The sequence below is a fragment of the Drosophila innubila genome, chromosome X, assembly GCF_004354385.1.
Source record: "Drosophila innubila isolate TH190305 chromosome X, UK_Dinn_1.0, whole genome shotgun sequence".
NCBI lineage: Eukaryota > Metazoa > Arthropoda > Insecta > Diptera > Drosophilidae > Drosophila > Drosophila innubila.
In genome coordinates this window covers 14706505-14994862 of record NC_047626.1, presented here as the reverse complement: position 1 = coordinate 14994862, position 288358 = coordinate 14706505, and the positions used below count along the sequence as shown (strand labels likewise).

The following is a 288358-nucleotide window of genomic DNA, read 5'->3' as shown; positions in this document are numbered from 1 at the left end:
GCGATTGAATGAGGGGAGGAAAAGACGAGGGGACAAGGGCACGAGGTGCAGGGAGGCGACTGTTGCCATTGGCTTGGGGTCGAGTGCAACTTGACTGATTTCACTGAGGCAGCTGCGGCACAAGACACACCAACAACAACAGGCATCACTTTTTGTTTTACCCTATCTTTATATGTCGCCTCTTTTTACAGACGAACAGGTAAAGCCAAATGCGAATGCCAATGTGAATGCGAACACGAATACGAATACAAATACAAATACAAATACAAATAAGAATGCGAATGCGTATATTTTCCGCATTTCATATTTCGAATACAAACAAAAGAATTCAATATAAATGCAGCAACTGATATGATTGTGTCTTAAATTGTTACCTATTTTTACAGATAATTCATCTTTAGAGAATACTTCAATTATGCATAATTAATTTACACACACATCTTAAATGCTGGAGCAATTTATTATATTAATTGTTTAAGCGTTGTTTTATATTTTATTTTATAATATTTATGAACACATTTTATCAAAAATGATAATTTAATTAATAGCAAATATTGTTGCAAATATTATAAATTGCATTATATATATGCACAATATTAATAAATTTATTTTGTCTTTTTTCGCAAATGTGTCAAATAATATATAAAATTTTTTAATTTGTTTAATCTTATATTTATGTATTTGTAAATTTTAATTTTGTTTAATTAAAATTTATAAATGAACAGTGTACACATTTGTAAATATTAAGACATCTAATTTTATTTTGAAATCGATTCGAAAATATGTTTTTCTTTAGGTCATCTACACACGTTGATTTAAAAAAATTTGCTGAGCCATTGTTTAAAGTTGTAAAGAATTTTGGATTAACCCAAGCGGAAGATGTGCTTTATCAATATATGGTCTCCAAATTCATCCTATTCTAATAATAAAATAAATATATTTGATTTTTTGCTATTATGAAAATAACCCTGAAGCAAAGGAAATCGATCCGAATTACTAATTTCATTTACAAGTTATCTTCGTTTGAAAAAAATTACATTAAAATAAATATTGATATGGATTTAATGGCGTCAGACAACATTAACCATATATGTACAATGTACATACTATATGTCATCATTATTTGATGTGCTTAATAACATAATGGGTAAATGTCAAAGTTTGACTACCTTTCAATCTATATCAAAATCGAACAGCGAATTAAGCAGAGCAAATAGAAAGTCAAATTCAATTAGGAATTGGCTTGAGTTGTTACATCCATTTAGCTATTAGCAGAGCAACCGAAAGGGGTGGGGGTGGGGGTGGGAATGATAGAACAATATGCCGCAATCAATGCAATTACAGTTGGAGCAGAAACAACAACAACAGCAACAACTAAATGCTGGTTAACTGGCCAAGTTGACGACTTGGCTACGGAAATGGTCATCAACAATGCAAATTACTTGGATACTTTTCACTTAAGCACACATACATTCATAAATGGGAAGGGTTACAGGGTTACAGGGTAAGAGTGGTGCAGAGTGCACCACAAATTAGCTGAACAAACCATGAGATACTTTCTATTGTACATTAGTACAAGTACATTAGCGAATCGTCAACGAAAACAAATTGAATCGCAGGCTATATTATTAGCAATACGGTTATTTTGATTAGGTAATAGCAACCACAACAACAACAATCGCTGGAAGAGCTAGGGGGCTCCGCTCGCTGCTCGCCTTGCTCGCGGTGCTACAGTCGAGCATACTCGACTGTCGGAGACCGCGCACTTACTATGAAAAAAGCAAACTGGTAACTGGTAAGGATGTCTAAGACCAGCTTAAAAGCATATTCTGTCAGTTTGGTTACGACTTTCGCCCGATCGGCCCTATGACCGATTCGATATAAACCAACTTCGGTCAGGATATATAAAACCAAGTTACATGCATATTTTATCAGTTTGGTTGAGAAATCTCATAAAACAAAAATGTTTTTCATGTTAAAACTTGAACCTACTTACCAAGTTTGGTGTCTCTAGCTCTTATAGTCCCTGAGATCTAGGTGTTCATACAGACGGACGGACAGACAGACAGACAGACAGACGGACATTGCTATATCGACTCGGCTGCTGATTTTGATCAAGAATTTATATGCTTTGTAGGGTCTGCCACGCCTCCTTCTCCCTGTAACGCACATATTCCTTAGAACAACTTAATAGACCCCTGTTTTTTTTTTAAGTACGGGGTCTAGAAAGGACAACAGCAACAATCGTTATTATCAATCGATACATCAATTGATTCTACTCGTACTCGATTGTTGGCTGCGTAGCTGAGCTGGAAAATTTCACATGCAGGATATGTCCTTACCCTGTCTTCTTCCTCATTTCCTTTTCTGCCCTTTCATTCCCCCCATCATCCCCTTGTCATCCTCGTGCTTTCGTGCTGTGACTTCAGCTCAAAAAATGTTGTTGCTTCAAATCGAAAGGTAAAATTCACAACAATTTTGTGGCCATTGCATATTTTTGCGGCTTGGCAGGAAAGTGTATGTCTGAGAGAGTGGTAATGGGGGAGCCTTGTTACCCCTTCTGCCTGTCACTGTTGCTGCCTTTGTTCTGCTCGTCAGCATACCTTTGTCAGACGGCAACTCAACTTTATTGTCTCTTGCTTCAGTATCAATTTTTATCCAGGATATTACGATTTTAAGTTAAAGCTCGCAACAGAAGATTTGACGAAAATATATAGAAAAATACGAATAATCCAACTAAGAAAACATATATTGATGTAATAAAAAGAGTTAAAATTTTAGACAAGTCATTTCTTAGTTTTAGCATTGGTATTTATTTAGTAATTACTTAAAATTTAAGTGAATATTATTGAAATTTAAAACGATATGATAATAATATTTAAATGCTAATAATTGACTTCAATTATTATTAATATTTTCTTGAACCAATTTGTACTTGTAACTTTTGTTTTTTTTTTTTTTTTTTTTTTTTTGATTTACAATGCTTGTTATTCTCGAACGAAATGGTAGAGAAATGCAACAAAATGTATCTTTTTTTATTATGTAATGGTATTAAATCAATCCAAGACTCTTTGCTCTCAGCCATAAATATAGTATATACATATGTAGATATATAGGTATATATAAATATATAGATATATATGTGGAGTATATAAATAAATATATTTCATTTATGCTCAAAGCAAATTGCCGCTGCCAAAAGCTGCCAAAAACCAATTGCAATTTTCCATGCGCCGTATGCATAAATAATACACACTCACACACACAGACGCACACAAACATTCACAAAGACTGCAAATAAAACAAAATTACGCATACGCCGTGTGTTGTCGCCCAGAAAAAGGGGAACACTCAGCAATAGGAGGAAGGGGGCGGCAAGCAGAGCAGTAGGTCTACCCAGGGTGAGGGTGGGTGGGGAAGTGAGGTGGTGAGGTGGTGAGGAGAGGGGAGGGGAAATGGCTTGCCTGTTGTTGGACTCTGAGCTCTGGTGACATCGACTGGCAATGCCATTGCCATGATACTCAGTTTTGTTTAATAATTTATGTATGTGCCTTGGCAGCAACTCACACACACACTCACTCACTCACACACGCACACTCACTCACACACACACACATCAACGCACACTCAAGCACATTGGTTACATATGTTTCATTTGCGCGTCTGTTTCTGTAATTTACAGTTACACAAAACCGCAAATAAAGTTGCCAACATTACGATCCAAAAGGGGGTAGGGGTGGGTAGGCAGTGGGAAGGGGTTGTTGTAATAACAACAACAACAACAGCAGCAACTCCATCAACTGAACAACCAGAAGACAAAACGCTAAAAAGTCAACGTTTGAGGCAAAAGGGTTTAAAAGAGCAACTCAGTTTGCTTTGCAGTAAGGGAGTGAAAGGGGATTGGGGGTAGGGGTTAAGGGTTAGGGGTGAGCCACATTATGACAATAACATGTCGCAGTTGAAGCCGAATTTGAAGTGCTGAACGAGTTCGTGCCAAGGAAGTTACAGTTCGAGCAGTTCGAATTCATACAATTGTTTACCCCCTCCTCCAAATATCCCCAACCCCCAACCCCCACTGCCGTACTGTTCCCGTACTTCACTTTGCCGTGGCAAGTCCACGAAGCAATTGCAAAGTAATTGAAAGCACTCTCAAATAAAATAAAAAAAACCAACGCTTAGTTCAACTTTATTCACTTATTGATTTTGCTGGCAGAGTTGAAGTCGAAGTCGGAGATGTTTACCGCTTTCTGGAACCCGAGTCTCCTCGCCTTTGCTTGTCCCTCTTTTCTGGATTGTCAATGGGTTAATAATGCCGATAGTTGTGTGATATTACAATGCGATGTGACCACTGTTTGTTGTGCAATCAGCAATCAATGTTATCGATAAATGTGTGTGCATCAATTGTCATCAAAATTAATCGACAATAAGTTATGGGAATGGACAGATTTTGAGTTATGTAATATATATCGACAACATATCGACTAGGATAGAACATATCGATAGGAACATATCGATAGGAACATATCGATAGGAACATATCGATAGGAACATATCGATAGAAACATATCGATAGGAACATATCGATAGGAACAAATCGATAGGAACAATTTGAATTTTATTCGTAACAGCCGAACTGGTTTAACTTTTATTGTTACTTTCGATAGTAGAATCGTAAAATAAGTTAAACTTATCTTAATATACCAAGGCAGCAAACCGGTTCTGAACCGAACCTCGCTGAACCGGTTCGGTTCCGGTTTTTAAGCAATCCGAACCGGATCATAAACCAAACATTTGATGTTGTATACTCCGTGAACCCGAACCTGAACCGAACCCATTTCTTAAATAAAAGGTTCTGTTGAAAAAAAAAAATAATTACATTCTTTTTATTTGTGATGTAAACATATATCGAAATATCGACAACTCGATTTTCGTGTTAGCGGCGATATATCGAGTTGATTGAATTGATTTCCATAAAAACATCGACAACTCAATGGAGTTTGTTCATCGTAGTTCATTTGCAGAACTTAATGATATTCAATCTAAGCTTTTCTTGGAATTTAGTGATTATCGAGAAGTGATGAAACTCTATATTAAAACATAAGAAATCATAAAATAATAGATAAAAATATATTTTTTTGCACATAATTAACCCAAGGCTCGAACCCAAGCCTTGGTTTAGGAGGTATATAAGCCAGTTTGCAAACCGAACCTTAGTATAGCTCTAGAGTTCGAACCATCAAACCGAAGCCTTACCAAAATTTTGTGGTTTGCAGCCTTGTTATCAACACTTAAAAGTGTCATGTACGAATTCCTAACTCAACCCCAAGCTTACAGAGTATACAAATTACAACGTAATTAACAGAAAATAGAAACAAAAGTGTAATTCCCATGTTTCAATCAACAATTGCGACATTTTGCCAATTCTATGGACAACACAAAACTCAAGCTAATCAAAACTTTGTATTCAATACAAAAATCCATGATGAACGTGTGGCAAAGGCAGACGAGAAAAGCCGCCTTGTTGCATGCACCAAATGTCGACTTCTTGTTATTTTTACTTCAAGCACAGACCGACAAGAAGATGGAGAGTATGTGGTAGAGGAAGAGGAAGTGAGAGCGGGAGCATAAAGGACATAAACATTTTCAATAGATTTCCGCTAACAAGATAAATAGTTTGAGCCAAGTTGGCAGCACACTTTAAGGATACAAAGCAACTGGAAAGCAACAGACACTCCAAATCGCCATATCCACAATAAAAGTAAGAGAAGCAGAGCAACAGCGAGTGTGCGAGAGTGCGACAGAGATAGAGGGGGTAAAATATGCTCTGAGTTTAGGGGAATATGTGGCATCGATTTGCTGCTTGCTTGTTATTGATATCAAATTGGAAAGTGTCTTACGTGTAAGTGGCTTGGCGAGCAACGCTTTCATAATTTCACTAGTTTTCTACAAGTTCTGACAAAAGAAATGAAATCCGAAAAACAAAAAAATACTATAATACATATTCGAATATGCCATAAAATGTGTGTGGAGGCAGGTACTGAAGCTTTAGGTGCTCATATTAAATATCCTGCTTAAATATCCTTATACTGTTTCCTATTGATTTTGCCGTCTGCGTTCGATTTACTCGTATTTTGGCCTGCCACACCCCCCCTTTCGACCTATTGCCCCTCTGCAGTCCACAGCATTTTCATTTCCTATTGCAATGATTTTCCTTTTTGCCTGGCTATTTATTCTGCTTCACCAATGACGTCGACGTCGACGTCGATATCGGCAGTGGCAGTCGCACTAAAAAAAAAAAAATGACAAAAAATTCGTTTTCCTCATCATCACGAAGAAATTTCTAATAAAAATTCAGCAGCAAATGAGAAAAGAACACACGCTGACGCATACCTATCTTTAATTTCTCCCCTCTACCTCTCTCTGTCTCTCTCACTCTCTCTACCCTCTCTCTTTATATTTGGAGCAGACAACGTGTCAGTTACCGTTACACGTGCAAAAACTATGCCATTGCCTTTGTCTATCTTTGGCGTTTTTCTCGTTTTCCGCTGCCCTCCGTTTCATCCGCTTCTCCGCTTCTTTACCTCAGAATAGGGTATATTTAATAGCAGATAGTATTTTTCATTGCCCTAGGCCAGCGAGTAAGAGAGAGCCTTCGAGTCGCTCAGGAAGTTGGCATGGCTCAGTATAGGATTTTCCAGCTGAATAGCTTCAAGTACATCCGTCATAAGCCTGAGCTACGCCTGGGGACACCTCAAACGAATCTCAAAAGGAGCTCAAAAGAGTCTCAACAGAAACCTCAAGTGCAGCTGCAATAAAATTTTATAAAAAATAGTAAAATATATTTCCAAAACGTATATGGAATTTTCAAATGTAGTTTCTATCGTTATTATTAGCATAAGCATCAGTATTATAAGCAACCGCATTATCATGGTCTTCAGAACTATCAATAGCAATAGTTTTAAAGTGAACATAACCATAAGAATTAGCATAACATTGATATTAATTATTATATAAGCATAAATACCAGGAAGAAAGAGACATCTCCGACACTTTAAGGTATATATATTCATGATAAGCATCAACAGCCGGGTAGAAAAAGCCATGTCCGTCCGTTCGACTTTTTATAAGAGCTAGAGCTATTAAATTTGGCACACAGACTCCAATTTTTGCCCCTTTTGCACCGGGAATTCTCGAAAAGAGTTCAACGTCCACCGGTCATAAGATATAATTTTATTTTTGGTAATTTAATTATTTTTATTAAGAAAATACAAACTACTAGAAGTAGGTAATGAGTATTCCAGTAATGAGTATTCCAGTAGTCAAAGTCTCGACTATAGCCTTTCCGACTAGTTATATTTATTAAATTACATTATAATTTTATTAATTATAATTTATATAATTAATTTTCCAAGGTACAAGACACAATTCTTTCATTCCATAGACAGTTATAAAAATAGCCCTATAAAGTTTCCAACTTTAAAAGCATTTACAATTCGTTAGTACTCACCTGTGCTGATAATTTGTATCTGTATTGAAACATTTAGATACTGACAAAAAAAGGAAGATGGCGCTGCTCAGAGTTTCGAGTATAAAACTCGTCCAGCATAAAAGACAAAATATTTAAGCACATATTCAAATGCAAATTTACGTACCCATGGTCAGAAAATAGTAGTGGCAATGGGGAGGGTTGTTAACTGAAATTTAACCCCAGCTGGAAGCGTTTTTAGCGTACAATCATCAGCCATAAATGAAAATAGAGCTAAAATTATAGAAAAACATTGTATGGAAATTGCTATTTATTTAATTTTCAATGTGGCCAGAACTGTTGCAGCTGTGCCAAATTACACAAGCGCCAAAATGGGAGGAGAGCAAGAGACAGCACTAAGAGTTTGGGTAAGTGTGTGGGAATTCGACTAATACCATTAAATTAGCGCTTGGTCAAAATCAATGGCCGCTAACAGGAAATGAAATACGACGTCAAAGGCGAAAGTTGTGCGAGTTTTTTGCCATTGTTCTGCGGCTAAACATAAAACATGTAGCTAAAATATAGGAAATGGAACTGGTCATGAGTCAGCCAATTCCCCACCCCAAACAGTGCCCCTGCCCCCTCACATACAGAGCAGGCAGCAAATAAACACGTAGCCATAAAAAGCAGCAGAAGCTACCTAGCTATAAATAGCTAAAAATAAAAAAAAAAAACAAATAAAAAGAAAAAGAAAAGTAAAAAAAACTCATACTCGCATATGAACCCTTTTTAGCTATTGAGTCAAGTTTGTTTTTTGCAGCTCGAAATGTTTTATAGCCAAAGTCGCAGGGTTCTTTCTTTTGTTTATTATTATAGTACTTCAACTTCTTGGCTAGAACTGGTCAGAAGAACTCCGCTGAAGTCAGGACATTAACTGCTTAGACGTCAAGGCAAACACGGAAATAGCCAAACTCGCCTCAGTTTCCATTGCAATGTCAGTGTGTGTGGTTGTGTGTGTGTGAGTGTGAGTTTGCAGGCCCAAATCAGCGGTAAAAGCTTAGCCATGTTGTCAATTATGAGATGGTTAGAGAGGACAAAGAATGGAGATGGTAAACCAGTCACACAGACAGACAGAGAGAGAGAGAGTCACTTGTCGTCTTTTAATGATAAGACAAAGCGTGAGCCAGACAGAAACAATAACAATTGAAGTGACGACAACAACAACTCTAAGAGCTTTGGCTGTACACGAAGAGCATGCGGAACTGTTCTGGCATGAGTATAAAAATAAATAAAAGCGGAAGTGACATAAAAAAAACATGTGGCGACATTTTCCACCACACAGAGACACACTCTTCCCACTTTTCACACTCTTCCCCCCCCTCTATCCACATGCCATTCTATTTGCCCGCATTCCATTTCCATCTGCTATCCGAATACCCTTTACACTCGTTTCTTGGCCACGCAAGCAAAATGTGTTGCCTGCTTTTGGGCGATGCCAGGCCATTCTTTGCGGCTCAGCCGTTGTCCAAGGCATGCAAAGCTCTTCTAATATGTATAGAGAACCCAATTCCCTTCCTCTCTACTCCCATTCCCACATTCTCGCATTCTCCCTCTTTTAATGCCACTCCATTCAGCTTTCTAATATGCTGCTGAAAGCGCCAGCGAGACAAATATTAATAAAATATACAACTATTAGTCATTGGCTAGCGTTATGTGTGTGTTTGAGTGTGTGTGTGTGTGTGTGTGTGTGTGTGTGTGTGCAAGGACTTGTATTTTTAATATGAGAGACAAAATAAATATTCATAAAATGGCGGCCAGGCAAATCCAGAACCAAAGACAGCGCCGACTTTTCGTGTTCCACAAAACGCTTTCACCGAAATTTCCAGCCTAAATCGCGAAAGGTTTCTCACTGCATAAAATTCTTTTCCAAAGATTTCTGCTTGTTGGTGTTTTGCGAGCGAAAGCGTTTTCTTCCCTTTTTCGTCGTCCTCAATGTATTGCCTGCTGCTTATCCCCCTTTGACCCCTTGGCTCCCCCTCCTGGTGCTACGCTGCCCCGCCTCAACTAACAATAAGACTGACGAATGTTGAGCCATAAAAATAAATACCTGCTGACATTTTTCATTGTAAATATTTTGTAGCTGCTGACGCGCGGCCAAGTGACTTGAATGTGGGCGTTCAGCCCTGGAGGGTGTTGTAGGGTATTCGAGGGTGCTGTGTGGGCGACCTGTGGTATACCTCTTCCACCCCCCCGCCAGTATTTCTGCCTCGATGGGTGTGTCATCTGTGGGTGCTTGACGTTGTCTCACTCACTGCGAGTGTGTGTGTGTGTGTGTGTGTGTGTGTGTGTGTGTGTGTGTGTGTATGTGTGTGCGTAAAAAGGTTTTCACTCTTTGCCTTGTCAAAGCACGCACAACATACGCAAGACACTGCGTGCTGTAGGGTGTCGCTAGGGGTAGGGGTAGGGGTAGGGGTAGGAACTAGGACATGGCGGGGCTGGGTAGGGCAGGGTCGGGCGGGGTTAGACAAATGGACGTCGCAATAAACGCGCTTGCTTGTGTTTTAGGTTTAGGGGTGTGTGCGCTGCTGATCAACAGCATTACGAACGAGTATCATGTCTGTCTCTTTATCGTCATTATCATTATCATTCACATCATTATCATCAACGTCATCTACATCAATATCATTATCGTGTTTTTGTTGTTTTCCTTGTTGCCTGCCATTATGGCCAACACCAAGCAGCAAAGCACCATGATATGTGGGCGCTGGCCGTTAGGTCTTAGCTTCAGTTAGGGTTAGGCATTTATCAGAGGCCAGCTGAAACTATTCCCAGTTCAGAGGTCACAAGACGGACGAGTATGCTTTCACTGCTATTTAATAAGTATACAACACTTACTATATCTGTAAGCCAAGTTCTTTTAAAGCATACGAAAAGCTAAATTCAATAGCAGAAAGCAGGAACCGAAAATAAAAACTGGACCCTAAATTTAACTAAATAAATAGAAGAACTACGAGCGTAGGCAGCTTATTATCCATACTATATCAGTTATTAGAAAAAATAACTAGTCGGAAAGACTATAGTCAAGATCTAAGTAGATTCAATGTATATTAAAGTACTTTATAGAAATTACTACCTTATAAAAACCACTGCATACTTTTGGGTGCTTGTGTTGAAATATTTTTTAATAACTTTGATTAACTATTACTGCCGTTCTACTAGTCAGTTCTTGCTGCGATTAAGTGAGATACTAGATAATATTAATAGGTAACGTTAATTACAAAATGTATTATCTTATAAATTGTGAGTCTGGTGGCTTTTCGCGACTTACGAAGGCTGAAGAGGGCGTGTCAAAAATTTAAAAAATGACGTGACCGGCTTAACGCTATTGGAATCTGCTTGCCAAATTTGGTTGCTCTATCTCTTATAGTCTTTGAGATCTATGCGCTCAGACGGACAGACGGACAGACAGACAGACAGACAGACAGACAGACAGACAGACAGACAGACAGACAGACAGACAGACAGACAGACAGACAGACAGACAGACAGACAGACAGACAGACAGACAGACAGACAGACAGACAGACAGACAGACAGACAGACAGACAGACAGACAGACAGACAGACAGACGGACAGACAGACAGACGGACTTTGCTATAACGACTCGGCTGTTGAAGCTGATCAAGAATCTATATACTTTATGGGGCCGGAGATGCCTCCTTCTACCTGTTACATACATTCCAACGAACACAATATACCCTTTTACTTATTTTTTAAGTAACGAGTATAAATATGACTATATATATATTATAATTCATATATTGTAATAATTACAATATTTCAAAAAAAAAATAAACCTTGTCTATTTAAGCTCATTTTCTGACTCTCCAAAATACTTATTATTTATAGTATGCTGACTCTTAGCATATACGATGGACTCCATTGCATAAATAGGGTATATGGTAGTTACGATATCGAGTGGCGCCCACATCGTTTGTCCCATAAATTAATGAGTCTTTAAATATTTTTTAACTGCGCGCAATGCGTAAAAAATAAATAAATAATTGTTTACATAAAATATTTATTATTATGCAGCATGCAATTAAAAGCGCCAACAACAACGTAATTCAAATTCAAATTTTGTATAAAAATTCAATTGATTTATGTGACGATGGCCATAAAGCAGACGCCCCCCATAATAACCGTTAGGCGAAACAATTGCCGTTGTTGTTGTTGTTTGTATTTTTTCATTCTATTAAATATAATGACTTTTAAATGAGACGCGTGCCGCGGCTGCTTTATGGGCAGTGGGAGGGGGAGGAAAAGGGAGAGAGAGAGAGAGAGAGAGGGAGACAGCCGTGGCAACTGCAACGTCGAAGGCGAGAAACGAACGTTGGCTAATGAAGCCATCAAAGCGTTGCCAAAAAATATTTTGGTAAATTATTATTAATAATGGCAGCAACAATTAAAGCTCGTCAGCGCACATACATATACACACCCGCACAAATACACACACACACACACAGCTATGTACGTGTGTGTGGGCATGCGGGTGCTTCTCAGTCAGAGTTTTTGGTGGTGTAGTTTTGAATTATTAAAACTATTTAAAACGCTCACGCGCTTTTCAATTAAAACAATTAACGTACAAACTATTTGAATAATACCCTGAAGAAACGATATTTAATTAAATTCATAGTGAAGAATATATACTCTATTCTAAAGTAAGTAAAAGCAAAGTTAAACAATCTATCAATTAATCTTTGATGGAAAACATGCATATCATTCATTTATATTGTTTGTACACTTAATTTTAGTTACTAAATTATATGGCTTACTTATACAAATTTAATAATACATATATAAAATCAACTTTTTATTGCATACAGTGTTATAAAGTAAAAGTACTCTTCCTCCAGGGTATCTAATGAAAAAGTTTTGCTGGAAATGCAAAACAAAATTATTGGTTTGTTAAATTATGCGTCTAAATTAAAATATGAATCAAATTTAGCGAAAACTATGCAAAATAAATAAAACAAAATAAATACATAATGATAATAGCTTTTGTTTTAAGTATATGAACAATAAATACCCTGTTATATCAAATGCATTTTAGATTTATTATTAGTTCGAAATTATTAATTATCACACAAAATATGAATTCTTTGTGCTTGACCGCTGACTGACTTATGTTCTAGATTGGCTGAATAATTGACAATATCCATTGTAATGTTAACAATAGTTGAACTTTAGAATGCAAATGAGTGAATGCAAAATTGTGGAAAATTAGTAAATGAATATGCATTAAAGATTTATGAATAATTTTATAATTATTGGAAAACATGTCTTCAAGGTGGAATTGCATCTAAAATTTTACGCCTATAAACAGGACTCACAACACACTCAAATAAACTGCTAATAAATATTAGGTGGAACCATTGGAACATGCTGGGCAAATGCCTTTGGCTTAATTACAAACTGAGCCTCATTAGACTCTCAAGGCCCTCTGGGCTTTGGGTATGAGTAGATGCTTTGCAATTTGCATGTAACCGTTTTTTAAGATTCGCAGCGTTGAGGTCCGTGAGGAGCCATTATCAATTTCATTGGCAGACGGAAAGGTGGCAAAAAAAAAGATGTAGAATATAAAGAAGATGAGGGAAATGAAGAAAATAAAACGCACAACAGAATATACGAGTATAACGATTTAATTAAAAAGTTACATTAAATATACGTCTTTTTTTTTTTTGGTTGTTGTTGTTTTGATTTAACTAAAAAGTACTGAAAAACAAAGTCGCAATCACTTCGTGCAGGTCGCAGGTTTCCTTTCTTTCCTCCCAAGGGGTGCTCGCAATGGTTGTATACTTCTGTGTGTGTGTGTGCAGAGTCTAAACTGAACTCAACTGAACTGAACTGAACTGAGCTGAGCTATATCCATATCCCTGCTCATTAAGTCATCGTTGAGTCGAGTTATTCAATGGCTCTGCCAGCCGACGACCTTTTGATGGGTAGCTAAGGGGCGCATCGAGGTCGCATCGCATTTTATTTTCATAATTTAATGTGCGCGCCTTTTGTTTTTGGCGGTGCCCAAAACACTCGACAAGAACAACAACAACAACAGCAACAACAAAACAACTTCTACCAGAAGCAGGCGGCAAAATGCGCGGAAAATCTGTGCTGCCAAAAAAACACAAATATAAAAAAAAGGCCGAATGAAAAAAAAAAGATGCAAACAAAACAAAGCAAAAATGGGGAATTGGGGGAAATGTGCGAAATGTGGCGTATGCGTGGCAGCCACAGAAACCCCTCCAACCCGCAGCGGTTGCAGCTGCCACAACCCGTCAACTCGACCAGCTTTCCAGCTCTCCAGCTCTCCAGCTAACAGCCCAACAGTCTCAATCCCACCCACATATTGTCCCGGTCCCGTTGAACTTTCACTTGTGCCCAGAGCCTCAAGCAAAGCAGCAACAACAACAGCAACAGCAACAACAACAGCAACAGCAGCAACAGCAACAACATCAGTAGCAGAAATGAGGAAAAAAAATTAAGCAACGGCTGCAAAATGAGCGCCAAAACGTTTAGCGAGTTGTTTACGAGGCTGCCATTTTGTTTTGGTTGCTTCAATGTTGTTGTTGCTGTCGTTGTTGTTGTTGCAGTTGTTTTATTTTTCGACATTTTTGCCCGTTTTTCCTGGTTTTTGTTCATGTGTAAGCGCGTCAGCGAACCAACATCTGTTGAGTGCTATATGAAAAGCAAAAGCAAAGGAAACTTTCAGCATCAGCGAAAGACAGGCAACCCAATTTCCAATTGAACTTTAGCCCCTCTTCCACTTCAGTCTTCAGTATAAAAGCAGCAACAGCCCAAAATAAGGCTTATAAATTAACTAAGTGGGCAAGTAATGCTGCCAAAGATACCAAAATATATAGATACAGATGCAAAGAAAAGATACAGATAAGATAGAAGTAATGTTCAGTTAGCAGTTTAATGTGCAGAAAAAGACTAAGTGACAGATACAAATATATACAAAAATATAAAGACAGAGATACAAAATATATAAAGATACTTCGATACTTGAAAAATTAGTTACTTATATACGTAGATACAAAGATTAAAGTTACAGAATATAAATACAATGATATATTATTTTTACGTTGTTAAAAACAAAGGTATAAGATGAAAAAATTGATTATTAATAATAAATTACAAATTGTATTAATAATAAATATATAAGTACTCCATCTTTCATATGAAGATAGAATGTCATAGATGTCTCTCTCATGCAACTCTTTAATTTTCAACTTGCCAGGAAGTGTGAATAGCTTTAAGTGTTCTGTTAAATCGATTACTATGCTAAGAGATGCTTATGCTAATTGCTCGATAAGCTGCAGGCCAACTGAGCATACATTTGGGCTTACGGGGCGTATACATTATCTCGGAAAGCAGCAAGATAAGCGAACCGCCGGCTTCACGGACGAACATAACACACTTTCGGGCCAAAATTAAATAGGCAAAGCCTATTTTGTGTATGAGTTTTTCTCGCCATTGTTGTTGTTGTTGCTCAGCTTTTGGCGTTTATTAGATTCCATGGTGACTGGTGACTAAGAAATGAATTTAAAATTCCAATAAATCTGCCAGCTTCAATAAGTGCCGGGCAGTTGGAGTCGAATTTTTTTGGAGAGCGGAGCTGGCACATCAAAAAGCCTGCTAACATTGGTGGCACTCTCACCACAGTTGCAGCAACATCAGAAGATTTCCACCAACTGACTGAATGACAGACTGACTGACGGATTGACTTACAAGTTGAAGCGCAGTTTGTGTCTGGTTTTTGGCTTGGGGTCCAGAGAAGTCTGGTGGTTGCTTCTCTTGCCAGGGTCATAAAAAATGCGAGCGCATTTCGAGCTACAAAACCGACAGGCTTCCTTTGCCCCAGGAAGCATCCCTCCCCGGAATTCGCCGAGCCTGCTGACAATACACAAATTTGATTGGCGCCACCCTAATGTGATTTCCCTGGACTGGAAGTTTGACAACAAACATTTTGGTTGGCAATTTATATGCTTTATAATTTTTATTGGTTTTACTTGGCTAAATCGATTTTAGCCCTGGCTGGCACAGTAGGTAAGTTGACTCTCGACCCATTCCATTCTCAAATCCCTCAGTCCTTTTATTCCTCTCTTTCTCTCCTTCTCTCTCACCCTCTCGTTGCACAGTCAGGCCATGTCCTTTACAATTTCACTCTTTCGCTGTCTGCATTTTCGCATTTCAACTGGTCGCGGCACGACAACGAGGCCATTTGTTAGCCATTTTCAGAGCTGAGGGCCGTAAAATAGAATTTATTATTTGAATTATAACACGACGCGTTGCCCGCAGCCTTTCCCGTTACCATTTCCATTTCCATTTCCCCCCAAAAATGGCTTAGAAAACTCTTTCCATTTCTCTGACATTTTTGGCGGTCAGGGTCCGTCTTTTGTCCAAGTCCTTTTTGCCAAGTTTTCCAGCGACAGTTTTTTAATTAAAGCGTCGCCCAGCAAGAACCGAAATGAACTGCAACCTGCTCGGATATCAGATATGTATTTGTTTCTCATCTTTCTCTTTGGCCCGAAAAAAAAGTGACAGAAGTAATGTAATAATATTCAGTTATTAAAGTCGTGTTCTTCTGCATTATTTTATATTTCGTAGCTTAGATTGTGATGGATTAATAATTAAAAATTTTCTTGCATTATCTATACATATGTACTAATTGAAGACAAGAAGATTTATTTGGCATTATAAAAATGTGAATCAAATTCTTTTATTTTAATTCTAATAATTCTGTTATTTTAAAATAAAAAAAGGGTACTCGTATTACAAAATTTTACAAGTTGACTGTTCATGTGAAAATTAGCTTGAAGTCAATCATAAATTAGACATTCAACCATAAAACACTTGTGCTACACTAACCTATTATATAAAAATTATTAACCATGTTTTGATAAGGCCCTAAATTAATATAAAATACTAAGCAGAAATAAGTTAAGTGCAAGAAAAAACATTTACTAGTTCATATTCTCGATGTCGTTATATTAATTAATAAATATTAGTTTGTTTTTTATTTTCAATGTTTATTAATAACGGATGGAGAATAAATTACTATGAGAATACTTTGCAAAAAAAAAAAAAACACATGCAAATAGCTTTTTTGATTTTTTCCCATCTTATTATTACAAATTTGAAACTGTTGGCATATCCAAGGTAACAAGAACTACAACATTTTATTAAAAATTTAAGAAATCGTTTAATCACACACACTGAATTTATATTTAATGCCAAGATTCATTTTAAGCAAGTTCCATTGCTTACAGCTTGACTTCAGTTTAACAGCGGCAGCTGCAACATCGCACTGTTAACTTAACAGCGTCAGCTCGAACATGTTCGCAGCGTGTTCGCTGGCAACTGAAGAGTGTTGTGTGTGATGGGACCACAACAATTGGTCAATAGGGAGGGGGGCATCATGAGTATTTACCGAATTGTACTTTAAAATTGGAAAATTAATATTTGGCCAAAGGCTTTTTGGCAATTTCGATCGGCCTTTTGTTGCCAAGGCAAACAAAACAAACAATTAATTTTCAGGAAATGCCAAAGTATTAAGCAATAATTTGCATTGTGACAAAACAACCAAAAGCACATCGCCAAAAACAACCATCAACAACAATATACCGAAAGTGAAATAGGAATAAAATAAAAGTTGGATGAAAGTTAAACAATAATTTGCTATAATGGGAAAATTGCATTTCATAGCGTTGAACAAAATTAAATTTGTTATTTGGCAAATGCTGCATATTTGATAGGACCCTCTTTAACTAACCCATCACCCCCCACCTCACGCCTCACAACCCACCGTCTATTGATGCGACTGTGCATGTGTACACTAATTAAATATACACACACACACATATACATACATGGGTAGTTGGAGGTGTGCATATGCAGTTACCAGTCAGCCAACCAGCCAGCAAATGTAAACACAAAGCATCAGCCATAGTTACCTCTCACTCTCTCACTCCCTCTCTCTCTCTCTCTCATACATACACTTTTTATTTAGCTCTCTGTCTCTCTCGCGAGTCCGGACTTTACAGGCGATGGTAAACGAAACCTGCCCATAGCCCAAAGTAAATTTCTTGCTAATTAAAATCCAAATATTAATTTTAAAATGCAACACAGCAACGTCAACGTCAACGACGATGAGGCAGCAGGTGAGTCACCAGACGTGGCAGGCGGTGGCAGGAGGTGGCAGGCACAAGTGCCACAGCTGGACCCCATTGATGGCCACAAAATTTCTCTTGCCTCACAGGCAACAAACGCAAACAGAAGCTCTGCTTGACTCTTAGTACACTTTTACTTCAATCTGGACTGGACGTAGTTGAGCCGAAGCAGGATGCGGAGGCGGAGGAGGAGGAGGAGGCGTTGAAGTACCACCACTTGACGCCTCTAGGGGAAAGCTAAGCATATACACAACAAGTACAAAAGATGTTCAAACATTTGGGCATTCAACTGAAGTTGCACGAGTACATTGAATGTTGGTAAAAGGATGTGGCAAGAACCATTACCAACAGCCAAAATGGGCAAAAAAAGAAGAGCGAAAATTATATGGAAGGAATAGAAATATCGATTCACAATGTGATCCAGTAAAATTACAAACAAGAGAAAAGGAGACTGAAGAAAAGAGGAAATACGTACTATATATGTATTTAAAGTGTCAAAATATTTAATTTAAAAAAATATTACCCGAAGATCACTTAATTGAACTGGTATTAATCCACTTTAACTTGAAATATTATACATTTTTTAATGATTCTTTTAACCTATAAAGTTCTCTTAATAAATTGTATAATTATTCTTAATATACTTTAATTTTATTATGCTATAAAATTTAATAATAAATATAAATCGTACCCAGAGATAATTTTATTGGGCTGATATATATATTATATATATATCTACTCTAATATGAAGTATCATCACTTAATTCCAGTTTCTTTTTACCAAAGTGGTTCTCTTAATAAATTTTAAATTTATTTTATGTGTGCTTTAATTTTATTATCCTATAACATCATGTGATAAATTTAAATAAAATGCACAGATCACTTAATTGAATTTATTTTGATTTCCTAGCAGCACAATTTTCTTCATACATTTTATAGTTATATAATTACAATGTGCTTTAATTTTAATATAATATAAAATTAAATAACCAATTACAATCAGATGGAGCCGCAGATCTGGCTCCAAGCTCATACCCTATAATTTGCTGGGTTGCATTTAAACGATGCGAGACTTGCAAATACAACAAGTCAATGCACAAGTGTCAAACAAAAGCAATAACAACAACAATTAACGCAAGAGTAACAACAACAACAAGAACCGTAAAATTCAATTCAAGCATGTCTGTTGGAACCATCGAACCACAAACAAACATGTGTGATCATATGATCAAACAAGGCGCTCTCTCGATCACACGCTCTCTCGCTCGCGCTCTCTCACTTGCATTCGCGCTCCTAGTGTTGAGTGTGATCGACTTGGTGACTTTTTGTGTGTGGTTGTGTGTGTGTGTGTGTGTGCAGTGGGAGAGTCTGTTTGATGTGTGAGAGAATTTTATGTTTATGCTAAAATATTTACAATTTGTGCGTGCCGAAAATGTTAATGAATTTGGCTATGGTCTTACACCTGTGTGTGTGTGTGTGTGCGTGTGTTGGTGTTGTGATTCTTTGGACATTGTCGTGCCCATCATTTGATTTGCTGTAAATTACGTCTATATTTAAACAGTAGTCATAAATACATACATAAATATGCACACACACACACAGACACACAAATGTCTTATTTTTTTTTACGTTGAAGTTTGGGAAGGGGATTGGGGCAGAGGGGAGTTCTTGGCGTTTATGGAAATTATGAACGCTGCCAAAGCGACGCCAATTGCTTGACCCAAATTAAAACATTGAGCGCGCTCATTGTTGTTGTTAATTGTAGAACAAACAATGCTAACAACAACGAACAACAACACAACAAACAACAACACAACAAACAACAAGCAACAACATTTGCCATGGGAACCGAGAACCTAATGGGACTGCCAACGAAATCCGATTCACAAACTAAATCAGTTTGCAGTCTCTTTGCCAGCAAATCAATGGCAATATTTCAAAATGTCAGGTAGACCCGGGCACAGGTGTGAGCCACAAAACTTGAACAACGAGCGTGGCGAGCAGCATCCACATCCACATCCACATCCACAACAACAACAACAAGAGCAACAACAAGAGCAGCAGCAGCAGCTGCTCCATAAAACCCATTATACCCAATCATCATCAGGCAGCAGAGGCAACAGCAGTGTCCCGGTCTCAAAATCGGGATCTGTGGAACCCAAACACGGCGGCTGCACTGCAAGAAATTACCATGAAAACGGCAGTCCGCACTAGTGATAAAAGCAGCAAGAAGGTAGGGGAAGAACAGAGAATTGGCTACGACTGTGCGATCAGATCAAGTTATATATTGATCGAAAGGTTTAGTCTTTACTCACAAATTAGCATACTAAGACTTATAGTAACTCACCTGGTTCATGAGGAAACCGATTAAACCTTTTGGTTACATTTTTTTTATTATTCTTATCAAAAATACGCGTCAATTGGTTAAAAATAATTAAATTTTAAATTTTCTGGTGGATTTCCTAAATTGGGATGAAAAGTTGGCTTTAAAAAATGAATAGATTTGATGATGGGAAATTACTCCTTATCGGAAATCTAGATACATTTTTGTTTTATTCAAAAACCATCATTGATGAAAATTCATAAGAATACATATATATATTTTTAAAATTCCTGGCGAAATGATTTCTTTAAAAAGATCATTATGTTGTTTTTTTTTTTTTTTTTTTTTTTTAGAAAATGGAAAATAATCACTATTTGTGATCCCTGGTTTGACAAAAATCTTTGTTTTAATAGCAAAATGCCAAGTGATTTGGCATTCTCACTCCAAAAAAATAAAGATCAATAAAATTTGATAATTATCAAACAATGTAAATTTTCGTACAGTGTAGTTTGGGGAGCTTGTATTTTATGCAAAGAAATCACTTTTCATATATATGAAAGCAACAGGAACGGCCGACAAGTTGAGTAGTATCGAATAATAGTGCGAGGGGAGTTCGGTGCATAACTGGTTTGGCAGTAACAACAACGTTGAGTACGTGTATTTGTAACTACTTTGGGTACTTGTACAACTGGACCGATGATAGGGGCGCATTTTTGCTGCAAGCCATACAAATACAAATGCATGCGAGAAGTTGCTGCGGTGCTTCAATTTGCTGCTGCCGCAAAAGTTGCCAGCGACAACATCAACATGCAACAGCAACAGCAACAGCAACAACATTAAAAAAAAAAAGAGGCAGAGCAACCCCAGCATGGTTGTGGTTTCGTTGTGTGTGATTTGTATCGCTTACAGGTTGCAAAACTCAAAACCAAACCCAAGTCGAAGACGAAGACGGAGACGAGGACAAAAGCAAAGGCAATTGATGGAACTGCAAGGGCTCAACTGCGCCGCAAAGGTGTCTCTGAGCCTTGCAACTGGAACCTGGCCATAATTATGTATGTTATGTTGCTGGACCGCAGGCAGCGACAGCGACAGAGACGGAGGCAGAGACATAGGCAGAGACAGAGACAAAAGCAGTTGAAAAGTTCAAAGTTTAGCACAGCGCTAATAAGTATTCACATTCACACTCACACTCACACTCATATTCCCACTCAAACTCCAACTCAAAGCAGACAGTAGCCAACATTCAGCACACTTACTGTCTTTCAGACTGCCTCCCTCTCCCTCTCACACTCCCACTGCTTGTCCGTCTCTTTCTGCCTTGGATATGCGCACGCTGTTCGCATGACGTGCGCGTGCGCAAAGTTCGCTTGGCTTCAACTTCTCTTTTTTTTTCTACTTTTTTCTCTTTTATTTTTTTTGCTTCTTTCTTTTTCTCCTTTATTTTTGGTGCGCGAAAAACGGCAGCCAACTGCCCACACGTCGTTGCCAACTTGTTGTTGTTGCTGCTGCTGTTGCTGTTGCAATAAAGACATCGTAGCAGCTCCTTCATTCATGTCTACCGAGTAAATCGAGCCCACCTGACTCCAACACCATCTTAGAGACTCCGACTGCAGCTTGAAGTGAACCCAACTCAAAGTGGCAACACACGCGCTTTGCTGTTGCCTCTTGTTTTTGTGCTGATACGAGTATGTGGCATATGCTATCTTGTTGTTAGATACAGCGTGTAGCATGCCTCACAGATACTCCATTGATCTGTGGAGTTTGAATGGATGGAATCGCAGTTATGTTAACATCTGTTAAGGTTTCTTAAATTTTTTTTTAACGACAGATTAATGTCAGATTGTAAAGCCATCTAATATATCACCATTCTATACATCTTTTGTTTATACTATTTTACAATGTATATCAATTTTATTAGTTGCAAATACTTTTAGTTAATTTGTTTGCCAATCAATGTCAATTTTAATGTTTTTATTATATCAGCCTACATACCAAATTTCATCTCTATAATACTATTTTAAGTTATCATCAGACAAGTTTCCATTATATAATTATTTAATAATAACTTTTTTTTTTATTCTTTTAAGCTCATAATTTTTTTATTTAATATTAATTTTAAATTTTAATTCTTAACATAATTTTTATTCCTAGTAATTTTTTCTTGTTTTAGTTGTGCATAAATAAATAAATAAATAAATACTTTATTAAGATAAAATATTAAAATATGCACTCATCTTAACTACAAAATATCAGCTTCATAATCCAAGTACTTGTATACATTTAACTTACTTGTACACCTAATATGTATACAACATTTGATTGTTAAATTCAAATTCGAAACAATATAAATAATTGTATCTGAAGACACATTATCTCAATTTTAAAGAAAAAAGATGAGTCCCATTAACAGATAATATCTATCCAAACTATGCAAACTTAGTAAGTGTTCTTTATTTTTTCATCTTTCACTCTCTTAGATATGATTTGTGTGTGTTTGAGTAGCTAAGCAATAATCCAAACATATTTATATATTCAAGATAGATTCAACAAACTCGGGAACTACAAGAACAAGAGCCTTGAAATTTGAAATGTAGATACATTTTAATCATATGTAGAACAAGTTTATTTTTTAAAATTCCCCACAGACCAAAAACATGATTTAGTTAAATCTGCTCTTGGAAATGAAAGCAATATTTAAGGAAATTTTTGTTGTGTCTGTTGTTGTTGTTGTTGTTGTTAATGTTGTTGGAGCTGCCTTTCGAATTGGAATTAGTTAACATCCATTAACAATCTACCACAATCAATTAGAGACGTCTTCTGCTCTTGTTGTTATTAGTGTTGTTGTTGTTGTTGCGGTTGTTGTTTATGTGTGTTGTAAAAAAAAAACAAAAAACATTGTTCACATTATGAACATTGCTGGGATTCCAGCGAGAGGCGATCGAGTGCGTATTTATTTCTTAACTGTGTTTTTTTTAGGTAAGCATACATATTTTTTGAAGACTATGTTGTTGTAACAACAACAACTGCAACATCTAACATGTGTAATCTTTGGCGCTCAGATTGTAATGCTTGTTAAAATTTGTAGCTGTTGTTGTTATTTTTGTAGTCATGTTTGTTGTTTAACTTTCACTTGTTCGGTTGGTCATTTGGTGGGCAGCAAAGTTTTGTTGCTGGCCAAAAGCTTCAAAAATGGCCAAAAGACAAAGCACTCGAAGCACTCAAACCAACTCTGCGAATACTCAAATCACAAAATGGAATGCAAAGAGGATGCTCTCGCATGTTGCTTCGTGGGTGTTGTTGGTATGTGGTCTATGTGTGTGTGTGTGTGAGTGTGAGTGTGTGTGGTGTGTGAGGAAAGTAAGGCTGGCAGTTTATGAAGCTCGTGGCACAGAGCAACGACACTCCATTAGACCAAAATGTGTTAAAACCAAAATACATACAATTTGGTGCCCACAAGTCACAAGGACATTGAAGGCGACAACGCCAACGACAGACGTAAGGCGACAGACGACAGACGACAAATGACAACGGCCCAGGAAGCAAACAGCAACCACAACAACATCGACAACAACAAAAACAACAACAACAGCAACAACATCAACGAGAACAAGAACAAATACAACGCAATTTTACGAGCACTTGCGTCATAAAAATTGTTGTAACAACAACAAAAACGCATTTGGGGCACTCGCTACCCCCCTCCGCCCCCCTCCTCCACCCACCGTGCCACAGTCGTCTTAACGTCCCGATTGTCTGAGGCTGCAGCACCACCGAAAAGGCGGCGTCTCTTTTTTTTTATGTCAAAGTCAAAGTCAAAGGCCAAAAGGCGCACGCATAAAAGTACCAAGCGTTCAGATAGCTCACAGATACGCGAGGGACGCTTTAAAAGTAAGCGCCAGCATACAATCGCAAATTTCTCAACACTACTTTAAAAAATCGAAATATATATATTTGGAATATATTTAAAAATGTTCATAAAACATATCGAAAGTACATATATATTCTTTTATTCATTCCCTATTTTATTATTATAATATATATTTATTTCCGTTTACATCTAAATATTTGTAATCGAATATTCTTTATGTTGGGTGACTTTAAATATTGTAAGCTAGATTTAATTCTGAATAAACAGTTTTTTTTTATGAAATAATTCTTTCATTAATTTTATTCTTTCCTAAACATATCTAAAAAACAATTAGTTTATTCTTTCCATAAAACAAATGTTCGAAGTCCATATTTTTTATATGATCCATCATTTAACTTGCGAAATTCCAAGAGTATTAAAAATACAAATTTAATAAGTGTTTCAGTTATATAATTTGAAATATTACATCTACTCCAAAAAAATTTATTTTTTTTCTGCTAATAAATGAATAAATAAAGGACCTATTTTCATACACTGCAGCGAGCAGTACCATTGAAACTGCCCTCGCGGCCGTTTGGTATATAAGACACCGAAGTCAATCACAAAACACAAATTCGATTAAGTTGTTTAAAAACAATTTTTATTTATTACCTACGCATTTTATTTGTTGTCGCTGCCTTTGTCGCTGCGGTTTATCAACGACCCGAAAGACTGCCACGCCCCCAAATACACAATACACCCAGAGATAGAAAGAGAAACAGAGAGAGAGAGAGAGAGAGAAAGGCAGCGTACCTTTGTGGTAGGCCTTATGCCTAAGTTTGTACTCTAATTTCCAATCGATGGATCCAGGCAGAAAACGGAAATGCGCCTTTCTCTTGGCCATTCAATTTGAAATTAGTCGACCGCCTGTCACTTGATAAAAAGCTGTGATAATTAGGATCAAAATGGAAGCGTATGCAATGCCGCTACGGCGAGGGTCGTCAGTAACTCGGGTAGCTAATTTATATGACTGTTGTCCATTCTCATTCCCATTCTGAGCCTACTTAGCATATCAATTTGGCCCAGAAAATCCAAAAAAAAAATAAAAAATAAGAAAACAAAGCCCGCAAATGACCAGCAAAGAAAACCAAATATGTCATTCAATCCGCTAGCGAGGGAGAGAGATATAAAGAGAAGGAGGGAAACATCACTAACACCTCTGGCCTGTACTTGCATTGTGGTATGTGGCATGTTGCATGCCGCTTGCGACAGACGGCATAGAGAATTGAATTTGAAACACGTGTGTGTAACTAGCCGAATAAAAGCAGTTCCGTGGAGTGCACTCGACAGTAGGAAACCCTGTGCCTAAGCACTTAGAAGCTGTTTTACAATTTCTTTATATGATAATCCGATTTGAACCAAATTTTGCCAGGATATGTAAGACCAACTTAAATGCAGATTAGTTAAGATATCTTTTAAAACAAAAAAGTTTTTGTACTAAAACTTGAGACCAATCTATTCTATGGCAGCTATATGGTATAGTATAGATAACTAACATTATCTGATAAAATTTGAAATTGAACTTGATCTGTCTTAAATTATAATAAGTCAATATTCCAAAAATAGTGCTTCTAGCTCTTACCATCTCTGAGATCAAGGTGTTTTTACGTACACAGTCAAATCGGCTGTTGATGTTGATCAAGAATATATATGCCTCCTTCTGTCTGTATCAAAAACTTCAAATACTCGCACAGGGTATTAAAACAAAACAAAAATTGTAGGGTGCCATACGTTATTCGCTACCCCCGCCCTCGATTTGCCCCGGGCACATTGTCATTTCGCAATGCGAACGTGTCTCTAATATCCTAATTGATTGGCCAAACACACAAAAATGTTGCAACATTTCGGGGCAATGCCAAATTCGGTGTTGCAAATGGCAAAGCGTTAGCAATTTTATGCGTTTCATTCTGTTTCTGTTATGTGTGTGTGTTTGGCTTACCTACAGCTCAAAGCCGTTATTAGGGTGCCAGAGGAGGACAATGGGCAAGGGGGAGGTGGGCAGGTGTAATTTGAGGGTGAAAATAATGCCAGAGGTAACAATAAGAATTTTCACAAAGCAGAGATACTTATTTATGGTTGGATAAATGAATACTGGCAGCACTACGAATAGAAATAGGAATTGAAATACTAACTGATTTACTACCTAGGGTCATATCGGTGTATTTAATGTGCATTGTGTGTTATGTGTGTGATGTTTTTACATTATACATTGCTTAACCCAAAATATTGAAAATGCATTTGAACTGAACCTATGAAATACTTAGAAAATTAATGAATTAGTTATAAAATATATGGTTCAGTTTATTGTTACTTGAGAACATTTTAAATTTCGATACATTTTACGCTAAATTATGTAAAATTTATTGACTTCCATTTGAAGTATCCTGCATGTACAAAAGAACTTAGAAACTAAGCAAATCAATCATAGAAAACACTTAAAAATTTGAGGAGTCATAATTAAACGGACTCTTTGAATAATCCTGAGATACGGCGGTGTAAGTGGAAGGATAAAGTTAAAATGATTGCAGCTTATGTAATTTTTTTTTAATTCATATATTTTGTTTTAAATTAATATTTAAATTTAATATTGGGCATGAAAAGACTTGCGTCACTAGACTTTTACCTCATAGAGAGGTTTTTTTTTAAAGGTTCTGAGAGACTCTTAAAAAGCAAGTCAAAGATATAATTATAATACACTTTTAAAATGATATTAATCAAATTAAATGGTACTCCAAGTGCAAACTGCTGACTAATACAATAACTTTATTTTTCATTCGAACAATCTAAAGTTTGTTGAAAGTATTTAATTACTTAATATGACATATCGGAGAGAAAGTACCTCTATGTTTGACATTCAGTTCAACCTTTGGGCAATTTCGACTTCCTTTTTGCCAAGATCTACTTATAATTGTGAAACCCAAGACAGCAGAGACAATCTGTGAATGCTCTAGCAAACTACTGCTAATGCAACCCTTGGGCCATACCAGCTAATACCTCAACATTGACGGTCATTTGGACAACCCTACTTATCGGCTAACAGATTTCTTGCAGTGCAAAAGTAAAAGGAAATGGCGTCTAGCCAAAAAGAGAAAAAATGTGAAGAAATGGGATGACGAAACATTTATCATGGCCAGAGTGTGCCACACACACACACGCACGCACGCACACACACACCTACACACATACATATGTGGAATTCGGACACAATACAACACTCAGCTGGATAGTCCCTGTTGCAGATCACGAACACGTCCGGCACTAAGTGAGCCATACAAGGCAACAACAACAAGAAGAACAGCAAGGGAATAAACGGGAATATCATTAGGAGTATATCATTGGAATACAGTTAAGGAATCGGAACGGAATGGACGGAATGGACGGAACGGACGGAACGGAAGTCAAGGCTGTGGCCCTTATCCTGTTGCGGCTGAATGACCTAGGGCCTACAACTGATTGCCATCATCGTGGCAATCCTAATGAAAATGCCTAAAAATGTATGAAAGCAGCATTTTCTGTTGAGTCATCGAAGATAAAATTCAAACGAAAATGGAAATGAAAATGAAAATGAAAACAACAACAACATGAATGCAGTAACAGCTAGCATAATTGCTATATACGACTCAACAGATACTCTGTAAAGTTTCAAAAATTAAACAAGTCACTAAATAAAATTGCCAACGTTTCTAATTAATTATAATCAAAAAATAAAAGTAAAAAAAATTATTTAATTACAAAATTTAAAGTCTTTTTTAAGATAATGATTATATAATTATATATTAAATAATAATAATACATTTTAGATCGCTTTATTTATAAAATTTAAAATTTAAGAATGGTCTCTTATTCGGTTTGTGGTCCCAGGGGTAACTAGTTTAAGAGTTTCAGTTAAGTTATTAAAAATTGGATATTAATAAACAGAGACATAGACTGATTTACTGATTAACAATTCAACTGTCGAGTATAGCCGCCTCTGACAACTGGTTGCAGGGTATAACAAAAAAAGGTTCAACGGAAATTTCAGCTGAGAGTTTCATTCGAATTCCGGCTACTTAACAGCGAATGCGAATCATTTTAAATTGTGCTTCATGCAATTCAGTCAGAAAAGCAAAGAAAAAAACAGAAAAAATAAGAAACATATACATACATATATATGTATACATATATGTATATATAAAAAGGGACAAAAGCCGAATTCGGTAATCAAAACAAGAAAAGGTCACACATGGATCATGGGCCCACTCGAGCCTAATGATGAGCACAAACAGGCCAAGACAGACAGTTATACAGTTGGACAGTTGGTCAGTTGGTCAGTTGGACAGCTGGAGGGACAATCGAAAGTCAAGTAAGAGAAATTGGGTACTTTACTCTAATAAATGGGGCAGTACAATGACGGAAAACAGAAGGGTTCATGCCAAAATCCATGGCCCACGCATAGAGAGTCGCTTATTAATGGCCAGTGAAGGCTTTTGCAATGGCAATTATGTTATAACCATTTGTCCAGTTAAACATTTGCCAGCTTGCAAAACGTTGTTATAATTAAATGCTTTGGCCATGTCACAGTCGCACAAAAATACAAAAAAAAAAATAAATAAATAATAAAAGTATAATAAAAAAAAAAGGGGGAAACACAACAGCAAGAAACTACTGACAGCCAGGTAAGTTGCAAGCAGTTAGCTCCAATCGTTGGCCATATTTCTTATTGGCCCCAGGCGTCGTGTTTTTTTTACAGGTTTTTCAAGCTACTCAGTTGGGTGCTCTCAGATTCGCCAGTGTTGTCAGTGTTGTCAGTGTTGCCACCGTTGTTGCAGCTGCAAAACGCAGTCAGTTCACTTCAATCATTTTACCAAGACAAACCAAGACTCAAATCGAAGTCGACGACTGAGACTGACCTTTTGCATTAATTGCTTGCCGCACTTCAAGTCAATGCCAAAACCTCAAAACCAAACTGACCCAGGACTGATCCGCGATTTCATATTCCATTTACATACTCGCATATATATTTATCGTATATTCATTTGACGTACCTCGTTTTGAATCGTTTCAAATCACTTTATTTCGTTTCGTTTCGAATTGAGTCTGAGTTGATTTCGTTACGTGTCATGTGGGCGTTGGGTTTTCTTGTTTTTCAACTGGGCTGCAGCTATGTAATTTTTCATTTGGCAAAACGATATTGGAAATGCCAGTGGCGTACAGTTTGTTTATTAATCAGGGGTCATGAATATAATAACAAATGACAGTTTGAATTAAGAAAGTATTGCTTGTATTCAAAATGATAAACATCTTTTGTTAACATTTGTATTTTGGGGACACAATCATAATTACACTGAGAAGTATTGAAAAATGTTGTTTCAAATTTTATTATACTCAATATCATTGTAAAAATACTTTGAGTAAGTTTTTAAAATGGCAACATTTGGTTTTTTTAGTCAAAAGTACTTAGTTTTAAGAGAAACTTATAATTTTTAAGCTTTTCTTCTATCATAATCATAATTACCCTGAGAAGCATTGAAAAGTTTTGTTTCAAATTTAATTTATTTTTTCAATATCGTTGTAGAAATACTTTGCGTAAGTTTTTAAAATGGCAACATTTGGTTTTTTTAGTCAAAAGTTTTTATTTTAAAAAGAAAGTCTTAATCTTTAAGCATTTCGTCTAAAGAAACTGTTGAAAATTAAAAGTTCTTAAAAATTGAGAAAATATCTAGTTTATATTATACTATATTATATTATTACTATTATATATTTATATTATTGTGTTAAGACACCTATTTTTAAAAAATATTTATATTTAATTAATATTTATATTCTAATCCGTATTACATTCATTTTTGTCATATGAAAAATTGGATACGTACGCCACTGGGACAAATGTGAAATATAATTTTGTTGATATGCATTTGCAGTCGGTGGCGTCTATTGGCATAACACATATTGTGGCTATCGATCGGGCGACTGTCTCGACTGTCTGGCATTTGTTTAGGCGTTTCGATTTTTATGTTAAACTAAAGTGAAAAATTAACATAAATTACAAGAAAAACTTATGGCGCACGATTGAGTTGAGTGTCGATACGAACGAGAATCGACTGTCGACTGTCGAGAGTCCAAATGCAAAATGAACGCGACAACTTATGCGAGGAGACATCGGAGGCACAGGGTAAGGGTAAGGGTAAGGGGGCAACTGACGCCAGTGGTCAGTGAGGGGTTTGTTAAGTGTTGTAGCTGGCTCTGGGTCTGGGCCTGAGTCTGGGTGCCAGTTTGTTTTTGGGACGCCAACAAATCGCTGAATAATAATGGAACATCTAAATGGTACCAATAAGCTTCTGATTTGTGTGAAGTTTTGCTCGCATTTTCAGCGCTTATGTAAATTGATATTAATAATAATAAATAATGATGTTGCTTTTGCCTCAGCATCAGCGTTGGCTCTTTGTCAGCATAGCAACCTTCAGCTATTGATTTGTAAACGTTGGATGGCACTGTGGTAAAGGGGGCAGATGGAGGCGTTGGCTATCCATTTAATTTGAAATGATTTCAGCCTCATGGGGCAAGTTAATTTCACGTTCGTCTCATTGCAACAACATAGACAACAAGTTCTCTTTCGCTCTTTCAGCATCATCTGCTGGCCAAATCGACTTCAGTTTGCTTTTGCAATTTCAAGTTGCTTCATTTAATTTGGTGCCACTGCCACTCCGCTGCTGCTGCTGCTGCTGTTGCACCCAAAGTTGTTGCGTCTGATTTTCATGCCACGTCGAGTTGTTGCTGCCGCTGTTGCCGTTGCTGCCTCAGTGATTGTGTGTAGAATATCAATTACTTATGCTAAACACCTGCTGCATCGGAATGTCTGGCGGGCAACGAGCGCTGATTCTAAACCGGGCCTAAATAGTCACTCCAAGCACAACACACTCAAACACATGCAGACATGCACACACACACACTTGTACATGCACTTATGCTAGTCGAGGTTTGTGCCTTAAGTCTTTCGTTATTTCCCTCTTCTTATTTCGTTCATACATTGCGTTTGCGAAGCGCAACTTTATTAATAGCCCTGCTGCTGAGTCCATCAGCTTTTGAGTTAGTTTTGTGACACATGACAATAATTGTACAAGTGAAACGAAATTAATGCAAATTATATTTTATGATTTTATTAATTTGCTGTATTTCAAATGTATTTTCTGACTTCTGTGAAATGCATAACATTTAATATTATAATCGAACAGTCAAAATAAATAGTTAATTTTTTTTCTTATTTAGAATAGTAAGACACGCGCTTTGTCAATACTGTAAAATTATCTATAATAAAACTAAATTTCTTCCGCTCAAATTTTGAACTGAATTTGATTATTTTAAGCTACAAATAAATTTGAAAGAAATTTAAAATGTTTTTCATCAATTGAATATAATATTTATTTTGTTAAATTAAAGAATTTATTGTCTTGCTTTTCATATTACTATATATAAATATATATATATTAAAATAAATAAATTATATATTATAAATTAAAATAAATTATTATATATATAATTTTATCTTGGTCTGATTGGGTTTTTCTGGACTCTGCCCAATCCTTGCAACAATTGTTGGACCAATCGTTTTCCTTTTCATTTTAGATACTCCCAGAATATTTATATTAACATTTTAATTACACAGTAATATTTTAATTTCTTTGTTAATTTAAATGAATACTTAAGTGTCTGCTGCTTATAGCTTGACAATAAATAATAAAAAATAAATAGAAAAAATAGTAAATATTTGCTTTAAATGATTTGATAATTTTTTAATTAGATTCAAGCGTATTTAAAGTTCGTTTTCTTTGAAATGTGTGTGTGTACTCTGGTTCGCCTTAAGTTTGCTTTTGCCTCGTTTTATGTTTGTTCATTCAACTGGCATCAACACGCCGTTTCGTGTAACGCAGTTCAGTCGCAGTCGCAGTCGCAGTCGCAGTGTAAGTGCCGGGTCCAAGTTAAGATGCAGGTCCAGTTTTGAATCCCCCAACCAAGTCACAGATCTCGTCTCTGATCGCATTCAGTCTCCGGCTGCTGTCTTCAATGATTTAGTTTTTGTTGTTTTTTCGTTTTATGATTCTGGTTTTTTTCTTCTTTTTTCTTTTTTTTGTGGGCTCTGTCAGGCAGTTAACGAAGCTGCCTGTGCTTATGAGGTCGATTTTTCTTGAACTGCTCCCCGCACAAACACAGACACACACACAGACACAGACAGAAAGACAAACCCTTCATACAGATCTTGACCAGTTGAGCAGTTGCCATCTGCCATAAATGGCTCGTATCATTTGCGGTGTTTTGTACTGTGCAAGACTTGTTACAATTAATTAACTGGCGCATCAATTAAACGCTGCTCATGCTGTTGCCTCTGCAGTATGTTGGCCAAGTTAGCAGGCGCCGTTGCCGTTGCCGCTGCCAAATCCTCAGGGAAAGCCCAACAGGAAACTGAACCAAGCAATAAGCCAGTCAGCCATAAGAGTATCAGACATAATCCACAACCGATAAAAACTCAATTAATGGCGATCATAAAAGCGGCAGCCGCATTCACAACATTCACTTTGGGAGGGCGTTTAGGTTCTCCTCCCTCTCCCTTCCTCGCTCCCCCTCCCCCTTATATCATTCTCCCTGTGGGCGTGGCACCTTGATCAGCCAGGTGTTGCCTTGCCAAATCGTGCTGCAGCTTAAAATACTTTTTGATTGCATCCTTAAGAGTTTTCTGTACTGATAAACGATTTCAACTGCATATCAGTCGAAAATGCATGGCAAATAAAGTTATTTGATTGAGAATTCCCAATAGAGATTCGTAACATCAAAGAAACAAATCAACTTGGCTTAATTCACAGCTGCAATAATTTTCTTAGCACTTTATTTTGCAGCTCATATTTAGTTGGATTAATAAAGAAGACTAGTTATTAGTTTGAATATTCAAAAATAAAAATAGCAAACAGTTCTGAAAATTAAAATATAAATATTAAAGTGAAGATTATTTGTTCATAATGAATCTTTGTGTTGTTCCTTCAATTTTGAAATAGTCAATTTTCAATTCAAATTTATAGTAATTGAATGCCTCAGAATTTTGGGCGAATACTTTGATCAGAAAATTGCAGTTCCCCAACTCGAACAGTTAATAAATTAATCAGTCAGTCTGTTGTTTAATATTGAGATGCTTTAATATAAAAAAAAAACTTGACATTTTTCTTCTCATTTACCTAGCTCTTTCTAATTTCTCTCTCTCTCTTTGTCTTTCTCTATGTGCATTGTGCTTTTTATATTCAAGTAATTCTTTTTTCATTCCCATTGCCATTGCCATTAGCATTAGGTTTAGTAAACCCCATAGAGAACTCATGTTGGCCATTAAATAACAAAACTAACCAACTAATTGGAGAAAATACCAAGTGAAAACACTCATCAAATGTAATTCCAACTAAATGACAACGTAATTGTGACTTGAAAAGAAGAAGACGCAGAAGAAGCAGGTGGAAAACAAGAAGTGGAAACTTTGTGTAGAATCAACTTGAAAATTTAATGTGATACGGATTCGAACGTTTTTTTTTTTTGGGCTTGACTTGAAAACAAATGGAATAAAGTTCTCACAATTAAAATGAGCTTAAATTAAAAAGTACTTTTACAGTTTCACACTCGTGACACGCAGCAGGTAGACACTGTGACACGAGGAGGGAGGGGGAGTGGAATGAGTTAGAGTCTACTCAAAATAATGCTGGGGAAGGGGGGGAGAGACTGAAACTGTAACTGGGTGAGTGGACCGAACAAAGTGCGGACGTGCAAGTCAAGTAAATGACTTATAATTGATATTCTAAAAATGGATAAGCATCGGTCCAAGGTGCCAGAGGAGAGGCAGGTCTATGGTCGGGTCTATAGCCATTGCCTCATCGCCATCGCCATCATCATCATTATCATTATCATTATAATGAAATTGGCAAGTCGATGGCCAATGACGAAGGCGACTCGGACTCTGACTCGGACTCTGTCTATGACTCTGACTCTGACTGTGTTGCGGCGGCAGCTGTGGCACATTCCACGCTGTTGCAAATTGTTGTTATTGTGCCGTGCGGCAGCTACCGTGTGCCAGGCGCTTTTGTTGTTTGGTAATTGCCACACGGCCTAAACAACAGCCAAACAGCCGCCAACAACATGGGGCAACAACAGGCGGCAACTCAATCTCGAAATGCGCCCACAGAGTTGCCACCGCCAGTTGCAGGTTGCCAGTTGCCAGTTGCCAATGACCAATTGAAAATTAGCATGTCCAGCACGAGATGCCACGTAGTATGCAAACGAGCATTGCGTGCACTTCGTCAGCTTGCGAGGATCAGTGGTTGATGTTGCAGTTGCAGCATGACAGGTGCTGCACGCGCCGCGTCGTTGCATCGCAACGTTGCAACTGCAACTTGCAGTCTTTATTGTTGTCAATTTGGTGCTGATTGTTGGCTGCCCGATTCGCTTGCAACTTGCAACTTCTCGCCAATTGTTGGTGTTGAGACGCTGAGCTGGGCGGCTTTGCAACAGTCTGTTCGTGCCACAAGCATAAACACAGCTCATGTTGCTGAACTCCCTTCCCAATCGAGCAAAAAGTGGACTGCGAATAAACTCCAATTGCCCCTTGAGTTTCGTGTGCCACAGCAAATAATAATTAGCTCGCAATCCAGCAAGAATTTTTTCAAATCAAATTACGAATTTATAATCCACAAAAATCCAAGAATCTTTACAAGTATATACATTACAAATTTGCTCAATACATTTCTAATATTTTTTCAATTCTGCTTACACATGTATAGTTTTTTATTTTTTATTTATTTTCCTTCATAATTTAAATTAGTGGATTCCAAAAATACTTTTTCCTATCTTTATGCAACTTTTGGACATCACAATTTTAAATCAATTGAAATTGTAAATTATCAAATATGCAAAATTTGAAAATAAAATTAAGTTAATTTAATGATTTAAATACAAATTAATATTTTAATTTTTAAAGTCTGAAATAGTTGTGCGATATTAGAAAATCATGAGCCATTTAATAATTATTTTTTATTTATTTTCCTTGATAATTTTAATTAGTGCTGTTCAAAAATACTTTTTCTTATCTTTATGCAATTTTTGGACATCACTATTTTAAATCAGTTGAAATTGTAAATTATCAAATATGTAAAATTTGAAAATAAAATTAAGTTAATTTAATGATTTAAATACAAATTAATATTTTAATTTTTGATTTAACCATACATAAATATTTTTTTTTAATCGAAATTATAATTTTAAAAAGTGTTTCGGTTTGGGTTCGAGTAAATAATTTCAAAGATATGTGCAATTTTATTTCACACACAAACTACTAAAAAGATAATTACAAGAGTTGAATTAATTAATAAATTAAATTATTGAGCATTTAATTATAAAGTAAACCAATAAAGAAGCTAAGCATAAAATTAAATTCATGAGAAAACAAACACGATTCGCAATCAAAGCAAATGCTTTAACTACTTGTGAAGACTGAAGCTATAATCTTAAGCAATATTCTTAAGGAATTTAATTTGATAGTACCTAATATAAGTTGACATTTGCTTTTGTTGGCAATATTATCGCTGCTAATTAGTTCAGTTTATAGCCAAAGCTGTATAGCTATCCAATGCTGGCTACAAAAAGTTCTTCAATGTTCTAAAGAGACCTTGTTTGGCTTACGCAATTTTCTCTCACACAGCGCATTATTGTTACAATGGTGTTTAGAGCTCCAAAAGTTGGTTAAGTCGCTTTAAATTGCAAATAGTTCCCAGGCAAATAGTGCTGCCCTCTCTCTCTCTCGCTCTCTCGCTCTCTGTCTGACTTCTTTTCATTCGTTTCCTCTTCTCCTCGCCTTTCTTTAGCTGTCTGGGACTGGCCTTTGTCTTTTGGAATCTGGCGCTAATCTGATTGGAGTTGATTCGCTTGCCAAACGGCAGGGGACCAGGGCTGGGGTTGGTGTTGGGGTTGGGGTCGGGGGAGTGGGACTTATTGGGGTCTAGGACGGAAGCTCAACTATCTCAACTATCTCAGCTACCTCAGCTACCTCAACTGCCTCGACTGCCGCTATAATTAATAATGATTTCAATTTGCATTTGCCCACCTGCAATTTAAGGCGTTTGCGCAAGCGCCAAGCGGCGTCAACGTCAATTTCAGCGTCTCTGTCGCTGTCGCTGTCGCTGCCGACGTCAACGTCAACGTCGCTGTCAGCGTACTCTGTGTGGCAGCTGTAAAAGCGTTTTGCAATTGCGGCAAGCTTCAGCTCTATAATTTGCCGCAATAGTGGTGCGATGCGGCTCTTGACTTGGTTCCAGATCTCGGCTCAAAGTCTATTTGGATCTTTTGGTTACGCAAGCGTTTAGGCCACTGTTAATCAGCTGTTGGCAAATCAACGCCAATCAAGTGCGGCTCAAAAGCATTTCCCTATACAACGTTGACTTATAGCTCTATCTTACAACTGGTAAGAACGCTGTAGTTCAGATGGCTCGACTCTGAGATACTCAGTATTTGTAACTTAAACATTTTCAAATAAATAACAAATATTTTGGTACAAAAATTTAAAAAAATTAGAACTAATACTGGCCAAGAAATGAGCGAACAGTCGCAAAAAAAATAAGGAAAAACATATAACTTTTCCGAGACAATATGCGTCATGAAATTCTCCACATAATATGAACTCTTTTAATAAAGTCATTTATTTCAATAAATATAAAGTAACAGATCTGCATTCAGTTAGAGTCCTATCACCAAATTTGAAAGTTTGTCCGGTAACCAGGACTTTGTAATCTACATAAAGTTGGTCAAGTAATTGTTTGACAAAAATCAAAGTGCACTTAGTTTGTTTTGCTAACATAAATAAGCAAGTAGAGAAAAGAAGAATAAAAAGAAAGAAATAAATATATAAAAACAATTTGTCAAAACAATGTGTATAGCTTATTAAGTCGAAAATGCCTCTTGATTATTATACGCTTGTACCCTTTAGATACTGAGTATAACAGTACTAACAGCAGCACTAACAATAACGAGAAAACCTACTTACAAAGAAAGCAGCTTGCAGATATTTAAATTGTTTACAAGTTTTTGGTCAAACTGAGAATTGTAACAATCGACAAGCAGTTGGTTGACTGACTAACTGACCAAGTGACAGGCAGACTGCTAGACTGGCAAAGCAATAGAAAACTGTTGTAAAATGCGCTGACAAATGGCACACACACACACAGAGACACACACACACACACAGACAGAGAGAGGGAGGGAGCTAAGAAATATGCAGCAATTATGCGCGATATTTCAGTTGGAGACATGCAACAGTTGTTATTCCTGCCCCACACACACACACACGCACACACAGAGACATATGTACAACATGCAGATGCTGTGCCTGTTCATATTCATGAGTGCTGGCATGTGTGTGCGTGTGCGTGTGTGCGTGTGTGTGCAGTTCACACACATAACTTATGTTTAGCTACAACAACTGCAATTTATGTGCGTGCTCTCGGAATGAAATTGAAGAAGTTACAGCAGACATACACAACGCACGCACACACACACATACACACACACACTCACAAACACACTCACACACACACACACTCTCACATATATCGACTCTCATATTTAGACTACAATTTTGGGAGCACATCAAGTTCACTCATGATGGATTCTACCACTACAACTGATTACTTTTGTACACCCCCGCCTCTCTCCACCCATTCCCTCCCCCATCGGCACTTGATTGTTGCTTTTTGCAAATGCTCAACTGCCATTGGAATTGGCATTTTCATTTTCCAAGTGACTGCCATCATACCAACAATTGCCTCATAGCTATTTCTATCTCTCTTTCTCTCTCCGGCAAAATATAATTTGAACATTTTTTACGAAATATTTTCAGTTTTTTTCACGTGCTATTTTCAATGTATTGTTTAGAATTTGATTTTATTAAGAACAAAGCAACCAAATTCCCTGACTTTATATTTGCATACATTTACTTTTTGCTACATATAAAAAAATCAAAAAAAAAACTACTTTTATTTGTAAAAAATCTCAAAATTGCTATTGAAAAATGTAATATTGCATTGCATTGCTGTCAAGCGATTGATGATCATGACCAAAAATGAAGCCACACTTAATCATCGGCTTACGAAAAATAACTAACTTGGGTAAAAAATGGTAGATAGTTTAATTAACACCAAATCTGAACTTTACTTATTATCAAAGTGAAACAAAAACTAATAATTGACGGAAAAATTCTTTTACATTTTTTTTTTTTGCAAAATTTACCCCCATAGAGTTTAAGGCTTAATTAGATCTTTTAACAGGGTATTAGCCCATAATTTAAAATTCTTCAATATTGCAGCATTTTTTTAAACAGTGCACTATGGGAAAAGTTGGCATATAGTCAAATGTTTCATTGTTCAAATTCTTGAAGATTATTTGTTTTTCTGAATACAAAACATGTGTTTGTTTTGTTGACACGGAAAGAAGTGTAAATATAAAAAATGTTAAGCGAGATATGCAAATTAAATAAATAATAATAATAATAAATTATATAATTAAAAGAAAAAATAATTAAAATTATATATTAGTATAACTAAGGTGCTTGTCAAATTTCAAGTCTCTAGCTTTACATTAAAGTTTAGTTCGAGCTTATCCAGTTTTTTAGTTTTTTTTTTTTACAGTGCAGACTTATTGCACATATGTATTTGAGTATTTTGTCATATTATCCAACACTGAACGTTACCTAAGTCCCTATATTGTCGCGATTTTGATGCGAAAACATTCCATTTCAAATGAATGCTGTGTGGCTTTATTGTCAAAGTCTATTAAGCCATGGCTAATGAAAACATTTTGCCTTTTGCTAAGCCAACAAACAACGACGGGCGACAAGCGACAGGCGACAGGCAACAACAACAAAAAGCGACAGATGAAGTGAGAGCGATAGGCAGAGAGTGAGAGAGCGAGAGAGCGAAAGAAGGAAAAAGCTGGCTGGCGTACGCGGCGTATGCGCAACATGGCAAACAGCAAACATGACAAAGAACTTTGCAACAGAATACGGCAAACTAACAAATAGCAGTGAAAAACTGACAGCATGGCCTGTGCTCAGAGGGGCAAGGAGCAGGGGGGGAGAGAAGACAGTGTGGGGGGGAGGGGGGAATGGTTAAAGTCCAGCAATTTCTATTGTATTTAACATGGCAAAAAACTAAGCAGCGAGCTCTCTTGTAACCAGTGACAGCGACACTAGCAAGAGTGGAGATGAGAAGGTGCTAGGGGATGGAAGGGTGACTTGTTGAGCAGAAGGGGTGGACAGGGAAGGGACATTACTTGTTTCAAAATTAGCAAAATTACAAAACTGCACAACGAAATCAACAACAAAATGTAACACGAAGGTTGCTTAACTGGGCCAGGCGAACAGGGCGACAAAGGGAAGAGCAAGAGGGACGAAGAGGGGTAGTAAATGGGGAAATGGGATAAGGGGGGCTGAGCGGTCAAAAACTGATGTTAGACAAGAAACACAAAACTAAATGGAGCGCGCGTTGGGAGCAGTCGCCTGAAGAGAGAGAGAGGGAGAGGGAAAGAGGGAGAGCGAGAGAGAGCGGTGTAAATATGACAAATGCATGCGGAACAACAAATGCAATAAAAGTGGGAAAAGGAAAAGGGGCAGGCGCAATGTGCAACAAACAAACAAACAAATAAACTACAAATGTGCGGAGCGTAAAGAGAGAAGAAGTAGGAGCAGAACATTGCAAGTTGAGAGGGAGAGCGAGGGGAGGGGCTGTTGTGTTGCAGTTGTAGTTGCAGCCAAAGGCAAACTCCACCCCCCCGGCACCCCACCCCTGCCCCCTTTTGAGTCTGCGGGCGGCTGGACAATGGCACAAAGTAATTAATTTCAATTTGTAAAGTTCAGCAAAAGGCAAAGCGCAGTCTGCCACATCCTCCCCTGCACCACAGCAGCATCACACCACCGCACCACCACAATACTTTTGCAGACGTGTGACAAGCTGAAATAATTGCGCCGCATGCAGATAAGCGTTGCACAAGCACAACAAAGCAGCTGCCACAGCAACAACAACAACAACGACAGCAACAACAACATCAGCAGAATTGCCAGACAACTTAATGTGCAACAAGGGAGAACCTTGAAGACCCTCACTCCAGCCCCAACTCCAAGTCTCTGCAGAGAGTCTCATTCAGAAACATATCTCTCAAGTTGATTTCAATTTTTGCCAAACAATTTCTGTTGCAGTTTCTTGTTCTCGTTCTCGTTCTCTTTCTCTTTCTCTGTCTCATTCGCTTTCAGTTTCTCTTGCTCTTTCTCCTTCTCTTTCAGTTTCTGTTTCGGTTTCGGTTTCGCTTTGAATTTGTTCTCGTTTCGACCCCATAGAAAAAACAATGCAATAAATTAATGCAACATAAATTTACGGCCTACTGCAGTGCTGCACTGCAACAACAACAACAACAACAGCAACAGCAACAATAAAACAATGGCAACTAAAGCAACAACAGTAACATGAGCATTTTGTACAATTCAGCATTGAAATTGCGATTTAATATGACCTCCAAAGGGCTTCTAAGCCGGAAATATCATTATGATTGTCGACTGGCAAATACCCCTTAATCAACAGCAAATACTTTTCTAATTAATCTTTGAACTTTCATATACATTTTTCCCTCAGGGAATCAAAGCAAAACGATAATTTTTTACAATCGGTTTTGCATATTATCGCATTTAGTTTTAAAATGTAACACCCTTGGGTGGAAAATAGGTGACAGCAGGCTCAGCAGGTGAAAATGTAGATCAAGCAAGAACGCTACGGCCCAGTGTGCTCAACTATGAGATACCCAGTCTTTCATATAACCAAAAATATATTTAATGTATTAATAAAATCAATGCACTCTTTCTCTTTTTTTTTCCCAAAAATTGTTTCTCTATAAAATTCCAAGTTTTTTGTCCAATAGTAATGAAATTCTCTGGAAAAATCGGAACTACAATGTTGGAGATGCCTTTCTAAATGTTACATACTTGTAGACATCATAAACTTATCAGCCTTTCTTACCGTTTAGGTGCTGGGCCTAATTACATACCAGTTAGACATTCTTTGCTTCATCGAATTTAACTAATTAAAACCGCTGCTCCCCATTTATATTTACGACTTTAAAGGTCGAGTTAAATGCTGATAACAGCCATAATTGCACTGATATAAATTTATTATTTTCATTTGTTTGTAATTAGTAAGCTTATACAAATTTTTAAGGTCATATCTATTACAAAGATTATTGCTCATGCAGGGGATTAAAGCTAAAAGCAAATGCAATAAAATTCATAATTAACTTTATCATAAACTTTAAAATATTTTAATGTCAATTTATGTCTTGATAGGTTTTCAGTTTGTTTGGAATATCTGAAGGAGGCAAAACAGTTCACTCCCTATACTTACTACAAGATATCTTAAGAGGAACTTGGAGGAGTCTTTCTTTTAAAATAAAGTATTTTTCAATTTAATTTAATTTAATCGTTAATAATAGCATTGCATGATGTAGATGAAGATATATGTATATAGAGACATTTTATTCAAAATCCAGAAATTTAAACATTTTTGTGTTTTTATCAGGGACCGTAAATAATGATTATTTAATTTTTTTATATAGAAAAAAATTAATTACACCAAAATCTTAAGTTTTATACAATCTCTGCATATATCGCATGATTTTTGAAATTCTGATTTTTACGATTTTCTTCAACAATAAAAATTATTTTTGATAAAAAAAATAAAGTCAAAAAAAAATAATGATTATTTTTTATCATTTGTTGAAGAAAATCGTAAAAATCATTATATAATCATTAAAGAGAGATTTTTAAAATAAAATCTATAATTATTACGGTCCCTGGTTTTTATCTATATATTTTACGTTCTAGGCAAAGTTTGAAAATTTAATTATTTGGCTTCAACACGATCAGTCGAAAATTTAATATTAAATTCTCTATTTCTTTCTATCCATTATCTCTCCCTCTGGCTTTCTCCATGTCCAGATGTCTTTCTCAATTTTTGTTGGAGACCCCGAAAAAAAATATGATACACTTTGCTGCAACAAAAACAATGACAGAATGCTGCGCCTGTGAATTATGTGTAGGCAATGTTTTATGAGGCATGCAACACCCGCTATCTCCATCTCTCTCTCTCTTGGTGAGTGTGTCATAATTTACAGCACAACAGTTGCATTCAGCTTGAGGCAAAAGGATCTGGTTTTAAAGCAAGCGCCGGAAGATGTTGATTAGATTTTGTTCTCCATATTGTAATTGTTGTTGTTGTCTTTCATTTTCCTAGCACAGAATATTATAATTCCCTTTGTTTCTGTTTCTGTTTCATTTCATTCAAGTTAGCCGACTAATTTGCAGGATTGAAATGCATTGTTGAAGGTGAAATAAAACTGAAGCGGAAATTAAGCTGCAACTGCCACAAGTTGTTGCTGTTGTTGCTGGCAGATTGACAAGAAGTTTTCCAAGAAAATTGTGGTTCAGCAACCGCTAATTAAAAATGCATTCGTCTTCACAGTAATGCCCAAAAAAGAAGTGGTTCTTTTTGGCCCGATAAGTGGGCTTCTGTTTTTTTTTTTAGGGCTAAAGTCTCTTTCTTTTTTTCTCTCTCTCTCTATCTATCTCTGTTCGCCTCTCTTTCTATCTTTCTCGTCGCATAAATCTTTATTATCACGAAACGACAAACGACAATGATATACAACAAAAGTGAACAGAAACAGAAACTGAAACGCAACGAAGATAAATATGGGTCCATGAAATTAAGAAATAAATAAATATACAACCAATAAAGCTGAAGACATTAACTTGGCTACCAGCGACGACTTCAGATTCAGCTACAGCTTTAGATGAAGTGAAACTTAATTAGCTGCGGGTCTATAGAGTGTGGAGGGGGGGGATTGACTTGAGATGGAGTAGAAGCAGTGAGAGGGAGGTTACATTTATGAGTTGATGGTCGCATCCTTCGTGTTGTACCTAATGAAGTGCACACACACAGCGTGAGAGAGAGAGAGAGAGAGAGAGAGAGAGAGAGAGAGAGATAAGAATAGAGCTACAGCTGCTCTTTTCAGCGCCTTTCATTAGCATGCGGACTAATTGAAGCCCAGACTTAAATCCTTATACGAATGCTTGATGGGAACTCTTCTTTTGCCGACTGTGCTGCTGATTTGATTGGATTTGGCTTCGGCTACGGCCAGTTGGGACAAACAATCAGAGCCTGCAACAACAGCAGCAACAACAACAGCAGCTGCTAATGAAGTCATCTTATCAGCGTGTTGCATACAAATGCGTCGTTGCGTTTGCCAATTTCCGCTTTTGATTTATGCTTCGCAAACAGCAGCAAGTGGCAAGTGGCAAGTAGCCAGTAGCAAGCGGCAAGTGGCAAGTAACTGTTGATGCAATCGATAGACCGCATACAACAGCAATCGCTTTGATATGCCCCAATAGCTGATGTTGATGGATAAATCATGTAGTTGTTACTTACTAAATTAATTCATTGCCCCGAAATAAAATAAAATAAATTTGTAATTTTGTAAATAGCTGAACTTATTGCATTTTATTATTTCCATTTGGAACTTGTTCTAAGAACCATCCAAATACAGCAAAAAAAAAAAAAAAGAAACCTATTTTGTTGCAAAATAAAATATATGAAATCAAATACTTGATTGATACACAAACTGTATGTGCAACATATCAATCATGTGAATCAATCAGTTAATTTAATGATAATTTAATTTAATTAATAAGTCACTACAAGCACAAGTTTATAAAAATAAAACAAATTAATGAGACTTAAACTTATTTTACCACTTTAATTAATTATATATCTTAGTTGATTGAAAACTTTACAATTGTTTTTATATCTGTTACCAAAGATGTAGATAAATGATTGTACTACATATGATTGAATTAGGTTTAAGACAGAAGCAAGTGAATATCAATAAAATACTACCATAATCGAAAAAATTCTTACTATATATTAAGCATACATTGATTGAAGCAATGATTGATGTAACATTGCGGAAATATGAAAAAATGTATTGGTTAGCTTAATGATTGATCTACATACATAATTATATCAATAAGCTAATTTTAAACCAAATTATAATTTTCAATTGATATAATGATTGATTGGTGATTGATTGTTGCAGATATAGCACCAGAGTGAGATTGACTAATGTAATGATTGATTTAAGAACTGATTGAATAATTGAAAATGCATACAAAATAAGAATGCTTCACTCGTCGCATAAATTACAAATTGTATCATTGATTGACTTGATGATTGAGCCGCTCCCACTCTTATGAGCTTAAGTAGCTTTAAGTCAAGATTTCAGTGTTGCCATTTGCAAATGTTTTCCCAAAAGAATGCCGGAAATGGATCCATTAACGTGGAAGCTTCAATCGGGACCATCGCAATTACTCAACATTGCCAAATTTCTGTATATTCATGTATCTTTTGTTTTATATGTTTCTCTTTTCTTTTTTTTTTTTTTTTTGGTACTATTTGCAATGTGTTTTTCTTCGTTTGTAGCTTTATCAGATCTTTTCGCAGTGGGAAATACAGAAACAAAGCAGAGAGAAGATAAAACAAACGAAGCAAAGACAACAATTAACACAGTAAAACACTTGGCTACCTTCATCAAAAGTGGCTCCGAGTACAAAAAATAAACAACAACAACAACAGCAACGGAAAGAAGTGAGCAACATGCGGGTATAAACAAAAGATGGGAGATGGAGAGAGAGAGAGAGAAAGGAAAAGAGGGGACAAGGTAGTGAGAGATGAAACCAAAGATTCGCAACAAAAATCTGCTCAATCACTTTTCACTTAACCCAAACACAAGAACTTCAAGTTGATGTACGAGCGGGCGACCAGTCAACTAAAGGAGCTGAAGCGAAGGGGGTTGAGGTGAGAGAGGGGACACAGTGGTACGAGTATAAGGGAGGGTGGGGGCTAGTACACAAAGACGTGGCATATTGGTCAGGGGTAAGAGCCAGAGGGATCTGTAAAAGTGATGTGTGGGCTTTTGAACACCAAATATACAAGAGAACAAACAACAAACGAATATGGGAGCTACTGATGAAAACAACACAAGGCACAGGAAAGCTACTACACTACAGGCTCACATATGTAGGTATGTGTACTGAACATATATCTGTATATATACATACATATTGCTTGATATTTCTTTCTGACTCTAAAAAAAAAGAGAAAGAAACAAATGAAAACGTTGCTACGTCAGCAGCAGCATCCAAGGCAACACTTGACCCAAAAGAAAGCTAAAGGAGACAGGGAAGAGGACAGCAGAAGAGTAAGGGGAATACATAAGAATGGCTTGGACCAAAATATTTTGATGCCAGCAAAGTCAACACGGGATTGAGTAAATTGCCTGGACTAACCGAAAAGTCGTGAAACGTGATTAACTGTGAACAGTGAAGTGTGAGCAACGATGAAGTATCGTGAATTCACGGAACTATCGCAGAACTATCGTTATAAATGTGCTACTAGTAGTAACTCTGAAACCTGTTGATTGATCACTGACTGTACATTAAAGACTTTCTACAGATGTATGATATGTTAATTGTACTATCTTAATCCTAAATGAATTCCTTTAGATTTGGTCGTCCTTAGGAACTAGAGCTTTAGCTCTGCAGAAGATCTGTACATGGGCACTTAATATTAATCAGTAATACGTATATAATTACATAAATCTACTCTTTACTGTAAGTAAACATATACATACATACTATACATATGTATCTTTTTCTCTCATAAAATGAAATATATATATAATAAATAATGTATAATAATTCAATAAAAGTTGAAAAACAATTGGTTTTCAATGATTTTATTTTAAAACTTATAAGAGTAACAATAACTTTATTTTTAAATCATATTCTTACATTTTAAACGTATCCAAAAATCCTAAATACTCCAACTTTTTGGTATTATTTTTGAAAAAAATAGTAAGGGGAATACGTAGACTTTATTAATTTTGACTTCTAATAATAAAACACTTATTAACTAACAACATTATTCAAATATTATACATTTACGTATATGTAAATACATTTTTTTTATATATCAGAATTGTTAATTATTAATTCACAATTGTTTTTCAACGTTTTTATTTTAAAACTTATAACAGTTTTAATAACTTTATTTTTAGATCATATTCTTACATTTCATTTGACGACCAGTAAACGTATCCAAAAATCCTAAATACTCCAACTTTTTGGTATTATTTTTGAAAAAAAAATAGTAAGGGGAATACGTAGACTTTATCAATTTTGACTTCTTATAATAAAACAATTATAAGCTAAAAACATTATTCTAATATTATACATTTACGTATATATAAATACATTTTTTTTATATATCAGAATTGTTAATTATTCATTCACAATTGTTTTTCAACGTTTTTATTTTTAAATTTATAACAGTTACAATATCTTTATTTTTAAATCATATTCTTACATTTTATTTGACGATTAGTAAACGTATCCAAAAATGCTAAATACACCAACTTTTTGGTATTATTTTTGAAAAAAATAGTAAGGGGAATACGGGCACTTTATTAATTTTGACTTATAATAATAAAACACATTATAATATTTTATTATACATTTACTTATTTATAAATACATTTTTTGTATATACCAGAATTATTATTTATTATCCCTGCTCAAAAATAAGCCAGGACAATCTTGTATTTCCTTCACTAGCAGGTTTAGTAAGTGATTGTTGCACAGATCTGGTCACTCTGAACCAGTCAATGCCTTTATGCTACAGGCTTGTGGCCAGACTTAAACGTTCATTAAAGCTGGCGTTGGTCTTCTCTCTCTCTCTCTCTCTCTCTCTCTCTCGTTCTCTGTATCTCTCTCTCTCTGTCTATTTTCCTGGTTGGGTCCATATGACTTGGCAGCTTTTTTGAGAGTGCGCTGCAATTTGTTATTTTGGTCCTGTTGTTTTTATTGCTGCTTGCTAGAAGGCGCCTGCACTTGGCTCGTCTGCAAGCATGGTCGGAGCAAGGGGGGGCGGTACGGGGGCGGTTAAGGCGTAGACTTATTGGCAGTTTCAATGTGTCAGCAGCAGGTGCCGCGCCCATGCACAGTGGCGCCCCCTTTTGTTGATGACGAAAGTGCGTCAAATGGTTTTTTGATTTGCTGTTTTGCGTAACTGAGCCAACTACATTCCTCTCCCTGATCCCCCATTACCCTGTCTTCCCACGCTCTTCCCACTCTCTTCGCACTCTCCTCATTCCTCCTCTATCTGGCAGCCTGCCTAATTGTGTATGCGTGTGCAGTACTCGAGCCTTGCGTAAATTTAACAAGTTGCCACTTGAGGCAAGCAAAGCCAAGCCTGGCCAAGACAACGAACAAAAACAAAAGCAACAACCATGAGAAAAAAACTACGCCTGGCAAAAGGCACAACCGACATTGGAATAACTGAAGGAGGTGAAGGTGGTAAAGGAGGGGCAAATGCGAAAGGTGGTCCAGGAAAAGGGGGAACGGGCAATGGGGGGCAGTCGAAAGTCTCTCGCCAGGATTAATTTGATTTAGATGTTGAACTGTTGCCTCTGTTGCGGACTTCACACTTGTCATACACTTTGCTTGTCATACACTTTGGCATTTAGCAAACCTTTTGCATCCTCTCTCATTTTACAGGATATTACATGTTTCCTTGCCAAATGCCAATTCGAAGAAATACTTCAGTTGCGAAGATTTTCTATAATTTCAAGTAGTAAATGTGTCTGCTATTTAACTGCATTCTAGAATCTTTATAATTAGTACTAAAACAACTGTTAAGATAAATAAATAAAAAAAAAAACAACGAGATGTAAATCAAATATTAATGTAGAGAATTATATAATGTATTGAAACACTTAGATTCTCTAAAACATATTTAACCAAACCCAAAAATATTCCTTGTCACACAAAACTAATCTATAGTATAATATAATTTTTTATTGATATATGTTACTTCCCTTTCTGGATCCATTCTAAAGAAGTGTTGTTCTGGATTTCCCTTTCATCCTAAAAATCAAAATATCGACACAAATCCAGATAAATTGCTGAGTTTACAGCTTCAACCAAATTAAATAGACATTTTCAGCGATCCTCTACATCAGTTAGAAAGACGATACAACATAAGTATCCTTAAAAAGAGCCGAAATGTTCCAGAAAGAAGTTCAGTAAACGAACATTTTATGTTAATTATATTTTTCAAATTTGCATGGAACTTACAACTTGTTGAATGAAAAACTGTAACAATTTCGAGAATCTTAAAAACCTGAATAAGAACTCCTTCAAGACATGAAGAGTATTCGAAGGTCGGCTTTTATGCTGGCAATCAGTGTGGCTGCTTGATTTGTGTAGTTGTTGCTGGTTCATTTTTCTTTCTTTTTTTTTTGGGGCAGGCAGCAAACAAAGTTGCCACGTTGCCGTTGACAGCTCAAAAAACACTTAAAACGCTGATTTACGTCACGTCTTAGACAGGGACCCTTACCACCGGCAGGGGAAGTTTTCCCCCGCTTGATCATTACAACGCACAAATTTGGGCGCATTGGCAAATTGACTTGGTTGACTGCAGGCTGACTGACTGACTGACTGACTGACTGACTGACTGACTGACTGGATGGATGGATGGTTGGCTGACTGGTTGAATGCCTGCATGACGTGGCTACAAATCGATGAGGTGCCAACTCCCCCCAATTAGCACGGATGTGAAACCCTTAAGCCTTTCAATTGCCAACAATGGCTGCTCAACTTAACTTAACTTAACTTAACTCAGCTCAGTTCTTCTTCTTCTTCTGCTCCCTTTTTATTTTGCTCCTCTTTCGTTCTTTTTTTTCGATTTAATTTTGTTGTTCTTGCTCTCTCATTCTCTGTTTGACAGCTGCAAATTAATTAGATTTAATTATTTTCTGCCGCTGCTCGCTTCGTCCATTGATTGCGCCTAATTAACTGTACTTGAAGTTGGCGCACGCCTCAAAATTCAATCATCCATCAAGGCCAATGGGAGCTACATGGGGGCTACATGGGGGCCCTTCTTCCATGTACGGATGGGGAGTCAGCAATAGGAAAGCTGGGGCAGAAAGGACTCTTCTCATTTGCTTGTATCTAGACAATGTGTTGCAATTATGTAAGACATCGGCAAAGGCATCAATCAATTAATTTCTTATGAATGCATTGTTTAAAATATGCTTTACCTTAAACGGATAAGGGCAAGAGAAAGAGGCGTAGGAAAAGGGAGAGGAAATGGAAACTATCATAGGGTTAAAGGGTATTAAGATGCTAATAAGGTAGGTTGAGGGCAAACAAATGTTATTTCACTTTTATATCGATATTGCTATCGCTTAGAAATATTTTTAAGAACATTGATAGCCTATTTCCACGACAACACATTCAGCACATTCGACGCCATTTTCATCATTCGGCCCGAATGTGGACTCCATTTCAGTACAAACTCCGAATGATCATTTTGGCTCATTCATAATGAATTTTAAGACTTTTTGCCATGTCTTAATAGTTTCACATTTGGTCGTGGAAAAATGTGCCACATTCAAATGTGAGCAAATGTGGCAAATGTGAGCGCTCGTGGAAATAGCCTATAACAACTATTTATTTGGATTTACATCACAGGGTATGCTGTCAGTTTATAACTGTGAGATTATTTAAAAATATTTTAATTAAATTTGAAATATTTTGAGATAACCTCAAGCAGCGTGGAAGCGTTTTTTTGGGGACATGCTTTGTATATGCTCCACATAATATTGTATTAGCTGCAGGGTACATGTGTCTACATGCATACATATATCTTGATTTTAGTAATTATATCTTAAAGTCATTTATCAATCAATCAGCAAGAATGTGTCAAGTCAAAGAGTCGCAGCTAAAAACCAACAAGCCAAAAGCAAAAAGTTGAATGGACGCTGCGGGTAAACAACAGCAAAAACAGCAACAGCAACAACAACAACCACAAGACACATCGTCGAAAATAACAACAACGTGTCTCTACAATTCAATTCAAGTCGAGTCGAATCAAGTCGACAAGTGTGCTAAAAAACATTCACGACAAGGTCGCAATCGCATTCGCATTCGCATTCGCACTCACATTTACATTCACACTCGCACTCGAACTCGGAATCGCATTCACACTCGATGCGGAGGCCGCAAAGCCGAAAATTGGCTTACAATTGGCTTGTGAAGCGGCCAAGCGGCGACTAAGTAAATCAAACGTCAAGTGGCCAAAAGAAAAACAACTAAGATAAGCAAAAGAACAAGGCTAACCGACTAGAAACTGCTCTGTACTCGTATAGCCAATTGATTGAACTTACAACTCGAATGCTTTAAATAAACAGTACACTAAATCTAGGATCTAAACATTGTACGTAATTCTAGTAACTTATTGCATAAAAATCGAACGAGTCTGGACAAAGTTATAAGATGTATTTACCATATGGGAAAAAGTTTGGTAGGCACTATATTTTAAATGCTTCTATATAAACCAGGGAATAACACAGGAACCGGAACCGTTAACCGAAACTAACCTTTTCATTTTTAGTATTGGAACAAAAACCGTTTACGAAATAAATTCAATTCTCTGCCTGTTGACCAACTTCCAACTTTCATAACTTGATCAAAACTCAACCGATTTTTAAGCGGAATGTCATTTTAAACATTATTTGGCATTTTAAATCATTCTGCATTTAAATTTTATTAAATTGTTAAAAAAAAATATTTTCCTCTAGATTCGTCTAGATATTGATTTCGATTCTAAGGGTCCCCCCTGTGAAATTTCGAAAATTCAAAATTTTAAATCTCAAGTTTTCACTTGTAATCAACTCCTTATATCATTATTAGTATCAAACAACACTTTAAACGTGATTCTGAGACCTTTCATTTTTTTGTAAAAAATCATGAAGATTTGGACAAAAATTTTGACTTGTAAAGTGGATAAATCCGCAGTCTGACCAACTTCAAACTGTCACAACTTGATCAAAACTGAACGATTTTCAAACGGAATGTCATTTTAATCATGATTTAGCATTTTAATTCATTATGCATTTAAATTTTATTAAATTGTTAAAAAAAAATATTTTCCTCTAGATTCGACTAGATATTGCTTTCGATGCTAAGGGTCCCCCCTTTGAAATTTCGAAAATTCAAAATTTTAAATCTCAAGTTTACACTTTTAATCAACTCCTTATATCGTAATTAGTATCAAACAACACTTTAAACTTGATTCTGAGACCTTTCATTTTTTTGTAAAAAATCATAAAGAATTGGACAAAAATTTTGACTTGTAAAGTGACAAAATCCGAAGTCTGACAAAATTCAAACTATCATAACTTGATCAAAACTCAACCGATTTTTAAGCGGAATGTTATTTAAACATTATTTGGCATTTTAATTCATTCTGCATTTAAATTTTATTAAATTGTTAAAAAAAATATTTTCCTCTAGATTCGACTAGATATTGATTTCGATGCTAAGGGTCCCCCCTTAGAAATTTCGAAAATTCAAAATTATAAATCTCAAGTTTTCACTTTTAATCAACTCCTTATATCGTAATTAGTATCAAACAACACTTTAAAATTGATTCTGAGACCTTTCAATTTTTTGTAAAAAATCATGAAGAATTGGACAAAAATTTTGACTTGTAAAGTGGATAAATCCGCAGTCTGACCAACTTCAAACTGTCACAACTTGATCAAAACTGAACCGATTTTCAAACGGAATGTCATTTTAATCATGATTTAGCATTTTAATTCATTATGCATTTAAATTTTATTAAATTGTTAAAAAAAAATATTTTCCTCTAGATTCGACTAGATATTGCTTTCGATGCTAAGGGTCCCCCCTTTGAAATTTCGAAAATTCAAAATTTTAAATCTCAAGTTTACACTTTTAATCAACTCCTTATATCGTAATTAGTATCAAACAACACTTTAAACTTGATTCTGAGACCTTTCATTTTTTTGTAAAAAATCATGAAGAATTGGACAAAAGTTTTGACTTGTAAAGTGCCAAAATTCGAAGTCTGACTAAATTCAAACTATCATAACTTGATCAAAACTAAACCGATTTTCAAGAAGAATGTCATTTTAAACATTATTTGGCATTTTAATTCATTCTGCATTTAAATTTTATTAAATTGTTAAAAAAAAATATTTTCCTCTAGATTCGCCTAGATATTGATTTCGATTCTAAGGGTCCCCCCTTTGAAATTTCGAAAATTCAAAATTTTAAATCTCAAGTTTACACTTTTAATCAACTCCTTATATCTTAATTAGTATAAAACAACACTTTAAACTTGATTCTGAGACCTTTCATTTTTTTGTAAAAAATCATGTGAAATTGAACAAAAATTTGGACTTGTAAAGTGGCTAAGTCCGCAGTCTGACCAACTTCAAACTATCATAACTTGATCAAAACTAAACCGATTTTCAAGCGGAATGCCATTTTAAACATTATTTGGCATTTTAATTCATTCTGCATTTAAATTTTATTAAATTGTTAAAAAAAAATATTTTCCTCTAAATTCGACTAGATATTGATTTCGATTCTAAGGGTCCCCCCTGTGAAATTTCGAAATTTCAAAATTTTAAATCTCAAGTTTTCACTTGTAATCAACTCCTTATATCATTATTAGTATCAAACAACACTTTAAACGTGATTCTGAGACCTTTCATTTTTTTGTAAAAAATCATGAAGATTTGGACAAAAATTTTGACTTGTAAAGTGCCAAAATCCGAAGTCTGACAAAATTCAAACTATCATAACTTGATCAAAACTCAACCGATTTTTAAGCGGAATGTCATTTTAAACATTATTTGGCATTTTAATTCATTCTGCATTTAAATTTTATTAAATTGTTAAAAAAAAATATTTTCCTCTAAATTCGACTAGATATTGATTTCGATTCTAAGGGTCCCCCCTTTGAAATTTCGAAAATTCAAAATTTTAAATCTCAAGTTTTCACTTTTATTCAACTCCTTATATCGTAATTAGTATAAAACAACACTTTAAACTTGATTCTGAGACCTTTCATTTTTTTGTAAAAAATCATGTGAAATTGAACTAAAGTTTGGACTTGTAAAGTGGCTAAATCCGCAGTCTGACCAACTTCAAACTATCATAACTTGATCAAAACTAAACCGATTTTTAAGCGGAATGTCATTTTAAACATTATTTGGCATTTTAGTTCATTCTGCATTAAAAATTTATTAAATTGTTAAAAAAAAATATTTTCCTCTTAATTCGACTAGATATTGATTTCGATTCTAAGGGTCCCCCCTGTGAAATTTCGAAATTTCAAAATTTTAAATCTCAAGTTTTCACTTGTAATCAATTCCTTATATCGTTATTAGTATTAAACAACACTTTAAACGTGATTCTGAGACCTTTTATTTTTTTGTAAAAAATCATGAAGAATTGATCAAAATTTTGACTTGTAAAGTGCCTAAGTCCGAAGTCTGACCAACTTCAAACTATCATAACTTGATCAAAACTAAACCGATTTTCAAGAGGAATGTCATTTTAAACATTATTTGGCATTTTAATTTATTCTGCATTTAAATTTTATTAAATTGTTAAAAAAAATATTTTTCTCTAGATTCGCCTAGATATTGATTTCGATTCTAAGGGTCCCCCCTGTGAAATTTCGAAAATTCAAAATTTTAAATCTCAAGTTTTCACTTGTAATCAACTCCTTATATCGTAATTAGTATCACACAACACTTTTAACGTGATTCTGAGACCTTTTATTTTTTTGTAAAAAATCATGAAGAATTGGACAAAAATTTGACTTGTAAAGTGCCTAAATCCGCAGTCTGACCAACTTCAAACTGTCATAACTTGATCAAAACCAAACCGATTTTCAAGAGGAATGTCGTTTTGATCATGATTACATTCAAACATTTTTAAATTCGTTCGAAAAAATATTTTGCTCTAGGTCTAGCTATTTATTTCGATGTCATATTTATTATAAAATTACACCTTAACATTTAAAAATGTTTCAAAACTGATTTGTTGTACCGTTACGTACCGGTACTGATAACGGAACCGAAAAAAAAGCCGAAATAGAACCTTTTACCGAAATTGTTATATCGGGATTTTCACTATATAAAACGGTCTACGCGTTTAGTTTCAACTGAAACTGGAGAGTAAAAAAAAAAACAAATAAAGAAAACAGATAAATAATGATTGAAAAATGAAAATGCTTTAATTTTTTTATGGCAATTGGCCATTTGGAAATGTTGGGCCAGAAATGTTTCGTGCTTGCCTGATAAATGACAAAGGCGGCCATTTATTAAACTAAACTACAATTATGCTTGCTGACCGCACGCTGACCACAGAGAGTGGTATGAAGGTTGTCCAGGGGGCGTGACGGGGGGATGGGAGGATGGAAGGATGGGAGGAATGGCATCGGCATCGGCATTGGGATCTAAAGTCTGACTTTGGCATTCTGCATGCCGAATTCAAGCATTAACTGCCATTAGTTGTGGGTTCCCCAATACGAGACGACGACTGCTGAAGGCAGCTGATGATGCGGCATGTGATGGGGCATGCGGCTCAAACTTTTCCACTTTGCAACTATTTCAAAAGTAAAGCGAAACTTGACCGACTTGCCACTCCCTCCGACTCGACCGCAGTGTCAACGCTTTTTAGTGCCAGCTTCTGACGTCGATTTTCAATGCGATTCATGTCTGCTGACCCACTGCCCCCCCTCCCCTTACCAATCTTCTTCTGCTTGCCACGGTCTTGGTGGCTGCTGCCTGGTGCATGATTTATGATTTGGCAAAAGTATTTCTGTGGCCAAAAGCCTCGAGCGGCCAACGTTCAAAGTTGTCTGCTCAAATCATTTTAATTGAAAATTACACATGAGCGAAGCCAGAATAACGTATGAAATATGAATTGTGCAGGTTTACAACGAAGCTGGAATACTCTTCACCAGTTATCTGAAAACTGATAAAGAACGCAGCCTTTCTTGCTGTCAGTTCGCAAAAAACAACAAAAACGCTTGACTGGGCTACAACGAAGACGAAATACCTTTTCCAGGTACTTAACAAAAATAAAGATTGAACAAATTTTTGTATACAATTTGTTGTGAGTTCGTTAGAAATATATATTAAATGATTAATTAAAGTACTGAGATATTTAAATAAAAGCGATACTTAAGGCCTTTTTGACAAGTTTAAAACATATTTTGAATATCCTTCGTCACTTTCACTTAACTTTTTAAACTCTTGGTTTTTGTAAACTACTATATTTAGTTTAAATTTAAAACGTTTGAAGGGTAAGAAGTGCAAATTCACATCAAAACTCGCATACCTTTCTGCAATTGTTTTGAAGGAATTTTAGTCTATGAAAAACTTATGAAAAGCAACAAAAAATTTAGAAGTACGAAGCTGAAATACTCTTTTTTGATAGCATGTGAGATGAAAGTACTTGAAAAAGTATCTGATAACACCGCCAATCGCTTTAAATAAAAATAAGGAGAAATATATTAATCTATGCATTAATAATATAATATTGATGCTTAAATATTTTTCTGATGAGTTTCACCGCAAAACATTCCTTAATCGTTTTAAATAAAAAAAAGGTGAAAAATTTAAAACAATATATTTATCTATGCATAAATAACATAATATTGATGCTTAAATATTTTTCTGATGAGTTTCTTAAAGCGAAAATTTTTTCTAAGGAAGTGGGATAAAATAAAGAGATAAATATATATTGTATATTGTTAAGTGAAATACTGAAATTTGAAAAAATCCAACCTAAAGTTGCAACTATCAGACAACTTGCAATATGAAAGGATATGAGAATGTAACCAATGGATCAACGTGTGTGTGTGCGTGTGTGTGTGTATGATGGTGGTGTGTGTTAACCAGAGGCCAAGCTTTTGCCCTACAGCTGGACTTGGCTTTGAACCAAGAGTGTGAGTCCGGGTCCGGTCCTGTGCCTGTGCCTGTGCCTGAGACTCTCCGGTCTCTTTGGTCTCTTTGGTCTCTTTGGTCTCTGGACTCTGGGCATGGGCACGTTCGCTAGCTACCGGAAATGTCCATTCACTTGCATATTAACAAAGTTCCGCACAGGCAGCGACGTCGACGCTGGACGGGCTCTGCTTGCATATACTTGGCAGTACTTAATAAACTCTCGGGACTTGTCCCACACACACACACACACACACACATACACAAGCAAAGAGAAAGAATGATAGAGAACGGGAGTGAAATATAGAAAGAGAGAGCGAGAGAGAGAGAGAGAGAGCAGCTCGTATGTAACTAGGGAATGGGCCAACTAACTTGCTCGTACATCATATGACAAGGACGATGGTGCGGTGTGTTGCAAGTCACAGTGTGGCCTTTAGAGTGGCCTTTCCATAGCATACAACTGTGCGGCCGCCTGTGGCGCTCTGACTCTGACTTTGGCTCTGGTTCAACTTAACTGAAACAGGAAAGTATTTCGAAGGCACCGGAAGCCGGAAGCAAGCAATAATTCAAATGAATTTCAAATCAAATCATTACAAAACATTTACAAAGTATGCGCAGCACGCTGCACAAAACCGCAGGAATCTACAGCGAGTACGAATCCACCCAGGCCACACGAAACCACAGCAAACCACCCAAGCCACCCACTCAGCATACACCTGAACTTGAAGCCGCTGCCGCTGCCGCTGCCGCTGCCGCTGCCTTGAGCTACTACAACTATAACTTTCAATTGCAGCAGTGGCTATTGGCATGAGGCAAGTAGCATGTGGCATGCGGCAAGCGGCAGGCGGCAGGTGACAGAGGCAACTGGACGCCATAGCGCCAGCCAGTGATTAATTTCTATTATTATGACACTGATTAGGACCACTTACAGGCTCATTACAGTCATGGCCAGCATGGGAGAGACACACACCACATGACCAGGCAAACTGGACACTGGACATTGGATACAAAAGGCAGTCAATGCAATTGCTGGTGCGAGTGGTGTACGAGAACATTTATCAAGTCATTGGCCCACCACCACATGCAGCGGCCGTTTGTCTTACACTTGACCAGAGAAAGCCAAGGAAACTAAATCAACTGAGAAGCGACCAGGACAACGGCCACTGCCCACTCGGCAGTAACCCGTTTACCAGTCACCTGGTCAACAGTCACCCGGTCACCCGGTCACCAGTTACCGGGTTCCAGGACCTGCGACAGAGGCACGTGCCCCAAAAGGTGTCAAAGCCATTAAAGCAAACGCATTGCAAACGCATTGAGCAGGTTTGAAAACTTTACTATTTAACAACTGACAAATTTTAAATGCTCTCATATATAAAATACATATTTATATAAATTTAATTTATATACAGTGGTGGTGAAAAGTATTTTCACAAAACTAAAGTCAAATCTACCCGCTATTTAAAGTTACATTATTTAACATCAATAGAAAGGTCTTCGATATGCTGTTTGAATTATACAAAACTTTCCTTAACCCATTAACTACCGATTGAAGTTTTTGAATTTGTGTAAAAATCTAGTTTTTTGACTTTCTTCCAAGGGCTTAAACAAAAAATGTTTAAATGCAAAAAGTTTCTCCAAACAATTCTTATAGTAACTGCAAGCATTTTTTTCTCAAAAATATCTTTGCTTATATTTTTTATGATTTTTTGTATAGAATGATCTAAAAAAATAATTTGTATGAAAAGGAGGAAAATGTGCAACAAAAAAAATGTAAAGGTAAAGGCAAGTTTCAAAAAATCATAAGGAAAGTTTTGTATCATTCAAACGGCATTTCCAAGACCTTTCCATTGATGCCAATATGTAAATAAATTAACTTTAAATAGCAAGTAGACATAGCTTTAGTTTTGTGTAAATACTTTTGACCACCCCTGTATAATATATAATAATTAAAATATTATAAATTGCATTAATTCAAGTGTCAATTTATAATCTTAATATATTAAAAACTCTACTTTAAGATAAAAAGATATAGCCTTAAGCTTAAGAACACATGATCTCTAGCACGTTTTTCAAGTAAAAGGGAAATTAAAAATGTATAGATAAAAAATATGGAAAAAATGTGGATAAAAAATAATTTATTTTAAAATACAAAATGTATTATCTATAGAATGAGTTATCCATCTCTTTTTCTAGTTGAAAAGAAAAATATATAGATTGATGTTCTTTTTTTAAACCAAAAAAACTACCCGTTTTCTGACCCAATTCAGTGCTGAAAACCCGCTAAAAAAACCGCTTTATGAAATTTGTATTTTGCATTGTGGAATTTATTAATAAAATGCATTGAATAAATAAATAAGTTAATTTTTGCATAGGCGTATTTAAAAAAAAAAATATATAGTGAGATGAAAAAAAAAAAATTGTTGCTTATTTTAATACCCGGAGGGGCAGTTGAGGTAAATTTATGTGGCAGCTGGAGTTTTCAGCCGCGATTGGGACGCACAACAACGACCTGGGGGCGCTTTTTGCCATTCTTGCCCTTGTTGCCTTTGCGGCGACGCCGTTGTCCATTGTTGTTAACGCGTCGGCGACGTTGCACGACACCGCGGCGAGTGTTGCCGCCTGCGGGGCGCTGGCGTTGTGCCACCCCCTGGGCAATGATCTGTGGCAGCAAATTGTTGACCGGTGTGGAGCCATAGATGACCTGGTTCAAGGCGGCCTGATTGTTACTAATTCCAGTGCCAGAAGTTGTGGTGCCGGTTGGGGAAGTAGTAAGTGTACCTGTACCAGTACCCGTACCTGTACCCGTACCCGTACCCGTGACAGCACCGTTACCCAGATTCACATAGATGGCACCTGTTCCGCTATTTGTGTTTGTTGGACGCAGTTGCTCCAGCATGTCCTGTTTATTGGTGATATATTGATTGAGTGCGTCATTGAGTCCATTATTGTTGTTATTGTTAACATTGCCATTCAGGCCGGCGGCAAGGAAACGCAACTGTCCGTTCTCGTTGCCATCCTTGACAAAGATGCCCGCCAAACGGGATTTATCCGCATCAGTGGCAGCATTGGCTGAAGCCGCTGAGGCAGCTGTTGCAACGATCGCGATCAGCAGACAAATGTAAACACCTCGAATCATTGTGGCTGAATGATGACTGTTGACTTGGCCAACAAACTGTCCCGCTTTTATAGTGGCCCGAACGCTTGGAATGATATGCAAAAGTTCAACACACATGTTGCCTTTTCCAAATTCACGCTTTCTTCGCATCCAATACTTATTGATTCTATGCCGTATTATTTTGCAAATACTCAATATCATTGCCAGATTTTTCTGAATAATTTCTCGTTGTTTGAAATTTGATTTGGCATTAGAAAGCCGCACGCCCTCCAGCGAAACCTCATTGAAGAGATCAGCAGCTCCGTTGCCTTCCAACCGTGTCAAGTACTTAATCTTAATGCGTATTGTTTGCCCAAGATCAATACGAGATCATCAACCCAAAGACCAACGGCAATCAGCGTTTCAAGTGCCACTTTACAAGTCACTTTACAGAATGAAAATGAAAATTTTTATCATATGCGAATTTGCTTTCAACCATGCTAAATAAGAGAGAAATTATATTTTGGGATTCGATAAATAAAAAGCAATACAAAAATGAAGATTATAACTCAATCTTGTTTAAAATTGTCACATGTACTGCCTAGATTTGATAAATAAAATATGTCAGAAGAGTTTCCACTTTTACTATGTGAAATATTCACGCTGTAAAAATATAAAATTAAATTTAGCTGAAATTTCTATACCGTATTTACTAAGAAGTTAACTATTATGTGAGGCTTTCAAGCACTTTCTGCTAAAATGTTCAAATTGTCTAAGGTATTCAGCAGGTGAAATCGGATTAATAGGCTATTTCCACTACCACTCACATTTGCCACATTTGCTCACATTTGAATGTGGCTCATTTTTGGCTTTTCACGTCCAAATGTGAAACTGTTAAGACATTTGATGTTCACCCAAAGCAAATCAGCTGTTTGGTTTCTGTGCAAAAATTATAAAAAGCTGACAATAACAACATTTTAATATTTATTTTGATATTATAATTGTCGCAAATTTAATGCCCACCTTTTTTATTGAAGAAAACAACTGGTTAAGGTGATAATTGCTTTTTTCACGAGCTTATCGATAAGCATCGCGTGTTCGATAAAAAAAATACTGTAATTCGCCGGGGCGAATGGCAAAAATTCTTCACATTCATTTTGAATGAGCCAAAATGATCGAATGAGTCAAATGTGCTGTCGTGGAAATAGGCTATAAGTTCGTGAATAAACTCTTTAAAACAACATTGCTTTTTTTTCTAGAAACAACTAGTTAGTTTCTACAGTAATCAGGTACAAATGAATTGACTTTTGGGTGAAATTGAATTCTGGAAGAAGTTTTAGTACAACCTTTTCACTTGCATTCTGCTAAAAAAACATTTTTCAATTTGAGTTTTTCATTTAAAAGAAGAAAATCTAAATATTCTGGATAAAAAAATGACTAATCAATAAGAACATCTAAGCATAATCAAACTGGAGTTTTTCTAACTCAAAATCTCTAAAGATTTTCTGTATAAAGTTTTATCTCTTTATCTCGAATCTTCTAACGTTCAACAGTAGTAGATATATTTAATTAAATTGCCAGCCTGTTAAAGACAGTTACTTACAGTTTTCAACAGAACTTAGCCCACTGTGCGTGTGGCATGTGCGTGTGCTTTGCCCGCGGGGCTTTTGTACGTCTAAGTTGGCGAAAACGACAGATGCCGACTGTCTGGCGGGGGCTGTTGAAATAAATTTCACTTACGCCAACGCAGCACACACACACACATATGCATATTACACACTGTCACACACACACACAGGCACACACACACATGTGCGGTGTGTCGTTTACTTGGCAATGCAATTACAGCCGCTAACCGCGCGTGAAAATAGCAACACAGCAGTTGCAACAACAACAACAACAACAGCAACAGAAACAACAATTACTCCTGAAATTTCAAGCAAGAAATTTGTAGTGAAAACAGCTCGACGATGAAATACCTTGTCCTCAGGTTCTTAGTTACCCTGTCATATATTCGTACATACATGCTTGCGTAATCTTATTAAATTAAATTAAATGAAAATAAATGAAATAAACTTGATCCTTTTGAAACTTTTTTAATCTTAAAATTCATGCTGTAAAACTTATAGTAAACTTCGAATTGTGTATTAAGTATATGCGTAGAGTCATTGAGAGTTTTCATAGCTATTTAAAGAGCTGCAGCTCTTTATCTTTGTCTATAATTGTCAGCGTGTTACGTGACTTCAATGAATTAATGGAAGTGTTTTTTTCTTTAGCAGAGTGTGTCCAAAAATAGATACGAAAACGTACAATCTATGCTTTTAGATTAATAATAGACTGGGATATATATTGTGCGTTAGGTCTTTTAAATCCTTAAATAAGCTATTTCAAGTGCTTTAAACAAATGCAAATTGAAGCTTTATCAGACATTTTAATTGTGAAAGAACTATCAATATTTTGAATAAAATAAAGTAAGCAAAAATAAATAAACTTGATCTGGCTATACTTAACATACATTCCAGACTTTTAGATATTAGCTACTAAACTCGCCGAGGTTGACATAATCATATATTTAAATGCATAGATTGACCAATGAGGGGAACTGACTTGGTTTTGATCCAGAATATATATAGATATATAAAACTTGAATACCATTTTGAGCAAACTTGCACTGGCTGCAGGGTATACCAACAACAACAACAACAACTACAGCAACAGTAATTGTAATTGCAATAACAAAAACAACAACATCAAAAATCGTTGCTCGTTGCAGTTAACGTTGTTGCCGCTGAGCGGCTTAAAGCAACGCAATGACAATTAACAACAGGCGACAAAACAACAACAACAACAATAACAACAATAAAAACACCAACAACAACAACAACTAGATCAGGAACAACAACGAAGACGCCTCCCAGCGCCATATCAATGACAACGACAGCGTCAACGTTGAGGAAAAGCGGAAAAGCGGAAAGCGGAAAATGCGAGAACGCTCAGCAGGCAGGCAAAATGGGAGAAGCCAGCAACAGCAGCCTTACGCATATTAACAGGCTGGAAATTTTTGCAGCCCAGGCAAACATTGAGCACTGTGGCATGAGGGGAATGAGGAGCGGGCGGGTGTGGCAAAAGGTAGAGCATGCAGTGGAAAACGTTAAACGACAACCGCACGCACTTCATTTCCACGTGTGCGATGCCAGTGAAAATGCGTTGGGCAATAGAATGCCAGTCAAAGTTTTTGCCACAGTGCTACCTCAGCAGCGTAACATCCTCCTGTCCCGCCGTCCCCTCGCCCTCTTGAACCTATGGCAACCACACTTGATATTGCCCCAATGCTGCAACGGCAACAGAGACGGCGGCAGAGACAAAACAAAAAGCTGTTTGGCCAAATGGGGAAAATTGCAAGGAATTTTAAGTGAAATTCCATGACATTTTAATGGGGTTGCGATTGGGCACACTCAAGTGCAGGCGTTTAAATCGAAGACTGCTGGCAGGAGGAGACGCAAGGGTTAGGGGATTGCGTATGGCAAAGGGAATGGGAATCGAAATGGCAAGGGGTGTGGGCCTTTCACATGACAGTTCCTGTTGCTCTTTATCTAGTAGAGACGCCTTGCACTGTCTGTCAAATGGATTCACCAACATACACGTAAGTATTAATGCCCAACGAATGCATTTGATTGTTCAAATGAGCTATTCCTTCGGCAGACTCAAATGAATAAAGTAACAAGTACTTGTGTACATTTTTTTTTCATATATCAGTTAAAATTTATGTTAAGTTTCTTATGATAACCTTTTTTATACGTTTCATTAATATTATGAGCAATTTCAGTGCAATTTCAAAAATTAACAGAACAGGTAAGTGACTGATTTTTAACATGGCAGGGCTCGAACCCAGTTATTTTTCAAGCTGTAGTTCTAGTTATGTGATAGGTCGTCGACTCTAACAGCTGAAGCTCGTTAATTATGACACTAGTCACCACCAAATAACTTAGTTAACCATTGCAAGTGATTATTGCTTAAAGTCAGTAATCGCAGGGTTCGAACCCAGCTGTTTTTCAAGCTGTAGTTCTAGTTATGTGATAGGTCGTCGACTCTAACAGCTGAAGCTCATTAACTTTGACACTAGTCACCAGCTACAAAATACTTGGTCAACCTTTGCAAATGATTATTGCTTTAAATCAGTTATCGCAAACCAATAAAAAAAAAATTGATCTCGATGAATGGAATCATCTCAGAAACACTATTTCTTGATAGGGTTTATTGGAAACAGGAAATATTTGTATTTCAATTTCTTCTTCATAGTTTTAGCAAAAATAATTAATAATTAAATTTCCACTTTTTTTCTAAAACTATCGAAAACAATTAAATATAAAGAAATATTATACACGTACCAAAACTAGTCAGAAAGACTTTAGACGAGATACCGACTATGGGAATACTCGTTACATACTTTTAGGAGTTTGTATATTTTTAAAAATAAAAACAGCTATTACCGCCGATCTGTTTGACTGATCTTTATGCTATTAAGTAGGGAATCAGATATTAATTATAGATAACGTTTATTATCAAAAATAAAGTTATATACTAAGTACTGTGGGTGCTCTGAAATTTTTTTGCTTGCGGGTGCGAAAGAGGGCGTGACCAAAATTAAAAACAAACCTGATCAAAATTTGGTTTCTTTAGCTCTCATAGTCTCTAAAATCTACATCATGGCTATAGCGACTCAGCTGTTGATGCTGATCAAGAATATATATTCTTAAAAATTGTTCCAACTATTTGAAGCTGAAGTCTCATTTGATTATAAATGATATAAAATTAAATAAACATGGTAAATAGAACTAAATTCCAATTAGTTTTTAGTCAGAAAATACCTTCTGTAAAACTAAAAGTAAATATTCCGAGAAATGTCAAAAATCCTGGGGAGTTTTTATACTTTTTTAAAGAGCTCCAGCTCTAATGTGTGTGTGTGTGTGTGTGTGTTTGTGTGTGTGTGTGCGTGAATGTCTTTGACAATAATTGTCAACGTGGCACGTGATATCAATGCATTAACGGAAGTGTTTTTCTTTTTGGGGTGTATGCAATGTGTGAGTGTGTTCAAAAATAGGCACGGAAATGTTACAATCTATGCTTGGAGATCAATAATCGCTCCCGGCAGTACGCCTCCCCCTTAGGTCCAGGTAAGCCCTGGAACATTGAAAAATGTTGCAAGCCAAAGTCATAAAAAGGCCGCATTTCGGGAGGGGACAGAAACGATGCTTCTGCAGTCAGACGACTCATCAAATGACAAACAGACACACCAAATAAATAACAAGATCGTAGGGAGGGTGATAGACCATTCGGGCGGCAGTTGGAGGGGTTGGGGGCTCGGGGGCACGGGGGTTCGGGTCTTAGCTTACCACTTAAGTCGCTGGTATTTGGCAGCCCTGTGGGCGACAAATTAACACACAGCCAGGAACAGCAGGAAGCGGCTGCTGTTGCTCCAAAACGAGACAAAGAGAAGATGACGATCTATTTAAAGAGTAGACGCAGACATTTGGGATATACATACGTATGCTATATATGTGGGGTGTGTATATTTTGAGGGTGGGTAAGCGATCAGTTGCCCCCCCTAGAAGCCAAGCAGCTTGCCTTGTCGCACCTTTATTAATTGCAGTCGACGATGATGCAGACGCACCCAGACGAGCATTTGACATGTTTAATGCGAAAAACGCAGAGACAGGGGGAACACACCAGAGACGAGAGAGAGGGGGAGGGAGAAAGAGGGGTGCGAGAACTTTTGTGGCTATTCTTAGGTAGCCTCGAGACGTTGACATAGGCTGAAAAATTCTTTTCAACTGCATCTATTTGGGGGCCTGGCAACAGATTCCGTTGCAGATTGGGATTCACATTCAGATTCCAGGCATCCAGACATTCAGACCATACACAGCTGACGCCACACAGGCCACAAGTCCAAAGTCCCGGGGCAAAGTCTTACGAGCATGTAATGAAAGCAAATAATGCCATGTAATATACATCTACAGCTAAAGATAAAGATACAGATACAGCTAGAGATACAGATACAGATACTATGCAGTTGCAGATGCAAATACATGAATCCGCATCTACTATAGATGGTAGAGATCTCTCATGTCTGGGGAGATCTCTGTCTGCGTCTTTGTCTGGGTGATTGCACTCGGCTGCCGGATCAAAATGAACATTTCTTTCTCGGGCTGTCGTACTGTCGGGCTGTCGCGTTGTCGAGTTGTGCCTGCATTAACAACAACTGCAATAACAACGACAACATTAGAGCATTGTCTTGTAACAACTGTCAAACAGTTGACATAAGTACTTTTATCTTATAGATATTTAGATAATTATCGTTATCCTAGGATTATTAGCACAATTTTTAACATCAATATATATTCGGTTTAAAAGATAGAAAAACTCTTCGAAATATGATTATGTTTTTCTTTATCAAAATAAAACATATTTTTAAGCGAAATGTCATTTTGATCTTGGTTTCACCTCTTAAATCATTCTACATTTAAAGCTAATTAATTTCGTAAAAAATAAATTCCCTCTAGGTATGGGCTTAGATTTGAATACCATAGGGTCCCCCCTTTGAAATTTTGGAAAATGAAAATATTAAATCCCAAGTTTTAACTTTTAATCAACTCCTTATATCGTAATTAGTATAAAACAACACTTTAAACTTGATTCTGAGACCTTTCATTTTTTTGTAAAAAATCTTGTGAAATTGTACAAAAATTTGGACTTGTAAAGTGACTAGTTCCGCAGTCTGACCGACTTCAAACTGTCATAGCTTGATCAAAACTGAATAGATTTTCAAACGGAATGTCATTTTATTCATTATTTGGCATTTTAATTCATTCTGCATTTAAATTTTATTAAATTGTTACAGAAAAATATTTTCCTCTAGATTCTACTACATAGATATTGATTTCGATGCTAAGGGTCCCCCCTTTGATATTTCGAAAATTCAAAATTTTAAATCTCAAGTTTTCACTTTTAATCAACTCCTTATATCGTAATTAGTATAAAACAACACTTTAAACTTGATTCTGAGACCTTTCATTTTTTTGTAAAAAATCATGTGAAATTGAACAAAAATTTGGACTTGTAAAGTGGCTAAATCCGCAGTCTGACCAACTTCAAACCATCATAACTTGATTAAAACTAAAACGATTTTCAAGAGGAATGTCATTTTAAACATTATTTGGTACTTTAATTCATTCTGCATTTAAATTTTATTAAATTGTTAAAAAAAAATATTTTCCTCTAGATTCGACTATATATTGATTTTGATGCTAAGGGTCCCCCCTTCGAAATTTCGAAAATTCAAAGTTTTAAATCTCAAGCTTACACTTTTAATCAACTCCTTATATCGTAATTAGTATAAGTCAACACTTTAAAATTGATTCTGAGATATTTCATTTTCTTGTTAAAAATCCTGCCAAATAAGACAAAAATGTAAAAAGTCGGACCAACTCCAAACATTCATAACCTGATCAAAACTAAACCGATTTTGAAGCGGAATGTTATTTTGATCATGGTTTGGCATCTAAATTTATTCTGCGTCGGTCCGTACTGGAAAGCAAACAGTAACCTTTACTTGTTTCTGTTTGATTCCCTGGCCAAAAGTGGATTTTTTCACTACTCTCTTGCTCCTACGACTTGGTTTGTGCTTTGACTGAGGGAAACACTCAGATAGTCAGCACATAATTAATTTATCTGTAAAGATAAGAAACTTGATTGTAACTCTCTTTCTTCGGCACCTGATAAAGCAACAGACCTCGAGGAGAGGAAGGAAATCTACAAACAATGAGTACTTCACATGATTATTGTCATCAATTATGATCAATGCGAGTGACAGCTGCAACTGAGCTGGCTGCCACTTGTGGCAAATTGCAATTGAGATGACTTATGCTTTATTTTGTGACAATGTTGGACGCGCCCACCTAGAAAGGCCATCAACCGTTTCGAGGGCCGGCAATAATTTAGCCAAGTTTATGGGCGAAACCAAAGCATCCAAAACATGAAAATCAAATTTCCAGATCCACTCGGCAACAAAACGAAGTTCTTCAAGGGAAGCGAAAACATTTTTTGGCAATTAGTAGATGGCGCATTGTGTGTGCGTGTGTGTGTGTGTACGTCGTCCTTTTTGACCGTTGATGGATGCACTGAAGGAATATGCACTCGAGGGCGTAAGGGCGTAACACAGAGTCAAACCCAAGTCAGACCGACCAGTGTCCACTTGAGCGTGTAGTGATTTAATGGGCGCCAAAAGAATGAGGGACAATGGGAAATGTGAGTTTTATGTAAATTCGTTTGTCCTGCGCACACACTCAAGTGCCAATCCCTGCCTGCACTTATCCTTTAAGATACTCGTTAAGTGCCTGCCTACCTCCTCAACTCGATGCGACCAAATGAGTCGCATTCGCACTTGACTTTCCATTTAATTTTCAAATATTCAAACTTTTGAGTATCTCATTCTCATTTTCGTGCTCATTTTTTTTGTTGCGGTCTCGCATTACAGAGGCGGTCAGGAAACGCACACAAAAAGGATAATGACAAGCGTTACGTGCATGTCAGCAGATAGTTTGAGTCTCATAGATTTGTTTGGCGGAATCGATTTCAGTGCTGCATTTGAGTTTTGGAATGCTTCTTGACTTTATTCTTCATTTTTTTCTTTATTTTTTTTTTGTGATTGTAACTTGAGTCGCAACTTTGTTAGCATCGGTTGGCCTCATCCTGCCTCCTTTTGGCCCTTGGGCCTCGGATTTCCTTTGAATCCGGCGCCGCTCTCCGCCCGTCTCTTCATCTGTCAGTCAGTCAGTCATTCAGTCAGTCGGTCGGTCGGTCGGTCGGTCGCTTGTTTATTTATTTGTTTTGTCAACATTTGGTCGTCATAAGCGCGTTTTTGAAGTTGTCTACGGTTACGGTTACGGTTACGGTTACGGCACAATTTTCCATTGAAAGTTTCCATTCTTTTTTATATGGAAAGTCTATCTATCTCTGTCGTTCTGTTTAGCTATAGGAAATGCAACTCAATCAAACACGCTTAAGACGGCGACTTGGCAACTTGTGTGGCTTTTCTCACACATTTTTCACGCTAAAACCAAGCAGACTCTTGGTTCAAGTCGCTGTTGGACTCTCTACTCGAGAGGGCAACTCCATCTATGACTCTCCTCTACCCTCGTCTTCTCTCATTTCCTCTCCTCTCCACCGTATTCGTTGTGTGTGGTTCGCTTTATTGGCTTAGCGCACCCGCTGGGCGGCCCTTCATTTGTCATGGGCTGCATCCGTTGCGCTGTTGTTGTTTTTTTTTTTTTTTTTTTTTTTAGTGTTGCGTAATGAATTTGTTTTACCCAAAAAAAAAATGTAGCCAAAAAACTACCGTGTCTCAATTTTCATTTTATTTCATTTCATTTCGTTTCGTTTATTTTTTTTTTAATATTTATTTTTCATTTTTTTTTTTTTAATATTTTTTTTTTTTTTGATGGCAGGCGCTGCATGTGGCGGATTTTTCTTTGGATTTTCATCAATGGGAGCCGTGGAAACTAAAGAGGGCGCGTAATTGATTTGTGTCTCATGCATCGCATGTAAACAAATTGTGTCTGTTGCAAATGAGTGGCAGCTATAGATATGGCTCTTGCTTTTGTAGACTGCTGAAGACTTGGTTATTTGAAAACAGCAGCAGTTTATATATATACGTACATATATATATTTATTATGGCTAAGCACATCAAACTGTTTTATTGACTGATAGTACTTTTGCAGGCTTCTGTAAACTATTGGAGAGTTGTTAAAAGTTCTTATGCTGTTTTATTTGCAATTTTAGAATCATTGCGGAGACTTGTGGAAAGACAGAAAAGTCAGCAATTGAGTTCACTCTTTGTACAAAATAATGGAGGGTTAGTTTATGTATTTAGGTAAAAACAGAAGCTGCTAAAATTTGTTTGTAGAATTGCGGAGAAACGCTAATTAAGCTTAGATTAATTGATGTTGAGTTCAAGAAGCATCACTTAAACTCTTCATTGAGTGGGCGTGGTACTTGTATTGTTGACCACAAGGCGGATTGCTTTGCAATCCGCAAATGTGATTCCGGCGCTGCTTTTGACACATTTGAAGAGTGTCAAATTGATCATTATCAGGGGCGAAGCGACGACATCGCCAACGCCATTCACAATCGTCACAACTTGCGCCGCGAAACGCCCTCAAAAAAAAAAAAAAAAAACAAAACAAAACAAAAGCAACAGCAAAAAAAAAAATTATAAAAAATAAGATAAAACAATACACAACAAAAAAAAAAAGCAAAGTAAATAGCTCGCAACGATTTTCGGAGTGGTGGGCAGCTAATTTGGAGCGCAGATTTGGTCATTTGATCATTTGGTCTGTGGGTCTCCATTGTTTCATTTGATCATTTTGGGTGATGCCTTCAATTCTTTTGCCTTGTGTGCAAATTAAGTTTTATTAATTTAATTTTTTAACGAGCTGTGATCGGAGCTAAGATTTATGCTGCTGCCGTTGCTGATGATGATGATTATGATGATGATTATGATGATGATGTGGCGTCGACTTGGAGTCTTTTCGATGTCTGCCCCAAATTTATTGAGACATTTTTCTTTTTTTTTTTTTGATTTCTACGTCTCTCGTCCGGCAACTATTTATTTCGAATTTTGTTCGTAGAAGGCTTCGTAATGATCTCTGATGAGGTGTTTATGAGCATGGTCAGACATTTTGCATTAGTCATGCCCATTGCGGCGTCGTCTCCATGGGGGCGTTCACTCTGCCGCTTGCCGCTTGCCGCTTGCCGCTCAACGGTTGCCGCTCGACGTTGGATTGCTTGCCGCTTGCAGCTTGCTGTCGATTGTCGGCATTTTCTTTGTTTTTTTTCAAATATATATATTTTGTTTTTTAGTTTTTTTTGGCTCTGCCTATCTATGGCAGTCATTAGAGCCAGGGAAACCACTTTGATTTGCTACGCCTAAAGCCAAATGAAATCGAAAACATTCGTACATATTCTTGCAAGCAAAGTTAACTTATTGACAAGTGAACATCATCCCTGCATCATTAGCTCCTGTTAATCTCTTTTACGTAGAGATGCTTATGAAAGCTTAGCTCCTCCAACGCTGGAATGATGGGACTGATGAGATTTCAGGCTTTCATCATTCACTTATTTATATTAAAATTAACTAGTCGTTTCTCATAACGATTTTTAAAGAATTTACATATGCGGGAGATTATTGCAACTAGCACTATGTACCTCAAAAATTATATTCAACAATTACAACGGACAATCAAAAGAAAACGGTGACCTAATAAAAAAAAAATAGTTTACACCATAGACTGCAAAGTAAAATCGAACTTTCATTTAAAGATAGACTCAGAAGTAGAACTTAGCTTTAAATATATAAAATAAATCTCTATCTGGAATCTAGGCATCAAATTAAACACATATAGTATTTAACTTCGGGTATATTAAAATATCTACTTTTTTTTTTAAGGATAAATGTATTCCAAATGGATCCAAGAGCATTTGCTGATTAGTTGAAATTTTATCAAATATTTAAATCATTTCTGAATTTAGCAGAAACTGCACCACTTTTTTTTTAAGATAAACAGCTTTGAAAAAAATGTTATTGAAATACCCATTTGGTAATATAATATTAATATCATTCTACTAAAAAAATTTTAGAAAATAAATGAAAATTTTTTTTAATATATCATGTATTATAATATTTTTACACTTCGTACTTCACAAACCAAATCATATAACACGAGCTCAGATACAAGAAATACAATGATTAACGTCCTAAATCAAAATATTTTAATATAAGATGCTATTATAATTTTTTATTTAGGCTTAGTCACAGCTGTAGTAATTATAGGGTATCAACACGCCGGTAGTTATGCTGATGGACGATGGCCTCTAACCTTTTGTAATGTGCAAATATGAAGCACTTAGAACGCCTCGATTGGAGCACTCTTTCTCTCATTGCAGCGGTGTGCGGAAATCAAATAATGCCATTAGGCTAATAATTGCTGGTCGTTATTGTTGTAATTGTGGCCATTGGGCCAGTCGCCCAATGCGGAGCACACAAAATGTATTAATTAAGCTATTTATCTAAACTAATGCGAGCATTTAGTGGCCAAGACAGCAGCAAATTGCACTCATTAGCCAACTGGCAACTGGCTCTACAGTCCCCCCCCCCCTCTCTCTCTCTCTTTTGATTCGATGAGCCAATCGTTTTTCTCCAGCCCTACGTAGAGAGATAATTGCGTTGGATAAGTAAATGCTTCGTCTTTCAGCTATCATCTTAATCTTTCAACGTCCATCTCTCTCTCTCTCTCTCTCTCTCTCTCTCTCTCTCTCTCTCTTTCTCTCTATGTTCGTCTTGCACTTGGCTATGTGACAGACCATTGAGAAATGTTAGAACCAATTGAAGATATCGTCACTTCAATGCGATCGACTTGGACCCATCGGTCAAGCGCTACATCATCATTAAAAGCTTCAAGACAGAGCCAGCGGAGCCAACTGACAATGGGACTGTGTTTGGGACAGCGCAGAAGCAGCTTATCGTCAGTCGCATCATTAGCTTGATTACGGGTACGATTATCAATGAGCACATCGACAACACCGCCGTTGTGCCACATTGTATACACATGAAAAAAAAACTGGAAATAACAAAAATAACCATGCTACACTACAAAAAATGTTCTAAAATCAAGATTTTTGTCTCAGAACTAAGATTTTTGGTCTAAAAAATGCGTCGAAGCCATAAAATTCTTAAATTAAGAGAACACATCTTAGTTTTAAGAACATTTCAAATAAGAGCAAGTTCCTATTTTAAGAATAAATGTTCTTAAAGTTAAAAAATAAAAAAAATAATGAGAATTTTTTATAATTATAATCTTTTTTTTTATTTTAATTTATATACATTTAACCCTGTCTTAGTAATTTTATAGATGTTATTTTAATTTGTTACGAGAATGAGATTCGAACTGGCGCTGAAGCGGTTTCTCTAACCTTTGATACGAAATAGTATATATTTATACTTTCCTAACAATATACGATTTTTATTCTTATAGTAAGATTTTAAGATTTTTAGACTAATAAACTTTATTTGAGTAATTTGGTTTTAAAAAAATCTTATTTAAAGAACAAAATATTTATGATAAATGTTCTTGATTTAAGAAGTTGGTCTTTTTTTCTCAGTGTAGTCTCTTGGCATAGTGAGGTCTGTCTGTTTATGCCCCAATGACACTAGCTTAACAATTTTTAACAATTATCCATGTTCGTTTTATGTAAGTTTAGTTTCAGCTTGAAGTAATGTGTATTCATTTAAAAACAAAATACTGATTACAATTTATTTTGATTTAATTATTTTATATGTTTATTTTTTATAAATACACAAAAAGAATGAAATGTTTCAACTAACAAATAAAAGTTTGGCATTCGTCGCATTTTGCAAAAATGTCCCAAATGTCAATTTTTTTAAAGAATTATTTAAATAATCAATTCAATATTGTTCGATGTCAGAAATTTTGGAGCTTGAAAATGCTTTCGTCGCTATACTTTTACATTCTTAAGGGTTTATTTTCTTAAGAAGATAATATTTTAAATGTCTCATTAAATTTTCCGTTTCAAGTGGATTATTTAGCTTATATATCAGATAAATCAATACGTAAGACGTATTTCAACTAGTGTCATTGGTTCTTCGACAGTCATTAAACATCCAATGATTCCAATTAGTTATTGAACCATTTTATTCATTTACTTTTTGACTGCTTTCTTGGCGCATTCAAAGTTCATTAAATACAGTTTCAGTTTTCGGTTGTTTTCTTTGTCTTTTCTTATATATTTTTGCTTTTTTGATTTTTTGATTTTAAAGATCTTGTCGATCGATAAAGGGCGGACTCGAGGTATCTCATTCTCTCGGCGTGACAAATTGCTCGGTGTGCGGTTGTTGTTGTTGTTGTTGTTGTTGTTGTTATACGGATGCCCGCTAATGAATATGATTAGCATAATGAGTTGTGCGGGGCAAGGGACAAGATTAAATGCAAGTGGCAAGCTCTGTGGCAGACTCTTTGCAATTCTGTCAGTGCCTGGAGGTTTATTTATTTCTGCTGTTATCGTCGTTGTTGTTGTTGTTGCTGTTGTTGTTGCTGCTGCTGCTGTTATTTTCATTTTAATGTTGGGTCGCACTTCTGCACTTACACGTAATCATAATCCTAATAAAAGGCCACATATGCTCATGCGGCAGGTGGAGAGTTAGGCATACCGCATAAGGCAGATATTACGAAACGTGCTCGTATATTAACATGCCACCGAATCCCAGGCCCCAGTTTTGAGAATAAAGCCAAAGCCAAAGCCAAACAACATTATCATCAAGAGCCTCACACCAAAGCCAAGCCCCAACCTAATCCAAACCCAACAACAGCGACGACGACAATAAAGAGTCACAGAAACTGTCACCGGTCACAATTTTTGACAGATGGACTCACTAGGACTCACTCCCCCTCACTCTCTGACTGCGTACGTAACTGAAGCGAACTGAGCTCATCTAATTTCTGGTATTTGTTCTCGCTGCTTTTGACGGCAAACCAGACAGTGGGTGGAAGCAGGCAGAGGGTTTAGGGGGACTGGTTACACTATCTAGCGCAGTTTTCGAATCAAATTTGAGTGAGTGAGTAAGTCCTGTCCTCTTTCGTATATCTAGCGACCGCAACATGAATGAAGTTTTAATGTACGTCCATGGTGACACATTAGAGACCAGAAAACGATGATGAGGATAAGCACATAAACATAAGCAAAAACAAAAAAAGAATAGAAATTGAAATTAAAGGATGCGTAGAGCTAAAAAAGTTTCCACGTTTTCATAGAGATTCATATCTTGCAAAAAAACAACCTCTTTACGAGGTAAAAGTCTAGTGACAAAAGTCATTTCATGCCCTTAAAATTCTGATAACCAAACGAAATTCAATTTAATGTACAAATTATTCTTTAAAAAAAAAATAATCGGAATTCAGTAAATTGCACTTAACGGTTAGCTTAAGTTATCGGTTATCAGTTATCGGTTCCAGTACCGGTTCCGGTATTATTATTTGAACAATTGTCTCGATTTTGTAATCCCCAACAACCGGAAATCACACTAAGTATAGCCCCCCCTAATACTTTTAAGATCAGATCATAAAATTTAACACTCCCCACGATAGGAAGTTAAAGTCATAAAAAATGAAATAAGTGAAAGAGACGAAACTGAAACAAAAATACATTTCTGACAGCATAATTTATTCCATTTTAATCAGGCAAGCATTGACCCGCCTATTAAATACATTTTTAGTAGCTACAAAACAATAAAAACTAAAATCAAGTATAAATAGGGCTTAAAATTATAATCACTAATTTTTAACTACAGCGAATTTTTAAAATATTTAATGTTATCTATGGAAAAAGTAACTTCAGTTTCTATTGCCAAAAATGTAGTCTTAAATATAATAATAATAAAAATTATAATCATAAATGAAATAATACTTATATTCATTCAGTTCAATATATATTGGAGAAACCCTGCAGGGTATTTCGGAGTCAACCTCAGAATATTCTGTCTCGTAATACATATGTATCAGAGCGCAGATCTAGTATATAAAAACTAATTACATATATAATATTAGATGGATTTTTATTATTTTACAATTATCTAACTTTAAAATTCTGACAAAATTAAAAAAAAAAAAAAAACTTTAGTCTTCAAATTTTAAGTCCTGTATGCAAAAAAATCATTGGAGACGTTAACATATACTTAAAGTTAAAATAAGGGATTTATACAAATTTCTAAAGTTTTTTTTTACTCCTGAAATAAAATATATTAGGAAAAGTGAGTTTGGTTTGGTTGTATTTGGCACTGAAACAGTGTTGCATTTCGTATGGGTTAACCAGGGGATTGTTTATTTAGTTTCAGCTCATTGGTTGATCCACAATGGGGATTAGCTTGCTTTTTATCGCTAATAACAGCTTACATGAGCTGGCTGAATGGATCACAGAAGCGCCGTGTGTCACATTTTGATGTCACATGGAGGCACAACGTGTCTCAGACAGAACTTTAACTTTTACTCGTATGCAAATGACTGTTGGGACAATCGGGCGACTAATAGCCTTAATACTGGATGCAAGTCACTAGTCACTAGTCACTAGTCACTAGTCGCTAGTTAAAGCAGCTGCTTGTAGTGGCACCATCAGCAATAATGGCAAATATTCTTTATCGAAATTTGTAGCGCCTTTTATCGCTGGCAACTTTGAAAGTTAGTCACTTGCCTGCCACTGTGGCATGCCCCATACAACACACACACCCATACGCCCACAGTGCTGGCTGCTTTCACGTTATTTTTCATAAACATAAAAGTTGCCTCTGCTTCACGTGTAGCTGCTGCTGCCCGCGGTGGCAGGCTGACGGTGGCAGGCTAAAGGTGGCAGCTTGGGAGGGTAGGGGGTAGGTGCAGGTTGTTGGTGCTGTCGGTGGGTTAGGGGTGCGCTTATGGGTTTGTAAGTAGCAGAAGCAACCACAGATTGTTGCCTTGCATATTGTATTTGTATTTTTGTGATTTTAATGCGGCATTTTGTGGCAAGGTGCACATGTGTGTGCACGTGTGTGTGTGTGTGTGTGTGTGAGTTTGTTACATGTGAGCTCTCGACATTAGCAGCCAACGCAAAAACATTTTATGACATAATTTTGTTGTTGTTTCAGAAAAGGTGAGCGAGCTTTTTTTTTTTAAACACTCTTCTCCTCCCCTCATCTTATACGCTGGCAAAAGACAATCTGGCTGTGCGTGTGTGTGTGTGAACTGTGGCATCGATGACCTCCAGCCGCCTCCCCCCTCCGACTTCCACTCACACTCCTTGTCACAGCACACGGATTTACATACTCGTACTAACCAGGTTAGAACCTGGCTCAATGTGCCACATTGTGCGTTCCTCTGTGAATTGTAATTACAGGCATGTAACCTAATGACACGCCCCCATGCGCCCACGTAGTACCGAAGCAACATGTTCCCATTCTCCACTTCTCATTCTGCATTCTACACACTCCACCCCTCTGCCCCCCTGCCCCCACCGCCCACCACACTTCACCCATTCCGAAACTCGTGGCACGCTCTGCTTTTGAGTAAGTGGCAAACGTTGTAAGCGAAAGCACAGAAAACAAAAACAAAGCTAAGCTACACTTCTTTTTGGGGGCGTGGCATTGCTATACATTTAATATGACGACGGTTTTATGCCCTAAAGCGAGCGTTTTTCTATTAACAAACTGAATAATAATTGAAAATAAATCTTAGTTTCAGTTTATTATTTTCATAAGGAAATCTTCAACTAATTTCCCATTTGTTTTGGAAAGAATTTGGGAGGTTGATTTTTCAAATGATTTCCGAAGTAAGAGTTTTTGAGAGAAACAGCTTAAGATCAGTTTGAGCATGATCTTAACTTTCTTTAATTAATCAGAAATATACTTGATTTAATGTATACCAAATTAAAAAAAAAAAATAGACTAGAAGCCAATGGCAACTGGAATACGATTTAATATATTCTGATGTTATGGAATTCAGTATAACTATATATATAACTTTCTATGTTACATTTATGAACTAGCTTGAAAATTCGAGCATTACAATTTATGTATTTATAAGACCAGTTTCTCAAATAGGAAATTGTTTTAATGTTTTTTTAAGAATAGTACAACAGTATAGTTTATAATGACGAATATGTGAGTAACTGGAAAAAAATAATAGATAAGTTAATGAAATGAATTAAATTAATGCTTTTATAAATCTAATATATACATATATAGTCTGACAGGCAATACATATATATATATATATATTCAGATATTCAAGCATAGTTTTTTGAGTCTTAACTCAAGACAGTTTTTTTTAATCAAAAGCAAGCCTATTCAAAGTCAATGAATACACTCACATAGCCAGCTGAATCAAGTTGTTCAAGTTGTTGCTCGACTCGTCTCTTCTCCAGATATGTATGTTATAATGGAATGAAACTCAAGAAGATGTTGGGGTAATTAAAAAAAAGCCCAAATTAGTTTAGATAGGCGTCGCATCTTGTTAATAAAGACTATGACTGGCATTAATAAACGCATCATTATATGCTCATACACACACACGCACACACACACACACACACACACACAGACACACACATACATGCGCAGGCTCATTAACAGCTCATGTGAGTGCTAATGCGTATGTGTGTGATTATTTGTGTCACTGTGTGTGTGTGTGTGGGTGTGAAAAACGACTCTCTCTCTCTCTCTCTCTCTCTCACACACACACAGTCGCGCCAATTGCAGGTGTAATATTTCAATGAGAAGGTGTGTGCTTCCCTTTCTGCCTGCCTGCCTGCGTGTGCGTGTGTGTGTGTGTGTGTGTACATTGTGCTTGCAAATTTATATTTGTGCTTTGCTTAGTGACTGGCAGGCAACAACAAGAACAACAACAATGGGTAAAAGTTGGCAACTGATGCCGCTTCGGCACTGCAATAAATAGCCAAGTCGAGTTATGGCTGCTGCCGTTGAATGCCGTCTTACATCTTACGCCTTACGCCTTACGCTGTACCGTCGGTGGGTGTATTATCTTTGGAATTTATTACCAACAAATGTTATTTCTAGAACGTTAGACACACCAAGCTAGCTGGCAGTCTACCCTCTCTTCTCCCTGCTTTTTGCGTTGCCGTCTCATCAACGCCTTCATTAGGCAGGCGCAAAGTGGCTTACAGAATCCACCCACACACCTCCCCAAACCCCAACAATCCTCTCACAACTACCCCCCTAGTAACACTCCCCTCGTTCCACTACTTTCATAAACAGCAAAGCAACCAGAAAAAACATCATTAAATTTACGAGACTTTCCTAGAACATAATACAAAAGATCCAGCTTGAAGGAGCTTTCCTCTCCTGGTTTGCAGCTGAGTAGATACCTCGTAACAGGATCCAAACAGATGGTTGCATCCTGATCAGGGAATCAAACTAAAACAAATATTGGTCACGGTTCGGTTCCGGTACGTCCCGAAATATCTATTTCGGTAAAAGGTTAAATTAAATTTTTTTTTTTCAGTTCCGGTATCAGTACCGGTACGTAACGGTACAACAAATCAATTTTGAAACATTTAAAAATTTTAAGATGTCGTTTTTATAATTTGAGCGATCTTAAAAATATTTGAATGCGGAATAAATTTAAATGCCAAATCATGATCAAAATGACATTCCGCTTAAAAATTGGTTCATTTTTGTTCAACTTATGACAGTTTGAAGTTGGTCAGACTGCGGATTTAGCCACTTTACAAGTCAAAATTTTTGTTCAATTTCACTCGATTTTTTACAAAAAAATGAAAGGTCTCAGAATCAAGTTTAAAGTCTTGTTTTATACTAATTACGATATAAGGAGTTGATTAAAAGTGAAAACTTGAGATTTAAAATTTTGAATTTTCGAAATTTCAAAGGGGGGACCCTTAGCATCGAAATCAATATCTAGTAGAATCTAGAGGATAATATTTTTTTTTAAGAATCTAATAAAATTTAAATGCAGATTGAATTAAAATGCCAAATCATATTTAAAATGACATTTAACTTGAAAATCGGTTCAGTTTTGATCAAGTTATAACAGTTCTAAGTTGATCAGACTTCGGAACTTGTCACTTTACAAGTCCAAATTTTTAACCAAATGTTCGTGATTTCTTACAAAAAAAAATTAAAAGGTCTCAGAATCAAGTTTAAAGTGTTGTTTTATACTAATTACGATATAAGGAGTTGATTAAAATAGATAACTTGAGATTTTGTATTTTGATCCTGATATCATAAACAGCATTCCCGATATTATCGAGTTAAAGTTTAACGAAATCTCTAAATATATTAAAATTAACTATCAAGCACCTGAACGACTCAAGAATTGACTTTAAGTCACACTTTTAGTTAATACGCATGTTTCCGGGTTGAGCTGTGAATTTAGCAAATCTCAGTTACAGGAAGAAACTATAATTGAGTAAATCAAACAGATTAAAATTGGTCTAAGGTCCCTTCAGCCTTTTCCCCATTATGTATCTAGCACTGTTTTCGGTTGTTATTCCGTAAGCTGATCTATAATAATATTTTCTTTGAAATTTATAGTTAAGAATCAAACAAAATACAAATGTCAAAAAATGAAACATATTTCCTATGATTGAATCAATTTGATGGCCATTTTTCATTTCCTTTTGCTCCTGCTGCAGCGTCTGCCCATTTGTTGGTTTTTCCTTAAGCATTTTTTTCTTGCGTTTTAATGGTCTTCATAAAGTTTCTTTATTTGATTTCATGTCAATTGTCTGGCAAAACGATCAAAATAAAATAATAAAATGCAAGTAAATGAATTGAAATGCAAATAAAATTTTATTAACTCGCCCAGGACTGTGGTTACCAGTTCCAAGAGGCTGTCATGTTTTATGGAGGGCCTCTCTTGCTACACAAATGGGATATGGGAGGGGCTGTTTGGGGCTGTATGGGGGGGGGGTGGTGCGGTTTAGGGTGCGTTAAATGTTAACACGAAACACGAAACGAAGCGCAAAATTTCGTGCCCCAAACGGAAAGCCATTAGGGCGAAGGCGTCATAAAAAATGTTTAATTCATTTAATGAATTTTCATTAAGACAACAAAAGCAAATAAAGCGAACAGATAAAATCAGATAACAGCTATTTATGTATTTGCACATAAGTATATTATATTATGCCACATAATTAAACTGTAGTATCTGCGAGCATATGAAATAGATAAGTCTTAACATTATGGAGGATCTGGCAATGTAACAAGAATTAAGTTCTCTTATCTAATTGGTTTCAAACTAATTATGTTAAAAATAAAGATTAGCAAGTTTTATGAATATTTTCAAATGCAGATTTTTTAAAAACTCTACATAAAGTGTTAAATATAAACGAATATAAAAATGTAAGATAAGGGGAAACTTAAAGTAGTTCGGCTTAAACATTTTAGTTCTTGAATATAATCCGTAGAGTTGACCAGATGTCTCATACATCCTGAGGCTGCTTCGTCAGCGTTTTTATCGCTTCCACTTAAAAAAGAGTCGCTCTTCTCTCGGCGCTTCTTGTGAATCGCAGCCCCGCTTTCTCCACGCTCATTGTGCTTTAAATAGATTCGTTGTGCTTGCAACATGGGGGCAAGCAGTTTCATTTGAATTGCTGCATTGCTGCAACATTCGCCCCCAACGAGTTTCCGGCCTTTGCTGCGGATTGGCACGCGCCGTTTCTTCCTCTGCTTCCTCTTTCCCGTCTACTGCTATAGTTTCTGCTCGTTGTTGTTGTTTTTTTTTTATTATAGTATTAAATTTCTTCATATTTTCTATTTTTTTTTTATTTATTTTAGTGGCGCATTTGCCAGAGGAATTCACTTGAAGTGCAGCTCGCTCAATTTCCTGAAACGATTTGCTGGCCGTTGCGCATTAAGCGAGGGTGTGGAGGTGCACCCTCTTCCCCTCTCTCTCTTCCCTTCACTTCCCTCCTACCTCTGCCCACCACTGCTTAAAACCTTATGTTGGCGACTTTAAGCGCTGGAACTGGCAAATATTGACGCCGCAATTCAAATGCTTGACAAAAAGGCCAAAAGCAACAAAAAAAAAATACAAAAAAATACAAAAATTCATATGAAAATCAGAGAAAAAAAGAAAGGAAATATAATAAAGGAAAAGCTAAATACCAAGCAAGGTAAATAGTGGCAACGTGGCAAAGTGTGCAACAGCAAAGCGAGAAAGCTGGAATAACAAAACGGCAAAAAGGAAAGAAAAGTAGGAAATTATGATATCATCTTTATGACGCCATTATGGTTTTAGCTCATATGTGTGCCTGTCCATGTGTGTGTGTGTGTGTGTATGTGTGTGTGTATGTCTCACCCTTCAGTCAACATGCTATGACTAACAGGATCCCCTCTTTCTTGCCCCAACCCGTAGTAGCTGTCATGGCGAGCTGTTGAAAATGTCAAAGACCGGAAAAAGCAACACAGTTCTATACACACACACAAACATGGAGTCAGTCACACACACACACACACACAGACACACATATACAGGCACTCAGTCTTTCGATGACGTAGAATGCAACAGTTTTGAGCGGCGCCATGTCAACAACTGTCCTCAGTCTATCCAAGTAAATGTCTGAGATTCAGGAATTTTGAATCCCATCGCTTAAGCACTCGTTTGTAGCTTTGCCTTTTTCTCTCCTTGGGGGGGATTTTTTTCTGGATAACATAGCACAGCAGCACTAAGTTTAAGCGACATTTATAGTTATTGATTGCGAAATCTTTTCGTTTCATTCGAACTTTTATAACCCAATTTGTCGGTGTAGGAATGAAATCTATTGTGATTACCGTAGAAATTAACAATCATAATTTAAAACTTTGGAGTAAAGGAGATTTCGACTATCAATCATAGGGAGAAAAGCGAATCTTTTATTTCAATACTTAATAAGTTTCCACCTATTTAACAATTTGGCAACGAGAAGCATTTTTGGAAGATGTTTTAGGCAAGCTCACTGCCATTGTCTTCTATCATTGGAATCAACTAAATGGTCGAAAATCAGCAGAAATAATATAAGAAATATTAGCATTAGAATAGGTAAAAATAACAACACAATCCACTGTACAGTTATTAACCAGTCAAATATACCATCAAAATAGCTGAAAACTTGCGAATAGATATTAAGTGCGACGTAATCTTCCGTCTGTGTGGACTTTGCGAAATTGAATGCCAGGCATGAAATGTCTAACTTCCCGGTATTCTTATCATATTCTGTGGAAAGTACTGTTTTGTTGTCCTGTAGAGTCTGTGGTTCCTGATTGCAATTTTGATCCGATTCAAACTCTGCTTTCCGCTTAAATTCACGTAATCTCTGTGGGTCCAACTTATATTCCCGATTGTACTGCACCTTCCGGTCTGATTGTGGTGGACACTGTGCCTCGGTTGATGTACTTGATGATCTCTTACGTGGTAATAATTTCGGGCGTCTGGCGGAATTTAATTGTTGAATCGATATAAATCCTGTGGGTCGGCGAGCGGTATACGGAATCAGAGGGTTCTTCCGGTTTCTTTCCAACTGTCTGCTTGTTTTCCAAGCTGAATCCATATTTACAATTCAACCGTCAAATGACAGTATAAAATAGAAAATATGTATAAAATATTTCAAAAGATTGAGGGCAAGTAAGACTTTATTCCAAACGGTAACTTATTTTACGTTATTTTCAAAAGTACTTTAATCTATCCGGGATTCTTGAAAATAGCTTTGAAAAGCTAATAAGTTGCGATAAAATATAAAGTTTTGTCCCTAGGACCCATTTTAAATATTAATAAAATAAAAAATAAATCACCAACTTTGGACAGGGTATATAAAACCGAGTTATATAAATTTTGTATTAGTTTTTCATACAAAAACTTGATTTTCGACCGATTGTTCCTAAGGGCGCTACAGGATATAGTGGTCCGATGCTTTGAAAATGTTCTTATAATTTGGATATGACATTTTTTTCGATTTAAGGGCAATAAAAGGAGCGTGGCCGAATTTTGAAACAAACTGGATCTGCTTGCAATATAGAGAAACCTACATACCAAGTTTGGTTTCTCTAGCTCTTATAGTCTCTGAGATCTAGTTGTTCATACAGACAGACGGACAGACAGACAGACGGACAGACAGCCAGACGGACATTGCTTTTTTGAATGTGCTATTAATGCTGATCAAGCATATATATACTTTATGGGGTCTGCCACGCCTCCTTCTGGCTGTAACGCACATATTCTTTAAAACAAACTTAATAGACCCCTGTACTTTTTTTTAAGTACGGGGTCTAAAACTAAATTGGCATTCGATGAATGTAAAACCCAGATTTCTTCGATTTTGGAGCACAGGGTGAGTAGGTGGAAAATAAAATACACTAATTGCATGCATTAAACTCTTTGTCAAAGCTTTACATAAAATACCTGAAGGATTTTAAGGAAATGCAGCCAATTGGAGTTGTTTTAATATTTTAAAGAGTTGTCTGTTGCAGACCTTAGCATATTAAATGTATGGATTTAACTGTAATTCCTATGAAATTGATCAATTATGTGAATAAAGAAATTGAAGAGAAAAATTCCAGCAAATTGATATGAATAAGCGATTACTTAGTTGGATTTAGATTTGGTAAAATAGAAAATGTATTTGCACTGCATATGCAAAGCATAATTAAATCAAAAGATGTACGGATGTGTGCAGGGATTTTGTGTCTTCTGTTCAAGCCCCTGCCACACCCTGAATGCTTAATGCTTCTTAACTGCCATAGAAAAGTATCTGGCACAAATGGGTTAAATGGCAAAGAAAATATGTGGCACGAAAAGCGGCAAGAAGACTATGGTATACGAGTACATACTCAAGCGAATTGAAATGCAATTGAAATATTGCAAATGGCATTTGTTGCAAGTAGCAAGTTGCAAGTTGCAAGTCAGTTGCAGTTAAATGGCATAAGGGAGTCTGCAGCACTTAGGCACCGAAAGCCAGATATACAACTCAATCTGCCCCATGTTTTTTTCCTTCTTTCTTTCTCTCTCTCTCTCTCTCTCTGTCACTCTCTCTCCCTCGCTCAATTTGTCGTTGTTTTTCCTTTTGCAGTTGCGATAAATAAAATTAAAACTCCTCTGCAGAAATGGCAAATAATGCGATTTTCCAATTAATAAAAATTTCAATGATGAAAACAACAATAACAGCAAAAACAACAGTTCTTAATTGTGCCATCTCATCTGCCACATTTGATTCAGTTAAATGTTCCACTCCACGGACAGCGGAAACAATATCGATATTAACAATAATTTTCTCGATATATGCAGTGCAATTTATCGATAATATAATTTTCGTTTAAAAGTTTCACATTAAAGCTATGGCTTTCATTAAACTTGTACGAAATGTGTTGACTGTTGTAAAACTTGCAACTTGCGATATTTATAAAACTAATATTCTTTATACCCAAAAAAAAAAAAACATTTTTTGAAGAGTGCCGAGTGCTAAACATTTTATTTTTTTATTATTTATGTAGTAAATTTAATATTGTTCGTCACAAAATTGGATATCAGATATTTTGGGGCATGCAATGACTTTTGTCATTAGACTTTCACCTCGTGAAGAGGTTTTTTTTTGAATATTTCAAAATATCTTGCAGTTTTGAAAGTTCTTCATGTTAGAATATTTTTTACAGAAATTGTCTATTCATCAGGGCTTGGCAAACCTGCAGATACCCTACAGCTTCAATGGAGTGCTCATTTATTGACTATTTTTTATTTAATTTTCATTGTGGGAATTTCAGTGCAAGCTGAGCCACTGTTGAATGTCTAATTAAACGTGAGAAGCCTTGACCTTTGACTTGAGCGCAAGAAAAAAGATGAAACAGAAGAGGAAAGAGGCGAGAGGAAGGAACAAGAGTGAGAAGAAAAAAAGTAGTCAAGTGGCGCCGCAACCATAAATATTCAAAGAGGTAAATCGATGACAGGAAGTGAATTATTTGCGTTGACAACGCTCGCAATATGTTTATACAAATGTTTGTGTGTTATGTTCGTTGTATGTGTGTACAACGCGCAACGTGGTGTGGCAGCAACAACAACAACAAGGCAACCCCTTCGTAGCATACAGTTAAGTTTTAGGGGCAGTTGTTGTTTCAAATGGCAAACACAATTTCGTTGTGCCGATGTCTAAAGATGCTCACAACAATGACAATCATGATGATAATGTAGATGATGACGATAATGATGATGATGTGGCTAATAATAATGACGTTGACTCCATATACTGGGATGGCAGGAGAATTACAGCTGGAGTGTGAATCATTTCCGTTCGAATTTGGTTCATTGCATGATTTTCACATTAAACGCGAGACGGGAATCGAGTGAATACGAGTGCGAGTACGAATACGAATACGAAAACGAATAAGAGTAGGAGTAAGAGTTCGACTAACCAATGTGAAGGAGAAAATACTCCCTCATCAGCTTCTTTTATCAGACTGACTTCTGAGCTTTGCTTGGCTGCCTTCTGTCTGTCTGTCCGTCTGTCTGTCTGTCTGTCTGTCTGTCTGTCTGTCTGTCTGTCTGTCTGTCTGTCTGTCTGTCTGTCTGTATCTGTGTCTCTCTCTCAATGGTTGCTCTTCGGCTTGATTGTGTTTTTCTTTAACTTATTTTCAAGCGCAATTATTGACGTGTGCCCCCTTCAACAATAATAACAATGACAGCAGCAACAACAATAACAACGAAGATGATGATGATGATGATGATAATGTATTTGTATTGATATTTTAGCCGTATTTCGTTTGCACTACTTTAGCAACATTTATTTGAAATGCTTTGCGCTCGAACGGCTCGAACAGCTTTATAATTGGCCTCGCACTGCGGAAACGGAAGCGCTCATCAAGCCTCTTGAACAACAACATCCACACACACACACACTCCCTCACATAACAGCATTTGCTTATTATACAAATGAAACTGAAACTTTGCCGGGGTCCCAAACGGTCGGAGTTGAAGTTCAGGTCGGGGCCATGGCTAAAAAAAAAAAAAGTATCAACGCTAAAACTCAATTTGAAACAACAACAAAGCCAAATTGCTTTATAGTATATACAAATACAAACAAAAATGCTGAAACAAATGCATGTACATAAATGCACGCATAAGCACAACAACAAACAACAACTATAATATTTAAAATTTTCTATTGAAATAAACAAAACAAAAATCGCTCAACTCTTTAATACAACAAAAAGAGAAAAAGCCGGGAATAATGTGAGAAAAATATCCAGAAAAAAAACGGAAGTGCAAAGCGTTTCCGATTTGTTCCTTATTTTTTGGACATTTAGCTACCGATTTATTTAGCGGCACAGTGGGCACAAAAGTGCCTGTAATTTCCTAGAAAGTATTGAAATATTATTAATTAACTTATATCCTCAATGTAGCGAAAAATGTCTTCTACTATACTATATATATATTGTTATACATGAAATACTACATTACCTATATCAAAATAACAACATTTTATATTATTTTCCATCATATATTATATTATAAAATACATAATTAAATATTTAGAATGAATTATTATTACATTATTATTAATTACTTAAAAAAAATACACTTTTAAAATTAAATAAATAGTAATTATTATATAACATGGAAACATTTCTCTAGAATTCAGCACAAGAATTAATAATATTTATATAAGTTTAAAATATATATTTCAAGGACATATAAATAAATAGAATTATTTTTAGGTTTTTTTTACTATAATATTTTTCCAAAATTTGTTCCATTGTTAGTCAGTTTCATACCACTGTGCTGCCTCTCAACAGCGGCGCTTGCACCGTCAGCTGTCAACGATGCTTGCAAGCCACAAAACAGCAACACCAACAACAACAGCAGGGGCAACTGAGAACAACTGCAATCATAACACCACTAAAGAGGCAGAACATAAACAAAGACAACAACCGACAACTGCAACAGCACAAGAAGTTCGAAAAGTCGAAGCAGCAGCAGAAGCAGAAGCAGCGACGCCTCGTAAAATATGCCTGAAAAAATCACCAAAAAACAAAACGAACCACAACTTATGTGAAAATATCAGTTGATCGACGTAGACATACCCTGTTTGCTTTTAAAATTTTTTAAGATAGCCTGCTTTTCGGAAACTTTATATTTAACTATCTGTAAAAATGCTTATTGATATTGGAAATATATATCAACCATTTTTTGTTTTGTAGATAATGATAAATCCAACATTATCTGCAAAACAAAAAAAATTTTACTATCGGTAAAAATGCTTATTGATAATGCAATTTATATTAAACATTTTTTATTTTGCAGCTAATGTTGAATTTATGTATTCAGGTCGTTACAATCGATCAATTAAAAAACCAATATGCTCAGAGGTTTTCATGTATGTGTTGCATTGAAAGCAGTTAAATGCACTTACCTTTAATTTAAACATTATATATCTAATTGTCAATTCAATTTTAAATATTATTTATTTTACCACTAAGCATATTACTTATGAATATTTTTGAAAAGCATTGGTAAATTTAAATACAGCCTGGCATAGTAACTGTTATCACATTATACAAAAAATCCACTTTATTAATTTTCTTTAAATATTGTTTTTAACTTTTCTAAAAAGCATAAGCAACTATAACAAAACAAAATTATAATTTTAAAAATAACCTACGAAAATATGTGATTTTTTTTATTTAAACAAAACCATGACTTAACTTAATGTAGAACATAAATTAGATTTAAATTGCATAAACAGAGCTGAACAAAAGTATTTACACAACGCGCATTCTTTTAGATGTATTTATTTCTATTATATTAAAAACATATGCTGTTATTGTTGAAAGTTTATTGTACAAAAAAATAAATAAAAATAGTTAAATAACACTTTATTTTGCAACATGTTTCAAACAACTAGATTATTATGTTGCTTTTAATAAATTCGTTAAAGAATGCTTATGGTGTAAATAAATTAGATTAAAATGTTGCTTTTAATAAATACGTAAAAGAATGCTTATGGTGTAAATACTTTTGTCCACCTTTTGTATCTGCGCATTGTGACAACTTTAAATATTTATAAAATATACCCCACTGCAATCTGCACTTTGCTGGGTATCAATCGTTAAAATTCAAAATCGTGCGCACACAACAAATATAATTTTTATACTTTTGTTGTTTGAAGTGCAGCAATTAGAGCACACGCTAACGATCTGCCTCACACTTCACTATCTGCTCTCTCTCTCTCTCGCTTTCTTTATGGCTGATCGGTAGCGCCCACCCAGTAAATATTCTCGACGCACGTTTCAATGGAAGCGGGCATCATTTGGCCGTCGGCTTTAACGCTTCCGTTTGTGACAGCGTGCGGAAACAACTCCACGCAACGTTGTCATCAACAACTCAGTCCAACTCTCTCTCTCTCTCTCTCTGTCTCTCTCTCTCTCTTTCTCTGTCTCTTTGTTCCTCTCTCTGCATTTCTTCATCTGGCTTATCGTTTTGGCTCATTGGCATTTGAAGCGTCTCGTGTTTCCGCCGACAACGTCAATGTTGCTACTAAGTAAGTAATCCCAATCTGCCCCCCAAATCCCAGGAAAAATGCATATAAATTCGTTGTTGGGCGCTGTACTGATTACACACACACACAGAGACACACACGTGTGTTGCCCCCACTACCTGCCCCCTGTCTCTTATTGTAAGATTCTTCTTCGAATCATTCTCATTCATTCAATGCTTCATTGCCGTGGTAATTGCTTCCAAATGCTTAAATGCTTTCATTGTTGTTGCTGCTGCTGCCACACACACACACACACACACACACACACACACAGCTTCAATCTGTGCCAGTTGCCTCAGCCTGCTGCCACTCAGTTTCAGTTTCTTTCAAGTTGTTGTTGCTGTTGTTGCTGTTGCTGTTGTTGCTGTTGCATGTCCAACATGTGTCGTCGTCATTGATTTGTCGTTGATGGGCGGCTCTTGTTGCCGACTGCGACTGGCATTGAGTATGAGAATAATGCCAAGGGGGCTTCTGCAGAGATGCTCGGTGTGGGGGAGTGGGAGTGAAAAAAACGAGAGACAGTTGAATGGGGGGAATGGGGAATGGGAAAACAGCCGTTGCAACACGATGGCCAAGAAACTATTGACATTTGTCTGTCACAACGCTGCATCCGCATACGTTACCCCAAATTCCCTATCAAGAGCATCGGCATCTCATGAAGCGACCCTCGTGTTTTTAGAGGGCGTTGCTCGTAAATTTTGTTATGCTGGGTAGCAGGGAATGGGGGGAGAGGGGGGGAGGGGTCACCCATCAAACAATTTGGGCATGAAAACAATTTGCACATGGAAACCTGGCCGACAAACTGACAAACTGACGAACTGAAAGAGCTGGAGAATTGTTGAGAACTTGAAGAGAATCTCGCATTCTGTGCCACTCGAAGCGTTTTAATTATGAGGCGGCAACTGTTTGCCGTTGTTATTGTTATTGTACTCGTTGTTGTTGTTGTTATTATTATAGTTATTGTTATTGTTCATTCTTTGTTCTCCGTTTTCTTCGTATCATCTTCGCTTCATTTCATTGCTGTTTATATTTTTTTCCTGCTTCTCAACATGTTTGTGCCAATTTTTGCATGCGCATTTTATTCAAATTTTTAACCTCATTCACAATCGGCAATTTTATCACAAGATGGAGAGCAACAACAACACATTTGTCTGAAGTTGCATTGTCAATAGTTCCTCGAACCGATTCGAGGGCGTTCTTCATCTGCTTTGTCACGGGCTGTGTGAATCAGTCACATCTTTAGAGATGCTCGACATGATCAGTTCCACTGAGTGTTGTGAATGATCACTGTAAATATCAGTATAATATGTACAGGTAAATGATCACAGTAATCGAGATTGATGTTAATATACATACCAAATATGATCACAATAAATTGTATGTGAATGATATGTTAATGACACATACATACCTAGATCGATATGAATGATCACAGAGAACACACTGAATATTTATGATATAATTAAGAAATCTAGGCTGCAAACCACCAAGACTTAGGTAAAGGTTTGGTTCGGTGGTGCAAGACTTAGGTTTGTTCCCGAACCGGCTTGTACAGCTCGTGAACATAAGGTTTAAGTTAAAGTTTAGCTTCAATTTAATGCAAAACATTTTTTGAATGTTCTCATTTTCTTTTCCATAATTTTTTTAAGCAAACTATACTTTTTATAAAAAAAAAATTTTATTTTAAAAATAATCTTAATTAATTTGAAGACCTAAATATGACTTTTCATTGTATGATTTTCTTTTAAATTTTCTTAATAATTCCAAAAATTTGTGTATTACGACTTGAAGTGCAGACTTTCATTAGAAACCGTTATAAAATATTCGGAAAGTGGGGTGAAAAAATATATATATGTATTTATTGACTCTCATAAGATTTATAATAACAATTGTATATACAAGTTGTAATATGATTTTGAAATATAAATAAAAAAATTTTAATTAAACTACATTATACTCATAAAATAAAAATAAGAATTTATTCATTTGCAGTTAAAACTATATCGGGAGTTTTATGATTTATTGAGATAAGTTTTGTTTTCGGATTTTCTTTTTTAAAACGCATACATGGCGATATCTGCTTATAAAACGAAAGGTAACGATATTATTTTGCTACTCGAGTAACTGCTCATCTCTTCACGTTGCACGTGAGTTGTGAATGGTTTCATCTTCAGTCAACATAAAATATTTGTTCTCTTCTTTGTGCCAGTTGCATGCATTTTGTATGCGACAGAGAGTTCCCATTTCCATTCCCATTCCCGTACCCATTCCCATATAACACTTTCACAATGTGCGATCGACAATCGATGCTGCTTCCCCCCTTTAACGATTTCTCCAGCTCCCTGCTCTGCACACCTTTACAGCAGTAGGGGTAGGGAGTGAGGAAGGGGGAGTGAATGCTTCCGGCTGCTGCCGCTGTGGATGCCAATGCGTCGATGTCGTTGTCGTTGTTGAAGTCGATGTGGATTCCGTTGCATCTGCTGCCCACCAATCAAGAGCGAATGCGTGCGTGGGTGTGTCAGGGGGACGGTGTGTGCGTGTGTGTGTGCATAGTGGAAGGGGAAGGGCTAATTTATGCTTGTATATGATATCACTTAAGCTGACTAGCTGCTGCTGTTAATGTTATTTATAAAACAGCGTCAACGTTCTGTTATCCTTAACAGCGACAGCGACAGCGACTGCAAATGTGACAGCGACACGAGCTGGCACGAGGGCACGAAGACAACGACCTGGTTTCCCAAGGAGTCGCAGTCGTCGCAGTCGTCGCAATCGTCGCAATCTTCACATTCGTGCTCTCGTCTCTCGTCTATTGTCAGTCGGCTCGTTCGGCTTATGCGGTCGCCTCGTTTCGCTTTTTAGTACACACGTTCTGAGAGCAACAATGCGACGGCGTCGTTATTTTTAGCAGCAGCAGCAACAACAATAAACAGCAGCTACTGCTTGTAACAGCAGCAGAGCACGCGACGTTGCCGCTGGGAACAGTTTTCAAATGTACGATTGCATTTCGTACGCTGCGCGTGCCGTTTCTCTGTTAACGCTGGCGTCGCTGCCGCTGTTACTGTTACTGTTACTGTCGCTGTTGCTGTTGCTGTCGCTGCCGCAGTCGCTGCTGGAGTGAAGCTGGCGCTGGCGCTGACTCGCTCTTGGACACTGGGAAGCGCGTGAAACAAGTTTTAGTACGTGTTCCGCCGTGTTAGCAAACAGTCGTCGCCCCAAAACTAACGAGCAACAAACGGACACTGTGACTGTAAATTGCGATTACGATTGCGATTGTGATTGCGATTGTGATTGTGATTGCGATTGTGATTCCGAAGGCGACTCCACTGTTAACATCGTGGTGGCGCAGACAAATACGTGTACGGAATCGGCCAGGCCGGAGACACAGCCACCGGAGTCAAGAGACAATACAACAAAAGCATATATGCAGTTTACCCCGTCACCCCGCAGCACGCTGCCCCCCATCACGCAATAATCCGCAAATCAATTCAAATTCAAATACTTGATAAATCGCGTTTGATACAACAACAACAACAACAAACACTTTGTTCCCTTTTTTCGTCATTTGTTTGCATATATATATTTATTTTTTTGCAAGTGTATTGGCTTTGTTGTCGTAGGTTCAACTAACTAAAGCAACTTTGCAGCCAATAAGTAATAAATAATATTAATATTAATAATAAAAATCAAAGAAAAAGAGGATTTCATTCAAGTGCTGCAAGAAAAGTCAAAGAATATAGAAGACAAAATTTTTTTGTTGTGCTTTTTTCTTCTTGTGTGTGCGCGTTTAAGTGTGTTGTGCGTGTGTTGTAAGTGTGTGCGTGTGTGTGTGTGTGTTGCAGCTTCCTGTGCAACCGGTCCAAGGCTCAGGCGACAAGTAACAAGCTGCCAAAGCTGCCGCAAGTAGCAGCGTGCGGCATGCTGCACCTGCAAAACCAGCGAAACAACAACGACAGCAACAACAACAACAGCAACGACAGCGACAACGACAACGTTGACGAGAAAAAATCAAGAAAAATATAAAAGCAAAACTCGTTTTTTTCGGGAAGCTGCTGAACTCGAACAAGCAACAAACAAACCAAGCTGAGTGTAAGCCCAAGGCCGCCCAACAACAACAGCAACAACAGCAACCTGCAACAACAACAACAACAGGCAAGGCACAACACAACACAAATTTGTTGCTGTGCGCTTTTCCTTCATTCAGCTGAACTGTCGCCGCTGCTTTTCATCTACTCAACTGTGGACATTTTCTTTATGGTAAGTTATTTATTTTTAAACCTGCCTCAAGCATGGCGTATTAGGAAGCCACGAAGTGGCAGGGGAATGTGGCATTCAGTTAGTTAAATGCAGCTTTAAGCAACTCACAGCGAATTGCAAAAAGTGTTGCGCTAAAAACTATGCTACATTTTATTTGTTTGCATTTATTTGTCTTGTGTGTGTGTGTGTGCGTGTGTGTGTGTGTCTCTGTTTACAAATCATTTGGAGTTTTGTTGATTGTCAATGAGTGAGCATCAGTCAATCAATTAAACAATCTGTGGCAACATCTACAACAATTAATCGAATTTCCGACTTTCCACTTTCCACTTGATTTACCCTGCTCCCATCCCCATCCCCTTTCCCCTTTGCCCCTCCACACAGCCACACTTCTTATGTGTAATGTAACATGCAATTTTAATCGAAAATGTAGCCGATAAAATGCATTCAATGTTAATGATTTTGTAATCAAGCACAGTGGACTGAAAATGTATTAACTATTAGTCAAATTGCCACTTCAAAGGGAATGCATTTAAGCTTGAAATTATTCTATTAACTCAAGTAGATTTTACAATATACAAATGTATGTGTTCAAATGTGCATGTGTGTGTGCGTGTGTGTGTGTGTGTATTATTAATTGTTGTGCATACCGAATTGGTGTTAATCTCTGATGCATTCTAATTGGTCTTCAAGTCACATTTAATGTCCTTATCAGCAGCTAATTAGGAAGGAATTCATATATTCAAAATTGCGGACGAGTTTCAATCAGAACAACGTGGAAAATATAAATTCTAGTTAAACTAATTTGATTTGAGCAAAATGAATAATTAATTAGCAAATAATTTCTTGGAAGGAAATTGAATTGATATCAAAATAACTTAAGGCTAACTGTAGAAATTACGGCATAGCTTATAGCAGACGTTTCTTCTAATTAATGATAATGATCAATTTTAATAACATCTTAAGCTATTATAAAAATTGTCATAGAATATTTTTGATTTCTTTATTAATTCGAATTTGATAGAAAATAACAATATATAATATACTATGGTATATACTATACTATATATGTAGATTAAACACGATGAAAAACACTTGTAAATGAATAAATATTACATTTATAAAAAACAAAGTTAACTTGAATATTTCAAGGAAAAAAAAAGTAATTTAATTTCATTAAATGGAAAATATTTGTTGAATACGAAAGTTGAAAACTAAAAGTAAAGTTCAGGCTTTCAATTAAAATAATTAGTGATAATCAGCACCCGTTTGCAAACTTTTAATGACGGAAAATAGCTTAAAGGATTTAATATAAATAAATTCCGTATTAGTTTATTTTAGTAATAAATTCCAACTTATATTTGAATTTAACTGCGTGCAAATCCAACGTCACTAATAAATAACTTGACAAATATTACACTAGTTACACTTGTAAAGGACAAAAATTCATATTTATGTATTTATATATTTTATGTAAAATTGTTTTTTTTTAAGGAAAATCCTGAACTGCTTGACTTGACAGCTTGTTCTTATAAATTTTCCATGTTTTCCTGCGAGTTTTTCAAAATATTTCTTATGAATATTTTTCCGTACTGAAGTGCAAATTTGCGCAAAAGTTTCCGCATCGAATTTAAATCCTTAGCAAATTGGCCCACTTCTGTGTGTGTGTGTGTATGTGTGTGTGTGTGTGTGTGTGTTTGTGCTTTTCAGTTGGCCAATTGTCAATGACAAAGTTGTTTGTAGTCGTTGCTTTTGTTGGCACACTAAAAACGCTGCCAATCAAATTTGCGTGTCTGATATGACTGCCTCGAACACACAGCTCCTTCTCTTCAACCCCCGCACCCCACTTGCCACCCACTCTAATGCCTTCTTCTTCGTCTCTTTATCGCGGTGGCCACTCAACTGTTGGCTTTTAACTATCCGCGTGCAGAATGTGGCTAAGACCACAACAAAGCAGCGCTATCGGATAAAGAGAGCAGCATGGAGATGGCATGGGACATGGCACAAGGGCTGGAGCACACTACTACCAGGGCAACAGCCAAAGTGCAAACCTCAAAAAAGCAACAGCAACAGCAACGAAAAACATTTTGTTTTGGAAGAGCGGCTAAAAAGCAGGGAAAATGCTTTTCAAGTGCGCCCTTAGCTAGCACACACTTGATAGACAGATACACACACACACACACACGCACACACACACACACTTAGTAATCTAGTAAATATATATGTATATCTATATGAAATAGCCATGTTTTCTAAGCTCCAAAAAACGTCCAATTGCCTTGGGCTGTAACAAAAAAAAAAAAACAAAAAAAAAACGAAACTTTCGAGTGCTTAAAAAATTTGGAACATTTGCGCTTCATAAACGCAGCTCGAAAGCAACAACGCTTTGGGGAGAGAAGTGAAACGAAATGGCAATGGGAATGGAAATGTTTAAAAGTATGGGAGGCACTTGCAACACTGGCAAAAGGCGGAACGGAACGGAACGGAACGTGGCACGCGAAACGAGGCTAAGAAAAACTTTTCTAATCAAATTAACATGAGAATTTGAATCTGTTGCGTTGCCAGTTCGCTTGGTAACTAGGCAACAACAATAAGTGAAAATTATCAAAGTCAATTATGTAGCCACATAAACCAAGTGCCTAAAGATGCGCTGCACAGACACACACACACACACACAAGCAGACACACAGATACACACGCATGTATATATGAGCTAACAAAGTATAAATAATGCTCATCATTTGTTGCCTGTATTTGGCAAAGGAACGCGAATGCTAAAACTTTTGCCATAGCAGAAGCGATTTAAAGTGCGCCACACACACACACACACAAACATACACACACACACATGCAGACATACATACAAACACAAATAGACAGGCACAGACACATGTATACACAGTGGACTGACCTTGGAGTTTTGTGATCTGTTTGGTTTGGGCGTTGAGCATCGCCATTTGCTGCTGGCATCATATTTATTTATAAATACAAACGCAAAAAGTTCCTGCATAAAACTGAATTACCGGAAATTGGCCAAAAAGCAACAGCAACAACAGCAATAACATAAACGAAATGCGAACAGCGAAAAGTAGGTGGCCGAAAAGTTTTTACCTACTTTTCGCTCGTATTCCACTTGTTTCGTCTGCCGTCTGTCTCTCTCCTTCTCTCTCTCTCTCTCTCTCCAGCTTTTTTTCTTTCCTTTTTATAAAGGTACATATATATATATATATTTTATTTAATGTTTTATCTGGCATTCGGAAAAAACACAAACTGAAGGCGCAGCGTGTGAAGCAAATAAAAGGCAAGAAACTAGCGCAAAAAACTTTTGTCAAAGCGAGCAACCAAGCAGACAGAGAACCCATATGAGAGAGAGAGACAGGGAGACAGGGAGAATAGCATAGAATGGAAATAGGAGCTGAATAGAGCAGCAGGCACAACAATGCAGCGTTCACAAACGGCGAATCTGAGCAAAAGGCGCATTAAAGCATCGACAAAGCGACAGAAAGAGCGAAAGAGCGACAGAGACATGGTGTGAGAGAGACAGGGCATGTGTGCATAGAGTGAGAGGCTAACAATGGGAAGCAGCAGGCAGATCCACTTGATGCCATGCCCCAAAAAGGTAGCAATGACACAGTTCAGACCAAAAAAAAAACCGAAGTTCATCTATGACGGAACGAGAAGGCGGCTAACAATAAAAGTTAAGGTGACAACCGATGAAGGGCGGAGGAGTTATCTTACATGGAATTCCAATTTCTTAAATTTTGCACTCGTATATCGAAATTGGCAGGCCAAATAAATAAATAATTGCATGGCCCCAAATCGGTTCACAGTTTAAACCGTTCCAAATGCAGAAAATATTGGTTTCAATAATAAATGAACCTGATACAGAAAAATATCAGCTAAATTGAGAACAACTCTGTACACACTGCACAAACTTTTAAATTGATTGTCCTTTGTATTAAAAAAAAAAAAAAAAAAAAAAAAAAATTGTAGAAGAAAGTTTTAAAATAATTTTGGAAAAATTTAAACCAAATTTTAGGTTTCAAGAAATGTTCATTAATTATTAAAAATGTATATCAAAGTTTTCAAATATTTAAGAATAATTTAATATCATTTAATTATCAGAATTTTTAAAGAAAATTGCAACTGAAGTTAAATTAGATAGTAATAAAAATGTAATCAATGCACTAACTACTATAAATTGAAAAAACACCTTCAAGGAATTCCAAAAACTTGTACAAAATTTTAGAAACATTTAAGATATTGCTAAACTTATTAAATACTTTCAAATCGGAAAATTGTGCTACATTGTTAAGATATCTTAAAAAGATGTCGGATTATTGCAAAATGCATTAAATCACGTTAAGAATTTTTTATATTTTGTAGACATAATAAAAAAGATTTTTATGAATTCTAATTAAGAAATGTTATCAACTTTATTCTAAGCTGTTGTTACAGTCATGAACTCAAAATTATTATGACTTTGGGATACTTCAAATTGAAGTTAGCTAAACACAAATATTTTAGTTGTAATTAATACATGTTCTTCATTTTCTAAAATTAACTTTTGATCATTTTGATGATGGACAATGAACTTGGGTTTAAATTTGAATAATGTGTTAAATGCGAATGAATTTATTTGTTTTACAGTTCGGCTCGTTTACTAAAGTATTTAATTTCTTTAACAGTTTTGCTGGCAGCTTCTCTAACTCTCTTCCTTGTCCCTTCTCTGACAATTTCCGTATTGAGCTCTCTATTCAAGCAAGTTGCAGCAAACTCAAATTGAAGACTTAAGCTGCTCACTTGAGGGCCAAGACGCAAAAAAGTTGAGCAGTGGCAAGGACTCAAATCTCGAGCTATAGTACACAAGTGCACTTGCCCCATGCAGCTGCAACTGCAACTTCTAAAGTTGCAGCTTGCCGGCCAGACAATGTCCCCGACTCCGAATGCTGACCAAAACTTTCGACTGGACTATATAGCATACACATACATACATATATGCTTGGACTTCTTTGCAGGTATTTGTGTTGAGTTTGTGGGTCAGGGGCTACGAGTTGTTGGCAATTCTTGCTGCATAGGCGCGTTGGCCATATAAACAATGTCAAGCCAACGAAAGCAAAAAACAACAACAACAATAACGAGGACGACAAACTTTTCTAATCTAAAAAAGCACAAAGCCAAACACTGATGAAGAAGTAGAAGTAGAAGAAGGAGTATTCACAGCACTCGCAGTTCACAGAAGTTGAAGAAAAGCGGCTGAAAATGTGAGAAAAAATAGGTACAACAAAAATAGAAAATTATTCCATTAAATTTTCATGTCAATTACGAGCCGCGACAATAAAAAAAAGCGAACTGAAAACTGAGAAAAAAACAGTATATGAGAAACAGTTGGAAAAAGGGCAGCCCATTCAAATGCAATAACAAATGATGGGTGGCAGTGACACGCCCCTTTTGCCACCTTACTCTCTAGCTCTCAAGTGTCAGGTGTCAAAAGCAATTGCAATTATAGTTGAGCAAGTCCAAGCCCCAAGAATAGTTTAAATAATTGTATGGAATTTATTACAATCACAAGAAATTTATAAATAAATCTTCTATGCATATAAAACTATTGTGTGAATCATTTTTTAACTTAACAAATGTTAATCAAAGGTCTTACTAACCATGCAAACTTAGCCTCCCTGTGTGGAAATGCTTTTTTAATCATGCTCAAACTTATAATATAATTTTGTAATGAACTGAAAAAAAGCAGGGATATTCTTAAAATTTGTTCTCTGTTTTTGAATACGTGATTTAGAAAAACCAACTCGACAGGTGAAAAATATGGTTCTTTAAACATTTTGCTAACTTAAGAATGAAAAAACAATGCCGACGAGTATTCGTAAATAACTACTAAATAATATATAAAAAAAGTAAGTGCTGGGAAATATATATTTATATGCCTGTATATATAATAGATGGAAATTAAGTACACATATGTTTAGATACTCGCATATGAGTTAATTGCAAGTATTCATTTTCATATCCCATTAGCCTAAGTAGAAGCAAACAGTGAGTACTAGCAATTAACTCATTAAAGGTTTCAAACACAGTTAATTGTAACATTCCCTAAGTTTACATACAATTTGGTGTAATTTCAAATATCATTATATAAATTAACAGAAAGAAATCTTGATTGAAAGTACTTAGAATAAAATAAGACAACGATTGGAAAATAACAGAATAAATATTAAATAGAATTTTAAGAGTTATCACTTAATTAAACGGGCTTAATACTACGTGCCTTTTTTAGGTATCACAAAGATCTTTTAAATTTTATAAATTTTCTTCGTTATTGTTGCCTGTTCTTCCATGTTCATTAAAGTCTCAACTGGCCACATTTCAACAGCCCTAATCAATTAAAAGCTTGCCACAATATTTTAGTTTAGACCAATTTTGCGCCCATTAAACTTTCGAGCGTTTAAAATCGCGTGCGAAACGCGTGCGCCATATTTTTTTTTTTGTTCATTCATTTTGCATTTATGATTGAAGCGATTTGTTGCTGCTGTTGTTGTTGCTGTTGCTGTTGTTGCTGTTTCACTGGTGCTTAGACTGCTTAAGCAGCTTAAGCATAAATTACCAGCATACTCCACTTCCTCCCTTCCTTCTTTATTCTCCATCTACACAGGACGCCAGAACTTTAGAGTGAAAGACATAACAAATACAATAGCATAACTAAAGGCGCAATTTCATTGTATAGTTCCTTTTGCAAGGCTCATTTTGAGACATTTGCCAGCAGCACCACCCGCACCACCCTTCGCCCCACCCCCGCATTCTTCTTATGCTCTATTTTCCCCACACTCTGCTGGCTTTTGTGCTGCGCATTCGAATGACCTGCTCAATGTGTCACGCCTCCACTGCCCATGGCCAGCTCACACACACACAGACCCACACACCCACACACACACACATACAGATAGACACACACATACTACTTAATAATTCAATTCATAGGCCCAGTCACGGGCTGAGCGTCGCATTCGCAGTCGCAGCCACGAATACCAAATTCCACTGATATCTCACTCTCACTCTCTCTATCTCACTCTCTCTTTCTCTCTTTCTCACTTTCTCTCTGTGGGTTCATTCAGTCCGCATGCTGACTGAAGACACAGTCTCAATTCCAACGCATTCTCCTTCGCCATCGTCTTGACCAGCTCAGGCAGCTCGACTCGGTCATTTCACCTGAGCGTCAAGGGGGCGGTTGGGGAGAGCGGCGAAGGAAACAAACAGAACGAGCAAAAAACAAAACAAAAAAATACCACAACAAAAATTGAGCAAAATTTCTGTTGACTTTTGTGTACATATATATATATATATATATATATATATATATATATATATATATATATTTTTTTTGTTTAATCATATGCTGCGATTGAGCAACGGTCAAGCACCTGTAACGCTGCAGACGACGTGTGCGTCATTAGCTCTCGGTAAATGCATCGTGATCCTCCTCCACTTTGAGAGAACTTTGCGCACTGCTCTTTAACACGCGGAGAGCCTGAAGTCATATTAGACTGGTTCTGTTGCTGCCAAATGTCCGCTCGCTGCCAGCCTTGTCCGCCCATCGCTGCATTGTTGACATTGTTGCCAATTGAAATCATTGGCACCCGCCAGTCGTGATCCAGTTAGAAATCATATGCTGCGATTGAGCAACGGTCAAGCACCTGTAACGCTGCAGACGACGTGTGCGTCATTAGCTCTCGGTAAATGCATCGTGATCCTCCTCCACTTTGAGAGAACTTTGCGCACTGCTCTTTAACACGCGGAGAGCCTGAAGTCATATTAGACTGGTTCTGTTGCTGCCAAATGTCCGCTCGCTGCCAGCCTTGTCCGCCCATCGCTGCATTGTTGACATTGTTGCCAATTGAAATCATTGGCACCCGCCAGTCGTGATCCAGTTAGAATTCTTCTTGATGCTATCTTCGCTGCTGTTGCTGCTGCATTGTTCCAGCTGCATTTTGTGCATTGCTGCGACGGCTTTAAAATTACGTTTCAGACGCTTGCGTTGTTCCACAACTTTTTATTCAGGAATAGCACCAGCTGTTGTTGTGGGTGCCTGCAATTGTTGTTGTTGTTGTTGCTGCTGCTGGTGTTGCAGCCGCTGATGTTGCAGGTGCGCTGGTGCCAGCAAGGCTGTTGCTGATGTAATCAGAAGCTGCTGGGTTGTTGTTGTGGTTACACAGCCGCAACGCTGTTGCCGCCGGTTGTCAGATCCAGAACTACCGCTGCAAGTGTTGCCGTTGCTGGTGCGCTTGCTTCGCTTCGCTGTGTGGGCGGCAAGTGCGTTTGCTGCTGCTGCGGGGCGTTTGGTTGCCGTGGCGCGCTTGCTGCTGGCTGTTTGTTACAGCTGATGCTTGGGGAAATTGCCGCTGATTATGTGGTTGTTGCTGTTGATGTTGTTATTGCCAGAAGCCCCTGGCTGTCGCTGCCGAGCGCTGGATCTTTGGCATAGCCTTCAACCAACGCCTGTTTTCGTTTATCACCGGTAACTCTTTCGAGTCGGCAACAGCTACCGATTCGGCCGGTGATCTTCCACCATTGGCACATCCTGGTACTCCATTATCATGCCGGTTGTTACATCGATAATGGTTATTGTTGTTAGCGGCCAACCAAAGCCACATCGCTTTGTCCCAACAAAGGTCTAACTGGTTGTTGCGCGGCATTGATGCTTCGCTGCCGATTGGCCGCCAGTTGATGTTGCTGCTGGTTGTTGTAGTTGTTGCTGTTGTTGCTGCTGTTGTTGCTGCACTGGCAACCTGCGTTTTTGTACCCCTGCCATTTCTTGCACTCCAGGCCCGTGGTGCGTTGCATGTTACGCTGCTGCGACAACTGTTCTCTGGTTCGCACAGCCACCGTTGCTTCATCCAGTGGTCTGGTTTGGTCAGCTTTAATCGATCCCTGCTGTCGGTGGTTATGGAGATGGTTACGTTTGATACATTAGCGGGTGCTGAAGTTCATAAGATCTATGGTGGCGGCAGTGGCTCCTGTTTCGACATCGATCCACCATCGTGGGCACCTGGTTGACTACTGGCGCTGACAGCAGCAGCAACAGTTGCCGGCACGAAGCGGACGTGCTGCCACCGGCGCTGATATAAAATGATAGTTTAGCACCTGGCACAGATTGTTTCAACTTGTCGGTGCGCTGTTCCTCGTGGCATGCTCTGTTGCTGTTGTTGTTGCTGGTCTTAGCCGCTGATGCCGCTGGTGGTGCTTGTTGTTACTACGGTTGCGGCTGTCTGTTGCTGATAACTGCTACGGCTGCAACTGGTGTGACAGCAACCTCGCTGCTGCCAGCTGTTGTTGCAAGGCGGTTGCTGCTGCGTATTCCTGCTGTTGCTGCTGTGGTCACTTGGCGTGACAGCTACGGGTAACTGCTTGCTGGAGTTTGACTAATCGCCACCCATTGTAGCAGTTGTTGTTGTTGTCGTATTGTAACCACGTTGCTGCTGCTGCTGGGCGCCATACAGCCGCTTCGGCACAGGCGGCATAACTGGGCGTGCCAATCTGCGCCTCCCAGCGAACCAACTAACTTCTACGCTTGGTGCACGCGGTTATTACTGATCACTCTTGCGCCGACAGATAAGGCGCCGATGTAATAGAAATCTGCGGATTGTGGTTACATTGTTGTTATTTTCGCTGCTGCTACAAGCATTGCTGTTCTGCAGCAACCGCTTGGCGAAGCATTGTTGATCATCACGACTTGGTGTCGCCAGACGTTCTCTGCGTGACCAGCTCCCTGCTCATTTGCGTTTGCAGTTTGTTCCGCCGGCGCAAATCGAAGCTTACGCCACGACAATTGTTGCTTGCTTTACCAGCAACAGCTCTGCTGGCCTCAGCTTGCTTTTTTTGCCCGCTGTCGCTGCACCGATTTGGTTTCATCTAGCTTGACCTTTAATTGTAGCTTGTTTATGTTATCCGCATCCTGTTGTTGATTGAACGAATGTTGCATTTGTATTGCTAAAAGTATTTGCCGGATGTTGTTATCAATATTTTACTTCTTGCTGCAATCGTCGTCTTGACACCACCAATGAGATGTTCTTCTGTATAGAGATAATCGACGCGTACAAATTCAGGTGCACCAGTTGTTGATTTCCACAAAGCATCGCCTGCTGTCGTCTTACCAATTGATGGACATTTGTTGCATTTGTCGCACCTGTTTGCTGCTGTTTGAATATATTGATGCTGGGCGCACAGTGCAATTATTGATTATTGTCGAGTGTCTTGATGACAACACACTTTTGCCAATTCTATCTGTATCGCTTTTCGCCCGCGTCGCCATACGAAGACGGTGTATTCGGTATGTCGCCAACGTCGCCGCGCTCGTTACGGCGATAACGTCAACGCGGCGACAACGCATGAGCCAGCCGTTGTCAAAATGTTACCGCGAATACTGGGTTTGTCGGCGTTACGGCGACATGGTAACGCGATAATGCAACACAAGGCCGGCTACAACGTTAAACGCCGTTTGCCAGCCAACATCGCTAAAGCGCGACAAAGCAGCAACGCACTACGGTATGCTGCTGGCATGTTAACATGTACGTAGCGAAGCTGCTGCTGTTACCGTTGTCGTTACCACGGCGGCGTTGTCATTGTTCACGTCGCGCCGGCTCGGCAGTTATCGTTAACGCAGGCAAGGTAAGCAGCGAAATTCACGGTGCCATGAAACACCACGCGGCACGCCAAACGTCGCATATTTACCGCGCAATGTTGTTACACGACCGCATGGCGCGCCGCAAACGGCAGCGTCAGCCACGCCGTTAAACGGTCGTCAGCTGTGTACGGTGTTATCATAACCGTTTTGCCGTCCACACGCCAACTGTCCACGTTAACGCCACGCATTGTCACTATAGCAGCGTCAATAATGCCGCGAAACGTCCGCCACGCTGTCGCCCGCCAACCAGTCGCCACCGTCCCGCGTCAGTTGCCACGTCCACGCCGTTGTTAACGTCGTTGTTTGAGTTTTTCAACTTTTAGTAGTTGTTTATAATAAATTCATATTCATTTGCAATCAGCGTCTGCCTTTTAGTGTTATATTATTTTTTCTAGTTTTATTCATTTTTCTCATTTTCTTCTTCTTTTGTCCGCACACTAAAAATGCATGTTGATATAATTACAAATGCATATGTTTCTATTTCTTATAAAAAAAATTTAGTGCTTAAACTGATTTTATGAAAATAGAAGTCATTTTTTCAAATATTCGTCAGTTGAGGTATTGCTTTGATATATTAATTCTGGTATAACCTGTTATGCAATTTATTTATAATTTTTTTGATGTTAAAGAAAATCAGTAATCTTATAAACTAATTACACTCTATCAGGAATGTTCCTGTTTTTACTTCCTATTTCATTGGACTTCATATCAGACTTAAATTCACCAACTCAAATTGAGTTTACATTATTTCCGGAATGAAAATAGAACAGGTTAAAGATTTTCGTGTCCGATAAATCTTGGCAAAAGTGAAAACTGCAACTCCTTCTTTTCATTCTCTTCCTATGCTTATTGTATATCTCTCTTTCTCTCCTATGACTTTTTTTTCTTTGTGTCTTTCTAACTCCTTTTCCTTATATTTTGCTTACTCTATCTATCTACTAAACTTTTGATTAGCTAAACGTTTTTTTAATATTAATATATAGAGCTAAAAAACAGAATTCTCTGGGCAATCCCCTATACCCCCATCTCTCCCTGGGAATTTACTTAGTCCCTGTCAGTTGATAATGCTGTAGACTTAATTGTCAGTTAAAATTGTTGTTGTTGCTGTTGTTGCTGCTGCTGTTCTGTGCCACAAAATATGTTGTACATAAAATATACAAATTCATTAAAACAACCAACTACAACAACCACAACAGACAGTCAAGTTTATTTTAATCAAGCAGCAGCAACAACAACAACAATAACTATGGGAAATTAAAATTTGGTTGTGGGGTGTTACACTCGATAACAACAACAACAACAACAACAGGAAGATCGAATGTGTTGACACGTGTGTAGTTATTGTTGTTGTTGCGGTTGCAAAAATAAAAAGACAAAAAATTAAAATGCAAATAAAGTGCACAGGAAAAAAATAAAAATCTACATATATAAATAATTGCAACAACAACAATAAATAATGTGTTCAGCGCAAAAAAAAAAAAAGGAAACAAATGTACAAATTCAGAAAAAAACTTTAAAAAAAAAAAAGAAGAAAATTTGACGCATTTAAACAAATAAATGTTTTTCAATTTGTTGCTGCATGATGCTGTAATAAGCAACAGCAACAACAGCAACAACACCGGAAATGCGCCATTGTGCACGGCTGGCCGCCTGCCTCTTGCCTTCTGCCACTTGCCACTTACCACTTGCAACATACCTCGCGCCCTCTTGCTGCATGCTGCATGCTGCATGCTATGTATGCCCCGCATGCTGTTGCCTCCATTTTGAGCTGTCGCATAAGCGCGCTTAATATTTTACATGGCCACAGCAATAAAAACTCTATTATTATAAATATTTAACAATTGTGACAATTGTTGTTGGTACGCGACACGCTTAACGCTCATTGTCCTTGTTATCCTCGCTGCCTGCCACCAGCCCACTCTCCCTTCCCCCCCCTCCTTCACCTTTCCTGAGTCGCCTTTGTGTGCAACGTGCAACAGCAGCTGCAATTTTTACGCTGCACGCTCGTTGCTTTTTAAACGAGTTAATGTGACACTGTGCTGCAAACACACACACACTCACACACACACGCACACACTCAGGATTATACTTACCTTTCACAATGTACTTGATTACATTTTTAACTAATTTAAACAATTTATTAATCCGGCACTTCAACACATCCAAAAGCAACATAAGTTTCAAATGGAAATTAACAATTGTGTCAATTATGAATTACAATTTTACTTCTCATTTTTTAATTACAATCCATTCACAAAACATATTTACATATACGCAAGAGAAATATATAATATATTCGTATAATCCTTATGTTTATTTTTATATATATTTTATATTATTTTAATGCGCTGGGTAATTTTTTCATTTTTTCATAAAGATTATGCATTTTAATTGAGAACCTTAGAGAAATTAATTGAAGTGTGGCAGATGGACAAAAGTGTCCAGATGTGACAAAATATTGTTGTCAATAAAACTGTTGCGATATTGCGACTAGTTTGTGTAATTGTGTAATTTTTTATGCACTTTTTATGAATATTAAGTCCTGGTACTATTGTAATTTTATATTTAAATGAATTACGCTATTGTGCCTGTAATTATAATTATTTGCGTAATTATGAATGCAATTTTTGTAATTACTTGAGTAATTACTTACTAATTGTGCTTGTAATTAATTATGTAATTTCTCTAGAAAATGTCTTGAACTTCTCTTGAAAGTAATTCTGCTCAAAAAAATTGAAATTACTGATTAAATACTTTTAACTACGTTGTAATTACTTGAGTAATTGTACTTAAGTATTTAATGATCTAGAATGCTTGAAGATTACTTTAAAGCACTTGAGAATTTTTTTTTAATTTTTATGAATCTTTAAATAATTTTTAATAAGTAATTAGACTGCATTTTCCCATTTACATAGTAATTCAATGTAAATCTTTACAATATTTATTTATTTATTTATTTATTTATGCACGACTAAAAGCAGTCGGCAAAAAAAAAATTAACAAGTATAAAAATTAAGTTAAAGATTACAAATACAAATACAATTAAATTTAAATTATGAACTGTAAAGAAAAAAAAAATTAAAGTTAGGTTATAATTACTATGTCAAAATGAACCAAGTTATTGTCATTGAATCTAGGAATTCCTATCACTTCTCGAATGCCTCTCATCTGCAATTGGGTCACATTTGGAGGCGCACATCAGTGTCGATTTTGGCTGCATATTCCACAAAGCCACAGTCAAATCAATTTCTGAGTTCCCACACTCATTTTCCATAGGCTGATGGACCATTCAATGGCTTAGACTACGAATACCCATGCAACGAATTCTACTACGCTTAGCGTATTAACTGCTCCAAAATTGACCACTGCCGAAACAAGATTTTTATTTGCATTTGCATTATCATTATGATTTTCATTGCGGGTGTGTGTGCATGAGATTGTGTGTGCGTGTTTTTGGCAGTGCATGAAATGCAACGTGCACCAAAATTGAATTTAATGTGCGTGCATTAATTGCATAGTCTGCTGCATGTGCAGAGGTCCAAGTTGCCTATTTGGCTAGTTGACCAATTGTCCATCTTGGCCATCCAGGCCCCCTTGAGGCCCCCTTTGGGCCCCCTTTAGGCCCGCTAGCAACAGCTGGCACCTATCGCGTTTGGTCATGCAATATGCAAAATGACGGCTGATTATTTTCGTGCAGCTCATCAGAGTCCATTGCAATTTTGGGCAGCAACAATGGCAAAGGATTCAACAGGATCTGCTGCAGGCAGGACAAGCCAACTAACTGAATTTGCTGGCCAGTCACGTTGTTGTTGCTGTTGTTGCTCTTTCTGCTGTTCATGATGATGATGATGATGATCATTTATATGCATGGTGACAGCAACTCAGTTGAGTGAGCTGAGGGAGTGACAGTGCCAGTGGCAGTGGGAGGGGTAGGGGGGAGGGGTAGGGGTAGGGTGTTGGGGATAACACATCAAATTGAAAACCCCATAAAACACTCAATTTATTTAAATTGCATGTGATTGACAATCGAACGCCGCCCTTTGCTCTCATTGTAACAATAACAAATTTCGCTGGCTCAGTTGCGTTTTCCTTTCCCCATTTCTCCATTTCCTCACTTTTCTTTTTTTTTTTTTTTTTTTTGCTTTTTCAATTGCTAGGGGAAATGGTTGTCAGACGAGCGGAAAAGTACGAGAATGGGGAGGCATGCTGATTAGCCAAGCAGGACACGTAACGCGTGGCAAAGCAAAAGGCGACAACAATAAAAAATTGAATATGAATGAGAATCAAAATCAAGCATCAATCGTTGATCAAACAAGCCGAAGAATTGTATACTGCAAGTTAGTTTAAATTTTTCTTTTGACTAGCATATAGCCAACATTTTAAGGATATTCTTAATTTATTCTTTATTATGATTATAGTCATTTAGTTATTTTCAACTATTTTTGTGGTTTACTATTTTATTTATTTTTGTACAACATTAATTTATTTATTTGGCAACCTAAATTGCCATGTTATGTATAAACCGGCTGATGTTAATGGTTCAACAATAAATACAAAGCATAGATTTTAAATTGAAGACTGCTTCCAAAAGTACGTTCCCTTTGTTGATTTTCTTTTTATTAAGGTTTATTTTTATTAGAAGTTTGTAAAACAATAACAAGATTTTAAACTTAAGTATTAGTACATATTTATTTATAAGTCTTTATGAAATAGAGAAATGGACTGCATTATTTTTAATAATATTCATTTTTTTTTTTAATTCTACTGTAGAGTCTCTAAGAAACGTAACTAATTTCAACGATTTTAAAACAAAATATTAGTATTTAATAGTAAGTCTTTATAAAATAGAGAACCGAACTGAATTATTTTTAATAATATTAATTTTTCTTTAAGTCTACTGCAGAGTCTCTAAGAAACAAACCCAGTTTTATCGATTTTTAAACAAAGTATTAGTATTTATTAATAAGTCTTTATGAAATAGAGAACCGAACAGCATTATTTTTAATAATATTAATTTTTTTCTGAAATTTCACTGTAGAGTCTCTAAGAAACATTTTTCGATCTATGAATTACACCTCAATGAATGAATTTTAATGTCACCGCAGAATGTTCAGCATAGTGAATGTGCTTTCGCCAAACTGATTTCATGGAAGTTGGAGAATTGAGAGGGACAGTGGCTGAAGGGGGAGGGGGGCGTGCTGTCAGCATCATCATCCGCCCCCCAACTGCGTTGAAACGCTCGCATTTGTCATAAACATAACTCAGCAATTGCCCACGCCCCAATGCGCCCACGTACGCCCATCAATTGTCATTTTTATCAGCGTTTCATGTCGCGTTCGTAATTTTTTGGCTTTGGCTTCAGCTTCAGCTTCAGTCGACAGGGCCAAAAACGTATACGCAAACGCAACGAGTGTTCCGGCGGACAAAGTACCCAGAGCGCGAATTTATACGTGTAGTACGAGTAAAGTATTCCCTGTATTCCTTGCATTCGCCGTATTCTGTACTTTGTATTCCGTATTTCGTATTATTGACGTCCCATGTCCCCGACAAAAGGCAGAGGCCCGTAGTCGCTGCTTAGTCAGCGTATCGCCGACGCGACGTCGCTGCTGCTGCTGCTGCTGACGTTGACGTTGACGCTGGCGTTGACGCTGTTGCCGTTGGCAGCGACGCATTAAAATTTTAAAATGCGTACGCAATTTTTGTTGTTCTTACATCTCATTTTTTTTTGTTTTGTGTGCTTTTATTTTCCTTTTGCTTTAGCTCCGTTCGCCTTCAGTTCATACGTATAACGCCTTCGCTTTGTTGTTGCCATTGCTTTTGTTATAACAGTTATTGCTGTTGGCGCAACAATTGCCAGGCGAATGGCCGGCAAAAGGCATTGCCTTCAACTTAAAGCTTTAAAAAGAAATGCTTGCCAAACATTCGCGAGCTTGCGTGAGTAATTAAAGCTCTGCCTCTGCTGCTGCTGTTGCTGCTGCTGCGTTGTTGTTGTTGACCATGAGACGAAGGGGCGTCACGACGCGTCGCTGCAAAGCTTCAAGTTAAATACCAAATGCTAAACACTGTTGCTTTTGCTTGTGCTGCTGTCAGTGTTGCCAACTTAGCCTTTTTTTCCCGCCAGCATCGAATGTCGAAGCGCAGCAAAATTTATGCCGAGAATTCTAGCTATTTAAAAAACATTCCTGGGTATTTTTCCCTACTATCATTACTAGATTACTGCTGTATTTAGTTGTAAGCACTATTTTTGAGTTTTATGTTTTAATTTTTTTATAAAAAAAATGATAAAGAAATATTGCCTATTTCTGTGTTTTTGGCGCTTAGAGTCTCTGAGATCTTGGCATTCATAAAATCGAAGTGACAGACTTATCCAGAATATATATGCCTTATACGGGTCGATTTTGCCTTCCTTTGACTGTTACATACAATTGCCTAACGAAAATAGCTTTTTATCTGGCTTGCTTGCAGATTTCCTAGCATTTTCTAGCTAGTTTTTAATTTAAGATTTTTTAGGTCCTGCAGAGTTGGCAACACTGGTTGCTGTGCGTGTTTTATTGCTGCTTCCCTTTTGCTCACGCTCACTTAATCTCACTCTCTGCAACTCACATCCTCTCTTTGATTTAGATGAGTGCGTGTGTGTATGTGTGTGTGTCTGTTTGTGTGTTGGTGCTCATAAGTAAAAGTCAAACGATTTCAACTTCAAAGCTTGTGCTTAGTTTTGTTTTTGTTTCATTTGTTGTATTTGTAGCATTTACTTATAAAGCCAAGACAAGAGATCAGAAGACAGCAAATACTATACATATATTTATATGTATGTACATATACATGAGTACAATTGAGTGTATTTGTGTTTGTATATGCTTGCACACTGTGTAGCAAATGTCAAAAACAGACAATGATTATTTTGTTATTCTCGAATACATTTAAATTGGCAACTGCCACAAAAGCATATCACATGAAATTACAATTTTAGTTACGATACCCATTAAATGTAACTTCAAAGATTATATAAGAAGGAGAGTACCTGATAAAAGAACAAATTTTGGTTCTCGACGCATTTTTTTGACATAAATTCTTACTTTTAAAACAAGCAGCAGAAACATCATATTTTGTAATTTTTTTTTTTCAATTTAAAGCTTAATTTTTTCAAATGATTATTTTGATTTAAGAATCCGGTAAATTGAAAAAAAAAAATTTTTTGCAAATGAAATTGAATGAAGTTTTTAGGAATATCACGCTTATAAAACACTCCATATAATTAAACTAACATTTTATTTTATTATTCTAAGTTTTTAATAATTATGGTACGACCTCCGACTATATCAAGTTGATCTTATAAAGCTTTCAGAGCTTTTAGCTGAGATTGAGAAACCAAAAAAAGTTAAATTGTTAAATTAAGAAAGATAGAAAACTTTTTTATATTTAAAATTGTCTGTGAAAAGGAAAAATTATCTTAAATTATAAAAAATTTGTTTGAATATTTGACTGCATAACACGTAAAAAAAATTAGCAACTTTCCTCTGCAGTGCTGTACCAATTACAGGGTATCAAACCACAAGAAAGTAACCCGACCTAAACCGCTTTTAGGTGGTAAATGTAGCCAACAAATTTTAGCAAATAAGCTTAAAGACTTTACGCTCCAAGGAGTCACAACAAAGCCTGCAAAATGTAGCTTCTAGTTAGAGTTTTGCATTCTATTTTTTAGTGCTGCACGATTCTGGCATGCTTAATTCATAAAAGTAATTTTTTTATTTTATTTTTTTTTTCCATGTTGTTTGCGGTTCGTTTATTCGTTTCTTATAAAATTCTAATGGGGTAAAATTCCCTGGCAGCATTGATATTTATAATTCAGTCAATGTGTGTGTGTGTGTGTGTGTGCTTTCTTTTTCGGTAAGCAATATCTAAGTAATTGTGCCGCATTGTGGGGCAATGACTGTGGCAAGTTGCATATTGCAATAGGCTGTTAGGACTGTTTCTATCGAGTGCATTCATAACTATTCATTTGCATTGTTTTATTGCTTGTTTTTGTGCCTTTTTGCAAAAACTGTCAACTGCAAAAATTGAGCGAGCATGAAAATTTCATTGCCTGCTTTTAGGCCGCCCATTTGGAACCCCTCCCCCCCACACACACACACACTCCTTTTACCGTTGCCTTTAATGCACACAGATTTGCCACAACATTTTTAGCAGTGGCACAAACACAACACACAACACTAACATACATAGCAAGTAAATGGGGGTAACCCTCAAAGGGTTGATAAAAGCCAGCAAACACACACACACACACACAGTCACACACAACAAGCCAGCAAACAAGCAAGCAAACAAACAAACAGAGAAGAGCTAACCGGAGCCATTGCCCGGTTTTCCAGTTGCTCGTTCCGGGAGCCGCATAAATTTGTCGAGCAATCCAAAAAGCATGTGCCTGGTCGCCTGGCTACTTTTGTTGCCCCGAAAACTCAGCCTCGCGACACGCAAAAGAGAAAGAGAAAGAGAGAGAGAGAGTGAGAGAGAGAGAGGGAGCATGTTGCTCTATTTGTCAGCTCGTGAAACAATCATAACTTCCTTTGCCGCTTGGTTACTTTTTTGGCAGGGAGCTCTGTCTATCTGTCCGTCTGTCTGTCCGTCTGTCCGTCTGTCTGTCTGTCCGTCTGTCTTCCCCACTTCGTTTTCCTGCTCCTGCTCGTCGTAAACACGCATGTAACACGCCAAGCAACGTATTGCGTGCTGCATACATTTGTTAGGCTATTTGGACACGCCCACTGACACAGCCAGCCCCCTAGCCCTGCAAACAATGATGCTCCTCCAGCTGCAGTGTTCTGAAAAATTCATTGAATCATGTGAGCAGACAGAGCAAAAAGGGCCTAGATACGAGTACCAGTAACAACAACAACAACAGCAACAACAACAACAGCATCGTCATCAGCAAGACAACAAACATTTTGGCTTACAGAATCCTAACCAGCCAAGCCCAACCCCCCAGCCTTCTTTCATTCTCCGAGCGTGCCTTGTGCATTACTTTGTCTGCTGAAATATTGCGTATACGCAACGCATTTGCGTGCTTGGCCAGAATTCTCTGGGCGACAACACGACAGCAGCGACAACAAAACTAACGACACTGGCACGCCGCTGCCTTATCAGCAGAGTGGTGTATGTGTGTGTGTGTGTGGTGTGTGTGTGTATAGAGGAACAAGTAAGGGAAGAAGTACCACAAACAATTTTGATTTCCTTGGCATGGTCTCAATTATTAATGAGCCACAGATACATAAAATTACTTTGCTAGTGCTCTGGACATTGCGACCACTATGTTTAAGTTCGTGTCTGTGTGTGTGTGTGTGTGTGTGTGTGTGCTTGTTGTGCCAAAATGTTATCCCCACAGTTAATGCCCGTAAAAGGCCAGCAAGTAAACATACAACCTTCTAATGCGAGCACATGCCAAAAATATTGCTAAAATCCTTTTAAAAATTAATATAAATTAGTTGAAGCTCTTTTTATAAAGACTGTAACTAAGAGCTATGATAAGATTGATAAGCTATTCGAGTAGGCTTAAAATTAATCATGATAAAAAGAAGCGATTTCAAATCAGACATCGATAAATATTGTTGGCTTTGTAAAGTATAAGCTAAGTCAGCTGATCTTAAGAGATTTAAGCTGCTTATAATTTGGGCGCATTTCATACAATTTAAAAAAACAAATATCGTTTCAAAATTAGCTACAACATGTTTGGGAATCAATTAAACTTTATATTTTTTTAATGACTGACACAAGTGTCATATTTGTTATCAATTATAATAATAAAATGTGGAAATCGATTAAATGAAAAGCAGTTAATTTTTATACAACCATTTTTAATTCAAGCATATTTCATTTTATTTGTTTTTCAATATACATTTTTGTACAATAAACTGGGAAAAACTCGTACAGTTTTTTATGAAAATGTTCCCGCTAGTAAACTGAGACAAGTTGCTCGCTATGATATTTTGTATCAACTAAATATGTAAAATACTTGTGAAATGAAATAATGCAATTTGAGTTCACAATGCTCGTAAATCAATCAAAATTGTTGTGCATAATTTGTTTTGTTTTTCTTTTAATTGCGTTTTAAAGTATGCAACGTTTTGGGAGGAGTTTGTCTATTAGAAAGAAATTCACGCTAAATGCGAACATAAAAATTAATAATTCATTCGGCACAAAACTTTGGTGACGCCCAGCGGCCGTTTGTTTTGGCATTTATATTCATTAAAATATTTTCATTGCCTTATTTTCCGCACGGTTTTTTATTTGCTTTCGCTATTCCGCTTATGCGTTCTCTCTCTCTCTCTCTCTCGTTCGCTTTTTCAATGGCTGGCGACGTGACATAATTAGCTAGGCGTGGTTTGGTGGGCGTAAATTATTAATTTCCACTTAAATGAAAAATAATGTTCAATTTCAGTTAAATTTATGTGGCAATAACCACAACATAAAATGCACAAACGAGCATGATTGACTAGCAGATACGCTGTTTTAAACAATTTTCTTACTTTGTATATAACCTTTAATAATAGTTTGATCTATTTGTAATGAGTACAGGGTATGTGGAAAAATGTGGCAATGTCAAGGGGCTGAGCAAATAAATTTTAGCACATAAATCTCGAAACGCTAATAACAATAACAATAATAATCATCAGCCGGAATGACTACTAAGGGCGGCGACAAGCATTTATGATATAAGCCAAGCCCACACAATCTATTCACTAGCTGTGGCCAAGTGTGAAGCGAGGGGAAGATGAGGGGGGGGGGGGGACTTAGCCAAGGTAAAATAACATAGTATCCAAAGGAATGTATAGTGAGAAGGGGGGGAGCAAAAGGAAGCTATGAATTTAGTAATGCACGATTAAAATTTCGTTATTAATTAGATGCATGACAGCGTAATATTTCACAGCTTTCGGAACCAGCGTGTGTGTGCGTCTGTGTGTGTGTGTGTGTTTGTTAGCTGTTAATGTGTAGGGATTTGTGCATTTAGAAATGCATTTAAATCACTTACATTTAAATGATTGCAAACTGTGATATGCATATCAATGAAAGCTGAACAGCCTTATGAAAATATTCATTAAATGCGCATTGCACAATTACAGTTAATTAAATATTGCAAATTCAACTCGAATTCAAAGTGAATAGAATTAATGTACAATGTACATTCCTTAAGCTTTTAATGAATAAGATGATTAAATCAAGAGAAGTAAAGCTTTGAATCGAAAGTACCATTTAAATGCGAAAAGTGTCATATTTCTATCGAAAGCTCTTTAATGTGCTTTCGGTTTTAAACGATTTAATTGATATAATTCACACAGGTCCTTTTTCTACCCACCCTTCCAACTATATATGTACATATATCCTTCAATTGCCATCGTGTGTGTAAATTTCAATTGCCGTTGGCTACTCTTGGCCTGTTTGCATGCACTTGTCGCCCCACTGTCCAGGCCAAGCGACACGCCCACTGGCCGCCCGCCCTTATCCCTCACACTCACCGCAGTGTCCTCCCTCAGCTAACATAATCGTAATTGCAATGTGCAAATCATTTCACACTTGCTCTCATTTTTTAACAACTTCACCCGCACCACAATCCCCCCCTCCCCTCCCCACCACATCATATTTGCTTGTCATAATTATTTATTATACTTTTTGGTGAGAAAAGCAAAATTTTTCGCTGTTTGTGCAGTTTTTGAATGCTTGTTGTTCATTAGTTTTGTATACTCTATACTCCTAAAAAATTGCGTCATGGTTTTGATAGACTTTTTAGCTATAAAGTTCAGCAGGATAAATTAAGTAAAGTGTACAAATGTGCATATATTAATTCAATTTAATTCAATTTGAATGCAGCAAGAAAATATCGATAAGTAAAAAGAAAGGCAGAGTATCTTTAAGTCGTGCAGAGTCAACTTTATACCTACTCTGTCTGTGTAACGACTACTGTTATTTTCATTTTGTGTTTTCGCAATTGTCGATGGCAAATTAAATAAATTTTTGGTCAACTCATGTGTGTGTGTGTGTGTGTGTTGTTCATATTGTTGTAATTGCAGTATTGTCAATTGCTTTGACAGTTATTTGAAGTTGGCTAGTTTTATTTTTTTTCCAGCTATTATTACTTGTGGCGCAATTTCAACCAACAAAACCAGTTACATTTATAAACATTGATTTTAACTTGATAATTTTATTCATTTTATCTCTCTCTTTCTCTTTCTATTTGCAGGTGAGTTTTTGCTGAGGTTTTTCACAGATAAACGCTCGAGTTACCCGTATGTATAATATTATCACTGAAATTGAACAAAAATATAGAAATATGAATTTTTCATCTGTAGCAAAGAGTAAAAGTTGCATTGAAAATTCGAATGCTTGAATTTTGCACTTTTAGATAGAGTTTTTAGTATCACATTTTATTAAGAATACCATAAAATTAAGACATTAAGAAACGTTCGATAAACTACTGAAGATATATGCGATTCTTTTCTGTGTAAAAATAACAGTGTATCAGAGCACATAAATATGAATATCGAAATATATACTCCAATCGGTAGTTAGAATTTAATGAATATTATTTTCATAGTTCCATTGTTGCTTGCAGAGTAATTAAACAAATTTATAAATTTAAGAGATGTTGCTTAAATGTATTTCTCTCCTAAATTACCTCTCTTTCTCTCACTCTGTCCTTCTCTGTCAGCTAGTACATTCCTTATTCAGTGCTGGCTGAGTAAGAGTAAATCATATTTATTTTTATGAGTCAAATGCAGTGTGGGTGAAATTTTAATTAAAGTGCCACGCCCAGAGGCCACAAACTAATAGAAGGCGTGGCTAGAAAACCCAATTTCATGGAAAATGCTAACCATTAGTCTGAAGTGGGGCAGTTGTATGAAAAACCGTAACAGACTGTCAAATCCGTACTGAAATTCCATTCGAGTCATCAACTTGCCACATTTTTTGATGCACATTTCTTTTGCTGAAGGTTTTCCTATTTTTTTTTTTTTTTTTTTTTTTGTGGCCCAGCCCCTTTCAAGAACATTTCAGCCATGTTTCTCCGCCTTTTTAAATAATGGGTTGCAGGGGGAGGTTCGCTCATTGAAGCCCTTTCTGGCTTAATGCCTTTCTAATTGAAAATTGCACAAAATTACAGGTGAAAATGCGGACGGAGCTGGCCCAAAACTTTGCGCTGCAAGCAGCGAAAAATAATGGGAAGATGATGAAGAAGCAGAACGTAACGAAGAAGACGCAATAGGAATGGCCAACAGCAGCAGAATTCGCATAAAACAAAGCAAACAAAAGCAAACTCAGGCAAAGGCATTCAAAGTCTATGCCTGTCCACTTCAGTCCGTCTGTCCGTCGGTGCGTCTGTCCGTCGGTGCGTCAGTTTGTCGGTCCGTTCTATTGACTGGAAAAATAGCAAGGCGAATACGAATGTACACACGCTTTAACTCTCTCACACTCTCTTACTCTCGCTCTCCTTTTACATCCTTTTACTCCTGCTCTCTGCTTAATTTTACACGAGCGTATGAGTGCTGGATGTGTTCGTCGCGGAGCTTTCGTCCTACTGCTCGTGCGTGTCACGAACACACTTTCGGCGTTTTTGCGCTAGAACTAGACTTTTTTCTGGCTCTTTTTTATTGTAATTGGTTCTAATTCTGCTTAAAAAAAAATATAAAACGTGAAAATTATTAAAGTCCAAGCATTTACAAATAAAACAAAAGTTCGCTTTGTCAAAAAAATAATTGCAATTATGTCTAGCTTAGCAGTTTACTATCTATAATTAAATTTCATTCCATAACATTTAAACAAATTTTGAAATAACTAAAAGTTCTGGTTTAAAATGAATTTGTTTTGTTTCATAAAAATAACAAAAATGTTGTTCTTTTTTTATTTGTTTTGACACATCAAATACTTTCAATGGAAAACACTTTTTGTAACTCTCTTTCACATTTTGTACTGATTATTCCTGGTTCTGCAATTTTGTTTCGTGCTATTTCTGGCAAGCTCTAGTTTTAAGAGTGACATGCATAGAAAAAACAGAGAAAGAGCAAGAAGAAAGGATAGCAAAGAAAGAAGACTTCGCATTCTGCTTAGCTTCAGCTTCAGCTTTAGGTTTTGTTTTTTTTGGTTTTTATTTTTGCCCCAGCATGAACTTATCTACGACGAATGCATTGGATAATAGGCGACCCAACAAGAACAAAAACAACAACAGTGGCAGCTCATTCAGGTCAGTTGAGCAGCTGGTGAGTGGGAGAGAGTGGGAGAGTTTGTGTTGTTGCTATTGTTGCTATTGTTGTTGTTGTTTTTGTTGGTAGGTCTCATCTCAAGGTTAAGTACGAATTAGCCTGGGCATTTAATTAAGTGGGCGTGCCACATCTGGGGCTGGCAAACATACAAGTTATTGTTTACTTCGCTCTTCTCCCCTCCCTCACTCTCTCTCCCTCTGTCTCCCTCTCTCTCTCTAGACTATCGCTGATTCGTTGGACAGGCGATGATAATCGAACAATGGCGCATAGTAAAACTATGGCAGCTCCTAAATCGAAATTGATTGCGCCAAGTGACCCCAAAACACACACACACACACACACACAAGCATACACAGTAAGCTGAAATGTAGAGTGAGAGAGTAGTAGTGTGAGGTTTGGGGATGGGGAATGGGGAATGGGTCATGAGGTAAGTTTAGCCACACGCATAGTCTTGTCAGCCATTTTGTTGGTTTAGTGGTTTCCGTAGCTGTAGCTTCACATATTGCATGTATGTATTTATTGCTTTTGGCCGGGCTAAAACAAAGCAAAGTGCCAGCAAAACATTCACATCAATTATTGAGCCGATTTTGCACGTGTAAATCGCGTTAGAGCATTCTGCAACTTTCATTAAATCCAACAACAACAACATAACTAATTAATTGTCAGCGACACGTCAGAGAAAAAATAAAGAGACAGGCAGCTGGCTAGCTAACTAGCAAGACAGACAGAGAGGCAAACATCAACTGTTGTCAGTCTGTTCGACTAACTTTGAACTGTCAGTTTTTTGATTAGCGACAGAACAATTGCAAAGTTAAATCAACAGGCAGAAACTGTTAACAACACACACTTATTACCAAACTTTTAAATTGATTAAATGTCGTAGTAAAAACTTAAGAGTACAATTTTCGGAATAGTCGTGACAATAATTATAAATTATAAAAACATTGAATTACACATACAGATATTATTTTTTTCTTTAAGTTAAAAGTCAATTTCATTTTTAATCGATAACTGTATGTGAAAATGGTGAAAAATATAATTAAAAAGTCATTTACAAAAGGTTTTTTATTAAAAATTAACCAATATTATGATATGATATCATTTGACAGCTTTTACCTTATTTATCAAAAAGTTATTTAGTATCTTAGACTACTTTTATTTGACTTTATTAAATACAGTAACTTTAATCACATAAATACATTAAAGGCTAGCTTAACAGTATATTGTTTATTGATTTTGAATGACAATCATTGCGAGCATTCATTTCAATAAACTCAGCTCACTTAGCATAAGAAAGATAAACAGACAGAGAGGAAGAGAGCGAGAGGGAGAGAAAGAAAGAGAGACGGATGTCTCGATAGGCCATCAACTTTCTTTGCGTTTTACCAGTGATTTTTCCTACCTTGTCATTGACTTTTCCGAACACTTTCAACACTTTCCGTTCTACTTCTTCGACTGCTAATTAAGCAATTTTACTGTTGACACATGCCACACAGTTGTTGTTGTTGTTGCTGTTGTTGTTGTTGTGGTGGCAATCAACAAAGCTAAGCTCATTATTGGGCCAGTCAGTCACTGTTTGTCCGGCGAGTCCTGCGAAAAGTTGACAGCAAACTTTTCAATTGTCATAATTATTCAAAATGCCAACGAGATTTGCGGAAAATGTTCGCTAATTGCGCGTGAATGTTTTTTGCCTGTGCAGCAGAGGAAAGGAGAGGAGAGGAGAAGAGAGAGGGAGACAGAGAAGGGCTGTTAGATGTGTGGTTGCTGTGGGCGTGTCTGACTGCGTTTAACCTTTTGGCCGAACACTTTTTGCCTAGCAGCTGTTTTACAACACACACACACACACACTTGCAGACAACTAAGCGAGTCGCCAGCATGCGGCATGTGGCATGTGGCAGGCTAAGGCTAAGACTGACACTCAGGCTGATTCTCGAAATAGACCAGAAAAAATGTGTGACCAAAAGTGACTGAAAGTGCGTCTGCCATTGATTAATGGGCTCCGACGTTGCGATTGCCAATCTCTCTCTCTCTCTCTCTCTCTTTCTGTCTCTCTCTCTTTCTGTCTCTCTCTCTTTCTTTCAATGCAATGCCAAAAATGTTCCTAAAGCTGCGACAATGAGACAAAAGCCAAAGGAAAAACGGCAGCGGCTGTCGCAATTATTTCATTGCCATGCTTCAAATTATTTGCACTTGTTTTCTTTTTCAAAAATACCCAGTAGTCGAAACGACCCGAAAAGGGTATGCAGTTGCTAAAAATGTTAGTGCAGCAGACCCAAAAAATATATTTTCTGGTTTTTTTAACAGCTTAAGAACAACAATCTGACTTTTGTCAGTTTATGCCAGTTGCCTGTAGGGTATCTGCTAGTCGAGCAGGCTCGCTTTTGTTCTCCAATGAAATATGCAACAGTAAGCTCGAAGGAATCTGCGGGAAGATTGCGGCAAGCTTTTTGAGGCTGCAGCCAAAGGTAGCTGCCAATTTATTTAGCATTTTCCTTGACGCTTTTTCCTTTACCTCTCTTCCTCTCTCTCCCTCTCTCTATCTTTCAGTTTATCGCTGCATGTGTGTGTGTATGTATGTGTGTGTGTGTCTTTGTCTTTGTGCTGCTCCATTTTGTCGCTGCATAAATCGCATTGATACGCTTAAAAGTTTTGCTTTGTTCACGTTTTATGGCCAAAAGGCAGCTGCGACTCCAACTGAGACAGCACGTGATGTGCCGAAAAATGCGCCAGCTGGGGCGTGGCTCCGCATCAGCCACATGCAGCCAAGACGTGCCTTCAGCACCAGCAACAGCAACAGCAACAGCAAGTCGCATAAGCATCAGCCTTAATGACATATTGAGAGAGAGAGAGAGAGAGAGAATGCACATACTACACCGGAAAAAAAGACCAACCTCTAAAATCAAATACATTCATCTTAAATATTTTGTTCTTCAAATAAGAACCTTTTAAGACCATATTACTGCAACTAAGATTATTAATCTAAAAAGTCAAAATTCTTAATGCAAAAATAAAAATCTTAAATTTTTCGGAAAGTATTAATATATAAAATAAAAACAATTTAAGACCATATTACTAAAACTATAGTTATTAATCTAAAAATAAAAACTCTTAATGCAAGATTAAAAATCTTAAATTGTTCGGAAAGTATAAATATATAAAATAAAAACAATTTAAGACCATATTACTAAAACTAAGATTATTAATCTAAAAAGTCAAAATTCTTAATGCAAAAATAAAATCTTAAATTTTTCGGATATATTAATATAAATATTATTATTACATATTACTTAAACTTAGATTATTAATCTAAAAAACCAAAATTCTTAATGAAAAAATAAAAATCTTAAATTGTTCGAAAAGTTTAAATACTATGTACTATTTCATATAAAACAAGTGGTGGCACCGTGGCGCTCTGGTTAGAGAAACCGCTTCAGTTGTAGGCGGCGGCTCGAATCCCACTCAACAAAATAAAATCTATATAAATCAAAATTAAATATAAAAAGATAGAAAAAAAATTAAAAATCATTTTTAATCTTGTGATTTTAATTCCAGGAACATTTCTTCTTATAATAAGAACTTGTTTTTATTTAAAATGTATCTAAAACCAAGATGTGTTTTCTTAATTCAAAATTCTTAATGCAAAAATAAAAATCCTAAATTTTTCCGAAAGTATTAATATATAAAATAAGAACAATTTAAGATATTTCTTCTTATAATAAAAACTTGTTCATATTTAAAATGTTCCTAAAACCAAGATGTGCTTCTATAATTCAAGAATTTTATGTCCTCCACGCCAAAATTCTTAGTTTTGAGACCAAAATCTTGATTTTAGTTCATTTTTTTTTTTATCAGTGTACACACGTGTCTATAAGTATGCCACACACACACACATATATAGTCCCATGTATTTGTGCCTAGGTGCTGAAGCATATCCTGGCTAAGTGTCAAAGCAAGAAGAGTTGAGTTTCAGCTTCATCGAAGTTGCGCCACGAGATGTTCAAAGAGCTTTCGTTTGCCTCCTCCGAAATGCCGTTAACTGCATATATAATCTTCTCTGAGGTTTGCACAGAACTGAAGTGAAGTGTGCAGACCGAAATGGAAAGAAGGAAGCGGGAGTCAAGGTGGAAATCGCAGTGGGACATAAAGTGAACGCGAGTATTGAAGCGACAAGAAGTGCGATACATATTTAAGTCACAGCACTGCGAGAAGTCGAGCGGGTAGTTAAGCGAGTAGTTAAGTGAGAAGCAAAGTGAGAAGTAAATGTCGCATCAGAGAAGCAAAGCTAAAAGCAATGCAAGAAACAAAACGAGAATCAATGCAAGAAGTTAAGCGAACAGAGATGAGGGAAGTAGAGCGACAAAAAATAGAAGAAGCAAATCGAAAAGAACATCGAGAACAAAAATTCAGAAAGCGTGGTGAGAAGCAAAGCGAAAAGCAACGCGGGTAGCACTTTAATAAGAAGTAATAATAAGAAGTAATAATAATTTAATAAGAAGTAAAGCGAGAAGAAATTGAAGAAGCAAATCGATAAATACAAAGGGAAAAATTCTGAAGCAAAGCGAGAAGCAATGGAAGTATCAACGCAAGAAGCAATGCAAGAAGTAAAGCGAGGAGAAAGCAATATGAAGTGATAACTGAACGCAAGACGATATGTGGAGTGAAAATCAGAGCTACAAGCTGATTAAAGAGTTAAGTGAGAAGCAAGACGAGAAGCAAAATAAAAAGAAAAGCTATACTAGAAGCAGATTGGGCAGGGAATTTGGAAGGAGAATTTTAACCGAAAAGCGTGAGAGAGAAATGTAGTGAGAAGCGTAGCAAGAGTTAATCGACAACTTATAAAAAATAAATCTATTTCACACTTTAATACAGCACTTTCAGGCGCTTTCCAACACTTAAGGCGTTTCCCTTCGAGCTCATTTCCAAGTATTATTAATTTATTGCTTGTACGCATTATTAAAGCTATGCTCTTTTATCTTTATCTAAGTACTATACTTCCTGTTTTTTTTTTATGTCTAGAAACAGAAACCCAGCAAGAACTACATTAAACTTCTCTTCATTACACTTACTATACCTTTTTCTCACTCTCTCTTTCTATCTATTTCTTTCGTTCTCTCTTTCTCTCTCTATCTCTCTCTCTCTCTCTCTCTTTCTCTCTGTCTAAGTCAATTCGTATTACGATTGAGTGTCAAAATCGCATAATTCAACTTGCTGCGCTCAGCACTTGTTATATAAATGTCTATGGTGTGTGTGCTTGTGTGTGTGTATGTGTGTGTTTAGTATTTGTTGTTGTTGGTGTTTTATTTTTATGACTCACGCACTTTTGCGGCTTCCGGCTGGCCATCAAAATGGAGCCATCAACACCTGCTTTCGCAGAGTCGCTTCGTCGGTCCAGTGCTGTATAACGCACAAAAATGTTTCAACGTTTTAACATTTTTCGGCGAATGTTTCGAAGTTCGCTTTGAGTTATGGCTGCAGTCGCAAACTCAATTTGAATAAATTGCTGGAAACAAAACAAAACACACACACACACACACACCCATACACACACCAAGTGGATAAAAAAGAAGAAGCAGCAAATGAAGAAAGAGAAAGCGAAGCGTAGAAACAAAGAGCAACCCATAAAGCCGAGCAGCAGTCAATCGAGGCCGCCGAAAAGAACTTTACTTGCGCGCCTTTTAAACGAAATTTACAGCAGGCAATACAAAACTTTTTTACAATTTTCAGCTTTTCACAGCACAGCTGTTGTAGAACGGGGCCAAAGGGGGTGAGAGGGGGTGGGGGAGTTGTTGGCAAGGCAACTGAAATCCTGCATGTGTGAAGAATCAAGACGCATAAATTGCCAGCTGGCCCAGCAGTTGCCTTCCTTACGGCTTTTAAGCTTATTTACTGCTTATATATTTTAACACCAATCCCCGTTGCCCCTCATCTACCCACCACCCCAACAACAACAACAACAAATGCGATTACATATTTATTTATTTTTATTTTTTTTTTTCGACAACACTTCCGGCCCAACATGACAAATGGCTGCAAATCGTCTTCCTTTCGCGGCCAACAACGTTGACAACAAAATGCGTTCAGTTTTTTTATTTTTATTTTTATTTTTATTTTTTTTTTTTTTTTTTAAGTGAACAAGACTGTAGTCAACTAGGGGTGTGGCAAGTGCGTGGGAGGTTTATGTTTTTTATCGACATTTTTCATTATTTATTTATTTGGCACTTCTTGGCAAAGCGTTCACATCTGAAAAGTTATATGAAAAAAGCAGCACAACATTTTGTTTCTCAAACAATAACAACTCAGTCGGCAGATTGATACAGAATTAATTGCATATATTAGATATACATTATTTATTCTTAGTGTAGACAATATAGTTGACAGTGTTGAACAGTGAACGCAGCTTATCAGTGAAATTAACAAAATCTTATTTTTATATACCAACTAACTATCATTCAAAAGCGAATTTTAAATGCGTACTTATCATTTGATAGTCCATTTCATCAAAACTTAAATATACCAAAAATTAAGAAAATCATGCACTGACAAACATTTTGAAATTTTATAAATAATTTTATGCCTATCTAACAAATTTTTGAAAATTGAAAGCAACATTTCATGAACGTCAAATTAATTCAGTCAAACATTCTCACACTCCAATTAAAAGTACTTTCAATTACTTAAAGTATTTACCAACACTGCTGAAATACTTAAAGGCATTTGATGGCGCCGCATAGTTTCAGCTTTTATCACTTCAATAATAACTCCTCCAAGTGCTTACTTATTTATGCAATTAAAAAAAAAAAAAACAAAAAAAAAAAAATTATGTTTTCCGTCGTCACACGCCATCATTTAGATTTTTATTTTAATTCTTACTTTTATTTTCATTACATTTCATTTTTTTCCACTGTGTTCGAAACTGTTAAAAACTTTCGCTGGCCAAGTTGGAAAATTATTGTTGCCAACTTAATTGTCGCAATTAAGTTACGGGCCAGGCCCAAGTCTCTGGGACTGACGGACACTCGACGAACGGAATGCCAGGACTCCACTTTGGCCTGGAAGTGCCTCGCCCCATTGTTTGGCACTTGACGTCTTGCGTTTGTTCTATAAATGTTTTAAACATTTTAATTAGTTTTAATAAACGCTTTGTCGTCAAACAAAAAAAAAAAAGATATATATAAGCGTTTGAAGTGCCTGACAGTGGAGAAATTTGTTTCATTGCCGCCCTCATCTTCACCCACAAAGAGAAGGCTCTTTCTCTTGCTCCTTCTCTTCTCTTTCTTTATCTCTGTCTGTCTCTGTCAGCACTGTCATGTCCTGACCAGCTCAGTCTGTGCTGTGACAATGAATTCATGAAAAGGTCGTCCTCGCACTTTTGTGAGAGAGTTGCCAGCTGCTGCGGCCTGTTAAATTTGCTTACGACTGGCATACCTTTCACTCCCCACTGCCCACTCCCCACTCCACAGACAGCATATCAGCACCGTCAAAATGCCACCGCATTGCCACATAATACACACGGTTCTGCGGCCAACCGGACGTATGCTTAATGTTTAGTTGGCGGTCGCTTGTGGCAGCTGCCTGTGGGTCGCGGTCGCTCCGGGTCGCTGCGGTCGCGCAAGTTTCCGTCTGAGCTTAGCGGTTCACCTCCCCACCTTCCCACCTGACTAAATATTTCCCTTTTCCTCGCAGCCATTTGTCGACTCCTCGGCCTTTGGTCCGGTTTCCTTGTTTCCTTGTTGCTCGCGTTGTTAGTCGCGTGTCGCCAGTGCATTGTTTTTATGTACTCGTGTCACATGTGTGTGCGGGTGTGTGTACGTGTTTGTGTGTGTCTGTGTGTAGCTCCCTCTGATTTTGTCTTGTGGCAAAGTGGCAACAGCAACCACAATGTGGCTTTAAAGCGAAACTGCCCCCAAATATATGTAGTATATATACACACACTATACTATATGTGTGTATGTACACATATATACTCGAATTCCAATTGCCAATTAGAATATCTCGGTTGACTTTGGCATCAGTTATTCGCCTTGATTGCATCGTCCTTCAAAGGAATCCTCGTTATGATGTTAATGTAGCTTCTTCTACTACGTTTTCTATTGCATGTTTTGACCTTCATTTAAGCCAAGTCGCAGCAATTCAAAGATTAAAGGATAAACCCGTTGATAACAGCCTTAAGTGACACTTACCTACTTATCAACTATTGTCTTTAAGCTGTCTTTAAAGGTATTTTATATGCTCACATTTCGTTAAAGCTCAGAACAAGATTAATTCAATTGAAATTTAATTGGTATTAAGAGTAAAATGGAAAAGTGACAAACAATGCTGTTTATAAGTATTACGCTAATTGTTTTTATATAAATTAAGCAATTTACTTGATTCTAATAAAAATATGTTTCATTTAACAAACTCTTTAAAAACTATTTTTGTAAAACTGGTTCAATTGTTTAATTTTGCCTAAGCCATTAAAAAAGCTTTCATCCTAGGAGTAATAATAAAAAAAAAAACATTGAAGCTTTCCAAAAATTTCTAATTTAATTTTGCCTAAGCCATTAAAAAAGCTTTCATCCTAGGAGTAATAATAAAAAAAAAAACATTGAAGCTTTCCAAAAATTTCTAGAAAAAAAAATATTTTGCTTAACATATTCTGTGTATGACGAAGCTTAAAGCTGTTGAAAAAAAGGTCTAAAAAATTAAAATAAATGTAAAAAACAACTGTTGTCTAGTTTGAAACTTAAAAACTTTATTCACCATTTGATAATTGCTTTCTAAATATTCGTAAATTTGATTTTATGCACAGGCGATCATTTTTTATTGTTTTGCTTCAAGCGATTTAACTATCGATTTCTTTTTTTTCCACTTTTCCGTTTCCTTTTTTTTCCGTTTTGCGCCTTTCTCTTTGGAAAATGCCAAGCGCGTTCTTTTCGCTCTATCTTTTTGCTGCTGGTTTGCCATTTAATGTGCTGTTTGATGAAAGTTTTCCGGGGGGAGTGTGAGAAGAAAAAAAAAGTGACTCGCATAATATTTCAATAATTTATTGATTAGTTATCTTTGGCGGGCGCCTTCAATCAATTTAAATGCATTTTGTCCTTGCGCATGAGTGGACGCCGTTGCAGGGACAACAACAACGAGGCGACGACGACGGCGACGACGACGACGACGACGGTCGCAATGTCGATGTCGATGTCGATGTCGATGTTATTGGAAATGCAGTAAATAATAGAGAGTGCAGGGACATGTACATGCTTGTATATAAGGCCCGACTCAAACATCTACATAGCATCGCATATCGGATGAAAAATATGCATAGATAGAGAGATAGAGAGAAAGAGAGAGTGAGAGAGAGTAAGAGTGAGAATCTGGGATAGCCTGGCATGTCCTGGCATGTTCTGGCCTGGCTATGGGGTCTTTGGACTGCTGATACTCTCCCGATACATGTTCTCCATGCGGGCTTATGCAAATGTCGCGTCGCGATATGCAAACACGACAAAAGAAAGCAGCAAAAAATGAAAGAAAATATTTAAAAAAGAAAAAGAGAAGTGGATAGAAGACGGAAAATTGTGTGCACTTGAAAAGCAGCCAAATCGATGGAAGCCAGCACGCGGTTGCCATAGCATTTGATGGAGAGACAAAAGGATTACGGAAAAATGCCCCAAGTACAAGGGGGAAACCAATACAGACGGCAGCCAGCAAAGTAAGCCTAAGGATGATCGATTTATTGCCCTGAAAATACTCCAGTTGTAGTCTGGCAACTGTTTCAGCTTTAACAGAAGTAGAAGATATTTTCAAAAGTCTTGTAACAGCTTTTAGTTGGTTTATCACAAACGGATTGAATTGAACAGCGCTGCATTTAGTTTATATATTGTTGTGTCATCACTAGCGAATTTATCGATAACATTTTTTGGTATGCTTTTGTCATTTGATGGTTATAAAAGCTTAAGTGAATCTTCCATTCAAAACTAATGATTTACTAAAGTTCTTCTTGAAGATTATGCTTAATATGATATTTTGCTTAGAAATTTTTAAGCTATTGATCAAGTTACAAAGTCTGAAACACATCCAGTATAAATCTAATAATAGTGAATATATGTTTTTATACATTTTATAATTTATTTTTTATAATTTTGAGCAACCTAAATATCAACTATAGAACATTATTGTCATCCATAAATGTCTAAACCATTTCATTATCATTATTAAAATTTATAAAATGGTTAATTCAAGGTAGTTGATTTAATATGTGATTGTTAACTTAGACCATTTAAAAATCTATAACATATAAACTAGTTGAGTTCTAATTTTAATTTATATTATAGAAATGTTTACCTTTATATAACAAATTTGGGCTAAATTCTCATTTAGCAAATTGATAATGTTGCTATACAAAAACAACAACAACAATAAAAACCAATAGCTGCAACTTTAACAACAACAACAACACAAACGTTAACAACAACAACGAGACATAGATAAAATTGAAGCATTGTGTAAATAGTTGAAAAGTTTAGCACAATTTAGTGCACAATGTTGCCATTTCTAACAGTTGTTGTTGTTGTTGCTTCTTTGTTTTTTTTGTTTTTTTTTTTTGTTATTGCTGCAAAATTGACTTAACTGCAATAGTAGCAACAGCAACAACAACAGCAACAGCAACAACGGCAGCAATAACAACCACAACAACATTGCATGCATTAGAAATGCTTTCCGTAGCACCAAACTAAACCTAGCTATGCCTCCCTTACCCAGCCCCTTCCCCTCCCCCTCCACCGTTCCCACCCAACTGCTTCTCACCCTTCTAACTGATACCCTCTGTTGGAGCCCGACAGTAAATGGACTTGGTAAACGTTTTGCCATAGACGTTATACTATAACCCCTTTGATTCCCCCTTCGACACCCGTATGTTGTTGTTGTTGTTGTGCCTTGGTTGGCAACATTGTGTACGTTATTGATCCACACACTACCACTAACAACAACAACAAGTATAGCTACAGATGTGTAGTGTATGTACCTATAGGTGTAGGCCAGGAAGGCTGGAAGGCGTGGCACACCTTCGTTTCATCCGTGTATGTGTGTGTGTGTGTGTGTGTGTATGTGTGCAAGTTGTAAGGGCATGCTTAATATGGGTCTTTATTTAATTTAATGCTATTTTGTGTTGCTTTACAACAGCTGAAGGCAACAACTTCAACAAAAATAGCAACCACCAATGTAAAACTGTCAAAAGGAAGGAGTTAGTGCATCAAGTGAAAGCGAGACACAACATAAATTGCAGTGCAAACTCAATGCAAACACACTCTCTCTCTCCCTCACTCCTTCTCTCTCTTAGTCTCTCCATCTTTTTGATTCACAGACGTTCTCTGCTATTCCGCTTTGATTTGCATTCGTAAACGTTTGCAAGCGATTGTTATTTGAAAATTTCAAATTAATTCTTTTCTTTATCAATTTTTACCTTTAACAAATTATCTTCATTCTCAACTCCCACTTCTTTGCTATTCCTTTTTCTATTGCATTCGTAAACGTTAGTTATGCAACTATTCAATTAACTTTTATAAGCTTTAAGCTGGTCGTCTACTTTCTTTCCTTCGCTTTAAATTTTAGCGTTGCCTTTCGATAGTGCACTTTGCAATTCCGCTTTCTTTTACATTCGTAAACGTTTGTCACGTTTAACTTTATGCAGTTTACTACCTAGAGGTATTTAAAAGTCTTATACTTTCTTCTACACTCTGACAGCACTCCAAATTAAAATCACTTTGGCAAACGTTTTATTGCCTTTCCGTTTTGCGACCTATTTTCGTAAACGTTTGTCAAGCCTGTTTATAAACATGTATGTAGTTCTGCTTGAAAGGGTATAAGCTGGTCGTCTGTTTTGAGGCATGTGTTATTGATGTGCCACAAAGGTACACAAATGAGTTGAAAATTCCCCAAATGCGCCTGGCTACAAATTTATATTGCAATGCAACGAAACAAAAAGAAATGCAAAAACAAAACGCAAAAAAAACTAGTTAAAAAGCATACAATCGAGAGAACCCGACTGTAAAAAACCCAGTTTTTGACTCGTCTGTTGATTCTGATTGGGAAGATCAATTAGATCGGTTTCAAAACCCAAGATATTTGTCTACAATATTTTGTTTCTTAAAACGAGACTATTTTTAGAGAGAAATAAAAAAAAATATGTTGTCTAGATTTTTTTTAAAGAAAAATATCGAAATTTTTTAACTTGTTTTATTATAAGGAGATACTATGATTCATTTTGCCTGTTACGCATATTTTGCTTTTGAGAAACTTAGTTGACACTTAGTACTTTTTATGTGCAGGGTCTAAAAAGGAACAAAAAGTGCAGAAACTTTAAACGTTTTAAAAATGTGCATTGAGGCAGCTAAAGTGATGGCTTCGAGTGGTGTTGGGGTTGTGGAAGAGTTGCATGTAATGTTGCATGTACGTACATATGTATGTAGGCATGTATGTCTGCTTGTGCGAGTGTGTGTGTGTGTGTCTATTCATGTGCAACAAGGCGCCAGCTGCAGCAGAAGGACGAAGGCAGGCGTCAAGGCGGACATGTGTTCCTTTCGCGTTTTTCCAGCTGAATGTGAAACCCAACACATGTGCAGGAGTCTCTGCTTCCACACTCTCTCTATCTCTCTCTCTCTCTCCCACTCTCCTGCATAATAAACAATTTCTTTTTTAAGCACAACTCACACACACACACACACACACACCCACACAGCAGCGAAAGATACGAAAGAACTGCGAGCACATGAATGAGGGCGCGCAGCCAGCGTTGAATGAATGAATCATTCACGCAGAAATGAATACAAACGAGTACAACGCATCGCATACAAGTATGTTTATGTGTGAGCGCATGTGTATATGCATATGTGCCCTTCTTATAAATGAATGTGAACTTAGTGGATGTGAAAATCACATTTGTGTATCAATGAATGAATATTGAAATAATTGATATCTCAAGCAAATGTGAATATACGATACAAACAAGTGAATACTTTTAAATAACACTTGAGACTGCATTTAACCAACTGTTTGAGACAGTGAATCAGTATTTGAATATTGGCATTTGTGAGTATATTTATCACGAATGTGCATGAATGCAGTTGTATAGTAATCATATTTCAGTTATGAACATGAATGAGTATCAAAGAATCATGTTATGAATGGGTATATAGTAAATTTCTATAAAATGAATACGTATTCACTTATTCAAAATTAACTGAAAGTTGCTTTGAAATGTAAGTAAATCAATGTAAATAGTTTCATAATATTTATTGACATATTTCATGTGAATTCTTTTAAAGTATATAAAATACTTATGGGTATCCAAATTATCTGAAATCAATTATGTACACTTTTGTTGTGAGTACACTCATTAGGCACAAACTATTTGTACTATGTATGTATTGCAATTTCATGAATAGCACTCAAATTTAATCAAGTAAATAGAAATAATACACACGGAAAAACAAATGAATATATTCGTACAAGTATTCATATTCAAAATCTCAACAAAAAATTGTAAAAAGAACAAAATAAAAAAAAAACTAGAAATTGCGTGTAATACTCGTAACAGACTCCACATTTAAATAAATGAGTGTGAGTGGGAATGAGTGCATGTGAGTGCTGGCGTGTTGTTCTGCTGCGTTCTTACATTGTATTCAATTTTGCAGTCTGCCTGGGTTGTTGTTGTTGTTGTTGTATTTTTTTTTTAAGTTTTTTCTTTTTTTTTTTGCCTATATGACAGCAAGCACCCGCAACTGCCCCCTTAGAGTCCTCCCTCGCGACGCCTCTGTCCCCCTTTTGTATAGCACCTGACTCGCAATTAAATCGATAATAACGCGACCAGCGGAGCCTCAGACTGAAGCCTAAGCCTGAAGCCCCTGAAAACCCCCGAGAAGCCCCTCGAAATGCTCCTCACTTAGCTATCCGCTTTCCCGCCTAATTTCCCACCTCCCGCATTTCCCACCACAAAGTCTGCCTAATTGCGGATGACATGAAATTGTTTGTGCTATAACAATAAACCAAAGCAGCGTCGACTGCGACGTCAGCGTCAGCGGCGACGCGTCACTACAAATACATATATGTTTATAGCTAACAGCAACAACAACCACAACAACAACCACAACAACAGCAAAACAAACTAGAGGGAAAACTTAACTGAGCTCAGCTGTTGGCCTTTCCTGACCCAAAGTGCGAGCTGACAAATATTTGCCGTAGATGGCGCTTGGGTGCATGGCTTATGTTTGCGAATGCATTCGATAAGAATCACTTTGAGGTGAGCTAATAACAATTCCGATAAATCGCCATGATAAAAGCTAACAACTGGCCAATAGAAATCCAGTTGAAATCAACCTCAAGCTAATAAGTACCAATATAGGTCATTGTATACATTTTTTGAAAATGAAATACCATATTTAAATTCTGTCAGCAAATTTCTGTTATTTTTTTAGTTTATTTAAAAAAAATTAAAATTATTGCATAAAAAATAAATTCATTTCTTACTCTGTTTAATATTTTAATAACTCTAGCCGTTTCATTTTTACTACCGGAACCGAAACCTTAACCAAAATAAATGCTTTTTTAAGAGATGACCAACTTTCAACTGTCATAACTTGATCAAAACTTTACCGATTTTCCGGCGGAATAGCATTTTTCACATGATTCGGCCTCTTGATTTATTCTGTATTCAAATTTTGTGCATTTTGAAATTTAAATTTTTTTCGAACATCATCGATAAGATTCGATTTCGATGGTAAGGGTCCCCCCTTGTTATTTTCGAAAATTCAAAATTTTAAATCTTAAGTTTTAACGTTCAATCAACTCCTTATAGCGTATTTAGTATAAAACAACACTTTAAATTTGATTCTGAGACCTTTCATTTTTTTGTAAAAAATCATGAAGAATTGGACAAAAATTTCGACTTGTAAAGTACCTAATCCAAAGTCTGACCAACTTCAAACTATCATAACTTGATTAAAACTAAACCGATTTTCAAGCGGAATGTCATTTTGATCATGATTTGGCATTTTAATTCAATCTGCATTTAAATTTTATGAAATTGTTAAAAAAAAATATTTTCCTCTAGATTCGACTAGATATTGATTTCGATTCTAAGGGTCCCCCCTGTGAAATTTCGAACATTCAAAATTTTAAATCTCAATTTTTTACTTTTAATCAACTCCTTATATCGTAATTAGTATAAAACAACACTTTAAACTTGATTCTGAGACTTTTCATTTTCTTGTTAAAAATCATGTCAAAATTAAGAAAAATTTTGACTTGTAAAGTTGCTAGGTCAGAGGCATGAGCAACTTTGAACTGTCATACCTTTGCCAAAACCCAACCGATTTTCAAGCGGAATGTCATTTTGATTATGGTTTAACCTCTTTATTCATTCTGTATTCAAATTAAATTCATTTAGAAAATTTAATTATTTTCGACCAAGACTCGATTTTGATGCTAAGGGTCCCCCCTTTGAAATTTCGAAAATTGAAAATTTTAAATCTCAAATTTTCACTTTTAATCAACTCCTTATATCGTAATTAGTATAAAACAACACTTTAAACTTGATTCTGAGACCTTTCATTTTTTTGTAAAAAATCATGTGAAATTGAACAAAAATTTGGACTTGTAAAGTGGTTAAATCTGAAGTTTGACCAACTTGAAACTGTCATAACTTTGTCAAAACTGGACAGATTTTCAAACGAAATGTCATTATAATTATGGATTGGCCTCCAAATACATTAGAATCTTATTAATTTGTTTCAAAAATTATTTTTCAACGCTAGGGGTCGAAAAAAAAAATGTTATTTCCCAATCAAAGTTAGTTTATAGTAAACCAACACTTTAAAAATTGATTTGTTGAAACAGGTAGTGATACCGGTACCGAAAGGAGAAAAACTGAAATAGAGCATTTTACCAAAATATCAGTTTCGAGTCCCTAAAAAATATAATTATACAATTGCTTTAAAAACAAGCTTGGCACTAAATGAACTAATAGCAAAGACTCTATAGATTTTCAGCATAAGATTCAATAAAAATTGTGATTTTTTTATGGAATTATTGATGCTCTGTATTTAAGCAAAATTTAAAGAACTTGGTCTATATTTCGATTTGTTTATTTATAAACGTAAACATACAAATACATATATTGTAAAATGACTTCTGGTATGCCAAAAACTATTTAAGCCACTTTAGAATGGCCTGTTTAACGTGTTTATATGCTAATTTTGGCAATATTTGCACTTTTATTTACATGCAATTAGTGAAATTTGTTAATTTATTTACTTTGCAGCCGTAATAGATAAAGGCGAAGCGTGACTATTAAATACCCTACCTATTTGATATTGTTTGAATTGATAATTGAATGTAATTAGTAGCATTTCTTTAGTCTGTTTGCAAGTGGGCAATGTTTGCCGTTGAGTGCTCCGACAGCAGCTTCCTTTGCGCTCTTTTCCTTCAATTCCTGGAATTCCATTTGCATTGCCACTTTTGACACCCCTGAAAACCCCTTTCAAGAATATTGTGAGGCAAACGGAAGAGCCGTTAGCATTTGCTGCGTTTTGTTTTGTTTATTGTAATTGCAGACATTGTCAACATTGTTGTTGTTGTTGCTGTTGCTGTTGCTGTTGTTGTTGTAGTTGTAGTTGTTGTTGTTGTTGTTGTAGTGGCAACGCACGTGCGCAAAATGCCGCCACAAAAGGCAAATGCGGCAACGGAAAAACTGAAACACATGGCACGAAAACGCTAATGACACACAAACACAAACAACACACACACACATGTGTGTGTTTGTGTGTGTGTGTGTGCTCTCAGTCTCTGCTGGGGGGCTTGCTGCTTGTCATGTGTTTATTATCCTTTGGCAGCGGAAGTTTACAACCAAGTTGAAGGCAAAACCGCAGCACGTTGAGCGACAAAAGATGCTGACACGCCCACTAAAACGCCTACCTACAATCTACACTTGTGTATATTTACACTGATAAAAAATATGTTCTAAAATCAAGATTTTGGTCTCAGAAATAAGACTAAGTCGAGTACATCAAATTCTTAAATTAAGAGAACAAATCTTGATTTAAAGAACATTTTAAATAAGACCAAGTTCTTATTTTAAGAATAAATGCTCTTAAAATTAAAATTAAAAAATAATTAAAAATATAAAAATAATTTTTTATATTTATAATCATTTTTAATTTTGATTCAGTTACATTGTATTAAGTTTTAGTAATTTTATAAATGTTACTTAATTTTTTACGAGTGGGATTCGAACCGCCGCCTACTGTTTTACAACTGAAGCAGCCTCTCTAACATTTATTTTATACGAAATAGTACCAATTTATACTTTCCTAACAATTTAAGATTTTTATTCTTATATTAAGATTTTAAGATTTTTTAGATTAATAATCTTACTTTTAGTAATTTGCTCTTAAAATAATCTTATTTTTAGAACAAAATATTAAAAATGAATGTTCTTGATTTTAGCAGTTGGTCTTTTTTTTTCAGTGTACAAACATGTACATAAACATAGAGTTGTTGCATTGAATAAACAATTAGAAAATCGCATAAACGGTCCATTAAATGTTTTTCCACACTTTTCCAAAAAAGCAATCCCACGAAATTCTAATCAAATTTACCAAGATTTTGTTGTTGTTGTTGTTGTTGTTGTTAGTGTTGTCGTTGTTGTTGTCGTGTGTGCCATAAATTAGAAGCGCCAAGATGTTGGGCGAGAAGGGGCGTGGACGTAGGCGGTGGGGAACACACTCGTTGAGGGTTTGGGCGTCATCCAATAAATTCATCAAGCATTTTCATCGTCTGTTGTGAAATTAACAAAAGCGACCAACTCTTTTTTGTTGACTGGCTTAATATTTGAGGCGTTGCCACGCCCCCATCTGCCACCTGGCAGCATCCACTTGGCTCTTTAATTGAATATTAATAACAAAATCCCAGCGAAAAGGATCAACTAACCAAAGGTTCTCTAGACTTAATGTATGCGCATATATATGTATTTGTGTTGTGTGGTGTGCTGTGTGTGTGCTGTCTTTGTATGTGTGCACACGCACAAGGTCCTGGCACTGAAGTGTGTCCCGACATGCCAAATGTTAATATAATTATTCGCAACTCAATTCAACTCGATTCAACTTGATTCAATGCAATTCAATTCGCTTCAACTCGCAACTCGCAACTCGAATTGCATATGCCACAAAACGTGCAGCTTTAACTCAATTATTTAGTGGCACTGAGCTGTCAGTGCTTAGCTGCAAGTGGACAAATTTAAGAAGAAAACAAAATATGTACATATAAGTTTTTATATGAGTTCCCAACTTCAATATCGCCTGCAAAACGTCAAATCGATCCAGAGAATCTGTGGAAAAAACATGTGAACGACATTAGTTTCTTTAAGAGATACTAAGTGTCTTTCATTGAGGTTATGTTTGCTTTATTTAAGGTTAGATTGCATTTATTTTGTATGGAATTCTTTCGATATTAATTTATTAGACTAACGATTGACAATTATTTAACTCATTCAACATATGCAATTAATTTCCATCAAACTCTCTGTATATATATATTAATTGAACTACCTAAAAATTAAACCTAAAATGTTAAACACACGATTTAAGTACTATTTTTCTTCGCCTTTCAAGAATTCTTTTCTCTTTATCGATTAAGAAAGTTTTGAAACATGTCAAATTTTTATTATTTGACTTAATTCATCAGATAAGTTTTAATTTACAGCGGCGTTATTTGGAATACTTGCTTTAGTTTTTATGATGCAATAAATTCACTCTTGAATTATTTCTCCTTTCGATTCTTTTGACTTTAATGTACTTTTTTTTTATTAAATGAAATATAAAAAAATTATAAACTGTGCATAAATCAAACAAAAAAGCTACTTAATTGAGGAGACAGTGGAAAGTACAGAAAGACAAGGGCAACTGCAGAAAGTGGGAATGAGAATGAGAATGTAAAATGTGAAATGGTGACGTATTGGGAATGGGAACGGAAACCCATTGAGCCAGAGTGGTGGTTCAGTTAACTAGCGAAAAGACCTAAAACAGCTAAAAGCAAAAGTTATGTGTGTGTATAAAATCATGTCGAGTCATTTCCTGTACAACTTTTAGCCACACACACACACACACACAGGACCAAAAGCTGAGAGCCACTAAAAGCAGTCAAAACCAACAAAAAACGCAGCAGAATAAAGAAAGAAAAATAGAGAAGGAAAAATATATATATATATATACAGATATACGTGTATAGTTAAGTATATATATTAAAATAGCATAAGCCCGAGTCAGACAAGTTCTCTAGGCATTGCCTTTAATGGTCATAAAAATTTTATTATAATTTTTAATAATTTAGACGAGCATATTGCCAGCAGTGGCAATGGATGCGAGGCGAAGGGAGTCGGTTGAAGGGGCATGGTGCAAGGGGAAGGTGCAAGAGGGGTGTCTGTGGCAAGTGGAGGGCCAAATGCCACTGGCCAAACTATCACATGGTAGCAAACGCGCGCGAGCGAGGTATATCCGGACTGTGGTTCATAGTCGGACTCATGGCCGGCACGCACACACACACACTCACACACACACACACACACACACACACATCGCAACACTCACTCATACATGCGAAAGTGCAAATGCCGTAAATCATGGCGCAGGTAAACAAACTGCAAAAAGAAAACTAGTATGAAAGCAAAGAAACGTCGAGCGAGATCGACTGCTGCAGACCCTGCACTTATTGTGTAAATGCTAAATTTTGGTAAAAACTCAATTTTTATTAATGAATTAAATAATAATATTTTTTTTTTTTAATAAAAACGAAGGCTTAATAAATTGTGATTGAATTTGTTAATTAAGTGTATATAAAATAAAACTTAATTTAAGCATTTTGTTTAGAAATGAAATTATTTTTTTTCAATAAAAACGAAGGCATAATAAATTGTGATTTAATTTGTTAATTGCGTATATATAAAATATAACTAAAATTAAACATTTTGTTTAGACTAGAAATAAGTTTGTGGCAATTGATTTATTTTAAGTTGAAAATTATTTTCTGACATTTAACGAACATCGACAATTCGAACGCTCATTTTCAAAAGCAAAACCCTTAGAGATTTCTGGAACACACCTGTATAACATATTTATCAAAAGTCAAGCCTCTAGTTTTAATATTGCTCTTATAAAGTAATTATAATTCGATTTTTAAATTTTCGACTTAAATGTGTGGTGTGAACTGTTTACAATTCCAAAATCGAATCGTAAAAATCGTTATTCCAATAATTGAATAATCGATTTATCGCAAATTGTACCGATTCATCGAATCATTGATTTTTCAAATGCTAATTCGAAAAATTAGTTTCGTAATGGATATGATTTGTAGTTTTCTCAATATTCAAAGCAAATTCAAAACTATTCCGACCCAGTAAATCGAATGAAGAAAAAACTAGAGCTTTGTTAATTGACAGATAAGATATGTACTATGTACTGGATATTTCAATACGATCGATGAGAGCACTCGAAAGTTATGCCAGACACAATTTTGCACAGCACTTTTCACAAACTGAATGACCCTTTGAACTTTTCTGCACAGGGTGGAAAAAAGGAGCAGAAAAGGCAACACAAAACAGAGGCAAAAGCAAAAACGAGCAACGAAAATGAATGAAATGAAATGAAATGAAGGCAAGGGTAGTAGGGGAAGGGATGGGGCAAGGGGCAAGGGGCAGGGGCAGGGGCAGGGGAAAATGAGACAGTGCGCTCAGGTCAGCTGGTGCACAAGCAGTGTCCTTCAACGCGTTTCTGCCGCGACTCGGCGATAACTTGATGAAATCGTTAGCATTACCGTTAGACGTGCCACGTTAACGCCACTGCAACAGCAACAGTGCAACATATGCTTTATATATATACACATATGTGTGGGTGCGTTTATGTGTGTGTGAGAGAGAGAGAGAAAGGTGGGGCAACTAACCAAATCAAGCTATGAAAAATGATACTGAAATGTAACAAGTTTTTACACACTCGGCAAAGTGGTAGTGGAAACAACTCTTAATCACTTTCAGAGTCCTCGAGCAGCACCTTGCCCGTGTTTTTTTGTTTTTTTATTTTTTTTTGGTGGGTAAGCAATTTTAAAACTGTACGAGTGTAATGGAAAAGTAAGTTCATAGATCATTCACGAATAAGCAGGCACAACTCATTACGGAACAAGGCATTGAGAAAAAGCTGATACCTACAATTTCTTATTTTGATTATTATATGCAAGAATATTTCTTCGAAAAATGTGGAACTTCAAGAACATTAAAGCTTTCATATTTCGGCCAAAAACTTAAAGTCAGGGCAACAATCCGAGTCTTGGAGAAATACAAACCAATCGAAAACCAAGCAAAACCCATTAATTTTAGGTTGGTTTTCGCTTGGTTTACATTTCTGGAAGACGCCCGAATACTTTTCAATTTTAAAGTATGCTATGCTTCTAAATTAAACAAAACTGTTATATTTAAAGAGCACTGCTTGAGTGTAGCTCGACATTAATCAGAGTTGTTTCAGAAATGTACTTCATTTTTGGTTGGTTTTGGTTGGTTTCTGAAATCTGAAACACACCAGATTATTTTCGCCTCAATTTCAATTGTCCAATTGTTTTTTCATTTATTTCCTAGAACAGCCTTAAAGTATGCTCTGATTATTTAGCTGGGAACACTGCTTTATTCACAATGTACGGCTTGCGCATAATAAAAATAAAAAACTGCTTGCACACTTGAATATTTTCAACTTTCCAGAAATGCAATTTAACTAAAAACTTATACAAACAGCTTGTCAAATAATTGTCTTAACAACATATAAAATTTACATATTAGTATTTTTATTAATCCGAAATATTTCATTACTTAATTTTTTTCTAACATTTCTAAAAACCACAAGCAACCAAGTATATGTGCTTATTTATGCAAAATAAAAGCAAATAAAAGTTAATTTATTATATTTCGTAAAACTTTGTACTTGTCAATATTAAATTTGTGTTTGTTTTAATCTGTTTAGCTCTAATTTTAGATTTTCATCATTTTATTTTTAATTTAAAGCCATTTGAGTTAGTTTTTGTTTTTAATTTCAATTTACTTTAGGTCAACTGCTCTAAGTTGATATTAAATAAATAAAGTAAAATAAAATAAAATGCATTTATGCAACATGCATAAAAACCTTTGTGGGTGTGTGTGTATGTGTGTGTGTGTGTGTGTGCATTTAAAGTCTTTTGTTTTAATTGACATTAAAAGTATTTCAAAGAAGCAACAAGAAAATGCTAGGAATACGTTGTGGCAAAAGCCACAAATGCCAAGGCCAAACCACAGGGAGGCATGGGTTTTAAGTGGGTGCTGCAACGCCCATGTGGCATGTGTGGCAGTTGAGCTGATGAATCGGACAAGAGTGTGCCACAGTCTGTGTGTGTGTGTGTGTGTGTGTGTGGGGCAAACAGCAACAAGCGCTGGCGACGCGAATATGTTTCAATTTCACAGCTGCAGCAAAAGCAACTGTGCCACCATTTACAGTTACAGTTGCAGTTACATTTTGTGGCTTGCCTGCAGTTGATTGCTTGACTGACACACACGCACACACACACACACACTTACACACACACACATAGACAGCTAAGCCTTGTGCAGTGATTTTTAGCTTTTATTTGTTGTCGTTGGCGTTGCTTGTGTTTGTGTTTGTGTTTGTGATTGCGATTGACGCTGCTTTTCACAATTTTCACGCGGTTTTTTTCTCTTTCATTTGCTTAAACTTGACCCACAAAACATGACGCGTGCCTGCAATTTACCCAAAAATATGCAACGAACTGTGGCAGCTGCTGTTGAATTTTACGTGCCACATTTTTTTGTTGATAGAACTTAAACTGCATACTTGCAATTGCATATGAATGTGAGGCAAGAAATTTGATTAACAAGGAGACAGTAGAGAGTGAGAAAAATAAAAGAGAGATAGAGAGCGAGAGAAAAAGAGAGCAAGAGCTGTTTAAATCAAATGCAACGATCTGTGTGGCACTGCTTGCACAAAGCAGTGAAATTCTACTTGCACATTAGTGTACAAGAACTGCTTGCCGCTGAGTATAACAGTATTAAAGCATGCAGTACACTTCTTGACAGCAGTGCACTACTTGCTTAGGGTTGTTGTCTCAACTAAGCATTATTGTTGAGTTTAAATTTTGGATTTTCAACAAATGGCTACATATTTAAAATTAAGATTGAAATAAAATTAATTTTTCTTACTTCAACTACATAAATATTTCAGCTTTTCTCAGGTATTGCTAAGTCTTTAGCGACGGTTAAATATTAAATTTGAATCTAGACAAATTTTTGGAACTATTATTATTTAAATGAACATAATCAGGGACCGTAATCGTAATAAGTTATATTATAAAAATTACTTGGTAATGATTATATTTAAATTTTTTTATGTTTTTTATCAAGAATAATCATTAGCTTTGAGTTATTTAATAAAACTTACACCATAATCATTATTTGTGATAAAAAAAAATATGAATTAAAAATAATCAAAATTTTTGATCAAAATAAATAAAAATAAAAACTAATCATTATTATTAATCAAAAAAAATAAAAATAAAAAATTATGATCAATAACTGTTTTTATTTTATTCGCTCAAAATAAAACTCAGAAATAGTAGTGGCGGTTAGCTTTGTGAGTCTTTTATAAGGATATGCAATAATATTGGTGAAAAGTCGAACACAGAATCCGTAAATTACTGTTGAGCTCTTTTTTTGAGCGAAAAAAATAAAAATCGTTTTTGATCATTTAATCATGTTAATTTAATTTATTTTTTTTTATGTTTTTTGATCAATAATAATGAATTTTTTTGATTTTTATTTATTTTTATCAAAAATAATGATTATTTTTGATTTAAATTTTTTTTTATCAAAATTAATGATTATTTTTGATTTCTTTTTCTTTTTAATAATAATGATAATTTAATAAAAATAATGGTTATGGTGTAAGTTTTATTAAATTACTCAAAACTAATGATTATCATTGAAAAAAAATGCAAAAAATCAGAAATTTTAAAGTCAAGGCGGAAATGCAGAGATTGTAAAATTATAAAGATTTTGGTGTAAATCATTATTTTCTAGGACAATTATAAGTTGGTGTTTTTTTATTAAAAAAAAAAATAATCAATATTTACGGTGCCTGAACATAATTTAATAATTCTGCATTTCTCAGGCTTTGTCAACGCTTAATTTTAAATTTAAATTTGCACAAATTATTTAAACACCAAACAAACATTTTAATTACAATTCTTGAAAATTAAATAGTGATGCAACATTTATGGTTTTTTCTCTATACTTGCAGCACGACTAAAGGCGACTTGCAACGAGCTAAGTGAAGATGTTGCCGTGTCGTCAGCACTTGCTGCCACTGGCAATAGCTCTGATGTTGAGTCAACTGCTCCTTTTACCCAGCGGGACATTGGCCAAATCGAAGAAGAATAAATCGAATCAGAATTCACATTATAGTGACTCAGGTGGCAGCGCGCTGAGTGGCAACAGCAACGGAGGTGGCAGCAACGAGGAGAACAAGATCAAGAGTCATGGAGATGGTGGGCAGCACTTTGCCATGGAGCCACAGGATCAGACCGCAGTGGTTGGATCTCGAGTGACTTTACCCTGTCGTGTCATGCAAAAGATTGGCGCCTTGCAATGGACCAAGGATGACTTTGGACTTGGCCAACACCGTAATCTGAGCGGTTTCGAACGCTATTCGATGGTCGGCAGTGATGAGGAGGGTGACTTCTCCCTGGACATTTATCCGCTGATGCTGGACGATGATGCCAAATATCAATGCCAAGTTGGGCCAGGACCCCAAGGGGAACAGGGCATCAGGTCAAGGTTTGCCAACTTAACGGTACTCGTGCCACCGGAGGCGCCAAAGATTCTACAAGGCGACTATCTGGTCACCACCGAGGATCGCGAAATTGAACTCGAATGCGTTTCGGTGGGCGGCAAACCCGCGGCCGAAATCACCTGGATCGATGGCCTTGGTAATGTGCTAACCGCCGAAAGCTTCTTCGAACCTTTGGCAGATTCCCGACGCGTCACCACCAAATCCGTCCTGAAGTTGGCACCCAAAAAGAAATATCACAACACGACAATCACGTGTCAGGCTCAAAACACCGCCGATCGCACATATCGATCAGCCAAGGTTCTACTTGAGGTCAAGTATGCGCCCAAGGTATCCGTTTCAGTGGTGGGTGGCGCCCTTGCCGGAGGACGCATTCCTGAGGGATCTGAGGTCATACTCAGCTGTCACGCGGACGCGAATCCACATGAGGTCACCTATCGCTGGTTCATCAACGATGAGCTTATGACGGGAGACTTTACGACCAAAATGGTAAGTTCCAAGTTTAGATCTTGCTAAACAACAAATTAAAGATCCTTAAAAATAACCTATTATGTACTTGCCCATCTCCAGATCATTCATAATGTAACCCGTCAGTATCACGATGCGATTGTCAAGTGCGAGGTCGTCAATGCCGTTGGCAAAAGTGAGGAGAGTGAAACCCTCGACATCAGCTGTAAGTACCTACGGATCAGTCACAACTAGTGATATAAAAATATCAGGGAATAACCAAATGAAAATTATCTGTCAAGAACCGAATACCGAAACGTTTGTACCGGTTCGGTTGTGGTAAAGTTGATAAGTCAAAGAGTTGTCCAACTTCCAACTGTCATAACTTCATCAAAACTGAATAGATTTTCAAACGGAATGTCATTTTGGTCATGATTTGGCCTCTAAATTCATTCTGCACTCAAATTTTGTTCAGTTAAAAAATTGTATTATTTTCGACTAAGATTCGATTTCGATGCTAAGGGTCCCCCCTTTGAAATTTCGGAAATTCAAAATTTTAAATCTCAAGTTTACACTTTTAATCGACTCCTTATATCGTATTTAGTATAAAACAACACTTTAAACTTGATTCTGAGACCTTTCATTTTTTTGTAAAAAATCGTGTGAAATTGTACAAAAATTTGGACTTGTAAAGTGACTAGTTCCGCAGTCTGACCGACTTCAAACTGTCATAACTTGATCAAAACTGAACCGATTTTCAAGCGGAATGTCATTTTGATCATGATTTGGCATTTTAATTCAATCTGCATTTAAATTTTTTTAAATTCTTAAAAAATAATATTTTCCTCTAGATTCTACTAGATATTGATTTCGATGCTAAGGGTCCCCCCTTTGATATTTCGAAAATTCAAAATTTTAAATCTCAAGTTTTTACTTTTAATCAACTCCTTATATCGTAATTAGTATAAAACAACACTTTAAACTTGATTCGGAGACCTTTCATTTTTTTGTAAAAAATCGTGTGAAATTGTACAAAAATTTGGACTTGTAAAGTGGTTAAATCCGCAGTCTGACCAACTTCAAACTGTCATAACTTGATCAAAACTGAACCGATTTTCAAGCGGAATGTCATTTTAATAATTATTTGGCATTTCAATTTATTCTGCTTTTAAATTTTATTAAATTCTTTACTTGGAATAAAATTGAATTGGTCGAGTTGAGTAATTTTGTTATTGTTAATGCTATTGAAGACTAGAAGATCTTAAGTATGATATACAGAATTGATCGCACTGTGTTTTAACATTTTCCCATTTTTATATGCAGTTGGACCCGTTTTCCGACAACGTCCTGTCAGCAAGGAGGCGGATCTGGGCGCCACAGTCACCATGCGCTGCGAAGTAGCCGGCAATCCGACACCGGAAATCGAGTGGATCAACGAGAACTCGGATCAGGTGAGTTACCCACTTTTCAGGAATATTATTAGAGTTCCAATATGACCCTCCCTTCTTCACTTTGATAGATCGTAGGGCGGACACCGGAGCTGAAGCTAAAGGTGAGCAGCGAGACGGCAGGAAGGTATTTCTGCAAGGCGGTGGTCAATGGGTTTCCGGAGATCGGAGCCGAGGCGACAGTTTATGTGAAACGTGCTCCGATCATCACATCGCACAAGGTGCAATTTGGCGCCGTTGGCAGCAGGGCCAAGATCGATTGTCTGGCATTTAGTATACCGAAGGCGGAGCATATTCTTTGGTCCTTTGAGGGTAAACTGATCAATATGAGCAGCGCCGATCCGGACATTTACATATTCGAGGAGCATCACTTGCCCGAGGGAGTGCGTGCTGCGTTGATCATCAAGGAGAGTCGATCCACACATTATGGCAAATACAACTGTACGGTGATCAATTCATATGGCGGAGATTCGCTGGTGATTACGCTAGTGCCGGAACCGGGCAGCATACCCGTACTCCTGGTCGTCATGGGCTCCATGTCGACGGTGGCCATTGTCCTAATGATCGTGATGATCGTCTATGTGTACAGGCGACGTCGCAGTCGCAAGAAGCCAATGCCGGCGGACGTCATACCGGAGGCATCACGTGGCGGCGACAAACTCAACGAGCTGAAGAGCGAACTGCGCTCCAAGGCCTACGATGTGGAATACTCGGAGGCGGGCAACGATGGTCTGGCCATCAATCTCACACAGACTCCCATGCCGGATGTGCAGATGAAGGGCGCTACGTTGGGCGTACCGCTTGCCGGGCCCGTTAAGTTCGATGAGCGCTTCTCGGGCGATTATGGTGATCGTTACAATCGTCAGTGCCACATCAAGAATCTCAAGAATCAACCGGAGCTGGCTTACAAGGAGAGCACGAGCAACGGTTACGCCCCCTACTTTGAATACGCCCTCGACTACAGTCCGCCCGCCGACAGTGGCAAGCCGAAGGTCAATGCCAATGTCAATGCCAATGTCAATGCCAACACTGGTGGCATCAACTCGGCCACCTTGCCACACTATGCGGCAAATGCTGCTGCTGCCGCTGCTGCTGCTGGAGTTGCTGCCACCTCGTCAGGTGGCGTGCCACTTGGCAGTGGGGCAAGTTTGCCGCGCAATCAGCGCCATGAGCTGCATCAACAACAGCCACAAACGTCCCAGGCTAACGGATTTCTGGGTAAGTTCATCAGCGAATCGAAAGTAATACACTCAGAAAAAAAATCAAGTTTTCCGTACTTAAACAGGCTATTTTCAAGTACAAGCGATCTCAAAAGCTGTCCAAGCTCGGAATTTCTAAAGTTGAGAACAAAAATCTTATTTCAAGTTGGGTTTTCGCAAGTACGGAAATCTTCCAATGAGATTTTTCGGAGATACTTTAAGTACGCTTTGGGTTTAATTCAAGTCTGAAAAAATTGAAAACATACTACTTTAAGTACACAAAAATGTACTTGTTTTTAGTACAAAACATTGTCATAATTAATTAACTTTTATCTTATATACTTTTATTAAAATACTCACTAGTATGTGTACTAAAATAAGGAAAAATACCAAATTTAAATACCATTTTATAATGCTGTATTTTCTTGGTAAGCGACCTTTCGAAATAGTTGCTGATTTTACCAGCGATCCAACCTTAACGTCATATTTGCTTAGCTAGAACCAGTTGAGAATTCTAAGGTGCGACAATGAAAAAGAAATATCCCAAAACGTACTTGTTTTTAGTACGAAACTATCTTATTTTTAACTTTCTTTCAATCTTGAAAAAAAAACTATTTTAAGTACAAAAAAGTCTTGACGTCTAGAATTAAAATCTTCCTTTTTTTGTTTCTTTTTTTATTATTATTTAGAAGAATATATATAACAAAATTTACTTAAATAATAAAAAGTGACAATTTTATTTTTTTATTTTCAAGTTGTCTCTAAGCGAGCTCTCATTAAATTATTGTTTCTTTTAAGAATTGTATAATTAATATTAACTATATTTAAGAATATTTAACTTATGTAGGTTGCGATAGAAACATCGCTTCGTAATTTTAAAAATCTTTAGTTTTTTTTAACTGGAATCGAAACTTGTTATAAATTCGCGTCCCTATCGAAGGTCTAACTTATTAGTTAATCTTTCTTTCAATCTTGAAAAATACTATTTTAAGTACAAAAAAATCTTGACGTCTAGAATTAAAATCTTTCTTTCTTTTTTTTTTTTATTATTATTTATAAGAATTTATATAACAAAATGTACTTAAATAATAAAAAGTGACAATTTTATTTTTATTATTTTTAAGTTGTCTCTAAGCGAGCTCTTATTTAATTATTGACATCTAGATTTAGGTGTTCCTTTTAATTTCGCTCCGAAATTTTATAAATCTTAAGTTTTTTTTAAATGGAATCGAAACTAGATTTAAATTCGCGTCCCTATCGAATGTCTAACTTATTAGTTAATCATTTTACTCATCTTTTTTTAATCTCTATAAATCTCTCTCTTGCCTTTTGTAGGTCAACCGCTGCTGCAGAACGGGATCGACAGTCGATTTAGCGCCATCTATGGCAATCCCTATCTACGCACAAGTTCATCCATTTTGCCACCGCTTCCGCCACCGAGTACCGCCAATCCAGCGGCCACGCCCGCCCCACCGCCCTACCATGCCACCCGGCACCATGCCAACAGCAATGGCGGCCTGAAGCATTTCGGTGCCGGTGGCTATGTGGGTGGGGCAAGTGGCAGCATCAGTGTGGCAGGAGCAGGAGCAGGAGCAGCGAGCAGTGTCAGCGGTATCAGCGGTGTCAGCGGACCCGGAAGCGTTAGTGGCAGCAGCTCCAATTTAACCGCTAGCAGCAATACGCTAGCGGCCACGCCTCTCACACAGCCCGCGCTGTGCGGTCCGTTGGGCGGCGTGGTGGGCGTGGGCGTGGCCGGAGCGCAGCAGAGTGCACAAAGTCCCTCCGGGCAGTTTATATTGCCCACAAATGGCAAGGGCGTTACACAAAAGGGTCCGCTGGCCACGCATGTCTAAGCTGGAACTGCAACCGGAACTGGAGCCGGAGCCGGAGCCGGAATCAGAACAGGAACAGGAACTGCAACTGCAACTAATGCTAATTAGCGAATGTAGCGCGTACATATTTATTCAATTTGTATTTGTATTCGTATTTGTCTAGACTTTAGAAAACTAAGCGCAGTTCTAATGTGTGTGTGTAATTTTTTTTTGTTTTTTTTTTTCGAAAAGAATTCGATCATATTTAAAAAAAAAAACCGTATTGTGATTTATAGCGTTAATTATTTTATGGCAAACTCGACAAAAAAAAAATATTAAAAAAAAAAAGGACAAAAAATTATCGAGATGAAGTCAGTAAGGCAAATATATCTAGTGCAAATTTTAAGATTTAAGAGATTATGGATTGGGTTCGGGTTTTAATCGAGCGCTGAACAAATGCAATGTATATCAATTATCGAAAACGTATCGAAGTGCGAAACTTAAAAAGTTCATTTTAACCATGAGTTAAAAAAAGAACCACAAAAATTGCAAACTATTCACCAAAAAAAAAAAAAATAAAAAATACAAGAAAAAAATTTTTTTTTAAAAATAGTAAGAATTTAAAAGAAATAAAAATTAATAATAATAATATTGCCTGTAGTTAGTTCCAAAGCAAAACGCAGCAGCATCCGCAAAAATTTTCTAAGCCAAAATTTATTAAATTTTTAGACTTACATTTAAATGCAAAGAAACTGACTAAAACAAATGCTAGAAAATACTTCAACTTCGACAGCGGCCAGAGCCGTTGCTGGTATTCAATTCGGTCAAATTGTTAATAGACTATCCGAAAAGATCTAGTTCTTTTTACAAGTTCCAATTATTAATGTTCATCCAAATAGGTAAAACAATTTATTATCTGCAAAGAAGATAACCTGTAATCACTACGAAAATATTAAAATACTTGTCTGTTACATAACTTTATTAGAGGATATACGAGTACAGGGTATCTACATATGTACAATGTACATATCCCAGTTCAACTTGACCGAGTTGCGATAGCACATCATCAATGTGAAATCATTTGATTTTAGAAACTAAGACAAGCAACTTTAAATAAATTATGTACTTATGTGTAAAATACAAAAAATCATAATCAATATATACATACTTATATATATTGTGTGTATGTATGTTTATGGATCGTATATATTTAGCGCATTTATGTATGTAAACCAGAGGGTTTAACGCTTAACTTAATTTACTAAATAGTTGTAAAAAAAAAAAACAAAAATAAATATAAAAACAAAAAATAAATAAATATTTAAACATAGTTCGATATACATGAATATATATTAGTATACATATATCTATATGAAGCATGTGTAATACACTGTAATTTTTTTTGTCTGCATAGTAAAAATACACTTAAAATAAATTCAGTGTAAGAATTAAAACATTTTAAACGTAAACTAGAAACCGAAATGATAACAAAAAAGCTTAGCAAAATTTGTAAAACACATTTGAAAGATCTACCAAAAAACCAAAAAACAAAAACAACAAAAGAAACCAAAAAAAAAAAAATTACACCGAAATGATTGTAAAATTATAAAGCGTAAAAATTTATAAAGAAAAAAAGAAATGCTGCCTTATGATTCCTTGTGAAAATTGTTGGGTTCTTAAATTACTTGTGTATTTAAGCCAATACTATTAAATTTTTTTTTTCATATTTATATATTATAATATAGAAATATATATTAATAAGAATCTAGTGAATGAAAGTCGCTTTAACCGTTTGTTTGTTTAAACTTTTTGACTAGATGATGATGCTATTTAACTTTTGTTGTGCTATTTGCAGAGCTTTTACGTGAGTTCATAGAAAGTAATAACAAGAAACAAAAAAAAAAAACCGAAATTAAAAAATAAACAAAAAGTAAACGAAACTTTTGGGTAAAATGCGATTCAATTAAAAGTTCAATTAAGCGCAAAAAATATAAAACAAAAAATTACGAAGTAATACAAGTCAATGGAAAAATCGAGAAAAATCCTATTAAGCCAAGTAAATACGAGTATGATAATTATACATTATGGATGTGTAACTGAATTGCATGTTCAGGAGAAGGTAGTAAAGACAAAGCAAATAGCAAATGATGAGAATGAGAAGCAAAAGCATGTAAAACAAAAAACAGCAGAAGAACTAAGCAAAGTGTGAAATTTCGTGTAATATGAAAATTAATTCAATTAAAACCTAAGTCAACAAACTCAAATTAGTTGAAATAAAAACCTAAAATGAAATAAAACTTAATCTACCTATTTTATTTTGTTAGGTTACAGGGTATACTAGTCGACTATTCAACTCTTAGAGTGCCTTGCTGTACTGCGGAGTACTTCAGACCTAATAACAGGGTATTTTCTCTTCGAATAATCTAACATTTGTTTTGTTAGGATCAAGGCTGCAAAGCGGTTCTGAGCCGAACCTTGTAGAACCGGTTCGGTTTGGGTTTTTAAGCAGCCTGAAGCGGATTATGAACCGAACCCTTGAAATTATTTACTTTGCGAACCCCAACTTAAGCCGAACCGCTTTCTAAATTAAAAGGTTCGGTGCGAAAAAAAAATAATTACATAAATTTTATGGTTTTCTAATATTACGCAATTATTTGAGACTTTGGATTAAAATAAATCATATTTAAATATTCAAATAAATATAAATTATAATCAAAATTTGATTTAAAAAAAAGAAAATGTAATTAGTTCAAAATGTGGAGAAAAATGTATAACAATACAAATATTTTTTGTATGAAATTGAGCCGAGGCTCGAACACAAACCTAGGGGGAATTTAAGCCATTTCGCGAACCGAACCTATGTGTTGCTAACAATAATATATTTGCGTCTGAACCAACTGACTCAGGTCTCGTGCACAACTGGCTGAACAAGCGCAGTAGTTCAATTGAACTTGTTCTGAACTACACGACACATCTCCAGGTTTCCATAGCCAATGCAGACTGTGGCACCCGTCCAGCAATAAAGAAAGAGAAAAACAAGTATTTAATTTTTGCAGCCATTTTGAAATTGAAAAGAAATAACGACACAGCAACATCAACATCAACAACAGCAACAACAACAACAACCACAAAAACAAGAGTGCAAGACAGCCCAGCGACGCAGGCGCAGTAGCTGAGAGCGGTCAATTATGAGCGCGATCAGCGCTCTCCAAGGAGCACTGATCAAAAAATGTATAGAGTGCCATTTGCCCGCTACGCCAAACAGGTTAACAATATCCAATGCTGAGAGTTAGGCAAATAGGTTTAGTCTAATGATTTACATGATTTTACTTGAACTAACATAACGTGCATGTAATACAATTTGGTCATTCAATTAATATTAATTCTTTAGCTGAATATTGCAAGCAAAACAATGAATATTGCACATATTGCCTCAACTCGAGACATCAACTTGTGTCAACTGACATTGGCGAGTGAGCAAGCTGCTCTATTGCTCTCTCTCCATTATTTGCACTCACTTACAGGCAGAGCTGCCAAAACCGCTTTTTTTCCGTCAAATATGGCTTTTTTTGAAAACCAATAGCGGAAAAAATTTGGAAATTGACGGGAAGCGGAAATTCTGGCTTTATTAGAAAAGTATTTGGCTATTTTCGGCTTTTTGTTGAAGCTTCCAACGGTTGCATAAAAAGTGAAAGATATTGATATTATTTTTGTTGACATTTGCCAATATCACCAAGAGTTTTTGCCAGACTATCATCTTTATACCAAAAGTCGGCGTCAATTTGGAATGGCAAAAAAAATTCATTAATCGATTAATGAATCATGATTAATTTAAGACGAGCTATTATTAATCGTAATTAACCGAGAAAAATTACAATAATCGTTTAGTCAAATGATTTTTTATATTTGCACCAATTTTTAAATTTTTGATATTATTACATTAGAATGTGTAATGCATTTGATATTAACAAGAACTAAAAAATACTTAAGAGTGTTAAAGTTTTATTTATTTAATAGGGAATTGAGAAACAGTAGTTAAGGTGGTCAACCTTTTCTTCTTTTCATTAAATAGCACCCTCAATTGAAAGAAGACACTCTGTTGGAAACGAAATGCTTATAAGAAAACAATAAGGAAGAGTATAAGATATAACTAGGTGACATTATCAATCTATGAAAATTGCTCAGCCACCTTTAATTTTGCATTTACGCGCAAAAAGAGTAATGCGGTTACTGAAGCATTAAATCGATCAATGATTCAATTAATCGAATCCCTCTTTGCGATTAAAATAAATCGTTATTTGTGACAAAATAATCGATTAATGAGTAAAATATGATTAATCGTGCCATCACTAGCGTCAATGGAAACAAACATTTCAAAATGACAAAAGACTTTAAGCCCCCTGCATATTCCATCAACTCTATCAATTTGCTTAGGATATCTCAAAAAACAAAAAAGTTTTTCATACTCGTACTTGACTTTGTTTAAAGTCTCTAGCTCTTATAGTCTCTGACATCGGACAGACGGGCATGGCTAGATCGATTCGGCTGTTGATCCTGATCAAGAACATGTAAACTTTATGGGGTCTGCCACGCCTCCTTCTGCCTGTTACATATATTCTGCCAAACAAATTATACCCTTTTTTGCCCATTTTTAATTGGGTACAGAGTAAATAACATTAATAACACCTTCAATATTTTAGCTTTTTTTTGCCTGCCAGTCAAAAACAGCTTTTTTTGGTATCAAATGCTGGCAGCACTGCTTACAGGCGCTCGTTGAGCGTCCGGTTTGCAATGGATCTCGGCTCAGTGGCTTGTTCAGAGAGAGAGAGAGAGAGAGAGAGCACTCATGAGAGCATAAGCACGAGAGAGAGTCGGTTGTCGTTGTCTGTTTTCGGGGGTTCAGCCAAGCGACGCTCGTGAGCGCGGCTCAAAGTGTTGCGAGTCGTGAAACGAAACGGATATCGAGGCGGACAGTCTGCATATAGAAAATTGCAATAGCATGGGATTTTATTTTTTTTGAGTGCCTCCTCTCAATTGTGTATGTCTGTGCGTGTATGTGAAGTGTAAAAGCAACGCAAAAATTTAACTCACACCGCAGGCAAAGAAACGAAAACAACAACAACAACATCGAGAGAAATACGAAGAGGCAACAACAATATGGCGTTTAATGCCGCCGCATGCAAAAATTGCAGCATGCGATTGCGGCGCGGCGATTAATACAAATATCGCTATCGAGCTATAGTTCAGTATCGCTATCGTTATCGCTATCGCTATCGTCATCAAAATATTCAAATATTCATTTTTTTTTTCTATTATTTTTTCCACTTTGTGTCCTTTGTGTTCGTGTGTCTGTGCATGTGCAAACAAATCAAGTTAAAGGAAAATTCGAAAAAATCAAATAAAATAAGCACAGAAACAACAACGCGACTCCTATACGCTTTTATGTGCGTGTGTGTGTGAGTGTGAGAAAGGAAGCAACGCGTTTTGTCATCGTTGTTGTTGTCTTTGTCTTGTCCTCTCTTTGAATATCATCCGCTTCAGTTAATTTCAAAGTTTGTTGCGGTTGCGCGTGGAAATGTCGCCGTCGTCAGCGTCGACGTCGGCGTCGCTGCATACAACAAACGGCAATGCGCGGCACTTAATTGTTCTATTCGCCTGGCTGCAAAATACATAAAAAAAATTAAATTAAAATAGTAAAAACAAATTGAAAAAAAAAACCAAAAGTCAAAGTGAGACAACAACAAACAACACACTTAAATTACTACACATACAACAACAACATCTGCAACAACAACAACAACACCAAACCACTAGCAAAAACTCAAAAGCATAAAACGCAAATATTAAACTGGATTACAATGCAGTTGCAGCGCAGCAGACGTCGCTGTCGCGCACACACAATTTGGATTAACGAAATGTTTGCGGGCGTCGCGCTGCTGCTGCCGCTGCTGGCGCTAGCTAATTTCAGCAGCGCACAAGCGACGGGTAAGTGAATAAAAAAAAAGCAAAAAAAAAAAGCAAAGAATAAAACAAAAAAAAAGCAAATCAAATAAAACAATATTTTATTTTTTTGGCATGCATTTTGATTGAGTCTGCATTTTCGTTCGTTCTGTTCGTTTCCCTTTCTATTTGTTTCTTTTATTCCTTTTCGCCTCACTGTTCGTTGCTGCTGTCGCTCCTGTCTGCCTGCCAGAGTACGGACAGGTGGTCGCTCATTCGCTCTCTGGCTGCGCACGCTCTCTCATTACCCGCGCTCTCTCGCTCTCGCTCTCTCTCTCTCTGCCTGCCGCTCATGCTCAGATTTCTGTGTGCTGCGCTGCTTCTGCGCGGCTTGAACATTTTGCTTCTTCTTTGTTTTATTACCGTCGGCAGCCTTTCGTTTCGTTTCATACCATTTTGTCTCATTGCGATATGTACACACAAGATGTATGACAGTTGACACTGTTATACTTGCTCGCATATTATTTCTATTGTCAACTTCCTGTGGCTCTGCTGTAAACTCAGTTCGCTGTCGCTTGTCTTTGGGGCTTTTGTAGACTCCCAATAATAATTAGTCTCACTTGTCCAAGTTTTGTACCTCACTATTTGCCAACACACACACATACAAACAAGAAGAACTCAACTCAAGTTGAGCTCTAGGGTCTCTTGGGGTCTGTAGAATATGCAGACATCAATGCAAGAGCCAAAAGAAAATACAATATTTGCATATGGGCCTCTTCGCTTCGGGGCACGGCTCTTGTCTAATCATTGTGTCAACAGAACATTCCGTCTTAGCATTTACTCCTTACCCGTATACACATACACAAAAGTGTGTGTACTTAGGTGTAGGTGTTGTAGTTGTAGTTGTATTTGGTTTCAGCAGTATGTACTCTCATTGCCCTAACGTATGTCAAATTTCCAAGAATTATAATAAAAAAAACATTGCTTTTCACTGGAAGACTGTAAAAAAAGGTAGTATTATCAGTAAGCACATGGTTTATGTGCTTTGTCAGTCAGACGATCCTGTTGATCAGAGTTGTCATACATTAGCAGAAAGTTAAATTAAGTAGAATTGGAATTTAGGGTTATGTATATAAATCAACTATTCCAAAGCATAGCTTCCATCAAAATTCATGCATACAATTGACAGCTTTGTTTATAATACTGACAACTTTGGCATGTCAAGTTTTTACTTTATTTTTACGATTTCCTCGACTCAATTTCCTCCAACTAAAAACAACACGTTCACTCCTATGATATTGACAAAGTTTAGCATTTTGCTTATCGGATACGCTCTCCATTAAGGCCCATTAAATGCCGCGACAAATTAACGGCGCTTGGTCTGTTAATACACAAAGGCAGGTGAAGGCAGAAACAAAAACAACAACAGGAGAAGTTAAAGTTGCTTAGCAAAAAAAACTCAACTTTCCCATTCATTTCATTCACATTGACATTTAAGCATTGTGCGCTCATTTGTTTAATATTATGCAGACAACAACAAAAAGTTTTTAACATTTTTGCATGCATTTTAATAAATGACGCCCGGCATTGAGCCACGCCCATTTGAAACTAGCGCCTAAAGAGCATTCAACTTTCGCTTGTCATCTCTGAGATTTTGTTGCAGCTGACAAAATCGTGTTGCAAGAAGGAGGATCTGCAACGAACGAACAAACGAGAGACTGAACGGTGGCAGCTCCCCCTCTGTGTGGAACATGGAGCCTGGAGTTGAGCATAACGGTTTTTGTGTAGCAGCAGCCGCAGCAGCAGCAGCAGCAGGAACAACCACCGAGACATTGAAACCACCGCACCACCGACAGAAAAGCGACAGCTGCCAGCTACAGGGACGAATCACCAGAGGGAGACTCGACTTGTGGAATACTGCAACAACCCCTAAGCATATTGCACAGGCGCGTCCTTTTTACTGTTTGCTCTTCAGATCAAATTACGGATAAACAGCAGGGCACGAAAGAGACAGATAGCGAGCGAGACAGAGAGAGAGAGAGAGAACATGTGTACATATGTACATATATAGTGAGTGGTACATCTACCTCTCTACCTAGGCAGACCGAACCGATACGATACGAACCGAAACGAGCTGAAACAAGTTCTCGAGATACTTTTGTATCTCGTCGTCGTCGTCGACATTTCAATGTCGCGTTCTCCCTGCACTTTTAGCCAGCTCTCTCTCTCTCTCTCTCTCTCTCTGTCTGTCTCTACGCCTGCCTTGACTGCAAAAGTATTTCCTGTCTTCTGCCTTCTCTCTCCAAATCCCTCTTCCTCTCTATCCTTATCCTTCTGAGCGCACCCTAAAAACATTAAAAATTTCTTGACTCAACGCGTTCTTTCCCAAAATTATTGTAAGTCACGCACAAGCTGACTGTTAGATCTTGTCCTTAATTATCCCACTTCTTGGCATATGGGAATTACAGACTCAACCATAAATAACGATAGTCTTGCCCATAAGGAAATCATGTATTCGATTGTGACTCTAGAAAAAAATGCAAAATAAGTTTAAGAACCGCTTATAGAGTGACATTCCAGATTCAATGAAACAGTAAAAATATTGCATAAATGATATTAAGTTGCTCTTGGAATATCGATTAACTAGTCTTATTTATTATGGAGTAGATTAATCTGGGTTTTACCTTTACTTAAAATTATTACTGCAAATGAATTCTCATAATTATTAGAAATAGATCAAGTAAGTGTAACTAAAGTGAGGAAAACTAAGAAAGGAAATATTTCAAAATAATATTAATAATAATAGTAATAAATATAATGTTATGAAAGCTTTAAAAAAAAAACGAACAAAATAGCAACATTGATTTAATGTACAACTGGATAAAAGATTAGTTTACTATATCCACAGACCCGAGTGTATATAATAAAAATTATCTTTAAAGTAAAAACCTTTCCATGTGATACCAAAAGAAAATACTAAGTGGATAAATTCTTAAGGCAAAAACTTCACCACATGTCAACATTGAGCAAAGATTACTATATATAAAAATGAACGAATTGAGAAAGGATAATTGAAAAAAGAAGTGTTTTAAGTCTTTCTTTCGATTCACACAATTAGTCTGGATATAATTAAGTGTCTTCCGGCGATAACCGATACACACAGGAGCACAATGTCAACTTGTGTGAAAGTTGTTGCCCAATTGAAGTCTGTCTGTCGCCTGCTTGAATATCATCATCGTCACTGGAGTGTCTCTTCGTCTCTCCTCAGTCTGTCTCTGTTTTGGGTGCCTGTTTTATACGGGACACTTATCGCCCATTTGCTGTCACATTTATTAATTAATCGATGCCGCCTTTTGGTAACTTTCTCAGCACTTAAGCGAGTTGGTAACTTAAGACTTAATTAAAAAACCAAAAAAAAAAAAAAAATAATATAATAATAAAAAAAATAAGAATGTAAGCGACGCTTGCTAATTTTGTGATGCGTTAAATCTGAAACAAATGCCGAGAGTCGATCAAAAAAAAAAAAAAGAACAACAACAACAAGAAGTAGAAGAAGATGAAAGCAAAGTAAGGTAAATGCAGCAGTTGGCCGAAAACGAAATAAACCCGTTTAAAGGCCCTCTTGCATATTGATTATAATGCTCTGTTACTTGATACCACCTTAAGATGATAATGATGATGATCAACAACATCATCATCATCATCTTGTTGAGGTTGCAGAGCAGTTCCGTTTAGCCAAGCGATCCTGTTTTTTTGTTGGCAAAAAAAAATAAAAAATACGAAAAAGAGAGTGAGAAAGAGAAAGAGATGGCCAAGTTGTTGTGTTTCTTTTTTTTTGATTATTTGTATACATACATACATATATTTGGGCGGTCAGGTAGAATTTTGCGGAGCTCCGAAAATCAGAGATTGTAAAGTAATGCTGATATTTGAGCCATGTTGCAAGTTATTGTAAGTTGCACGTTGCACGTTGCTTTCCCATGGAGACAAAGTCATAGTGAGCATAGTATTAAAGTTAAAGACTCGATTGGACATATTGGACATTGCATAAACATGACTCTCTGTCATTGTTCCCATCATCAACATCAACAACAACATCAGCTTGGCATCAGTCGAGCATCAGCATCAAAGTTTTCTGTTTAAAGTTGGCATTGCCATAGATGAGCTTGGACTGAACAACTTTCCAAGGCGGCTGCTGCTGCTGCTGTGTCTATGTGTGTGTGTGTGTGTGTGTGTGTGTATGTTGCTGGGAAAATGCCGCAAATGGTTAGACAAAACTGTTTGGAATCAGTTGGGGAACTTGGATGCATGTTAGGCAGCTCAATTTGGCTTAAACTAATTATGAAAGCAGCTAGCCAATCTTTAAACCTTCCACTTTGGTTCGGTTTGGTTTGGTTAAGTGTAATTAAATCTCACAAAATCAACGATTAGGCCAAGCAGTTGTTGCAGTCTGTTTATTGACTTTTAATGATGGCCAGGCGAATTAGTGCGCACACACACACACACGCACATCCATCTCTCTCTCTCTCTCTCTCTTGCTCTCTGTCTATGAGAGACTCATTGTTTCTCTTTCCTTACCTTACCCTTTCTTCTATACACTCTTCCTCTTCCTTAGACTTGCCTTAGCCCATCAACTTTTGCCTCTGAACAACTTGGCCAACGACTTCGTCTTTTACTTCTTGCCTGACTTGCTGCCTGTTTAATGAGTTTTCTTTATGGCCAGGGCGCAGCACACACACACACACACACTGACACACACACACTACCAGACACACACACACACACACAGAGAGAAGTATCGGCTGCCTGATACGCACTGACCGAACAAGTTTTCAGTATTTCTTTCTTCTTCTCATTTTCTGTTGTTCCTCGTTCCTCGTCTTCGGGCTGAGCTGTTGTTGTTGCTTTTTTTTTTTCATTTCTGTTTTATGCTTTGTGTGTCTTATTCTTATAACCACTTCATGGCCTGGGCCCGGCTTGGGCTTGGGTCCAAAAAGGCTGACAACCTCGGCTGACGATGGACGACGACGACGACAACGACGACGACGACAACGACGACGACGAGAACAAATAAACAAACGGGGCAAAAACAGCTCTCGGTCTCTTCGGGCTCTTGCCTCTCGGGTTCGGGTTCGGGCTCTGGTTCGGTCTCTGGTTCGGTCTCGGTCTCGACTTGGTCTCGATCTCGGGCTCTACTTTGGAGTACAACAATTTTTATAGATATTAACCAAAGTGTCTTGTCTTGTCTTGTCTGGTGTTGTGTTGTCTTGTATTGTGTTGTCTTCTGTTTTGTTGTGTTGTCTTTGCTGTCTCTTGGCCAGGGCCAAGCCCGATTCCAGGCCCAGGCGATGTTAGAGACAGAGAGAGAGAGAGAGAGAGAGAGAAAGACAAGCGCACACATATATTGCATGCTTAGTTGCTATCTCACTCACAGACAGAGAGGCAGACAGAGAAAACTTGCTTCAACTCATTCAGCTGGACATAGAAATTCTTTCTAAGTTTTAAAGTTACAACAAAATGTGGCAAGTTCTCCAACTGCTTTCGTGTGTGTTTGTCTGTGTGTGTGCAATGAGAAATGACAATCATCATTATGTACACTTGAGCGACGGCGATCAAACGTATCGCATATTGCCTATAGAAGAGTCTTCTTCGTCTTTGGCTTCGTCTTCGTCTGAAGTTGAAACCGAAATCGAAGCATCTTGACTTGACTTCGGGTGTAAGAATTCATCTGTTGTAAGTAGATCAGCCCAAGATCAGCAACGCACATACACACACACACACACTCACACTCACACACAGATGTGTAGAGATAAAGAATGTTTAGAGTAGATGAAAAAAGAAAAATGAAGCATAAATAAAATATATACAGTTGATGTCTTTAATTACACATCTCTAGAGGTTTGACCAAACATGGTGTATTATTATAGAATTATCTGACAGATGATCATATTTTATTATAAACAATTCAGTCATTATCATAATAATGAGTACATATATCATCCAGAACAACAAATCGAATATAACTACAGATGTATTGACAACTTAAAACGAAAGAGTATTACAAATGTATCTAAAACTCAAGATTGATAATTATGGATCACATTCACAGACATAAGCATAAAGACAGATTGAACATTCATTTATAACAATCATTTTAGAGCATCTTCAAACTAATTAATGCATCAGTTAATGATCGTTGTAAACTTTTGAGTATCTTTATTTTATTTTATTTTTTTTTCATCTCAAATCCATTAAATCGAAGGCAAAAGTTGTTGGAAAATGCATTCAACACACAGTTACATTTATGATCAATGAAATGGAAACAAATGTCAGCACTTAACTGTGTCTTTGTACGTGTTTGGGTGTGTGTGTGTGTTGTATTTGCATTTGGAATGTCAAGTTAACGGCTAAAATGAGCTACCAGTTTGAAACTGCCCTTAGATCACTTAGCAACTGTCTCACTTTTTCTCTTTCTCTAGGTAAATCTCTAAAAGACAGGTGGCGCCACCGCATTACCAACTTTGACTTTGAACCAACGCTCTCGGTGTCATCAATTAGCAATGCAACATGGGCGACAAACTGGCGCTCTTGTTGTTGCATTGTTGCATATTGTATACAGCTTTAAATGCCTTTAACTTAAGGCTAATCTAAACATTCACACGCTGTCGAATGTTTTTAGTGTAGCTTTCAAGTTGCTCTCGCTGGTATTGTTGTTGTTGTTGTTGTTGTTGTTGTCTGCCGGAAGTGTTAAATGCTTCACTTTATTTAAAGTACACACAAAGCCAGACCGTGAGGGAGAGAGAGAGAGAGAGAGAGAGGCATAATATCACTCATATGACACATTATTATTATGGTTTTTAAACTTCATGCAACTTCATGTATTAAAGCAACCCTTTTTATATACTTATGTTCATATGTATATGTTTGTTTGCTTGTTAATGTGTGTGTGTGAGTGTGTGTGTGCGTGTGTGTGTGCGTGTGTGTGTGTGTGCGCCTGCGTAGCCATTTGCGTCGCCGTCGGCTTTGGCGCGCATTTGTGGACGACCTCATGAGGGTGTCTTCTCCTTGCGTTCTTCCCATGTCGTTCCCACGTTGCCAGCGTAATATCTTCCTCTTCCTCCGTCTGCCTCTCTCTCTCTCTCCCTCTCTCTTACACTCGCTCTCTGTCCTTGCCACAGGGTTGCTGGGGGTTGGGGGTGCTCACTGTCGATGCCACTGTCGCCACGCAAAGTGTCGCATGTGTTTTCAAGTGCACTTCAATTACCAAAAACGGGGCAAAAACCTCCCGAACGGCATTACCAACTCGCCAGCTGGCCCATTTAGAACGTTTGCATTATCATTTATATTGTTGTTGTTGCGGTTATCATGCGCTCAATTACGTAGCATTTCAGTAAGGGCGCCTTAGGGTAGGTCTGACAAAATAACACACACACACACAAACAGATGCACACACAACACATGCTCTGCCAAATGATTTGTGATTGGAAAAAGATGCATAAATTCCACAGATAATTTTACGCAACAGGAATAAGAATGAATAAAATACCTCAAAACTGAATCTTAAAAAACTCAAATAATTACTTGCAATATATTTTATGTAGTTCAGAAGATTAGAAGTAGCTTAAGTTGTCACATTTCTATCAGTTTCCTATATATACTTGCGGAAAACTGAAATATCTTATTTATCTTCCATTCTTATAATACTGAACTTTAAAAAACTCAAAAATTTACTAGCAATATATTTTATGTAGCTCATAAGATTAGAAGTAGCTTAAGTTGTCACATTTCTATCAGTTTCCTATAGATACTTGCGGAAAACTGAAATATCTTATTTATCTTCTATCCTTATAATAATTATTACTTGAAGCTTCCTTAGCTTTATATTAATTTTTAATTAATTTATCTCAAAATAACTTGCTCAAGTTATATTTTCGAATTTATTCGTTCATTTAAATGTTCATTGTTCATACATTAAAGACATTCCAGTTTGCAATAATCTTTCAAGTTCTATGTGATCAGCACACATAAATGAATTTGATTTTGCAATCTTGCAGAATTCTTCAATTCGGAAATGGTCTTGAATGAACGTAGTTATTTTGAGAAACAAATTTTAGATATGAGATCTTCAAAGTGATTCTCAGAAACATTTCAAATTGATCTTCAATGATCGCTTCTCTATATTTTTAAAAGACTTGCATATTCAAATGAAATTGTTGCTTAATGTATTTAAATATATCTGCTGCTTATCAACTTGTAACCGAAAATGAAAGACAGAAAGAAGAAGTAGTAGGAAAAGAATGTAACCACAAAAACCACAACATCCTCCCCATTTGGCTGTGCCACCCAACAAACGTTGATCCAATTACCGAGTATTTCGAGTACTCTGCCAACTGACAGATAGAGACGAGAGTAGACGAGACGAGACGATTACCGATTCCCGGACTCTTCCGACTCTTTTCGTAGTTAGTTCTTGAGTCGAGTTCGTCTGTCCGAGACCGACTTGGGAGGAGGGCAGCGTCTTGGGCGTCTCAGCTATCGCAAGTAGTGAGTTGACTGTGGCCTATTAATCTATCAGAGCTGAAGACAGCGCGACGTCGAGATCGGGGGCCCATAGATATGCTGGAGACCGCAAAAATTCAATGATGCACACACTCTGTAACCTAAAAAAAGAAAAAACAAAATCGAAAATAAAATAAAATGGAAAACCTTTAAAGCAAACCGAACCAAAAACTAAACCCAAACCGAACCGAACCATCGTTTGTTGGTTCCCACACTCGTTTTTCGTTTTACGACTTTCTGTGCAGCGACTAGAGCGAGCAAGCAAGAGAGCGAGAGAGACACATAGTAAGCGGCAGTTGGAGCTACTTTTTCATTAACACTTAACAATCTTTCCGCATTTTGTTGCCTCTGCTGTTATTACAACGTTCACGTTTGCTGGACGCCTCTGCAACGTAGTGTCTTTTGTTGTTCTTGTTGTTGTTCGGTTCGGTTCAGTTCGTTTTTTTTTTTCTTTTTTTCGTTTTCTATTTGCCATTACACATTATTTATGGGGCGACTATTTATTTTTATTTAGCTTTTCATTGTTGTGGCTGCCACCTCCACGCGTTTTAAACAGCCCCCGCAACAATTTGTCAGCACTTGTGGTCGCAATGCCTGTGAAACATTTTGAAGACAGCTCTCATTGGCATCTTGGACTTATCAGAATCAAAAGGCAAAGAAACAAACAGACAAAGAACAGATACGACAGAAAGAGAGAGAGTGAGAGATACAGCGAGTTGCATGCAACATTTTAAGACGCAATTTGCAAGCCAAAGTTTTTATCAATTTGCGAATTACAGCAGCTGAATTGATTATCAACTAATAGAGCAGGGAGACGAGTAAATAAAAGTACATAAATATGTATCTATTATGAATAAAGATCACCTAAGAAAATTCAATCGCTTTTTAAAATTCTACAATTTAAACGATCGTATAAAAAGTAAAACCTATTGATTGCTTTTCTTATGATCACATAGAACTTAATTTTATCGAGATCAGCTATGAGAAGTGAAAATAAGATTACATTTAAAAGGTATAGAAATTCAACAGAAGATTGCATAATCTATTGATCGCTAATCTATGAATTTAAGATCATGTCCAAACTGATCCCAACATCGATCCAGTACAACATCATTGAATCAATGAAATGTGTTTGCATAAAAACATGATGAAATTCTGCGAAACGCTCTACAGATAATAATGCTTGCCTGACATTTTAAACATGCTGAAACATGCACAATACTGTCAAGTTTATGTATGTATGTATTTCAACATGCACATACAGACTGGCAGCAGCACCACGATTAAAGCCTGAGAACGTAAAGCGTATCAAAGTTTCGGTAGTAGAATTTATGACGCGTTTTTCTTCCAAAACCGATAAGTCAAAAGATTACATAGCGTAGTTGTGTACTCGTATGTATGTATGTATGTATGTAGTATAGTATATGCCACACGAGGCTAGTTTCCTATTCAATTCACACACATTGTTATTGTTATTTTTTATTGTTATAGTTGTTGTTTGTTGAAGCTAAAAAGCAGCAGATAAAACTGAATGTAAACGAAAGGAGGCTACAGACATTTTGCATGACTTTGCCAGCTGTGCAAGTTAACGACTTAAAAATGCATTTTATGATAGAGGAATTGGGTTTTCCTCAAAGGCAAATGGAAGCATAGAAGCATTATAAATTGGGAGAATCAGAAATCACGACTGCTAGATATCCTGTAAACATAAAAGTGGCTTAATATTGCTATAGTTAGAGAATTGTTCAATATCAAGTTATATATTCAATACTCGGAATATTTCACAATTAATTAATTAAGTTTATTATTATAAAAAAATCAATAACTGGACGAAATCTTTGTGATCAGTTCTTTTAATTTCACTATACAGTGGGTCACAGCTTATTTGATCCTTTACAATTTTACTCCTCATTACAACTCCTCCTTCGCATTAGATTTTTAATATGGAACCCAATTTGTGCTCTCGTGAACAGGACTTAAACTTTTGCTCTCTCTCTCATTCACCAACTACTCCACTTCCCCCCCTAGTAAACCACTCTCTTAGAGTAGTTGTTAACTGATTTTTTTTTTTTGGGCAATCATTTGCAGTTTTGTTTTTGCTCATAAATAAATTGTTATTTTATGATTTCTTGTTATATCGGCGAACCACTCTGCGGTTTTTTGATAGTTTTTTTATAAATGTACATACATATATATTTTTATATTTATGTAGATATGTATATAAGCAACATATACGTATACATTTGTACATATTTATATATAAATTTACTTATATTGTGCGCTGTTGTGCGGTGGAGAAAAGCGTGAGAAATTTTTGGCCGTGGTTTGTTATTGTTTTTTTTTTTTATATTTAGATTGTTGTTGTTGCTGTTGTGGTTGTTGCTATTTTACTTGTCGCTGTCGACGTTGTATCTGTTGTTGTTTTAAGTTTTTGCCTTTGTTTTAGTTTCAGTTTCGTCGCTGTTGTTGCTGTTGCTTATTATGCTGATAGCGTTTTTGGGTGGCTTTTGTTTGTTGTTAGCTATATGTGTGTGTATGTGTAAGCAATGCGAAAAATTTTAATTCGATAAGCGCCATTTATAACGGCCAGTGACATTTGTCTGCACCTACTACCGTACACGCCCCCTCCGCCCATCCGCCGCCTCAACATTAAGCGGTAGTTAAAAATTACCTTTGCGATCAGAAAACATCAACGACTTAAAGTAAAGTTTGATTTGTAAAAAAATGTATGGAAAGACGAAAATTTCAAAAACAAATTATTGAATAAAAGACAAAATCGGAAAAACAAATGTGTACATTTTCTTTACTGATTAATTCAGTATAAGTTTCATATGCATGAATCGAAAAAATTGTCTAAAATATATTCACACATTTTTTAACCGATAGATTGCTACGTTATAGTCCAATATCTTTATATAACTTTAAAATTGAGTAAGTTAGCTCTTGCCGCTGATCAAGAATTTGCTATTTACTTACTTTAAATGGATAACAACAAGTACCTCAATATACTTCTGATATCAGCTTATGTTTCCTCTTAGCAATTGCCTAAATATCTTGAAAATACCTACAATAATTGAGATAAAAAACTTGAAAATGTTTGACTTGATTTACACTTACAACTTATGCCTAGTTAGTCACAGTTTAACAGCGATTTAAACAACTTGACTAATTAACAACTCATTTGTCTAAACAGCACGTCGAAGCTCGTGTAAAAGCAGCCAGGTGCGGAAGGGGGGCAACTGAATTGCGAGGGTGATCTTCACGTTACACTTGCCTGCATCGGCAAGCGTCCGACTAAACGTCAGACCAAAATACCTCAACAGATTTGTACAGCGCGTTTTTCATTATGCGGTAAATCACACGCAATAAAAAAAAAAACGAAAATTGAGAAAATGAACAAAAAAAAACAGAAAGAAAAACTTAAAGCGTTCACGCTCTGTTGATGAAGCGTTGAATTGCAAAGCGCGCTGTTAATTCATTTAAGCCAAACTACGACCACGCCCACAAGCGGTAAACTATTCAAATTACAAAGCGGGAAAATAAAAAACAAAAAACAACTAGACAAGTTGACAGTTTTTAAAAGTTGCCGCCGCTTTTTTGGCTATCGAAATTAGCTGCAGCTGCCACAAAATGAATCACGCGCTTTGTAAGAGGGGAAGGGACAAGGAAATGCAGGAACTGCAGTCAATACTAACTATAACTGTAGTACTTTGATTTTTAGGAGTAAGAAAAGTTTTTAAAAGGTTTTCAAGTGAAATATATTGACCTTATTAAAATCAAAAGCAAAACTTATAGCTTCTCTTATTGAGCTTTTATTAAAATGTTGTGTTAATTTATCACATTGTATTATTTATATGAATTACGTATTTAAATTATAAAAGTTACTGTCTGCAATTGAACAACGAGTCTTTAAGCCATAAACGCGACTTAACATATGATAATAATAATAATTATTATTATTGCTTATTTTGAAAGATTGTTCTATAAAATTAATGATTATGATGCTCAAGATATACACCTTTTTAAAAGGTATACTTAATGTACTGGTAATTGTGAAAACCGAATCGAACCGCACCTTAACAATGCGAATGCGAATAAACATTTTTTAGTGGTCGACTTTTTTTTTATTGTTGTTGTTATTATTATTGTTGTTATATGCGCTGCACTAATTGAGGTCAATTAGTTTAGGGAGACAAAGAGACAGAGACAGACAACACGCAGCTGGCGACACAAAATGTTGCTAAAAATTAAGACAATCAACAAAAAATGTATGGCAACATGTTGCTCTTGTTGTTGTTGCATTTGTTGTCTTTGTTGCTGTGTCGCATGTTGCTTTTGGCTTTTGGTTTGCTCGCATAAATTTCGCAATATTATGCATACGCCGCGTATGACTCAACTTCAACTTAACGGACTGTGTATCTGTCCTGTCTGTGTATGTAAGATAGTGTCTCTGTCTGTGTGTATATTTCAGGGAAAGATTTATGCCCATCGATCATTTAAATGCTAAATTTATGTTTACGTATACGCGATAATTTCGCTGTTTGCATTTTGCATTTTGCATTTGCTGATTTCGGATTCCGAGCAACGCGTCGTTCACAGTGAACACTCATTGAAAAAAGGGTGGCTAGTACTCCATAGGAGGGTGGGGGGTGGGATGTATGTATGTTGCAGAAAGTGTCGTAGCCACATAAATACATACAAGTATCTTCTTTTCTTTTTTCTTTTTTATTGTTGTTGTTGCCACGTTGTGAAGACAACGCTATTTATTTATTGTGCTGGGCAATCAAAACTTATTGTCGCCGTCTGTTGTCGTCATCCTCTCCCCTTGCCTGTCTGCTCCCTCTTCACCTCTCTCCTTCTTCTTTCCCGCTCTACCGATTACCAGGGCAGGAAGTCGCCACACGCCCAATTAGCAAACATTGGGGCGCTTTAAAGCGCGGTGCGTTTGTTTAATTTGTGTGCCACTTTTACAATGAAAAATAAGCATATTCAAAGTTTTGTTCATACTTTTTTTTTACTACCCCCCTCTTTTCTTGCTCTCTTTTTCTTTTGCCTTTTCGCTTTTTGCTCGCAGCAAATTGCAAAAGTTAAGTATTTTTTTTTATATATTTTGGCGCCCCTTTATCTGCACTGCTGGACAGTTCAAGTGCACTGAACTTTATTCATTGTGTCTGTTTGTGGTTGTTCTTGCTGTTGTTGTTGTTGTTTTTAATGTTGTGCTTGATATGCTTGCTGCGCTGTCGCCAAGAGTTCGTCATTTGGCTTTGTCATGCCGCCGCGTGGCCTTAAAGTCAACACTCAATTTGCGAATAGAATATGTAACTAGAGTTCTCTTACTCTTTCTCTCTCTCTCTCTCTTTCACTCACACTATTTCTCGTGTAAAAGCAGACGTTGCATAAAAGGCATTCTAAGTAGCTAGAAGAAGGATAGCTTAAAGAGATCGACATAATGAAATCAGAGAAAACCGAACTTTTAAAATTAAGTTTTTTAGAATTTTTCAACATTTTTTAAAGTATAGAAACTTAGCGTATCAATTTTGTGCAGTCGTTGACAAAAGAATATTTCATTAAATTTATTTATTACATAAATATTTTATTGACTTGCTTAGCAAAATGATGAAGCCGCTTTGACCTCTTTGCAATACCAAATTTAAAATAGTACAAATTGAATAAAATAAATGTGTCCAGGTACTTAAATATCCACATCATTGCTCGCAGTAAATATTGGCAATAAAAACTTGATGTTACCAACAGGCAAACACAAAGAGTGTTTTAAAAGACATATAGTAATAATAATTAAATTAATGATTTAAACTATGCTTTTCGATTTGATTTAGATATTTTATAATATATTTAAGAATATTTTGATTTATTAACAATTAATTAAAATCAATTAATAAAACATATTTTCCTTTGTTTATTTTTAGAAACGAGCTCCTCCCTGGCGGTCTCCTGCACCACATTGGGCTGCAAGAATGGCGGCACATGCATCACACAGACCAATGGCAAATCCTACTGCTCGTAAGTAAACCCAAATCTAAAGAAAAGTCCACAAAATATGTAGATGTGTAAACTAGTCCATATTGGGAGTGTGATTAGGAAACCAGTTTATGGAGCGGAAGGAAGCATTCATTAATTGGGCCCCAGTTTACAACATTTTGGGCTTTCATCAGCATGTTTTGAACTCTAGGGGCCTGTCAATTTATGCAAATTGATTCAACTTGCCGCCATCGTCGCAGCATAGAGCATATATGGATGGGGGTTGGGAAGAGAGCAAATATTTGCCATAAACTTGAATTGATTTACTCAATTATTAGCATAAGTTTTGGCTGCCGAAAATGACAGCAACAAATTTGCATATGTCAATCAATGACCAGTGGCAATATCATTTCCAAGGACACACTGAAAATGTTGAATACGAATGTATTTTAATATATATATATATATATATGCATATAAATTGAGAAACTGACAGAGAGGAGATCTGTCATCAATGCGCATTGACAATGGCATTTCGGTTAGCTTGAAATTTGTCTAGACAGACGATGAAGGAGGACAGACAAGAGACGACTACATACAAAACACAGCCAAAAAGGAAGGATTGAAACGGAGCTCAAATTGAATTTCCTTTAAGACGAGACAATAGCGCCCGCACAATTCTTTCAAGTCTCCGCTTCCCACCTCTTCTACATGTTGATTCCCTTTTGCAGGAGACGTAGAAACGAACGCAATGTTGTTACTGAATAATGGCGGATATTGTCGAATGATGACGAACGACTCCGGTTCGTGCCGTTGCCAGAGTTTACTGATTTTTTCAGATCTCTTTTCGTTGTTGGTCAGATTTTCCTGTGCGGTTTTTTTTCTTTAAGCCCGTTTTGTTGTCTATTTTGGTAGTTTGTCTTTATTTTATTGCATTTTCGGTTGTTGTTTTTTTGTCTTTGTTTTTTTTTTTTTTTTTTTTTGTAATTGTTTTCGGTGTTGGTCTCTTTGTAATAAATCAAATGCGAATGCGGCTCAAACAAATGGCACGTACGCAACGCATAACTTGGACTGAGTTATGATATGGATGCGACGAGCATACGCGTAGAGTACTCTACTCTTTCGACTTTTGCTTTATTTTTGACAGACTCTGTCAAAATTTTACGAGTCTGTCAGCCCGGCAATTTGAACGTGGCATAATTAAAAGTTTGGGGCGTGCATTTGTTGCTTTCAAAGCGGGGCAAGATCGTTAGAAGTTCGCATTGCACTGCCAAACAGCTACAAATTTTTGGTATCTACCTCTGTCACTCTTTCTCGCTATCTCTCTCTTTGTTTAAACAATTGCAGCAGCTTTAAACCGTGATCAATGATCTGGGCATCAGTGTGATCTACAGCACGATCGGGGACGCTTTCATTCACTGTATAACTATGAAAGCTTTTGTGATCGAATTGATCTTTAGCCCAGACATTGATGCTTTTGCTCTCTGACATATTTATAAGAAAACTTGAAGATCACTCTGAACATCGATTAGAATTTCTGAGATGTATTTTTATAACATTTTTAGGCTACATATAAGGATTGCCCTCTCTTTTTTCAAGCGATCGTGAGTGATCTACGGTAGATTCAACTACCAATCAACGGTAGCCAGTTGACACACACACATACACATACACACACGCACACACAGCTTCCCTCGCCTCTTTGCCGTAACTTTAGCTGGTATCACTATCTTTAGCAGGTAATTACATAAAAGCGCTTTAGCTTTTAGCCTAAAAATGCGACCGCTTTTTTCGCTTTGATTGCTGTGGTTGCTGTTGTTGTTGTTGTTGTTGTTGCTTTTACGACATTTTCTCTGGACTAACTGCTGCGATCGTTTTGCTGATGATCAAGCCATGTGGCAGTAGTACATTTGCCTCGTCTCTCAGTCTATATTGGCTCTCGAATGTGCGCGCCATGGTTGCCCCCGTTGCCTCTGATCATCAACGGCACGATCAAGCCATAGAGGTCTGTTCCATTGCAGTCTTTACATATGTAAGTGATCTACCTCTCTCTCTCTCTCTCTTTCTCTATCGCTCTCTGTCTCTCACTCTTTATGTCTGCTCGCTTTGCTCAATGTGCGATAACATCGCTTGAACTTTGTCAGCCAAAGACTCGGAAATAGTAACTGTAGCTAAAACTGAAGCTGTGACTGAATCTGAAGCTGAGCTATTTGGTGATCGCGCGTAGCTTTTCCACTGATCCTCACTGTGTTGAGTACACCACATTTTGTCTTGATTTCGAATTGGTGCACAGCTCAGCGATTATTTTGCAAATTTGAAAATTTCACGAGCTTTTGCCCAAACTGTGTTTACCGATCAATTCGATACGATCAGCAGACCAACAAATCTCCTCCAACGGCCCTCCCCGACTATTGAATGCTCTGTGCTCCGAGCTTGTTGTTTGTTTAATTGACTTGATTGCCAGAGTTGATGGCCTGTGCAGGACACGACGCGGCGCAACGCGACGATCTCTCTCCCAGCCCCGTCGGCCGTTTATGTCAGCATACGACTCGACTCGCTTTGACTTGCTTGATCTGCTTTGATTGTCTGTCTCATTCTCCTTCTTCTTCTTGTTTTTGCTTCTCCACCTTCTCGCTCAATAGCCATGTCAAATGTCATGTTTGAGTCCATTTTTGGTTTTCATGCATCGCCCACTGGCCACATTGTGCTGCCGCTTTACAATTATGCACTTGAACAGGGTCCAGAACAATGAGTTTGATTTACGATCAGTTTTGTGGATCAATAAAGTCGCAATACTCCTAACTGTTATGCTGTGGTAAAAGCTTTCCTCGCTTTGCCATAAATTATTTCTTCATTTTTATTATTTGGCTCTTTTTATTGTGTTGTTTCTCTTCAACAAAAAAAAAGCGTTTTTTACTTGCGGTTTATGACATGTTAATGAGCAGCTGAAACGCCACAGCATCGTCTCCCACCACCGAAAAAAAAAATGAGTAGAAAAATTGACATTGCCATCAGATGCGGCACATTGAAAACTTTACTTTGAAGTGCGAGCGATCAACAATCTACAGATACTCCCAAAAAAAAAAGCAAAAAGCTAAACAAAACAAAAAGTCGAACTCGAAACTGCGTGATAATGTGCTGATGTTCATGTTGATGATGAGTCATCTAACTGACTACAGATTACCATTCCGCCAATTCTCTGTACAAATATTTGCCATCAAAATTTATGATTTTCGAAATGCCTAAAAAGAAAAAAGTTATAAAAAAACTGGGTGAGCATGGCACAGACAGTCAATAATAGAATGCGGCAACGTTGCAGTTTTTGTTATTTCTTTTACTGTCAATTGACGCTTGGGAAAGAAGGCAGTGTCGTATTTCGATAGTTACTTCCTATATATACATATGTGTATCGTTTGGCTGCATTGTTTGTGAAACTATAATATCGGTGAGATTTATTCAACTGTTTAGAATCAAAATTTCAGTTTAAAAGCTGGTGTATGTGTTCAATATTGATTTTGAATATTTTAAAGCTTGAATATATAGTACACATACATCTCTAGCAGTCAGTATACCAGGATTTTAAGAACATAGTAATTTGATATTGGTTAATAAAACTGTGAAATCTGAAATCCAAATAAATACAACTATCTACATCTCGAGATTTTCAAAAAAAAAAAAAAAAAAAAATAGAAAGAAATGTTACGTTAAACAGCAAATATCTATAGATTTCACTTAGTTAAATAGTTTTGGAAATTCCCAAATCAATTTTAATTTATATCATAATTTTTTAAAAACAGTTTTGTAATGTTTTTCCTGTATTTTTCGTTTCGATTCAATCAAAAGCTGTGACTCGCTGTGTTTAACAAGTGACGATAAACAGTGACAGTTCACTGCAAAGTCACTGAATTGCTGACCCGAATCAAAAGACAAGGCGAATATAATTTTGTTCGTTTATTTTCCATAGCTGTTGTTGTTAAGCCCTTGGCAAGTTCGTTGCCTAAGTCTTTTGTTTGTGTTCTGTCTCTGTGTGTGTGTGTGTGTGTGTTCTGTCTGTGTTTGTGGACGTCAGTTCATTGTTTCACACACACACACACAGATGGAAGACATGTGTGTGCGTGTGTATGTTGTTTAATGCCCATGTTGTATATTTCCATTTAATTTCATTTCCCCACACAGCTGAAAAGAAGAAGAGAGCCAGACCAGAAGACAACTTTGGTTTTTATTTCAACTCTCGGCTCACACGCTTTGCACTTAAAATGTTCTTTTTGGCTTTCCTTCTGCCTTGTGTGTTCAGTATTCAGTTTAGCTCTATCGTTTCTTACCTGAGCAATGGGCCGGCGTCTTAGTCTTAGCCTTGCTACTAGCTGCTAGCTGCTTACCTGCTACTGAACAACAACAAAACCAACAACAACAATGAAAAAAAAAAGTGAAAAATTTCAAGCTCTCTGTGCAATTACTTTAATTAACTCATCATTAAGCACGACAGCAGCAAACAGTCGGGTGCCCAACCACATGCTTGTGTTCATGTGTGCATGTGTGTGTATCTGTATCTAATACAGGGCTGGGCCAAAAGGAAATGACAATGAAAATGCCCAACAACAAGAGGCCAAAAAAAAAAAAATATATATAAATAAAAAAATAAGCACATCACGTCAAAAGCAAATGCCGCGCTAATCTCTTAAGCGTCTCAGCCAACAGCAACAGCAACAATAGCAACAGCTTTTTATGGTCCAGTTACAGTTAGCATACACTGTCAGCGTCAGCGTTGATGACACATTTAGTGAGCATCAGCTGGCGGCCATTTTGTGTGCTATGCTTTGGCGCATCCTTCGATTTGATCTCGCCCCAGGGCCCCAGGCTGAGCTTGAGCTTGAGCTTCAGATTCCGATTCAGTTTCATTTTTCCCCCAGGTCTCTCTTTTAAAGATCCCAATCCGCAGTCAAACTTGTTTGCAACCTGCTTTGATTGCTTTTCTGTGTTGCTGTTGCTTCTGCTGCTGCTGATTTGTTATAGCAGCAGCAGCATCTACACACATCCTCCCCTGGCCGCCCTGCTGTTTATTTCTGCCCCCTTCGGGGCCCAGCTGCCTATTCCCAACTGCGATCGGTTCCCGCCTGAGCGTAGCGAATGTTTATTGTGCATTCCGCTTGCATTTTACATTCTTGCCTTATACAGCAACAGCAATGGCCATAAATTGTTGCTACACACACACACACACACACACAACTCATCTCTCACACACATACATATACAGAAAACTGAACCTGAATCCCAATCGCGAACCCTTCTGCTCTTCATTTTGCGCGCCCTTTTTTGCGGCCAAGGCGTTGGCGTACAAAATTCCTTTAGCCAAGTTTTTTGCCTTTCCTTCTTGTGTTTTTTTTTTAATTTTTTTGTTTGCCCCTTAATATTATTTCATCTCGAAGTCGCCTGATTTCATTTCATTTTATTCCTTTTCGTCTTGTTTCGTTTCGTCTTGTTGCGTTGTGTTGCGTCTTTCGTCAAAATTAAAACGTTTTATTGAAACTCAATTAAGTTGGGCATTCTCACGACTCACGCGACGAGGACGACAAGAGTTGCAACTGCCACAACAACAGCGATAACAACAACAGCAACTAACACACCAAAATTTTAATTATGACTCTCAGTCTGAGTCTGCATCCGAATCTGTATCTTTAACTGAGTTAAAGTCACAGCTGAAGTTGAAGTTGCAAGTCTGAAAGAGACGGAGCTTGGCATTACATAAATCTATCATTGTTTTGGACCATGTCATAACTCCCTTCATCATATGAAGATGATGATGACAGCTGCCATCTTTCCCATGCCCATGTTATATTACACTCCATGCTCGTCTCTGGTTTCGTGGTTTATTGCACTTCTTTAGCATTTTAATGAGATGACAGTATTTCATTCTTCCAATTAGTGTTGTTACCAAAAGACAAAACCTATTGATTTGCATAAAGTGTCGTACAATATATTGAATTAATCAAGAATCGAGGGCTTTGTTTTGCCTAAGATGAAGAAACGCTTTATGCAAATAATAATGCGAACTAGATCACTAATATCGTATGACTTCTAATTGGTTTTTATGCCCTATATACAAATCTGTGGCTACATATATAATAAATGATAGTTCTCACAGGTTATCGAACTATTCAGTTGCTTGATTTTAAAGTAATACCTTCTGATAAAAACAAGTAATGTTAAAACGCTGCTTATCCAGTTTTAGTTAATGTGATGTATAAGTTTACTAAGACTTAAATTGGAAATATTAAGAAAAAAAAGAAAAGAACAAATTGATATATGCACATATTTTAAATATTAACAAGTAATGCAAATTGTGCTCTTTTTTTATACTGATAATTGCATTTTGATATATCAAATATTGTTGAGAATTGTGTTTAATTAGATATCCATCGATATCACTCATGAGATCAAGTTCCTGGCAACAATGTTGCGCAACATGTCAAGTGTTGACAACTGATCGCTGAATGAATCCAACGAGTGGATGGATGGACTCATTGTAAATAAAGGTCGCTGTATACAATATTTACCTGTAAAGCATTTGACGAGCCGGTGTCCCAGTCTCAGTCTGAATCGTTGGGATACACATACATACTATAAGAGAGTAAAATATGCATTTTTTTTTGTTGTTGTTGTGTGTTACCTGTTACCTGAGCAGACAAAAGCAAACGAAACGAAATGAAAACGCACAGCTGAAAATGCGGCATGACATGTAACTCATACGTTAGATGGATGAATAGATGGATGGATTGTTGGCAAGCCAGCTAGCTGGATAGACAGCTAAAAGCGGAAAGAAATTTGGTGTAAAATTTGTTGTTGAGCCGTGGGGTCACGCATTTGTCGGTCGCCGACGAACGAAAAAAAAAACAAAACAAAAAAAAACGGGTCTGAGCTTAGACCGAAACTGAAGTTGAAGTTGAAGTTGAAGTTGAAGCTGAGCTCAGTTCGGTTCAGCTGCTAAACAAATACCAAGTACATAAATACATAAATGCCTGCGGTGAAATGCAGAAGCAGTTAGCCAGTTAGTTAGCTAGAAATATAGATAGAAATGGGTATACAGAGCGAGTGAGAGAGACGTAGACTGACAAGCGCGTTACAAAGGGAGGTGACTCAAAATGGCACATTGACATAGTACGACAACAACAACAATAATAATAGCAGCAACAACAAAGTCGTCGACAACTCTGTTTTCTGTGTTTTTTCTGTGTATTGCCGTCTTCTGTCCGCATGTTGCACCTGCCCAGGGTTAGGTACAATGTCCGCTTGCACCCGTCGACTCGTCTCTGGCATTGTTGGCTTTTCACTTGAAAGACATGCACAACAACAACTACCACGCTGCCACGTTGGTAATGTGAGAAGTGTAAGCTATTTACCCGAAGAACAAAAACTAATAAATACTACAAAGCATCTTAGAACTTTTGCTTAACTAAGCTTTACAGTCATGGCTTTGATTAACTCATGAGCAGGAAATTCATTTGCATACAACTTGAGAGGTTTGAAAGGTTAAGCTGAAGATCGCTTTAAACATAAAACATTAATCAGCTAGATGAGAAAGTTTAAACTCAACTGTCCAAGTTTGATTTGATTTGATTTGATGTAATAGCATTTTAAGACACAAACACAATATTTCAGACTGTGATAACCCCTCTGGTGTGACCTTTCATTAATCTACACTCGATAACCTAATGACAACTAATTTTGCAACTTTGTGTTGATCAGCATTGCGAGTGATCTTTGACTGTTCTTTTCGAGAATGAATGCAACTGCTTTGTTAGGCACATTTGCACATTTGCACTGGTGCAACACACAAAATGCGCACTTGTCACAGCGCGAACAACAACTGCAACATGAGCAACAACTCAACTCATCAGTTGTGCAGATTATTATCGATAGATCCCCTCCCTGGCAAGCAATGGCATCATCAGCTCAGAGACTTATGCCAAATAAAATATATTTTATAATGCTTTAATTGGTTGCTTTTGTCAACGAGCCAAGCCAAGTCGATTCGAACCGAGCCTTTAATTGCAACCAGGCGCTTTAGACATTGACAGCGATGTTAACTGGGCGATAAACATTTTGCTTCTTTTTTTTTTTTGGCAGTCGAAAGTTCCCCCAGGCTCCCTCTTTCTCGCTGTCTCTCTCTAACTGTTTACATACATTGTCGTCGTTGGTCGGCGATCTTGATATGTGCTAGCTAAGCAGAAAGCATTTGCCAGCTGTGGCGAGACCAGACCATACCCAGACCCAGATCCGGGGCCAGCGTGTGAATTGCATTGCTCTGCAGAAATTAGATATCCAGAGAGCATTACGAGTACAACCGGCAGCTAACTAGGCGTTGTACTTTTCTTCTTTTTTTTTTTTGCCACAAAACAACAACATGGAAGCCATAGACTACAGTAGTGTGTGTGTGTGTGTGTGTGTGTGTGTTGACTAGACCCGAGACGGAAGACCAAAAAGATGACTGATCATCGGTTGAAGACATTAAATCATTCGCTTACCAGACCAGATACCAATTCTACCTATCAGATAGACCAATGCACATTTGATAGCCTCAAGTTGATGCTGCTGTGGTTACACGCTCGTGAGAAGTGAGAAGCGAAAAGAAGCCAAGTTGAAACCGAATTGAAGCCAAGTTGAAGCATTATAAAGTTATGATTATGAACATTTCTCTCTAGTCGACCGCAAAATTGAAATCGCCAGCGACAGACTGACTGGCAGACAGTCGAACAGACAGATAGATAGATAGACAGATCAAATTGATATATTTTTTTTTCTATTTTGTTCTCACACAAGGCGATACCGGATAATTTTTTATTTGTTTGCAGGCGTGTTCATAGACAGAAAAATATATAAAGATAGAGAACGTCATATTGATCGTGAGAATATAATGCAAATCGTATTCAAATACAGTATAATTCAACACAACTCACCACGCATGAGCATTACTCAACACTCCACACCACAGTAGTCAACACTATGGTGTAGTTAAAGTCAAGATGATGTATTCACCCACCACAGTCTTTAAACTTTGAACTGAGAAGAAATAAATATATCACCTTGCTAATATTACTACCATAATTAAAACTGCCCAATTTAATATTATTGCTCAAAGTGATTTTAGTGTTTTTAAATACAAAAATATAATAATTAAATTACCTCGAGTTAAGAATTTGACGATTCTTGAATTTATATAACAAAAACATATAACATTAAAAATATTTACATGCTTAAATTTTCTAAAAATCGTACTTGAAATAAGGTCAAATTGCTCGACTTGAATAATTTTTATTAAGTGAGAAATCCAGTTTAAAACATTGTGTTTCAAATGCAAAGTACTTGCATATTTCGCTTCGTGTACTGGATGCTGCCCTGTGTTGAGTTTCTTCTGACAATCTTTGCACGTGACTCACGCTGTTCTCACGCGGTCTTCTCTAAGGCTTAAACACACCCTGTCCAAGCTGCCTCTGGATACTTTGGTTTATTTGCCAATGCGAGTCACGTTTTCATTTATTTTTTTCTTCTCTCCTTTTCTGTTGTTTTTATTCTGCTTCATTTTTTTTATTTTTTTTTTTTTTTTATTTGATTTTTCTCTCTCGCGTTTCATTTGAAAACACAACACGAATCGAGTTGGCAACGGGGCTCTGGCAACTCTCAGCTTCAGCTCCTAGCTCCAGCTCCCAACTTGACTCAGTTCAGTTCAACTGGCTCGTGTATAATTTATATTACATTAATTTTTCATTGCTGCACTGTGCTGCATAGTGGTGCAGTGGTGCAAAGTTGGAAGAGAAAAAAAAAAAATACCCGACTGACACCTCATTTGAATGGGGAGTCCGTTGTCTTATCAGCAACATCGCCACTGGCCACTTGGTTTGTTTCAGTTAGTTTTCGGTTTTGTCTTTAGACACAAAACCCTCCTCAATTTCCCCCTCATGCATCTCCCCATCCGCGGGCAACAAGGCCTACTCTTTAACAGCACAGCAGCCAAACATCGATTTCTCAAGCGAACAACAACAACAACATATTGCTAACTGTTTTGCCTACCGCCATTTAATTTTCCCAATGGCTTCGATTACGATCAACAATCGGCACAGCAGCAGCACACACACACAAACACACACACATACACATACACATATAGACATACACATACAGCACACACTCACATAGTTGAAAAGTGAGGTTAGGCAGGGCATTTAGTGAGGTTATGTGTGATACAAATTAATGCTAAATCTAAAGCATTTTCACACACTTGTAACGGTAAGTGGCAACGCCGAAGACGAAGCCAAAGAAAAGCCGTTTCGATTCAGTCTTCCCCTCCTTCCTCTCTTTCTCTCTCTCTCTCTCTCTCTGTCTCTATTCAACTAGCCATTGGCCAAAGAAGTCGCGCCTTAATGATTATTCATTGCTTCTACTTCTTCTTTTTCTTCATGATCATCGCTGTTGCTGTTGCTTTTGTTGTTGTTGTTGCTGTTGTTGTTGGGATGCTGTTGCTGTTGCTGTTGCAATGCGTGTAATTTTCTCATTGCTGGCTTTGACTTTGGCTTCGATGAAAATTTAATATGCAATCAAGATCGCGCACAAATTACCGTACATAAAAATTGTTTTCTCAAGGGAAAACAACAATGTGCAAGTTGTCGTTCGACTTTAACTCCAAGTCGGGAGTCATCATCATCAGCAGCAACAGCCAACAGCAACATCATCATCAAGAACAACGTCATCGTCATCGCCATCGCCATCGTCATCGTCATCAGCAATCGAAGTGCATCGTCGTTGCATTCGATGACTGCAATTACTTTGCTAATTTCTTGTTGTTGCAGTCTTATGTTTCGTCTATTGCTGTTGTTGTTGTTGTTGTTGTTGTTAGTTGCTAGCAATGCAGAATACATGCACTATGCTTATTGCTTTTTAATGAGTCGCAAAACGCATTAATTGATCGTGTAACAGACAGCTTTTATTTGGCTCACTTTGTCAGCCTAAAGATATAAATCGATTATCGATTTAACTATCTTAAATTCTTACAAAAATTATAAAATATTTAGAAATTTCATATTTCAAAATAAACCGTCTTGTGACAATTCCAGCTACAAAACTTTTGATACCAAGATGAAAACGATTTTAGTTCACAATTTGTTGATATTATATCTAAAATATTTCATATATCATCAGATATTTCTCAGAGATGCTGTATAATCTGTGTTTTAAAGTCGTGCCCCTTTACAAAAAATTTACTTAATCAAAACCCCGCAATTATAGTATATATTAATTATTTTTCGCTCACAATTTCCTAGATTAAATCCATACAAATAATCCATCTCAGCTGCAAGAGTTCACAAAGCATAAAAAATTATTCAAGAAGTAATTTTAGCAATTGTTTTTTACAAAAATATGCTCTTCGCGATATACGTGCTATGATCGTTAATTTTTATAGAAATAGCCTCAGTTTTTGCCAAGTGTAAAATAGCGTGATTTGCATCTGCGAACTGTGAAAGTCATTTGGTAGCTGTCCGAGAAGGAAATGAGGCAAGTTTGTCAGTTTGTCAGCCGCTTTAACACTTTACCGCTTATCGATGGACACAAATCTGCCGCCGATTGCATTGACTGCTAGGAGAGTCCATAAACTAGATACGACTATGCGTTCATTATCTGCAAACGCGATCCGGCAATCACACAAAATGTATCTCATAGTTATGTATCTCATATGCATATCTCTCTCTAACCAGATATTTTTGTATCTTATTTTGTTTTTTTTTTTTTGCAGTTGCGATACACGTTACGTTGGCGACTACTGTGAACATCGGAATCCCTGCCTGACCGGCCATGGACGTTGCCAGAACGGCGGCACCTGTCAGGTGGCCTTTCGGAATGGCCGACCGGGCATCTCGTGCCAGTGTCCGCTCGGCTTTGAGGAGTCACTCTGCGAGATAGCCGTGGCCAATGCCTGTGATCAGGCGCGTTGCTTCAATGGCGGCACTTGCCAACTGAAAACGCTTCACGAATACAGCTGTATCTGTGCCAATGGCTATACGGGTGAGTTAACAACTTAGCACACGCATATATAAGCACCGTTTTGACTTGCCTTTAATCAAATTTCTCAATCAAATATCTATCTATATTGCTTCTCTCCTACGGCAGGCGATCATTGCCAGACACAGAATCTGTGCGCCAGTTCGCCATGTCGCAACGGTGGCACCTGTTCCGCTTCGGCTGGCAGCAGCAGCTTCAGTTGCAACTGCCCGCCTGGCTTCACCGGTCACACCTGTTCCGAGGATGTCGAGGAATGCCAATCGAATCCCTGCCAATATGGCGGCACCTGTGTCAACACGCATGGCTCTTATCAGTAAGTATTTAGATCTTAACAAATTTCTTTAACACATTTATTTAAGTGATATCAAAGTGGAAGAGGATTTATCAACAGCATATGAATCAGAAAACAAGACCAGCTCATGAAATTATGTAGTTTTATTCATTTAACTAATATCTAACATAATATTAAAGCGTCGCTTTTAGCAATTATCATATTTAGATTCCGTACTAAATAAAAATACAGGGGTCAATTAAGTTTGTGTTTCAATCAAATGTGCGTAACAGGCAGAAGGAGGTAAATTATATATATTCTTGATCAGCATCAATAGTCAAGTCGATATAGCCGTGTCCATCTGTATAAAGAAAGCAAGGAAAGTTTCAAAATTACAAAATTATAATTCCCATTACATTTGCCAAATGTATATTAAATAGATGAATTTAAATCTTACTAGGATAATAACTAGGATCAAGTAAATTTGAAGCATTATTTTCAGTCAGTTTTATTTAAGAAATACAATGATTATTAACGATCAGGGACTTTTTTAAGTAGGATTAATATAAGTTTAAAATATTTTCGAAAGAAAGTAGAGTAGAAGAGGGGGAAGTATAGAGTGATGAGCAATCATCGCTTTCAGCTAGTGTCATTAAACGAAAAGCGAATTTAGTTCATATTTCACCGCATGACAAGTGCAAATTTGGTCGCTTGTTCGACAAAAGATCAGACACATTCCGATTGATGAGTTGAGGTATAAATCGTTTGGCAATGGGACGGGGAAGGGGAAAAGACGCAGAGAGATGTTGAAGAAAACAAATCGTTAGATTTGCATATTTATCTAATTTATCGAAAAACTGTTTGCGGCTGTGCGCCAAATTAATGACAATTTAAAACTAATAATTTATAAAATCGAATTCGGTCTCCATTGTTGTGGCGAATGGATCGTTTTGGGCAAAATACACACAGAAACTACATGTCGTATTAGCATATGAAATCGATTAAGATTGTTTATGATTTTTTGCTTTATTTTATTTTTTTTTGTTTTGGCCAACACTGGTCAACAAATTGGCAATTGGCCAAGTTACAAACGGTCGGACGACGACTCAGCGTTTCCACTCTAATTAAAATATACAAAACCAAAATACAAAAAATATATATAAAAAAAAAAACTATTGAAATAAATCACACAACTGATCATTCAATAGAGAGACCTCTCCTATTCCCCCCTTTTTCTCTATTTAACTGAAATTTCCGGCGCTTTGTTTCGTCTCTGAACTGGTCCGGTTTGGCTTGGCCAAGTAAATTAAATTATTTCGTTAGCATCATTTGCATTTTTAATTTGAAACACACAAATTACCAGCTGTATGGTACGTGGGATCTGGGGATGGGGATGGGGAGGTATTTAACTCTTTTGTTAAGCTTAAACGGCGACTTCTAACAAAATATAGTAATACCCAAAAATCGAGCTGAAAAGTGCGATGTGAACATGTGTTTTATTGTGTTGTTGCTCTCTTTTTCGCCATTTATATCATTCGACATCGAACATCGGTCAATAATTAGCATATAGTTTGATATTGTGTGATCACTAATTGATAATTTGTTGGATTGTTTTTGCTTCACCTCCAAAATTGTAATATGAATCATAATCCTCTCTTCTCTATCAATTCAAAATGCTCTATATTCATAGATCGCTTTTAGCATAAAGTGTGATCGCTGATCACTAAATTCTTTTTTGTTAACTTGCTCAGTCATCACTCTCATAAATTACAATTAGAATTCAAATTCAAATCTGAGTACTCGTAAAGTTGTCGATTTAATACCTTATTTTGGAAACAGTATCAATTCTTTTCTTTTGTCAATGGGGACACATACTTAGTTTGGCTTTAATGCCTGCCACTGTTGGCGGCATTCGATAATCTAGCATTAATTTCCCATTCGATATGTGATTTGATTGTATTTATGCGTAAATAAAACGTTATTTAAATTTTTGGCAAATAAAATCGTTAATTTAGTGGACTGGACAGCGATACAAGGTATTAGAAACGACTACACATAGATACTACACCCGATAACCAAGCTTAGTCATTCATGTTCCAAGCATATGAGTATGAATGCATATGGATATATTGATAATATTCTTAGGCTGTCAGATTGCAAAATTTACAGCTGCAAACTAAATAAATCGTTGAATGAATGTTTTTCAAATAATTCTTGGATATATTTCGATTACTTCTTTGCATTTCATTTAATGTCATATCATTTGACAGGATTTCTATACGACATTTGATGTAGTCACTTCTGTTGATTTGAATGTTTCACAAATGAGTTTATTCATGAATAATTAGTGAGTATATGCATGAATATGGGTTTATGCCCTTTTGGGCTAATCAGTTAGTCTTAACTAAATGAGTGTATTCATGAATAAATGTGAATAAAAAGTGAGTGTATTCATGAATACTCGTCGAAATATACGCTTAGCATGTAATGTTGCTTCTTTCAACAACTGATTAAAATGTGAATACACTCATGAATAAATTAATACTTATGAATATATATGTAGATTCGGCTTACGAGCATTCTGTGCTGTGCTGACCGAACCTTAACGATTATCACACACGCGATGAATGCATTCACTATGTGAACTTAATGATCCACCGATCAGCCCTTTACCTTTGCGGTGGGTCTCCCGGGAGATCGCAGATCTTCTTTCTTCCTCCGCCAAAGACCAAAGACGCTTGCCCCTTGGCCATTTGCCCCGCTGAGTTTCACATGTCAATCAAAAATCAATTTTGAATTTCATTCGTTAGTTTGCCCAAAGCGAAGGTGAAGCAATTTTCGATGTGTAATTTGGTCAGCACAAAGATACAGTAAGGCGGAAACGAGGGTGGGGGGGAGGAGGAAGAAGACAGTTTGGGAGGTAGTTCGGTTCATTGGCCAGTTACAGGTCCCTAAAGACTATTGCGGCACTCGAGGCCTGTTGCCTATTTAAGCGCTTTATTTTTTTTGTGCCATTTAATTGTTTAATTTAATTAAATGCGTTTAATGGTCTTAATTAGCGGCTGTCTACAGACAGCAAGCAAGAAGAAGGCAGAGCGGAATGGAGGGGGGAGCTAAATAGCAGCTGCCTTTTATGGCCAAAGTGCAGACACACAGTGTGCACAGTGTGCACAGTGGGGCCAAGTCAAGTCAAGTCAAAGCAAAAGCAAAGTAAACCAGTTTTCAATTCCCAAGAATTTCTTGCAATTGTCGGACAACAAATTAAGTTTTCATATAATATATTGTACATAAACAATTAGTAGAACTATGTCCAAAAAATCAATGTACCCTCTGACACAAGGCAAAGAAGAGAAATAGAGAGAGAATAAAAATAATAATAAAAAATAAATATACAAAAGCAGAATAGTTAAAAACTAGCTACCAACATTGTTGTGGCCTGGCCCTCTGTGTGTACCCAGCCCCAAAGAACCGGTTAACACTGAGCAATTGTAACAGACAAAACAAAATAGATAAAATGCGAGAGAGACAGAGAGAGAGAGAGAGAGAGACAGTAACTGAAAGAGGCAGCTAGAGCAAAGGAAAAAAGAGGGGAAACTAAGTAAAGATCAGGCTTTGACTAGACCCAAAAGATCGAGACCGAGACCAGCAGCTGTGTTGGATGAGCGCATGCCACATTCATCCATCACCAGGCACATTTCGTTCAAACGGAAGTTGCACGTTGCACGTTGCAATTAACTAGCGGAGGTCTTATTCGTGTGATGTTGCTGTTGCTGTTGCTGCCACCAAATTACCGTTTGTCCATCACTCTGACTCTTCTAATACAATTCTCCACAATTTTTTGCAGATGCATGTGTCCCGCTGGTTACACTGGCAAGGATTGCGATACCAAATACAAGCCCTGCTCCCCCTCACCCTGCCAAAATGGTGGCACATGTCGCGCCAACGGACTCACATACGATTGCAAGTGTCCACGTGGTAAGTGTTTATATTAATTTTAATCAAGTATAAGTGAAATCGGTAACATAAATTAGTGAACTACAATTGCAGCATTTGTTTTAACATCCTTAAAGTAAGGTTCATGTAAGGATCATTATGAAAGTTAATGACTATATTAATATGTTTATCAGTTCATGGCTAGATTAAAAGCTCATTGAGCTAAGATCGGAATAGATAAATTGCTTTATATTCTAGAAAGTCGATTTTCAATTGCCTACGTTTTTTTTTAATAAACATTTATATTTTGATCATTTTTGTAGCTATCTCTTAGATCCCAAAACTCTCAAAATATTGCCAAGACTGCAAAAGAAAGACAGAAAATCCGATGATCTATGATCTTATATTGTAAACTATATGTATAATTTTATATCATTTTATTCAGAAGGAAAAATTGATAAATTATCTTTGTTACTGAAGGATGGGTCAACGATTAAAATATTGTAAACCTGCAGTATTTATCGTTGACTGTTATACTGTCATATGTTCCATTTAGTTTAGTGGTTCAATCGATAAATTAGCATTGTTATCGTAGTCAGTGTCAACGATTGAAGAACTATATAACATTAGAAAAAGATTCGGATTTGGTTTCGATTTCGTTTAAGCAAATCTGAATCAGTTTTAGGAACGACCCTTTTGCATACTGATTTGATTTTAATTTCGAGAGCCGAGAAAACATAAATTGACAAATGAAAGTGTGAAAACTTTTTTTCTTTCACATTTTATTAATAGTTTACTTGCAGAATAGTATAATTAGATCAATACTATTTGTTTAAGCTGCAATTATTCACATTATCAGCTTCTTTTCCTATTTTATACCCATTTTCGTGCTTTAGCTTCAATTCTCACAGCTCTTTCCTAGCTGTCATATCCGTCTGGGACATCTATAGTATTTATTCTGCATTAAATATAGAGTTATTTAATTATCATTTCTAAAAATACAGGAAACTTGCAACATTTGCCATATTAAAATCGCAAAAAAAAATGTAGACAAACATGAAGTGCGGTCAAATATTGCTATCGAAATGAAATCAAAACAAAATCAGCCTCAAAACTGATTTCGTGAAATCTTTTAGGGTTACTTTCCGTATTATTTTTTTATATTGCCTGTCAACTCTACACATTTTGTATGGAGCAGCTGATCGGCGAAATCAAATCTGTAACGAAACCAAATGCGAATCTGTTTCAGGAATCCCACCATTGACGCGATCGATAAACTTTTTTTTTGTTATCGAAGTCAGTGTCAATGGTTAAAGTGATGTATGCTGCTGAATACCCTTACCCTTAACCCCTGCTCCCACATTTTATGTCAATTGTCGCCCATTCAATTTGAGCATGTAAATTGCCAGCATTTACATATTTATGGCTCTGTGTGTGTGTGCGTGTGTGTGTATGTGAGTGTGTGCGCTATTTAATTCGCTCAATTGAAGAGAAGACCGCATTGCATTGCATTGCGGTGCGGTGCGGTGGTGTTAGTGGTGGTGCAATGGGAATGGACAGGGTTAGTTAGTGAATTGCAATGAACAGTGAACAGACGGACGTTCTGTCTGTCGATCTGTTGGTCAGTCTGAGCACAGTTTGACACCGACTGGAGCAGGACGGAATGGGATTGGGGTTGGCGGGGTTTTTGCTCATTTTAATTGCGCCCAATCAAAAATTCTAATGAGCTGAGCGTGTGAAAGTGTGACCAAATGCCGGCCATTTTATGCGGAAAAACAAAACTGCAACTGAAGGAATTTTCGCAGACAATAGAAATAGTATGTGTGTGTGTGTGTGTGTGTGTGCAATAATGCAATGGCAATGTTATAACGCCTTTTGTGCACTCTGCCAGTGTTGGGCAACTATGTACTGAAATTACAGATACTATAACGAAAGCAACTGCAAACAGCAACAATAAACGAGTCGAAACTAACAACACGACACGAAGCGCCCTGTGGACATCACGATGGGAGCGCGGGAGATGCCAATGGGAATTTTCATGTTGCTGTTGTTGTTGTTGTGGCTGTTGTAGTTGTTGGAAAGAGGGGCGGAGTTGCACTCATTATGCAAAACGGGCGGCACAAACCGCAGTTGCAGTCCGCCATAACAAAAGCTGCAACTTTGCAACTTGTTTCCCATCTCAAGCACCATTCTTCCCCCTTTTCCCCCCAAACCGCTACCGATTGCCGTTGCCCCTGCCCCTGCCCCTGCCCAGCTTCCACTTCAATCAGGACAAGTCGATTCAGTCAAAGGCATCAAAATCGAGCGCGCGGGCTTAATTTGCTTTGCTGCCCAAGCAAATTACAAATAAATCAGCCACGGACCATGATGTACAATCGACGTAGCACGTTGCACGTTGCACATTGCACGTTGCACGTTGGGATGCTTAAGCGCAGTTACGCCCTAAGGAGGTCATGCACAATCCCAAAGAAAAGAGAGACTGCGAAAGAGACAGCGACAGAGAAAGAGAGAGAGAGAGAGAGAGTGAGACAGCTTGAATATGCTGCACACAAAATGGGATGCGTTGCTTTTGGGCTAAAAGTTGCAACTTGCAACTTGCAACTGATGAATGATGTATAATGCCTTGTGGCAAGCGAAGACCAAGAGAGGTGAGAGGTGTCGGGGGGAGGGAGGTTAGCCAGCAAACGAGTTTGCCTTCGCGTGGGCAGCAATTGAAAACTTGGGCCAACGCTTGGCTCGTGGCGAGTCATGACTCAGAAGAACGACTGGGTTCGATAACAGTCATTGCAGTAATCGATAACTGTTGCCAGCACAATTCTCTAACTCTAAATGTTTGAGTTTTCAATTATTATCGCAATTTGGCACAAATCTAGTTGCAAACTTTATGGGAATGGAATTTGTTTTGTTCTCTTTTGTTACGTTTTTAATTGCTTGGCAACATTGCTGGGCAACATTGTTGCTAAGCTTCTTCTCGTCGCATTGTTGTTGCTGTTGTTGCTGTTGTCACAGGTCGTCGATTGACCCAACGGACCAACAACTCATGCAAATTGTTGCAAGTCAATTGACTTAAATGGGCACACACACACACACACACACACACATGGGGAAAGAAAATAAGAAAATTACATAGTAGTAGGCTGGGCTGCATAATTTTAGCGAGCAGTGTCTTGTTTTTTTTTTTTCTTTTTTCTCGTTTGCAACGTTTAATTAAATTTTGCTTTGGGAGTTTGAGAGTCACTGGAGCAACTATTGGCTAGAGTTCAAAGTGCCACTAAGTGACTGGGTAACGTCAACGAATGTGGCATGCAACGTCTGTGTGTGTGTGTGTGTGTATATAGATGAAACATGTGTGCAACAGATCAACAGATGCCAGTGTTGGTGTTGCTGTTGTTGGTGTTGTTGCTGCCCTGCCTTGGTTTATTTTTAAAAGTATGCATTGAAAATGCCACTCTCCAGTCTACAGAGTCCACAGTCTACAGGCAACAAGTTGCAGTCCCCCAAACCAAGACAAACACACACACACATACACACATAATCATAATACATAATAATAAAAAAAAATGCCCACAAAAAAACTGTGCACAGCAACAACAACAACAATAACAAAATCGATCAGCCCCAACAACAATGACAATAACTGGGCTGCCACAACAAGCTATAGCTATGTGTGTGTGTGTGTGTGTGTGTGTGTGTGTCTTTTGGGCCCTTCTTTTAAGACCAAAACGAAGTGAATAGCGACCAAGTCAGGCAAAGCCATTAAAATAAGCTGTGGGCGAGCAGAGAGTGAGCGTCAAAGAGCGCAAGAGAGAGAGAGAGAGAGAGAGAGAGAGAGGGAGAGAGAGAGACAGAAAGTGAGAGAGTGAGGGCGCGCATGTATGTAAAAGGGTGGGGTGCTGACGGGAAGGGGGAGATCGACATAAAGTGCGATTTAATTCCTCGAATGAAGCACAAAGTAAAGCGCAATGAACAAAGTCGAAGTCCGAACATAAAAGTAGAAAACTCGATCGAGCCGAGCCGAGCCCAGCCGAATGCTCAGTCGTACCGAGCCGAACCGAACCGAACCGAACCGAGCGACGAGGCGTGCCGACAACTGAACGAACCGAATTCGCCCTAACAAAGTCACAGTAGCAGTCCGCAGCAGTGCTGCCAACTTTTGAAAAGCTGTTTTTAGCGGCAAGACGATCAAAAAAGTTATATTAAAAACATGCAAAAAGAAGAGAATTTTAAAAATTCATCCAATGCTTTTTTCATGATTTTATGAATATGCCAACAAATTTAATATCCCCTCAAAGTACATTTACACTTGGTATGATATGATATGATACTTGAACGTAATCATGATAATCATCATTTATGTTTGTTCAATACATTTGTGCTCTGTAAATTTTGACAGCTGTTGATGGCAAGGATTTTAAAATACAACAAAATGTAATTCCATGTACAATGTCAAAATAGTTTTTTTTTTGTCATTTCAATAAAAATTTATTTTGATTTCATAGAAGCCTAATTTTTATCAAACTAAAAAAATTCGGTAATGCCCAAAACTTAAACACTTCTAGGTCATTTTTTTAAATGATATATTTTATAAAAACAAAGTTATTGATTTTCTTGTGTGGTTTTTACTTATGTGTATCTTCATTATTGATAATCAAAAACTTGGGGAATACATATGTAAATGTATGAATAAAAAATTAAAATTCGATCATTTTTCATCACAAATCTAAAGCATCCATTTTCGGCTTCGTATAAATACATATTTAGATCGTTTAATAAAGATGAAATAATAAAAAATATATGCATACTACGTGTTCAATTTTAAATTTAAAACTGAAATAAGTTATAAAGTCTCTAGGTAATTTTAAATTTTGAATATATATATATATACTATATGTTCAATTTTAAATTTAAAACTGAAAAAAGTTATAAAGTCTCTAGGTAATTTTCAGTTTTGACGCGGCTTTTTAAGGCCCTGAAGAGTTGGCAACACTGGTGCGCACCATAAACAACATTTGTTGTTGCTGTTATGCTTTAACTTGCTCTCTCTCTCTCTCTTTCTCTCTCTGTCGCTGTGTGTGTGGATTGGGGAGGGGGGAAACGAGGGCGCTCGTGGACGACGCTCGTTGCGCTCGTTTGCTTGGCGCGCATTCAGATAGCTGCCTGGCCAGATATGAGACCGTGGGAAAGAACAACCAAAGACGTGTTGTACACACACACACACAGATACATACACTAACACACACACACACGTGCATGCATACTTATACATATGCGCATGCGAGCGTCTGTTTTATTTCTTCTTCTTCTTTACATTTTGTTTGCTCATTCGCTTCGCATGCGCAGCGGCGCGACGGCTTTATTGTTGTTGTTGTTGTTGTTTGTTGTCTGTATGTGTTGATGAATGCATGTATGTATGTATGTCGCCGCAGGCGCAACCTTTTGAGAGAGCAAAAGAGCGCCGGCTGTTGTTCTTGGCTTACCTGTCTGTGCGCGCTCTCTCTCTCTCTCTCTCTCTCTCGCTCTCTTGATCCCTCTCCCTCTTCTCTCCTAGCTCCATCTGGCTGCCAAAACATGTGCAACACAGCTGCATACACACACATACATACAAGCATAGTTATGTGTGTATGGATTTATGTACATTTTTATATACATACAGACATATTTATGTAGACATATTTTAAGCGTTGTCTGCGCTTTGTGCGCCTTCTTCGCATTGCCTGGCAACCACTTTTTGTAGCAGCCCTGGCCAGTGGTTGTTGTTGTTATTGTTGTTGCTGTTGTTTTTATTGTTGTTGTTGTAAACGTTTTCGTTTATTGAAGCATTTTATGATGCTGTGTTGTTGTCCATAAATCTGTTTATGCACTTCATTGAGCACACACATGCATACTTGTTCACATGTCTAACACACACACAAACATGTTCACACTCCCACATACCCACAACAGTGTGACCCTTTTAACTAAACATAATTTACTATGTTTTTGTTTTAGAAAAAAATGGGAATTTGTCAACGTTTTGCGTGCTTTAAAAAAAAAAAAAAAAAAAAAACCTTTATTAAATCTTTCTAGTCCTTTTGAATCCAAGTTCTTATTCAAATCCATCTTGACTTATAAAATAAAATATTTTACAATTCCTTTAAAAAGCCAAGCAGGAAGACTAATATGTCTAAGAGCTTAAATTACTAATACGAATATTCACGTGTGGTTGTACAAATCTATTTCATTGTATAATAGAGAGAATTATCTATTTTTTGATTAAATAGCGTTGTCAGACTGCATTTAAAAGAGAATAGTATTAACATTTTCGATCATTTTTCTATGATATTTAATAAACAGTTTGCTTAAAAATGTTATGTTGAAATAAAAACTTTCCTAAACATTCTTTCTATTATACTATACATATGTACATATTATATTTAGGGAGGAAATATTATGAATTTAAGTAAAATATTATTTAAATTTAAAATATGTAATTAATTAATTGTTTGATTTGATAAACAATTTGCTTAGAAGGATTAGAATCCATATATAACAAGTTTATTCAGTTTTTAAACGTCTGATAAAATCAAGGGTGAGCATTTAGTAGCTCACCGAGCTCTTTCCGTAATTATTTGGCAAATTGGCGAAAATATTTTATTGATATGGAAAGACGACTAAATGACTCTTTGAATATTTAAGATATCTAGTGTTTTTTCAATTAATTTTTACGTGTTCATTTTTCTATAATTTTTGACTCCGGAGATAGATACTGCTGTAGAGTTCACTTACAAAATATTTACAATAATACATAATAATAATAATAATATTTTTCACTCATTAAGACACATAACATATATATATAATAATCTCTAATTCATCACAAACTAAATAAAAATTTTTTGATTTATTTGTAGGTTTCGAGGGCAAGAACTGTGATCTGAATATCGACGATTGTCCGGGAAATCTTTGTCAAAATGGCGGCACATGTGTGGACGGTATCAATGATTATCGGTGCAACTGTCCGCCCAATTTTACGGGACGCTACTGTGACGTGGATGTCGATGAGTGTGCACTCCGTCCGTCAGTGTGTCAGAATGGCGCGACATGCACGAACACGCACGGAACGTACAGTTGCATCTGTGTGAATGGCTGGGCGGGAAGCGACTGTAGCGAGAACATTGATGATTGCGTCCAGGCGGCATGTTTCTATGGTGCAACATGTATCGACGGAGTTGGCAGCTTCTATTGCCGCTGTACGGCTGGCAAGACGGGACTGTTGTGCCATCTGGATGATGCATGCACCTCGAATCCTTGCCACTCCGATGCCATTTGTGATACGAGTCCGATAAATGGATCTTATGCCTGTTCCTGTGCCACGGGATACAAAGGAGTCGATTGCTCCGAGGATATCGATGAATGTGACCAGGGATCGCCGTGTGAACACAACGGGATCTGTGTGAATACGCCGGGCTCGTTTATGTGCAACTGCTCGCAGGGATTCACGGGACCACGCTGTGAAACGAACATCAACGAATGCGAATCGCATCCGTGCCAGAACGAGGGAAGCTGTCTGGATGATCCCGGTACGTTTCGTTGCGTCTGTATGCCCGGATTTACGGGTACTCAGTGTGAGATCGATATCGATGAGTGCCAGTCGAATCCGTGTCTAAATGATGGCACCTGTCACGACAAAATCAATGGATTCAAATGCAGCTGCGCCTTGGGATTCACGGGTGCCCGTTGCCAGATTAACATCGATGATTGCCAATCTCAGCCGTGCCGGAATACGGGAATCTGTCACGACTCCATTGCCGGCTATAGTTGCGAGTGTCCGCCGGGATATACGGGTGCCAGCTGTGAGATCAACATCAACGATTGCGACTCGAGTCCGTGTCATCGTGGCAAGTGCATCGATGGCGACAATAGCTTCAAATGTCTGTGTGATCCTGGATTTACGGGCTACCTTTGCCAGAAGCAGATCAACGAATGCGAATCGAATCCCTGTCAATTTGGTGGACACTGTGTGGATCGTGTTGGCAGCTACATCTGTCAGTGTCAGCCCGGCACAAGTGGCAAGAACTGTGAGATCAATGTGAACGAATGCCACAGCAATCCGTGCAACAATGGTGCCACTTGCGTTGATGGCATCAACTCGTACACCTGCAGCTGTGTGCCCGGATTCACCGGCCAGCACTGTGAGCTGAATGTGAACGAGTGTGCGAGCAATCCGTGTGCCAACAATGGCGTCTGCATGGACATGGTCAATGGCTACAAGTGCGAGTGTCCCCGTGGATTCTATGATGCACGTTGCCTCAGCGATGTCGATGAATGCGCCTCGAGTCCGTGTGTGAACGATGGTCGTTGCGAGGATGGCATCAATGAGTTCATCTGCCATTGTCCGCCCGGATATTCGGGCAAGCGTTGCGAGGTGGACATCGATGAGTGTGCGAGTAATCCTTGCCAGCATGGCGGCAGTTGTTTTGACAAACTGAATGCCTTCAGCTGCCAGTGTATGCCCGGCTATACGGGACACAAGTGCGAGACGAACATTGATGATTGCCTGAGCAATCCCTGTGCCAATGGCGGCACCTGCATCGACAAGGTCAATGGCTATAAGTGCGTCTGCAAGGTGCCATTTACGGGACTCAATTGTGAGAGCCAACTGGATCCGTGTGCCAGCAATCGTTGTCGCAATGACGCCAAGTGTACGCCGAGTCCGAACTTCTTGGATTTCGCATGCACCTGCAAGCTGGGCTACAAGGGACGCTACTGTGACGAGGATATCGATGAGTGTGCGTTCAGTTCGCCATGCCGCAATGGGGCAAGTTGCCTCAATGTGCCCGGCTCGTATCGTTGCCTCTGCACCAAGGGCTACGAGGGCAGAGATTGTGCAATCAACACGGATGATTGTGCGCCGTTTCCATGCCAGAATGGCGGGACATGTCTGGACGGGATCGGTGATTATTCGTGCCTCTGTGTGGATGGCTTCGATGGCAAACACTGTGAGACGGATATCAACGAATGCCTGAGTATGCCGTGCCAGAATGGCGCCACCTGTCGACAGTATGTGAACAGCTATACGTGCACCTGTCCACTTGGATTTAGTGGCATGAATTGCCAGACAAATGATGAGGACTGCACGGAGAGTTCGTGCCTCAACGGTGGCAGCTGTGTCGATGGCATCAATGGCTACAATTGCAGCTGCCTCGCCGGCTACAGTGGCGCCAATTGTCAGTACAAGGTGAACAAATGCGATTCCGCGCCCTGCCTCAACGGTGGCACGTGCCACGAGCAGCGCGACGAATACACTTGCCACTGCCCCAGCGGTTTCACGGGCAAACAATGCTCCGACTATGTGGACTGGTGTGCCCAATCACCATGCGAGAATGGCGCCAGTTGCAGCCAATTGAAGCATCAATTCAACTGCAAATGCGCCTCGGGATGGACGGGAAAACTGTGTGATGTGCAGACGATCAGTTGCCAGGATGCGGCACAGCGGAAGGGACTGAGCATGAAGCAGCTGTGCAACAACGGAACATGCAAGAATCATGGCAACAGTCACGTCTGCTATTGCAGTCAGGGCTATGCGGGCAGCTACTGTCAGCAGGACATTGATGAATGCGCCTCCCAGCCCTGCCAGAACGGTGGCACCTGTCGGGATCTGATTGGTGCCTACGAGTGCAGTTGCCGTCAGGGATTCCAGGGACAGAATTGTGAGCTGAATATCGATGATTGTGCACCGAATCCATGCCAGAATGGCGGCACCTGTCATGATCTGGTCCAGGGATTCAGCTGCAGCTGTCCGCCCGGCACACTGGGCATCATTTGTGAGCTGAATCATGATGATTGCGAGCCGGGTGCTTGCCACAACAATGGCAGCTGCATCGATCGGGTCGGTGGCTTTGAGTGCTCCTGTCCACCCGGATTTGTGGGCGCTCGTTGCGAGGGCGACATCAACGAGTGTCTGAGTAATCCGTGCTCGAATGCCGGAACACTCGATTGCGTTCAGCTGGTGAACAACTATCATTGCAATTGTCGTCCCGGCCACATGGGACGTCACTGTGAGCATAAGGTGAATTTCTGTGCGCACTCGCCCTGCCAGAATGGCGGCGTCTGTAGCACCAAGCAGAGTGGCCACCACTGTGTCTGTGCGGAAGGGTTTTACGGCAAGAACTGCGAGTTCAGCGGCCAGGATTGCGACTCGAATCCGTGTCGGGCCGGCAACTGCATCATTGACGATGCCGGCGGCTATCGCTGCGAATGCAGTCGCGGCACAGCGGGTGAGCACTGTGAGCTGGACACGCTGGACGAATGCCAACCGAATCCTTGTCTGCAGGGTGCCGCTTGTGACAATCTGCTGGGTGATTACGATTGCCTCTGTCCCAGCAAATGGACGGGAAAACGTTGCGAGATCTATGATGCCAGCTATGCGGGCTGGTCAGGTGGCAATAATCCAGGTGGCAACACTGGCTCAGCGAATGGCAACAGTGGCAACAGCAATGCCAACAACAATCTCAACGCTGCTGGCAAATACGATGCGGACTTGGAGCAGCAACGTGCGATGTGCGAGAAACGCGGTTGCCCCGAAAAGCAAAGCAATGGGGTATGCAACAAGGAGTGCAACACATACGCATGCAACTTCGATGGCAACGATTGCTCGCTGGGCATCAATCCGTGGGCGAACTGCACAGCGCCCCAATGCTGGAAGGTCTTCATGGACGGCCAATGCAACGAGGAGTGCAACAATGCGGCATGCCTCTACGATGGACGCGACTGTGAACAGAAACTGAAACGTTGTGCGGCCGTCTACGATGCGTATTGCCAGAAGCACTACGGCGACGGATACTGCGACTACGGCTGCAACAATGCCGAGTGCAGTTGGGATGGCCTCGACTGTGAGAAATCGGAGCAATCACCGCAGCTGGCCGAGGGCGCCATGTCCGTGGTCATGCTCATGGATATACGGGAGTTTCGACAGCAGCAGGCGCAGTTCTTGCGGGAAATGAGTCACGTGCTGAGGACAACGGTGCGGGTGAAAAAGGATGCGGATGGCAATGACATGATCTTCACGTGGAAGGGCACCTCACCCATGTCCGACATACAGGACTCGGAATTCGGTCGGAAACACAAGATACTCTACACCCAACGGGATGGACAGACGGGCATACAAATCTACTTGGAGATTGATAATCGCAAGTGCACGGAATGCTTCAATCGTGCCACCGAAGCAGCCGAATTCCTTGCCGCTTCCGCTGCAAAGCATACGTTTGCGAATCGTTATCCGATTTATAGTGTCCGTGGTGTACGGAGTCCCGGAGAGTCGGCTGATGATTTCGAGTCGCCGGCAAATGTCAAATATGTTATAACCGGCATCATTTTGGTCATCATTGCGTTGGCCTTCTTCGGCATGGTGCTCAGCACCCAGAGAAAGAGGGCACATGGCGTCACCTGGTTCCCCGAAGGTTTTCGTGCGCCTGCCGCGGCGGTCATGTCGCGACGTCGTCGTGATCCACACGGCCAGGAGATGAGGAACCTCAACAAGCAGGTGGGACTCGCCCAGGCGCAGGCTCATCAGATGCCCGGTGGAATTGGAGTTGGCGGTGGCAGCCATTGGTCGGACGATGAATCGGATATGCCACAGCCGAAACGACAACGTGGCGATCAGCTCAACAGTGTCGGCCTGGGCGGATTGGGTGGCCTGGGTGGCGGCAGTGTCGCCGGCTTGGCCAGTGTCGGCTATGCCAGCGATCATACGATGGTCAGTGAATACGAGGAGGCGGATCAACGTGTCTGGTCGCAGGCACATCTCGATGTGGCGGATGTGCGTGCCATAATGACGCCGCCGGCGCATCAGGATGGTGGCAAACACGATGTGGATGCACGTGGTCCCTGTGGCCTGACCCCCTTGATGATTGCAGCCGTCCGTGGCGGTGGCCTGGACAGCGGCGAGGATGTGGAGAGCAATGAGGATAGCACCGCCCAGGTGATCTCGGATCTGTTGGCGCAGGGCGCCGAACTCAATGCCACCATGGACAAGACGGGTGAGACATCTCTGCACCTGGCTGCTCGCTATGCACGCGCCGATGCGGCCAAGAGATTGCTCGACGCTGGCGCGGATGCCAATTGTCAGGATAACACGGGACGGACGCCATTGCATGCGGCTGTTGCCGCCGATGCCATGGGTGTATTCCAGATCCTGTTGCGTAACCGTGCCACGAACTTGAATGCACGCATGCATGACGGAACCACACCACTAATCCTTGCCGCCCGTCTCGCCATTGAGGGCATGGTCGAGGATCTGATCACTGCCGATGCGGACATCAATGCAGCCGATAATTCCGGCAAGACAGCGTTGCATTGGGCAGCTGCCGTTAATAACACGGAGGCGGTGAACATTCTGTTGATGCATCATGCGAATCGAGATGCCCAGGATGACAAGGATGAGACGCCACTGTTTCTCGCCGCCCGCGAGGGCAGCTACGAGGCCTGCAAGGCACTGCTCGATAACTTTGCCAATCGCGAGATCACCGATCACATGGATCGCCTGCCACGCGACGTTGCCAGCGAGCGACTGCATCACGACATTGTCCGACTGCTCGATGAGCATGTGCCACGCTCCCCGCAAATGATCAGCATGACGCCACAGGCGATGATCGGCTCACCACCACCGGGCCAGCAGCCACAGTTGATCACACAGCCAACGGTTATCGCTGCCGGCGGTGCAGCGGGCAAACAGAGCAGCCAGGCGGCCAAACAGAAGGCGGCCAAGAAGGCCAAGCTCATTGAGAGCAATAGTCCCGACAATGGTCTGGATGCCGCATCGGGCAATCATCCTGCTGCCAACATGGGCAGTTTGCGTCGCAAGGCCAGCTCAAAAAAGGCCAACAATCAGAACAATAACAACAACAGCAACAACAACAACAACAACAGCAATAGCGCGGCATCAAAAAAGGCCATGAACGGCTTAAGTGCCGGACAGCTGCTGGCCAATGCGACGGGGCCAACGGTGAACAATTGTGCGGATCTGGACTCGCCGCCGCCGTCAACAGCGCAAGCCGGAAACGGAAATGCGAACGGGAATGGGAATGGGAATGGGAATCTGGTGAATCTGCCGAGTCCCTACGACACCAGCTCCATGTACTCGAATGCCATGGCAGCGCCGCCGAACAACAACGGAACGAAACAGCCGCCGAGCTATGAGGATTGCATCAAGGTAAGTGTCGATTTCTTTCACTGTATAACAGTTTGACTTATTAGTGGGTTTACATGGACATTGACTGCTAATAACAGTAAGTTGCATAAACTAAGTGACGCATAAATATCGAGAAAAGCTCAACTGTTATACTTGACATGCTGTTATACTCGTGCTGTTGAATGTCATAGCTGAGCACGTCTAACTAAAACAAAATAAAAATCTGTTATACTGTTATACTCGACATGCTGTTATATACTGTTATACTTGACATGCTGTTATACTCGTGCTGTTAAATGTTATAGCTGAGCACGTCTAAATAAAACGAAATATAAATCTGTTATACTGTTATACTCGACATGCTGTTATATACTGTTATACTTGACATGCTGTTGAATGTTATAGCTGAGTACGTCTAAATAAAAACAAAACTGAAAATATGCTATACTATTATACTCGACATGCTGTTATACACTGTTATACTTGACATGCTGTTATACTCGTGCTGTTGAATGTCATAGCTGAGCATGTCGTCTTAATGAAAACAAAACTTTAAATCTGTTATACTGTTATACTCGACTTGCTGTTATATACTGTTATACTTGACATAATGTTCTAACTGACTATAAAATGATTATGCTAATATAATTGACAAACTGTTATACTTGATAGCTTTATTTGAATGAGAAAGTAATCATATTTTCTATACCATATAATTTGTAGAATGCACAATCGCTGCAATCACTGCCAGCCAACAGTCTGGACATGATTAAGCTGGACACCTATGGCTATTCGATGGGCTCGCCATTTCAGCAAGAAATGCTGAACGGACAGGCGATGGGCCTGAGCGGGGGACGCAGCACAAATACGCTGTGTGGCCTTGGAGGCGGTTTGGCTAATGGGGGTCACGAGCAGGGACTCAGTCCGCCCTATTCGAATCAATCGCCGCCGCATTCGGTGCAAAGCAGTTTGGCGCTATCACCGCACGCATATCTGGGTAAGATCAAACGGAATTCACATGTCTCTTGTTATATATTGTTATACTAATGTGTGAATTGTTATACTCGCATAGGCTCGCCATCGCCAGCCAAATCGCGACCCAGTTTGCCAACATCACCGACGCACATACAGGCAATGCGGCATGCCACACAGCAGAAGCAGTTTGGCAGCAATCTCAACAGTCTGCTCGGTGGTGGCAACGGTTCCCTTGGCCCGCAAAGTTCACCCGTTAGCCTGGGCATCATTTCGCCCACGGGCAGCGATATGGGCATCATGCTGGCACCTCAGTCCTCCAATAATGCTAAAAGCAGTGCAATAATGCAGACGTTGTCTCCGCAGCTGCAACAGCAGCAGCAGCAGCAACAACAGCAGCAGCAGCAGCAGCAACAACAGCAGCAACAACAACAGCAGCAGCAACAGCAGCAGCAACAACAACAGCAGCAACAGCAACAAGCGATTGGAGGTCTTGAGTTCGGTTCAGCCGGTTTGGACTTGAATGGATTTTGTGGATCTCCGGGTAAGTTGAATTAAATGCACACATTAATCGAATGCATTAACTAATTGTTATCGCTTACAGACTCATTTCACTCGGGTCAAATGAATCCGCCTTCAATACAAAGTTCAATGTCGGGTTCATCGCCATCGACGAACATGTTGTCGCCATCGTCACAGCATAATCAGGCCTTCTATCAGTACCTAACGCCGCCCAGCCAACATTCGGGCGGACATACGCCACAGCATCTGGTGCAGACGCTGGACAGCTATCCGACGCCATCACCGGAATCACCCGGACATTGGTCATCGTCATCGCCACGAAGCAATTCGGATTGGTCTGAGGGCGTTCAATCGCCGGCGGCCAACAATTTGTACATCTCCGGTGGACATCAGGCCAACAAGGGTTCCGAGGCCATTTACATTTGACATGAGCGCACCTAGGTGTTGTGCTTACTGCAGCCAGAGAGAGAGACAGAATGATGACAGGATGATAATGATGATGGATGAGCACTCAAAGAGCGCCCATTGGCCAGCCAGAGGGCTAGCAAAGTTTTTGACTTTTAATCAATCCAACAACAACACGACAAGATTCCCAACCCAATCACACACACACCTCCCTACCTCCCTTCCAACACATCCAAACAATCTCTTTTTTTTTGCCTAGAACTTAAGCTTTAATTTAAAACAAAACAAACGTAATAATTGTAGTAATTTAAATGATTAATCTTAATCTTTGTTGTACAGTGCGCGTTGAAATCGTATATCGTAAATGATATATCGTATATAAACACAATATATATACATATATATATATAGTTTTAAGTAGTTAGTGAACAGTTTCGCCCTCACACACACATACACAATAACAATAACAATTTGTGTGCGCAAAAGTTTTGAACAATTCAAAAAATAAGAATAGAAAACAAAAAACAAAATTTTATATACATTTTTTAATCGTAGGGAAAACCCGTTTCACAGCTTCCAGTAAAACATAAACGAACGAAGAATTCAAAACAAAAACATTTATAATTAGCGCAAATTATTTTTATTATTATTATGTATTGTAATTGTATTTTGTAATTGTCGGCCAACGTTTTTCTCTTGCGCCCTAAATAAGCTTAATTAAATTCAATTAGTTAACAATACAATTAGAGCATCGACTTCGTTTTACCGTGTACTATTAAGTTTAAACAAACACAAAAAAAAAAAACAAAAAACAGAATTCATTAAACTAATTGCATAATCTATTATAATACAATGTTTAGCTGTTAGTTTCGCAACTGAAGTGCTTATATAAACAAAATTGTTAGCTATACTATATATACATATATACGATTACAACAACAAAAACATTCTGCAAAAAAACTATATACATTTTTTTTTTACATTTAAATTTAAACTTTTTATGTAATTCTACATATAAATCTATTTAGTTAAGCATAAATTGTAAAAAGATTCTCATAATTGTTTGAATTAAGTTGAAAACACACAAAAAAAAAGACAACAAATTTTATAATTTTTCCGAGCTGAAACAAACAATTTTTTTAGTTAGACATTAGGCAAACTACAATTTAAGTTTATTAAATGAAAGCGATAAATATATATATTTTATGTATTTTCAAAAAATATGCAACAAATTTTTGTAATCGCGATTTTGTCATATTTCAAATTTGGTTTTATTTTATTATTATTTTTCTTTTTTTTTTGTAGTTTTGCTGAGCTCCCTTCTTATTTTTAAATGTGTAAATTGTACAATTTTTTGTTGTCCTAACTTAAAACAGCGAACGAAACATGCAAATGCAAATTTTTTTGACATAATAAATATAAAATAATTATTTTAAAATCAAAACACAAAATGGTTTTATTTTAAACGACTGGGTTTTCAGATGATCTGTTTGAATTGTTCAAAATTATATCTTTCCTACAAAAGAATTTCCCTTAATTGTTTGAAAATTGATTTCGTTCTATTTCCTTAGAACGTAAATAAATTTTATATTGATGTCTTTATAATCTTAATTGTTATTCTTAATCACAAATCAATTCGGACCATTGAAAACAATTTTATAACTTGATAATGGGAGAATCCCTCGAATGTAACTTTATGATCGGGGGCAATTCCCAATCTATTAGTTCTTGGAGCACCATAAATTAAATTTTTCAATCGTGAGAAACCAATTTTTAATTCAATCGGAACAACTGATAAGATATCAAAGTCAATTCGATCGAATCGACTTCCATAAAAGGTTCCTCTAACTGTCGATCAGGCATTATTTGCAATCGGAAATCCTCTGGGAATCATCGCAAAGTATTAACCATGTTGAAGACTCTTCTAGTTGCCACTTTGGCCCTTTCTCTGGCCTCAGCTGCTCCTCATAGTCAGCTGGATGGACGCATTGTGGGAGGAGCAGATGCCACTGTGGGGCAGTTTCCTCACCAGGTGTCCTTGCGCCACTTAAGCTCCCATATCTGCGGCGGCAGCATTATCGCTCCCCAAGTAATCCTGACCGCTGCCCACTGCGTCACCAGCGAAGCAACTGACGGCACATTGAAGGTGTAAGTAATTTTAGAAATGCTCCTCAATTGATCAGCAACTAAACAATGGTTCCACTTCATCTGTAGAACTCCAGCCAAGCAGCTAAGCATTCGTGCCGGATCCGTCGATCGCCAGAGCGGCGGAGTTGTCATCAAGGTATCCAAGGTCATAGTGCATGAGAATTATGGCAACTTCTTGAATGACGTGGCCATTCTATATCTGGAGAAATCGCTTAGCTACTCTGCCGTGATAAGGGCCATTCCTCTGGCCAGCTCAGATACTGCAGTGGGCAGCCAGGTGCTCATCTCCGGATGGGGTCGTCTCTCCACAAAGGGTCCCTCCCCTCGCTTCCTGCAATGGAATACGCTCAGTTCGTTGTCCAAGCAGAGCTGCATCAGCTCCACCTTCATGTTCACCAGCAGCCTGATCTGCTTGGCCCACAAGGAGGGCAACGGCGCCTGCAATGGCGACTCTGGCGGCCCGGCTGTCCAGAATGGCCAACTCATCGGCATTGCTGGCTTTGTCATTGATGGTTGTGGCAGCAGCAATCCTGATGGTTATGCCAAGGTCTTCTATCACCGTGATTGGATTGTTAAACATGCCAATTTGTAAGGTGGAAATTTCCAAATTTCCAGCTAGAGTAGAATTCAACCGATTTGAGATTTTCTTCAAGTAATAAAGTCGAGTTTTATTGAAAAATCTGTTTGTTTTGCTTGTTGTTGTTTAACCCGATTTTGAAACGCTTTTTTTTTACAATTCTTTTTAGTTTTTTAAATTTCTTGATTCATTTTTTATTTTAAGTAAAAATATTCCTGGCACTTTTTTTTCCAATATTTAGTTTTTTAAAGTTCTTGATTCATTTTTTATTTTAAGTAAAAATACTCCTGGCACTTTTTTTTCCAATATTTTCGGGTTAATATTATAAAATATCATATGTATCATATTGACTGAACATCAAAAATTGAAAATACAAAGCTTTGAAATTAATAAATGAAGTAATTCTTTTTTCTTAAATAAAAAAAAAATAATAATAATAATGAAAATTGCAACATAAAAATTTAAGGGCTGCTAAATTTAAAAAAATCACAAAATTGGCGGGAAAGGCAATTATATATAGTGTGAAAAACATATTAATATAAAAACGAGAGACAATTAAATAACATGCATGTTTTAGATACACTTTAAATCAAAACATTGCATATTTTAATTCTCAGTTCCGAGATATATATGTAAAATCGGTATGTTGCGGATATGCATCACGGCGATATAAAGGTTAACAATGCAAGATGGGGCATAAAGAGAGAAGAGAAGAGAAGAGGGGCCAACTTGGCTGATGAATGAGACAATTTTGGGAAGAATCTGCAATGCAAGCCGAAAGTGGCAGCTGTTTCTTGAATTCCCTGACCCAAATCTGAGACCGTACAGCAATGACGCTGACGAAGTTGTTGGCGTCTAAACTTGAACTTCATGGAGTGCAATTGCAGCTCAGTTTGGAGGTCAAAAAACTGCTGACAATGTCAAAAATGCTGCATAAAATGCAGCAGAGTTGAGCAAATCTCAATCAGAAGTCAATCGAGTATCAAGCAAGAACAAACAGAAAGATGGGTGAGTGGAGTTGATTTATCAGGGATGCAGTTAATCAGCAATCTTAAGCTTTAGCTTGCAACAGAAGTACAAGACTGATGGCAATGCTGCTGCTCTTGATGGCTGCAGTTGCCTGGGAGCAGCTGGTGGACGCCAGCAAGATTGCCTACAAGAAGCCACTGTACGGCAAGACGAGCTACATGAAGGAGAAGCGCTTTAAGCTGCGCACTACCAACAGTCCGGCGACTACAGAGGCGGATTGGCCCGTGCCCGTGGAGTTTATCATAAATAGCACGCCGAGAACAGCAGCCACAACGGAGAGGCAGACGGAGACGGCGACAGAGACAGGGACGAACAGCAGCACAACTCTCGCTGTCAGCTTGGAGTCCGGCAGCAACAGCAGCAGCAGCAGCACAACAAGCACCACGGAGTCCAGTTTGGATAATACACTGCCAACGCCACCGACGCCGCCAACGGCAGCGTTGAATCAACCTGTGCCCTGCACCTGCGGCGTCTTTCTCTCCTCGCAGATTAAGAACGGTCTGCCGGAGACGCCGCTGATCCACAATGAAATGGATCGCATGTTTCCCTGCAACGCCATTGGACGCAAACAGTGTCAGACCAAATGTCTCGAGACGGTAAGTGAACAGACTCTCTCTCTCTCATTAGTGGACTAGTTGACTCCCTCTCTTCATCCGCAGATTGTGCAGCATTTGCCCAACTCGGCGAATATTGTTTGTGCCACACTGGGGCACAATTGCCACAAGGAGCGTGCTTATCTCTTCATCAAGAACTGCCACAATCAATGGGTGAATACCAATCTACAGGCTGGACGCGAATATTGCTGCAAAGAGGGTGTTCCCTATCGTTGTCCATTAATCGGCTGATTTCATGTTGAACAAATAAAAACATTAGAAAACTACAATTTACAAATGCAATGTAAACAAAATCAAAGCAAGGCATTTATCGATTTATTGCAATACGCCGCTTAGTATTTTTAAATTAAATACTGCACAACTGGACTATCGATAGCGATGTGTCTGTGCACCACTGCTGCCAGCTTAGCTTATTTTATCGGCTATCGATAGGTTTCAAAGTTTTATAAAGTATAGCTAAACATTTAAGTCCAAAATTTTTCTTTGTGATTTGGGTTACATTATTGCTAATCCTATTTTAGAATCTAATATTTTAAATTTATTTATTTTATATTTTATATTTTAAATCATAAATTTTTCTTTGTGATTTGATTGCTTAGAATTTTGTAGCATTTTTTTTTATTTATCTTTTACCTCTTTTCTTTATATTAGTTTTTTCAAAACTGGCTTTTTTAACGGTCAAATTCTGTCAACAGTCGTTGCGACCTTACTTTTAAAACAAGTTGGCAGCACTAAAACACATTTGGAAATCAGCTGTTCCGTCTCGGTTTCAGCTATTTTTCGGATGCTTTCCAGCCAGAAACAGATCTTTTTTCCTCTGAAAAGTTGGCAGCTCTGGATAGAATAATCAGAAGATATTTATTGTAAAGGTGAGTGTGCAACAAATTAGCATTAAACAAAGTTAAAATACCACTTGCAATAATTTTCAATCAGTTTAAAGCCGACGTAGCAAGATGGTGTGTGTGCCGTGCTTCATAATCCCTTTGTTGCTCTACATTTGGCACAAGTTCGTGCAGCCGATTATGCTGCGTTATTGGAATCCCTGGGAGAAGAAGGACGCACAGGGGAATGTGATCAAGTCGGAGCCGGAGTTTCCCTTTGAGTGCAAGGGTGGCGTCTGTCCATTTGTTCCCGGTGGCAAGAAGCAGACGCAGGAGGCAGCAGCTGGAGATGGAGACGAAACAACCACAACAACAACAGCAGCAGCTACAACAACACCAATCCCAAAAACTGATGAGACGACGACAGGAGTGGAAACCAAAAAGGATAATTAGTTAAATTTGCATTTAGTTTATGTATTAGTTAGCCCTCTTTTTTTTTTTGAAGTGTAGGCATTCCATGTTCTTGACGAGAGGTGGGGGGTAGATAAATTAATATAAAAATCAGCAACAAATTACGCTTAACTTAACGTTAACGACAATGTTAAATCAAAGAATTAACTGTAACAGCATGTAGTAATATTAACTAATTAAAAGTAACGACAACAACTGTAAGCAGTTAAAACAAATTGTAATCATTATTAAATTTCAACTTCATGAAACAGACTCTGTCAAGGGCGTTGGGAGGAAGTTTTTATTAGTATAATACATAGTATTTTTATTGGCCACATCGCTACAAAATTCAAATTGTACTCTAAAATGGTTTTCCTTAATTTTAGCTACTTTGTGCAGTTATCGCGACCACTTTTGTACTACATTTTTAAAATCAGCACAAGTTCTGTTAAAATCTTAAATATGATAGTGAAATATACATACATTCTTTTTTTTGCAATTTGACCATCAAATTATAATCGATTTTGTCAACATTTTGACCCAAAACACCCATTTCGGTATATGACTTGTTTTCAAATCTTGTTACCTCTGTGAAACCATGATTATAACTCAAAAAATGTAAGATGCAGTTTGATTTCTAGGACCCGAAATTGTAGGATACCGTTCAGTTCGGTACCTTTTTAACTTACACAGTTGCTGCGTTAATTTTTTGCAAACTTCTTTTAGGGGAGATCTTCTACATCAGCATTTTTTCGAAGACTACACTTCTTTGCGCACTATATTGATACACTGACCGTAATTCAATGAAAGACACCTAATTTGTCCCATTTGTTCCCAACATCTACCTCTTTTTTAAGCATGTAAATTACAATGTTAAAAAACAACTTTTTAATAATTCAACGGGAATACTCAAATTAGTTCAATTAAAGACATAGTTCTCCCCCTATTTGAACTGGACCTCGGCATAACCATCATAATTGCTGCTGCCACAACCATCAAGGCAATGAAACTGTCAGACATAAATTTAAAAAACTTATAAAATGTATTCAATACTATTAAAGTCAAACTCACGTTTGGCGCTCAGTTCAATCAATGCGCACTGCCAACTTTTTCAAAGACCAAAGTCTACTCAATTTTATCGATTACTACAGACGGCTCAGAAAAAAATACCAAAGCAAACACTGAAAATTGAGCAGCTTGGCAACGCTACGAAGTGTTTTTTACTAGTGCTGTGATTTTTTCTTCAAACTACTGAATAAGTTCTATCGTATATTTTAGCACTGAACTAAATCTGTCATTTTGCTTTCTTCTTTATTAACGATGTTTATAGTTGATTTTGTTAAGTTGCATTCAATCATAAATGATAGTGCTTAATTTATTCAATTGCTATGGTTTCAAAACTATCAATGTACAAGAATTATATTTGATCGTGTATTTTAATAAACTGCATTTCTAAGACTTAAAATCTGATCATGAATAATAAAATAGTTAACTCGCTTATTTGAACTTGATCTGAACAACACGTCACAGCTCTAGCAAATTGTGCAGTCTGGCAACACTGCAGGGCGTGTTTACGTAGTGATGAATGCCGGTAATGTCGGCATTTCTTAAATTTGTTGCTGCTGGCTGATTGACGCAATCTATAGGCGATAACAGTCTCATAAAACGCGTATGATAAATCTAGAAACAGTTACAGTTCAGATATAGTAGGAGTAATATATCAGCAAAGATGCCGGAATACGTGCCATTGACAGGATACGAGCAATTGATGGATGCACTCAAAGTGCAAGCCAAAAAGAATTGCCTTATTTACATGTATTTCTTTGGCGAAAAGGACGGCAATGGTCGAAGCTGGTGTCCCGATTGTGTAGCAGGTGAGTAATAATAATTATTATTATTAATAGTTGATTAATAAATTATTATTTGTATGTAGTTGAGCAGAGTGTGGAGACTGCGTTTCGTGAGAATGCTCATCCGGATTCGCTGATCTATACGGTGGATGTTGGCAATCGTGATGCGTGGAAGGATATGACCAATAATAAATTCCGACATGATCCGTTCAATTTGACTCAAATACCGTCGCTGCTGCGCTGGAATGGCAGCGAGCGTTTAGAGGGCGATCAGCTGCTCAAACCGTCGCTGCTTGAGCTTTTCTTTGATGAGGCGAAGCTGGAAAGCTCCATAGATATAACGGTGCCATGCAAGTAACTGTATAGCTGCCCCAAAAGAGCGAGATGTGTATGTGTGTGAGTTGAGTGTGAGTATGTTTGTGTAAATGTTTGTATAAGAGAGAGTAAAATAAACAAGCGTTTTGAGTTTAACTCAGAACGCAACTCGACTCAATTTGCTCGAGACTCAACTCAATTTTTGGGGGGCTCGTTTAACAGCAGCAGCAGCAACGTTAGCAGCTGCCGCAAACCTGGCCGTCTGAACAACGTCGGCGTTTTATTAGCACGCACGTCGTCGGGCAGGACGAATCGTACGGCGCGTCGTCAATAGCAGCAGCAACAGCAGCAGCAGCGGCGGCAACGGCAGCAGCAACGATAAACAGAAATTTGAAGCGTTGCGCCCGTTGCTCGGTTTTTGGTTTCGGTTTCAGTTTCAGTTTCGGTTCCATTTCGTTTCGTTTTCGTACGCGTGAAACGTCTCGGACATTGTTGCGTGTGTGCGTGCGTGTGTGCGTGTACAGGTGTGTGTGTGTGTGTGTGCGTGCGTTCGCTCAACAAACAAATAATGTGCATAAAAACAAGCAACAGCCATTAAATATTAGCCAAATCAAATGTAGGTAAAACTCATACACACAGACACACACACACACAGCTGCATTGCTTGGGGGGTTGGGGTAAGTTAACTTGCGGTTAGTTCTGACAGATTTACACGGCGGTAACGGTAACTGTAGCGGCAGCTTAAATCCTTTAACAGTCGCCATCGACCCGAGAATAGATTTCCCTTACAGCCCTTACAGCGCTGACAGAGAGAGGAGTAAGATAAGTTCTCGTTTTATTTTTCTTTCTTTGGCAGCTGCTTTGATTGTGCGTGCGTTGTTATTGAAATAATTATTTGTGGGGCAGGAGGGGGGTTTGGTGTAAGCTGTAATGAAAGGCAGGCTTACCGGCAATAACTGTTGCGCTTCGTTTGTCCCCGCCTCTTCTTGCTGTCGTCAATTCCAAGGCTGCAAACCATCAAAGTTTGGCAAAAGATTCGGTTCGGTGGTTCCAAACAAAGCTTTATATATGTACGCCTTGTTTCAATTGAATAAAAAAAAATAATTTTATTGCTTTTTTTAACCATGATTTTTTAAATCAAATACATTTTTAAACACAGAAAATTCAAGATTTTGAAAATTAATTTATTCTTAACTTATGATTTAAATGCGAATTAAAATAAATAATTTTAAGGGTTCGGTCCTTGTTCCGTTTCAAAACCAATCCGAATCTGTTCTTCGAGACTCGTTTCAAAACCAGTTTGCAAGTTTCCTTTTGGGCCATTCACCTTTTTTTTTTCCTTAATTTAATTTTGTAATGTTGTTGGTTTTTAATGTACAAATAAATAATTTGCTTCCATTTGACTGTGTGGTGCTAATCAATATTTGCACGTTGTCAAAAAATAATAATAAAGAAAACCAACAAGCAAATAAGAAAAACAAATTAAATTAAACTAATTTAACAAATAATCGAACGATCGACTTAAGAACTGCTTAGTGTAGTTGCCCTTGAATATATTTTGTGTATATGGATGATGCGGAGATAAGTAATAACCTAGCAAATAACAAAAAGTTATGGAAATACTTAAGTACATATGTATCGCTTTATAAAAATAAATACACTAAATAATAGTCAAATTATTAATAAATTGAAATAAACACAAATTCTTTAATTAATACATATATATACATACGAATGGAAAAAAGTAAAATGCTTTTTAAAACACTATTTAAATTATAAAATCCAAAAATGTAACAGTTAGTAAAAGAATGAAAAAATAGTCGGAGCAAATTTTATTTTTTAATATACAATATATATACAATACATTGATCATAACTTAAAAAAAAAACATCTTTTTATGAGCAGTGATTTTTAGAAACTTTTGAAATTGAATCACGAAACGAAATTTGGGGATTCGAGGTCGAGAAGCTTATCGAAAAATGTGGTTAAAGCTTTTTTCCCCTGAAATGTGAAAGGATTTAAATGGATTTAATGGTAAGGGAATGTCATTTTGATCATGGTTTGGCCTCTTAATTTGCTCTGTATTTAAAGTTAATTCATTTCGTAAATCTCAAGTTTTCACTTTTAATCAATTCCTTATAGCTTAATTAGTATAAAACAACACTTTAAATTTGATTCTGAGACGTTTCATTGGAGACAGTCATGGTAAATTGGACAAAAATTTTGACTTGTAAAGTTGCTAAGTCAAATTTTGACTAACTTCAAACTTTCATAACTTCGTCAAAACTGAACCGATTTTTAAACGGAATACCATTTTGATGGTTTGGCCTCTTAGTTCATTCTGCATTCAAATTTAATTCATTTTGAAAATTTAATTATTTTCGACCAAGACTCGATTTCGAAGCTAAGGGTCCCCCCTTTGAAATTTCGAAAATTGAAAATTTTAAATCTCATGTTTTCACTTTTAATCAACTCCTTATATCATATTTAGTATAAAACAACACTTTAAACTTGATTCTGAGACCTTTCATTTTATTGTGAAAAATCATGTGAAACTAAACAAAAATTTGGGCTTGTAAAGTTGCTAGGTCAGAGGCTTGAGCAACTTTGAACTGTCATAACTTTGCCGAAACCCAACCGATTTTTAAGCGGAATGTCATTTTGACTATGGTTTGGCCTCTTAATTCATTCTGCATTCAAATTTAATTCATTTTGAAAATTTAATTATTTTCGACCAAGAATCGATTTCGATGCTAAGGGTCCCCCCTTTGATATTTCAAAAATTCAAAATATTAAATCTCAAGTTTTCACTTTTAATCAACTCCTTATATCGAAATTAGTATAAAACAACACTTTAAACTTGATTCTAAAGCCTGTAATTTTCTTGTAAAAAATCATGTCAATATTAAGAAATATTGTGTCTTGCAAAGTTGCTAGGTCAGGGGCTTGAGTAACTTCGAACTGTCATAACTTTGGCAAAACTTTACCGATTTTCAAGCGAAATATCATTTTGATTATGGTTTGTCATCTTAATTTATTTTGCATTCAAAATTGATTAAATTCGTTAAAAAAAATTGTATTCTTCTAGAGCTAGATTTTTACTTTGATGTCATAATTATTGTAAATAGCTGTTTCGGAACGTACCGGAACAGAATCTTTGGTTTGTAGAATAATAGTTAACTCTTTAAAAATTCATAAAAAAAAGCCATTAAAATAGAAAAAATTAAAAGTGTACTGCACAGAAGATCATGATATAATTGTAATGGTGAAAGCCTCAACTATCTTCACGGACAGAGACTCAAGATCATACGATCAGATCATGCATCGAATCACCTTGATGCTTGATTATGGTCCATAATTTTCCTCCCTTTTACGCAGGCATTCACACACACACACACACACAAACCTACACAAACATACACATACACATGCAGCCAAATGTGATTATAGTTGGACTTGCTGTCAACATTGCTTTCGCATTCCAATTTTTAGCCCCTGACATCTTTTTGGCTCATTTGAAAATTATAAAATCGAAAATATAAAGCAAAATCTATTTCGCTTGCCATTTCTTTAGTGTGAATTCTTGTTGTTGTTGTGTTTTGTTGTTGCTTCCTATTTCATTTATTTATTAATTTTTTCTTTCGCCGTCGTTTGTCAATTAAAAACTAAAAATTCTTAATGAGCCACGTAACAGGCCAGACAGCCATTGCTTTTGGCCTGAACGCGAAGGGGGGGAGAAGAGGAAGAGTGAGAGGGATGAGGGGTGGGGATATAGGAACGTCAGACCCTGTGAGGTCTCCTCAATACATCGTCCAAAAGTGGCAGCAAAATGTCATTAAAGAGCTAATAAAAATTTGAAAACCCAAGAATAAATTAAATTAAAGATTTCAAGAAGAGAAAAAAAAAACGCACACTTGTGCTTATACAGATGAAGGCTTACTTATAAACATCCCCATTAACCAATTCTCCGCCCCCCAGCACCTGCACTCCATTCAGCACCCCCGTCCACCTCCCCACCGCCCACTCTCCTCAATCACCCAAAAATAGATGCACACTTAAATATATTGTAGATATATTGTAGATATTGGATTTGCGAGATCACATTTGAAATGCTCCATTCGATGTTGTTGTTGTTGTTGCATTTGTTGTTTTAAATCACTCAACGCGCTGTTGATTAGCATAGCTTTCTAGACACACACACACACACACACTCTCACACACACATAGCTGCAGTGCGATTTATAGTGTCATCCAAAATCATAATTTATTAATAATTTCTATACACACTCAGCAGGTGTGGGTGTCGCAGTGTGTCACTGTGTGTATTTGTATCTGTATCTCTGGCACGAGTATCTGCGAGCTTTGTATATTTTTTTATTTTATTTAATTGACGCATTTAGTTCAACAACAACAGCAAACATAGAATATTTAATGCATATATCATCAATATGTATGGATCATAAATGAGAATGCAAATAAAAAACAAGCGGATTAGTGAAGCGCACTCGACAGTAGGATACCCTGTGCCTTTATTCTTAGATGCTGTTCTGATCGCCGAAGATTTGATGCGCTTGCAAAACGCTTTATTAAATTATTTTGACTGATGCACTGAAAAAAAGACCAAGTTCTAAAATCAAGAACATTCATCTTAAATATTTTTGCCTTAAAATAAGATTATTTTAAGACCAAATAATAATAATTTTTATTTATTTTATTTTTTGATTTTAATTTTAAGAACATTTATTCTTAAAATAAGAATTTGGTCTTATTTAAAATGTTCTTAAAATCAAGATATGTTCTCTTAATTTAAGAATTTTATGTTCTCGACGCATTTTTTAGACCAAAAATCTTAGTTCTGAGACCAAAATCTTGACTTTAGAACATTTTTTTTATCAGTGTACGGGCTTCTCTTCACTTCTCCTCTGCCTGTTACATACATACTGCCAAAAACATTATACCCTTTTCTGCCCATTTTTTATGGGCACAGGGTATAATAAAAATTTACATCCAATAGATGAGCTTTATCCAAAATTAGCGAGCACATAGACAATTTGTTAGCGATCATAAGACGTTAAAGTTGGAGAGGCATTGAAAGAGAGGGGAAGAAGCGAGTAAAAACACTTTGCCCAAAAGAGTATTGAGAAATAGTGTATATGAAATTTAGTTGAGAAGAATAAAACAAACTTTACTTGCTGACTGCCTTATTTTCTTGAAAAGTCGAAAAGTAGAAGTGAGAATATAGTTAAGATTGCATAAATGTAATGTTTTGCCAAAAAAATATAAGTAGAGTAATAATTCAAATGAAAAGATTGTTAAACAAAAGAGTAAGGGAAAAGTTGTTGACCTATTGTGAAAGATGGTAATAAATAGAATATGAATTCTGAGAAAAGCAAAAGTATGACAAAAAATAAATGCTATGATTTCAGAACTGGCTTAGATTCGATTCCAGGCAACTGCTGAGGAAGCATTTGCATATTTTTTTTATATTCTCTTTTTTTTTTTAAACTAGTTATACCTGAGCAACCTCACCGGGAAATTATTCAAAAGTACAAAATTTTTTTATTGTAGTTGATTTTATGATGATTTTTTTCATAAGTAACGATATCATCTAAAATAACTATAGTATTACAATTAAGTTGAGAGATCTATAAATTGAGCTTATTTTCTCGCAGTTGATGTAATTTTGGTATTTATTTATTGTCATTATTTCATTTTAGAACTTGATCTTAGAATTGATTATTTTGCCAAAACAATTGCGCGACAAGCTGTTTTTCCGAACATATCAGATCAATCTTACGGCGATAGTTCGATAACCACACTATCGATAATAGACACTTTCGCAGTCTCATAGCCCTTATCGGTCCCTTTCTATTCCACGTTGGTCTTATTACTACAGCAAAAACTTTTTATTTTTGCTGGGCGGTTTGCTCTCAGATAAGCGTCCAACCAAACAAACCAAATGCCGAAAGGCAACAATAACAATAACAACAACAATAGCAACAACAAGTACAAGCCAAATAAACAAATGAAGTCGACGCTTCTGCCGACTTCAACGTCGACGTCGACGTCGACGTCGACGCTTGCTGTGTCGCTAATGACGACACATGCAGTTCGCCAAACGTAGACCAGATAAAGGGGGAAGATGAGGAAAGGGGGGCGGTATTTGAAAATCGTTAACAGCGTCAGCAGCGACAGCGACGTCGGCGTCGACGTCGACTTCGACGTCCACCTTGTCTACGGCAGTTACAGTTCGCAGTTGAGTTGCGACGGCGACGCAGTTTTGTCTCCACGTTCCGTTTGGGGTACGGTACGAGTACGCGACGTTGTGGTGCGGGGTGGTGCGGGGTGGAGCGCTTGTTTGGTTCCGTTGCTGTCGACGTCAGCGTTATGATTGTGCTTGCTGTTGTTGTTGTTGTGCATGTTATTGCTGTGACAACGCAGTCGCTTCACTTTAATTGTAATTATAATAACAAACAAAAACCACAGCAATAACAACAACAACGACAACAACAACAATAAAAAGCATAAGCGCGGCGAGCATCGATCAATTTTGTTGACGATCGTTGACTGCCGCTAAAAAAGCAACAACACCGCGCAGCAACAGTCAACCATCGACAACAACAACGACAACAACAACAACTATACACAAACACACATCTGTACATGTGTACAGAACACACAAACATACAAATGCACTCAATATCAGAGCGTGATCAACATCATCACGATCTGGCAACAACAACAATTACAACAACAACATCTGCGGCAGCAGCAGATTGATCGCAATCGAGCGGCATCTGCGGCACAACAACAACAACAACAACAACAACAACAGCAGCAGCAACGCCAATGGGGTAGCTTAGTTTTGATAGGAGCTTTGAAGGTGGAAAATATTAAAATATATAAATTTATGAATATGTGTCAGTAATTTTGACATAGATTTGAGATCTGAAAATCTGCAATAATTTCTTAAAATATATTTAAATCAAGGCTCCCAAAACTTTGGTAAATGTTCGACATAGAACCAACCTTTGGTTCGGTTCGTGAATCGATTTAAATACCATCTCAATCCAGGGTTTGGTTTTGAGCCTTGGTTCAATTAAATAAAAAAAAAAAAATAATGATTGCTTTAAATTTTTCTTGATTTTTTAAACAAAGTAAACCGATTCAGAGAGGTTTTGTTCAGAACCGGTTTGTAGCCTTGATTTAAATATTTACATAAGACATGCATATGTTATTATACGATAAAATGTATCTTAGGCTAAATTCTTTTTTATGAAAAATTAAAAGTTACCACCTAATATAAAGATAATAATCAGTTTCAGTTCTAAATATATATGTATATACTGTTTGAAAATTGGGACTACAGTATAATCAATAATTTCTGACTTAATCGTAAAGAAACCCAATTTTTTATTGATCAACTGTTTATTTGTGCTTTGTTTTTACAATGATTAGAAAATGTTATAGAAATTTAACGAAAAAAATCGTAATTAGTATATACGACTTTAACATATGTATGTAATTTTTACTCTATTCCTATTCGTTTCAACAATAATTGACAAATTAAAATAAGATTAGATTTGCAGGCAATTAGAATTTATTTCATCAACAGTTGAGTTATCAAAGTCAATAGATATTTTGCAGGGTATTCAATAGTCGTGCTGAGTATATTAGCATTGGTATCCGAAACCGAACCGTTGATCGTTTCATTTCGATTGACGACTTCTGCTCGGTACGAATTCGGTACGAATCGGTTCGGTTCTGTTCCGTTCGTTTCGATAATGTTTTTCATTTTCATTTCAATTTTATTATTTTGCGTGTGTGATTAAAATCGTGTCGATGTGTGTGTGTGTGTTTGTGTGTGTCGGCGCATGTATTATACACAAAATACAACACACACACACACACACACACACTTACACTTGCACATGTGTTGTGTTTGCTACTGATTCTGATTCTGGCCGTCTGTCTCAATGGGTTTTCTATTTCCAATTTAGTTTCCATTTCGATCGGGTCGAAGCAGACGAGACCACACCAGAGTCTAATTCAGTCCATTTGACGCGTTCTGCTTGAGCGATTCTCTAGCGACAATCTCTCACTTTCTCATCACTTTCTACCCCCTGCCCCACCGATCCAATTCGAAGATTTCATAAAAAATATAAAACCGCGCGCGTAATTCGTCAATGATCGTTGATTGATGTCGATTGCGATTAGCGATTACCCCACTTATCGACACTGTGTGTGTGTGTGTGAGTGTGTGTCATTGGCTGATAAGCGCGCATAAATTACGTTAAGCTAACGCTGATTGAAAAATATCGTGCAACGCGCGTTTTATATAATATATATATATATATAATTTTGTTGTTGTCTTTTTTACTTTTTTTTTTGTTGTTACTGTGTGTTGTGTAAAAAAAAAGAAGAGAAGAGAAACGTAAAAAAGTTATCAGAAATCAATGCGATAAGCGGTTAAAGCGGGAATCGCAGCAGCAGCAGCGACAGAAGTTAACGGTAGCAGCGCCGCAGCTGATAAACAAGCGTTTGAGGTGAGTTAAAGCTTTGAGTTGAACTCAATGCTGAGTCGTGAGTTGAGTTTAGTTTTGTCAATTGAGTTGAGTTGAGTTGAGTTGTCATTCCTGGCGCCTGCGTCTGCGCCAATCCCATGATGACGTCGCCGCTTAGGCAGCCAAAAGCGCAAAGATGAGAGCAGCAAAGAGAATAAGAGAGAGAGAGAGAGAGAGAGAGCGCGCGGGTGTACCGCAATTGGTTTCTATTCTGTTTTTGTTTTTTTTGTTGCTGCAAGAGAACAAATCGAGCGCAACAACAACTACAGTTACAGCACGCAGCTGGCAAAACAAACAGCAGCCGCAGCAGCAGCAGCGCCGACAGCGACACCGACAGCGGCAGCGGCAGCGACGTCAACGTTTCAAGCATCCACGCTGAAAATCAGTGCAGGCAACCGCAGCGTCGTCCTAGGCCATGTGCGGCTAACGTTGTTTTGTTGCCTTGGCTGCAAAGAAATGTGTGTGTTTTTCTCTAAACATCCAATTGAAAATAATCAAAAGTAGCTAACAAGCAAAACAACAATAACAACAATAACAACAATATAAATATTAAATATTTTTTGCTGTTTTTTTTTAACGTTGTGTGTGCGCGAAAAATATGTGAAAAACGCTGCTTGAAATTATGTCCGGGCCAAGTATAAAACGAATATAAAAATAATAATAATAATCAAAATAATAATAATAAAAAAAAAGTATATTTAGCGCGTGTGAGCAAAAAGTTGCAAATAATTGTATATGCACAAATACACGAGTATATGTAAAGAAAAATAAAAAGAAAAGTATATTTAAATAAAAGCGGTGTGCAAAAATTTATGCGAACAACACGCAACAGCAACAACAGCAACAAACAGCAACAAACAGCAACAAACAGCAACGACAACGACATCAGGAACAACATTTGTTGTTATTGTTTGCTTTTATAATGATGATGATGCACTGCTGCAGCAACAATAATAACAACAGCAACATCAACGACTGAAGACTAAGAGCGGCTGTAAAGAGCAAAAGGTAAGTGACCTCCTGCAACACCAACACCAATACCCATACCAACACCAACAGCGAATGCCAAAAACAAAAAGCTGCCAACAAGCAAAGCAATTAATGTTTTCCTTGTTGCCTTTATGTTGTTCTTGCTCTTGTTGTTGTGGTTGTTGTTGTCGTTTTCTTCCTTTTTTTTCTTGCCACTCGAGCGGCAAACAAAATTCCATTGCATACGCACAGGGGCCGGCAGCTGTTGTTCCGCAGCAACATTATCAACAGCAACAACAACAACAACAACAACAACAGCAACATATAGAGACAAAAAATTGTCGGCAAACATTTTATTGAATTTTATTGTTGTTGCTTTTGTGAGCAAGCAAAGCGCATGCGTTGAGCCAAAAGCTCAAAGCTCACACTCCAGTTAAGGCGTTACTGCCAGCCTGAGAGAGCGCAAGAGAGAGAATGAGAGACTTGAGTACAGCTGTGCAAACGTTGAAATGACTCAGAGCACGCTAGTCACAGTTTAAGTCACGCTTAAAGGACAGTCACCGTCACTTATAATCGATTTGTGAACTGACAAGGTTGTGAATGAAGAATGTCTGAAGAAATCTTTTTAAATAGTTATTGATAAAATGTGTATCGACACAGAAAAAAGAAAATTGAAATCCCAAATTTTCTTAAACCAAGTACGAATACTTGATTCAAGCACGATTTTTCATTTGGCTGTCAGCAAATATTTTGATTTACGAGGCTCTGTCGTATTTTTTTTTCTGTTAGATTAAATATTTAAGGCTTCTTTGACTTTTTAAATGTTAGGTCTTCGTCATTTTATCCGCATAGTGGCTTTATTGAACACTAATATCCTGAACACATACTTATAAAATATATCAAGAATCTTAAACTTGAAATTTAGAATGATTTTATTTTCTGTGTAGTTTTTTAGGCTACAAACTACCCAAAATATGGAAGTGTTTTGGTTCGCAGGTTCGAACCATACAGTGGAACTTAGATTCAAGGTTCTTTTTTACTTTATTTTATTAGAATTTTTTTTTGCAAATAGTTTAACATAGTTTTATGGTTCAAAAACTCCATCAGTCGACAAAAATATAAAAAGTTATAAAATTACTTTGAATATAAAATTGAAAAATACAAAAATTGAATTGTAATTGATCCGACATTTGTTGCATGAACAATCGTATTAGATCTAAAACTTCAAGCTTCAATTTTATTTGCTAGAATCTGTAATTAAACGGCTGTCTACAAAAATATTGAATAGAATTATTAAACTTAAGGAATTCTGTATTTTTTTTTAGTGTGTCACTTTATTGTCACAGTTTAGCGTAAAACAGTGACTTTTTCTAACTCACTGTCACAGTTTTTGCAAGGACCTCATCACAGTCACTCAAGTTACACGTGCTGTCGCAGAAATTTGAGTTTGATTGCCTGGCGACTGAGCAGAGAGCGCAGTTAACACTCAATGGGTCAGCTGGCTTGAGTCATAAGCTGAGCGCAAAACGTTGAGTGCTTTTTGTGCAGACATTTTCACGCTGTTTTCGTGGCCGCTGCTGCGACTGCTGCTTCCTTGACTTTATCAACCTGAAGCCAAAAATTCCAATATATCCGAAGGCTATCCTTATCCAGTTACATTCGAATACACCCACTCACTTATACACTCCCATTCGCACTCACACACATACAGTCAGCATCTTCTTGTGCGCGTCTTCGAATATATTTTTTTTTTGCTTCTCTCGTTCTCTTTATGGCCGCATTTTACGATGCCTTTGCCAGTCATTGTCGTTTTGCTTTCTACTTTCATTCTTGGCCTGCCTTTTTATGCCACTGTGTGCCTTTGCTGTCTTCCTCAAAAAAAAAAAATTAAATTTTCGGCACGCGGCAAGCAGCCCCTCCTCCCTCCTCACTCCTCCCACCTTCCAATTTTCTTACTTCCCTACCAAACGGCTCCCCCCAATAATAGTCGCATGTAAAACGCAGCAAGAACAAATTGGGGCCATTAATTGTAATCAAGTCAGATACCTGAATGCTTAAATCAAATCCTTACACGTTTATGCGTGCGTCCTTGTCGTGATAATGTTATCAGATGCATTGTACATTAGTTCTTATCAAATCACTTTAGGTAGCTGCAAAGAAAAGGGTCAAGTAAGCAGTAATTATTTTGGTAGGATTGGATTAGTGAGTGAATAAGTATTACTCACATTCATATTAAAACATTGTGATATTGAAAACTTTATTTGGGAAGACTTGTTTTCTTTGTGGACTGATAAATCAACCAATTGATTGTAAATTGATTATGTCGTGATTTAGAGATATATAATCTGTAATCGAGATTTTTCACATTTTGATTTCTTTGTTTTTGACTTTCCACGCTGAAATTTGAAATTGTTAATTTATATTTGGGTTATCAGCTGAAAGCATTTAATAATTTGAGATAAACCTCTACTTCAGAGCTTACAGCTTGTTTTTTTATACCTAAAACGCTTGTACATTATTTGTTGAAAAAAATTGCTCGTTTATCTGAAGAAGATGATTCAATATGTTCTATTTTATTAGAAATATCGGAATACCTTGTCATCAGCTTTTTTATTACAATATCGACAAACAAAGAGAATTTTATTTTTTTTGTTCTATTAGTCAGATTAAATTTCGGTTTTCACCCCGTCTTTTGATTCATAAGCTGCCAGGAAGATTCAGTAACTTGTTTGCATGAACATAACTCACACTGAATACCCCTACTATGTTTTAGATTACATCTAGCAAGTAAACGAGCTGGAGCTCGACAAAGTTGAAGATGTTGTTGAAAACTTTTTCTATACCCTGACAAGAGGGTTTTTAACATTTATAAGCAAGTATGTAACAATTTGAGGAAGATACACATGTATTGGTAAATAAAAGACCAACATTCTCATCATAGATTGCTGTAATTTGTAGGGTAGATATTCTAAAGAAAAGCTTGTCGTTTTTTTTTTTTTGTTTTAACAAAGTTATTATTGCTTTAATTTCGTGAGTCAGTTGTGTTGAATACCAGAAAAGTTTGTTTTAGGGGTTGCCGTGATTTGTCTTCACAGTTTCCTTCCCTCAATTTTTTCTCATCTACTTTTACTGCTTCTTCTACATTTATTTATATTTTTTTTGTTTTATTTTTTGCTTTAAATTAAAAAGTTGCGGCGTTATGTTAAAAAAGCGAAAGTTGGCATTTTGCATTAGAGACGTCAGAGCGAAAACAACAACAACATACGTGTGTTCTCTTGAAAAATCCGTGATATACTTGATTCTCACTCCTTCGTCTATCTTCTCCCCTTCTTTTCGCCTTCGCATTGCCTTTTATTTCTGTTTTTTTTTTCTTGTTATGTTTACGAGTTGTTGTTGCCTCTCAAGTTTAATATGTTCCCCAAGGGCCTCATTAGTGGCGCCCCCTGCCGACAACTGCCACCTAATATAAAACATTTGCTTTGCACTATTTGACGTTGTCGTCGTTTTGGCCTGATTTTGGTTTCGCATTTTTCCTACTTTCTTTCATTTTTCTTTGTATGGGATTTCTGTTGTTGACCAAAATAAAAGTTGCCAAAATTGAGATTAAGGTTTTACGAACTTCAAGTGGATGGTCTAATGAGCGTTATTATGATAGGTATTATTTATTCAGATGGAGAAAATTAAAGAAAATGGAAGAAAATGGAAGAGAAGTGAATAGAGGATGAAAACTGCAGTTTCTTAAGGTAATAAAATAAATTAAATTTTATTGTGAATTACGTTGATTGCATTAAACTATAAAACATAATATAATAAATTATATTTATCCAGTATATATTAAGCGGTGAAAAGTCACTATCGAGTTATTTAAAAATTAAATGAAAAGAAGATAAGCGGTATAATATTATGCAAAATTTAGCTGTTCAATAAATCACAAGGCAAAAACAAACATATTATGAGATTAAATATATATAAAATATTTAAAAATCAAATGAGAATATGAAAAAGCTGAATTAATGAAGGTTGAATTATATATAATGATAAATACACTAGGCAACAAGCAAAATATTACACTAACGAAATCCGTATTTAAAAGAAAACCAAATTTTATAAACTATAAATAAAAACTTTTCCATAAAAAATTTTAAGGTGGTTGTATTTCCCAAATGTATTAAAAAAAGTGGATTTGATTCGTGTAATAGCCAAAAAGTTAGATTTATTTGCAAAGTGAAATTTAATAAAATATTAAAAACCCAGAATATCTGCTATGATTTAGCAACATATGTTTCATAAAATCAATGCCTTATTTTTTTGTTTCAAAGCTTTTCGATATTTCACAAAATGCAAATCGTGATTACCTATTCAGAGGCCCAGATTTTACACGTTTTTCACGATACACACACATACTACACTACACCATGCTCTTTCCCCATTTACCTGCCTGAAAAGTTGTGCACAAAAACGACAACAACATAAAGTCAAAGTTTTGCGAGTGACCTAAAGTAATATTAATGGGCATGGCAGTTCATTGTTTAAATTACCGCCTCTTCCATACACTTCCCCCCCTTCGCACCATTGCCCATGCCACGCCCCAAAGTGCTGTCTGTGTTGGCTGCTTATTAGAACAGAATGCCGGACCGCCTATGCAAACATCAACAGCCAAGAGCAAACAACAACAACAACAGCAACAACCAGAACAACAACAACCAGAACAACAACAACAATTATAAGCTGTCTGGATGGAGCAGCACTCAGCATTTATTTGCATACAACAGAGTGAGACGGCAATAATACACAGTGTGTGTGTGTGTGTGTGACAAACGCGTGAAAATGCTGAAAATGTTGCTCCCTCCTCCAGTAAAAACAACTTAAGGCGCTAAATTTCCTGCTGCTTTACGTCAATATACTCTGTATTCTTATGTTCTATTTGACAGTGACTTAAGCTGTTTGTAGAGCTTTAAGAAAAGACTTATCATTTAAGTTCCAGTAACTGAAAACTGCTATATTTTAAGATTATTTCTCTCTTGTATTGTTACATGGGCGTTTCGATAGGAAAAAATCGAAAAATTGGCACATTTTCAAGTTTTTTAAGATTTTTAAACAATTTATACATGAATTATTGCACTAGGATGAAAATATTGGAAGTTGTTTCTAAAAAAAGTTGAGGTTATGTATCGAAAAGCTTATCAAAATGCAAAATGCACTTTAATTACAATAATAAAGCTGGTTAATGACTAAGGAAGCTGAAATATGTTGCATAAAAAGTGCAAAGAAAACATATGGCCAAACATAAGCCATTAAAAAAATGCATATATGTATATATAGTATATTATGTAAATATATTTGGTAAATTTATTTGGTATATCCAACTTTGAAATATTTTCTGTACAGGGTATTAAAGTCGAGCAAAGAAAAAAACAAAACAAATTTCTTATTATTATTATGAAAACGCCGTCCTGCTGTCAAAATGCCAAAAGTAGCGCATACGTGTCCCAAACCACTTGAAGGACACACGCATGGAGTACTGACTTGGGGTGTTGACAGAAGGGGAAGGGGGGGAGAGGGAAGGGGGGTGTAAGGAGCGGAACTGTTGCTGAAATTGCTGAAGCTGAAACCGCAATGTCCATGCCAGAAGGCACTTGCGAGCTGTTTGTCCAGGCTTGGACTGGCATTTTAAGTGATTTAATGTTTGGCTTTTGCTTTTGCTTTTGCCGAATTGATGACGATGACAAGGGGAATGAAAGGGCATTGGCAAGGAGTGCCTAAAATTACGGGTGAAAGCTGCGCATATTCAGCATAAATCTATTTACAAACAAACTTGCAACAGCTTAGTGCGAACGAGAGAGATAGAACTAGAAATGGCCAAAATGCGTTGGAAATTTATGCCACAGGTGTTGCCTACATCGCAGTCACAGTCGCTGCCGCAGTCAGCGTCACTTTTTAGCCACAATAAAACGCGCTTAAGGCCTTATAACTTAATATCAACAGTGCGGCAGCGTCTTGTCATTCGGTTCACTGTCTTGCCCCATAGCTGTCCAACATGGCGTATGCATATCAAAATTGTATACATATCTAAGACCATATGACAATTGGCTAATGACAAACGTCTACGGGTAACTAATTTGTAACTGAGGCCACTTGAGCTAATTTATGATAATTTGCTGCTATTTCCACTTGAATGCTGTATTTCATCAGGTGACAAAAAAGGCGTAGGCAGGGGTGTGGGGAGTAGGGTTATAGAAGATAGCTAAAATATTTGCTACTTCCTAAATCCACCCACATAAAATTGAAAATAAAATTTCAAACTCTAGATCTCACATTGCTTGAAAGGTGTTGAGTATAATTTAAAACTTTGGTACTATTCAGAGAAGAGTATATTATAAAAGATACAGATATAGTATGTCAAAGCTTTCATTTTCATAAATATTTGCGGTTACACAAAAATCGGTTGCAATAAATTAATTAAAAATATTAATAAAATTTTTAATAATTCATATATTTGGTTAGAAAAAGATTAACATAAAATGTATTTTATGTTTTCATAATTTAAAAATAAATTTAATTTAATTTAATATTTTTGCATTTGAAAGCAATCATTATTAATTTCTGGGGCATCGACAATTGGTTTTTCTGTGCTTTACAAAAGAAAGGGCACAAAAGGCTAGTCACCACAAAAATCTTAACTTAGTCCACGAGGACTTATATGACTACTAGACTATTTTATTTATACAAATATACATGTTTGTTCTACAAATTTCAATAAAATCGAACAGTTGATATTTTGAAATTTGTTATTATAAATTATATAAAATAGTTTTTTTTTTTTTAAATGTTCAACAGCTACATGAAATAAGTTTTGCATGAATTTATTAATTACATAAAACAACTAATCTAAGGAATTTTAATGCCAACACTAGAAATGTGAAGTGAAAATCTATTATACATTATTGTTAGCATTTATTAAATTAATAGTGAAATAAATTCAAAATTATTTCACCAATTCCGTTCAATTATTAAATTTGAAACAAAGATTTAATTTCTATAACAACTTGCCATTCATTTACATAAATATACCTGTATTTACCGAGTGTCCTCAAAGTGAAATGAACACATTGAGCAGAATTTTGAGTTTGTCTGCTTCGGCATGCATGAGAAAATAATTAATAATTCATGTTGATTTGTATTTCAATAAAGGTCGCATTTCAATTGCAATTTATTTACACTTTGCCAAATTTCTATTTACATTTTCGACTTTAAAGTGTTCTTCTTACTGTTGTTAATTTAGAAATTGAAGAGCAAATGAAGGGGAAAAAGTATTTTCATAGTTCGAATATTGTTACGGGAGACACTTGATGTCATTTAGGCTTTGACTGTATCGTGTGCAGACTGATGTACAATAGCTTATGACCTGAAGAGTGCAGAAGGTTATTGTGATTATGTGCAAATATTTGGGAAATTAATATAGACAACTCCATGCCGAATTCGAAACAGACGAACGGAAATCTTGCACAAGTTAAAATATGTCCCTACAAAAAAAAGAAAAATTAGATAGTATAATTAAAAAAAAACAATCAAAAAATGAATTCTAATTTCTTACTTAAAAATTAAAGTGAAAGAGAGAACAAAAATTTTCAATACGACTTAAGAATTAGTTTAGTTCTTAGTTTCGAGCTGATCAGTGTTGTGCCATTACGCGTAATTTTTAAATGTCTACACATTGGTGACGACGATGTGTAAACAATGTAGACAATCCGTAAGCAATGTAAACAATCCGTAACAATATTAATTATATTTTATTTTTTGGTATTCTTAGTTAATATTTCTGTCTCCTTTAATAATGTCGATTAATCCTGTACTTAAAATTCTTATGGAGCTCGACAATGTGTTTCAAATGCACTATAATCAGGGGTGACACAGAAAGCAAAACAGCCCGAAAATCTGCTAAAACTCCATACATCTTCATCTGAACAAGCGAGCAGAAAAATCAAATAAACGAACTAAATTACTCATTCGACAAATCGAACTAATTTCAAACCATTTAATACACCTCCATTATGGTTCACCATAATATTATAATAATGAACAATAAAGTTGGATAATTACCCAACTTTAATTGAATATAATTCATTTATATGCAATAATTTTATATAACTTTTTTCCCTTGAGTGCGCCAGCTCATTCTTCTCACATTGTCGGCATAGTCTACATTGTTGACATTGTTTACACGCTTACAAGTTATAGTTGACACTCAATTGTTTACACGTAGACAATCGTATAAACTACATGGTGTAGTCTGCGCGGCACAACACTGAAGCTGATTACCAAATAGCGCTCTGTCTAGCAGACTTAGTAGTTGCGGCAACCATTTGAATGGCACTTGGCAAATAAGTGCACAGCCAGGACCTCAATTCAATTCCATTCACTTGAAATGTGAATGCGACTGGGTGCCGAAAGGGGAGCCCAAAAGGGGCTCGATAACAAAGTTATTGGACCAGCTAGCCAAGCCGACCGAAGCTGCCACATCAGCCACAATATCCCCCAACAGCAACAACAACGATAACAATAGCAAGTAGCAATTGTTGTTGTGACTGTAGTCATATCGCAGCACGCACTGGCCACGCCCACAACAGACGCCCAGTCAATGTTGTGACTGCTTCGTGCCATTAACTTTGGCATCAAGGATATTCCCCATTCCCATTCCCAGTTCCATTCCCATTCCCATTCCCATTCCCATTCCCGTTACCATTCCCTATCCTGTTGCTGTTGTTGGTAAGAGCAAGCGTCGTTGGCTTTCGCCACTTTTGGCTTTTCTGCTGACATCGTCTAATTTCAATTTATTTAGCTTCCAATGACAACGCACAAAACGCTGAGTGCATTTTGGAGTCCAAGGGTTTGGGGCTAATTTCGATGTTGATGTCGATGTCTGCCGCCAGTCGGTTTTGCCACTGCTGAGCGGGCACTTTTCAAGGATACTGGCAACTCTGAAATTAAGGGAGGCGACAGTCAGCATTTCTGGCTGAAAAGCTGAGAAGCTAAAATACTTGACATTCCACTTGGCCTGGCAAAATCAACAAGTGAAAATGCAAATGTGATTATTTATTAAGCGCTTTAAATAATTCTGACTTTTCTGACCTTTCTTCCTTTTGCTTTGACTGTGTCCTGCTTTCTGTTTTTGTCCTTGTATCGCTGTTTTCTTTCACTCACCGTATAACCTCTCTGCCTGCTTTGATTTACATCTGGGGCTTCTGCCACTTGTGGAAAGCAACAGGTTACAGGTAAACAACTGCAAATGGTAATGGAAATGGAAATTCATAGCTGAAGCCAATTGAAAATTCAACAGCAAAATGCAAAATGTTTTGTAATTGCCAATGCGCGGCTTTTGTCTGCCGCCCGCCACGTTTTCCGTTTTCCGTTCTCCGTTGTCCTCATCCCCTCTGTCCATGCGCCGCTTTTCCGACATCTTCCATTTTCTGACTTCAGCTTGATTAAACGTCAATAGGATTAAAGCATTTTTCCATTGTTCGCCTTAGTAGCTATGCATAATTTGGCTTCCACGGAAGCTCCAAAAATATAAATTAAAATAAGAAAATTAATAATATTCCTCTTACCATTACTACAAATTTGTAATGCTCTTTCAAAAGAATGTTTTCCATGAATAAATATTAAATTTTTTTTGTGTCATTTCTTAGTATTTTTGTATGTCAAATTCACAAATTTCAATTAAGTTAAATGAAATGCTTCCTGAATATATAGTATAGCAGTTTTTGTTTTGCCAGCCCATACAATAAATGTTGGATCATTTAATAATTTTCTGAATGTCCGCAGAATCTTATACTTTTCATTATTCAATTTTGTTTTTTATCTTTTCTGTTTCAATTTAAATTTCTTACAATTTTATTTTCATTTTTAATTTAAAGATATTTTTGGATTTTCATTTAATTATTTTAGGTCAACTGTTCTTAGTTGACATTATTAAATTATTAATAAATTAAATTAAATTAAATTTTAAAAAATTACAGTGCCGAAGTTATTTAATTAAATGAATCGCAGATCAAATCTGTCAGTTATATATTACTTTTGAGATTTGAACGAAAAAAAGAGTTATTTTTAATTTTCATTTTAGAGATGCCCCAAATTAAATGATTTTTATTTTTAGTTATAGACTAAAATCAAACACAGTTTACTGTTACTTTTTAAATAAATAAATAATACAGACGCATATTGTTGATCGGTTAATTAATTAATATTAATATTAATTCCATTATTTTCTGATCATTAAAAGTAAACTATATAAAGAGTTGTCAAAACATTGCAGTTATTTAAAGTACCCCGAATGTGTAGAGTATTTAATGAGTGCTTTCTTGTGCGTCTTTTGCTTCAACATGCAAATTAATTTAAAACAATTTCTTTTGCTGATTACTGACAAACTAATACACGTCTTTCACACCGCTGACACAGTGCCACGAAACCTCCTCCACCTGCTGCTGTTCCCCCCTCCCTTCACACCTGTCCTGTGGGAAGCAGGTGAGTTGTGCTGACGCTGTGGCCAAATAAGCATCATTAGGCGTTTGGCAGGCGCCTTAAGTGATAAGCGAGCATGGCATCCAGGCACATCCAGGCACATCCTTCCAAGTCTGGCAGACACAACTTAATACCCTGTCTCTCTTCCTCACTGTCCTTCATACTTTACCCAACATGAGAAATGGTCTTTCAAAAATTTCAATGCTACCATTGTACCGAAAATGGGCGACAGCTGCAGCCGCCGGGCGATTTCATTTAAATGCCATCGTCCTTAAAGTTTGCACCTCGCGGAGGAGTTTAGGGCGTTGGGCTGAAGGGTGGGAGGGAAGGCAGGGAAAAGGGATACGTTTTCAGAAAAGCAAAAGCGTGTCGAGCCAAAAATGTGCCAAGGTGTTTGTAACGCAAATGAAGCAGAAAGCAAAGAGTGTATGGCAAATACTACGTAAGAAGCAACTGCTTATATGGGCAGATACACACACACACACTCACACATGTACATGCATATAAAGGTAGACATACGCACTCAAGAGTTCCAGGCTTTAGTCCTTTGTGTGTTGCCTTTTGCTTTTACGTCACTTCAAGTGGCGAATTGGCAGTTCGATCCCTTTGTCCGCTCATAATATAATCAAAGATAATGAAGATGGATCGCATACCAGGACAAAAAATGCTTTCTTTACGCTGCCCTACGTCAAATGGAGCCTACGAGTGCCAAGCATATTCAATTCCACATATACGATGAATGTCAATTTTTATTTGAATATAATTTAAAAAAGATTTTCAAAAAAATGTTTTCTCAACTCATTTTGTATAACAGCTTTAAGATGTTGTTAAGCTCTAACTCGTGAAAAGTAAATTATATAAGAAAACTATTTATCATCCACTTGATAAAGTTAACAGCAATTTTAACAACCTCTTTCATTCAGAATCAAATCTTCTAATTAAGTGACACCTGCAAGCAATTAAAAATGTGTTTTAGCTGTTAAACGAAGCTAAAATCAACCCCTTAACTCGATTCTGTTGCAAGTCTAAATCTTGTGGTATCAAAAATGTTTTGGATTTAATAAGAAAATGACTGTATTAGTTAACTCAGCTTATCTATAAATAGATCAAATTTTTGATCGTCAGCTTATAGTCTTTGGCCGATTTGTTTATTATCGGATACAATGTAGTTGTTAGCGATTATTGTTCCCTTGACCGAGCGCATTGGATACTCATAGTCATGTGTTAAGCAAATTGGCATTAGTTTAATTGGCAATAATAAGCTTGTGAGCTCGGTCGACACACACACTTGGCTACGATACGCTTGTGTTATGGCTTATAAATTTCCAAATGAAATTACAGTAAATTTAATTAACTAATTGCATTGATGAGTTTCGACGCAGAGTCGAGCGAGACAATACAGATATGATCGAATAAGGGGAAGGGTCGAAAATTAATATAAGTAATATACACAAGTACTTATTAAGTAAATAATAGATGATTAAATTGACAGCAATATGCCTCCTAGATATAGGCAGTAATATTTCTAGAAGTTTAGCAAAAGCGGCCTAAAAGCTTTAACTTGATTTTCCAACTAAGATGCTTGATATTCCTATTAATGCGCTTAGCTTCACTAGCTATTACACTGCAAGGAAAAGTGTATAAAATTTAAGAGCGAATACGTATAAAAATACAGCAAGCATTTTTTCTCGAATTTAATTGAATGGCAATTTTAAATTGTAGACGATCTTAATATGAATAATAATTTTTTAAATAATGTAGAATATATCATTTTTGTTTAAAATAATGCTCATGCTTTTTTTTAACATTTTAATAAAAAATTTAGGTATTTAAAGCAAGGCTGCAAAACGATTCTGAACCGAACCTCGTAGAACCGGTTCGGTTCGGGTTTCAAAGCAGCCCGAACCGGATCATGAGCCGAAACCATGAAATTATTTACTTTGCGAACCCGATTTGAACCTAAATCTTCAAATAAATTTAATTTATCATCAAAATTTTATTTCTTTATTAAAAAAAATATAATTAGTTCAAAATGTAGAGAAATATGCATAACACTAAAAATATTTTTTTCTATAAAAGTACACCAAGGTTCGAACCCAAGCCTTAGGTTCAGGAAATATGCCTTGCTCTATGGCTCGAACCGCCGAGCCGAACCTTTAACATAATTTTGGAGGTTTGCCTTGATTTAAATAGATTATTCAACAATTAGTTTTTACACAAATTGAGTAAAATTATTTTTCAACTCGAACTTGTGCTCTAGCTTTTTTTAAAAATTGTAATAATAATTGTTTGTCTAAATTTTTGCAGTGTAAGCTCTTGAGTACTTTGTTCTTTGTACTAAGGGCGTTATAAATGTTGCTCACTTTCCAGTAGAGCTAAGAATGAGCACGTTGAATGAATGAATGAATGAATGAATGAATGAATGACTGAATGACTGAATGAATGAATGCATAGATGAGCACGGAAAACATATTGTTGGCGCTGCTGCCTTTCCATCAATTTAGCTTTCTCTCTCTTTTTCTCTCTCAATCTGTCTCACTCTGTCTCACTCTGTCTCACTCTGTCTCTCTCTGTCACTCTCTGGTATGTCCTTGCATGGCGAAAAACACCGTAAGCCCAGCATTGCCATGGCAATTTATTCCGCAACAGTTGGGCAAATTTCATAAGGACCTGACCACAGAATAAGCCCAAGCGCTCAGTCTAAGTCAATCTAGTCAAGCCAATCTCATTCCCATTTCTCTCTCTGCGCGCCCTTCTCGCATCCTTTCCCCTTCAACGACACAGCAGCATCCCGTATTTGGTTATATTAAATCTGTCTCCAATTTTCTGGTGTGTACACAAAGCACCCGCAGGCGCCTCGTTTCGCTTATTCCGAATCAGATGTGTCATATATATATAGAATTATATATGTTTATATGTATATATGTGTATATGAGATGTTTGTCCTAGTCAGTGTGTGTATGTGCAGCACTTCCTGCCTTCTGTCTTTTGCTGTTAAGCTGCAATTTACAACAATTTAATTTGCACAGGACTTGAACTAAGCCTGCATTTTACTGCATTCAGACCCGACCCGACCTGACCTGTCCTATCCAATTAGCAAGAAGAGGTGTGAACAGCAACAGCAAAAGCAACAACTGCCAAAGGATGTTTTGGAACTTTTTTTTTATTTTCCAGTTTTACATTCTGGTCTAAAAACTTCAAATCAAAATGCAGAGCTAAGGACCTTAATTCCATTTTAGCCTAAAAAGTAACAAACAACAACAAATATTTGAGGCCATTCCTAAATGCGAAATCTACATGAAAATGTCTTAAAAACCGTAAATCGCAACTCTAACATTATTGACTACCTTTGACCCGGGCTGTAAACCTCCAAAATTTTAGTGAAGGTTCGGCTTGATGATTCGAAATAATATGAACAATTAATTTTATTTTCAGTTTGTTTTTTTAACTTTCAAAAACGCGAACCGAACGGGTTTTCCGCCTCAGTTAACAGTATATGTATCGATATTTTGTATCGATTTTTTTAAAACTAACTAACTGTAAACTTACTAATTAAAAGTGGCTGTTATTAGAATTATCGTGTATATAAATGTTAACAGTGTGACCATACCAAATTTTCCGTCTCTAAACAATATTTAAAGCAACGTTATAAATCGTTAAAAACCGATTATGATCATAGCCACAACTCTCATATATAGCTTGTCAGACAATTGCACTGCATAAGAAAGCAATAAAGGAAATAATTGCGATATGAAGAGCGCACACGGAATAATATAGAGGAAGTGGACGAGAGTGGGTGGGAAGGAGGTAGAGAGAGGTGGAGAATTTAGCTATGTGCTGAGTGAGATATAAATGGATCGTAAATCTATCAGCTATTTGGCATAATATTTTGGTTAATTTCATAAAAACTGTTGCGCCTCTGTTCAGGCCCAAACGATAGTCAATTGGTTTGGTCACGCCCACAACCAAATTGATCGGACATACACACACACACACACACACACACACATGAGCAGTTGCTGTGGGCAATTTCGCAAACTGTGTTCATTTAACAAAAATTAGCGGCCTCAAGTTAATTAAAAAATTCTTGGGACATGCAACAAGTTGACGGCTGGCCATGACGCACGAGATTCGTTTTTGGCGTCGCATCTATTGATAGAATTTATGATTGCCATTGAAAATGTTGAAATTATGAAAGCCTTTGTATGTGGTTGTGAACATGAACATGAACATGAACATCAATGTGAATACTATTCACGGCGATGGCCTTTCTTTCATTTTCATTTTAATTTTCATTTTAATTTTCATTTTAATTTTCCATATTTTTCTTTCATTCTTTGTCAGGCGAAATAAATTTATTGAAAACACGTTGCCAGCCGCCAATAAATGAAACATAAATTCAAAATACAACTTGGGCGACATAGTTATGTGGTGACATACATATGTATCGGTGCATGATAGATAGTTATAATATATTTATGAGTAGATAGACATTTGTATCTCATGGGTTATCGTCTTTAAACATTTTCTCAATTGCATCGTTAAGGCGTTCCCATGTGTAACATAACGTTTTGAGGTCAAATACAAGTATTGCTGTAACCTATTCCCAAACCTATTGCCCCGTAACCGTTACCATAACCGTAACCGTAACCGTAACCGTGGCTAAACTTTAATGCCAGATAGTTTTTTGCGTCTGTTGAAAGTTGCCTGTGGCAAACTGAAGGCAAATGCAATTGAAAAGCCATTTAAGAGCGCTTCAATGGAGCCTAAGATGTAGAATATGTTGGCTAATGGAAGAACGAGGAACACAGAGAGAGAGAGAGAGAGTGAGAGAGAGAGAGAGGGAGAGAGAGAGAAGAGACTCCGACCCTGTAACTAAACAGTCTGTGGTTTACCAAGGCGTATTATAGACAAGTTCCCAACACACACACACACACACACACACACAGTCTGTGAGTGCATTGAATGCGCCGCTTAAAGGAACCTCAGTCCATTGCCAACAAATTGCTTATACTTTTGCCAACAGATGCTTTTCCCCATCCTACCGTTTATCGTTTATCCGTCACTCTGCCCCTTTGCCATCTGAAATCAAGAATGAGAACTTACCACAACAAAAGTGCATATAATTCCATTGTGCAGTTGCAAATTTCCCAGTTTGTAAGCCATTTGTTGCCGTGTACAATGTACAATGTACAATGTACAATGTCCATTGTATACAAGGTTCTATGCTTTTAAAAGGAATCTGCAGCATATAAATAACATTTGACAGATATTATTAATTTTCGAGCTTCAATTACAATCTAGAATACAGAGAACAAATTCAATATATTCAGTTATTGATAGCTGTAGTTACTTTACGTTAAATAATATTGAATTAAAGAACAACTTTCAGTTTTCTTTTTCTTCTTGAATGCAAATTGAATAAAACTTCAATATTGCACAGAACATTTGCTTTGATATGTTCAAGTTGATAATGAAATGAGATATGAATAATACTTGTGACAATCGGCAAATGAAAACCCTTGAAATTGAAACCTCTTGAGGTTCAAATTGAGATAACTTTAATCACTTAGGTTAAGCAAATTTCCTTATTGCACAATTGCCTTCAGTTTGCTGCAACTTGTCATTAATTCAATTTGCAATTGAGTCAAATGACAAACGCTGTCTATAAAGCGCTCCACTCTATCATGCGATGCTCTCTTGAGATATATACTATATATAAGGTATGTATCTTCATTCACATCGCGACACGCAATCTGACAACAGTGGACGGGGCTATCTGGGTTCGGTTGGTTCGCTTGTTCCAGGGATATAAATGGGATGGTGTGGCAATTGCATTTAATTGCGAACCCCATTGCAATTAGTCAAAAGCCAAACAGCAACAACCTCAAGAGTAGCAGCAACAACAACAACAACAACCAATATTAACTAAATGCAGCACGCGAACACTTGAAATGTTCTCATAAGCAGCCATGTAATGTGACATCATGTATGTACTATATGTATATAAGTCTGTCTCTTTTACTTCGTTTTGCTAAATTGGCTTGGTCAGCTAAAGTCGCCCGCACCACAGAGCGTGGCACGCACCACGCACCACTTATCCATGTGCCAGCCATCGCATATTCAATAATAATCCCTTGACTGGCATTAGCTTCAAATGGTATTTTCCTACTTCCTCTCTCTCTCAAAATCGATCCCACTCCAACAGACTCTATCTCGCTTGCTCGCTGGTTGTAATACTACGTGGCCCGCTTAATGTCGTAGTCAAAGCCCAACAATATTTTTTCATATGAATACGATAGCAGTCGCTCTGAAGTACAGTGAGCACTCGTCAATTTCGAAATACATCACTTACATGCAAATAAATTTTGTCTTTAGCTAAGCTTACATAGATCATTAGACACTATGTCATTTAGAAATTATATTGCTCACTTGTTAAGTAATCTAGAAAATATCTAAAGCTTCTATCTATATTCATATATGTATTATTTCTGATGGCGGAATAGCTACATTTACATTGGAGTCTAACTATTACTTATGTCTAATATTAATTATTTTCTATCTATCTATATATATATATAAAGCTCTTTGTCCTTACTCACTTATTCATTGACTGACTGAATCGATGATCATTGCATAGCCCCAAACCATAAGACCTAGGAGTCAGAAATTTTTTACACAACATAGCTGAGACAAATTTATCATACTATAAGACGGCGTTTTGCGAAATTCGAATTGCAATGAAGTCGAATTCGGGGTCAAAGTTCACCTTTTGGGAAAATTGCTTAGTATAAAATGTTGAAAATGTAAAAATGTTGCTAATTATACCTGTTACTTAAAAAACGCAGCAAGATCGGACAAGTAGAACGGGATTAATATCTAACCAAAGTTATTAATAAAGTTATTAATTCAATACAATCACCTACAAGTATGCAGTAGATTTTATTAGGTAGTAATTTCTTTAATGTACTTTTATATATGTATATTGAAAAAAGTAACGGGTATCCTATGGTCGGGATCTCGACTATAGCCTTTTTCAATTATTTAAATACAAATGAATTGATTCATAGCAGTTTTTGCTATCAGTTCTCAAAAATTTTAAACCTTAATCACAGCCGCATTTATAAAGAAGCATCTCAAGATTTCAAGCATATATAATGCTGTCAGCTATCAATTCTGATAATTTCATAATAATTGGTAAAGAAAGGCAAATATTATTTCAAAGTGTAATTTTATCGAAAAGCACTCAATAATTGGCTTAGTTATAAGTTGCCACTCAAGTTGCACAATTGTAAGCACCGGCAATTGGTTTTACTTACTTAACGGATTATTGATATCACATGTGGTGGTTGCTCTTAAACACTAAACACTGTACACAGCTATCTGCTCGAGCTATCAATTTTTTTTTTTTTTTTTTTTTCATGAACGGGACAAATGCGAAGTTTTCAATGTCTGAAGACAGCTTCTTGTTGTTTGAGTTTCGAAAATGTAACGTTGAAACCACAGAAATGAGTTTATACGCGACACACGACACACGACACATGATGCACACGTGAACCATCCTAGTCCGGGATGCTGTTGCTGCCAGAGCTGTTTAGCTGCTGGTAAATATTGGGCACGACCAGAGTAGAAAGCAAACAAGATTTTCCCCCATGTCAGGCAAACTGTAAACTGCTTTTGCTTTTGCTTCTGCTTCTGCTTTTGATGTCTGTTTGCCATGAAAGTCAGCTATGGGATTGGCTAAAGTTTTGCAACGTAAAACTATTTATGAGCTTTAAGAACTGATTATTCTTTTCACTTTTAATAATGTGTGTATTGATTTTGACACGTGCTAGGATTAACAGGAATTTCAATCAAATAGCCAGACTGAAAATTGTATAGATAAGTAACATATATGGGATAGTCCCAAAATATAGAATAAATTCATTTTTAAATTGAGCACAATAAATTTAAAATTAATATATTGATTGTTATACTTAAAGTATACCAATATTTAGTACTTTTTCTATTGAATAATATTTTTTTTAAATTGATCTTCGAAAACATGTCGCAGAAATGAAGTCTTTAAAATCAAATATTTAGAGATTTGTGTAGCAAAGAAAGAAAATTGTACAGATAAGTAACAAATATGGGATAGTCCCAAAATATAAAATAAATATATAAAATAAATTTAAATATTTAAATTGAGCACAATAAATTTTAAATTCATTTATTGATTGTTATACATAAAATAGAGCAATATTTAATACTTATACTCTTCTATAATGTTTTTTTTAAATTGAACTTGGAAAACATGTCTCAGAAAAAAAATCTTAAACATATCGAACGCTTGTCTTCAAAGGCTAGAAGACTAAAATCTTTGGTGATTTGTGCTGCACTCCTGACAAATTCAATTGCTTTAAATCACGCTTTAGCAGTTTCAATATCATTAACTGCCTTATAAGCTTTAACCTGAACTTAAGTCTTAAGTCTTTCTTATTGTCGATTAGCTGAACTTATAAATAATTGTATTGATTTCGCTTTGATATTAATGGTCAATTGCCGTCGGATTGTTTCAGTTGCTACTGATTGCAGCTTGAGTTCAAATGGAGCTTGCGTTTCATATTAGACAATCCGGCCACGCCCACATTAGCGACGTGCTGCGGTTAATGCATAAAAATATGAAATACATGTCGAGTGAAGCGCATAAATTGCCACAAGGTCGGGTAAGGGGGAAAAGTACGGCGCTGACGTGCCAAACACAATTTTGCTATTAGTGAATACGATTTTATTGCAATTAGAAAATGCACTTTGTGCGCTCAACGAACGAACGAACAGGACGAACAGGACGAACAGGACAAGAGAAGAGCATGGACGAGAGGCGATAGGAACTTAGTGAGATTTTCCAGGGTTGCAATGCGGTTGTCCATTTGATTTAATGAAGCATATTAGCCCACAAATTAAGCAATTAAATATGCATGAAGATTATGAATTGCATAATTTATATAATTTATGCGCAGTGAAGCAGCGCAATTGCATTTCCAATTGCTTTTTCAATTGAATTTCCATAAAATGTCCGCGACGCGTTGCGACGTGTTTTACATCTTTGTTGTTGTTTTTGTTTCACTCTTAAGTTGTTTTTTTTTATTTATGTATTTATTTATTTGTAAGCTTCTTTGTTTGTTGTTGTTGTTGTTGTCGTTGTCACTGCGCTAACCGTCAAGTGCACAAAAGCAAACGTAAATATAAACACTAGTTTATGCATGCAGTTTCTTTCTGTGTACTTGCGTTTGTGTGTGTGTGTGTATGTACACAGCAATCGACAGTTAAAAGTTTTCACTAAAAAAATATTGTTACATTTATTTAAGATCACTGTCAGACTGTCAATTGGTTAGATATATCTTTGCCACTTGATGAATCTGGAATTTAAATAAACATACCATAGGAAGAATGAATAATTCTCAAACTCATGTTAAATTTAACAAGTGCATTTCATTTAATTTTCTTTTGTTTTATGATTCTGCCTAAAGCAACTGAACATCAATAATAATACTTGCCAAATACATACAATCCTAGTACTATCTTATAAATAAACAATTGTGGCATTGCACTATAAACAATCTCTAATTGACATTTTAATTTGAATTTTATGACTCTAATAATAAACATGTAGGGATTAAATTCAGTTTAGAGAACAATTTTGTAGAGAAAACTACACCTTAAATACGAAACAGACCAATTAAAATTAAAACGTTATTGAAATATTATCAATAAAAGATTGCCAATTTATTCGTCGATATTTTTCAATCAATTTTTCTATTAAGACAACCATAACATATAATTGATGTAGACATTCACTTGATCGTGTCTGATGCCAACATTCTGCTAAATACTCGAACTCGAATTCGTTCGAGTACTCTTTTTATTGCATTGCTCGTAAATAATTGATATACTCGTAGTTGTCCTCATGCTAGTGCTTTATATCTACCATATGTATGTCGGCAAACAATCTAATTGATTTGGTAATTGTTCACACGCCCCCCGTCTGCCCGTTCGTGTGGCAACAGATATGGGAAGGGGCGGGATTTCATTCGCATACCCATTAATTTTCTAGGGCAGTCGAAGTCTTGTCATTGTGGCGTGGCATTAAATAATTTACAGCTTTTGTTGTTCTTTTCATTCAGAGATACCCTTTTATTAGAAACAAGAGTATCATTTTTAAGTAATACTAATGCTACAGATAAAAAGAAGTCTTCAATCTAATTTGAATGAATCTTCGAAGCTATAAAACCTAAGGTAAACTCTTTTGTATTATAAATCTAAAGAATAACTTGGAACCGTACAATAAATGTAATATTATAAAAGAAACTTGATGTGTACACATACTTGTATGTATATGTGTGAGTGTTCATAGATCTGACCATTAAATTGTACGTATTTGAACAAGCATACAGATCGAACCCGCTCCTAAATTTCCCAAGAAATTGAGCAATAAATATAATTTCTTAATAAACATATATATGCTTTTTATGTTCAGATATCTAATTTTTTCACATAGGGCAGCTGCTAGTCGATCAGACTGCACTTTACTTGTGTTTTGGCAATTGTGGAAGCGTCAAAGCAAATATTTCAATTCAAAACATATATAACACACACACACACACACAGCACACACATTGGCACATGTGTGTTTGATTTAAAAATAAAATTTGATGAAAACAATATAAAAATTGTTGAAAGCATTTGTCGAAATATTTATAGCGCGTTATATTCTATGATGTCTTCTTTATGATTCACAACAAATTGCCAGCAATTATACGAGTGACATATTTTCCCATCGATATAAAAATATATAGTATATAAATATTATATTTATTTTTTATGTAATATATGGTTTAAGTACCCATACTTATGTTGTATAAAGTGTAGTGCCACTGACAGAAAATGTTCAATGTTCAATTGTTTGGCGTTCGTTCTCGATGCCGAAGGCAACGCGACGTATACGCGATATTTTATTAGCTGCGCTTTGACTAATAAACAAATTGTTCTCTCTGTTGTTGTTGTTGTGTTCGTAAACTCATGTGTGAGCACTTCAAATTGTAAACAAATTTATTTAGTTAACAAGGAAAAAATTTATGTGCTTTTGCATTTGCAAGGCAAAAATCATTTTGCAATTTAATTTTTCTTTTTTTTTTCGTAAAATTATGCAGAAAATTGTGCGAACATTTTTAATTTGAACATTTTGAAATTCAAAAAGCGTAAGACGAAATACAGAGAAATTATGAATAATATATTGCTTTGACAAAGTGAAATTCGTTTATTGTTATGACTTAATTAATGCGCTTCGATTTGGGACATTCAGCTTGGCATCCGTTGAGATGTTCGAGATGTTCTGTAAACTTTTCCGTTGGCTGGTCATAATTTATCTTATATGGCTATGATTTATGTGCTTGTGTGTGCTGATAGCCGCTTTTGTATCTTATTTTTATGGTAGCTCATATCGCTTGCCGATGAACATGACTTTATTTTCGATTTATCTCCCAGAGTATAAAAAAAAAATGACTCAAATATTTTGTAGGGCCAATATAACAATGTTTTCCTTATAACATTTTATAAAAATAAATCAAATTATTTATGTACTACAATTATTATTATATGAGCAAAGGTACTTACACATATGCACCTATAAGAAACCAATCGCAACTATGCGAATTTAGTAGGATGAGCCCATAAAATAAAGGAAAAGAAAAAAAATTAAAGAGAACCAAGTTACTGTGAAAGCTTTGAATTAAATTTTTTCGATTAAGCCCTAGCAGAAAATCTACGGGTATGTAAAAGCACGTTGAAACTTGGCCAATAAGCTGTCAAATGGCAATGGCAACAGCAGCAACTCCATTTGTTTTCGACTGACGTTGACACTGTAAAACATATTGTAACTTGTCAAGCTCGTTAGAGAAATGGAACCAGATCAGATCGCTGGCAACATTGCAAAAACCAATAATCGAAATGGATGTAGCCGCCCCGTTGACTATTTGCCATTTTGTTTTATGGTTAACCTTCTTTTGCAGTCCCTAAAGCAGGTGAAGCTGCCACATTGCCACTGGCTACTTGCCACAGTAAATGTATTTACTTTAATATATTTCTTTGTGATTGTTAATAATTGCAATTTTCTATATTACCATTCAAAGTAATTATGTTTCGGCTTAAATAAATAAAGAAAATGAAAATAAAAACAGGTAAACTCATTTTAATTCAACAACCTCGTGCTACACACTTCACTTAGTTTTGTGGACTGAGATAAGTCCCAAATATCATCAAGGCAAAAGCCGCAAAAAAAAAAGAAACCTTTGACCAATTCAGCAGTATTCCAACCTTTTTTCTTCTTTCCTATATTTAGTTTTATTTATTTGTTTACTTTTAGTATACCCTTTTGAAGGCTTCGTTAAGGTCGAGAGCTGTACTTATGATCTTTTTTACCTTACGCATTTTATAGCAACAATATATAAAATAATATAATATAATATATAAATGTTCGACTTTAACATTTTATAGTTAAACAAGTATTTAAGGGTACCAAAATGCGATACTTTTTTCATTGAATAAATTATATTTTACACACGTATTGTGGTTCTGTTTTTATAATTTTAATTAATATATATTTCTAATAATTGTTGAATAAACAAGGTTGAGTAATTTACATATTGTTATTATTGTTTCAAAAAATTCTTTTGGATGGATGGATTACAATTTGTTTATATAAATAAATGTCAAAATAATATTGTTTTATTTATGGTTAAAAAGTATTTATATCAACATATAAATTTAAGATCTAAGAGAAGCCAATTTGAACTGATACAAACGGCTTAAATATTCACTTTTAAAGCTTTTCCTATAGTTAATCTTTTAAAGAATCAGTTGAATTAGTTCTACATAAGTTGAGGGTATTTCAACTTCGTAATTGTGTTAATTGTTGTTAATTTCCCAACATTTTTGTTTAATTTGTGGGTGCATTTTTGGCTCAGTTGCTCGGAGCTCGGTGTTTTGTGCTCAGTGCTCGTGGTCCGTTTGTTCAGCGCATGCCATAAAGGATAAAGCAAAGGAAAAGTCTTTATTGGGAGCAACATTTTTACGTACACACGAGTACAAACATTTGTAGGCGGCACAAAATGTAAAAGTTTTGAAAGCAAAGAACAACACAAACAACAAGCACAACAGAAAAGAGCTGCCCAGTTGAATTAGTTGTTGCTGCTGTTGTTGATGTTTCTAAATATTTACAAAAATAAAATTGAGAATGAATAACGAAACACTACAAAAAAACTTTATTAATTGCCAGAAAGTTTTTAAGTCGTCGCTTCTTGCTCGTTTTATTTGTTTGTTTGTTTAGGTAATTAAAAATTTGGCCATGCATATGTTTTTTTGTTTTTTTTTTCTTTCTCTTCGTTATTTTTATATTTTATTTTTTATTTATGTGCTAGTTGAGTTGAGCTGCCTCGTCTGTAGTTTATGTTGCTGCCCAAACAACATCAATTTAATCTACCAGTGACGTCAGATCCATCAATCGGGCTGCTTGGCTGCTAGTTCCATGTCACTCTCAATATCTCTCTCTCTTCCCAGCCTTATATAATGCCCTTTTTGGTATTTACCATGTCGTATGCGTAATGCTTTCAACATTTTGGCTGGGCGTTTTAGAGGCTTACATAAGATGTCCAGAGCTCTCACATGGCGGCAGAAACATCACCAGCAGTTAAGCACGTGTAGCATTACGTGTGTTTGTGTGTGTGTGTGTGTGTACATTGAATTGACACAATTGCCGACAATGTCAATGCCTTTGCCCTAGTCAAAGTCAACGTCAGCGGCACAGTGTTACATTATACATAATAACTAGTTCAATATTGCGTCGGACTCTCTTATATTCTATGTATTTTAAGTAGTGATGTAAAAATATATCAACTAGATTTCGCGTAAGCGGTTATCTTTAACTTCAGCTCGATATTTTTTTGAGATTACCTATCGAAATGATTAAATCGATTATCATGAAAAATCGGCAACTCACTGGATTTTTCTCATTTTTTTTTTTTTTTTTTTTTTTGCAAATTTTTGATTAATGACTGTAATAAACGATTAACGACCGTAATAAAAACTCGATTCAATATAAATAAATATATAATACATAAAACATTTGTATTTTTAACAATTAATTATTTTTTCTATATTTTTAATTAACAATAAATCGTAAGTATGAAAACATTTTTGTGCGTTATTAGTTAATTTTGTAAATTTTTAGCGTATAAAGTATTCGTGCAATTAAGCGATTTATACTTTATAAACGTTAAACAATGAGAATATTTAAAAAACTTGACATTTTTGTACACCTTTAACTTTCTTCATTCCAGTTTCAACTGGTTCTTAACCCCGGTTGTTGTCATCTTCTCAATTTGAGAGCGTGTTTCAATGCGCAGGCGTTATTTTATTTCGAGTTAAACTCAATGGGGGCAACTCAAATCAGCTGAGTCACTGTATAAACTCACTCAATGCTCTGCTATTCCTGGTGTTGTTGTCGTTGATGTTGTTGCCACTCGTTGTGCTTTGCATCGAGCGTTGCCCTTCTCGAGATGCTTGCTGTTGCTTTTTTGTAATTACATTGCTTGCCTTATTTCAACTTGCTTTTCCCTGATGTTTTTTATTTTTCTTACAGTTGTGTGTGTTTTTTTTTTTGTGGCATTTCGGCCTCATTTGAAGAGCGTTGTTGTCCGCCGCCATTTTGTTTTGTGTGCCGGCAACTTGAAGCATCCATAAATTGTAATTAAAGCGAATACAGCACAGCTGTTGTGTGTGTGTCTGTTTGTGTGTGTGTGTGCGTGTGTGTGTGTGTGCAAATTGTAGAGTGTGCAAAACGTTGAGGTGGAATATTGAAAGCAATGTCCGTACATTTCGTTTTGGCGCCAAATTTGCCGGAGTGACATCATTAAGAACAAGTTGCAACAAACTAACTTTTAATTAGATTACTTCACACTGCAGCTGTTGCATGTTTGGCATACTTGCCACATACACACACACACACACACACACACTCATATAGACATTGCCATTTAGAGCATTTGTACGTTTATCAAAAGTTAATTATGTCAGAGTAAGTAATGTATGCATTAGGTGAAGGTTTTTTAGGTGCATTACAATTTTATTTAATATACGTTTATAGAGATGGTTACATGTGCATAAAGCTTATCAAAGATCAGATCTCAGATCATAGAAGTAAATACATATTTTGCGGTTGGTAAATAAAAAGTTTATACAGTTTATAGCTTCTCAAAAATTATTTACTTTGCGAACCCTAACATAAACCGAACCGCAAAAAAAAGATTCGGTTCGAAAAAAAAAAATTACATAAATTTTATGGTTTTCTAAAATTACGCAATTATTTGAGACTTCGGATTAAAATAAGTCATATTTAAATCTTCAAATAAATTTAATTTATCATCAAAATATGATTTATTTAAGAAAAAAATTTAATTAGTTCAAAATGTAGAGAAAAATGTATAACAATAAAAATATTTTTTTGTATAAAAGTGAACCAAGGTTCGAACCCAAACCTTGGGTTCAGGGGGTATGCAAACCAATTCGAGAACCGAACTGATGTCTTGCTCTAAGGTTCGAACCGCTGAACGGAACCTTAAACAAAATTTTGGAGGTTTGCAGCATTGGTTTAGAGCTAACTTGTTTTTATATTATTTTCTTAGTGCTCTTTGGAATGGAATCAACAGTTTGATTGTAGCCATTGGGGCAGAAACACACACACACACACACACAAACCACCAACCAAACAGTCACAGTCATACAACCACACAGGCATCCTTTTCGTTTTATAGGTCGTTAGTCCATTTGTAATTCAATTGTATGTTAAATGTTAAATTGTTGTTGTAAACTATAGTAAAATGATTTAGATTTTGTCACCCGGGAATCCCATCACATTGTGTCCCATTTTGGGATACAATCAGCAGCCCATAATGCAATCCATTAAATCGCACATAAACGAATACATTATGCAACCCTTTATTAAACATGCAACTAATTATGTCTGATTGATGTTGGCTTAAATTCGTTGTAAAATAAATTATGTATTGAATAATGAAAACGGAAATGGCTATTGCAGCTATATTATAACTTTCTGTTGAAACATTCAGAATATACAACTTAAATGGTTTTCGTATCTATTTAGTATTCAGGATATTTATGAGTATCTATTACAATTATCTGGTTTAAAAAGACTCCACTTTTACTATTTTAGCAGTAAAAAATTCTCTTATAAAATATTTAGACTATTAAATGTAATTACTTTGCTTTGTAAAAGTATCTATTTAATATGAAGACTATATCTTAAATAATATAGGTCTTAATTGAACTCAACAAAACTCAAACTTAAATATAAAATTGTAATCTCACCTTTGTGATTTTATCAGGTGGGATTGTTTTCGGCCTTTTTCTCTTAAGGTATTTGATAAAAAGACTGCAACTCCGATATGACCTTATCAGAATTGGATCTGCCTTCATTATCCTTAGATTTAATAACTTATCGATTTCATGCAGTATTAGTAATCTACAGTTGTTAGAATTGATATTTTGTGCGGAATTTAATTGGGGCACATTTTTTCCAATGTTATTTTTATCGTCTAGGATTTTGCCAAAAAGTCCGTTTTCCTTGCTTTGAAATATGATATGATAGTTAAATAAGCTGGGGCAATGGGACGCTTGAAATTTTAATGAGAATCACGCGATGTCGACCTTTTTTGAGAAACCATCCCAGACATAGGGACATAGATCCGGACACATCGATAGCCGCATGCAAGGACACCAGGTGCCGTTGGGTGGGGGAAGGAGAAGGGTTGGAGAACTTCCATTATGAGGAAATGTTGCGAAAATGAGCCAAAGGAATGCCCAAGCTCTAGCCAAAGTGCAATCGAACATTTTGTTAATATACTTTATGAGTGTGTGTTTTTCTGCCTTTTCCTCAGCTAAGTCCCTCCCGCTCCGCCAACTGCCATACCCCTGAGGGCTTTGAAAGCAAAAGTGTAGCCTAAAAAGACAGGCACAAAGAAGAAATGAAAATGAAGGCAACAAAGCAGTAGAAAAATCAAGACATAAAGACGAACTTGCAATACCCTGTCTTTTAAGTAAGCTGTTGATATTGAAATATTATTTAACAGATTTCAAACATTTAAATTCAGTGACATATTGTGATTTAATGTTAGTTATTTTTTTTTTAATATAAGTTTATTGTAAGATAAAATTAGAAGAAGTGCTTAAAAGTATTGAAATATTTTCTTATAAAATTCTTTCGGTTCTTCAATTAGATTCTATTACAGTCTATTTTATAGTTGGATCTTTCTTCAAAATTTACTTGTATGTAGAAAATAGTGACCGATTTTTATTGCAGTTTTAAATAGTGTAAAGCTTATGATACATTTATAATGCTCAGCTACTTATTAAGGGCATTTCAATTGACATTCCCTTAAGAAAAAGTGACAAGTTGACTGACTGACTGACTAACTGACTGACAGAATGACAGTCCGACCGACTGTTGGAGTGACGCACATATTGACAGGCTTCATTGTCGTCTTCGCTTTTTGCTTATCTACCTCACCTGTCTGCCGGCCTGTGTGTCGGTCCCTTAGGTCCCCAAATGGTGTTGCCATCCCCCCCCAAAAAAAAGGGATGGAAAATGAACAAAATAGCAACAAGCATTTGGCTGCCAGTCGTGGCTTTTACTTGTCGCGTCCTCGTTTCAATTTAGTCATTTTATTATTTATATTTATTTATTTATTTATTTTATGCTGCCCATTATTTGCTATGCCTTCTCTTCTCACATACACATACACAGCTCGACCTAAACCCAGCATAGTTTTGTGCCGTTCTTTATGTTAATGGCCAGAAACCGCAAAAGGTTCTGTTACTCCATGTGTGTGTGTGTATGTGTGTGTGTTGAAATGGCAAATATTGCGACGCTGTTTAGGGAATTGAAAGTAAATAATAAAAAAGCAACTCGAAGCCAAGCGGCGATGGGGGAGCAATGTTTGGTTTGGCCAACCCCAAAAAAAGGGTTGATTTACTTGGGGTCAGATCGTCAAATACTTGCCAAGTTTTTTTGCATTTCTTGGCCAGTTAATTGGTCATGCGATACGAATGCCGTTGGGATGGGTCCCAATACCGAAATTGGTCCCGGCTTTGGTCTGACCCCAAAACCGTTGCAATCTATTTCCGGACGTAGCGTTGCCACCAAGTTTCAAGTTCAATGATGACGACAATGGGGCATAAGTTTTGCTGATGACGTGCTGACGCCGTTAGGCTGCATAATTTTCTAGTCTCCTCCCTTCTTCCGACCCTTACTTGGTTGTCATTCATGTCAATGGATTTCATTTTCATGCGCACAAATCAACGGATATTGTGCACTGACAATTTCCGCCTACTGCGAATTCTCAAAAACACGCCAGCAAACTTTTATGCAATGCAACAAGACAGTCACCGTCATTTAGTCAGTCGGTGAGTCTGGTAGTTACTTAGTCATACGGTAAGCTAGTCAAGGTATTAGTAAATTCAATTTGTACAGACAGCTGCAGAGCATATCAAGTCTCATCGTGCGCGTTGTATATAAATACATATAAACCAAGCGAAAGGCCATCTAAGTGGAAAGTCAGTGTAGTCAGTGAAAAAGTGAGAGATAGAAAGAGAGAGATAGAGCGACCATGAAGCATCGCTAATTGCAATGAAAACACTTGTTGATTGCAACAACATCAAATTAATGTTGCCACTTGCCACGTGTGCAGTTGCAGCAACAGCAGCTCTTTAAATCATATGAGCTCATTTGCTAATGAAGGATTTGTACTGAATACCTTTAATTATCATGTTCTCTCTCTCAGTTCTCTCAACTCAATTTTCTTTTCTACAATTACGTTTTTATAAGTTCATATATCGCTTCTTTTCTTCTGTATATCGTGATTCCCTTTTATTTATGTAAGTGTTGTTACCTTTAGTTATCACTGATAACTTAAAATACAATTCATCAATTCTCCAATTTCCTTAATTCTTGGATTCACTTTTATTTATTATGTGTTATATTTTCTGGAAGCACTTTAAAATTCTTTCAGTTTTCAATTTCTGCTATGATTTTCTATTTTCTATGCAAAGTGTGACCTTATGAGAGTTTATTCTAAACTTTAAGTTCACTTTTTTCTGGTGTTCCTTTTAGTTATATTTATGTTTCAGTTCTAATATATCGATTCTGTTTTCTGAGTATTATTTTTAGTAACTTATGCCTGCTTTGATTTTTCGATTCCAGTTAACAGTTAAATTTATTTTTTGATTTCGATTTCTATTCGATGTGTATTTTTTGTAATCTATTTGAAGTTTAAATAACAATTTCCTATTTCGATCTATGAAGCTTTAATAACAATTTCCTATTTCGATATATTTTTTAAGTTAATTTGTTTCAATACGAGAGTTTTGGTTTTAGATACAAAACCATTCACTATTTTACAAAAAAAAAAAATAAAAAAATGTCAGCCAGCTAGATTCTTAAAAAAACATGAAAACATAGTAAGATAGTATTCGTTGTATTTTTCATTAAAAAAACATGTTTTTAATAATATTTGTGTTATTTATATATTTTATTATTTATTTTCGGATGTTCTAACTTCTATATTGCACTGATCTCTGGCTGAATACTGTCTGATTAAAGAACTGAATAAAATTGTCAGCTGGTATCTCTTTTTTAATCAAAAGATGAACCATTTTATAGATTCTTAAACAGATAGTTGCTCAGAATATATTGCTTAAATTGCTCTTTTGGCATTCAACTTACCAAATTGAAGTTTTAAACGTCAATTCAGCAGGAGAACGAGTAACTGCTTGATGGCTGACTCAAAGAAATGAAATAGAAGGCTATGTGTGCTTGCATTTCTCTAGAGATTATTATCTACATAAATAAGTTGTAGATAAGAACCCTTCGGAATTGGATAGTGTTTTATTTGGCACTGCGCTGTTTGTTCTCGCCACTCGATTGCCTTTTCTTATCTTTTTAGTCGAGTTTTATGGCAGTTATTGTAATTTTTAATGCGCTCTTCGCCAGCTCAACCCACTCACAGTAGCTGGCAGACGTATCGATTTCCAGCTGGTGTAGAACAAAGAAGCATTCCAGTTATAGTATGACAACCATCCACAGTATCCACACTATTCATTCCTCTACTCATACTCACACTCGTACTCATCGCATACCATAGCCATGAAATAGCTATAAGCTCATAGAAAATTCCCTTTGAGTGCCAGGATGCGCGCTGCCAACATTCATCGTCCTCAAATGACGCTCGACGGTCTTAGATGGGCACAGAGCAAACAAACAGCCAGCCAAGCAATGGAATCTTTTTCTTTCGACTCTTTTATACTGCCTATGTCTGTCTATTCGTCCAAAGCAAATAATCTTTGGCTACTGCTCCTTCAGACGCTTATCATATTGTATCTCTAAGTCTAATTCAAAGTGTAGGCCACTCGTCTGGCGATTCGGGGCTACTTTTGTTACATTAAAATTTCGTTTATTGCCAGCTGGGGAGCTGTTAAATCGTCAAAGGCAACAATTCCCAAGTAAATAATGGAGCAAAAGAGTAAGGAACAACTCGTCCATGGATAGCATTTTCTGCGGAGAGTACAAAACACAGTTCAGTCTATTTACCCTTGCCGAATAATATAGTTACGGTATTTCTACAATTGAGAGAATAATTGACAGATCTTTACTATACTATATAATTGTTTAAATGAAGCTCTTTCATTAAATTAAAGGTCGAGGACAATTTGCTTTACTGCTAGATTATAATCAATAATTATAGATAGTGCATTTAGTCTTGATATTTTATTTAGACGTTAGTAATTCGCAAAATGTCATTAAATATAATTTGATTGTATTGTTATAATAAACAACAAAAGATTTTGTGTCGCTTTTAATTATTTAAATATTTGACGAAACTATGGACAAATATTTAAAGACGTATAATACATATTAATAAAATAGAAATAAATATGCATATAGTATATGGAACTTGCTCTTTCAGAATTATAAAAAAAGAATATAAACAAAAGATAGATAAAGTCAAACAGAATTCCACTAGATTTTATTTATATATACACATTCCGACTGGTCGATTTGTAATTCTGTTCACAGTCCAAATTCGCTTTTCCTTAGTAAATTATAAGCTTACGACAGAGAGAGCTGCCTGTGACCGTGGCTTTAATTTGTGTTTTAATGAGCTTATGAATGTATCTGAATCTGTCAAAATGTATCGAAATGTGTCTCTATACATCAGAATGTAGTATGTGTCAGTTTGTTGAAAACGCAATTGATTTAATTGAGATTATGCGCTCTAATCTGTGCCAAGAGTAAATTATATGGTTCGCTTTCAATTGATACCATCGCACTGTGAAATGCAAATTGAAGTGCACAGCACATGAATTTCAATTGAATGATGAAGACCTTGGATGAAATGAAATGTTTCAACATTCGGAACACTTGACAACATTCAATCATGCAGCAGAAAAGGCATTATGGAAACATTTCAATTGATTGCGACCAGTCAAAGAAGTCAAGAAAATGCGACACTTTGAGCCTAATCCGATTTTCGAATAGAAAATTCATGTTGTCATTGGACAAATACGAGTGTCAAATGTCGCACCAAACTCACAAGGCATTATGTCATCAATTTGTCAAACTCATTTGTATTTCTTCTCATCCTTTCGTATACGCACAAGTTCTCTGGCATAGTAATTATAATTGATATAAATTGTTATCAGCTTGACTTGAGTACTTTTTGCACCACTCTTAAAACATTGTTTATTCATCTTCAAAACTGTTCCAAAACTTATCAATATGGTGAACTTTAATTTAAACTATTCCTTTGAGTTTTACTGAAGTGCCTGTGAGCTGATGATAATGTGAGCTTGTATTAATATTTCACTTTAGTGATAACCACCTTTTAGAATTCATGTGGTTTCTTTATACATAAAACGGTTTTATAAACGGTTTACAAAATGTTCGTTAGAAAATAATTTGTACGATATATTTAACCTCTTTTGAAACTTTGCAAAACTGTTCTTAAACATGTCCGTATTTCTGTATTTTTTTTTTTTTAATATATATCGTTTTCCTTTTCTAAAATGAGACTTTTTACAAACTTATCACCAGATGTGTTGTTTTTTGGTATTCTGTGTCATGTTTTCTTAATTGCAACTGTATACCACTAGACGTGTTTGTAGGCCAAGGTCACTAGACAACTCCTCACTTACCCTGCAATGACACCTCCTGTTACTTCGTCGATCTCTGGTAGTATCGTAAAATGTAAAAATTGTATGGACAGTTGCTGCATTTATCTTATCGGGCTTGGCAAATGCGCGTACATATATACATACAATCGTATGAGTACCAATAAAGAGAGAGAGAGAGAGAGAGTGAGAGTGAGGGAGAGGGAGAAAGTCACAGGGAGTGGGTCTCTTCGTGTTGCAGCCAAATGTTTTTGTAATACGCATTTATCTTTCATATGAATCTGGGGCAGTGGTGGCCACACTGCGTCATCAAATAACATCATTATCAACGAATACAAAAAAAAATTGAAGAAACAAAAACAACTTTGTTATTATCATAGTCATTATCATCACCATCATCATCATCATCATCATCATCATCATCATCATCATCATCATCATCATCATCATCACCATTATCGACGTGTATCTGTGCGCTAGTTTATTTTCATTACGTTAATTCATTTGTAAATATTTTCCTTAACTTTTACAGCCAACGTCGCCTGTGGTTGTTGTTCTTCTTGTTGTTGCTTCCTTTGTTGTTTATATACCGATTTTCCAGCTTGCCACCAAGTCCCTGCTATCCCCAATCTCCGCTCAGAAAGGAGGAGTAGCACTCGTGTCTGTGACAGCGGGGCAAGGGTTGCATTTTGGATGAAGCGGCAGTCGGGTGCTCAATTTCATTGGTATTTGTTGTCATTCATACGACCCCATGAAAGCGCACAGTGGGCGACTAATCGGCAGTTAATGTAAAGGATTCCCTGTAAAAAAAAAAAATAAGCAGAAAGCGGTAGAGAGACAGAAAAAAGACAGTAAAATAATAAAAAGGATAAATGAGCTACGTAATTGCAGTGTCCTGCAGTGCGCAATCTAGCAACTGACGATCAAGACAAATACGAGATGACAATTGGCACAAAACCTAAAAATTTTCAGCGCGGGATTGAGTTCCGGAATTACGATTTATTTAATTTTATTACGATTTGTCCAAAGATATCTCTTTCGACATTGCTCAAAAATTTATGTTTAAGTGTAAAAAGTGGAATGATCAGTTGAAGTTTTTTTTTTTTTTTTTTTTTTTTAATAAATTCTGAATACTGATGAAATATAACTATTCAGTATATTGTAACGCAATGTAACTTAAAGTTATGTATTTTATTTTGGTATGTTGCATTGCGTCATTAACATTGTTAAATTTCTACATAATTTAATCTATTTTTGCTTAATATGTACAGAGTCTTCCAGTCAAGTTTGCAACTATTTGATAATTTTTATTGTCTCACACCTGCTGACAAAATTTTGTCAAACTATTATATTATATACTTAGCTGTAACGATCAGTCTAAAGTTGAATACAGGGCAATGATATTTAATTTTTGACGTGACGAAATTAACAATTTTTTCTTTTTTTCAATTTATGTTTATTCATGTAACTTTTTCCTTTTTTTTTACTTAAATTTTTTTGGTCAGCTTCCATTTGCGTTCTTTTAAATTTAATTGTTAAGCAATTTCGACACCATTTGATCCACTGTGCTCGTTATATAGTTGTTGGTTACATAGTTGTTGTTGTTGTACTCATCATAGCTGTTGTGTGTCTAACGTATTTTCATGCCATTTTTTATGGCTCAACACTTGGAGCGTTGTCTATGTGCACCCCTTCGACAACCCTCACGTTTTGCCTCGCTTTCCTTCTCCTTTAGAAAAGCCCCATTGGCGGTTTGTTTGCCTTTCGGTTAGTTTTGCATTCGTGTTTTGCTGAATTGCAATTGATGATTAAACGCGTTACCCATTAATTGCTTGGCCACTGAACATTCTTTTTTTTTTTATGTACTTGTCTTTTTTTCTGGGAGTTGGCAAACGGAGTGAATTAAAGGGAATAGAAAAGTGAATACATTAAAGTCGGCTCAAGGACGTTGGTCATTAGCTGTTTGGGGTTAGGCGAGGCATTTTCAAGTGCAGCACATCGTGGGCGTGGCAGGTGTGGCACTGATTTATGCAATGGCTTCATAGCCTTTAACCCTTTAACTATTTTCACACTGTGTTCCAACAACAAGCAGACAACGGGTCAACAATAATTTATAGCATTATATTTGTATGCAAATTGCTGTAGACTGCGCTTTTGCTTGCGGACGCCATAAAGTATGCTATGCAAGTAAAAGAAAGCTGACGTCAAGCTAAAAAAGTTAATGTCAAGTCATACATCTGAGGGTTAACTAAAGGGCACTTCAAGTGTTGGTTATTCTATTGCAAACAAGTGATAAAACTATAGCAACTTGTAGGAGGGTGTAATCTACGCTAGAGCTATGAATTATCGGTAAAGCTACTGTTGTCGCATGCACCTAATACATCTGGAGGTTACCTAAAGAGCACTTTAAGTAATGCTTAAATTATGAAAAACAAGTTACAATTTTGTGCTTAATTTTCCTTGACTTTTTTAAGACTATACAATTATTTTGTAGTTAAACTTTTAAGGAACTTAGCTTAAAATAAGGGAATAAAACCGAAACCGATACCGGAACCGTTTATAACCGAAATAAATTCTCTGTCAAGAACCGAATACCGAAACCGGTACGGTTGTGGTAAAGTTGCTAGGTCAAAGAGTTGTCCAACTTCCAATTGTCATAACTTGATCAAATCTGAACCCATTTTTATGCAGAATGTCATTTTAATCAAGATTTGGCCTCTAAATTTATTCTGCATTCAAATTTTGTTCATTTAAAAAATTTAATTATTTTTGACCAAGACTCGATTTCTATGGTAAGGGTCCCCCCTTTGAAATTTCGAAAATTCAAAATTTAAATTTTCCAATTTTCACTTTTAATCAACTCCTTATATCGTAATTAGTATTAAACAACACTTTAAACTTGATTCTGAGACCTTTCATTTTTTTTTAAAAAATCATGCCAAATTGAACAAAAATTTGGACTTGTAAAATGGTTAAATCCGCAGTCTGACCAACTTTCAACTGTCATAACTTGATCAAATCTGAGCCGATTTACAAGCAGAAAGTCATTTTAATCATGATTTGCCCTCTAAATCCATTCTGCATTTAAATTTTTATCATCTAGAAAATTTGATATTTTTTCGACCTTGAGCCATCTATCATCCAATTTTCCATACATACCCCTTGACATTTTTTCAAGGACTTTAATCTCTCATAACTTTATCAAAACTTAACCGATTTTCAAGCGGAATGTCACTTTGATCATGATTTGGCCTCTTAATTAGTTCTGCATTTAAGCTTTTATCATCTAGAAAATTTGAAATTTTTTCAACCTTAAGCCATCTATCATCCAATCTTCCATACTTACCCCTTGACATTTTTATCGAAAACTTTGATCACTCATAACTTTATCAAAACTTAACCGATTTTCAAGCGGAATGTCATTTTGATCATGATTTGGCCTCTAAATGAATTTTGCATTTAAACTTTTATCATCTAAAAAATTTGATATTTTTTCGACCTTAAGCCATCTATCATCCAATTTTCCATACTTACCCCTTGACATTTTTATCGAAAACTTTGATCTCTCATAGCTTTATTAAAACTTGACCGATTTTCAAGCGGAATGTCATTTTGATCATGATTTGGCCTCTAAATGAATTTTGCATTTAAACTTTTATCATCTAGAAAATTTGATATTTTTTCGACCTTAAGCCATCTATCATCCAATTTTCCATACTTACCCCTTGACATTTTTATCGAAAACTTTGATCTCTCATAACTTTATGAAAACTTAACCGATTTTCAAGCGGAATATCTTTTTGATCATGATTTGGCCTCTTAATCCATTCTGCATTTAAATTTTTATCATCTAGAAAATTTGATATTTTTTTGACCCTAAGCCATCTATCATCCAATTTTCCATACATACCCCTTGACATTTTTTTCGAAAAGTTTGATCACTCATAACTTTATGAAAACTTAACCGATTTTCAAGTGGAATGTCATTTTGATCATGATTTGGCCTCTTAATTAATTCTGCATTTAAACTTTTATCTTCTAAAAAATTTGATATTTTTTCGATTCTAAGCCATTTATCATCCAATTTTTCATACATACCCCTTGACATTTTTATCGAAAACTTTGATCACTCATAACTTTATCAAAACTTAGCCGATTTTCAAAGGGAATGTCATTCTGATCATGATTTGGCCTCTTAATTAATTCTGCATTAAAACTTTTATCATCTAGAAAATTTGATATTTTTTCGACCTTAAGCCATCTGTCATCCAATTTTCCATATTTACCCCTTGACATTTTTATCGAAAACTTTGATCACTCATAGCTTTATCAAAACTTAACCGATTTTCAAGCGGAATGTCATTTTGATCATGATTTGGCTTCTTAACTAATTCTGCATTTAAGCTTTTATCATCTAGAAAATTTAATATTTTTTGAACTTAAGCCATCTATCATCCAATTTTCCAAACTTACCCCTTGACATTTTTATCGAAAACTTTGATTTCTCATAGCTTTATTAAAACTTGACCGATTTTCAAGCGGAATATCATTTTGATCATAATTTGATTATTACCTGAAATTTATTTCGACTGCTTTCTGTTATTTTTGAGGCCGATTAGTTAAGGGATTGACCATGTAGTGTTACGCTTGACATAATATGGAATGTAAAGAAAGAGTTTTGCAAGTGGCCATAATAAATGACGAAATAAGCAGTCGCATTTATTAAAAAATTCCTTGAAAGTAACGCGAAGTTGTCTTGGTCTTTTGTCTCTCGCACTTGGTGTTGTTTTGCCACAGACAGTTGGGAGTGCTATTTATTTGCCACTTCATTATTGTACACAAGGTGCCCAAGCAGCAAGGAACACAGAACAGAACCGAGGTCGAGAAAGACGAAGAGCCAAGGCAGGGTAACCGTTAACGGGCAACTGTTGGCTAACTGCTCGCCGCAGCGGCAGCTGTAAAATTAATTTGAAATGTTGACTGTGTTCTGCGATACGGCACTGTGGGGGTGTTGGAACAGCAGCTGGAGGGAAGTGGAGAGTGGTGCAGAGTGCTGGAGTGTGGTTGGGAGGGCTAAGAAAAGAAAACGCCTGTTTTAGCGCACGAATTTTACATAAAGTATTTAAAAGAAAATTTAAGTAGATTTTCGGCACACAGGCAGGCAACAACGCTGCGGCTTCTATCCTAGCTAAACAATCGAAATTAAAAAAAATATATCAAGCTCAGAAATTGTTTGTCCAAGTGAACAACAACAATCTGGAAAATGTTGGAAAATTGATTGCGTAATCTACTTGTTGGAAAAGTAGCTGGAGTATCAAAGGTCGCTTACCTTTTAACAGTCTTGTCAGTTGCTGAGCATTAAGCCAATGCTTTCCCTATCCCCAACGGCTTACCCTTTTCCAATTTTCTAGTTTTCCATTTTAAGTCAGCTTTGCATTTGGAAAATGTGCTTAGCCGAGTTTGTTGTCGAATATCCTTTCATCAGACTGATGAAACCTTAAGCAGCCTTGCCAGAACGCGTCTGTTCGACACCACAATTTTGTGGATGGGGATGTGTATTTCAATTTGATATTTTTAATTACTGACTGTGGCAACACTGACTAATTAACTGACTGACTGACTAGCTGGCTGGCTGGCTGGCAGTCTGTATAATAAGCTCAGCATACAAAGCATTGGCCAGGCGAATTTGGGCTGCGAAAAGAATTTAATATTAATAAACTAATTGTTGGCAACACAAAGCGAGAACTCTGGCAACTGCTAACACGGTGGATCCTTTAAACAGGCATTGACTTTAGCCAACGCCAAAGTTTTGATTTTATCGCTGGTGTGGAAGAGAGAGGGAGACCGAGAGAAAGACAGAGATAGCATGAGAGAGCGAGTCAACAACAACGTCAACGACAAGGAAAACCAATCGCTGGCAACACTAAAAATAACAATTTCCGCTCTAATAAACATTTCCGCTTCGTGAAATTTAACATTTTACAATAAATTAAGTGAGAAGAAATAACCATAAGCAATAACCATATAAAGATACATGACATACACACACACTCCTTTATTTATTTTATTTTTGTGCATTTTTTTAGGCAACTTTCTTATCGATAAGTTAAATGTGGTATTCATTTGCTTGTATATTTTTTTTATTTAATTTTAAGAATTTTTTTGACCACATATATGGTGTGGGTAAATATTTAGAAGCTATAAAACCACAACAAATCATTAAGATACATAATAAAAATAAAATATTAAGCTAATTTCTGTAAAGTCCCTCTGATAATGTATATTTTTTCCATTTACCGATATTTATAAATATCTTGCTGCTTGTGAACTGATAAAGATGTAAATAATTATAGAATAATACCCATTAGAAATTAATATAGTATATTCAAAAATACTTGAACTTGCAACAAAGAAAAGTTATGGGATTCAAATCATGAACAACAATGAAAAGTAACTGAACAAAACATTTCCATTTCATTTGCTTTTGATTTTTCAAAACAAAGCACATTTAATGCTTAACAACACACACTTGTACACACACTGAATTTTGTAACCAAAATGACTTTTGCATGTATTTTTATAAAGAAGGGAGAGGAAGAAGAGGTAGAACGGGGGGTGGAATGGCTTTAGAAATACGCCGACTGTCACGTACTTGTTAAATTAAAAACGATTACTTACTCAAATTTGCTGTTGCTTTGTTGCACTTAATTTAAATTGTTATTTTTATTATTTCTATATAAAGTCAGCTCCAGTTTGGGCAAACGGGAGGAGCGGCATGGGGCGTATTCTTGCCGCTTCAAGAAGTGAGGCCGCTGAGTGTATTTCAATTAAAAGGCTCTGCCGCAGGATCCATTAAAGAAAAGGGAGAGTGTGGGGTGTAGAGCGCGTGGCACTGACAGCATTGAAAATATTTCTTGCCGAACAGCAACTGAAATGAAAATGGAAAATGGAAAATGCTCGAAATAATGTAATGCATAAAACTGAATTATAAGCATAACAAAAATGAGAAATTATAGTAAAAAAAAAAGTGGAAAGAAGAAAAACGAAAATGAAAATGCGTCTGGCATAATTTGGGAAGAGAAAAAGAAATTTTGCTAACGAAAGCCACAAAATGTACTTATCATGTGAGCTTTGTAATCAGCGTGAGTCTTTAAAATTCTTGAATAAATATTGATTACGAATATAAAACTTATTCGTGCTGTTGGCATTTACAGTAGCTCAGAGAAGTATGCAACATAATCCGCTTTTCCGCCTGGAATCGTATGTGGGATCCCAAATGGACTTTTATGTGTTTCTGCTTTCAGTTTAGTTTTGAAATTGAAATGAAACTCAATGAATAAACTCATAAGACGCCTAACAGCTTATGCAAAGGGTTCAGTTGTCTTTATTTCTGACTCAGCTAGCAGTTGACCTGGCTGGAAGGCAATAGAAATGGGCCTATGTGAAAAGTTCTAGGGCCAAGCTTTGTTTATCCAGCTTTTGGCCAACTCTTCGTTACTGAACGTCGTCATCATCGTCGTCATCAACGTCATTAGCTAAAGAAATCGCATGACAAGCCGCAGTTTTTATGAAAGGAAGCGACAAACTAATATACACAAAAAAAAGTTTTTCATTTACATTGTGGTTAATGTTGTAATTGTTATTGTTTATGCCATTGGCATGACGTCACAGTATGATTTGATGTAGATAAAGTGTATGCCGAAATGGCAGATACTCTTACAATGAGTTGTTATTAAAACTACTCATTTAAATGTTGAATAACATGTGTGTATATTTCAAAAGTACATATGTACAGTAAATACATAAGATATAATAACTTATATATCTATTATTGAAATCTGTGTGCTCGTTAACTTTTCACCCTATTTATAGGGCATTTAAGGTACCAAAAATTAATTTTCAAAGTTGATTTTGGCTTGCTGTGTTCGTCCCTAATATAAGTATTTATTTATGTATTTGTGTATGAAAGTAAATACCTTTGTTGACGCCCATAGATATTTGTATCTATATTGAGCATACGTCACGTTGTTCCTTGACCTTGGCTAACAGGGCTGAAAGTGAAAGTTGAGAGAGTTCTTTGTTGCCATTGTCGCTTGTGTGAAACTTTTACAAAGTTCGTTTAGTTCTGGAGTTTAACCGAGTCCACGAACAGTCTTCTACTGCAATTAGCAGTCCTTTTGTTGTATTTTCCCTTTCATTTATTATGCGCATTTAATTGTTGCACAACAGCACAAACAATGTTTCAACTTTGATAGATGTTTTATCCTCGAAAATGCAGCAATCGCTTAAAGTTCGCTTAAGGCTAATTAACGCAATAAAAACAACAACAAAGTTTTGTTTGTTTGATTTTTCCATTGTCTGGCGAAAGTTTTCAAAACGGAAACAATAGCTTATATTATCGCATTATAAATTGAATTAATGGGGCAATAAAATAATGTAAACGACTTACATAGACTTTAAAATAGTACAAGTTGAGTAACTTGCATTAATTATAATTCCTAAACTACAAGAGCTATTAGATTTTATCTATTGACCTCTTCGATCTGCGTTTTGTAAGGATTTTCCTTGTTCCCATTAAATGCTCACTTGAATTGCATTTGCAATTACTTAACTGTGTTGATGCAGTGTTTATGCATAATTGAAAGACTTGCCTTGGCAAAAGTCAATAACGGCAAGGGGAAAAGGAAAGCGACTTTTCCTTTTTTTTATTTGCAGTTACATCTCAGATTGCGGTCTATTCATTTGTCATAAACTGACATTTTCAAGTTGTTGCGAGCTGCAATTAATTGTAATCAAACAGTGCACATTTCATAGGGGGAAGAGGGTGTGTGGGGGGTGGCGGGTGTTGCTTGACATTGACAACGACAGCACAATTACCATAAGAAGCATTCAGTCGGTTAGGCGTTTAGTCAGTTAATCACTCAGCTCGGCATTCAGACAGCCAGACACGTTCAAATTTCATTAAGTTAATTCAATAAACAGCTAAGACCAACTGCCTGAAAAGAGGAAAATGGGATATACTATTGGTGTTTTCTTACTGATGGCTTTTGGCTTTTGGTTAAGATTGTGGTTAGCTGCTTTTTACTGTGGCTCTAGTGTTGTGGTTCTGACTCTAGCTGTGGTTTTCAGCTAAGACGTGACGCAAATGAAGATGTCGAAACGTGCTGAACAGATCAGCAGACAAAAAAAATAAAAGCAGCTAATGGAAAGGGATTGACCTTATTAGGGCGTCTTTAGCTTTTAACAAGTGTGTTAGAATATCCTTAAAAATTGACACGAGCTGACAACGCAAATAACATTTGAGTATAAGTAAAGAAAAGACAAAAAGAACGAAAAAAAAAAAACTGTCAGCAAATAAGTCAAATAGAAGACATGAAATGAAGTCATTATTAATATGCATGTGCCTTCAAACGAATGATTGCCAATTAATAAAGCAATTTTAATATTTTGTTTCTAAGTCATTGTGGCAGAAGAGCTTGGATCGCATATAGCATATATGAACAGTTAAGCCTTTAACTTCACTTCAATTCTCAGGAAGCTTTAAACATGAAAAGTTGGTTAAACACAGAACACTTCAAATTAAGCTATAAATGTACTCTTAAATTTTTTTTAAATTTATTTTTTTAATTAAAAAATATTCAAACTATCGGTGTAAATTTAATTACAAAAGAAATTTTGATATGCAAGAATTCCCTGTATAGAAAACTTGGAACATAATGCATTTATTGCGCCTTGAAAGTATTCAGACAGAAGAATTTGCTTCAAGGAAAATTTACAATAATTTGCTGTTATATGCTTTCAAAGAAAACTTAAAGATGAGCGTTTGTTGAACAGAAAAATGTTTCACTCCCGACATATTCCATATTTGCGTATGGCTACACTTTAGCTTTTTTCGCTTCCCATTCACTGTCTTGTCTTATATAGAGCGCCAATTCGATATTATTCATCAAGTACGCTTACATCTCTTTTTCTTTTCTTTTATCTTAACTTTTTTTTGTGATGTTTGTTGCTTTTATGGTAGTTTTTAATCCCTTAGAAAGTTTCCTTTGTTTACTTGGCTTAGAGCTGCTGCCCAGGAAGAGAGAGCAAACCAATTTCAATGTATTAGTGTGCTATACCCTTAAAGAATCTTGCTTATGCAAAATATGAAAATATTTTCTTTGGCTTGCTTGAATTTTTAATGAAATTGATTATGAAATATCAAATAAAATATGAAATAATGTTGTTATTTGATAATTTTACTATTTTTGATTTCATAAATATCACAAAATGAAAATGTTAAAAATATATATTTACATATTTTCTAACGATGTCAATATTTTAAAAGTCATAGTTTTTTGTCGCAGTGTACTGAGCACAATTTTGCTATCTCGCCTAGTCTTAAATACGATTTCGTGCGTAATAACTTCGGTTTTGTTTAAGATATTTATTTTCTGCGTACAACTGCAAATGTATTTACTTTTTTTTTAGTTCTACATATATTGCCTTAAATCTTTTCGATGGCTATCAGCAAGGGCATTAACTCATCAGTGTCTATCAAATATTTTTACTCTGCTGCCATCTTTTTTTTTTTCATTCTTGGCCTTTGTCAACTGAACTGAACGGAAAACGCTTGCAGTTCGCGAAAAGAGTTTTCTGCGCTTAATGAATGAATTCCCTCGTTATTTTTTTTCTCTCTTTATTTTCTTCTCCATCTCCGTCTCAGTCTCGAACGAAACATTTCAACAGACCGTCGTCTTTTTGACACTTTTCAATGGGAATATACTCGTACATACATAAATGCGCATATGAGTATGTATTGTGTATATGTATGTGTATGTGTGTGGGCTTGAATATGCCTGTCAGAAATTTGGCCTGGCATGAGCATTTGCTGCATGGCTTAATCAGAGAAAGTAGTCGGGCCGTACTTCCGCTGGGTATGGCTCGTTTTTAAAAGCATTATAATAATATTACGTATACGCAAGCTGTACTCATATCATAAATAATTAATACACATAAAGCAACATGGCAAGTGCCATGCAGCTGGGGGTAAGGTCAACCGCATTTCCCCATTCCCATTAGACCTCCCCAGGCAAAGTGTGTCAGAAAGAGAGAGAGAGAGAGAGGGGGAGAGAGTAGAGAGAGTTCCTCTGTGTATTTTTGCGGCTAAGTCTGACCGCAAGCTGCGTCTGTGTTGGTGCCCCACCTGCAACTGCCACTGACAGTTAATAGCCCTCTGAATAACCACAGCTATGTATCATTCCACCTTAAACAGAAACACAAACACACACACAAACACTGGCAGCTTAATGGCAACTTGAATGTAAATGCCAAAATTAAAAATACATAAAAGTAAATCTATTTGGCAATTAGTCGCTTGAAAAAAGTCGTTTCAAAAATATTTAAGTGCCCATCAACATAACAAAAGTCAAATCAGTTATTAATTCTCCACATCTCTTTTTCTCTGTTTCAGGTAAGCTTTTGGTTATTAATCCTCCACAACAGTTTCCTTGGACATTTTGGATCTATTCTGCAAGTAATATTTATAAATATATTTATAGATATATAAATTATATAAATATATATTATAGCCAAATGTTCTAGAAATATTTGTAAGATTGTCAAGTCCTTTAACTTTCCCTGACTGTTCATGTTTGTCTGAAGATAAGTTATAAAAGACTGCCAAAGTAAATTCCACCTTCAAGATGGAAAAATTGAAAATCTTTTGAAAAACAGGTTTTCAAAGTGGTAAAAGTCGAATTGATAAATATTAGTAATTAAAATTTTGTAAGAATTTCAATTGTATACGAGAGTGAAAAGCAGAGAGATAACTTTTCAATATATGAATTGAATTGTAGACTGTCTTCATATGCAGATATCAGTTTCAATTCGATGTGTCTTGGGCTGCTAAATAGAATTTATTGCTAATATTGTTAAAAATGCAAATTAATGCTCTATATACCTGACACTGTTAATGTGCCCTCGTTCTCTGGCATAAGCAAATGCAATTAATTCTTCTTTTTCTCTTCTCAGTTGCCCCCACAAATGCTCATTTATTTCTGGTCCAAATTCAACAACAAAATGAAAGTGTAAGTCATATAGCATCAATTTTCATTAGTACGTTGACAGGCATTGGCCATTTTAGGGCCAGTTCGCTGCTTAGGGGCTACTCAAATAGCAGGAACCCTGGCAGTGGAATAAGAGCGGGATTGGGGTGCTGAGAAAGTGGGGAACAGTGTTATTATGCTGGCAATTTACTCGATTTGCTTTAATTCCACTATGGGAACATTACCTTTTTTTTTCTATTTTGATAATAATTAATAATTCAAGAACGAAACATCTATTTTTTTTTTTGAATACTTTGCGCTTGTAATAAGAAAATGTGTATCGAGATTTTTATGAGATATTCCAATTTATCTTAATTTTTTTGTTTTCTAAGATATACAAACTATATTTCCATATTGTTGAGTTTTTGTGCTATTATTACTTTACAAAAAATGATTCACATCATACAGCTTTCATATGAACAATCTGTTGAAAAGTATAATTTTTATGAAAATATTGTCTGTTTTGGAGGATATGCTGATCAGACTGACCAGACTAGGTAAGAAATGCGAATATATTTGTCTCTGCTAGTACTCGCATAAAATTGTCTCAAGTTTACACTTTTTTTAAAAAGATTGCTTTTTTGCCAAATTTCTAAGATTATATGTCAAGTTTTTTACATAGAAGTTATAAACTAGCAAGTAAAATTTAAATGTTATAAAGTCGAAATTAATTACTCAACCACATTGAAAATTTTGTATAAAAAGCCTTTTTTTCATTATAATTTTACAGAATAATTTGAATGCAGTTATATTAACAGTGAACTGAAACTTTACAATAAATATAAAAAAAATATTTTTCTTACGCAATTGCATCCCAAATTCTTTAAATTGTGAAAAAGGAAATAATGCCACAAAAATGGTAAAGTTCCCATAGTTAGTTGGGTCTTTGCAGTCAGTGAACAAAATTAATTGCATACAAATAGGCGCTAGCAAATGGTCTGGCTAAATAAATTTGGTTGACATTGTCGGACAGTTGTGCAAACGAAAAGAGAGAGAGGGAGAGAGGGAGGGAGGGAGGTAGGGTGGTAGGTAGAGAGAATGTGACAATGGCCATCAGTAGAAAGTTTTGCCACATCCGCCGCATATGGAACGCACATTTCCGACAAAGCACCAAACGTCGCCCACTTGATGCTTTGAAAACGTGCTGCGCATTTGAAGCTCTGACATGGAAGATGGTATTCTTTAGAGCTACTCGAGACAAGCTTCAACATGTTGAGTGTAGACCGGGCCAAAGTGGATTTGGAATAGACCTGACTACTGTCATTCTTTCGTTTTTGGCATCTATCCGAGCTGCTGTATGCGTGTTGATGTCATTAACGCTAGAAGCCTTGAGTTTTTCACTTTAAGAATGCCCCCGTTAAAACATTTTGGGTCGTCTGAACATATGTTTATAGGTTAGGTGAAAAACCGACCTGTTTTGACTTGCACTTTCGCTAGAAATTCCCATCTACAAACATTTGTTGAGCAATTTCTCTGGTAAATATCTGAGAAATTGTTAACAAATTAAAGCAATTGTAGTGTGTTTAAAATTTTTTTTTTATTTAATTTCATTACCTCAGAAATGTATCTATTTATGAACACCATAAGTATATCCCGCAAAATGTCTGAGAAATTGTAGCGAAAGTGAAATTCAAAGCAGGTGTTAAAAAAGGCTGATGTGTGTGTTTGCTGTTAAATATTTTCTGTCATAGAATGTCTTCAAGGATGTTTGCAATCCAGCGGAAAAACTCATTCAGTAGCAATAAAATGTTGTTGTTTTTGCTGTCCTTAAACTTTTCCTGTTTTCTTTTTGTGTTAAACTTGAAGCAACGCTGTCAAGTAAATGGAAAATGGAAAATGGAAAGCGAGCAGCGTTGGGAGAAAAGAATGGAGTCGAGTAGAATGTGGAATGTAGGATGAGGCAAGACGATTGAGGGAATGAAATTGCCTGCCATGTGGCAAAGTGGCAATGACGAGCACAAAACTGAAATCTAACCGAAAGCAAAGTGAAATACAACAACAATGTTGTTGTTGCTGTTTCTTATTTATTTCATTCCATTTCAATTTCGCGCTCATTTCATGCATATGATTTTAATTTTTGCTAAACATGTAGACGTGTGAGCTATCTGTCCCCTTGCCCCCTGACCTCTGCCCCCTTTAGATCTATGTGTGTTTGTGTGTGTGTGTAATTTAACGCACATTTGCGCCGTTTGTAATTTAATTTGGTTGTACACATGCGATAGCAAAGTGAAAACAAAATTGGCGTAAGGAAAAAAACCGGATTCCCATGGAAACGAACGCTTTTAGCTCGCTTTCTCTCTCTCTCCCTCTCTCTCTCTGTCTCTCATTGTTGTTGCATGTGGCAAGTTGGGAGGGGCCAGAGGCCACATAAAGCATGGACTCTGTGACAGCTGTCAAATGCTGCCAGCAGATGGCGCTGCAACACTATGCTAACCAAATCATAAATGACATTACAAAGTGAGATTGCTCTGACCATCAGCGGTTGCCGTGACACCAACTGTGGCAAGAACTCGCCATTTACAATTTTCGTGCAAGTGCAACAGTTGTCCGTCCATTTCCACATACAAATTTACGACTGCCTGTCAGCCTTACTTTCAGCTCGCACTGTGGCTCTGTCAGCTCAGCAGTCAAAGCGATTTTGTAAATTAAAACGGTTCAATATTCCAGTTAAGTACTCGGCAGTTATGACAGCATATGAGATCCAAATTACAAAAAAAAATAAATAAAAAAAGACGTTTACTTTAAAAGCATCGTAAAAACAACATTAATGAACATACTTGAAATTAAATTGATGTTTGCTTTAAACTTAAATGCTGTTCAGCTAGAGTGACACATTCATCATTTATTATTCTCAATTCATTTTAAAAATCATATTTTTTATTTTATAACTAAGTACGTAACTCTGTTTTTAAATGTTAAACTGATACCCTCAATCAAATTGCTTGCAATGAATCAATTAGTAGAAAAATTTAATTGAGTCATTTGTGAAAGTTGGAAATAGAAACTGCGATAGGAAACAAGCACTGATAATTTATACATTCCACTTAAAAATTGTACATAAGAACTAAAACTTAATTTATTTATATCGGGCGCTAAAGAAAATAATGTGGAAATGCAAATAAATCTTAGTTATAATTCAATTTGGAAATAGTTAAGAATTAAATTGATAACTCGATTTACTTATTTGGCGAAAATCTAGAGAAATTGAATTGAGTCATGTATGCAAAAAATAAAGTGGTAAAGAGCAAATACGAATAACTTCAAAAGATAATTCAGTTAAGGCAAGAAACAAGAATTTACGACTGTTGACAATGTGTACAAAAGTTGCGTCACTTTTTTAGTGCTCAGCTTCAACGATGTGTGAAGCTCTTGACGCCGCAACAAAAGGGCGTGGCAAGGGCAAAGGCGTGCAATTTATGCAGCTCGCCTGAAATTTACAACTATTTTTATGAAGCCAAAGCCAGCATTATGTTTACGACACAAACAATCCAAATACGTGCAGATAGACAACATAGAAAAACCACGAAACATTTTCGACTCCAAAGACGAAACATACTTACTGACTATGCGTAAGTTTTGTTAGACAGCAACGCACAAAATTGGCAACATTTGTATGTCCACTGTCAAGGAGCAATCCACAAAAATTTGTACACTGTTAGCCACGCATGCAAATGGCCCAAAGAGAGAAGGACCTTCTTTTAATGAATCCATTTGTATGGGCCAAAATGTAGAATGTGCTTTGGCCGGTTTTGTTATGTTGACAGCGTCATAAAGGCAATAAGACTGTTCCGCCGACTTCTGTTCACGCCGGACAGACAACAGCTGAATAAGCTCAAAGCCAGCTGGAAAGCTGCTGAAATAAAAAGCGAGAGAGACATCAAGAGAAATAGTTGTTCAAATCTAACTTGCTCATAAGTAATTTGCCTCATGAAAATGGCCAATTTGACTGGCCAACTGACTTAGCTTGCTGCCAGCTGCCTGCTGCCTTTCGGCTGATTGTACAGATTGTGGTGAGGGAAAAAATTGTTGGTGGTATTCAAAACATGCCCGCGGTGAGACGCGCTGTAAAAAGTTTTATAAAATTTCAACGTATTGTTGGACTGAGCTCTTTGTTTTTAAGTTTTTTGCCAAGTTTTTAAAAGTGAAGCCAGCACACATAAAGAGGCAGCGTTAAAGCCATATCAAATTTTCACTAAGTTGGCAGTCTTGTAAAACACTAACAGTCGATTGAAAATACCGGAAGAACAGCGGTAGTTATCTCCTCTAAAAAATAGCCAAGAAAGTTCTTTAAGATACTTTAAGCAATTCAGTTTCCAAAAGAATATTTATACTTGCTTTAAATGCAGTTCCAGCATAGTTCTCTTCAGTTTTTGTGTGTATGCATTTGGCCATCAATCAACTTAGATAGTCAAACAGTCACTCAGAGATATGTTTTAATGCAAAACTGTTGCACAGTGATGACAACTAGCTTATTATATAAATTGTTAAATACCTAAATCAATGCTATATCAAATCCAAAGTTCTAGAGATGGTTCCCTTTCAGTTTAAGCCTGAATTAAGTTTCGTACAATAAAATTATTTCACTTCTATTCCAATTTTTCTTAATTTTTAATAAACAAATATATAACCAACTTTTCAAAAGAATTTTTCTATAGATAATGTTTTGCTCTTATTTTTCTAATAATTCAAAATATAATAAAAACAAGTATGAAATGTGTGTTATATTTTTTTCGAACCGAACCTTTATTTGAAGAAAGGGTTCGGCTTGTGATTGAACGGTACATTATTTTATAGATCGACAAACACAAATTACCCTGGTCGTATTGGAGGGTGAGAACACACTCACAACCGGCTTATAGCTTTTATTTAAAAGATGAATTATTTTGCAAGATTTCAATGAATTAAATTTATTAAATTGAAAACATTTATATTCAATGTGTACCACTGTGCTTAAGGGAGTGCTGTTGCTATTGATGAAATTTGCACACTTTAATGCATAAGCTGCTTTAATTGTTGTTATGCAAATGAAAAGTGCGATAGAAATTTACTCACCTGGTCAAGAGCAAGAACAGCAGCACCTCTTGGCTATGTAGGTGGTCGTTGTTGTTGTTGCTGTTGCTGCTGCTGCTGCTGCTGCTGCCACTTGCTGGTCTATTAATAGCTGCGGATCAGGTAGAAGCACTGAGGCAGCTATCGATTTTCAGCATACAATATACAAATGAGAACATCCTATGCATGTGGAAGGCGAAAATAAAAATAGTCCTGAGTGCCACAAAGGATAAACGTGTTTGTGTGTGTGTGTGTGTAAAAGTGTGAGATAGGATGTGTGTGTGTGTATGTGTTCATTTTAAAATATTGACCAAAATGGATGAGTTTTGTTAGCACTTGAGACCATTTGTCAATTAGTTGAAAGGGGAAAACATTTTCATTGCATACTTTTTGAGGTCGACAGCCCATGCGCATGTGTGGGTGTGTGTGTGTGTCTGTGTGTGTGCGTGCGAGTGTGAAATTATGACATTTTTAATGACCAAATTTAATTACATTCAAATTTAATTACATTTTAGGCGCTTCTGATTAATAAATCAAATAATTAAAATTGCCGTAAACGAAAACTTCTCACTTTAAATTTTTAATATTTTATAATAAGTCCTTAAAGTACAATTCAGACGATTAAGGTGTCGCTCATTAGCTTATCCTTTTCTTCTCTTAAAGTTTAATAAAGATTGTTAAATCTACAAAAATTCTCTTGTGCTTTTGTTTGGGGGATATTTTATTTATATATCCTATGGTGCATCTGTTTGCTTTTAGCCATGGTGGGGCATTAATTTCATGCATTAAATGCGTTGACAGCTTGTTTGACACGCCCACATTGCCTTGGCCACACACGCAGGCGTGCCAGCAATGTTCATAGTCTGGCGAATTTTGGGTCAAAATTTAATACACGCAATGCCACAGACACGACCACAAAATGGTGTGACACTAAAGGCATCAACAGCAACAGCAAGGACATCCGGAAAAAAGCAACAGCAACGGCAACAGCAAAAAGGAGCCGCAAAAATGGCACATGGAAAGTGGCTTCGTTTCCCACGACCCTCTACGCCCTCCTTCGACCCACCATTCATCGTCCTTTTTTTAGTCCTTAGCATATACATACACATACGAGCACAAATTGCACACATGTCCAAAGCTAAAGACAAACAAGATGAAACTGCTGAAGAAAAAAGCTCGTAAAAATGTAAGAGCGACGATAGGAAAGAAAAGAGACAGCAATGTAGCCAGGTGAAGCGAGACTGTGAGAGGGAGAGAAAAAAATTAGTTTTTTTTTCATCAATTAAAAATAATGTTTCGTAAATTTCTGATTTAAATATTTTAACATAATTTAAAAAAAAAAATAATTCAAAACACTAATGTAGTGGAATATTTAAAGCCAAATTTTAAAATAGTTGTAGAAAATGAAATTCCAAGACAAAGTGTAAGCTTTAAGATAAAATTTTAACATACAATGATTTAAAAAGCAGTCAGAAAAAAATGCAGAAAAATTGAAAAAAAAAAAAATTAAATAAGATTGCAAAAATTAATGAAGCACATAAGTAGAGCAAACATCATATTACAACTTTCAGACTACATTCTGCAATTCGCAGTAAAAAACCTCGTTAATTATATTCCATAAAAACTCAGCTCGAAGTAAACATCGTTCTAGCTCATTTGAAATATAAGATAAACATTAATTTATAACGTTAATAAGGGATGAAAAAATAATCAGAATTTTCGGAATAAAAAAAAATAAAAAAAATAAAAAACTGCGCTTGGCAGGAAAAAGAACAAACTCAAAGCTAGTAAAGGATAATACTTATATTTAAGCTAAATTAGCCTCATGTATTATTGAAATGTTATGCAAATGTGACATCATTATTATATGGAGCACTATGCGACAAAGTGTGATTTTTCGCCTTTTTGTGCCTTGATAATAGGCACTTTAAGCTGACCGGGCGAGCGACTGATGAACAGCTGTAAATGTCGCAATCGCTGTCAAATTGCCGCGATGTCATTCGACGTGATTGATGATGATGATGTTGATGTTGATGAGAAAGAGAGAACAAATTTTATTTTTACATATTGTGCGAGAGATAGAGAGATAGAGAAAGCGAGAAAGGCAGATAGAGAGTTGGCTAAGTGACGTTAATTATCACTGTTAGACGGCCAGCTGTGTGGAGACCGATAACTTGCAGCTAGAACAATATTAACGAGTAAGTCAATGCACGTCATGAAATAATCTATATCAATAAATTGGCATTAAATGAAAATCAGTTGAGTTTGATTGATGCATTGACGCTTTAACTATGTTAGTCGAGTGATTGACGAGACTACCTCAACGTGCTTTAATGGTGTGCAGATATGAGTGATTTCAATTCAATAGCTTCCCAATTTCACAAATATTATTTAACAAAATGTATGCTTAATTTAATGAATACATACAATTTTCTTTGTTAATTTGTAAGGAATTCGTAGAGTCGTCGCAGTAATTATAAATTTAGATTTGTAGAAAACTAGACGACATAAATTGTATCTCAATTAAGCCAGTATCTAAACTTCTTCTAAAAGAAAATAAATTCGATAAGCATAACAAAGTTGTCATAAAATGAAATGAAAGTTTTCAAATTGTTCTATTTACACATGAGTACTTAATTGGCGAATTATGAGAGAAAGAGATTCAATCCACATCCAACACTGAGTTATGACGATTAGTTGCAATTGCCAGACTTCTGAAATATAAACCTACATAACCTGAGCACAACAGCTACATACATCTACGTGTATACAATTACTGGCTGGTTCAAGCAGTCGACAGACATGTCAAAGGTTGTTTTATTGGTTTAGCACACACAGGAAATAGCAAAGGAAACGACGCCAAAACAAGACGTGAAAATCAATGAAGGAAAACGGCAATGCTGATAGAACCATCTACCATCTACTGCTTTCATTCTTTCTCTCTTTCTCTCTGTGTCTGTCCAACAGATTGGCAAACTATATATGTACAGAGATAGCATGCGGGCTGTAACCTGGTTTAGATGGTTGTCAGACACGCATCTAGAATGTATATGTCTCACAATATATGTACTATAAATGATATATATGTATGTGTGTTCACACCCATAAAAAAGTAAAACTAACTGATTAAATTTGTACACTCTTTTTGCATATAAAATTGATGGAAAAACTTAAAAAATAAAAGAGCGAAAAAGGCAAGTCAAATATATACATATTAATAATTGGGTGCTTTATTAGCATACAGATATTACAATAAGACTTTCGCAACTAGTAGATACCCTGTCAGCAATCTCTAAAGCATATGATCTTCTCTAATTTTAAGACAGATACATATGTCTTTGGCTTATAAATTTTTCAAGTATTTTTAAAAGTGTTCATGCATTTTTATCAATGCATAATTTAAATAGCTCGTCATGGGACTGGGGAATTATATTGTTTTCTAACGACATGACCTATGTCATTGCCTATGTACAGTGTACACATCGTCGCGCTTACTTGTTGCTCCTTCAGTCACCTCTCTCTCTCTCTCTCTCTCTCTCTCTTTTTCATTATCTCCCTTCCTTTCGACTCTAACATCAATGGTAGACTAGTGAAGCGCTTTGTTTGTAGTGCCCCTATAACCAAGGGCATAAAGCACATAATAAAGCATGTAAGATTGCACTAGCCGGGTATACACGACTGGAAGTCGCACTAGACGTTAGATATGAAATATATAAATATATAGAAAAGACTGTTGACACGATTAAGTGATTCTCTGTGTATGCAATTTATTTGATACAGGGTATAGAATTTACCATGCTGTCATCGTTATTGTTGTTGATGACGCTTTTAAAATCGTGGTCGCTTTGGTTCAAGTATTTGCAAATAAGTAAGAAAATTTGCAAAGAATTTGCCGGTATAACAATAAGTACAACAATAACAAGAACAGCAACAGCAACGGCAACGGCAACAACCAGACACAAGTCAAACAAGGAACAACCAGCGTAATTGTATGGCTCTTGTTCCACAATACGTGTCTTTGTCAATGTGCAAGTGTGTGTATTTGTGCGTATTTGTTTGTGATATGCGTAATTATATGTACTCATGTGGTATACGTATAATAAGAAGACATTACAAAGTGCCACGCACCGTCACGTCAAGCATATCAACATCAGGGCCATATACACGTATATGTATGTTAAAGGCACCTTATACAGGGTGTTTCATTAAATGTGAATAAATACTTACACATAAGTATTAAGTATACTTATAATTTTTCTTTATAAATACTTATTTAATATTCAAATTGCATTCATCACTTAATTTCCAACTTATAGGCTATTTCCACGACCACTCACATTTGCAACATTTGCTCACATTTGAATGTGGCTCATATTTGGCTTTCCATGACCAAATGTGAAATTGTGAAGACACCTAAAGCAAATCAGCTGTTCGGATTCTGTGGTTTATATATGTACATATTTCATATTATTACAACATTTTATTATTTATTATGATAATATAATTTGCGCAAATTCAATGCCTACCGATTTTATTGATGAAAACAGCTGGTTAAGGTGATAATTGCTTTTTTTTACGAGTTTATCGATAAACATCGCGTGCTCGATAAAAAAAATACTGAAATTCGCCGGGGCGAATGGCAAAAAATCGGCTCATTCATTATGAATGAGCCAAAATAATCATTCGGATTTTGTACTGAAATGAAGTCCACATTTGGGCCAAATGATGAAAATGGCGTCGAATGAGTCAAATGTGCTGTCGTGGAAATAGGCTATTAAATAGTTTAGAAATTAAACTGTAACCTATCATTGCAATCAATTTATACACGTATATCATTTTCAATTTGTTGTTTATCAATTTTTCCTTAATTTTTTATGTTTGGCTTTGTTCCTGAACTTATTCGAAGAGCTAAAAATATTCCAGCTGATAAGCTGAATTATTAAAATGCATCAATCAATACCTTGAGCATTGATGTATCTACAGATGAGTGACCCTGTATTATTTGTGAGGGTATATCTGATTCTCATTTTTCTGTGTCTTTGTGGGAGTGTTGAAGACGAATGTCATTTCCACGCGACTTCCGCTGGCAACAACTTGGCTCCTTGTCTGCTTCTTCTTTCAGGATCCAGCTGCTACTCTTCTTTACCCCCTCTGCATACGATGATGTGTTTGTGTCCTGCATTGAGTTCATTTTGTATAGCATACTTTCAAACTGGTTTACTCGTTTCGCTCGCTTGTCATTACTTGGCAATGGCAGCAACATCGACAGCAACATCGACAGCCAGAGCAACAGTTGCTGCCATTGTGTTGGCTGTTGTCCATGTTGTTCGCGTTCGTTTGCTTTGTTATTGTTTTCCATTTTTACAACCAATTTTATGTGCTGGAATTGCTGATGGGCTTTGGGCCTTGATGGCAAATGCTACAAGTGCACATCCAGACAAACACATATTGTATGTATATGCGCATATTCTGTATATTATATATATTCAACTTGTTGCTTTTTCATTTCAAGTCGTGAACTCACGGGTACTTGGCAGGCAACTTTAACCTTTCACCCTTGTGCAACACTGTGAAGCACGGCCAAGTAATCAAGGCAACCGTTTATGTGCATTTTAAATGTTTACGTCAACAATTTCTCTTTTACCCCCCCTTAACTGTAGCTGTGATTGTAGCTGTGTATAACTGTAACTGTTACTGATATTTACAACGTTGTCCCAGCGCGTATCCAAATTCAATTTGCAAACTTGTATGCCAAAAATTGTGAAAATCAAGGAAAATGTGAATTGTAAATTGTGTATTCTCTTTTATGGTTTATATATGTACATATTTCATATTTAACCGATGCGACAGCAAATGAAATGTAGCCAAAAAAATAGTCGACATATCACATTTAAAATTTACATACAATTTAAGTTCTTATCATTCCACGGGGAACGTTCAATAACTTCTTTGTGTACCAGATTTTTGACATTTAAACACAGATGGGTATCGTTGGTTAATTGCTCATTACGTTCCTTTTTTTAAGTTGATAATTCGTAAATGATCTAAGAAATAGTTTTAATATAGCATAGACTTAATAGGAGAAATATCATTAGCTTAGCTTGAATATTAACTGAGTTCACTTGAAATTAAGTACATAAAATTTTGAATTTCAAACATCAAATCTGCAGGTCAAAACTGACGTATATTCAGTCAATAAAATAACTTTGATGCAGCAAATTGCCAGCTTATTGAATACATTTAACAGTAACTGTTAGTTCACAAAAAGCTTCTCTTAATTTTAAGTGAAATTACACAGAATTGCAAAAACCAATTTCACATATATAAAAATTTCACATCTTTCGCAATAGAACTAAGTGAAGTAATTGGTTAAACTGACTAACTAAGTGAACTAACTAACCAAATGGATGAGATTAAGTGTGCACATCAAAATTGAAATACAATTAAATTAGAAAATATTCAAAGTGCACTACAAATTGGCCACGTTACAAAAGTACTGTATGCACAGGGAAAAATTTTATTTAATAGGTGAGTGTGTCTGTGCTTTGGGTATTTATAAATAATAATCAATTAAGTAGTTTATATATTTAAATTGTCTCTTTCTTCGATTTGTCCTCTGCCAATCGGCTGGAATCATGTTTACATGCGGGGTTCATCTTCTGATCCATTCATCCATTCCTGTTGCCAGATTTACACCCACATACCGCAAGCTTCAAGCAGCATGCCACATGCCACATGCCATGTGTGTTTACATTTCCAGTTGCCCATTAATTGCTGCGTATCTGTTGTCGTCTTCGTTTCTGATTGATTCATGCTGTTTTCATTGTTTTCTTAGCTCTTCTTTCCCTCCATCAATTTTCTTCTTCTTTTCTTTTCTTGTCTCTTATTGTTGTTTTTGCTTGAAGCTAAACGACGACCCAAACTGACACTCGTATTGCCTTCAATTTGGTCTAAGAGCAGTCACAAGATAAATAAAAACAATTAAAAGTTCGCTTAAAAAGTATGCTCGACTTACAAATATCCTTTAGAATAGTTTTTGTGTGATACAAAAGAATATGAATATAAATACAAATTAAAAATAAAGCTAAGTATAGCCGGTTTTCAAATAAACTGTCTGTATTTCGCCAGTTTAGCCCTTTTAATTCATTTAATAGACTCAGCTTGTAAGAAATTTCCAGCTTTGGGCACTTGATGTGACCTTAAGTTGTGCATTTAATGCCACCTTCACAATTTTATTTACCTGCCTCTGTACCTCAATATCCACTCTGCAAGTGCCTTGCTCTGTTCCCGTCTCTGTCTCTGTCTCAGTCTCTGACTAAATACCTTAATGCTCCCTGGGGCGCCGCTCAATGGAGAAGCATTTAAAGTGCCATTGTGAGCCGCATAAGAGAGCAAAGTGCAGCTCAGAAACAGAGGCTATAAGACTGAGGCTGTGAATGAGACTCGTACTAAAGTATAAGTGCTTCTCTTTATGTTTGTTATCAACATAATAGGCTTATCCACCACTAAAAGTGTCTAATTCAATTATGTCATGTCGCAACTCTAAACTTTTAATTCTCAACTCTTAACACCTAACAGTCAAAACCAATAATTTAAAAAAGGTTTGTCACTTTGAATTTAGTTTCAGCTGAAAATGCTTTGATGTCAGCTCTCAAAGTATATATTAACCAGGAAATATATAAAAACTATGTCGCTAAAGTAAATTGAAATTATGATTCTTGAAATTATAAATTGAAGATTTAAGATTGTTTGTATGTGTTTTATGCAGAGTATATTTATTTCTTTAATTAATAGTCTCAGTTAACCAAATTAATGAGGTTTTATTTTCTGACTTTGCGATATAGCTGCTTGCACACATAAGTAGTATAAGGAAAACAACTGAAGGCGAGAGAAATCAACTTGGCTCGCAGCATAGCTCGTATTACCTGGCACGTTATCACGCATACGCAGTGTTGTACCAAGTACACATAGTGAACTGGTTCAATGTACTCATGTGTAGTCGACGTTGTTGCAGCAAACCTCTCAAATTATTTGCCATCAAATTCTATTGATTTATTAATGCCGCTCATCATTCGACAGTTGCTATAAAGTTGCCGACGTTGTCCTTAGTCGACATATCGCAACATTTCATATCCAATTGAGCTGAGTTGCGAACTCCCGCATCGTACACATCAATTTTCAAAATGTCTCAATAAAAATCAATATCAAATATATTTTGTACTTTATGGCTTTATTAAAGGCAATGTCGTTTTGTCGTGGTGAAAAACCAAAAAAATTTAATAAATGAAAATTGTCGACTTGACATCGTCGCAATATCATTTGCAACGCATTTTAGCACAAATTTAGTCCAAGTAATCATACATGTTATTTAGGAGTACAATTTTATTATTTTTGGAAACATCTGCGTTCCAACAATATTAGAAAAATAAGTCAAATTACGAGTATAATATTTGTATCAATATTAAAGTCAATTATTTGAAACTTTGCATTAAGTAAATTGCAAAGCTTTTTTTTTTTTTTGGATCATCTCATATTACGTTTAGCTACTCATGAACTAATCCAAATACTTTTTGATCAAAACAATAAACAAGATTTTATTATTTATTTATCACACCTAAATTATCTTAAAAATGAGCTTTATTTAAATGTTATAAAAATTGAATTAAAATATGATTTAACATAAAAAAACAAACGGAACTTTTGTTTATAAAAAACAAACATGCTTAAATTCAATTTAATTTAATACTCTTCATTGAGATCGATGGCCGTGTCATGGAAATTTCATAGTTTTTGTTTTGCCTTTAAGTTGTTAAGCTTTTCACAATTTGTAGAGCTTAGACCGCAGACACACACACACACACAAGCACACTCCAGCACTTATTCGTACATATTTAGAAGTGTCATTTAACAATGTGAGTTTTTGTTGGTTTTTGCAATGTGTTGAAAAGTTCTTAAAATAGTTGTGCATACTTTCAGGTTGTCAGACAGCTCATTTAGCTTGCACGTCTGAAAGTATACTTCATAATTTTAATAATTCATTAGGTAAAACAATTTTTGGCTTTTCCACCTAAATTGACTTTGAGTGGCAAGTGAAGCTGACTGGCTCTTGCTCTTGCTCTTGTTGTTCTTGTCTCGACTCTTCCCTCTCCACTCTACACTCTACACTCTTTCCTCTCACTTGTCTGTTGCCTGTTGTCTATGGCAAGTTGTTGAACCCATTCACTTTAGTTGTTGCCGTTGCCGTTGCAATTGTTGTTTGTTGTTTTTGGACTTTTGGTTTTTTGGTCTGTTTTTTGTTTTTAATTTTTTATTTTACTTTTACACGTCGCTTGGCGTATCTATGGAAACTCTGACATTGTGTTCTTGTTGTTTGGCTGCCAAAAAGTTTTTGACTTTTACGAGTACATGCAAAATTTAGACTGCGGCTGGTCTTTTGACTTTAGCACCATCAACTTGGACTCGAATTGATTTTGAAACTTGAATAATGCATGCAATTGAAACACAACACATCTGCCAACACATTTTATTATTGTTTAAATATTTAAAAATTTATTTTCCAATTTTATTAACTTCACTTCACCGCCTTAAAGTTTATTTATTTATTAATTAACTAAAAGCAACTGCTTTAATCCATTTATTGCCTGAGTCAAAGTAATCCTGCTGCTAAAGTCTTCTGAATAAGTCGATTTTGTAGTTGTTATACAAGTGTATGAGTAGCAACATCAGCCAGGTGAATCCCCTGAAGCATTCACTTGCAATTCCCACATTTCTTGGCCGCGACTGAGCTGTCTATGATACCAAGTCGAGCTCGTCCAATCTGATGAAAGCATTGCAATGGGATGTTAGCCTGATCCATATGTGGGTCACTTAATGCAGCTGCTGTTGGGTTTTGTGTCAATATGCACTCTGAGAGTACATATGTCAGACGTACGTAGTCGTCTGTGTGTCTAACCCACATTCATCTCGTCAGCGAATTCTTTTGTAGCATACTTTTGAGCATCGCTCGAATTTTTTAACACTCAAAGCGACTATTATTGTAATACTCGTACAGCTGTGATTGAGTGCTCCACCGGCCAACCGGAGGCAATCAAAGGGAAGCCTTTTTTTTTGGTGCGGCTTAAACGAGTGCAAATAGTGAGTCAGCATGTTAGCAATGAATACAAGAGTAGACTCTATCAGAATCAGGGAATCAAACCGAAACAAATATAGGTTACGGGCTCTAACTATTTCGGTTAAAGGTTCTATTTCAGTTTTTGACAAAAACTTTTTGTCTATCGGTTCCGATATCGGTATTTTAAGATGTCGCTTTATAATAAATATGACATCGAAATTAACAGACCTAGGTCAAACAAATTTTTTTGAACGAATTTCAAAATATTTGAATTAAAAGTGAAAAGTTGAGATTTAAAATTTTGAATTTTCGAAATTTCAAAGGGGGGACCATTAGCATGGAAATGAATATCTAGTAGAATTTAATTAAAAATATTTTTTTTAAGAATTTGATAAAATTTAAATGCAGAATGAATTAAAATGCCAATTAATTATTAAAATGACATTCCGCTTGAAAATCGGTTCAGTTTTGATCAAGTTATGACAGTTTGAAGTTGGTCAGACTGCGGACTTAGCACTTTACAAGTCTACATTTTTAGTCAATTTCACATGATTTTTTACAATAAAATAAAAGGTCTCAGAATCAAGTTTAAAGTGTTGTTTTATACTAATTACGATATAAGAAGTTGATTAAAAGTAAAAACTTGAGATTTAAAATTTTGAATTTTCGAAATTTCAAAGGGGGGACTCTTACCATCGAAATCGAATCTTAGTCGAAAATAATAAAAATTTTTAACTGAACAAAATTTGAATGCAGAATGAATTTAGGGGCCAAATCATGACCAAGATGACATTCCGTTTGAAAATCGGATCAGATTTGATCAAGTTATGACAATTGGAAGTTGGACAACTCTTTGACCTAGCAACTTTACCACAACCGTACCGGTACAAACGTTTCGGTATTCGGCTCTTGACAGAGAATTTTCACTTTTACATGAATTAAAAGCACAAATTATTTTAAATTGATTATTATTAACAGCAACACGAAGGGTGCCGACGGCAACTAGCACTATATACTATACAGGAAGACTAGACCTTTACATCGTAATTTTTAATTTAGCATAAGATGAAAACTGAAATATGCTTTATTTTTATTAAGTCAACTCAATCCAAATAAATTTATGATCATTTAACGTAAGAGTTAAATAAAATCTTGCAATTCTATATATTAAATAATTTTATCGGCTTGACAGACAAAGAAAAATAAAAACGATAAAATAGTTTTTATGAATTGAATTAAAGTTTGAACCAAATTTTGGAGGTTTGCAGCATAATTATTAATTTGATAATTAATTGAATTTGTATTTGTTTTCTGTTTCATTGCAGGCCACAATTGAGACTGATGCCAGAGCTGTAAATTGTTGCTGTAGCTTAAGGCTGCATTCATGATGCGATTGGCGAAATTGACGCAAAGTTTTTCGCTTAAAAAAGCTGCGCAGAAATGCACGGATCAGACGCACACAAAGGTGTAGAAAGGAAGGGCAATGAACTCATAGACAGACTCAATTTATTTTGTTAATATTTGTTCTTTTTTTATTGATTGTTAATGTGGTTAATTATTGCATAATAATTTTGTTGTTGTTTTCTTGGTCATGCAGCGTCACGGCAGCAGCAGCAGCAACGGTGCGGGGCAGAGTCTCGGAAGCGGTGGTAACGTTAACGGCCTGGCGGCCATAGCTGCCACAGCGGCAGCAGCAACGAGGAACAGCAGCAGCAGTGGCAATACCAACACTAGCAACAGCGGCAGCGGCAGTGGCAGCAACAGCAACAGCAACAACACTGGCAGTAAGCGCAAATCAAAGCCAAGAACAAAGTGCTTCGGTGGCACAGTGTTTCGCTGTTGCCTACCTTGTCGCGGGGGCGGCTCCGCAGCCCCCGCCACAAGTCCGCCCCAAACACCCGCGCAGACACCGGACGAACTGAAGCCCAAGACGCAGACATCACACGCCGAATTGCAGGCACAAAGTGAGCAACAGCAGCAACAAGAGCTGCAACAGCAACAGTTGGATACTGACACAGTCAACTGTGGCACGGGAGAGAAGAAGCATTCGTTAGCGGATACGATTGGTACATCGGTGACGACACCCATATCTCTGAAGACGCTCATCAACGACGTTGACGAGGACTTGGAGCAGCAACTGAGCGCCGCCGATATTGCAGCCGCCAGTTTGGCCAGCGGTTTGGTAGCCCGACGCGCCGAGCCCGAAACACTCAGTGACGCGAGTGTCTCACCCACCGTGGTGGTATTGCAGCTGTCCAGCACAGTGACAGCCAGCACAGCGCCAAGTCTGACGCTGCCAGAAGCAACTAGCTTAACGACAACAACAGCAACAGCAGCAACAGCACGAGCAACAGCAGCAGCAACACTGCTATCCACAACAATCAGCAGCGCTTCCCCAACGTCGCCGTCGCCCAGTGGCGTCTATAACGCCAATCAGCAGGTAACAGTTAGTGGAAGCAGCGGCAGCAGCAGCAGCAGCAGCAGCAGCAGCAGCAGCAGCGGCGGCGGCGTCGGCGTCGGAGCAACTTCAACAACGGCCACGGCCGCAGCCACAGCGGGAGCTGGAGCTGGAGCTGGAGCTGGTGCAACGCAACGCTGTAGTTGTCAGCCGCAGACATCGCCATTGCCTCACATCAAAGAGGAGGAGGAATCTGAGCAACAGCAACAATTGCATCAGGCGAACAATCGCCAGCAGGCAAATAACAGTCCAATCAAGGGGCTTGAGGAACCACTGCCACCGATAACAATAGCCGCTGCTGGCTATTGTGGCAGCTGTGAGAGTGTCCATCACTCATCGGGCACATCGTCATCGGCAACAGCCGGCGCAGGCGGCGGCGGCAGCGTCAGCGGCAGCGGCGTTGCAGCGCAGCTAGAATACGTTGGCGCATCGACTCCATCGCCGCGCATTAAACTAAAGTTTCGCAAGCCACATAAATCCTGTTGGTCTCGCATTGTCCTCGCACCGATTGGCAGCAGCGGAGGTGGCTCATCATCGGCCACGGTTATTGGCAGCAATTCGAACGAGACTTTGGCATCCAGCGGCAGCACCGGCAACACCAATACCAACAATAGCAGCAGCATCAGTGTCGCTGCCCATCACCGTTTGGCATCCTCATCCGCATCTGCTCTCGCCTCGCATCCCAGCAATTCACAGCTGCTGCCCACCACCAAAATGCAGGCCGAACAGGGATCCATTGGGGATCTCCAAAAGTATCACAGTCGCTATCTCAAGAATCGACGACACACCTTGGCCAATGTCCGGTAAGTGATCAAGTCACCCATAGACCTTTCTTATTGTGAATCCATTCCATTCATTGCCTTCCTTATTTCGCATACAACAGGAATTAAAAGTGTATTTTATAAATTTATTTTATAAAGAGTCTAGTAAGTTTGTCAAATGCAAAATACAGATAAAAGCGTGACATAAAGTATATACATTTTTGATCAGCAACAACATCTAATAGCCTATTTCCACGACAGCACATTTGGCTCATTCGACGCCATTTTCATCATTTGGCCCAAATGTGGACTTCATTTCAGTACAAAATCCGAATGATTATTTTGGCTCATTCATAATGAATGAGCCGATTTTTTGCCATTCGCCCCGGTGAATTTCAGTATTTTTTTAATCGAACACGCGATGTTTATCGATAAGCTCGTGAAAAAAAGCAATTATCACATTAACCAACTGTTTTCATCAATAAAAACGGTAGGCATTAAATTTGCGCCAATTATGTTATCATAATAAATAATAAAATGTTGTTATTGTCTGCTTTTTATTATAATTTGTGCACAGAAGCCGAACAGCTGATTTGCTTTAGGTGTCTTAACAGCTTCACATTTGGTCGTGGAAAGCCAAATATGAGGCACATTCAAATGTGAGCAAATGTGGCAAATGTGAGTGGTCGTGGAAATAGCCTATAAATCTTGCTTTACAAACATCGGGCAAACGCAGAAAATATTTTATCTAAAAAGGCTGAAAATTGCTCAAAATTTATTACCTACGAGTTTTTAGTGTACAAATTTGTTTAAATTTTCTTCAATTTGTGCACAGTGTTATAGGAAAATTGCGTATTTTTCAGTTAATATATACTTAACAATTTATGACCTCAAACAAAATATTTTTTGGTAATAAATCGAAATTTCTTAAAATTTTAGTCATATTATTTCATTGAGTTTATACAAATTAAACATTACAGTTTGATATCTCGAGCTTCATTCGCTAGATTCGGCAGGGGAGTATGAGAAGTTGTAAACCTAGTTAATTTAAATTAATGCCTTAGGACAATTTCTGTATATTGCAGATAAGTCAATAAATAAAAATTAAAAATATTTGGAAACAATTTTTAAAAGCTGCAAATAAATGAGTAAATAAATATGACTTCTCCAGTCATGCAATACTTTTTAGATAAATATGTATGCAGATGTTGGTCGTTAACATTGTATTGACTTTGTTGGCCTGAAAAATGACTTTGAAAGAAGCTCAACAAAAAATGTGAAAAATATTATATATTTTGATAGAAGCTCAACAAAAAATGTGAAAAATATTATATATTAAAAGGAGCAGACAGAGAGAGAGAGATGAGAAACGATAACAACAACCAATTTAAAAATAAATAAACAGCAAATAAACGCATAGCAAATAAACCTCACAATATTATTCTTCTATTTGCCAATATTTGTACAAATGTCCCGGACGCTTAAGGCCAAGCTCGTTTACTGAATCTGGCTACCGACCAAATAGCGTATGCGCAATTTACGAGTATGTATCGTAAGCTGACAACAAGTGTCTAGAAAACTTACCTACTAAAGTTAGAAACCAGTCATTCGGAGAGGAGGGAACTGCAGAAACCAAGCAGCCAATTAGCGACTTTGCAATGAAATCAATTTGTAGTTAGTCGACTTAATCAAATCAGAAAAGTTAAGTGACAAAACTTTGCCAGGTCACAGACCAATGCTAAAAGCAGAAGACAACCACCAGACGGTTAGGTGGTTGGGTGGTTGCGTGGTTTGGTGGTAAATCCACCCATCGACTAGATGCATTTCATGCCAAGCAACCAACAATGTGGGTAGCACAAAAGCGACATAATTTATTGCTTAAACCTTATGCATAATTGAATATTTCCAACTATGCTACCAATAAAATCGTTAAATGAACTGAATAGAGCTCTCAATGACACTGGCAAATCGAATGAAATAATAATGCGACTACGTACATAAAGTTATCACAGAAGTTTGTTGATTTTCCAATTGTTCGAGTATCGTTCACATCGATTTTGTTTGAATTATTTATGTATTTTGCTTAATTATTTATGCCATTTTATTTTCTCTAATTTTATTTACACAGTTCGAATATTTTTTTTTTATTCTTTATATAATTTGCATTTTGTATAGGTTTTTCCATTTATTTTAAGTCACACTTTTAGTCGGATTTTGAACAGTGTGTTTAATTACAAAGCAATGATTAGTTGCTTCTTTGTCAGTGAATTGCAGATGACAGCTAAGCCTGCAAGTTACTGTAGTAGGCAAAAGGACACCCTGTATTTATCTGGAAATATCTGAAAATTACTCAAATTTAACGATTTAAAAGGGTCCGAGCTGATTCCTGTGGTGTTTGATCGAATGCTACTAGCTTTCACTTTCTGTTTCTTAGTTTTTGTTAAAAGTAGTTTTCTTTTACAAAATGATATGCACAGCTTAATTGCTTATAAAGAACATACTACAATTAGTTTATTTAAATAATTGGAAGCGATTGTATTCCTTAACTAATAACAAATATGAGAGTTTTATAAAAAAATGTTGCCTTCCTCTCATCTAAAATTGTAGTAAAAATTCATGTTATTTTAAAATAACTAAAATACAATGAGAAAGTTGGAATCTTCCTTTTTCTACCTGTAAAACTCTGTCAGTATCTCAGTCAACCTTCGATAATAATTATTGAAATATTTTTAACTTCAATCAAAAAGGTTTATTGTACAAATCTTCCATAAAATATGAAGAAAAGTTGCAAAAAATTAATTACATATATTCATAGATAGGCAAGGTTTTAATGTCATTCATCCATCCATTTAGCCGCGTTGTCTATTTCTTAAGTTACGTGCGTTGTTTGCGGCTGTTCGACGTTTGTTGGCGTTGTTGTTGCGTCTGTTGTTGTTGCTGTTGTTGGATTTTTTGTTGTTTAGCCTGTTTTTGTTGTTAATTCCGTTCTGTTTCTTGATGTTGTTTTTCTTGTTGACGGGTCTGCCACCGTTATTTTTGCGAGTGGGTCTGCGGGTGGTTCTACGCACAATTGTTGGTGCATTGGTGGAGCTAACATCCGCATCTGTAACATCGGAGTCTGTGTCCTCGTTAGAAGCGATATCAGTTTCACTTTTTTCTCCACCATCACCGCCATTGTTAGTCTCCTCACCTGATTCGCTTTGGTCGCTCTGGTCGCTCTGGTCGCTCGGGTCGCTTTCGTCGTAATCTTCCTCGTATTCCTCATCGCTTTGGGCCATCGTCGAAGCGGCCAAGAGGCAGAGACAGGCCAGGAGTAAGAATCGTGAGCTGAACTTCATTATTGTAACTCTCTCAAATGTCAATGCTAATTTGATATTATTGCAGAAGCTGACAGCCAGTTATATATGGTACTTAGCAAAAGCAAACATCAATTCTTCTATGCTATTTTGTTTATTCAACCTGTTTTGTATTCAAATGTGTCGCATTGAACAATAGACAACGAAACAAACTCTGTACACATTTTTTTTCGATCGTAAAAATAAGTAATTACCAAAAATAATGATAAAAAAGAATGAGAAAACAAATTGTCACTAACAGCTGTTGCAAATTAATGCAAAAACGGAAAGTTCTCAAAATTTAAATAAATTACTAATATTGTTTACATTATTTATGCCACAGATATTTATGGATTTACGTATTTCAATTAATTTCATTAGACTTTTGTGATCCTTATATATTTTTGCTATTTGCAGAGCGAAACTAAACCCGAATTAACCGATAAGTAACCAATTTATGTATAACGGTTAGGTTCAGTTATATTAAGCATTCAACTCTTTTAAATTGATTTTGATTAGAAATTATAAAGTCGCTTTTTGCTTTTTTTTAACATTTTCAAAACTAATTTATTGTTTTTGTGAACCGAAATCATATAGGTATTTAGATACCGAAAGAGACCGGTTACCGTTACGAAACCCAAAATATTTATTTTATTTAAATTAGTTTTTAAAGTTATCGATTAATGGTCTCCACATATTAATAAACCATCAAAACTCTCGATATATGCAAAAAGAAGATTAATTTAAAACAATCTTTGAGACGAAAGATATAATAAACCAACTTATGGATTGTGAGGTAGCTTAGAAAAAGATACTGAGTAACATATCTCTAAATCGAGCAAAAACATAGTGAGCATACTTTTGTGTTTTCGCATTGAATTTACGCAAAACTTAAAGTCGATATTCCGATGTTTTTATTCGCCATAAAAGCATTTTACCGTTTGGGTTATATTTTATATTAGGATACATTTTTAACGCTTTTATTACACAATATCAATAATGTTATCCACTAAATGAAAACTTCTGCCACTGCATAAAATCTTTGGCTCTAGATTTGATTTGGTCGAGTTCCTATAAGCAAATATTTTGTCAATCGATTTTGAAGTAGTTATATTTTGTATTTCTTCAGCCTGCGATGCGAAAGGATACGAAAATTATATTTTGCCTTTTCCAAACCATACAATTCTTGTATCTTATTTAGGAAAGGGAGCGGAAAAGAGTTTTATTTTGAAGGTTACGCAACATGACAGCTATTGCCGTGTCCCATATGTGCCACAAAGATTTCTATCAATTTTCACGCCCAATTGAATCTGTCACCCTAAACCATATGCACTCTGAATAATGCGTGGACAATTTGATTTACATAATTTCCATTGATGGCAATCAACTGTTGCGCCAGTCCACACAAGACCCCATCATCATACTCTCCCCCTTCCCCCCTCGCCCTTCACATTCAGCACCTCTCCGTTGCCTTCAAGCCAAAACCCTTTCACACATTTCAGCTTAGCTGCTCTGTCGGTTTGCTTGCTGCTACAGTTTCTTCCTTTTCCTTCTTCAGCCAGTGTCTTCTTTCCGTTCTCTCTTCTCTCTCTCTCTCTGTCTTCAGTTTGATTCGGCATTCCGCGGCCTCTCAGACCATTTGGCTTCCTCAACAAAAATTCACGCTTGAGTGACGCTTCGTTATTACTAGTCATTGAACTTCAGCAAATGTGGGTGTATGTCGCAATTGGGCGTGCTAACTGTGTATGTGTGTGTGTGTGTGTGTGTGTGTTGCCGGACAAGTCGCGGCTTAATCCGTTGCGAGCGAAAAGAGAAATTTTCCTCTTATTTATAGCTGCACCTTCTACGGGGCTTTTGCCAGCCCAAAAATAACTTGCATTAAATCAATAAAAACGCAAATGGCTTCAATTACTGGCAGAAAACTCGGGAAAACTGGGAAAACTCTGTATAAATATCGATGCTGCAATAAATTCATAATGAGCGAAAATAAAAACAAAAGCAACAATTGTGCCAACTTTAACGAATATATATACTATACATATGCTATATATATGATATAATGCATATATTATTATCAGCAAGAATACGTCTGCTCTGTGTGACAGGCTATGCGATTGATTAAAGCATATGCTTTTAACAAAAAATATGAAAAATTCAGTAATTTTCACTCAAAAATCCTAGTGAATGCTGAAAGCAGATAGAAGAAACATCTTAATAAGACATACGTCAATATTATATTTTATATATATATTTATAGCACAATACAAAATAAATTGCATATATTCTTGATTGAAGTAAACAGGAAATGACTTCTAAGCATATTTTACACGGATATCAAGTTTGTTTATTGAATTTTTACCGCCAACTAGAAGGTGTATTTTAAAAGAATAGCTTTCAATTTCTGCACACATGATATGTTTCCTACAACCGATATGCTTTGCAACTATCTCTATGGGTTTGAATGTGTTTCTGTATGTGAGTAAAAAGTTCAAAAAAGTTCGTGTAACGGTACTTAAGTGCCAGGGTACCAGGTAATCCACAGTCGGACGTACTCAACTGAATGGTTCTGAATCCTGAGAAACAGCTTATATTTGGGATCAAATATTTTGTTTAATAGCTTCGTTGGTTAGTTTTTTTTGTAAATATTCTAAAACTTTAGAAATAGAAAAAAGCATAGACTATGCATTATTTTGTTAATTTTGTAAGAATTTACTGGTTTATTAAGCTTCAGACCTTCAAAAAAAATTGCAAAATTGCATATAAACTATTGGTTTAAGAACAAATACTTGTAAGCTTTGAACAGTAAAAGTTTTGATAAAAGTGTATTTTGTAGACAAGCATCTTTACTGAAAGCATAATTCCAGTTCATTTAAATGCGTACTACATAAGTAAGCTTTAGAATTAGTAGAATTGACTCCAACCTCGTTAAGCTTAAAGCATAACGAAAGCTTTTTGAATACTTACTAAGCTTTCCTGACCCATTTAAATGGCCAATATCCATGTATTAAACCAAGTAGAAAGCTTAAAGTTTCGAAAACTTTCACCACAGTGCAAAAGCTTTCTGCATTGGTTGCTATTTAGCTACATGTATCTGGACTAAAGTGCGGATGAGCTATTTTACAACCATATATGGCAATTGCAGTGATTCGTTTTGACTTAGCTCTCATACACAGTTTAAGCTGGGTCCGGCCAGTTGGCCGGATTGCTTCCGGCTCACAATGTACTGCAACTGACACATTGACTTATTTTACATTTAACAACATTCAAACGATTGAACATCTCAAAGGCCTATCAATAAAAATATATTTCAAATACATTTGCATATCAATTTTTGAGAACGGTTAATATTTGCACATGACCGAACAGATGATTTTTATAAAATATATATTTATTTTAAAGCTACTAGTAACTAAGTGGGCGGACACAAGCTGTTAGTCTGTTCTTGTCAGTTTTGTTGAGTCTTTGTTAGTTGCGAGTCATTTATACATTTATTTTTTACAGCGAAGCTTGCAGCGTTTTCTCCTATCAACAACAACTTTTTTTGTCAACTGACGTTACAAAATACGTGCAGGAAATTGCATTTTTTTTTAACGACCAAAATGCTGTCAAAAGGTCACAGAGACAATAATACTATACTAACAAATGCTCTTATATTATTTTAATAATTGTCAGATTGCGTCTGTCCTCCTACACACACAAGCGAGTAGAACAGGATTGCCTCATTTTGCAGAATTTTATCCACGATTTAATTACATATCATACAGAATGGAAGCTTTAAGTATTGTGTTTTAAAATGTACAGCAAATATGTAATCTTGTTAACTTTCATGCAAAGAATACAAAACAAATTGGGTGCATTTTTATCATGCACTTATTTAAAAATTCGGCGCAATATAATCGAAATATTTCTTTCATTTCTATTTTGCGGTATTTTATAGTTTATTTCAATTCCACATAAATTTGTGAAACGTAAAAGTACGGTTAGTTGAATGGAATTAAAAACGGTGGCCTTTTTGACTATACATTTATTCTCTAGAATTTTTTAATTAAAAATAAATTTTATAAACTTTCTTTGTCGCTGGAAAGAACACAAAAGAGTTTGTTATATGCGATTGTAATGTACATGCATATTATCTGTTTAACTTGCAAATAGAATTTTTTTTATATTAATTTAATGCTAAGATCAGGAATGAAGTCTATAAAGTAGAAGCAGTTTTACTGTCAACATTTCTAAACACTTTAAATTGTAATTATAACATCATATTGATTCGTCCTTCACAAGCTATTTCCTTTGTAAACTTGTTAATACTTATGACTAATTAAATATTTTTCTTTCTCTTTTTTTGTTCACTTACAGGTAAGTTTAATTCTTCATTAACTCAAAACTTTGTTTGGTAAGTGATGTAAGTGGGTGGAAGGATTGCAGCTTTCGTATAAAACGACGGACATCGTTGTCAGGTTTCAACTTGTAATTACAGTGCGCCCAGTAAATATTGTGACTTGCACATGTTTACCGCCAAAGGAGGCGCAACTAATTATTATTTCAAAGGGCAAAATGGAGCATAAAATAATTTTAATGGCCTGAGTCTGACTAGACTCTGTTGCAACTTAATAGTTTGACGTAGCTCATTATGACTTCATTAGGAGAAGGTATCCACAATCTTTTGGCGAGCATTTTGTGAGTTGAGTAGGGTTGCTGACAACACGTTCAATCACTTTGATTGACGTCTTTGCTGCTGCAATTATGAGTCTATCAATAACGATGAAAGGTTTTGCTGATGTTGCATGCAACAAAGGGTGTACAGCTTTGCCATTATCCAAAGAGACAGCCACAAAGTTTACATCAACGTTAACTGCAGTGCTGAAAATCACCTACAACTGCAATAAAAAGACTCATTTAACTTTTAAATGGGGCCATAAACTCAACCATGAACCAAATGAAATGGTTTACCGCCAAGTAAACGAATCACAGATAATAAGGGAATATTATAATTATAGTAATGGAAAGGGCTTCTAATATAACAAATGCTGTGGGTATATTTGTAAAGAACTTTTCTTAAAATATATATGTTTACTAAAATTTAATTAGTAACTTATTGAACTAAACCAATAAATAAAAAATCGAAGCAGAATCATTTGTCTAAATTAATAAATGTCGTTCTGAAATTCAATTCCTTTCCTTTTCATAATACAGTATATAAAACGAACACAAACTGATGAAATTAAATGAATTAAAAGTTATACTTTTAACCTTTGAGTGTAAATGCCACGATATTTAAGATACACGTATATTATCATAATTATTTAAATAGCTTTTAAATTATTTTAACCACAATTGCGCATCATTATTCGTACTCAATCATCTGTTGTTTCATTTAAGGCCTGATTTACGCTGTCTTGTCGAATCCTTGTAAGATTTCTTGTTGAGTTTTCAAGGGTTTCCAAGTTGTCGAACCAAGTCCATTTGAATTCGAAGCGAGTCCAAGGTTAACTGACTTTTGCAACACAATGGAAAGCTCACAAGTG

At 36.7% G+C, this 288358-nt stretch overlaps 9 protein-coding genes and 1 long non-coding RNA gene across 11 annotated transcripts; 7 read left to right on the top strand and 3 right to left on the bottom strand.

The window, feature by feature from the left end:
- Window positions 1-58381: 58381 nt before the first annotated feature.
- On the bottom strand, window positions 58382-59038 carry LOC117786800. The gene has a single exon (XM_034625199.1). It carries the CDS (start codon window positions 59036-59038, stop codon window positions 58382-58384), a length of 657 nt encoding a protein of 218 aa, XP_034481090.1.
- Window positions 59039-92350: 33312 nt separating this feature from the next.
- On the top strand, window positions 92351-147321 carry LOC117793635 (irregular chiasm C-roughest protein). Its single transcript, XM_034634002.1, has 6 exons — window positions 92351-92381; window positions 141653-142690; window positions 142772-142874; window positions 143972-144099; window positions 144168-145314; window positions 146631-147321. The coding sequence occupies exons 2-6, from the start codon at window positions 141689-141691 to the stop codon at window positions 147146-147148; spliced, it is 2898 nt and encodes a 965-aa protein (XP_034489893.1). The 5' UTR covers window positions 92351-92381; window positions 141653-141688; the 3' UTR covers window positions 147149-147321.
- Window positions 147322-152041: 4720 nt separating this feature from the next.
- Window positions 152042-200002, top strand: LOC117782823 (neurogenic locus Notch protein). The gene is made up of 9 exons (XM_034619873.1): window positions 152042-153091; window positions 167533-167626; window positions 179367-179635; window positions 179741-179945; window positions 183748-183878; window positions 190727-197025; window positions 197728-198001; window positions 198077-198520; window positions 198581-200002. Exons 1-9 carry the CDS (start codon window positions 152965-152967, stop codon window positions 198922-198924), a joined length of 8187 nt encoding a protein of 2728 aa, XP_034475764.1. The 5' UTR covers window positions 152042-152964; the 3' UTR covers window positions 198925-200002.
- Window positions 200003-200762: 760 nt separating this feature from the next.
- On the top strand, window positions 200763-201722 carry LOC117783447 (serine protease SP24D-like). The gene is made up of 2 exons (XM_034620859.1): window positions 200763-201051; window positions 201118-201722. The coding sequence occupies exons 1-2, from the start codon at window positions 200813-200815 to the stop codon at window positions 201641-201643; spliced, it is 765 nt and encodes a 254-aa protein (XP_034476750.1). The 5' UTR covers window positions 200763-200812; the 3' UTR covers window positions 201644-201722.
- An 895-nt stretch (window positions 201723-202617) lies between these two features.
- On the top strand, window positions 202618-203564 carry LOC117783458 (follicle cell protein 3C-1). The gene is made up of 3 exons (XM_034620869.1): window positions 202618-202636; window positions 202691-203253; window positions 203317-203564. Exons 1-3 carry the CDS (start codon window positions 202633-202635, stop codon window positions 203500-203502), a joined length of 753 nt encoding a protein of 250 aa, XP_034476760.1. The 5' UTR covers window positions 202618-202632; the 3' UTR covers window positions 203503-203564.
- Window positions 203565-204049: 485 nt separating this feature from the next.
- Window positions 204050-204909, top strand: LOC117783479 (UPF0729 protein GD16342). Its single transcript, XM_034620892.1, has 2 exons — window positions 204050-204140; window positions 204205-204909. Exon 2 carries the CDS (start codon window positions 204225-204227, stop codon window positions 204543-204545), a length of 321 nt encoding a protein of 106 aa, XP_034476783.1. The 5' UTR covers window positions 204050-204140; window positions 204205-204224; the 3' UTR covers window positions 204546-204909.
- A 1206-nt stretch (window positions 204910-206115) lies between these two features.
- Window positions 206116-206885, top strand: LOC117783467 (thioredoxin domain-containing protein 17). Its single transcript, XM_034620880.1, has 2 exons — window positions 206116-206416; window positions 206476-206885. Exons 1-2 carry the CDS (start codon window positions 206272-206274, stop codon window positions 206748-206750), a joined length of 420 nt encoding a protein of 139 aa, XP_034476771.1. The 5' UTR covers window positions 206116-206271; the 3' UTR covers window positions 206751-206885.
- A 5964-nt stretch (window positions 206886-212849) lies between these two features.
- On the top strand, window positions 212850-287469 carry LOC117786792 (cAMP-specific 3',5'-cyclic phosphodiesterase-like). Its single transcript, XM_034625188.1, has 6 exons — window positions 212850-213014; window positions 213414-213561; window positions 215174-215253; window positions 277877-279053; window positions 279144-279540; window positions 287190-287469. Exons 1-6 carry the CDS (start codon window positions 212850-212852, stop codon window positions 287191-287193), a joined length of 1971 nt encoding a protein of 656 aa, XP_034481079.1. The 3' UTR covers window positions 287194-287469.
- On the bottom strand, window positions 225037-225779 carry LOC117793377. 2 transcript variants are annotated; one of them, XR_004618259.1, is made up of 3 exons: window positions 225370-225779; window positions 225279-225295; window positions 225037-225218 (listed from the first exon to the last, which is right to left on the bottom strand). It is a non-coding gene; the product is annotated as an uncharacterized LOC117793377 (long non-coding RNA). The 2 variants fall into 2 exon arrangements; XR_004618258.1 differs by having other exon boundaries at window positions 225037-225295.
- On the bottom strand, window positions 282225-282849 carry LOC117793360 (GATA zinc finger domain-containing protein 21). The gene is made up of 2 exons (XM_034633670.1): window positions 282689-282849; window positions 282225-282616 (listed from the first exon to the last, which is right to left on the bottom strand). Exons 1-2 carry the CDS (start codon window positions 282834-282836, stop codon window positions 282348-282350), a joined length of 417 nt encoding a protein of 138 aa, XP_034489561.1. The 5' UTR covers window positions 282837-282849; the 3' UTR covers window positions 282225-282347.
- Window positions 287470-288358: the final 889 nt, after the last annotated feature.

Coding starts and splice junctions, on each gene's coding strand:
- LOC117786800 (XM_034625199.1), bottom strand. CDS start 59,038: ATGATTCGAGGTGTTTACATTTGTCTGCTGATCGCGATCGTTGCAACA.
- LOC117793635 (XM_034634002.1), top strand. CDS start 141,689: ATGTTGCCGTGTCGTCAGCACTTGCTGCCACTGGCAATAGCTCTGATG. Junction 142,691..142,771: donor GAGACTTTACGACCAAAATG/GTAAGTTCCAAG, acceptor GCCCATCTCCAG/ATCATTCATAATGTAACCCG. Junction 145,315..146,630: donor CCAGGCTAACGGATTTCTGG/GTAAGTTCATCA, acceptor TGCCTTTTGTAG/GTCAACCGCTGCTGCAGAAC.
- LOC117782823 (XM_034619873.1), top strand. CDS start 152,965: ATGCAGTTGCAGCGCAGCAGACGTCGCTGTCGCGCACACACAATTTGG. Junction 183,879..190,726: donor CGATTGCAAGTGTCCACGTG/GTAAGTGTTTAT, acceptor ATTTATTTGTAG/GTTTCGAGGGCAAGAACTGT. Junction 198,521..198,580: donor TGGATTTTGTGGATCTCCGG/GTAAGTTGAATT, acceptor TATCGCTTACAG/ACTCATTTCACTCGGGTCAA.
- LOC117783447 (XM_034620859.1), top strand. CDS start 200,813: ATGTTGAAGACTCTTCTAGTTGCCACTTTGGCCCTTTCTCTGGCCTCA. Junction 201,052..201,117: donor ACTGACGGCACATTGAAGGT/GTAAGTAATTTT, acceptor CTTCATCTGTAG/AACTCCAGCCAAGCAGCTAA.
- LOC117783458 (XM_034620869.1), top strand. Junction 203,254..203,316: donor AGACCAAATGTCTCGAGACG/GTAAGTGAACAG, acceptor CTTCATCCGCAG/ATTGTGCAGCATTTGCCCAA.
- LOC117783479 (XM_034620892.1), top strand. CDS start 204,225: ATGGTGTGTGTGCCGTGCTTCATAATCCCTTTGTTGCTCTACATTTGG.
- LOC117783467 (XM_034620880.1), top strand. CDS start 206,272: ATGCCGGAATACGTGCCATTGACAGGATACGAGCAATTGATGGATGCA. Junction 206,417..206,475: donor GTGTCCCGATTGTGTAGCAG/GTGAGTAATAAT, acceptor ATTTGTATGTAG/TTGAGCAGAGTGTGGAGACT.
- LOC117786792 (XM_034625188.1), top strand. CDS start 212,850: ATGAGGAAAGGGGGGCGGTATTTGAAAATCGTTAACAGCGTCAGCAGC. Junction 213,562..215,173: donor GCAGCAGCAACGCCAATGGG/GTAGCTTAGTTT, acceptor CAATGCGATAAG/CGGTTAAAGCGGGAATCGCA. Junction 215,254..277,876: donor CTGATAAACAAGCGTTTGAG/GTGAGTTAAAGC, acceptor TTGGTCATGCAG/CGTCACGGCAGCAGCAGCAG.
- LOC117793360 (XM_034633670.1), bottom strand. CDS start 282,836: ATGAAGTTCAGCTCACGATTCTTACTCCTGGCCTGTCTCTGCCTCTTG. Junction 282,617..282,688: donor GAGCGACCAAAGCGAATCAG/GTGAGGAGACTA, acceptor ACGAGGACACAG/ACTCCGATGTTACAGATGCG.